Raw genomic sequence first — 288,358 nt, 5'->3', positions numbered from 1 at the left:
TACCATTCCCTAAATGTGCAGCTGGTGTGTGACCACAGGCAGCGCATCCTAGCTGTCAATGCCCGCTTCCCAGGAAGCATCCACGATGCCTTTATCCTGCGACAGACTACTGTGGCTGACATGTTCCAGGCACAGCCTCAACCAAGGGGATGGCTTCTCGGGGACAAGGGCACCCTTTGTGCACATGGCTCATGACCCCGCTCCGCGCGCCCAGGACCCCAGCGGAGCTGGCATACAACGAAAGCCATCAAGCCACAAGGAACCTAATAGAGCAAACGATAGGCGTCCTCAAGCAACGGTTCCGTTGCCTGGATCGTTCGGGCGGGTCTCTTCAGTATTCGCCGGATAGAGTCTCCCAGTTCGTCGTGGTCTGCTGCATGCTCCACAACCTGGCTATCCGCAGGACTCAGGCACTGCCACCTGACATTGGGCCACCACCTCAGGAGGACGAGCAGGAGGACCCTGAGGAGGAGCAGCACCAGGCCAGGAGGGAGCGACAAGGTCCAAGGGCCGTCCGCCGGGGGCTTATTGCTCGACACTTCTAGGCCCCCTGTCAGGGAATGGCCTGGCCCACTGAACGCAGCCGCTTCGCAAACCCTCAGCCGGTTAACCCAACAACCACTTGAAACATGACACCTGCACATGGTGAATAAATAAACATCTTTATTTGAAAACCTCAGGGCCCTTCCCACATGGAAGAGCAAAACAGAGAAGACCCCCAAAAAACAGTAACAAACTTCTGTCACTCCCAAAACCTGGGGAGGACTAACATAACATCAGCATCCAAATGGCCTCGTCACTGGCCTAACAAAAACAAGCCCCCCCAACAACACAAAGACCCCCATAAAACAAAAACACATAATGCCCCCCAGAACAGAAGCCCCCGCATCACCCAAACCCTCGGTGAACACACTCTATTGGGTGTGGCGAGAGGGCGAGTGTGTGGACAGGCGTCTTTTGCCCCGGCCCGTCCTGCTGCTGCGCCTCAAGCTGGGCCGTGAGGCTGTGCCGAGGCTGGGGGAAGGATCCTCAGGGCGACAAGGCGTCTCGCCAGATGCCCTTGGGGGTCGGCCTACACGAGGGCGGGCCCGGGAGGGGCCGGCTGGTGGCTGCTGCAGCTGTGGGTGGCCCTCTTCAGTGGCTGCAGGAGCTCCTTGCACCGTGGCTGGGGGAGTGGCAGGCTCGCCTGCACCAATGGGTACAAGGTGGGTGATGCCAGGCGCGCGCTGCTCGCCAGACACACGTGCACTCGGGCGGCCTGGCCGGGGAGCAAGCGCGCCAAACTGTGGGTGGCCAGACCGGTGTGCGGCAGCAGGGCGGCGCCTGGCCTGGCGACGCCTCCCCGCCAGTGCGAGGGTCGCAGAAGTCAGTGCCCCAACTGCGCCGGCATGTCCCCGCATCTGCAGTCCCATTGTCTGGACAGCACCTCTCAGCTGGCGACTGGCGTGCTGCGCTGCCTCGAGTTGCTCGACCCCCCTCTCATGCGCTGCCACAAGGAGCTCCACCCCCCTGGCGTGCGCTGCAGCGAAAACCTCGAGGCCCCTGGCCTGGGCTTGGCCGAAAGCCACCACACTTTGAGAGAGGCTTTCGATGGCCTGAGGCATCTGTGCCAGCACCTCCATGATTTCCACGTGGCGGCGCTCCGACGCCGCCGACATCTCGTCCAGGAGGCGCACCTCCTGGGCGACGTCCGAGTCCGGACTGGAGGGCGCCTCCACCCTCTGGCCAGAAGGCTGGCGTGCCGCCGGAGCGCTGCCGCGTGCGGCCACGCCACTGACACCAGGTTCTGCCCTCCCCTCCACCGCCTCCCCCCTCTGGGCAGAAGGGTCGCGTGCCGCCGGAGCCTTGCCGCGGGCGTCCATGCCACTGGGACCAGGTTCGGGGCTCCCCTCCCCCGCCTCCCCCTGGCTCTCCGGCACGCCAGACGTATCCCCTTCATTGGCATGTCCTGGAGCGGAGGAGGGTTCCCCCGAGGTGGCGCCTTCCTGCTGCTCCTCCACGTCCTCCTCCTCCGAGGGCCTGGCTGTGTGGGCTTCAGGGAGCACCTCCTCCTCACCAGCTGAAAGCAGGAAGGCACAAGTGTAGCTTTAGAGTGAGGACAGGCCGACAGCGAGGGAGGCCGCACTGGTGCATTATGCGCATTTATCGGCCACTGGGGAAGGATGTAGATCTGATGCGCGAGGGCAAGGATAGAGGTGCAGCCGGTCCTGTCCTTACCACTGGGCTCCAGTATAGGGTCGGCGTCGCCGATCGCCACAGGCCCAATCACCGGGTGCCGCAGCAGTCGGGCCACCCTCTCTTCCAGAGGCGTCAGCTCCTGGAACTCGCGAGGGCCTCCACCAGTGACACGGAGGCTCCTGGCGTTCCTCGCCAGCTTGGCCTGCAAGAGAAAGGAGGGCGTCTAAGTACAGTGTGGTGCCCTGTAGCTGTGTGTGAGGCCTGCCATGGTGGAATAGCTTGCACAGTGTGGTGCCCTGTAGCTCTGTGTGAGGCCTCCCATGGTGGAATAGCTTGCACAGTGTGGTGCCCTGTAGCTCTGTGTGAGGCCTCCCATGGTGGAATAGCTTGCACAGTGTGGTAAGTGCAGAAAGAGCTCTTGATTAACATGCAAGTGCCATTGCAGCGGCAGCAGGGCTGGCCATTAGACCTTGGATGTCCCTTTGGCCCTAATGGGAGGTGCACATGCAAGGATGAGGGGGACATTGGAAAGGGTACTCACCTTGACCAGCCGACATAGGTCGTTGTATTTCTTGCGGCACTGGTCCGCACTCCTGGGAACATCTGAGCTGGAGGAGACCCTCCGGGCAATTTTGGTCCAGGCCTCCCTGAACTGGCTCCTGGGAGCCTTCCTGCCACTAGCCGGGCAAACGACCCGCCTTCTTTTGCGCACCCCATGAAGGAGCACACCCAGCGCATGCTCAGAGAAGCGTTCGGCTCTTTCACGGGCCCTCTCCATGTCCTCCAGGCGTTGATATGCCACACAACCACTCCTGAGGCCTAGTTGCAGGGCTACAGCATGCAGGGCGTGGCTGCAGTCAAAGTTGACCCTTCCCCCTTTAAGAGCTGGCCGGCGTCAGGGTGTCTGCTGACACTCACCACATGATCGCACCTGCGCTGCGCCCGGAATCGGCGTTATTAGGCTGCATCGCCGGATTAGCGCCTGAACACAGGGTTCCAACGCCTTGTGCAGCGCTCGGCCAAAAAGTTGGCCAAATCTACTGAATTTCGGCGAGCTCGCCTGCACTTTCCGGCGGGCGCTAAATTTGACGAGCGCCCGACTTTAGCGCCGCAATAGCGTCAGAACTGAATTTCTAGGCCCTCTCCTATGGTGTCCGAAATCAGTAATCTCTGTGCCTTGCTCTCTGTGCAGAAATCCAAACCAGTCAAGTCATTGCAGCGAAATGGCTAGCTTTTATGGGTGAGTGGATGTGCCCTTTAATTAGCGCTCCCCGAATCCCACAGGGCCTCTGTTGAGTTCCATTTCACAGTTCTTAGTAGCGCCACGCCAACATCGGCCGGGCGCCACTGAATTTCCGGTTTGGGGCGCACAAACGGCGTTGCACGACGGAATGACGTCATAAGATGCGCACGCAGCTGACCGGGCGCTAACACTTTGCGCCGGCGCTAAAGCCCAGCTGAATTTCGGCATAGGCGCAGATCCGGCGGTGCCCGGGCGCTAAGTGGATAGCGCCGGAAATCTGGCGCTAACGTCTGGCGCAAACAGCTGAATTTCTAGGCCTATACATCTGCCCCATATCATCCGGCTACCAATGGGTTGGCCGAGAGATTTGTACAAACGTTCAAAAAGGCGATAAAGGCCATGAGCGAAGACCATATTCCACTACAACACAAGGTGGACAATTTCCTGATGGCATATCGAAACGCCACGCATGCAGTGACAAATCAAAGCCCTGCCATAATGTTCTATAACAGGAGGTTGCGGTCCCAGTTGGATTTGTTAAAACCCAATGTGCGTAGGGAAGTCGAAAACAAACAATTCCAGCACGTAAATAACAAGGCCACTCGGAGTTTCGAAATAGGACAACCAGTGTTGGCCAGGGACTATAGGAATGATAAATGGCAATCCGGAACAATTCGTGCCCGACAAGGACCCTTGATGTACACGGTAGACGTTGGTGAGAACGTAATACGACGTCATGCTGACCAACTTGTGGAATCGAGAACAAGGGTCGACCCCATGTCTACGGCAGAGACACCAGTTGAAGAAGTTATTGAGCCTGTAGCATCTACCTCAGACTCGAACGTACATGATGATGTTCAATCCATAAGAGATCAAATGGATGAGTCACCCCAGCAACGAGAACCGGAGACCCCTGAAAGGCGTTATCCGGCCCGGATCAGGAGGCCTCCTCAGAGACTGAATCTTTGAACAGTTTTGTATAAAAGTTGTATATATGTTATCCATGTTATGTTTAAATTGGGGTGTACACTGTTAAGCTAAAAGGGGAGGAATTGTAGTGTATGTAACCTGTACCACCTTAAGAGACTACCTTAAGGTGATGAACTACTTTCTGATGGCTCCTGTATATTGTAGTACCGGTGGTGACCACACCGGTATATAAACCCTGTGGAGCAAATTGTATTTCAGTTCAGCCCTGACCCTCAGTTACTAAAGACCTGTTTAAGTATTCTGTTGTCTGTGTCCAGTTATTCAGCATAACTACATTTGGGAAACACAGACTCAACACTTGTCTTTTGCACTCACATGCTGGGCTCCACCATCATTGAGGATGGGGATATTCATGGAGCCTCCTCCTCCCGTTAGTTGTTTAATGGTCCACCAGCATTCACGACTGGATGTGGCAGGACTGCAGAGCGTTGATCTGATCCGTTGATTGTGAGATCGTTTAGCCCTGTCTATAGCATGCTGCTTCTGCTTTTTAGCATGCATGTAGTCCTGTGCTGCAGCTTCCCCAGGTTGGCACCTCATTTTTAGGTACACCTGGTGTTGCACCTGGTGTTGCTCCTGGCATGCTCTTCTACACTTGTTGTTGAACCAGGGTTGGTCCCCTGGTTATGGTAGAGTGAGGGATATGCTGGGCCATGAGATTACAGATTGTGGTGGAATACAATTCTGCTGCTGCCCCACAGCGCCTCATGGATGCCCAGTTTTGAGCTGCTTGATCTGTTCTGAATCTATCCCATTTAGCACGGTGGTAGTGCCACACACAACATGATGGAGGGTGTTCTCAGTGTGAAGACGGGACTTTGTCTCCACAATGACTGTGCGGTGGTCACTGCTGCCATGGACAGGTGCATCTGCGGCAGGTAGTTTGGTGACGACGAGGTCAAGTAGGTTTTTCCCTCATGTTGGTTCACTCACCACCTGTCGTAGGCCCAGACTCGCAGTTATGTCCTTCAGGACTCAGCCAGTTGTGGTGCTACTAAGCCACTCTTGGTGATAGACATTGAAGTCCCTCACCCAGAGTACATTGTGTGCCCTTGCTACTCTTGGTGCTTCTTCCAAGTGGTGTTCAACATGGAGGAGTCCTGATTCATCAGCTGAAGGAGGCCAGTAGGTGGTAATCAGCAGGAGGTTTCCTTGCCCATGCTTGGCCTGAAGCCATGAGACTTCATGGGGTCCAGAGTCAATGTTGAGGACTCCCAGGGCCACTCCTTCCAGACTGTACCATTGTGCCACCACCCCTGGTGGGTCTGTCCAGTGGGACAGGACATACCCAGGAATGGTGATGGAGGAGCTCAGGACATTGGCTGAAAGTTATAATTTTGTCGGGCTGTTGCTTGACTAGTCTGTGGGACAATTCTCCCAATTTGGCACAAGTCCCCAGATGTTGGTAAGGAGGACTTTGCAGAGTTGACTGGGCATGCCGTTGCTGTGTCCGTACCGAGGTCAATGCCGGGTGGTCCGTCTTCATTCTTGTTTTGTAGCGGTTAGTTACAACTGAGTGACTTGCTAGGCCATTTCAGAGGGCAGTTAAGAGTCAACCACATTGCTGTGGGTCTGGAGTTACATATAGACCAGACCAGGTAAGGACGGCAGATTTCCTTTCCTGATGGTCATTTGTGAACCAGATAGGTTTTTACAACAATCTGATAGTTTCATGGTCACCATTACTGATACTAGCTTTTTATTCCAGATTTATTTAATTAACTGAATTTAAATTCCCCAGCTGCCATGGTGGGATTATGAACTCGCATCTCCAGATTACTAGCCCAGTGACATTACCACTATGCTACCATCCCCAGAAGGTAGCCCAGTGACATTACCACTATGCTACTGTTCCCGGAAGGTAGCAAATGTAACCCCACTATTTAAGAATGGAGGGAGAGGGAAAACGGGGAACTACAGACCAGTTAGCCTGACATCAGTAGTAGGGAAAATGCTAGAATTTATTATTAAGGACATGGTAATATGAAAGGGAAATCATGTTTGACAAATCTGTTAGAGTTTTTTGAGGTTGTAACAGAGGTTATTAAACAAAATTAGGGCTCATAGGATTGGGGATAATATACTAGCATGGATTGAGGGTTGGTTAACAGACAGAAAACAGAGAGTAGGAATAAACGGATCATTTTTGGGTTGGCAGGCTGTAACTAGTGGGGTACCGCAAGGATCAGTGTTTGGGCCTCAGCTATTCATAATTTACGTCAATGATTTGGATGAGGGGACCAAATGTAATATATCCAAGTTTGCTGATGACACAAAGCTAGGTGGGAATGTAAATTGTGAGGAGGATGCAAAGAGGCTTCAGGGGGCTATAAAGACAGGCTAAGTGTGTGGGCAAGAACATGGCAAATGGAATATAATGTGGAGAAATGTGAAGTTATCCACTTTGGTAGGAAAAATAGAAAAGCAGATTTTTTAAATGGTGAGAGATTGGGAAATGTTGGTGTTCAGAGGGACCTGGGTGTCCTTGTACACAAATCACTGAAAGTTAACATGCAGGTACAGCAAGCAATTAGGAAAGCAAATGGTATGTTGGCATTTATTACAAGAGGATTTGAGTATAAGAGTAAAGACATTGTACTGCAATTATATAGGGCCTTGGTGAGAACATATCTGGAGTATTGTCTCCTTACCTAAGGAAGGATATACTTGCCATAGAGAGAGAGCAATGAAGGTATTATGTCCGTGTATAATTGAGACACGGACTGCAGGAGTTGGTTATAACAGGTCTTTACTGAGTGGAGACAACCTGGAACTACTATGCAAAAGTTACTACACAGGCTTATATACAGGGGTGGTCACTACTGGTACTGCAGTATACAGGGGCTGCAGAATATAGTTCCTTCTGCAAAGTACATACACTACAATTCCTCCCCTTTTAGCTAAACAGTACATAACATTCGATTAATAAGTAAATAACATATTTACAATTACAGTTGCTAGATACATCAGTTGAAGTTAAGCAATTATAAGTTCAGTCTTTGAGGAGGCTTCCTGATTCTGTCTGGATAACACCTCTTTGGGGTATCAGGTTCTTCTGGCAAAATTGATTCGGGATCAACGTCGTTGTAGTGGCGCTTCGTAATTTCCAAACATGCAGCCACTGAGCTTTGAGGCTTTTAACAACGAGTAGACGCGTGTCGAAATAAAACGTTCCAAAACGTAACTTTGTCTTTAAACTGTTTACTGTAACACCTTACAAACAGAATTACAAAGCAAAACACGTTTAAACGAACACGGTCAAAAACTGTATTGCTCCAGCCCTCAAAGCCTTTACCTTCTCTCTAGCCTCGTGGAGCTTGAACTGTAAAATGGCTGGATACCATGTGACAAGCTTAAGGACTGTACCATTGTAGCAAGAATAAAGGGGGTATCTCAGACTATGCTACTGGAACAAGAAAATAGGGGTTTCTCAATACAATAAGTCAGTCAGGTAAATTAACTGTATTATACTATTTAACCAATATTTTAAAGTATTTTCTTTCTTAAACTTTCATGACTCTTGGTTATAACAGGTCTTTACTGAGTGGAGACAACCTGGAACTACTATGCAAAAGTTACTACACAGGCTTATATACAGGGGTGGTCACGACTGGTACTGCAGTATACAGGGGCTGCAGAATATAGTTCCTTCTGCAAAGTACATACACTACAATTCCTCCCCTTTTAGCTAAACAGTACATAACATTTGATTAATAAGTAAATAACATATTTACAATTACAGTTGCTAGATACATTAGTTGAAGTTAAGCAATTATAAGTTCAGTCTTTGAGGAGGCTTCCTGATTCTGTCTGGATAACGCCTCTTTGGGGTATCAGGTTCTTCTGGCAAAATTGATTCAGGATCAATGTCGTTGTTTGGTTCGTCTGCTTCCAATATCACCGATTCTGAGGTAGATGCAATTGGTACTTCGGTTTCATCGCCAGGTGTATCGGATCGTGGTGTGGAATTGACGTTTTCCAGTGACTCTAGAATCTGGTCAGCATGGTGTCTTACAATCCTCTCTCCAACGTCCATGGTATACATTAGAGGGCCTTGCTGTGTACAGATCGTTCCTGGCTGCCATTTCTCTGTGCGGTAGTCCCGGGCCAAAACTGGTTGACCTATCTTAAAACTCCTGGTCGGCCTTTCATTCATATTCTGAAACTGCCTGTTCTCCACATCTCTTCTGATGTTTGGCTTAACCAAATCCAAGCGGCATCGTAGTCTTCGATTGAAGAACATCATGGCTGGAGTTTGGTTGGTAACCGCATGTGTCGCATTCCGGTAGGCAAACAAGAAGTTATCCACCTTGTGTTGTAGGGGTATGTCTTCATTACACATTGCCTTGATAGCCTTCTTGAATGTTTGAACGAACCTCTCGGCCAATCCATTGGAGGCTGGATGATATGGGGCGGATGTGTAATGCTTAACACCATTGTTCTTTAAGAACCTCCGGAACTCTTCAGACGCAAACTGTGGTCCATTGTCGGAGCAAATCTGTTCAGGCAGCCCATTTCTGGCGAATATGGTTCGTAAGACTGTGATAGTTTTTTCTGTGGTGGTTGAGGACATTTTTATTACCTCTGGCCACTTTGAATGTGCATCCACCGCAATTAAAAACATCGAGTCCATAAATGGACCAGCAAAATCAATGTGCACCCTTTGCCATGGAGATGAGGGCCACTCCCATGGATGTAGAGGGGCTTGTGGTGGGGCGTTTTGGACCTTCTGGCATCCTGTACAGCTCTTGGTCATCTCTTCGATTTCTCTATCGATTCCCGGCCACCACACAAACGCTCTGGCTAAGTTCTTCATTTTTACCCCTCCCAGATGGCCCTCATGAAGCTCATTGAGCATTCTATCCTTCAGTTTGGGTGGAATTACTATTCTGGATCCGCACATCAAGGTTCCTCTGCACACTGACAGCTGTTCTCTTCTCGGCGAGAATGCTGGCAGCAGTGGTTCGCCATGTGCTGGCCATCCCTTCACCGTTAAATCATAGACCCAGGAGAGTGTCGGGTCATTTCGTGTTTCCTTTTCTATGTTTGCATTCGTCACAGGGAGACATTCGACTATGGTCGAGTGGAATATCTCCACTGGATCCACTGCAGGTGCTTCTTCCACCGTCAGCAACGGTAGGCGCGACAATCCATCAGCATTCCCATGCTGTTTAGTTCCTTTGTACTCGATGTCGTATTGGTGTGCCCCTAGGAAAAGGGACCACCTCTGTAGCTGTTGTGCTGTCATTATCGGTACACCCTTCTGAGGGTTGAAAATGGAGACAAGGGGTTGATGATCAGTTAGTAGAGTAAATTTCTGACCGTGCAGGTAGTGATTGAACTTCATCACCCCCCACACCAGGCTGAGGGCCTCTCTGTCAATCTGGGCCTAGTTACGCTCGGCTGAAGTTAATGAGCGTGACGCAAAAGCTATCGGCCTCTCTGAACCATCAAGGAATTTATGTGACAGTACCGCTCCAATGCCGTAGGGAGACGCATCACACGCCAGTCTTATCAGTAGTGATGGGTTGTAGTGAGCCAATACTTCTCTTGAAGTGATTAGATCCTTACTCTTCTGAAAGGCCCGCTTACATTCATCGCTCCATTTCGATGCTACTCCCGTTTGTAGTAGGGCGTTCAGTGGGTGCAGAATTGTGGACAAATTCGGCAAAAACTTATGGTAGTAATTCACCAATCTGAGGAATGACCTCAGTTGCGACACATTTTCAGGCACTGGAGCCTTAACTACTGCTTCAATTTTGACAGGGGACTTATGTAACCCCTCTTCATCAATCACGTGGCCACAATAAGATATCTGTTTCTTAAAAAACTCGCACTTGGGGCGATTGGCTCATAGCCCATGTTCTCTTAGTCTAGTGAGCACCTGCTCTAGGTTGGCAAGGTGTTCACTGTCATCTTCACCTGTCACTAGGATGTCGCCCAAGTAACACTGAGTCCCCGGAATCCCTTGCAGGACTTGTTCCATCGCTCTTTGCCATATCGCCGGAGCTGATGCTACTCCGAATACCAGTCGATTATACTGGTAAAGACCTTTGTGAGTGTTTATCGTGAGATACTTCCTAGAGGATTCTTCAACCTCCATCTGCAAATATGCTTGTGCTAGGTCAATTTTTGTAAAACGCTTCCCTCCAGATAGTGAGGCGAAAATATCTTCTATCCTCGGGAGAGGATATTGTACCGTGTGAAGGACTGGGTTCACCGTCACCTTGAAGTCCCCACAGATGCGAACCTTCCTTGGCTCCTCAGATTAATTGTTTAACGTTTTCTTCATGACAGGAACAATGGGTGTCGCCCACTCGCTCCAGTCTACCTTAGATAACACGCCTGCATTCTCCAGATTCCCCAGCTCTGCCTCGACAGCTGGGCGAATTGCATATGGTACCGGTCTTGCTTTGAAAAACTTGGGAATTGCATTCTCTTCTATTTTTATCGAGGCGGTTATGCCTTTAAGAGTTCCCAGTTCTTGTTGAAATACCTCTTTGGCGTTAGCTAAATTGTTGATAATCGTCCAGGAGTGATGTCGTCGTCCTTTTTACCAGCCACCGTCAGTGCATGAATGGAGTGCCAGTCTAAACTTATCTTTCTGATCCATTCACATCCCAATAACGGTGGTCCACCAACTTGCAGTATGTAGAGATACAATTTCTGTATTTCCTTGCCGTTGTATTCGACAGGCACCCTTATTTTTCCTCTGGGGTATACTTTTTGTCCCTTATATGTCTTCAAGACAATGGATGTCTCTTTCAAGGGTATGTGTGAGAATAGCTGCTCATAGTCTCGTCGATTCATGATGGTCAGAGCTGATCCTGTATCCGATTCCATTTTGACTTGGGACCCTGCTATCGTGAGGGTGACCCAAATGGTTCAGTGATCCTCTTTTGCAATTTCGTTGTGAAGTTTGAGACAGCTTAGTCTCTTGTTCTCGGATTCACTATCGCTCATCTGGTCTTCGGAACTACTGTCCGTCATCTTTTGTACTTTCCTGTACTGTTCCTTAGTAGCCTTTTTGTTGTAGTTAGTCTTCTTCCCAGACCTGCAAACTCGTGCAATGTGTCCCATCTTTCCGCATTGCCTGCATATTTTGTCCTTGGACCAGCAGTCCTTCTGGTCATGGGTTGTTCTGCCGCAGCGATAACATTTTTCAAATCCCCGTGTCATTTCGTGGGTGCCGTATTCCTGTGGCTTTTGCTGTATTTCCGCAGCTCCCCTTGCTGCTGCTTCGTACGATACTGCCACGCTGAAAGCCTTGTCTAGCGTCAGCTCTTTCTCTGAGAGTAACCTCTTCTGGGTTCCTTCACTCAGGAGTCCACAGACAAATTTGTCCCGTAGGGTATCTGCCAGTCCTGCTCCGAACTGGCAGTACTTTGATAGCTTGCGTAGTTCCGTAAGGTAATCAGCATTGCTCTCATCTTTATGCTGATTTCTCCTGTGGAATTTAAATCTTTCTGCTATCAGCAGCGGTGTAGGATTTAGGTGTTCCTGTAGGATATCAACAATTTCATTAAAACTCTTCGCCTTCGGTTTGGCTGGAGTATTCAGGTTCCGCAATATGCCGTACGTTCTTGCGCCCATTAAGTTTAGTAGTACCGATGCCTTTTTCTCATCGGCTACTTCGTTTGCCTCGCAATATACCTCGACTCTTTCAACATACGTGGTCCAGCCTTCTATTGCATTATCGAAGGCAGTGATATTGCCAGTCTTCAGCATCTTGGAAATTTAAGATGGCGCCTCCCGCGCTTTGCCTTCTTCCCCGATTTAACAAAATGGCACCTCCCGCGTTTTGCCTTCTTCCCCGCTGGATTAAGATGGCGCCTCCCGCGCTTTCTGTCTTCTCCGCTGCTGCTAGCGCTGTTGCTGGCGTTTTATGCCTTGAAGGCGACGCCCTATGGTCTTCGCGCACTTCCCCCGCGCTGCTGCTAATGCCGCTCTCCGTGGTTCCCGTAGCAAACTGCAGCTCCTCGCGGCTTTCTGCGCTTCTAATTTTTATTATTTCCCCGTCGTCGGAGCAACCCTGCGGGACACTTGCCTCCCTCTTCTCGGGTCTGTACGCTGCCCGGCTTCGTAGCACCAGCCGCGCCCTGTGTGCTCCACCCTCTCTCTCTCTCCTCTTCCTGACAACGCTGCTCGGCCCCGTTGAAAAGCCACCCGATCGAGCTCTAGACCGCCGCAGCCCAGGAAGGATCAGTGTACTACCTGCCACCAGCCCGATTAGCTGAAACACCATCGACAGGAATAACCAAGCTCCGCTCTCGACAGCCTCTCCTGCAAATCTTCAACTCCGATGAATTAGAGGCGGATGCCCACGGCCGACGCCCGTTTCTTCTGTTCGTTTTTTCTGTTTCTTTCTTCCTTCTGGCCTCGACCTCTGATAACTTCGCTTCAGGGATGGATCCCCATGAGGTGGTGCAGACTGTAGGTAAGTTCGGATCTGCTCGTCGCCAGTATTATGTCCGTGTATAATTGAGACACGGACTGCAGGAGTTGGTTATAACAGGTCTTTACTGAGTGGAGACAACCTGGAACTACTATGCAAAAGTTACTACACAGGCTTATATACAGAGGTGGTCACTACTGGTACTGCAGTATACAGGGGCTGCAGAATATACTTCCTTCTGCAAAGTACATACACTACAGAAGGTTCACCAGACTGGTTCCTGGGATGGGGGGATTGTTCAATGAGGAGAGATTGAGTAAACTAGGCCTATATTCTCTGGAGTTTAGAAGAATGAGAGGTGATCTCATTGAAACATACAAAATTCTTACAGGGCTTGACAGGGTAGATGCAGGGAGGATATTTCCCCTGGCTGGGGAGTCTAGAACCAGGAGTCACAGTCTCAGAATAAGGGGTTTCTTCACTCAGAGGGTAGTGAATCTTTGGAATTCTCTACCCCAGAGGGCTGTGGAGGCTCAGTCGTTGAGTATATTCAAGACAGAGATCGATAGAGGTGGCAAAAACAGGAAGGCAGATTATTATTTGAATAGCAATAGATTGGGAGAAGGGGAAGTGCAAAGAGACCTGGGTGTTCTTGTGCACCAGTCGCTGAAGGTAAGCATACAGGTGCAGCAGGCGGTTAAGAAGGCAAATGGTATGTTGGCCTTCGTAGCAAGAGGGTTCGAGTACAAGAACAAGGATGTCTTGCTGCAGTTGTACAGGGCCTTGGTGAGACTGCACCTTGAGTATTGTGTGCAGTTTTGGTCACCTTACCTGAGGAAGGACGTTCTTGCCATGGAGGGAGTGCAGCGAAGATTCACCAGGCTGATACCTGGGATGGCAGGAATGACGTACGAGGAGAGATTGTGTCGATTGGGCTTATACTCACTGGAGTTTAGAAGATTGAGAGGGGATCTCATCGAAACCTATAAAATTCTGTCAGGTCTGGACAGACTAGATGCAGAAAGGATGTTTCTGATGGCCGGGGAGTCCAGAACCAGGGGTCATAGTCTAAGGATAAGGGGTAAGCCATTTAGGACTGAAATGAGGAGGAATTTCTTCACCCAGAGAGTGGTGAACCTGTGGAATTCTCTGCCACAGAGGGCGGTGGAGGCCAGTTCATTAAATATATTCAAGAAAGAGTTGGATATATTTCTTGAGGCTAAAGGGATCAAGGGATATGGGGAGAAGGCAGGGACTGAATTTGAATGATCAGCCATGATCTCATTGAATGGCAGAGCAGGCTCGAAGGGCCGAATGGCCTACTCCTGCTCCTATCTTCTATGTTTCTACGTTTCTATGATAGATTTTTGGATATTAAAGTAATTAAGGGATATGGGGATCATGCAGGAAAGTGGAGATGAGGTAGAAGATCAGCCATGAGCTTATTGAATGGCGGAGCAGGCTCGAGGGGCCAAATGGATGACTCCTGCTCTTATTTCTTATGTTCTTATTGCAGGAAATCTATTTTAATGGGTGGAAAATCCTGTGCGCATGGCCCACGTGTTTTCTATCAGGTGGATAGCAATCAACAGCAGGAGATTGGAATTAATTTTCCTCTCCTTGATGCTGAGTGCTGATTCTAGCTATAACTTGCTGCTGCTGGTGCTGCTGGTGTTACTGCTGGTGCTGCTGCTAGTGCTGGAGCCACTGGTGCTGATGTTGCAGATACTGGTGCCGATGGTGCTAGTGCTGCTACAGTTGCAGGTGCTGCTGGTTTTGGTGGTGCTGGTGTTGCTGGTGGTGCTGTTGCTGGTGCTGCTGTTGCTGGTGTTGGTGGTGCTGGTGTTGATGGTGCTGATCTTGGTGTTGGTGTTGGTGCTGGTGCTGGTGCTACTGGTGTTGGTGGTGCTGGTGTTGGTGCTGGTGTTGGTGCTGGTGCTGGTGCTGGTGTTGGTGGTGCTCGTGCTGCTGGTGTTGGTGGTGCTGGTGTTGGTGCTGGTGGTGCTGGTGTTGGTAGTGCTGGTGTTGGTGCTGGTGGTGCTGGTGCCGGTGTTGGTGGTGCTGGTGCTGGTAGTGCTGGTGCTGGTGTTGGTGCTGGTGCCGGTGTTGGTGGTGCTGGTGGAGCTGGTGCTGGTGGTGCTGGTGCTGGTGTTGGTGCTGGTGCTGGTGTTGGTGTTGGTGGTGCTGGTGTTGTTGGTGCTGGTGTTGGTGGTACTGATGTTGGTGCTGCCAGTGTTGGTGCTGTTGGTGCTTGTGCTGCTGGTGTTGCTGGTTTTGGCTGGTGCTGGTGCTGTTGATACTAGCAGCTGAGATCCGTCAACTTAGGACAGGCCGAGAATCAAACTTAGGACACTCCGCATGGCCCCATACTTCACCACACTATGGATTGATTCAGTGAATCTTCAGCTAGTTAACTGATTTGTGTTCTCAGTAGAAACTAAGCAATAAACCTTTGCAATGCAAAAGCTTCTAATTTTCAAAACTAACGTTGGCTTTGGAGGTGTAACTCTTGGCAGTAGGGAATGTTGGCTGCTGTCAGCGCATAGCGGAAAATCACAGGCTGTGCAACAGGGATTTTCCAACATGTACTACCAATGAGTAAGGTTCCTCTTCACCAGCTTGTAGTCAGGAAGTGAGCACTGCCAAAGAATTTGTGAGCACAACATTTAGCATGTAAACTGCCTGAGAAATATGTATCGATGCTAACCGGAATGCCCCAAAAATAATGATTACCAAAAAATAAAGGCACAGGTCTGTCTCATAGATGGATACTACAACTTAACAGCAAAGTTTCTCATAGGCTCAGTCAATTTATCTCGTGCGTCGCTGAGCCATCCAGACCCCTGGAGTTGGCAGCTTCGCTCACCAGTCTGCTGAACTAGTGGGTCTCAGCCAGGCTAGAAGTGGCATTGCTGCAGCTGGTCTCTGCGCTTGTGAGCATGACCCACCAGCCCCTGCCAGAAGCATGTAGGTTTGGGTCAACTAAGGTCAGGATTAATCTCAGCCTCTTCCCAAAGGTCGAATACTCTGCCAACACTAACTGTCAAGGCTCACATGGAAGGATATGTCAATAGTGTCAGATGAAGTAAATGGATTGGGAGGAGGCTCGTGTGGAGCATAAACACCAGCAATGGGCCGAATGTCCTGTTTCTGTTCTGTAAATTGTATGTAACATGTGAATAGTGGCCACTTGGAGTAAAAGCTGGAAGGAATAAGACCATATAATTAAATGTATTGTATTGTGGCAGAACCATTGAATGACTCTGGCTAACTGTATATAATTCTCTTTAACGATGTTCTAACACCAGCCTAAGCCTGTACCATTGTGTTAGGTATTACTGGGTTTTGCATATAGAGTTTGCATGTACGGGGCGTGGCCCCTTTAAGAGCATGGGAAAACGCAGGCAAACGCGATGACGTCACGTCGCAAAGCACGTGACTGCCCAGGCAGTCCTCGTGGCATCTCCATTGAGTAAAGACCTATTTCATTGTTCTCCTGTGTCGATCTCAGTTATTCGTAGGAATTCGTCAATTCCTACATTGGTGACCCCGTTTTTGTGAACGTTTTCACAGAAGAAGAGCACAGCATGGAGGCAAATGCCGTTTCGCTAAAGCTACCGCAGTTCTGGGAGCAGCAAGCACCCTCGTGATTTATTCAGGTCGAGGCCCAGTTCGCCCTGAGGAACATCGATGCAGATCAGACCAAGTATCTTTACGTGGTCTCCGCACTCGACAGCTCTACCGCCTCTCGGATCGCCAGCCTCCTCGAAAACCCCCCAACGGAGCGCAAGTATGAAACCCTCAAAGCGCGGTTACTGCAAGTTTTCGGGCTCACAAAATCGGAGCGCGCCCGTCGATTACTCGCTATGCCCGGGCTCGGGGACTCCAAGCCTTCAGAGTTGATGAGCCAAATGCTCACACTCCTGGGCTCAGAACGGGAATGTTTCCTATTCCGTGAAATTTTCCTCAGCCAACTGCCTGAACAGGTACAAACTGCCCTAGCCATATCTGAAACTGAAGACTGCGCCGCACTCGCGGCGGAGGCTGACAAAATTTTGGCTGTAACTCGGCAGTACTGCGCCGCCACGAGGCACCCATCCCCCGCAGACGCCGCCCCAGCTCATCAGCCTGCTGGGCTGTGTTTCTACCACGCGCAGTTCGGTGCGAAGGTGAAGCGTTGCCGCCCTCCCTGCAGTTTTCCCCCCCAAAAAAACCAGCATCATCTGACACTGCGGCCACCGAGGAATGGGTCTAACGGGCACCCCGCGGCCGCGATGGCGATCGGCAACGCGGGAAAATTGCTGTTCATCACCGATACCCTCTCCAGTCATCGTTTTCTGTGTGACACCGGAGTGCAGTGCAGCATTTTACCCGCGTCCGCCCTCAATGTGCAGACGGGGAATCACGGCCCCGCCCTTGAAGCAGCCAATGGCGGCACAATTCGGACCTTCGGCAGACGGCGAGTGGAGTTGTACCTCTGGGGGCAACGTTTTCACTGGGAGTTTGTTACGGCCAAAGTTTCCCAGTCCCTCCTCGGCGTGGATTTCCTGTGCGCCAACAGCCTCCTGGTCGACGTTCGGAACTGGCGGCTGATCAATGCAGCCACTTTTCATTCCCTTCCGTGTTATCGCAGTAACACTATGTCACGCACCGTCTCCTGTGTGTTCCCGACTCCTGATGAGTTCGCTCGCCTGCTCAGCGAATTCCCCGACCTGACAAGACCCACGTTCTCCTCCACAGCCACGAAACATGGTGTGGAACACCACATCACCACCAACGGCCCCCCGGTCTACGCGCGGGCCCGGCGCCTGGAACCTGGCAAGCTGGCGGTCGCAAAGGCGGAGTTCGCCACCATGGAACGGTTAGGGATTATTCGCCGGTCGAATAGTCCCTGGTCTTCACCCCTCCATATCGTCCTGAAGCCTGGTGGCGGATGGCGGCCATGCGGCGACTATTGACGACTAAACGACGCCACCACTCCTGATCGGTATCCGATTCCCCAAATCCAGGATTTCTCTGCCCATTTGGCAGAGAACACCGTTTTCTCAAAAGTCGACCTCGTCCGAGGCTACCACCAGGTCCCAGTTCATCCACAGGACGTCCAGAAGACCACAGTCATCACCCCATTCGGCCTCTTCGAGTTTTTACGGATGCCGTTTGGATTAAAGAACGCCGCCCAGGATTTCCAACGCCTGATGGACTCCGTGCTGCGGGACCTCAAGTTCCTCTTCATCTATCTGGACGATATTCTAATTGCCAGTCCTACCAAGGAAGAACATACCTGTCACCTATGCACCCTTTTTCGATGCCTCAGCCAACACGGCCTAATTATCAACCCGGCCAAGTGTCAGTTTGGCCTGCACCAAATTGACTTCCTGGGGCATCGCATCACCTCCGAGGGAGCAGTTCCTTTACCTTTGAAGGTAGAGGCGGTGACATCCTTTCCACGCCCGCAGAACATAAAGGCCCTGCAGGAATTCCAAGGCATGGTAAATTTTTACCACCGTTTCGTGCCTAAGGCGGCACTACTCATGCGGCCCCTGTACGAGGCCCTCAAGGGCAAGACTGGCAAGAACCCGGTAGACTGGACGGATGACATGGTCCGAGCATTCGCCGACACCAAAAGCGCTTTAGCCAACGCGACTATGCTGGCGCACCCGCTGCCAGGAGCCACCATCGCCCTCACCACCGACGCGTCAGACTACGCAGTCGGTGCCGTGCAACAGCAGTGGGTGAATGGTTTGTGGCAGCCGTTGGCATTCTTCAGCCGTCAACTACGGCAGAACGAGGGAGCATACAGCACGTTCGACCGGGAGTTGCTCGCCCTTTTTCTGGTCATCCGCCATTTTCGGTTCCTTCCAGAAGGACGTGCTTTCACCGCCTTTGTGGACCATAAGCCGCTGACCTTTGTGATGTCCAAGACTGCCGAACCGTGGTCAGCCCAACAGCAGCGTCAACTGACCTACATATCCGAATTCACCACGGATATACGGCACGTGGCCGGTAAGGACAACCTGGTGGCAGACTGCCTCTCCCGCGCGGTCGTCAATACGGTTCATTTGGGCATCGACTGCGCCCTCATGGCAGCGGACCAAGCCTCAGACCCGGAAGTCCAAGCTTACAGAACGGCCAACACCGGCCTCCAGTTGGCCGACGTCAAGTTCCATTCGGTAGGTACCACGCTGTTGTGTGACGTCTCCGTACAGGATCCTCGCCCTGTCGTGCCGGTCGTCTGGCGCCGCAAAGTGTTCGATGCCATACATGGGTTGTCACACCCTGGAATGAAGGCCTCTCAGAAGCTGATGTCTGCGAAATTTGTATGGCATGGCATACATAAAGATGTCCGCGACTGGGCCAACACCTGTGTGGTCTGCCAAAAGGCAAAGGTACAGCGCCACATCAAAGCTCCATTGGCCGCCTTCACAGTTCCGGAGCGACATTTTGACCATGTCAACATGGACCTGGTAGGACCACTCCCACCCTCCCATGGTTTTTCACTCGTCCTGACCATGGTTGACCGCACCACCAGATGGCCAGAGGCGGTTCCCCTGTCATCCACTACTTCGGCGGACGTGGCCAGGGCGTTCATTTCCTCCTGGACCGCCCGTTTCGGAGTGCCCGCAGATATTTCGTCGGACAGGGGACCGCAGTTTTCCTCCGAACTCTGGAATGCAGTGGCCCAAGGACTCGGTGTCAAATTACACCGCACCACAGCCTACCACTCACAGGCGAATGGCCTCTGCGAACACTTCCACCGGTCAATGAAAGCCGCCCTGAGGGCCAGCCTCCAGGATGCTGGATGGGCAGACAAGCTACCGTGGGTCCTGTTGGGCCTTCGCACGGCCCCCAAAGAAGACCTTCCCTCTTCATCTGCGGAATTCGTGTATGGTCAGCCGCTGCGAGTCCCAGGGGACTTCCTACCAATATCGACGGAGCCATGGTCCGCGTCTGCCCAGCTTGCTAGTCACCAAGAGGCGGCCAGATGTTTCGCACCGGTGCCCACTTCGCACCACGGGCTGCAGAGGTCACACGTTCCCACGGAGCTTCACAAGGCTGAGTATGTTTTTATTCACCATGATGCACATAGGGATCTGCTCAAGGCCCCATATACCGGTCCCTTCCACGTGTTGGAAGTAGGGGATAAAACCGTCAAGGTAGATGTCAGTGGTAAACCGGACCATATTTCGGTCGATCGCTTGAAGCCAGCACATTTGGACCTCGACCGCCCCGTCGAGACAGCACAACCGCCGAGACGGGGTCGGCCACCCATCGTCGTTACGGCAGACCAAGTGCGACCGCCCGCCAGACCGCCGGCCGCCCTGCAGCCTCCGCCTCGAGAGTACGGGAGTCGTTCTGACAGGCTCGTCAGACCCCCTCACCGTTTGACTTTGTCCGTTAAAGCAAATTCTGGGGGGGCTCATGTGGCAGAACCACTGAATTACTCTGGCTAACTGTACATAATTCTCTTTAACGATGTTCTAACACCAGCCTAAGCCTGTACCATTGTGTTAGGCATTACTGTGTTTTGTATATAGAGTTTGCATGTACGGGGCATGGCCCCTTTAAGAGCGCGGGAAAACACGGGCAAACGCGATGACGTCACGTCGCAAACCACGTGACTCCCCAGGCAGTCCTCGTGGCATCTCTGTTGAGTAAAGACCTGTTTCATTGTTCTCCTGTGTCGATCTCAGTTATTCGTAGGAATTCGTCAATTCCTACAGTATAATATTTAAATGTAATCATTGTCAACCTGGTTATTTCAGTTTTTCCTAGATGGGTGTATTAATTCCATGATTTGGAAAAGGTAATTCTGAAGGATAATCTTTACTTGGACGTGTTCGGCCAAGCTGCTGTTGCACTGTTACTGTTGAAAATAAAAGATTCTTAAGTTGTTTGTGTCATGCCACGGGCTCACCTCTCCCTTACAACCCACTGCTAGAAAGCGGGTTCAAAATGCAGTATGATATGATCAGCTCTGCCTGTGGTCAGCTGGGGTTTATAAATGGTAAATCATTATCCTTAAACAGAGTCTGTGGAAAGCAGTACGTGTGTTTGTCATTCTACTTTCTATGCTACAAATAACACACTGTTTGAGTTTTGGGGCCAGGCTGATCTGTTCTCAGCACTGTCTGGATGTTGCAAATTCACTAGTGAGGTTAACCAACGTCTTGTCCATTCTCCTGTCAGCCATGTCTCGGTGGTAGCACCCTCACCTCTGAGTCAGAAGGTCATGGATTGAAGCCCCACTCTCGTGACTTAAACACAAAATCTAGGCTGACAATCCAGTGCAGTACTGAGGAAGTGCTACACTGTCTGAAGTGCCGTCTTTCAGATGAGACGTTAAACCGAGGTCCCATCTGCCCTCTCAGGTGGACGTCAAAGATCTTATGACAGTATTTCAAAGACCAGCAAGGGAGTTCTCCCCGATTTCCTGCTCAACATTTACCCGTCGACCAACATTACTAAAAACAGATTATCTGGTCATTATTTCATTGCTGTTTCTGGGACCTTGCTGTGCGCAAATTGGCTGCCCCGTTTCCTACATTACAGCAAATTACATTTCTTTGGCTGTAAGGTGCTTTGGGATATTCTGAGGCCGTGAAAGGCGTAAATGCAAGTCTTTCTTTCTTTTCTCCTCTATGTTTCAATAAAAGTAATTAATAATAACATGCACAATTCAGTCAGCATAGTTGTCAGCTCGTGGTCACAAGCCTAGAAGTTTGAAATGCAATTGTCACACAACTGGGAAGCTGTGTTGGATTGAGGCACATTCTTCAAGCAGAGCAAAGCTATATTTGGCATCTGACCTGCAAACTGCCAAAACCCAATGGCGACACTGGTTAACTAAATGAGAAAAGGTCTTCAATTCCCCAATAAGGGCAGGCTCCATTTTTTCTTCCAATGTATTTTTTTCCCAGTGCTCTCCATCCTATTTTAAAGGTGTCTGGTACGATGGGTATCAACCAGCAAGCATCCAATAATGTGAACATCTTCATGTATGAGCCTAGACAGTGAGTGTCAGTAGGTACCACAGCCGAGACTAATTCAGTTCTTACTCTACATCTACATGAGCACTTTCCAGCAGAGGTCACTGGAGTGGAACACTGGCTGCTTTTTCCCCATAACCCAGGGGCGATTAAGTCAATTGGAACACCCCTGTTAAGGTTAGCTAACTCAGCACAGAGCAGGAATAGAAACTAGGGCATTCTGGTCTGTATGACAGAACAATACCAAGAAGTGCCTTTATCCATAAGACCTTTGGCTGGGGAGAGGGAGCATGTGGGGGGGGGGGGGCGGTGGTGGGGGTGCATTGAGTAGATAAACCATCCTACTTTGCAAAATAAATTTGCACAGTCACTTAAAGCATGAAACGTCTAGTGTGTGAAGCAGTATATGAAGCGTGTGTGTATGTGTATGGAGACTTTGCAAAGAACTGAGAATAAATTTTATGCATGTTCCCGATGCGGAACTTCCCAGCCGGGACCACGTATCTGGAAACTGCGGGCGCACACATCACAACTTTCTTGATTAAAAATGATAGGACTACCCCCGCAATGTCCCATTATGGGCTCCTGGTGGGTGAGGCTCCAAGGAGGGAGTGCACACTCACAAGATTTACCCTGTCGTTCCAGTATTTTATTGACATGCACAAGTGAAGTAACTGGGTCGTGGAACCAGGTCACGGTGTAACAGGAACCAATGCAGGGGTCAGGGATGTGCTTTTTATGGTCACAGGAAAACACTTTAGTATTTTGCTGGGATTTCAAGCTTAAACACATGTGGTGCCCAACATTTTTCAAGCAGGCTTTTATCTTATCTCACTCCAGAGGAAACTGCAGGTTGTCAGCTTAACCTAATCCTCCAGCTATGGGCAACGACTCTCGGTTACTTTCTCCTTTTATCATGCTAGTAGCCTTGTAAATTCACAACCACCAATCACCTATCTGAAGCAGTATTCAAAGCATTGGATCAATCAGCATGTCACGCTAATCTCCTGAATAACCTATTAATCCTCAAATGGTTATTATGCCGCAATAAAATTAATCTCTTCTGAAAGTATGGTCTTGGAAATGCTTCCTTTTCTTCTGATGGGACTAGTCGGTTTATCTGATAATCTTTCACAGGTTCCTGTTTAAATTTAATTGATCTTCCTCTTTCAATTTTAGCCTCCAGGTTTAGCTTGTGTTTTAAAGGGGCACTGTCTTCATGAAAATGCATTTGATGACTCTTCATTTGTTTACAAAGAACACAATGCATTGATGTAAATCACAGTAGACCACACGATTGTATTATTAGTGCACGAAGCATAGCAGCAAAGATAATGCACAGCTCTTGAGATTCTTCTCTGTTCTCAAACTAATAAAGAAAGGTTTGGCAAATGCTTTCTCCATGTCTGACTATTGTTTGGAATGGAAGCTGCTTCTACTTTGCCTCTTTGGATCTCGGGGGAATGAGCTAACCGCTCCCCCCTCCTGCATTTAGTTTCTAATGTGCAGTCAGTCTTCCTGTAAACGAGATGCATTGTGGGGGCCCAATTCTCCGAGCATGCATAAGGCTGGTCATGACGCTTTGGCCAGAGCACGAGAGGGGAGTAATGATGTCAAGACAAGACCCAGTAAGATCAATGGTTACCAGCAAGACTCAAATCCCCAAAATTGGGCAGCTTTCTGTTGACTACAAAAGACCTGTGTTAGAGGGGTCGGTGGCCAAAACATAATACAAAAGCAGCTATGCGGTTTCTTTTGGAAATATAGGCGCTTTCTGAGGGAATTTTCTTCAAAACGTTGTTCTTCTTAATTTCTTCTCCATATATAAGCCAGAAAAGAAAGAAACTCAATTGTATTTTACAATATTTATAACATATTAAATTTGTCCCTGTTTTGTGTCCTTGATCTGAGCCAGGTATATTTTGTCATTACTTTTGATAATACATATGTTTACTGCAGTTTAAAGGACAAATATCAAGATGGACAACCTAGAGCAAGAGGGAGGTACTCTTGGTGCACAGGTAGGTGGTGTGTTATTAGAACAAAGGCGTGTTCATCAGTTTGAGATTATTAGTAAACCAGATGACAATAACTTTGATTGAGAAAAATATATCAACTGACTGGTCATGTGACCAACGTGTCAGACAAAGCGGCAAAGGGCACAAGACAATTAACGTGCTGAGAATCTATGTTCACAGGAAGTAAGTGTCCTTGAGTAAAAACGGTTCTGGAATTTCTGACCAATTAAATATGGTGGACTCTTCAATAAAAATGCATAAAATAAACTAATAGAATCAAATTTGGTATCAGTTATAGAATAGAACCATAGAATGTTACAACACAGGTACAAGTCACTTGACCCAGTCTGTGCTGGTGAGCAGAAGGGGTTGAAGTGATGACACCCAGCTGTGTGTCTCCAACAACACACTTAATCTCATGACTGTTGCTGTGTTGTACAACTGTCTGTCCAATATTAATTTGTGGGTGAGCTGGAATTTTCTCCGCTCATCAATGGCAAGACTGAAGCCATTCTTTTCAGCTCCTGTCAGAAACTCTTCTCCTTAGCACCTCCCCAATTCTATCCCCTTTCCCAGCTGTTTCTGAAGCTAAATTTGACAGTGTGCAGACTCAGTATCCTGTTTGACTCTGAACCTAGCTTCAAACCCCACATCCAATCCACTTCTGTAGCCATTGCCTAACTTCATGAACTCAACCCTGCTGAAACCCTTCCCCAGGCTTAGTGGCTTCCAGGATAGACCTTTCCAACAGTCTCTCCTCTGACATCCCTGACTCCACCCTACACAAATTCCCACTCATCCAGAACTCCATTGCCTGCATCTCATCCTGCTAACTAATTAACACCATCCTTCCTAGGATCCTGGTTCCCTGATGTATTGATTTCAAAACTCCTCACCCTTGTTTTCAAATTTCTCCATGGGCTTGCATCAGCCTGACATTGAAAGAATTCAGTAGAAGTTGGCTGGAGGCTATATATTTAACCATAATTTAGGACAGTTTGGTTAGAACATAAGAACATAAGAAATAGGAGCAGGAGTAGGCCAATCGGCCCCTCGAGCCTGCTCCACCATTCAACAAGATCATGGCTGATCTGATCCTAACCTCAAATCTTCTATCACTCTGCATCCACCCAAACCCATGTGATCTCCCGGGAGAGGCGAAAAACCAGATAAAGACCCAATGGCCAATTTGGGAGAAAAAAATCTGGGAAATTCCTCTCCGACCCATCTAGGCGATCGAAATTCTTCCAGGAGATCACTCTGTCCCTATATTTTCTACAGTACTTACCTTCTGTAAAGGCGATCTCCACCCCAGCCAGGAACAGGAATAAAACCATCTCCTGAAATCTAACACAGAATTAGAACACAGTAGGAGCAGAACAAGGCTACACGGCCCCTGGGCCCACTCCACTACCCACAGGGCCATGACCATTCCGAACCTAGACTCATGTCCAATTTCCTGCCCGCTCCCCGTAACCCTTAATTCCCTTTACTTCTAGGAAACTATCTATTTCTGTTTTAAATTTATTTAATGATGTAGCTTCCACAGCTTTCTGGGGCAGCAAATTTCACAAACCTACCACCCTCTGAGTGAAGAAGTTTCTCCTCATCTCAGTTTTGAATTACAGATATTCTCAGGAAGCACATAAATATATAATGGAGTGTCACTTAATTCAGCATTTCAGTGACAATGGATAGTTCTCTGCTAATCTTTTCTTGAACCCTGCAAAGAACAACAAGAAAAACATGGGTGTAGTAAAATAACTTTAAAAAAGCTGCTATCAGCATCAACAATACAGATAGAAGTGGATGTATGGATTGTAGACTGCAGGCTGTAGTCTTATGGTTTTATTCGAATGACTTGTAAAACAGCCATAGACTATCTGAGATCTAGTGGGAACACCTTCTTGCACATTCTGAATTAAAAGGGGTTGAGCAATGTACCCAAGCCCAATTATTTCCACTTGAAAAGGGAACTGGAAAAGTATTTGAAAAGCAAGAATACAAAATGATATGCAGAAAAGGCAAGAAAATGGGATTAGAGTAGAAAGCTCTTGTTAAAGAGTTAGTACTGGAACAGTAGTGATGGGCCGAATGGTGTCCTTCTGTGTTGTCATTTCTATGAATTTCTACCTTTTTATTGCCATATATATAGTAGTACCTGAGTGAACAGTACAACTCTATGAGCACTGTTGTCCTCTAACTTTCAGATCTTATTCTGTGCATAAACATGGTGGAGTAAAATGGTTTCTGTTCAAAAATTGTACAAAATTCCATCATTTGCCTATTACCCTGACATAATTCCCTCCCTAACCAACTCTATGGCTGCCATCTTGAAATGACTCGTGCCTGTCCGTAACAGAACTACCTCGGTCTAACATGAAACTGTCGCACCACAGCTCCAGAGTAAAGTTTCAGCTCTGTGACGCAGTATCAAGATGGAAAAAAAAGGTGCTGCACTTACTTTGGATTTGATATGGAAATAAAGCATGCTGCTGCCAGTTTAATTTCATTCACTTTGATTTTTTTTTTTAATTCACATTCAAATCTTTATATGGAATCACAGGGCTATTTCTTCACTTTAACTGTGCGGTTCACTGCCACAATATGTTCTATTTTGGTCATGACCTCTGTTTAAATGTAACTGTTCACTTCCTGCTGTGGGGATTTTCAAGATGGTAACAATTCGCACAAGGACAGAGATAAGAACCCATTGATCAATATTAAAATACTGTCCATGTTTGAAATAAGTCTTACAGCAAATAGAATGTTGTTTACTATTCACTTGTGATGTAAAAGAAATACTTTGTGGGAAACTTACCATTAAACACTGATTCCATTCTTTTGGTGAGGAAGAGTTCCTAATAGTTTTATCACTCATGATTTGTTAGTCCTCGTGGATTAAATGCTGCTTAGTGAGCATTTCCAAGTAATAATTTTTTATGCAATTTTCGTCCCTTATTTTCCCCTTAAAGGTCAAACGCATGCTAGGGTGTGGTTCCTCTGGCATGGCTAAGTCTGTCATTCTTTTCTCGGTGGCTTTTCTTCACATGTGATCCTAGACAGTAAGCATTGAAAGATCATTCTCCATTTGAGGAATATCACAACCAAGCTTGTCCTTACCTGATAACGACACTTTTCAAGCAGGGATCAGGAGTGGGAACCCTGTCTGATTTTCCCCTCTGGAGCCTGAAGTCACTGAGGTTAAATGTAATACCCTAACCACCAGATGCTTAAGCTCAGAAATTGAATCTCCAAATAATTCAAAAATAAATTTGGGCCTCATGATCTTTCTCTTTCAGAATTATTTTCCTTTAGCAATATTGAGTTGCTCTTACCAGGATTTCTCACAATGATTGGTATGTTTCTAGTCTTATTTGTACCTTCTCAATCAGGCAGTGAACGATGAGTGTGAGGAGGAGGATAATGCAATTCTGAGGACACTAGATGAAAAGAGGCTTCAGTTAATATCTGACATCCAGCAAACAGAACAATTAGACAGTCAACATCATCTGGAAAGGGTACCCAGCATCTTCTAAGTACTGACGTTTGTTAGGAGCCATCTGAACTATTTCAGAATCAAATTAGGTTTTTTTGTATTTCATTCAGATGAAACGGAGGCAACAAAGAGAACAGAAGGAAATGGAGAAACAAAAGGAACTTGAAGAAATGCAAATGGTATTGGAATAACAGTTGGAATAATTTCTCACTGTCTGCAACATGCTCATGTAATGAAGGCATTTCACACTATCAATGTAGTGATACTATCCAGAGCTTTTCACAACAGTGTCTGAAGTTTATTAATACACAATCACCATAAGTGTACTGAGCCTTACAGGAACAACGGCCAAGAGTTTCCACTATGGACGCAATCAATGATCTGGGCGCAAATTGCGCGAGTTTTGCAAAGTGAATTTTTAGCTCAAGTTTTCGCTCAAATTTATTTGCATCTAAGCCCCACGTGAAATCTTCCATGAACTAGAGCAATCTGGCAGCATTCTAGAACATAATCTTTTATGTTAAAAAATGTCTATTACATACATATATTCCTTGATATATTTAAGAGTGGTAACCTGATGCAGTTTTATTAATGCAGCTGAAAATGGGCTTATCACAAAAAGTGAGCATTTTTAATCAGAGTGTCTAGTCCACTACTTGTGAGTAAGCTGATTTTAAATAACTGAAAATAACTTTAAAAACTATACACAATCATTTACTAGATTCATTGGTGTACAGTAGTTAGTTTCTTAGTAAATTTTTAAAAAATTAATAGCTTTTAAAAGTGCCTATTAGTGCCTTTGTGCCTAATAAAAAGCTTAATTTTAAGAGCCTCCTCGAAGGCCTGCAAACGAACGCAATTAGCGGAAACTTGCCATGGTGATTAATTCGATTGGGGGGCTTGGAAAGTGTTGTGGGCGGGGCCCGCTTCCAGTGCGATGTTTTTTAAACCAGCACAAATGATCGCAGAAACTCCATTTGCATTGGACTGAACTTGCGCTTCAAATTCCTCGATCTTTTGTGCTGTTTTGGTCAATTTTGGGCGTATAGCGCAACCGAGCAGAAACTCCAGGCCAATGTGTTCTGGATAGAGCAATTTGATGGTTCCTTTGGCCCATTAAAGAGAGAGCCAAAAGCAATGTGTGGTACACTTACAAACATATGAATAGAATGGTGAAAAGAGTCAGTCAGGTCCGTCAATGCTCAGCCTACCCACCAGACTGTGCAAACTTGTCCACCACTCTCCCCAACTGCAAGTGACTCCTGGGGGAGGTTAAAAAAAAACAATTGCAAGGAAAACTCTGAGAAATTCCTCCCAGCTCACAAAGGCAATTAAGCAAGCTCCAGGAAACCATGGATATCTATGGAAGGTCCCTAGACACACTTAACTTACACTGCTCCGAACAATATTGTCACAATGTCCTTAGGACCTGAAGGATTTCCATCCAGCAGACTGGTCCCAAAGTTCACAATGTTCCTTTACCTCTCATACCCTTCAGGAGCACTAGGTGCTAAAAATGTATCCAACACAATACTGAAATTTATAACAACCTACAATTGGACTGTCTCCCTAGGTAGTTTATTCCACATATTCATCACCCTTTGTGTGAAGAAGTTGCATCTTAATTGTGTCATATTTTAAGTTGAGAGAGTACCTGTACTGGTAAATAGCTATTGCAGTTATCAGATTTGATTTAATGCCTGCAGTTAAATCTTATCTTCTCAGTTAAACTCAATTTGTGGTAAATTAGTTTACATTTTCTTCCTTCTCCTCTTCCAGGCATATTACAAAGGATAAGGGATTTGTTACAAAAGTTCAGGCATATGGTGTATGAGGAAATGTAGCAGCATGGATAGATATTTGGTCCATGGACAGGAAACAATAGATTAGGGTTAATGGCTGTTGCTTGGATTAGAGAAGGGTTGGAAGTGGTGTAGCCCAGGGGTCATTACTGGCTCCATTTTTGGTCTTGATATATAGAATTGATTTGGACTTGGGCATAGGGGGCATGCTATTGCAATTTAATATTGACACAAAAGTAGGAGGTTTGGTAAACAGCAAGGCAGACTTCAAGAAGACGTAGATTAGTGTTATGGGCAAACAAGAGGCAAATGCAATTTATCGTGGAATATAGGATTGTAGGAGCATAGGAACATGAGTAGACCATTCAGCACCTCAAGACGGTTCTGTCATTCAATGAGATCATGGCTGATCTGTACCTCAACTCCATTTACCTGCCTTTGATCCGTGTCCCTTGATACCCTTGCCTAATAAAAATCTGTCACTCTGTCTTGAAAATTTCAATTGACCCAGCACCCACAGCCTTTTGGGGGATGGAGTTCCAGATTTCCGCAATCCTTTGTGTGAAAAAGTACTTCCTGATTTGGCCCCTGAATGGCTCAGCTCTCATTTTAAGATTGTGCTCCCTTGTTCTGGATTCCCATCACTGATGCTCCAACCAGAGGAAATAGTCTTTCCTAATTCACCCTATTCAAACCTTGTATAATTTTAGAACCTCTATTAAAGCACCTTCTAGCCTTCACTGTTCCAGTAGAAATAGTGCGAGTATCTTAAGTGTCTGCTCATAACTATAGTTTCTCAGCCCTGGCATCATCTTGGTTAATCACTGCTCTACACACTTTGGCCTAGAAATTCAGTTAAGGCCCGCCAGCAGGCTAACGCCCAAAAGTTAGCGCTGAGCGCGGAGCCAGGTGCGCCCGTCAGATATTCGGCTTTTGTGCCCCAAGTCGGAACCGGGCGCTATTCCAGGGTGTGCCCGCCCCCGCTTGGGGCGCTGAAACTGAATTTCTGCGCTGTAGGCCCCGCTGCGCGACCCGCTGCGGAGCGGCAGGCTGCGGTACTGCAGGCCTCCTCCTTCTCTTAAGGGGGAGGTGCCTGCAACAGCGAGATCGCCGCTGGATTGTGCTGGCAAATGAGCCCGGCACCACGGAGAAGTGCCGGGCTCGCGGAAAGCAGCGGGCAATGCCGCGGCAGGGGGGTGGAGGAGGCCGGGGAAGGAGGTGCGGGCAGGCGGCCGCCGAAAAAGCGGCCGGCCGCACCTCCACCTTAAAGCGCCCCAGTAGCGCAGCAGTACGGCCCCGTTTTTCAATCGCTGTTTGCGGCCGCTGCAGAAGAGGCGGCCGCAACTAAATATGGGGTTTGGGCCGGAAGCGGGGCGGAACCGGGGCACTGCGCACACCGATGGCGTCATCGGTGTCGGCGCAGCGCTACCGGCTACCGCCGCCATTACCGCAGTGCTGAATATCAGCGCACCCTCTTACACTGGCGCAGAAACCCTATTTGGGCGGTAACTGGGTGCAAAGCCCACTGAATTTCTAGCCCTTGGTGCCTTTAATGTTTTTTCTATAATGGTGCACCCAACACTGCACAGTACCTTACCTGTGGGCCAATGTATTGCCTGGGACAAATTTATCATAATTTTGGACAAGTGTGAGTTATTACATTTTGAGAAGAAAAACAAGGAATGGTATTTATATTCAATGGAAAGATGCTGAAGGGTCTGGAGGAACAGAGAAACATAGGAGTTTCAATACATAATTCCTTGATCGTGCAAGGCAGGCAAATAAACTCATTAAAAAAGGACACTTGGGTTTTATAAAAAGAGGCATAGAGTACAAGGGTAAATAAGTAATGATTTTTGTATTTTGTGGAATCGAAAGGAGCAGGAATGCTCCTCCTGGCTCCAGAAAACTATTGCAAGCCACTGCAGACCTGCTGTCACCCGCTTCCTGATTGGCTCCTCCCCTCCCCGCCCTACCGGACTTATCACTTGGCCTCGATGCAGAGTAAAATTGGCATCCACAGTTTGTCTGACTTATTCTTATGAGGGCCAAGGACTAATGCAGTTTGGTCCTTGGGCCTCTCTGTCCTGGGACAGGTCACTCTTGAGATTGTCTATCCAGTGCTTCCTTGGTCTTCCTCTGCTTCTTGTTCCCTGTATCTCTGTATGCAGGGCCATGAAAGATATTCCAGCTGTTTGCATTGTTCCCAAACCATTGCAATCGTCTTTCTTGGATCTTCTGTACAAGCCTTGTTTCTGGTCCAAGCCATCTTATTATATCATTCTTGATTCCTTGCATCCTGAATACTTCTAGTATTCCTCTCAACCAACTCATCTCTGCTGAGTTGAATCAGGATGAATATTCAGTTTATATCTTAGGTGAACATGATAAAGGTGAAAACCATAGTGCAAGCTTTATTCTGCAGTTCTGCTGATAAAGACCATTTGGCAGAAATAATTGGTTAATTTAAACCACACAGCTCTCAAGCCACCATGCATTAGCAAGTGTGTGCCACCCTCATTATAAGCCTGCCTCTAAGTTGTAGCACATACTTCACAACCTAGCATAATATCTAACATGAAAAAGCTGGGAGCAAAGATCCGCAGTCTGATAGGTCCTAATTATTAGTAGGCACGAAGGAAAACAAGCTGGTGTGTTTGCAGACTATTCTGGGTTTATTTCTAACCACTTTTTCAGTTATCTCCACTGGTACACCAGCATTAGAAGGTACCAAAGCTAGGCAGAAGGGGCTTTCCAGATGACCACATGAATTGGCCTACAAGCCTACTTTTCCCTAAATTTCTAAATGCAATGTTACATATGTTTTATACTAACTGTTTACATGTGGAAAAGATCACTTGAAAGTGAGCTCTCTAAAGATATTGATATATTTTACTTCTTTTACAGACTATATTTACATGGGATTGCTGTAGTCATTGTAAATCACATACCATTGCATTATTATTAGATATAAAGTAAAACTTCATATTGCACCAAAAACTCATTGGTACACTGGGGCTTCCTATTTCTTTATTTTAAAATCTTTAGCAGTTACCGCCTGACAGTGAAAAGCATTCTCAACAGCAAGCTAAACTCCCCCGCTGTCAGCTCCTGCAAATAAAAGCCTGAGCTTTAGCTTCTGACTCAAATAATATTTGATTTGATCCAGAAGAAACAGGAACAATGGAGAACTGAAAGAGCAAAGAAGACAGCAGTGCAAGAACCAGCCCTACGGGAGAGAGCAGAAAGACTGAAACAATTTCGTGTAAGTATCTTTAAAACCGTCCAACTTCAAAAAAAAATTAACCTTACTGATGTTACAGAAAAAGAACTGCAGGTGGATGTGTCTAAGCTACGATTTTTAGCAGAGTGCTAGGTTCAGTCCTACAACTTGTCAGATATTGATTTTTGACTGAAAATTGATTATTCAGTAGAAATCTGTCAGCGTGTTGTGTGGACTAATATCATTTGAAGATGTTTTATGTTCAACTAAAAGGTCAGAATGTTTGGTTGAAGAAAAGCAACAATGATGTAAGGCTGCGAAGGAATTTGGTAGACTTTGTACCTACCGCCAATGCTTAAGTAGAATTATTCAGCTGATGAAAAATACAAATATTTGTGTGATGAGATTTAAAAGGACAGCCTTTTTAGAAAATATCCAAACTGACGGGCCTGCTTTTAGTGAGTGATGCATAATGTGGGATTCGCTTCAGCTTTAAGCAAGCTTGAGTTGTTTGTGAATTCAGATTAGAAGATCGACTATAAAATACACATTACAGCAGGGCAGCAAGCTCCGGCATTTCAAATAATAATAATAATAATAATCAACTTTATTGTCATTGTTAGTGCACAAGTGCAGTACAACGAAATGTAGGCTTGCGGCTCCCGAGAGTGTACATTTAGATTAAGACATTTAAACATTCAACATTCATTTGGCTTGTAATACATTAACATAAACATAACCATAATAAAGTGCATTGGCAGATGTGCAGGCTTTAGAGTTTATTTGTGGAGTTCAGTAGGATGACAGCCCTGGGAAAGAAGCTGTTCCTAAATCTGGTCGTTCGGGTGCGAATGCATCTGTAGCGTCTCCCAGATGGCAGGAGGGCGAACAGACTGTGGCTGGGGTGGGTAGGGTCTTTGATGATGGTCTGTGACCTCCGTAAACAGCGTTTCTGGTATATGTGCTCTATGGTCGGTAGCCGTGTGCCGGTAATGCGTTGGGCAGTTTTGATTACCCGCTGCAGGGCTTTCCGGTCATAGTAGCTACAGCTGCCATACCATACTGTCATTCTGCGAAGTGGATTATTGTTTGGAGCAATCATAGATCTGTTCATTTGCAATACTAATCCCCAATGACCAGAACTCCAGGTAAACCTGTGCCTGGGAACTGCCCAGCATGGCCATGAATTCCAGTGATCCTCGGTGCTTAAAGCCCTCCCACAGAATCATAGAAATTATAGCACAGAAAGAGATTATTAAGCTCATCATACCTGTGGCAGCTCTTCAACTAGACCTGTTTAGTCGAATCCCATTTCCCTTCCCATTCATCAGAACATCTTTTATTTTCTCCTTTTCAAATACCTATCCAATTTCCTTTAAATGATTAACAGTCTCTGCCTCAATTGCCACTTGGATAAAGCATTCCACCTTCTCATTAAACTCTGTGTGAAAAAATGTCTTCTAACTTCCTCTTTCATTCCTCTGGAGATAATTCTGAGTCGATCCCCTGGTTATTGATTCCCCAGCCAGTGGAAGGAATCTTTCACTCTTTACTCCCTCAAAACCTTTCATAATTTTGAAAACGTCGATGAGATCCACTATTGCAGCGAAACAAGCTCCAATCTTTCAAGCTCCAGTTGTGTATCAATGATAGCTTGATACTACCGCTGGCATGAGTATATGGATGGATGTGAATGCTCACATGGAAGGATCGTGTGTACTTATTACACTGGTCAGCATGAGCAGGTGTGTGATTGTGGAAGTGTGTATCAGGTGACCCACTCAAACATGATACATAGACAACATTCATATGCAGTGGTGCTTACTATACATCCTGTGCGGATTGACCTCCCTACCTTGCAGTCATTGCAAGACCTAGATAGAAAAAAACCTGGAGATCACAAGGGATGGAGCTGCCCATTGGTTAGCTCCGCTTCTATTGTTTGAGGAAATTGTCATTAATCCCAACTAGATTGCTCCCATGTAAGAGCATTCACTACACCTAAAAAAGGCAAGTCACTGTAATTTAAACTTCGAAGGGCCCCTGCTTCCTTGCATAAAATATGGAGAAAGTCTGGGCCTCTTTTTAAGTTTGGGCATATATGTATATATGGGTGGGATATTCTTCAGCTTCAGACATGTCTTGGCCTAGGCCGATTCAGAGTTAAAAGAGGTGATTTAGTGATTGTGTGTCCTCAGTGGGGAGATACACTCCATGTGAACATCATTCCCCACAGGGATACTGGATGCTTAGACGGCCGTTTAGCACCTGAAAAATGGGCGCAGTGCCAACTAATTTCTCGGCCTTGATGCTCACCAGAGATCTGCATTCCCAGGCTTTTCACACAAATCTAAAGAAAGGAAAGAGGAAGGCTGGCTACAGTACTGTCCTGATGAACAGATTTCACAACTAATTTACAGTAAAAGGAGTGACATGGTACAAGACTTCATAATATGCTTTGCTGAAATGCAAAGGCAACAACAACAACAACTTGCATTTAAATAAGCGCCTTTAATGTAGAATAAACTTCCCAAGGCGCTTCACAGGAGCGTTATCAAACAAAATTTGACACCAAACCACATAAGGAGATATTAGGAAAGATAACCAAATGCTTGGTCAAAGAGGTAGGTTTTAAGGAGCATCTTAAAGGAGGCGAGCGTTAGAGAGGCGGAGAGGTTTATGGAAGGAATTCCAGAGCTTAGGACCTCGGCAGCTGTAGGCATGGTCGCTAATGGCGGAGCGATGAAAATTGGGGATGCACAACAGAGCAGAATTGGAGGAGCGCAGAGATCCCGGATGGGAATTTTAAAATTGAGGCATTACCAGAGCCGGAGCCATTGTAGGTCATCCCCACAGTCTAGAGGCAACAAAGGCATGGATGAGGGTTTCAGTAGCAGATGAGCTGAGGCAGGGGCGGAGACGGGTAGTATTACGGAGGTGGAAGTAGACAGTCTTGGTGTTGGAGCGGATATGGGGTTGGAAGCTCATCTCAGGGTCAAATAGGTCACCAATGTTGTGAACGATTACATTCAGCCTCAGACATCAGCCAGGGAGGGGGATGGGATCGGTGATTAGGAAACAGAGTTTGTGGTAGGGACCGAAGTCAATGGCTTCGGTCTTCCCAATATTTAGTACATTTAGCTACAGTAGGATAAGATGGAAGACAAGCAGACCCAGAGCTGGCTCTTACCCTATGACTTCCTTAACTCTGACACGCTGTTCCTCCAGTACCAAGCAAACAGCAGCTTTGGTTTAACTGAGTGGCTTGCTAGGGCACTTCGAGGGCAACCACGTTGGTGTGGCACTGTAGTCGCATATAGACCAGACCAGGTAAGGATGACAGCTTTCATTCCCTAAAGGACATTAGTGAACCAGTTGGATTTTTACAACAGAACAACAGCTTCCTGGGCACTTTTTCTTACTCAATTTCTCACATTCTTTGAATTACTAGTCCAGTAACATAACCACTGCACTATTGTACCCTAGTAATGCTGCCATTCCACTGGTCAGTCCAATGTGTAGACATTATAGCACACAATGTATTCCTGGTACAAACACCAGCACTATCAAGGCTAACAAGTAGGCTATAAAGTCCCAAAACATTTTTTAAAATGCTCAGTTACTGCCTGACTAGAACAGTGCCCTCTTGTGTAGAGCGTGAGCATCCATCTGTATTTATTTATGTGCACAATGGCAGGAATAGACAGGGAGTAAGAGTGCAAGGCCTCCGAAGTATCAAGCTTGGTTCAGTGGTAACATTCTTGGCTCTTAGTTAGAACGTCATAGGTTCAAGCCACAAGACTTGAGCACATAATCTAGGCTAATACCTCAGTGTAAGTACTGAGGGAGCACTGCATTGTCAGAGATGCTGCCTTTTGGATGAAATGTTAAACCAAGGCCTTGCTTGCCCTCTCAGGTGCATGTTAAAGATCCCATAACATAATTTGAAGAAGAGCAGGGGAGTTCTGGTGGCCTGACTAATACTTATCCCTCAACCAACATCAGCAAAATGCATTACATGGTCATTCACCTTATTGCTCTTTGTGGGACCTTGTTGTGCACAAATTGCAATGCCTACATAGATAAAGTGACTACATTTCAAAAGTGTTGAATTGGCCGTGAGCCACTTTGGGATGCCCTGAAGACATGAAAGGCATTGTATAAGTACGAGTTCTTTCTATCAGCATGTCAATGTTGTTGCCAGAAGCACAACTGTTACTGCACCAGCTGGATTTATGCATATTAATCACAGGTCAGTTGAGTTTCAGTTAGATTGTGGTGAAACCTGTAATGTGATCACAGCCAAATAGTTGGAGGACATGAGCAAGTATCATCTTGAAGAGGCACAGGATGTTAACTCTTCCATTTCTGGATATCAGGCAATTCCTGGCAGTACAGATTGTAAAACTGTGCACCCTCAGCCTGTGATTTTTCCCCTAAGAAAATATACCTTAATAGATTCTAACAATTTACTATAAAATTCACCCTGGATCCACTGAAAAGGGACTGGCAAAAAATGCCAATCAGGATTTGTAGTGAGGGCAGACAGCAACTAAATCCCTTTGCTTGACAGTTTAGCTGTGTCATAAATAGAACGTCAATGTCTCATGCAAAACTCTGCGCCACACCCTAACTATAGCAGTGAATCAGCCAGAAGCAATACCAGTGACGCCATTCCCTCGGGTCAGCTCACTCAAGACAATCGGATGTCTTTCGAGCAACGGGGTGACTAGAGCAGAAAACTCATTCGTATTGCAGCCCAAATGCAAAGCTTTAATGATCCATAATACCATGGAAGTACCTTTTGCAATAGACAGTTCAAGGAGGAGTTTGAAAGGTTGCTTAAGCTAAAGGTGATAGCTGACACATTGGATATCAAACATGGTAGTCATTAGTAAGCCTGGGAAGATAAGAATCAGGAGAAACTGCTAGACAGTTGAGCATAGCTCTAAAGAGAAGTGCCCCCGCCCCCCACCCTGTGCACAACGGTGAGGAAATACGACCAGATTTAAAGAAAATTACTGTGCAGATCCAAAAATGCCATGCAGTACTGGATGAAAGGAATTTTTATCTTATCACATTCAATGTTCCGTTTGGAAGACACAGTTGGTTGTCCCTTTGGTTTACACTGAAGAATCTTAGTGCGGCAACATCAAGTAACAGTGGAAATGCAGATGTTGTCATGATATTTTGCAAAGATGGCACAGTTGGCAATCTCACCTGTGCCTGTAAGCACAGAACTTCATATGGCGAAACTTAAAATTGAACAAAGAAATGACTAAACCAAGAGTCTGAGAATTTCCCATTTGTAAAAACGAATTGCAGAACTCAAAGTTAAGTCGCAGATTCTAACAGTATATATCGTGGGCTGTGTACAGACGTCAGAGAGGAGGTAGCAGAGGCTCTGACCACTGTTTTTCCAGTCCTCCTTAGATATGTAAACGGGAGCATTACCAATGTAGCACTTCTGTTCAAGAAGGGAGGAAAGGATAAATAGGGTAACTTAGACCAGCTAGTTGTACGCAAAATCCGTAATTTGAGATCAAATTAGTGAGCATTTAGAAATGCATAGAATAATCAAGGACAACCAGCACATATTTATTAAAGACAAGTCTTGTTTGATAAATTTAATCCAGTTTTTTTGAAGAAGTGACTGATTAACTAGATAAAGGAAATGCAGTAGCTGTGATGTATATAGATCTTCAAAAGGCATTCAATAAGATGTTTCACAGGAGGCTTGTTACAAAAATTCAGGTGTATGATGTAAAGAAAGACTTGCATTGATACGGCGCCTTTCATGACCACCGAACGTACCAAAGCGCTTTACAGCCAATGAAGTACTTTTTGAAGTGCAGTCACTGTTGTAATGTAGGAAACGCGGCAGCCAATTTTGCACACAGCAAGCTCCCACAAACAGCCATGTGATAATGTCCACATAACCTGTTTTAGTGATGTTGATTGAGGGATAAATATTGGCCAGGTCACCGGGGATAACTCCCCTGCTCTTCTTCGAAATAGTGCCGTGGGATCTTTTATGTCCACCTGAGAGAGCAGACAGGGCCTCGGTTTAACATCTCATCGGAAAGACGGCACCTCCGACAGTGCTGTGTACAGACATCAGAGAGGAGGTAGCAGAGGCTCTGACCACAGTTTTTCCAATCCTCCTTAGATATGTAAACTCGAGTGTCAGCCTAGATTTTGGCATTCAAGTTCCTGGTATGGGAATTGAACAACCTTCTGACTTAGAGGAAAGGGTGCGACCAACTGAGCCACTGAGCTGACACAAAAAAAAAGCTGTGATGCCGGTGTGAATGAGGGTTTCAGCGTCAATGTGGAAAGAAGGAAACCGTGGTACACTCCATCAAACACTGGGTCTGTCCCAGAGGAAACAAGTAAGGATGTTCTTTGTGATGGCTGAATATTATCATATAGAATCATACAGCACAGAAGGAGGCCATTCGGCCCATCGTGTCTGTGCTGGCTCTTTGAAAGAGCGGTCCAATCCGTCCCACTCCCCTGCTCTCTCCCCATAGTGCTGCAGATTTCCTTTTCAAATATATATCCAATTCCTTTTTGAAAGTTACTATTGAATCTGCTTCCACTACCCTGTCCAGCTGTGCATTCTAGATCATAACAACTCATAAATAAATTCTCATTTCCCCCCTGGATTTTTTGCCAATTATCTTAAATCTGTGTCCTCTGGTTACCGACCCTCCATATTCTTCTTATTATTCTTATTGTTATTATTTTTAGATTCATTCCCTATTATACTAACACAGACACACCATTAACTAACCGAAATCAAATGATTTAGTTTGATGAGGCAGAAAATATTTTTGTAAGTCTGAAAAATCTGCAGACCCCATGTTAGTTTTCCCCAACTATTTTCCAGCCTTCACAGTGCGCACTGTTGCATCAGATGGAGGCATTGTTGCCACGCTGAGACCCACGCACTTATCTAAGTTATAAACTATTCCATGAGAGGTGGCTATTCTACAATTGAAAAAATAACATTTAAGTGTCTGCTGAGCATTACAGAAGCTACAAACTCTTAGACTGTTTACAATCAACTCATGACAATAATGTGCATGTGCTGTGATGGCTCATCACCTTTTAGAGATGCAACATGGACATCCATCATCAATGGAGCTCCCAAAATAGGAACACCAAAACACCATCACGTCAGGAATAAATACAGTTTTGATCTTTACAACAATTGTATTGGCAGAATTCAAAATGAGTTTTAAAAGTATTTTTATCTAGTTTTGACAATGTAGTTGCTTTAAATCACAGTGCATAAGCAATCTACAAAAACAACATCGTTCAGCTTTTTACACTGCCTATCCCTTTACAAAATTGCAAGTGTTGGTCAGTGAAGCACAATTCCTGTGTTACGCATGTGGGCAGAGCAAATGCTCAACATTCATACACCCTTCAGGGAAAGGCATTAAAGAAAGTGGAGAAAGAAAGAGATCTGGGCATTCTAGTGCATGCATCTCTAAAGGTGCACAAACAATGCCGTGAAGTGATAGCTAAAGCAAATAGTGTGTTGGGGCGCACTCATAGGACAATTGAGTATAAGATGAGGCATACGGGGAGAAATTGGGTGAGTAGCGCCACCTGTTAGCGCCTAAAGAGGCAGTCAGTGGCTGTAGCGCCACTGGCTGCGCCTCCCGCGATATTCAGCAGGGGCGCTAATGGTGGTGTTAGCCATCTGCGCTGCGCCGCCACCGATGACATCATCGGTGTGCGCAGCGCCCCATTCGCGCCCCGAACGTGATATTTGGTAGCGAACGCCGCTGTAGCGCCGTTCGCTACCCACGCCCGGTTCACGGGGCCTTGCTGCGCTGGCAGAGGCGCAAGTTAAGGTGGAGGTGCAGGGCGGCCGCTTTTTCGGCGGCCGCCTGCCAGCACCTCCGTCCCCGGCCTCCTGGTCCCCACCCCACAGCATTGCCGCCTGTTTCCCGAGAGCCCGGCACTTCTCCTTGGTGCCGGGCTCTTTTGCCGGCACTCACGATCGGGGTTCACACTGTTGCAGGCCCCTCCCCCTTAATAGTGGGAGGAAGGCCTGCAGTACCGCACCGTGCCGTGCCGCAGCGTGTGGCGCTGCGGCACGTTGCGCTGTGATATTCAGTTTCAGCTCCCTAAGAGGGACGCGGAGCGCCTCGAGCCTCGCCCCGTCTCCCTCTAGGGGCACTTCAACTGAATTTCTGATGATCGCTACAGCTTCGAACGCTGCGCAAAAACCAGCGCCCAGGTGAACTTGGCGCCAGTTTGGCGCCTCAACCCAATTTCTAGGCCTGTTTTGTCCTTGTACAAGACCTTGGTCAGGCCTCACTTGGAATACTGCATCCAATTTTAGTCTCCTCAAATGGTGGGTGATATTGAGGCTTTGGAAAGGGTGCAGAGGAGGGCCACTAGACTAATTCCCAGTATAAAGCACCTTAGTTATCAAGATAGGCTAAAAGAGTTGGGACTCTACACTTTAGGGAAGCGTAGACTTAGGGGTGATCTGATTGAGGTTTATAAGATGATAAAGGGAATAGATTGTGTTCCAGCTGACAGTGTGTTCCAATTAAACATAGAAACATAGAAAATAGGAGCAGGAATAGGCCATTCGGCCCCTCGAGCCTGCTCCGCCATTCAATGCAATCATGGCTGATCATCCAAGTTCAGTACCCGGTACCTGCTTTCTCCCCATACCCCTTGATCCCTTTAGCCTTAAGAAATATATCCAACTCCTTCTTGAATATATTTAATGAATTGGCCTCTACTGCCTTCTGTGGTAGAGAATTCCACAGGTTCACCACTCTCTGGGTGAAGAAATTCCTCCTCATTTCTGTCCTAAAAGGCCTACCCCTTATCCTTAGACTGTTACCCCTGGTTCTGGATTCCCCGACCATCGGGAACATCCTCCCTGCATCTAGTCTGTCCAGTCCTGCCAGAATTTTATAAGTTTCAATGAGATCCCCTCTCATTCTTCTAAACTCCAGCGAGTACAAGCCCAATTGACCCAATCTCTCCTCATACGTCATTCCTGCCATCCCAGGTATCAGCCTGGTGAACCTTCGCTGAACTCCTTCCATTGCAAGAATATCCTTCCTCAGATAAGGCGACCAAAACTGCACACAATACTCAAGATGTGGTCTTACCAAGGCCCTGGACAACTGTAGCAAGACATCCTTGTTCCTGTATGTAGTGTGCACGTATAAGTTACACACGGATTGCAGGAGAATGGTAGTAACAGGTGTTTACTGAACAGAGGGTATGCTGGAACTAACTGTACAAATTACTACACGGTGTTATATACAGGGGTGGTCACTACTGGTACTGCAGTATACAGGGGCTGTAAAAGATAGTTCCTCTCTTAAAGGTACATACATTACAATTCCTCCCCTTTTAGATAAACAGTACATAACATTCATTTAACAATTAAATAATAACTAATTACAATTACAATTTTCTTGTACTATATACATCAGCTGAAAGTAATCATTTATAAATTCAGTCTTTGAGGAGGCTTCCTGATCCTGTCTGGATAGCGCCTTTCTCGAGTATCCTGTTCTTGCAGCGGAGTCGATTCTGGCTCATTGTCATTGGTTGGTTCGTCAGCTTCCAATACCACTGATTCTGAGGTAGACGCAATCTGTACTTCGGGTTCATCACCAGGTGCGTATGATCGTGGCATGGGTTTGACTTGTTCCTGTGACTCTAGAATCTGGTCAGCATGGCGTCTCACGATGCTCTCTCCAACGTCCACTGTGTACATTAGTGGTCCCTGCCATGTGCATATCGTTCCTGGCTGCCATTTTTGTGTTCGGTAGTCGCGGGCCAAGACTGGTTGCCCTATCTTGAAGCTCCTGGTTGGCTTCTCATTGATGTGCTGGAATTGCTTATTCTCAACATCTCGTCTTATGTTTGGTTTGAGCAAATCCAGGCGACATCTTAACCTTCGGTTAAAGAACATCATGGCTGGAGCTTGGTTGGTGACTGCATGTGTCGCATTTGAACAAACCTCTCAGCCAATCCATTTGTGGCTGGATGATATGGGGCGGATGTGTAATGCTTTACCCCATTATTCCTCAAAAACCTCCGGAAATCCTGAGACACAAACTGTGGTCCATTGTCGGAGCAAATCTGTTCTGGCAAGCCATTCCTGGCGAAGATGGTCCGTAGGACTGCAATAGTTTTCTTTGTGGTGGTGGAGGACATTTTGATGACCTCTGGCCATTTCGAATGTGCATCCACGGCGATTAAAAACATTGAGTCCATAAATGGACCAGCAAAATCAATGTGTACCCGTTGCCATGGAGATGAGGGCCACTCCCATGGGTGTAGCGGGGCCTGTGGTGGAGCGTTTTGGACTTTCTGGCATCCTGTGCAGCTCTTGGTCATTTCCTCGATTTCTTTATCGATTCCCGGCCACCACACAAACGCCCTGGCTAGGCTCTTCATTTTTACCCCTCCCAGATGACCTTCATGAAGCTCACTGAGTATTCTATCTCTCAACTTGGGTGGAATTACCACTCGGGATCCACACATCAAGGTCCCCCGGCACACTGACAGCTGTTCTCTCCTTGGTGAGAATTCTGGCAACAGTGAGTCACCATATGCTGGCCATCCCTTCACCGTCAAATCATAGACCCGAGAGAGTGTCGGGTCATTTTGGGTTTCCTTCTCTATACTTGAGTTTGTAACAGGTAGATATTCGACTATGGTCGAATGGAATATCTCAACAGGGTCCACTGCAGGTGCTTCCTCCACCGTAGGCAGCGGCAGGCGCGACAGCCCATCAGCGTTTCCATGCTGTTTCGTACCCTTATACTCTATTTCGTATTGATGTGCCCCTAGAAAAAGGGACCATCGTTGCAGCCGTTGCGCCGTCATCACCGGAACGCCCTTCTTTGGGTTAAAAATGGAGACAAGAGGCTGGTGATCAGTCAGTAAGGTGAATTTCTGCCTGTGCAGATAGTGATTGAACTTCTTCACCCCCCACATCAGGCTGAGGGCCTCCCTGTCAATCTGGGCATAGTTGCGCTTGGCTGAGGTTAACGAGCGTGACGCAAAGGCTATTGGCCTCTCTGAACCGTCAAGGAATTTGTGCGACAGCACCGCTCCAATGCCGTAGGGAGACGCATTACATGCCAACCGAATCGGTAGTGTTGGATTGTAGTGGGACAATACTTCTTTTGAAGTGATTAGGCATTTACATTTCTGAAAGGCACGCTTACACTCATCACTCTATTTCCATGCTACTCCAGTTTGCAGCAGGGCATTCAGTGGGTGCAGAATTGTAGACAAATTTGGCAAGAACTTATGGTAGTAGTTCACCAACCCGAGGAACGACCTCAGTTGCGACACATTTTCTGGTGCTGGAGCCTTGACTACTGCCTCAATCTTGTCTGGGGACTTATGTAACCCGTCTTCATCAATCATGTGGCCACAATACGAGATTTGTTTCCTGAAAAACTCGCATTTGGGGCGGTTGGCTCATAGCCCATATTCTAGTAATCTAGTGAGCACCTGCTCCAGGTTGGCAAGGTTTTCACTGTCATTTTCGCCCGTAACCAGGATGTCGTCCAAATAACAGTGGGTCCCCGGGATCCCTTGCAGGACTTGTTCCATCGCCCTCTGCCAAATAGCCGGAGCTGATGCTACCCCGAATACCAGTCGGTTGTACTGGTAAAGACCTTTGTGAGTGTTTATCGTGAGGTATTTTCTAGATGCTTCTTCTACCTCCATTTGTAGATACGCTTGGGCCAGATCAATCTTCGTAAAGCGTTTCCCTCCAGATAGTGAGGCGAAAATATCTTCTATCCGCGGAAGTAGATATTGTACTGTGTGAAGGACTGGGTTCACAGTTACCTTAAAGTCCCCACAGATGCGAACCTCCTTCGGCTCCCCAGGCGTGCTGCTCAATGATTTTTTCATTACAGGAATGATGGGTGTGGCCCACTCGCTCCAGTCCACCTTGGACAGCACACCCGAATGCTCCAGACTCTCCAGCTCTGCTTCGACGGCTGGGCGGATCGCATACGGTACCGGTCTGGCCTTAAAAATTTTGGGTTTGCGTTATCTACAATTTTTATCATTGCCGTTACGCCTTTTAGAGTCCCAAGTCTTTGCTGGAACACCTCTTTCGCGTCAGTTAGAATCTTTGACAGTCGTCCAGGTGTGACGTCGTCATCCTTTTTGTCAGCCACAGTTAGCGCCTGAATGGAATGCCAATCCAATTGTATTTTTCGGATCCATTCACGTCCCAATAATGGTGGTCCTCCATCTTGTAGTATATATAGATACAGTTTCTGTGTTTCCTTGCCATTGTATTTAACGGGCACCCTTATTTTTCCTCTGGGGTAGACTTTTTGCCCCGTATATGTCTTCAAGACAATGGACGTGCCCTTCAAGGGTATGTGTGAGAATAGCCGCTCGTAGCCTCGTTGATTCATGACTGTTAGGGCTGATCCTGTGTCCAATTCCATCTTTACTTGGGACCCTGCTATCATGAGGGTGACCCAAATGGTTCGGTGATCCTCCTTTGCGATCACGTTGTGTAACTTTAGACAACTTAGCCTCCTGCTCCCGGAGTCGTTATCACTCTTCTGATCTTCTGAACTACTGTCTGTCATCTTTTGTACTTTCTTTTACTTTTCCTTAGTAGTTCTTTTAGTGTTGGTTTTCTTTCCCGACCTGCAGACTCGTGCTATGTGTCCCACTTTTCCACATTGCCTGCATACTTTGTCCTTAAACCAGCAATCCTTCTGGTCATGGGTTGTTCTGCCGCAGCGATAGCACTTTTCTGCCCCATATGCCATTTCATTGGTGCTATATTCTTGCGGTTTCTGTTGTATTTCCGCAGCTCCCCATGCTGCTGCTTCGTAGGATACTGCAACGCTGAAAGCCTTTTCTAGCGTAAGGTCCTTTTCCGAAAGTAGTCGTTTCTGGGTTCCTTCACTCTGGAGCCTGCAGACAAATTTATCCCTTAAGGCATCTGCCAGTCCTGCTCCGAACTGGCAGTGTTTCGATAACTTGCGTAGTTCCGTAAGATAGTCAGCATTACTTTCGTCTTTGTGCTGGTTTCTTTTATGGAACTTGAATCTTTCTGCTATCAGCAGCGGTGTATGGTTTAGATGTTCCTGTAAGATATTGACAATCTCTTCAAAGCTTTTCTCCATTGGTTTAGCTGGGGTAACTAAATTCCGCAATAGGCCGTACGTTCTCACGCCCATCAAATTCAATAATACCGACGCCTTCTTTTCATCGGCCACCTCATTTGCCTTGCAGTACACTTCAATTCTTTCCACATACGTGGTCCAGTCTTCTATTTCGTTGTCGAAAGCAGTGATGCTGCCACTCTTCGGCATCTTGGGTGGTTTAAAATGGCACCTCCTGCGCTTTTCCTCCTTCCCCAATGGATTAAAATGGCACCTCCCGCGCTTTTCCTTCTTCCCCCGCTGCTGCCAACGCTGCTCCTAGCGTTCTAAATAGCAATGGCGGCGCCCCGCGGCTTTCTGCGCGTCTCTCTTTTGTTAATTAATTTTCTTAGTTTTATTCTTCTTCGACGCTGTCCACTGCGCGTCTCTTTTCCTTCCCCCTTTTTTTTTTCTTTAACGCTGCCCGGCTCTTGAGCACCGGCCGCGCCCTGTGCGCTCCACCCTCTCTCTCTCTTTTTCTTCCCGACGACGCTGCTCGGCCCCCTTGCAGAGCCGCTCGATCGAGCTCTAGCCCGCCGCTGTCCGGGAAGGGTCAGCGCACTACCTGCTACCAGCCCGATTTGCTGGAACACCTTCCCTGCGATTCTCTGAACTCCGATGGATCACTGGGTGGCTTCCCGTGGTCGACGCCCGTTGCTCTGGCTTCGACCTCCAAGAAGCTTCTTTTCAGGGATGGATCCCCGTGAGGTGATGCAGTACTGCAGGTGAGTTCGAACCTGCTCGTCGCCACTGTAGTGTCCACGTATAAATAACACACGGACTGCAGGAGAACGGTAATAACAGGTGTTTACTGAACAGAGGGTATGCTGGAACTAACTGTACAAATTACTACACGGTGTTATATACAGGGGTGGTCACTACTGATGCTGCAGTATACAGGGGCTGTAAAAGATAGTTCCTCTCTTAAAGGTACATACATTACACTGTACTCAAACCCTCTCGCTATGAAAGCCAACATACCATTTGCCTTCTTAACCGCCTGCTGCACCATCATGCTTACCTTCAGCGTTTGGTGCACAAGGACACCCAGGTCTCGTTGTACTTCCCCTTCTCCCAATCTATTGCCATTCAGATAATAATCTGCCTTCCTGTTTTTGACACCAAAGTGGATAACCTCACATTTATCCACGTTATATTGCATCTGCCATGCTTCTGCCCAATTACCCAACCTGTTCAAATCATCCTTTAGTTTCCTGGCATCCTCCTCACAGCACACACGTCCACCAAGCTTTGTGTCATCTGCAAATTTGGAGATATTACATCTAGTTCCCTTGTCCAGAACATTAATATATATTGTGAATAGCTGGGGCCCAAGGACCGATCCTTGCGGTACCCCACTAGTCACTGCCTGCCACTCGGAAAAAGACCCGTTTATTCCAACTCTTTGCTTTCTGTCTGCCAACCAGTTCTCTATCCAAGTCAATACCTTACCCCCAATCCCATGTGCCTTAACTTTACACGCTAATCTCTTATGTGGGACCTTATCGAAAGCCTTCTGAAAGTCCAAATACACCACATCCACTGGTTCTCCCTTATCTATTTTAGTAGTTACATTCTCAAAAAATTCTAAGTAGGTTAGGGGGAAGACCAGGTCACAATTTTGAGTTTTGTAAGGCCAGATCTAGGTTATATGTCAGGAAGTGGTTCTTTTCCCAGCGAATAGTGGACCTCTGGAACAGGCTGCCATCTCATGTAGTGGACATCAATTCACTAAATTCCTTCAAGCGAGATCTGGACCTGTTTCTGGTTGGGGCGGATCTCACCTCTTACAAAAGGTAGGTTCTTCAGGGAATTCAGGACCAGAGTGATCTCCTGGACTAGTTCTGATCACCTAGATGGGTCGGAGAGAAATTTCCCAGGTTTTTTCCCCGCAAATTGGCCTGGGTTTTTATCTGTTTTTTTGCCTCTCCCAGGAGATCCCATGGTTTCGGGTGGGGTGGAGAGTATATATTGTGATACACAAGGTATCGCAATAGTGTGGGGCAGGCTGGGTGGACCTGAGGGTCTTTACCTGTCTGTCATTGTTTGTATGATCGTATTTGCAAAGAGTTTTGATCTTTTTATTATGTTTCTACTTGAGGAGTTAGGTGGAAGGATTTCTAATGTAAATATATAATTGTATTATACAGCTGTTAATTATTTGCTTGTTCATCTTCTGTTAAATTAATTTGTTTAATGGTTTTAAACTTAAAATGGGGGCTGACGGTTTGTTGCTGTATTCACTCATCAGAGATGAGAGATCCGAAGAAGGTATAGGATAAATGCAGTGGACCAAAGCGATTAACCAGCAGGGTCTTCTCATTTGTAATCCTGGGCGTGTGAATGAACACTTACCTGGACTCGCCCATGAGAAAGATCTAAGGTACAAGAGCTGAAATAATCTAGATTAAAAAGGTAGTAAAGACCCAAAAATGTAATAATGACAACTGGTGTGAAACAGTTGATCATTAGTCACAGCTAGTACAGGCTGTGGTGGTACTGGGAGTGGTGCTTTATTGAAGATTTCTTTTTAAAGTTCTTCATTCTTGGTGAGTGATCCTTCTTTATTAAAAAAAATATTTTTTCAATGAGCTTTTCCCTCAGAAAAACTTTCACATGGATTGTAACCAGAGAAAACAAATCCCCAAAATGTCTAAAATCACCTTTCACACATATAAGGAAATAGTCGGCGAGGTAGAAAAAAAAGCCACAAAGCACCAGATGCAGCAAAAATGCAAAGAATGAATTTGAATTTGAGACGAAGAGAGAAACACATCAAGGTTACTAACAAGCTGCTGAGCTGGCTTAGTTTTCATCTCCACAAAGCTGTTAAGTAACTTGCCTCAGGCTTGTGCGCAAGTGGAACTTTCCACTCCTGCCTGAGTTGCAAACATTTAATTCTTACATTTCACTGTGAATCATAAGGAGCGATTTTCTGAGTTCATGTTAAAGGTAGGGAGTTTCACATCTGCCAGACAAGCTATCTCTCTGCCTGTGATTTCCCAATATGTGTTACTGCTGGGTAAAGCTGTAGTCCAATCGTTAAAGTAACATTTTGTAAAATTGCAGAAAATATTTTCTTTTCTTTGGCTGCCACTTGGAATACACAATGAATACATAGTAACGCTAATAAATACACTCAATATTATACATACTGGTTCATTATTGGAAAAGCAGATACACCTTAAATAAAGTCAAATCATTCAGTTACATAAAAACATAAGAACTAGGAGCAGGAGTAGTCCATTCAGCCCTTCGAGCCTGCTCCACCATTCAATAAGATCATGGATGATCTTCTACTTCAACTTCACTTTTGCGCCCTATCCCCATATCCCTTGATTCCCTTAGCATCCAAAAATCCATCGGTCTCTGTCTTGAATATACTTGATGATTGAGCATCCACAGCCCTCTGGGGTAGAGAATTCCAAAGATTCACAACCCTTTGAGTGAAGAAATTTCTCCTCATCTCAGCCCTAAATGGCCGACCCCTTATTCTGAGATTCTCAGTTGCTTCCCAGCTGATGCTAAGCTTTCACCTAAGAGGAAATTTTCTGACTTCGTGCTTCCAGCAGGAGACCTTACACACTGACAACACATATCAGAAATGTGGGCGCGCACTATGCATGATTTTCCAACCATGGGTATCACTGCACAGTACACGTCCTCATTTCCATAGGCACTGTTAGCAGGGGAGGTTTCTTGTCGGAAGCTCAAAGTCAAAAGATTGCTCCCTTTAATAATCCTTTGAGTCTGACAGATATGTATTTTTCAGAGGTCACATGCACAGCAAAGGCAAATAAAGACAAATTTGTAAGTCTGCTTTTTTTTACATTTGACATTCTCTCATGCATCATCCTGGGAGGTGTTTGTCTGGGGGCTAAGGAGTAGAGTATCATTAAGCTGCTTCCCCTGAAGCTATCTGTAGCTTCTGAGTCTGAGTCATTATTGGCATCTGTCTCCATTAGATAAGCCTCAGAATCCACAGAAAACCACCACCCACAGTATCCATGTCAGCAGAAAGGCCTGTGGGTCTTTCACCTCAGCCAGCTGTGCTTCCTCCGTCGGGCCATATTGTGCGTAATCATTGGGAGATCCAGATCATTTAATGAAATTAGTTGATTTATACAAGATTGGTGGAGGCAGACAGTAAGGTCCTGTGGGAATCAATGTTTTAATGAGACACCTGTAGCAGTTTGCTATATAATCCTGGAGCACAACATTGGAACGTTTTGTGAAAATCAGAGCGCTGACATTGACTAGTGTGAGTGCTTCCCCAGTGCTGATAATAATACTGAACAGTGTGAATAGTCAGTCAAGAACCAAGTTAACAAATATTAAGGGTGAGCAATCAGATTTGTTCACATTCAAGGTTGAATGCCACAGTATTTATTGCACATATTACAGGGACCTGAAAGCATATTTGTGAGCTGAGGACTACACATAGTGAGTAAATCTAGAGTATTTCCCACTTAACTCATTTGCTATAAATTAGAATAATCAATACACGGTGTAGTTATTTCTCCTTTTGGGTCTTACACCAGAACACAAATTTATATTCTTCTGGTATCTTAAGAGAGTGGCCTGAAGCCTTATTTACTCAGTGATGTGGTAGAGGGATAGTACAGTGTCAAGTTAGAGGTCTGACAGCAGGTGGAACTCTCAGCTTGCTCAGTGCTCATCAAATACCTTATCAAGGCCCCACTAGATCGCTCACCAAGCAATAGAGAAACTCTTTTGGGTTCTGCTGTACAGAGGAAAGCATCTGCTTACGACCTTGAACCAGGTTTGTAAATTCTAACCTCAAAACTAACAAGCGCCCTCTGCGATATGGCCTCAGGCATGGGTGGCAATGGTTGTTGGCAAAACGACAGTTCTTTATACATCATAAATTTATCTTAACAAGCTGTTGCTCTTGATCATCTTGGAGCTTCTGACAATCCTGGAAATATCGTTATCGGAAAATTATTCTTAATACTTGGACTACTGGCAGGTTTAGGGGTACCCTAGCCTTCCTGGAAAACTTTTTCTCAGTTTAGTCTGCTCCACATTGAAATAAACAATGGCCCAGAATTTCCTGGAGGCTTGTGCCATCATAATGGCAGCATCTAACATCATCCAGCCTGTTTTACAACGCAAAAAATCCAGGAAATTATGGCACACATGACTTAGGCCACTTAGGCCACGCCATAATTTCCTGAGTCTTTTTTACTGCTCTGCCGTTTCCCCTCATCGAAACAGTGAACAGTTCATTATAATAAAAGCTAAATATTGTGGATGCTGGAAATATAAACAAAGAATCCTGAAACTAATCAGCAGGTCAGGCAGCATCTGCGGAGAGAGAAACAGAGTTACCGTTTCAGGTCGATGACTGTAATATATGTGGGTAGGACAAAGACACAATGGCCTAGAAATTGGGTTGGGGCGCCAAAGTGGCGCAAAAGTCGCCTGAGCGCAGGATTTAGCGCAGCGTTCAAAGCTTTAGCGATCGTCAGATATTCAGTTCCATTGCCTCTAGAGGGAGACGGGGCGAGGCTCGAGGCGCTCCGCGTCCCTCTTAGGGCGCTGAAACTGAATATCGCTGCGCAACGTGCCGCAGCGCCACACGCTGCGGCACGGCACGCTGCGGTACTGCAGGCCTTCCTCCCACTGTTAAGGGGGAGGGGCCTGCAACAGCGCGATCCCCGCTCGCGAGTGCCAGCAAACGAGCCCGGCACCAAGGAGAAGTGCCGGGCTCTCGGGAAACAGCCGGCAATGCCGCGGGGGGGGGTGGTCAGGAGGCCGGGGGCGGAGGTGCTGGCAGGCGGCCGCCGAAAAAGGCGGCCACCCCACCCCTCCACCTTAACTTGTGCCGCTGCCGGCACAGTAAGGCCCCGTGAACCGGGCGCGGGGCGCTACCAAATATCGCGAACGGGGCGCGAATGGGGCGCTGCACACACCGATGACGTCATCAGTGGCGGCGCAGCACAAATGGCTAACGCCACCATTAGCGCCCCTGCTGAATATCGCGGGAGGCGCAGCCAGTGGCGCTACAGCCACTGACTGCCTCTTTAGGCGCTAACAGGTGGCGCTACTCACCCAATTTTTCCCCCAATGAGTTGCTAGTCAAGGTGCTTGTTTACTAGGCCAGAGCGAACTGAGCATGCTCATACTTAACCATGTGACAAACCATGTGATAATACATTACACTGCTTTCCCCTTTAAAAAAATTTACATATTCCCCTTTCAAATACAACAAAACTCTGGTCTCACCTTTCCCAGCATTACATGTACCACATAACAAAAACTCCTGGCTTTTTTTCTTTTAAATCAACTACAAATGTTACAAATGAACTACAAATCCAGTTTAATAACAGGTTTGCGGAGCCTTCCTGATCTCCTTACAAAAGGTTTTGGTGTTGAACCAATTTTCGGGCTGTTGTGTACTGGTTCCAAACTCAAAGATGAGCCTGTTTCTATCTCATTTGTTTGAACCTGGTACTTCAGTTACTGAAGTCTGAATGGAGTCAAACTCATGTATGTGTTCATGATCAAATGGTTCAAGATCACATCTTGGTTCATCTCTAGCAGAGATCATTTGATCTGCATGAACACTTCGGATGTCATCACCAATTTCAACCAAATACCTCTTCATTCCACCAACCTCTACTATGGTTCCTATATCGCACTAGTGTGAACTCGACTTTCCAGGGGGACTGACAACACAAACACACTCGTTTTGTCTGAAACTGCATTCTTTCTGAATGCTGTCATAATAACATTTCTGACTCATTGGTCGCGAATTTAATTGAGGAGGTGGCTTAGAGTCAGGTTGCCTGGTGGGTGGGGTCCGGACCCGCTGCCGGCTTCATCCGCTCCCCAGTTGAGATTTTTGTTCAATTGGCCCCTTAAGTTGAGTGGTGCGCGCTGGCCGGTCCAATGACTGGGCTCGGGTCTGTTAGTTGCCTTTAATGGCGTCATTGTTGCGGATGTTTTTAAGAGCCTCATGCAGCCTCAGCCTTTCAGCTCTTGATTCTGCTGGTGTCTGGAAGTGGCAAGGCCACAATGAGTGCATCGAAACCTCAGGCTGCACCAGGCTTCACTGAGGACTCCCTCCAAGCTCTTGGGGAGGGAGTAAGAGGGTGCAGGGAGATAGCCGGAGGAAGCCTCCTCAGCAAACCAAGGCAGCCTGGCTGCGCATTGCTGAGGAGGTCAGTGCAAGGTCCGTTTGTTCATGCACCTGGATCCAATGCCGGAAACGCTTTAATGATCTTCTGCGATCAGCAAAAATGAGTGTCACATCACACTTACCTTCAACCTGCTTCTCTTCTCTTCGCACCATCAGCAATCTGCTTTGTCAGCCTGCTCCTCCACATCCCACCCTACCCTTACTTCCCTTGCACCCTTACCTATCCATCTCTCTCTCTCTACTGAATGACCTCACCATCTTGTTATGCACCCCTCACACTCACTCTCACTGTTATGCAATGACAACAACTAACAACGCACAGGGAGCTAGCTTCCTCTTGGCACCTCACTCCATCTTTGTCTCCCTCTAAGCTTCTATTTTATGGATTCTTCAGTCACTCCATCACTCTTGCTGAAACTCCACTTGTGTCTCTCCTTGCAGGAAAAGATAGCCCACAATAAGAGGGAGAGAGCACAGATAGGAGGAGGCACACCATCCCTCACAACATTGACAAGTGCTGAGGAGGCTGCGCACAAAATTGTTGGAGGTGGCAAGGATCTGGAATTGGGGGATGGAGAGACGGGCACACTAGACGAAGCTGGTGGCAAAATGGAATTTCATCCCTCTCATTTAGATTTAATAATTGACTGCAATGGCATATGATGTTCATAGAGATTCGCTTTGTATCATCTGCACAAAAGGATGTGTCTGCTACCTCAAAATCAGATGTCTGACTCATGCCTTTACACTCCCACAGGACCATCGAGCGCCCCCCTCTCTACTGTCCAGGAGGAAGAGCCAGACAACTCCTCAGAGGAACCTGCAGCCTCTGAGGGAGCAGCGTCACCAGGACTCAGCGCACCCTGCAACAGTGCAGAAACGCACACCTCGGCGGGGCCCTCGCAATTTAGAGTAGTGTTGTCACCTGGTGTATCACAGCTCACAAGTGAGCATCAGTAGATGGTGGAGACAGCGACGGCAGTGGAGAGTCCTCATCGGAGGATGCTGGGCGCTCCTAGCTCTGCTCAGTTGCATGCAGACGCTGTGCCTCTGGGGCCATCCAGAAAGAGAGCAGTGCTGGAGCTTCAGGAACAAGTGCAGGAGTCTCTGACAAGGTTTGCATCCAGGGTAACTGCGAGTGTGCAGAGAATGGAGGAGTCCATCTCAAACATGAGCACCGCCTTTGTGGAGGCAATGATGCATGAACCTGCTGCCATGGAGAGGTGGCAACCTCCATGGAGGAGATAAGTCGCTAGGCTAACGAAAACATGGGAGAAATTGGGTTGAGCTGCAAACGGGGTGCCAAGCTTGCCTGGGCGTCAGATTTTGCACTGCAATCGGAGCAGCAGCGATCGCCAGAAATTCAGCTTGAGCGCCCCAAGAGGGACATGGGGCGAGGCTCAAGGCGCTCTGCGTCCCTCTTAGGGCGCTGAAACTGAATATCGCAGCGCAACGTGCCACAGCACCACACGCTGCGGCATGGCGTGCTGCGGTACTGCAGGCCTTCCTCCCATTCTTAAGGGGGAGGGGCCTGCACCAGCGCGATGAGCGATCGCGAGTGCCGGCAAAAGAGCCCGGCACCGAGGAGAAGTGCCGGGCTCTCGGAAAACAGCCGGCAATGCCGCGGGGGGAGATCAGGAGGCCAGGGACGGAGGTGCTGGCAGGCGGCCACCCCACACCTCCACCTTAATTTGCGCCACTGCCGCCACAGGTAGGCCCTGTGAACCGGGCGTGAGTAGCAAGGGGTGCTACAGAGGCAGTCGCTGCCAAATATCGCGATCGGGGCGGTAGGGGGGCGCTGTGCACACCGATGACGTCATCGGTGGCAGCGCAGCGCAACAGGCTAATGCCGCCATTAGCGCCCCAGCTAAATATCGCGGGAGGCGTGGCCAGCGGCGCAAAAGCCACTGAGTGCCCTCTTTAGGCGCTAACTGGTGGCGCAGCCCACCGAATTTCTCCCCCGGTGACTCTTCAAAATAGATTGTCTGTAATGGAGGAGAGATGGGCAAATATTGAGGAGAGACACCAGAGCTTCATGGACATCCTTGCTTTGAGGACTGCCAGTACAGATACGGGTCCTCATGGCCCCCCTGATGTGCAGCAAGGTGCTCTCCAGCCACTTGCTAGCACTGAATTGCGGGTGACCCATGAGAGGGATGTTGGTGGCAGGCAGGCAACAAGGAAGTGTGGGCTCCTCTCCAAGCACTCACACAACCATGCCACTGTGGAGCCCTCGCTCAGAGACCCACATTGCACACCCAACTGTTTCAACCCCTGCACAGCTGCAGGAAGAGCAGACTGTTGCAGAACTCTCCCAGCCTCCCAAGCCCAGAGGATGCCCACCAACGGTATCGAAGCAGGCATAGCATTAAAGTCCGCAAGGTGCCTCTACATCTGCTGAGGCCACAGGGGAAGCACTACGTAGAAGCACGCGTAAGAGGAAGATAAAGCACAAATAGTCACAAGGGGAATCACTTGGGTGTTTTGTTCTGTTGTCTTTGGTTCTGTTTAATATTTTGCATTGTCATGCTTTTGTGAGTGTAGTAAACAAAAGTGATGGCAAACAGTTGAAGGTCTGGCCTATGTGTTCTGGAAAATGAAAGTTACACATTGAGGGCTCAGGGCAACTTGCATTTGTAATGATGATGGTGAAAGTGATAGGAAACAACCAATTATTGGAGAGATGATGTATGGCATTGTAGGAAGGTCGCCTACACATTCATAGCCATATGGTAGCCACCTGTGGTTGAAGAGTAAGCTTACGCGAATCTGGCATGGATGAGTGCAACCCTTGCGTGATGCCCAGCAATGAGCCTGAGGCCTGCTGCATTGGTCACGTCCAGCCCCGTAAGGTGCGCCTCCTCCTCGTCCTCCTCCTCTTCTTCCGAGGAAGCTCTGCGCTGAGCCACTTGTTCCTGAGGGAGCGCTAAGCCACGCTGCTGTGCGATGTTATGCAGGACACAGCAGCTGATGATTCTTGACACCGTTGCTGCTCCATACTGCAGGACTCCAGCAGATCTGTCGAGGCATCAGAATCGTATTTTGAGAAAGCTGATAGTTTGCTCTATGATGCTTCTGGTGGAAATGTGGCTCAGATTGTACCGCTCCTCAGCTTCGTTTGATGGCCTCCTCATCTGTGTCATGAGCCACTTTTTCAGGGGATAGCCCTTGTCGCCAAGTAGCCATCCGGAAAATTGGTTTGGCGGATTGAAAAACTGTGGCACAGTAGACTGCCACAGGATGAAGGAGTCATGGTAACTGCCAGGGTACTTTGCGCAAACATGCATGATGATGTTCCATATGTTCCTGTGGTTACACACCAGCTAGACGTTAAAGGAGTGGAAGCCCTTGCGGTTGACAAATACAGCTGGGTTCTGATGGGGTGCCCTAATGGCCATGAGTGCAGTCCACGATGCCCTGCACCCTTGGGAAGCCTGCCATATTTGCAAAGCCATCCGCACGCATGGTTACACTTGCTTCATCTGTGGAGAAGTGGATGTATTTGTGCGCCTTTGCAAAGAGGGCACCGGAAACCTACGTGATGCAAGCGTGTGTGGCCGACTGGGAGATACTGCTGATGTCTGCAGATGATTCCTGGAAGGAGTCCGAAGCAAAGAAGTTTAGTGCCGTGGTGACTTTGACTGCCACTGGTAAGGAGTGTCCACCCGCTCCCCTGGGCTCTAGGTGTTGGTGCAGTATTGTGCTGATGTCAGCGACTACATCTCGCGGAAGTCTCAGCCTCATTTGGCACTGCTGCTCACTCATGTTGAGGAAGCTCATCCTTTGCCTGTAAAACCGGAGTTGGGGGTATCTCCTGCGATGAGGTGCAGACATGCACTGACACCCTCTGCCCTGTGCATCATCTGGCACAGGAGTAAGGATGTCTTGCTGCATTTGTACAGGGCCTTGTTGAGACCACACCTTGAGTATTGTGTGCAGTGTTGGTCGCCTTATCTGAGGAAGGATGTTCTTGCCATGGAGGGAGTGCAGCGAAGATTCACCAGGCTGACACCTGGGATGGCAGGAATGACGTATGAGGAGAGATTGGGTCGATTGGGCTTATATTCGCTGGAGTTTAGAAGAATGAGAGGGGATCTCATTGAAACTTATAAAATTCTAACAGGACTGGACAGACTAGATGCAGGAAGGATGTTCCCGATGGCCGGGGAGTCCAGAACCAGGGGTCACAGTCTAAAGATAAGGGGTAAGCCATTTAGGACAGAGATGAGGAGGAATTTCTTCACCCAGAGAGTGGTGAACCTGTGGAATTCTCTACCACAAAAGGCAGTTGAGGCCAATTCATTAAACATATTCAAGAAGGATTTGGATATATTTCTTAAGGCTAAAGGGATCAAGGGGTATGGGGAGAAAGCAGGGACAGGGTACTGAATTTGGATGATCAGCCATGATCTCATTAAATGGTGGAGCAGGCTCGAGGGGCCGAATGGCCTACTCCTGCTCCTATCTTCTATGTTTCTATGTTTCTAGGCGGCTGAGGAGAAGGTTGGCCCTCCCGGTGTTGGTGCTGCTGCTGTGCCTGGTTGCGGTGCTGCACAGCTGCTGTTCCTCCGAATCTGATGACCAGGATGAGAGGATATAAATGGTTCCCATACCGCTGGTGTATATCTCAGTCAAGGAATGGAGGTTGTGTGCGCTCAGAGAAAGTGGCCAGAGGGTCTTCCGAGGAGGCCACACAGCAGATGGATTTCAGACTCAACACTCAGAAGATTAGTTGAGCTGCAAAATGTCTCCCAAACCTCAAACCACTAAGTTGTGGCATGTGAAAGTATGAGAGATTGCAGGACCATTTTTAAGCTGCTCGAGCAGCTGTTAACAATTGAGGTCCTAGCTCAACCTGGCTCGATTCACCAGACGTGTTTTTATGAAGGCGGACAGCATGCTTTAAAAACACAAAAATCTGATCAGCTCTTTAAAATAGGATTATCCAGGCAGTTAACGATGTGTTAACTGCCTTAACAACCTGTCCCGCCGTTTGGTGTCGGGTCAGTTTGGGAGTGGCTGACCTGACACTTCTCAAAGTCGCGTGGAGGCGGAATGGAGGCGGGTTCACAGCCCGCCCCAAATCTCTCCGCTTTTCACTACAGACCCGCCTCCAAACCCGCCCCTTCAGTGCAATTAAATTTGCGGCCCAAATTTCTGTTCAACTCTTGAGGTCAAATTTGGTTGAACAAGACTCAATCATGTTCTCAATCTCCTCTTCATCAAGAGTTCTGCTGGGGTATATCCAGTTGTAGTGTGCGGAGTAGTTCTGTACTTCAGCATGAAATTTGCCAAACTTTGCATCATGCTGAGTCCCGAACAACCCTGCAACACTTGCTTTTCGAGAGCTTCTTTTACTATTCTGACTGACCTTTCGGCTGCTCCGTTTGAAGCTGGATGATATGGTGGAACGAGAGTGCGTTTGATACCGTTCCATTTCATGAATTTTTGGAATAGAGCAGAATGGAACTGAGGGCCATTGTCAGAAACAAGCTCTTCAGTTAAGCCATGACATGCGAAGATAGACCTCAACTCATCTATGGTACATTCAGTTGTAGTATTTGAACCCATGTGTTTAACTTCAATCCACTTTGAGTAACTATCTACAAGTACCAGGAAATAATCATTTGCTTTCTCACAGAAGTCTACATGTACTCTCTGAAAAAGCCTACTTGGCCATGAGCAGGGTTATAGTGGAGTTTTGGCTGGTTTGTTTCTGCAATTTTGGCAAAGGCTGTATTTGCTGACAAGTGATTCAAGATCACTGACCAATCCAGGCCAGTAAACAAAGCTTCTTGCAATTGATTTCATGCTGACGATCCCTGGATGTTCAGTGTGAAGTTCGGCCAGAATTCTATCTCTCAAAGAAGTAGGTACCACCACTCAGTTTCCCCACTTGATACAACCTTGCTCAAAAGACAATTCAGTATGATGGTTATGGAATGGTTTCAACTCTGTGTCCAGACATTGATCAGTCCATCCATTCAAAGTGTTTTCATACACTCTTTTCAGTACTGAGTCCTTTTGAGTCTCATCTGCAATCTCAGTTGCATTCACGGGAAAGTCTTTGTCAACTGCACCTAGCGTGAAAATCTCACCTTCACTCCCAACACGTGAGTCTTCATGTGGCAACCTGGACAAGGCAGATGCGATTGCGTTTTGCTTTGAAGTGCGATATTCAATCGTGTAGTCATATTGTGACAACACTACCCAATGTTGCGTTCTCGATGCAGCCATTGCAGGGATGGCAGATTTGGGCCCCAATATTGCTAGGAGCGGTTTGTGATCGGTTATCAGGGTAAACTTTCTGCCGATCAGGAACTGTTGGAATTTCTTGATTCCAAACACTATGGTGAGCACTTCCTTTTCAAGTTACGCGTAGTTTCTTTCGCCCTTTGTGAGGGCTGTCGATGCGAACACGATTGGTTTCTCTTGGCCATCTTCCATTACGGGGCTTATGACAGCTCCCACACCATAGCTAGAAGCATCACATACTAACTTCAGCTCACGCTCTGTGTCGTAGTGCACAAGTAGAGCATCGCTAGAGAGACTTCTCTTACAAGCGTCATAAGCTTCCTGTTACGTTTTTGTCCACTTCCACTGGACATCCATCTTGAGGAGCTTGTGCATTGGAGCTAACATAGTCACTAACTCAGGTAAGAGACATGCTTAGTACTGAACCTTTCCAAGGAAAGATCTTAACTCAGACACGTTCTGTGACTTTGGAGCATTGATGACAGCATCAATCTTTTCATTAACTGGTTGCAAGCCATTTGCATCAACTTTCAGATCAAGGCACACAACCTTGGGCTGCACAAAAGCACATTTGCTCCTTTTCAATTTGATGTTGTGGGAATTCAACCTTTGAAGTACTAAATCTAACACTTCTAGATTTTCTTCCTCGCTGCTTGTTGCGATCAACACATCGTCTTGATTGCATAAGCAATTTGGAGTTCCTTGCAAAATCTTATCCATCATAGCCTGGAAGATATTGGGGGAGGACTTTACACCATACGGCAGCTTGATGTATGAGTACAGTCCCTGGTGTGTGTTGATAGTGAGATACTGTTGACTCTCTTTGTCAACATTCAGCTGAGCGTAAGCGTGTGACAGGTCAAGCTTGGAGAAAACCTTTGACCCAGAGAGTGCTGCATACAAATCTTGGGATGTAGTTAACGGGCATTGTTGATCGTCAACTGCTTGGTTGATAGTAACTTTGTAGTCACCACACAAGCGTACAGTTTTGTCTGCTTTGGGCATGACCACAATCAGGGTAGCCCATTCACTTTTGTCAGTTTTTACTAGCACTCCGTTCTCTTTCAGTTTCTCTAGTTCTTCCTCCACCTAACTTTTCAACGCATATACAATAGACAGGCTTCATGTTGGACTAGATGCGGATATGTGCGTCATACCCAGTGGTGCCCTCATAGCTGTCTGTGAACCTGCTTTTATACTTGTTCAGCATTGTGTCGAGTCGCTTCTCTGAAGTATCTACACTGAAGCTGTTTTTCCAGTCTAGTTTTAACTTTCTCAACCAGTCTTTGCCCATGAGGGTTGACCTGTTGTTGTAGCGAGCTACAATAATAGGCAGCTTTACTAAATGGCCATTATGCTAAACTGTACATTCCAATTGTCCACATGTCTCTAGGGTTTCTCCGGAGTAGGTTTTTAACTCTACGGTACTCTTCGTAAGTGGCATTTGATTAAACTTACTCTCATATGTGTCCTTACTCATGATAGAGCAGTCCGCCACCTTGTTGCTACACATATCAATATATTGCTTGTTGATCAATAGTTTTGTACAGAAGTCTTTCTCATGACTGCTAGTGTTGCCACTAGTGGCATAGATACTGTAGATGCCTAGTTCTTCAACATCAGGTGTGTTCTCTTCAATATTGTGAATTCCTCCCTTTTGTTGTCACTGCTTTGCATTGCCACTAGAATGGTTCTTACTTCCTACTTTCGATCTAGCTCTGCAAGCTGTTGAAATATGGCCTTGCTTCTGGCGGTGAAAACACTTTGGCCTAGAAATTCGGTATAGCCGCGTTTGGGGCGCCAGTCCTGGCGATGCGCAAAGTTTAGCGCCAGGCGCAATTTAGCACCACCTAGCACGATATTGGGTTGCAGCGCACCTAAAGGTGATTGCGGTGCTAAATCAGGCGCTGCACGCTACTCTTAAGGCGCTAACCCGGCGACGCAACCCAATTTCGCGGCAGCGGGGCGCAGCGAGGGTGCTGTCAATAATCACTTTCCCTGAGACACAGTGGCGCCGGCCAGCTCTTAAAGGGGCAGGTCAATTGGCATCGCCAGACACACTCACTGCCTTGTAGGCCTTCAAAGCGGTGGGAGCCTACCTGTGGCGCACCAGCCTAGCAAGACATGGAAAGGGTGAGGCAGAGGGCGGAGCACCTCACTGATGGGGCATTGGATGCTTTGGTTGGCGCAGTGGAATCAAGGCCAAGGAAGATGGTCGGAATGTGATTTATGTTTTGGACAGTCTGCCAGGTGTGAGAGGCAGTTATGTGTCAGTGTAATAGTTTTGCTTTCTGTTGCCATAGCTTTCTCATGTTTGAAGGAACCACATTTTGTGTAATGAAACACTTTCTTCATTTACAAAGGCCATGCCTGCTATTTACATGCATCTTGCCCTTCAAAGGCTTGGGGGTATCAGACCGGTTCCATTCCTGTTCTTGAAATGGCAGCAAGCATTCCGTGAGAGGGGCCTAGAAGCTACTTCTGATCAGCCTCTGACACGCAGCCTGAGAAGAGCCACTCGCGTAGAAGTTCAGGCCAGCAGCCATCTTCTCAGCCGCCGACAAGAGATGTCCTGCACCTTATCTGAGGCTGCAGATCTGGCTGAAGCAGCTGGCACAGCTCAGTCACCACCTCCTTTCTAAATCGCAGCCTTCTGACACACTGCTCCTCCGGCATATTCGTGTAGGAAAACTGCTGTCGGATAAACCTGCCAGCGTAAGGTCTGCTGTGGCGACATCTGTTGGCCCTCCTCCATCTGGCCATGCCCGCCCCCCTCGCCCTGCGTCTCAGTGCCCTTTCCAGATGATTCAGCAGCAGGACGTTCCCCTCCAATGCAGCCCCCATAATAAATGCCCACAGGAAGGTTCCCCGTTGTCAAGGCTCACCAACAGCAAGGTGATGGTCAGAAGGCTGAAGATCGTCTGCCTGCGCTGGCTCAGTGGTCAAATGGCTCTCAGTGTGCAGCTCAGCAACTCTTTGTAGCTCACGAGGAAGTTGTGATCCAAAAATGGCTGCCGCTTTTAAACCACAGCAGTCCCCTTTAAATAACACTCCTCCAGCCCGAGAGCGACTTGGTAAGGCCCAGGTAAGCTGTCACTATTAGCACCAGGCGCTACGGAGGGGGGCGCCACTCAATTTCCGGGGCACCCAAAAGGCGTTGCACACTCAAATGACCTCATAATCAGCCTGCGCCCATGAGCGGGCGCTAGCGCCGGTGCTAAATGCATGCTCAATATGGGGCGAGGTGCTAGGCGCTTTGCGCCCGCCCGGAAATTGGCTAGCGCCCCACTTCTCGGCCTCTTTAGGCGTTAATCGGTGGCACTATCAACCGAATGTCTCCCCCTTTGTATTTCTGTATTGGCAGGACTGTGGTGAGTGTTTTCCATTACAGCGATAACAATTCACTGAACTGCTCCCCCTGACACGTTTTTGACTTGGTCTCACAACTTTAGGTTTGGCGGTGCCTTCGTGACTGTAGACCTCAGCTGCACTAGTCACTTGAGTTGTACAGAGCTCCCTAGCATTCTTAGATGCCATCTCCATAGATAGGGCAATTTTGCATACTATGTCAAACGTTAGGTTCGGAGTGTTCAGTAACTTGGACTGTGTGCGCTCATCCACCAGTCCACACACAAACTTATCTTGCAATGCACGATCCAAAAATTTGCCGCAGTTACAATGCAAAGACAGGTTTTTAAGAGCTACAATGTACTCACTGATGGTTTCACTTTGTTTTTGGTTTCTGGTACCAAACTTATAGCTCTCTGCTATTTCTTATGGTTTGGGTCGAAATGGTCCTCGAGTTTCAAACGACACATCCTTCGCTTTCCCTGGCGTGAGTAGGTTTGTCCACATTCCGTAGACATCTGGCCCGATCTCTGTTAGAAAAATTGCTTTTTTATGTTCCTGAATTACTTTATTTTGAGCTTGAACATTCTCATCTGCACCTTCAGTCTCAATAATGTTATTGGCCTTAGAAAACATCTCCATCCGCTCAATGTAAGAACTGAATGGTTCGTGAACTCGGTCATACATGCCGAGGCTTCCAATGAATCCCGTAGGTGCGGCCATGATTGTCCCGATCCCATTGAACAGTGACTCAGCATGCTACCTGTACCTGTGAAAATCAACGCTGCTGTTGTTGTGTATACAAACACGCGAAGGTGAAACACAGACAATTCTGCATCAGCATTAACAGTAAAACATCGCAAAAAATTCAGTTTAGGTGTCACAAATTCACCTTAAACCCTCCCACTCGAAGGTTGAACACTGTGTTCTTCCATGATCCCTAAAAATGGCTTTGGGATCCCATCCTCATCGCCAAAAATGTAGTATATGTGGGTAGAACAAATGAAGGATAGAGACACCAGTTGCTAGTCAAGGTGATTGTTTACTAGGCCAAAGTGAACTGAGCATGCTCATACTGAACCATGTGACAAAGCATGTGACAAACCATGTAATAATTCATTACAATGACCTTTCCTCAGAACTGTGTGGGACAGGCTAGATGGACCAGTAGGTCAGAATTCATTATAATAGCTCCCCCCACTCCCCCATTACGATCAACAGCGGTCACAAATTTGCTGACTGATCGTTGTTTTGATTGCTGTTGTCACTCAGACCCTTAAAGAATAGTGCTGGTGGGCTCGGTATGTTTGTCAAAGAGGCAATTCGGGGAATTTATACAAACAACGCACAGTTCCACTGATGTCTTTCATCCACCTTGCTGGATGCCCAAGGGCAGATCAGATGAGCCGATTAACCTTTACTCGAAAGGTTTCACTGTAAAGTAGGAGAGATTGCGAGTTATAGGAGCACTGCAACTAAATTTAAATCAGTTTGGACAAGCCTTTTTTTGTCATCTTTCAGTGAGATTTCATTTCCAGCTGATGAAGCCATTTATGGCTCTCCCTGGACTTGCTTCTATGCCGTTAAAAGTTGAACTGCACCGTGCTTCCAAAGTGGACAGGAGCTGACTCCCAGTAATAATTCTGTGGGGTTGCTGATTTACCCCACTGTCCCAGCTGGATTCACTGACCAGCCAAGCAATTTTATTCTGATTAATCTGGACAAGCACTTTTGGGAAAGAGTCAGGTAGAATTCCTTCAATAATAAACCTTGGATTAAAAAAAAAATTCATTTATGGGATCTAGGCGTCGCTGGCAATGCCAGCATTTATTGCTCATCCCTAATTGCCCTTGAGAAGGTGGTGGTGAGCCGCCTTCTTGAACCGCTGCAGTCCATGAGGTGAAGGTACTCCCACAGTGCTGTTAGGGAGGGAGTCCCAGGATTTTGACCCAGCGACGATGAAGGATCAGCGATATACTTCTAGATCAGGATGGTGTGTGACTTGGAGGGGAACTTGGAGGTGGTGGTGTCCCCATGCATCTGCTGCCCTTCTCCTTCTAAGTGGTAGAGGTCGCGGGTTTGGGAGGTGCTCCTGAAGAAGCCTTGGCGAGTTGCTGCAGTGCATCTTGTGGATGGTACACACTGCAGCCACGGTACGCCGGTGGTGGAAGGAGTGAATGTTTAAGATGGTGGATGGGGTGCCAATCAAGCGGGCTGCTTTGTCCTGGATGGTGTCGAGCTTCTTGAGTGTTGTTGCAGCTGCACTCATCCAGGCAAGTGGAGAGTATTCCATCACACTCCTTACTTGTGCCTTCTAGATGGTGGAAAGGCTTTGGGGAGTCAGGAGGTGAGACACTCGCTGCAGCATACCTAACATCTGACTGCTCTTGTTTCCACAGTATTTATGTGGCTGGTCCAGTTAACTTTCTTGTCAATGGTGACCCCGAGGATGTTGATGGTGGGGGATTCGGCGATGGTAATATCGTTGAATGTCAAGGGGAGGTGGTTAGACTCTCACTTGTTGGAGATAGCCATTGCCTGGCACTTGTGTGGCGCAAATGTTACCTGCCACTTATCAGCCCAAGCCTGAATGTCGTCCAGGTCTTGTTGTATGCGGGCATAGACTGCTTCATTATCTGAGGAGTTGTGAATGGTGCTGAACACTGTGCAGTCATCAGCGAACTATCCCCATTTCTGACCGTATGTTGGAGGGAAGGTCATTGATGAAGCAGCTGAAGATGGTTGGGTCTAGGACACTGCCCTGAGGAACTCCTGCAGCGATGTCCTGGGGCTGTGATGATTGACCTTCAACCACCACAACCATCTTCCTTTGTGCTAGGTATGACTCCAGCCAGTGGAAAGTTTTCCCCCAATTCCCATTGACTTCAGTTTTACTAGGGCTCCTTGATGCCACACTCGATCAAATGCTGTCTTGATGTCAAGGGCAGTCACTCTCACCTCACCTCTGGAACTCAGCTCCTTTGTCCATGTTTGGACCAAGGCTGTAATGAGGTCAGGAGCCGAGTGCTCTTGGCGGAAACCAAACTAGGCATCAGTGAGCAGTTTATTGGTGAGTAAGTGTCGCTTGATAGCACTGTCGATGACACCTTCCATCACTTTGCTGATGATTGAGAGTAGACTGATGGGGCGGTAATTGGCTGGGTTGGATTTGTCCTGCTTTTTGTGGACAGGACATACCTGGGCTGTTTTCCACATTGTCGGATAGATGCCAGTGTTGTAGCTGTACTAGAACAGCTTGGCTAGAGTTGCGGCTAGTTCTGGAGCACAAGTCTTCAGCACGATAGCCGAGATGTTGTCGGGGCCCATAGCCTTTGCTGTATCCAGTGCACTCAGCCGTTTCTTGACATCACGTGGAGTAAATTGAATAGGCTAAAGAGTGGCTTCTGTGATGGTGGGGACCTCAGGAGGAGGCCGATATGGATCATCCACTCAGCACTTCTGGCTGAAGATGGTTGAAAATGCTTCAGCCTTGTCTTTTGCACTCACGTGCTGGGCTCCACCATCATTGAGGATGGGGGTATGCATGGAGCCTCCTCCCGTTAGTTGTTTAATGGTCCACCACCATTCACGACTGGATGTGGCAGGACTGCAGAGCTTTGATCTGATCCATTGATTGTGAGATTGCTTAACCCTGTCTATAGCATGCTGCTTCCACTTTTTAGCATGCATGTAGTCCTGTGTTGTAGGTTGGCACCTCATTTTTAGGTACGCCTGGTGCTGCGCCTGGCATGCTCTTCTGCATTCCTTATTGAACCAGGGTTGGTCCCCTGGCTTGATGGTAATGGTAGAGTGAGGGATATGCCAGGCCATGAGGTTACAGACTGTGGTGGAATACAATTCTGCTGCTGATGGCCCACAGCGCCTCATGAATGCCCAGTTTTGAGCTGCTAGATCTGTTCTGAATCTATCCCATTTAGCACGGTGGTAGTGCCATGATACACGATGGAGGGTGTCCTCAGTGTGAAGACAGGACTTCATGGACAGATGCATCTGCGACAGGTAGATTGGTGAGGACGAGGTCAAGTTGGTTTTTCCCTAGCGTTGGTTCTCTCACCACCTGTCGCAGGCCTAGAATGGCAGTTATGTCCTGTAGGACTCGGCCAGCAGTGGTGCTACTACTGCATTAAAGTCCCCCACCCAGAGTGCATTCTGTGCCCTTGCTACTCTCAGTGCTTCTTCCAAGTGGTGTTCAACATGGAGGAGTACTGATTCATCAGCTGAGGGAGGGCGGTAGGTGGTAATCAGCAGGAGGTTTCCTTGCCCATGCTTGACCTGAAGCCATAAGACTTCATGGGTTCTGGAGGCAATGTTGAGGACTCCCAGGGCCACTCCTTCCCGACTGTATACCACTCTGCCACCACCCCTGGTGAGTATGTCCTGCCGGTAGGACAGGACATACTCAGGGATGGTGATGGAGGAGTTTGGGACATTGTCTGAAAGGTATGACTCTGTGAGTATGAATATGTCAGGCTGTTGCTTGTCTAGTCTGTGGGACAGCTCTCCCAATTTTGGCACAAGTCTCCAGATGTTGGTGAGGTGGACTTTACAAGGTCCATTGGGCTGGGTGTGCCTTTGCCGTGTCTGTAGCCGGTGCTGAAGTCGATGCCGGGTGGTCCACCCGATTTTATTCTTATTATTATTGTGTTTCATACTGGTATGTTACAACTGAGTGGTTTGCTAGGCCATTTCAGAGGGCAATTAAGAGTCAACCACATTGCTGTGGGTCTGGAGTCACATATAGGCCAGACGAGGTAAGGACGGCAGATTTCCTTCCCTAAAGAACATTAGTGAACCAGATGGGTTTTTACAACAGTGCAATAGTTTCATGGTTATCATTACTGATACTAGTAATTATTCCAGATTTATTTAATTAACTGCATTTAAATTCCGCAGCTGTAGTGGTGGGATTTGAATTTACGTCTCGGGATCATTAGTTCAGGCTTCTGGATTACTAGCCCAGTGACATTACCACTACGCTACCATTCCCTTATTGCACTATTATTGCCATTTTAACACTTCAAAGCTCATTATTATTCAAAAAACCTAACCATGCATTTTCACAGTACCTGGTAAATAAAAGCCTTCTACATACAGAGCCTTATCCTCACATAATTCTGACACAAACATGCAGTTTCAGTGCAAAAAAATCATTCACATTATATAGCATTCCTGATTTCCTCATAACCGTTGTCCCATTTAGTAGTGTTTCAAGGTTCAATACACTGAAAATTATTGGACACTTATATATCAGCTTGTCATTATATTTCATCATTTATATGTTCAGGAAATCCAAATGCTTAGTGTTTTTCCAATGAAGGGTTTAACTTATTGTAAATGCATTATCAGCATGAAGGGACTAGTGAAAGGTAAGTGTATTATGAATTGAACTGATTGACTTTATGCCAGTGCTAGTGTACAGGTAATCTACAGAAATCCTTATATGAACCTATAAAAAATAACAGACAGGAAAAGACCTACTGGTCAATCCAACCTGTCCCATCCAGTGGTGATGCCTTATGCATCACAATACAGACACTCCCCACCCCACTCAGTCATTTCCTGGGAGAGGTGAAAATCCAGATAAAACCCAGGCCCGTCAGAAGGAATAATTCTGGACAATTTCTCTCTGACTCCCTTAGACGATCGAAACGATCCGGAAGATCACTCTAGCCCTGATTTATGTCAAACAGTACCTATCTTTTGTACAAGGTGATATCCACCCCAGCCAGAAGCAGGTCCTGTTTCCGCTTGAAGGAATTTACTGAATCGTCATTCACCATACGAGTCAATTTTGGGGCGTAAAGTCCTGTGCGCCAAGGTCGGGCCATTTTTCAGGCATCTGCAGCAGGCGCCTAAAAGAGGCGTTAGGCCCCTTGTATATGCTAATGAGTAGCCTAATGCCCGTTTAAACACCTTTACAAGAAATTGGGCTGTCCTGCGTGACCTGCTCCATTCAGGTTTTTGGGACGTGGATGTGGTCTCGCCAGCAGCCACCATCAAAAATATAAGTTTGTGGCAGAGCCACCAAAGGAGTCAGAGCGGTTGTACATAATTCCTTTAACAGCAATGTAGTTACTGTCTGTGCCTGTACCTTTAATTACACTGTTTGACTGTACAATGTCTAGTTACCTTTACAGCGCGGTTTCAACGTGATGATGTCATGCCGTTAATCACGTGATTCCCCAATGGCGAGAAGAACGTGATGACATCATGACGTCAGTCTTCTGACCAGGGGATCAGTCCTCGTGGAGCCTTCAAGGAGAGCAGACCTGTAGTTGATGTATTCCAGCAGTTTCTAGTTAAAACCTGTTTTGTTCCATTAAAGTTCATTGTTTTAATTGCCTGAGTCGAACTCAGTCTTTTCGATAGGAACCTTCGTTCCTACAAGTTAATAATTTTTTTTAACTTTCTGTGGAACCAGGAGGATCAGTTTCTTGTGATTCTTGGACCTCCGTCTTCGGGCGCATTGAGGACCAATTTCTACCCACTGTAATTTGTAGTACGGGCAAATAATTGTGTAAAATTGGCCCTGAGATTTCAGGGTCCCTGCTACACTAGCAGAAGTGTGGTAGAGGAGAACTCCCATTCGCCTTCAAGCAAAGACGTGGACCTGTTCCTAAATCATGGGCCCATGGTTAATTCCTAATTCTGGCCAGGGGACCTGTGCAAGCACAACAGAGGCACCCATCCCGACAGCTGTCCAGAAACCCGCAGAAGCACCCTGCCACCCCGATGGGGGAGGGGAAAGTTCTTATGGGTCCAATGAGGCAAGACAACATTTCTCTTCTTTCTTTACCCTGAATGGATACCAGGGTACCACATTGTACCTATCTTTTGCACCAAATTGTGTCATTTTATTCAGAACCTCTCAAAATACAACCCTGTTTATGAAGTTCTATTCCTGGTTGTGAGAAAAACATAAATAAAAGGAATGCAGTTAGTGTACCCATTTAGAATACATTACACAATACAAAGATCTACTCCAGTTTGTTCCAGTAAAGTCTCTCCCTATTTGTTGGTTCTGTCTTCAACTATATCTGAATTTGCTTGCCTTTCTGTATTCATTGAATACAGTTGTGGGAGATCAGCTAGTTTATGAGAGAAAATTTTCCTATATTACAACAGTGACTACACTTCAAAAAGTACTTAATTGGCTGTAAAACACTTTGGGACATCTGGTGGTCATATAAGGCGCTATATAAATGCAAGTCTTTCTTTCTTTCTTTAAGGGCCAGAATGCCTGTTAGGACCTCGCATACAATCAGTAGACATTTGAAAATGATGGGCGCACTGTCCATGATTATCTGTTCATCAGTTTCAAGGGGTAGAAAGTCGTGGGCAACATGCTGTGGACTGTGTACATGTCCCATTCAGCAATAAGAGGTCTTGCAGAATTTACCCTACAGGATACATGGCTTTTGTTTCCAAAGTTAATCCAGAAAACGCTGAAAGTGTTTGTGCTTCACCTTGTTCCGATGTTTTACACAACCAAACAAATTCTGGTTAAACGAGCTCCTCCTAACAATGTTTATTTCTGGGGGATGGGTGTTTAAGACGCTCCTTAAAACCTACCTCTTTGACCAACTGTCCTAATTGGCCCAGAAATTCGGGTCGGGGGCTTCCTGCGGGTGCAAGCCCCCGATCTGCACTTACCTAGCGCGCCGGCCGTTGAGCTTTGAGCCCCCGTGGAATTCCGATCTGGGGCCTGGTCCAGCTGCCGGCGTGCAGTGCTTGCGTATCCCAGGGGCGCAGTTACTTCGATGCGTCCCCTGGGATCACGTGGGCCATGGGGAGCCAATCGGAGCAGGGTATGCTCCATTCATAAGATTGACAGGAAGAGCTGTCAAGACTTATAAATACTATGGCCCCTAAACAGCACTCAATCTTCAAATAAATTTAAGAAAAATCACATTTTTTTAATAAACTATAAATTACATGAAATAACTATTTTAAACAATAATTTAAATTTTTGAAATTTTTTTTTAATTTTCTAACGGGGCTAAAAATAAACTTACCTTGCTTTAAAGTATTTAAAAATAATAAACCTGTGGAAAAAATGTTTTAATTTTAATTAATTCACCACTTACCTTGTAAAAAGCAGGCCTTACGCCTGCTTTTCACATGTCTAACTTTTGGAGACTTACCCCCCCGGGAAAACCTGTAAAAAAAAAACGAAGTTCGATGCGCACGCGCAGCCTCTCCTGTGCACGAGTTCGACCTCTGAACCCCTGCTTTCAGGGGAACGGAAGTGCCGGTTTCCTGCACATGCGCAGTGCGTGCAGGAAACCGGCACTTCCATTGGGCCTACGGGTGAGTACCCCATGCGTACTCACCCGTGGAGACCCGAATTTCTGGGCCAATATCTCCGTATGTGGCTCGGTTGTCAAATTTTGTTTGATAACACTCCTGTGAAGCACCTTGGAAAGTTTTACTACATTAAAGACACTGGCCTAGAAATTCAGTCTGGACACTTTTGGGGCGCTAAAGTCGGGCGTTCGCTAAAGTTAGCGCCCGCCGGAAAGTGTAGGCCACATCGCCGAAATTCAGTAGAGTTGGCCAAGAGTTTGGCCGAGCGCTGAAACTGGCGTTGCAATGCTCTCTTCAGGCGCTAAGCCGGCGATGCGGCCTGATAACGCCGAGGCCGGGCGCAGCGCAGGTGCGGTCATGTTTTGATTGACAGCAGACACCCTGACGCCGGCCAGCTCTTAAAGGGGGAAGGGTCGACTTTGACTGCTGCCACGCCCTGCATACTGGAGCCCTGCAGCTAGGCCTCAACACTGCTGGTGGGCCAAAATAGCACCTGGAGCCATGGAGAGGGCCCGTGAACGAGCGCAGCGCTTCTCAGAGCATGCTCTGAGGGTGCTGATTAATGGTGTCGAAAACAAAAGAGAGATCTTGTGCCCGGACAGTGGCAAGAAGGCTCCCAGGAGCCAGTACAGGAAAGCCTGGAGGAAAATTGCCCGCAGGGTGTCATCCACCTGCGATGTCCCCAGGAGTGCGGACCAATGCCGCAAGAAGTACAACGACCTCACTCGGATGGTGAAGGTGAGTACCCTTTCCAGTGTCCTCCTCATCCTTGCATGTGCACCTCACATTATGGGCAAAGGGACCTCAAAGGACTAATGGGCAGCCCTCCTCCCGCAGCAATGGCACTGGCATGATCATCAATAGCACTTTCTGCACTTAACACACTGGCCAAGCTATTCGACCATGGGAGGCAGTGCACACAGCAACAGGGCACCACACTGGCCAAGCTATTCGACCATGGGAGGCAGTGCACACAGCAACAGGGCACCACACTGTACTTAGAGGCTGTCCTTTCTCTTGCAGGCCAAGCTGGCGCGGAATTTGAGGAGCCAGTCTGACACCGGTGGAGGCCGTCCCGAGTACCAGGCGCTCAGTGAGCTGGAGGAGAGCGTGGCTCGACTCATGCGTGCCCGGGTGACTGGCCCTGTTGCGATCGGAGATGCGGACCCTGTACTGGGACCCACTGGTAAGGACATGACCAGTTGGACCTCTGTCGTTGCCCTTGCGCTTCAGATCTACATCCTTTCGCACTGACCGTCAAATGCGCATAATGCCACCACTCAGGCCTCCCTCGCTGACGCCCTGTCCTCACTCTAAAGCTACTCTTGTGCCTTCCTGCTTTCAGCTGGTGAGGAGGAGGTGGTCCCTGAAGCTCAGAGTGCCAGGCCCTTGGAGGAGGAGGACGACGAGGACCAGGAGGAAGGCGGCACATCGGGGGAACCCTCATCCGCACCAGGGGATGGCAATGGAGGGGAGACGTCTGGCCTGCAGGAGAGCCAGGGGGAGGTGTTGCAGGGGAGGGCAGATCCTGGGCCCAGTGGGCTCGAGGCACGCGGGAAGGGTCCGGCAGCACGCCGGCCTTCTCCCCAGAGGGGGGAGGTGTTGCAGGGGAGGGCAGATCCTGGGTCCAGTGGGCTCGAGGCACGCGGGAAGGGTCGGCCAGCTCGGCGGCCTTCTCCCCAGAGGGAGAGTCCGCCCTCCAGTCCGGAGACGGTCCTCGCCCAGGAGGTGCGCCTCCTCGATGAGATGTCAGCGGCGTCTGAGCGGCGCCACCAGGAGTTCATGGGGGTTGTGCAACAGATGCCTCAGGCCATTGAGTCCCTGGCTCATAGTGTGGTCACTTTCGGGGAATCACAGGCCAGGGGGGTCGAACAACTCGCGGCAGCGTACGACAGGGGTGTCCAGCAACTCGCGGCAGCCCAGGACGCGACTCGCGAGATGAGTGGTGCTGTCCAGACACTGGCAGAGCTGATGCGGGCACATACCAGGGCAGTTCGGGCACTCACTTCTGCCACACTCGCTGTGGCGCGGAAGCATCGCCAGGGCACCCGCCGCCCTGCTGCAGCACAGCGGTCTGGCCTCCACCAGATTGCTGCGCTTGCTGCACTGCCAGCCCGGCCGAGTGCCAGTGTCTCTGGCGAGCAGCGCGCGCCTGCCATCAGCCAGCTTGGCCCCATTGGCGCAGCCGACACTGCCACTCCCCCAGCCAAGGTGCGACGAGCTGCTGCTGAGACTGATGCTGGCCAGCCACAGCTGCAGCAGTCAGCAGCCGGCCCCTCCCGGGCCGGGCCTCGTCTAGGCCGACCCCCAAGGGCATCTGCCGACACGCATTGTGGCCCGCATGAGCCTTCCCCCAGCCTTGCCACACGCGCAGGGCCCAGGTTGAGGCGGAGCAGCAGGTCGGGCAGGGGCCAGAGAAGCCTGTCTAAGGACTCGCCCTCTCGGCACACCCATTAGAGTGTGGTGATAGCGGTTTTTTTTATATTGGGGGGCTTATGTTCTGTGGGGGCATTATTTTGGTAAGTCCGAGGATCAAGGCATTTTTTGTTTTTATGGGGGTGTTTGTGTTGTGGAGGGGAGGGCTTATTTTTGTAAGGCCGATGATGAAGGCCATTTGGATGGCCAAGTTTTGTTAGTCCTCCCCAGGTTTTGGGAGTGACAGATGTTTTTGACTGTTTTTTGGGGGTCTTGTCTGTTTTTCTGTTTCATGTGGGAAGGGCCCTGAGTTTGTGAAATAAAGCTTTTTATTTATTCAGCATGTCCACGTCTCAGGTTTCAAGTGGTTGTTGCGTTAACCGGCTGAGGGCTTGCGGTGCGGCTGCCTTCAGGTGCGTTCATTGCCACAGCCCATTCCCTGACAGGGGGGCCTAGAAGTGTCGATCAATAAGCTCCCGGCGGACGGCCCTTGGACCTTGTGGCTCCCTCCTGGGCTGGTACTCCTCCTCCTCCTCCTCCTCCTCATGGTCCTCCTGCTCGTCCTCCTGAGGTGGTGGTGCAATGTCAGGTGGCAGTGCCTGAGTCCTGCGGATAGCCAGGTTGTGCAGCATGCAGCACACGACGACGAACTGGGAGACTCTATCTGGCGAATACTGTAGAGATCCGCCGGAACGATCCAGGCAGCGGAACCATTGCTTGAGGACGCCTATTGTTTGCTCTATGATGTTCCTTGTGGCTTGATGGCTTTCGTTGTATGCCTCCTCCGCTGGGGTCCTGGGCGCGCGGAGCGGGGTCATGAGCCATGTACACAAAGGGTAGCCCTTGTCCCCGATAAACCATCCCCTTGGTGGAGGCTGTGCCTCGAACATGTCAGCCACAGTAGTCTGGCGCAGGATAAATGCATCGTGGCTGCTTCCTGGGAAGCGGGCATTGACAGCTAGGATGCGCTGCCTGTGGTCACACACCAGCTGTACATTTAGGGAATGGTAGCCCTTCCGGTTGCGGTAATCCTCGGCATTGTGGATAGGTGCCCGCATAGCCACATGCGTGCAGTCAATGGCGCCCTGCACCATGGGGAAGTGCGCGATCCTGGCAAATCCGACTGCACGCTGCTCCTGCCTCTGTCGGATCATGGGGAAGGAGATGAATTGGTGTCTCCTCGCGAAAAGTGCATCGGTGACCTACCGGATGCAGCGATGCGCGGCGAACTGGGAGATGTTCGCTATGTCCCCAGCAGCGGCTTGGAAGGAGCCGCTTGCATAAAAGTTCAGAGCCACCGTGACCTTCACTTCCACCGAGAGAGACGTCCTGCACATCAGCTGTGGACGCAGATCTCTGTGAAGCAGCTGGCAGATCTCTGCAACCACCTCCCTTCTGAAGCGCAGCCTCTTAACACAATGCGCCGCAGTCATGGTGAGATAGGACACCTGCTGCCGGTATTGCCTGAGTGGGTAGGGCCTACGTTGCCGACGCCTGATGGCCCCTCTGTGTCTAGGCATGGCTGGCCCTCTCTCACAGCGTCTGCGAGCTCTTCGCACATAATGCTGCAACTGAGGGTTGGACCCCCATACAGCCCCCATAATAAAGTTGAAAACAGTGAAATCAAATGAATCAAATGTCAAAGCACTGGCCAGAAGCCCAAAATACCTCTCCTATGTTGTCCCAAATCAGTAAGCTCTGTCCCTTGGTCTCTGTCCAGAAATCCAAAGCAGTAAAGTCATTGCAGCAAAATGGCTGGGCTTTATAGGTCAGTGTAAGTGCCCTTTAATTAGCACTCCCCGAGGCCCACAGGGCCTCTGTTGCGTTCCACTTCACAGTTCTTAGCAGCGCCATGCCCACATTGGGCGGGCGCCACTGAATTTCCGGTTTGGGGCGCACAAACAGCGTTGCACGACGAAATGACGTCATAAGCTGCGCGCGCAGCTGAGCGGGCGCAAACACTTTGCGCCGGCGCTAAATGTCAACTGAATTTGGGCGTTGGCGCAGATCGGTCTGCGCCCGGGCACTAAGTGCCTAGCGCTGGAAATATACCCCTCTTATGGCGTTACCGGCTGGCGCAACCAACTGAATTTCTAGGCCACTATATAAATGCACACTGTTGTTGTTTAGTCACTTCGTTCTCAAGTGTTGTTATTGCGCAGGACGACCGGAACCTACAAACAGCTCGTTTTGGTACACTTAGTGAATATCCAGACTCGCTGTCAATCGTAGAAATTTTATAGAAATTGAGATGGGTGCAGGCTGGGAACTGTAGGCCGGAGTCTTCGGCTGGAGTGTGATAGGTTGGGGAAGCTGCATGAGCGCAAAGCTCAGGTTTGTTACACAGGAACAGACCTCTGACAGAAAACACTGTCCCAGATATTCCCAAGAGATAAATTACTTTTACGTTGCTAAGCTTCATATTTCTTCCCAGATTTTCTCTTTTTATGTTACCAACCTTATTTCCTGTGGTAATTCTTCAACTTAGCAGAGAAAGCAAGATGGCATTAGAAAGGATTTTCAAAAAAATATTTGGAGCTATTTTGTTGGTTCACGTCCTCCCTTGTTTCATTCAGTCTGCTCATTGTTGATTGATTGATTTGTTCATCCTGAATAACTGTTCAGTGAAGGTTATGAAACCCCCTCCCCCATGCCTGCTTCCTTTTGTATGTTCTTATGTGTTCATTTGTGATTTGTTGCTGTTTTTTAAATATGAAATGTGTGCAAAAGAAGTGCAAGTATGACATAAATGTGCATGTAGACAGATGTACTGTGTCCTCTCTCACTACCCAATGCCACACGACACAATGGAGGGTGAAGACGGGACTTTGCCTCCACAAGGACTGTGCAGTGGTCACTCCTACTAATACTCTCATGGACAAATGCATCTGTGACAGGTAGATTGGTGAGGACAAAGTAGGTTTTTCCCTCATTTTTTCTCACCACCTGCCACAAGCCCAGTCTAGCAGCTATGTCCTTCAGGACTCGACCAATAAAGGCGCTACCGAGCCACTCTTGGTGATGGGCATTGAAGTCCCCCTCAGTGATTCTTCTAAGTGGTGTTAAACAGTTGATTCACCAGCTGAGGGAGGTGGTAATCAGCAGGAGTTTTGACCTGAGTTCATGGGGTTCAGAGTCAATGTTGAGGACTCCCAGGTCCACTCCCTCCCAACACCTACTGTTGGGTCTGTCCTGCCAGTGGTGATGGAGGTGGAGGAGTCTGGGTCATTGGCTGATAGGTATGATTCTATGAGTACGACTATGTCAGGCTGTTGCTTGACTATTCTGTGGGACAGCTCTCCCAATTTTGGCACATCCCCAGATGTTAGTGAGGAGGACTTTGCAGGATCGGCTCAGTGTGCTGTTGTTGGGTTCGAATCGAATGCCTAGGTCGATGCCTGGTGGTCCATCCAGTTTTATTCTTATTCTTAGTGGTTTGATACAACAGCTCGGCCATTTCAGAGGGCTGTTAAGAGTCAACCATGTTACCGTGGGGTCTGGATATATAGGCCAGACCGGGTAAGGAAGACAGATTTCCTTCCCTAAAGGAAGGAAGAAAGGACATTAATGAACCCGATGGGTTTTATTCAACACTCCAGTAGTTTCATGGTCACCATTACTGATACTAGCTTTTTATTATTTCAGGTTTGTTTAATTAAGTGAATTTAATTCCCCCAGCTGCCGTGGTGGAATCTGAACTCATGTCTCTGAATCATTAGTCCAGGCCTTTATGTTAGCATACCTCTTGACAGTCAGTGGCAGTGCCAGCCCTATGGTGGAGGCTGGCTGGAGGTCAGATTCTAGGAGACAACACAACTCCCTGACTGCCATCCTAGTGAAGCAAATCCTGTGAGGGTAGCTTTCTTCCTACAATCCAAGGTAGGCATGCCTCTTCTTATAGGTACAGCGGTAAAGTTGTTTAAAAGTAGTACTCGTCCCTTCAGGCAATCTGACCTGGCTTACATCAACACCTTTCATTCTCTTCTTTATCCTCCAAATAGCATAGAAAGAGAGGAATTTCCATTAGTTGCCAATTTTCTAAATTAGAATAGCAGCAGCTAAACTTCTGGCAAATAAAACTCGGGCAAAAACCTCAAAAATTAACTGGGCAATAATTAACACTGAAAATAACTCCGTAGTGCAACACTAAAGAAAAATGCCACTTTATTATCTAACTCTACAAACATAGATGGCCCTTTAAATGCTGACATCCTATTTGCACAGAATGGGTGTATCGGTGAATTCAGTTCATCGTGCATTCCTGGTGAGAATCATCAGAAAAGACGCATGCCCTTAAAATGTATCTAGGTAGCCCAGGAATGCCTCCAAACATGATCCCAGACAACAGCTGGGAGATGGGAAGGGCAGGCAGAAGAAGCACTTTCGCTTCTCCATCATAGTAGTTATATTACTGGACTAGTAATCCAGAGAACCTATGGCACTATGGCAGTTGGAGAATTTGAAAGCAATCTGGATATAGAAGGTGGAATCAGTAAAAGTGACCATGAAGCTGTCGGATTGTCGTAAAAACCCAACTCGTTCACTAATTTCTTTTTAAAGAAGCAAATCTGCCGTCCTTACCTGGTCTGGCTTATATGTAGTATCCAGTTCCATATCAACGTGGTTGACTTTTAACTGCCCTCTCAAGTGGTCTAGCAAGCCACTCAGTTGTATCAGGACAACTAGAGATGGGCAATAAAGGCTGGGCTTACCAGCGATACCCGTACCTGATTTTGCTGTGTCTGAGCTGAAGGGGTGGAAACCTACCGGAGGGACTGGAAGTTTTGCATCAACTTACAATCCCTCTGCCAGAACCTGTGCTTGAATCCATCCCAAGAAAGAACAGAAGAATTTCAAGGCTAATTTTTAAAAATGTATTTGTTTTTGATTTTTAAAACTTTGTGCCTGGAAATTCCAAGGCCTGGGAGGTTAGTGCCGTGATGGATGTTGGGGTGGAGCTCAGGCCAGAATTTGGGACCCCAAGTATTCCAATGGGTGGGGGTGGGAGTTCCAGACACTTCTTGCACTCGCCCCCCTTCTCTCCTGACATTACTGAAAGAGTTGGGACTGTTAGGATGACACAACTCACCAGAAATCCAGCCAGTTCTGTCTTTCTTGCAGCCAATGGAAAGTACGCCCAATGCTGGCTTACTAATGGCTGCGTTTTAAATAAAGTCTAATTTTCGACTGGAACAGCCAGTTCCTCCCCCCAACAGAGGGGTGAAATTCTTGGCTCCCCGCGAGGCGGATGCCGTGGAGTTTATGCGTAGTTTGGCAGAGCGAAGGTTTAAGGAACCCGCAACTCTGAGCAGGGGGCAGGGATACTGCTGGAGCCTGAACATCTTAACAGCTGACTAGAGATCCCATCTACCTACCTCCACCCCCACCCAAAGGGGATAGTTATTATTGGTCATTAGTCCCAGCTTGGAACAGGCTAAAGAAATTCTATGAACTGCAGTTGGTTCCTCACCTCCACCAGACTGGCTCCTTCTCCCATCTGGTGGCACGTGCTTCCTGAAGAGGAAAATGAGAAAAGGTGAATATATTGTAGGACAGTATCTTTAATATCACATGGTCATCAATGCATGATATTATGTCATGGCCTGCAGTTTATTCCCTTAGTATGATTACTTCACTTTGCTTTGAAGAGTCAGCGTTGGTAATGAGCTGAATTGCTTCCTTCTGTGCTATAATGTTTATCATCCTGGGATACTTCAGTTTAATTGTACATTCTCTCCATTTTTATTTTATAGGAATTTCAGAGAAAAGTACTCAAAGAAGAATCAGCTGTCCCTAAGACTGGTTCCAAGTCTTGAAAAATGAAAATCATTTACAAAATATTTTTCACAGGATGCATAACAGTACCTTAATAACCAGCATATTGTTAGTCCACATACCATGATCGTCTTTGTTAAAGTATGCTCTGACTTATTCTGAAGATATGCTTATTGTAAACATTGAAAGATTCTCCAAACTCCAAGATTAAACCGACTCTGCATCATTTCACAATGCTTTAGAGTCTTAACATTTTAAATTAATTGCTTCAAGACTGATCTCTCATACGTTTGCACTTAAAACAGTAAAGATGGTCTTTATTTAATCTTTGCACTGCAGCAATACATTGTATTGGTTTGGTGTATTCAATAAAAAAATAACTTTACAATAAGGTATTAGTGTGAAAGTTTACTTCAAGGTATCTCAATTTAAATATCTGGGCTATTAGGAGAGTTTGAACAGCCTGGGATAGTTTACTCTGGAGAGGAGAAAGCTCAAGTGAGATACACTCAAGAAGGCAGAATTTCTACCGACGTTCTCTGATCTCCCACCGCAACTTTGGGAAGCAATGTAAACAACCATCTGTGCTGTTACCCGGTGTTTCCACCAATCCCCTGCCAAACTTAAGGTGGGAGATCGGGAGAATCCCTGCGAAATTTTTGGTGAAAATCGTTAAAGGAATGCATCAACTGAAAATATGTTGGAGATTGCCAACAACTCAAGAGCCACAGACTCAATCTTAGAAGGAGGAAGGTGCACAACCATTTAGAATACTTTAGGCAGAGGATGGTGAATGTCTGGAACAGACTGAACAAGGAGGCAGATCGTGTGGAAAAATGTAAGGGACAGATATTTGAGAGAGTGGAAGATTGATGCTATTCATTTTTGGACCGAGCTACATGGACTGGTTTTATTTTTGATCCTGTATTTACCTAATATATAAATGGCACCATAAATCCCTGTGTATTAAATATTATTTTGTGGAAAAGCAAATGCTGAAACCCTTTTCATTAAACGTATTTGCTGTCACCTTAAAGTTTACGCTGAGCACTCAGCAGTCGCCTTACCATAGAACTGGATTTCAATTGCTCCAAGCCAATCCTTTTGATGCCAGTACGTGTACAGTACTGCCCACATGATAGTATCCATCCTGCAATGGCATGTTCCTCTGGGAAGATAATCCGCTGTTTTCTGTGAAGAGCACAGGGAATTACCCTGGAAACAGATGTTAGCTACGCTGCAAAAATGTGATCCCGCCTGTGACCTCCGTCACTTGGTTTGTGGGAATTAGAGGAAAGCTGAAAGTTGTTGCTCATAGCCGCTGATATAATTAATTTCAAATGTCCTTTCAGGCTCCTTGTGTTTCCTTTCTGAAGCCTTTTCTGAAGTATCACATTCCATGAGTTCATGCTCAGAGTTTGCTTTTGTTTATTGGCCTTTCCAAATGTCTTAATAGGTAGCGCTGCCCCAAAATGGTTTCCTTTAGAAGTGTATAGACTTTATTTAGTAAGTATCACAGACAAAAATGTCTACACTGGTTTACAGTAAAATGGAAGCACCAATGTATACTTCAGCACAACTTTTAACTAAAAAGGTGAGAGTCCCTGACAAATCTCAGCCATAGATTTGGAACATCTTTTTCTTCTGCCTCATTTCTGTTGGGCCTTGAGTGTGTGCATATACACACACACATACACATATATATAACTAGCTGGGGGTGCCCGGCGTTGCCAGGGCTTTTTTGGGCCGTGCGGTTTACAGCTAGGCGCTGCCACTCCTGCGCTGTGTCACTCTTTCCCTCCCTGACCCTCTCTCTGTCCATCCCCCTCTCTCTCCCTGCCCCTCTCTCTCGCTGCCCCCTCTCTCTCTCCCCCCTCTCTCTCCCTGCCCCCTCTCTCTCTCCCCCCCCTCTCTCTCCCTGCCCATGTATGTCCCCTCTCTCTCTCTCTCCCTCTCTCTACCTCGCCCCCTCTGATCTCCCTCCCTCCCCCTCTTTTGGCACCCGGGGAAGGGCTTTGAAAATTGAGCCAGGCCGCGGTGGCCGTGCGGGGCCTAGCAGTTGAGGCCCGGCCGGGCTCTAGGGCCGAGACGGACTCCAGCTTATTACCCGGTGCGGCCGGCCGCTGCGCCGCGGGTAGCGCGGCTTATGGACGGCCGCTGATGCTCCCCCGCCCGCTCTGTGTCTCGGGGCGAGCGGTTGTGAGGCCCGGCCCGAGTGACTCCAACTCACCTCCCGCTCCCGGAGCCGCAATGTGGGGGTTTGTTTGGCTGGTGCTATCGCTGTGGGGATCAAAAAAATGGCGGCGAAGTTTCAGGAGGCTGCAGCATTAGGGCCGCCCACAGACGGCGGATTGGTCAACCATCAGGTCACTGAACTGTAGGATTGGTGAACCATCACGTCACTCAACGCTAATGAGTGGTAGGATTGGTCAACCGCTAATGAGCGGATTTTTGAGGATTTTTGAATGATTTTTGTACAGTGTCTGAACAATTTTTCTCTGACCAAAAAGTAAATACACCTATTAGACTCCCCTAATGATAAGCTTTCTTTTGATATAACATGCGTGTAGGTACGCTCTATAACTTTTGAGTGTATAGCGGACAGACAGACAAACAGACAGACAGACAATCCAACTCGTTTATATATTATGGCCTAGAAATTCAGTTGTTTGCGCCAGCCGTTAGCTCCAGAAAAGGGTATATTTCCGGCGCTAGCCACTTAGTGCCCGGGCGCTGCCGGATCTGCGCCTACGCCGAAATTCAGTTGGGATTTAGCGCCGGCGCAAAGTGTTAGCGCCCGCTCAGCTGCGCGCGCATCTTATGACGTCATTTGGGTGTGCAACGCCGTTTGTGCGCCCCAAACCGGAAATTCAGTGGCGCCCGCCCAATGTGGGCGTGGCGCTGTTAAGATCTGTGAAGTGGAACTCAACAGAGGCCCTGTGGGATTCGGGGAGCACTAATTAAAGGGCACATCCACTCACCCATAAAGGCCAGCCATTTCGCTGCAATGACTTTACTGCTTTGGATTTCTGGACAGAGAGCAAGGCACAGAGATTTCTGATTTCGGACAACATAGGAGAGGTATTTTTGGCTTCTAGCCAGTGCTTTGACATTTGCATCCTTGTGATTTGGCTGTTTGGAACTTTATAATGGGGGCTGTATGGGGTGCCAACCCTCAGTTGCAGCGTTTTGTGCGAAGGGCTCGCAGACGCTGTGACAGAGGGCCAGCCATGCCTAGACGCAGAGGGGCCATCAGGCGTCGCCAACGTAGGCCTTACCCAGTCAGGCAATACCGGCAGCAGGTGTCCTATCTCACCATGACTGCGGCGCATTGTGTGAAGAGGCTGCGCTTCAGGAGGGAGGTGGTTGCAGAGATCTGCCAGCTGCTTCACGCAGATTTGCGGCCACAGCTCACGTGCAGGACATCTCTCTCGGTGGAAGTGAAGGTCACGGTGGCTCTCAGCTTTTATGCAAGCGGCTCGTTCCAAGCCGCTGCTGCGGACATAGCGACCATCTCCCAGTTCGCCGCGCATCGCTGCATCCGGCAGGTCACCGATGCACTTTACGCGAGGAGACACCAATTCATCTCCTTCCCCATGACCCAACACAAGCAGGAGCAGCGTGCAGTCGGATTTGGCAGGATCGCGGGCTTCCCCATGGTGCAGGGCGCCATTGACTGCACGCATGTGGCTATGCGGGCACCTATCCACAATGCCGAGCATTACCGCAACCGCAAGGGCTACCATTCCCTAAATGTGCAGCTGGTGTGTGACCACAGGCAGCGCATCCTAGCTGTCAATGCCCACTTCCCAGGAAGCAGCCACGATGCATTTATCCTGCGCCAGACTACTGTGGCTGACATGTTCGAGGCACAGCCTCCACCAAGGGGATGGCTTATCGGGGACAAGGGCTACCCTTTGTGTACATGGCTCATGACCCCGCTCCGCGCGCCCACGACCCCAGCGGAGGTGGCATACAACGAAAGCCATCAAGCCACAAGGAACCTAATAGAGCAAACGATAGGCGTCCTCAAGCAACGGTTCCGCTGCCTGGATCGTTCCGGAGGAGCTCTTCAGTATTCGCCGGATAGAGTCTCCCAGTTCGTCGTCGTGTGCTGCATGCTCCACAACCTGGCGATCCGCAGGACTCAGGCACTGCCATCTGACATTGCCCCACCACCTCAAGAGGATGAGCTGGAGGACCATGAGGAGGAGGAGGAGGAGGAGCAGCCTAGGAGGGAGCGACAAGGTCCAAGGGCCGTCCGCCGGTGGCTTATTGTTCGACACTTCTAGGCCCCCTGTCAAGGAATGGCCTGGGCCAATGAACGCAGCTGAAGGCAGCCGCTCCGCAAGCCCTCAGCCGCTTAACCCAACAACCAGTTGAAACATGGCACCTGCACATGGTGAAAAAATAAAAATCTTTATTTCACAAACTCAGGGCCCTTCCCACATGGAACAGCAAAACAGAGAAGACCTCCAAAAAACAGTCGAAAACTTCTGTCACTCCCAAAACCTGGGGAGGACTAACAAAACTTTCACATGCAAATGGGCTTCCTCACCGGCCTTACAAAAAGACGCCCCCCCCACAACACAAACACCCCCATAAAAACAAACAAGATAATGCCCCCCAGAACAGAAGCCCCCGCATGACAAAAACCCGCGCTCGCCACACTCTACTCGGCGTGCCGAGAGGGCGAGTCCTTAGAGAGCGTTCTCTTGCCCCGGCCCGACCTGCAGCTGCGCCTCAAGCTGGGCCCTGAGGCTGGGGCAAGGCTGGGGGAAGGCTCATCAGGGCGACAATGCGTCTCGCCAGATGCCCTTGGGGGTCGCCCTACACGAGGGCCGGCCCGGGAGGGGCCGGCTGGTGGCTGCTGCAGCTGTGGGTGGCCATCTTCAGTTCCTGCAGCAGCTCGTCGCACCCTGGCTGGGGGAGTGGCAGTGTCGCCTGCACCAATGGGGACAAGCTGGCTGATGGCAGGCGCGCGCTGCTCGCCAGAGACACTGGCACTCGGCCGGCCTGGCAGGGGAGCAAGCGCACCAATGTGTTGGCCGCCAGACCGCTGTGCTGCAGCAGGGTGGCGGCTCGCCTGGCGACGCCTCCGCGCCAGTGCGAGGGTGGCAGAAGTTAGTGCCCCAACTGCCCGGGCATGTGCCCGCAGCTGCTGTGCCAGTGTCTGCCCAGCACCTCTCATGTGGCGACTGGCGTGCTGCGCTGCAGCGAGTTGCTGCACCCCCCTGTCGTGCGCTGCCACAAGTAGGTCCACCCCCCTGGCGTGCGCTGCCGCGAATTGTTCCAGGCCCCTGGCCTGTGATTCGGCGAAAGCCACCACACTATGTGCCAGGCTCTCCATGGCGCGAGGCATCTGCTCCACCACCTGCATAAACTCCACATGGCGCCACTCCGACGCCGCCGACATGTTGTGCAGGAGGCGCACCTCCTGGGCGACGTCCGACTCCGGACTGGAGGGCGGACTCGCCCTCTGGGCAGAAGGCTGGCGTGGCGCCGGACCCTTGCCGCGTTCGGCCACCCTACTGGGACCAGGTTCTCCCCTCCCCTCCACCACCTGCCCCCTCTGGGCAGAAGGGCGGCGTGGTGCCGGACCCTTCCCGCGTGCGTCGACGCCACTGGTACCAGGTTCTGGCCTCCCCTCCACCGCCTCCCCCCTCTGGCCAGAAGGCTGCCCTGCTGCCGGGCCCTTGCCGCGTGCGTCCACGCCACTGGTACCAGGTTCTGGCCTCCCCTCCACCGCCTCCCACCGGCTCTCCTGCACGCCAGACGTCTCCCCTCCATTGCCATCTGCTGGCGCGGAGGAGGGTTCCCCGGAGGTGCCGCCTTCCTCCTGGTCCTCCACGTCCTCCTCCTCCGAGGGCCTGGCTCTCTGTGCTTCAGGGAGCACCTCCTCCTCAGCAGCTGAAAGCAGGAAGGCACAAGTGTAGCTTTAGAGTGAGGACAGGCCGACAGCCAGGGAGGCCGCAGTGGTGCATTATGCGCATTTTGCGGTCAGTGGGGAAGGATGTACATCTGATGCGCGAGGGCAAGGAGAGAGGTGCACCCGGTCATGTCCTTACCAGTGGGTTCCAGTACAGGGTCCGCATCGCCGATCGCGACAGGGCCTGTCACCCGGGCACGCAGGAGTCGTGCCACCCTCTCCTCCAGATCAGTCAGCTCCTGGTAGTCGGGACGCCCTCCACCAGTCGCTACCTGGCTCCTGGCGTTCCTCGCCAGCTTGGCCTGCAAGAGAAAGGAGGGCCTCTAAGTACAGTGTGGTGCCCTGCTGCTGTGTGTGAGGCCTCCCATGGTTGAATAGCTTGGACAGTGTGCTGCCCTGTTGCTGTGTGGGAGCCCTCCCATGGCTGAATAGCTTGGACAGTGTGCTGCTCTGTTGCTGTGTGGGAGCCCTCCCATGGCTGAATAGCTTGGACAGTGTGCTGCCCTATTGCTGTGTGGGAGCCCTCCCATGGCTGAATAGCTTGGACAGTGTGATAAGTGCAGAAAGAGCTTTGATTAACATGCAAGTGCCATTGCAGCGGGAGGAGGGCTGGGCATTAGGCCTTTGATGTCCCTTTGGCCCTAATGGGAGGTGCACATGCAAGGATGAGGGGGACAGTGGAAAGGGTACTCACCTTCACCATCCGACTGAGGTCATTGAATTTCTTGCGGCACTGGTCCGCACTCCTGGGAACATCGCAGTTGGATGAGACCCTGCGGGCAATTCTGCTCCAGGCGTTCCTGAACTGGCTCCTGGGAGCCTTCCTGCCACTAGCCGGGCACACAATCCGTCTTTTCTTGTGTACCCCATGGATGAGCACACTCAGCGCATGCTCAGAGAAGCGCTGTGCTCTGTCACGGGCCCTCTCCATTCCTCCAGGCGCTGTTTTGGCACACCACCAGTGCTGAGGCCTAGTTGCAGCGCTACAGCATGCAGGGCGTGGCAGCAGTCAAAGTTGACCCTTCCCCCTTTAAGAGCTGGCCGGCGTCAGGGTGTCTGCTGACACTCAACACATGGCCGCACCTGCGCTGCGCCCGGAATCGGCAATATCAAGCCGCATCGCCGGATTAGCGCCTGAACACAGCATTGCAGCGCCAGTTTCGGCGCTCGGCCAGAATCTGGTCCAACTTCACTGAATTTCGGCGAGTTGGCCTGCAGTTTCCGGCGGGCGCTAAATTTACCGAGCGCCCGACTTTAGCGCCCCAAAACTGTGCAAACTGAATTTCTAGGCCAATATATATAAGATAGATACACACATATATATAATATGCACACACATATACACACATACACATATAGATAATACACACACATATATCTATATATGTAAAGCGGCTCTTCTGTCTGTCCCGATGTCTGTCTGTCCGTTCTCTATACGTTTGAAAGTTACAGAGCGTACCGACGCGCGCGTCGCCTCAAAAGAAAGCTTACGAGTCCGGACCGGTCATAGGTGTATTTACGTTTCGGCCGGACAAAAATCCCGCCCGCAGTATCCCAAAAACGTTCAGCGTTCCGCTCATTAGCATCTCATTAGCGACCGTGTGACGTCGAGGTCCACCAATCGGATGGCGGGTTCCTTCCTACAGTTGAGTGTCGAGTGACTCGACGATTGACCAATCCTACGCTTCGGTGACCTGACCGGTCGACCAATCGGTGCGTGTGTGGGCGGGCCTTATCCTTCTGAACCGAGGTGAGTGGCCGCCATCTTGATTTTTCACAATTTTTTCCCCCACACTTTCTGTGTGTTAGGGAACTAAGGTAAATATTTTAATGATGTGTTAGGGAATTAAATAACAATTTAATAGGGGGGGGAGAGCCTCGGGAAATCGCGGGGGGGGAGAGCCTCAGGAAATCGCGGGGGGGGAGAGCCTCGGGAAATCGCGGGGGGGGAGAGCCTCGGGAAATCGCGGGGGGGAGAGCCTTGGTAAATCGCGGGGGGGGTGGGTGGGGAGAGCCTCGGGAAATCGCGGGGGGGGAGAGCCTCGGTAAATCGCGGGGGTGGCGAGCCTCGGGAAATCGCGGGGGGCTCGCGCTGACCACGCATGCGCCGCCCGCACTGACCGCGCATGCGCCGCCCGCACTGACCGCGCATGCGCCGCCCGCCCGCCCACAGCGGCCGTCCATCAGCCGCGCGATACGCGGGGGACCTCAGCTCCGGACCTCAGGCGCTAGGCAGGTGGAGGGGCCGGAGAGAGGGACAGAGGGGAGTGGGGGAGGGTAGGTGTGGGGGTGGGGGAGGGGAGGGAGGGAGGGAGACAGGGGAGGGGAGGGAAGGAGAGGAGGGGAGGGGAGGGAGAGGAGGGGAGGGAGAGAGGGGAGGGGAGGGAGGGATAGGACAGGGAGAGGACATGACAGGGAGAGGGGGGACACACAGGGGCAGGGAGACCAAGCGCCCCAAAATTGCCCTCGCAACGCGGGGCTCCCCAGCTAGTATAATATATACACATACACACACATATCTATCTATTTATATAAACGGATCGTTCTGTCTGTCTGTCCTTCTGTCTGTCCTCACGTGTGCGTCTGTCCGGCTATGCGCTCGAAAGTTATAGAGCGTACCTACGCGTGCTTTACCTCCGAAGAAAGCTTACGCTTCCGGGACGGTCGTAAGCATATTTACTTTTCGGTCGGACGAAAATTGTTCGCGCCTTATGCAAAAAACCTTCAAAATTAAACTCATTATCTGCTACTTAGCATTGATTGACTGACGTCAAGGTTCGACCAATCCTGTGCCGTCACAATTGAACAATCCTACAGTACAGTCCCCTGATGGTTGGCCAATCGGTGTGTGTGTGTGGGCGGGACTAATCATTTTCATCTCAGGGATGTGGCAGCCATTGTTTCACTGCCATTACTTCAGCTTCCAGCTCAAACTACTTTGATCATCCAGCTTTGAAAAAGTTAGTATCTCTTTTAAAAATAACATAAGATTTACCAAAAACATTTTATAAGTACTTTCACTTTCATCTTTCAAGGTATTAAAAGGTAGAAATGTTGCCCGGCAGCAGATTGAGAGAGGGACACAGACAGGGCCCAAAAGCCTGGGACTCGATTTAAAATGTTGCCCGGCAGCAGATTCACAGAGGGACACAGAGAGGCCCCAAAACCTGGGACTCCATTTAAACCGCCCGGCCCAAAACAGCCCTGGCAACGCCGGGCTCCCCCCAGCTAGTCTTTATATATAAAAGCGGTTGATCTGTCTCGCTGTCCGGCTATACACTCTCAAGTTATAGAGCGTACCTACACGTGCATCACAGCAAAAGAAAGCTTACGATTCCAGAACGGTCATAAGCATATTTACGTTTCGGTCTGACAAAAATTGCGCCCGCGGTATCCAAAAAACGTTCAAAATTCCGCTCATTACCCGCTCATTATTCAAAATTCCGCTCATTATTCGCTCATTAGCATCGAGTGACGTGAAGGTCGACCAATCGTATGGTCGAGCGACCCGACGGTTGACCAATCGCTGCGTCGCGGGGGAGGGTTCGTCGCGCGTGCGGGCGGGCCGTCATAGAGTCGAGTGACAGGACCATTGACCAATCCTACACTTCAGTGACATAGAAACATAGAAGATAGGAGCAGGAGTAGGCCCTTCGAGCCTGCTCCGCCATTCAATGAGATCATGGCTGATCATTCAAATTCAGCACCCTGTCCCTGCCTTCTCACCATACCCCTTGATCCCTTTAGCCTTAAGAAATATATCCAACTCTTTCTTGAATATATTTAATGAACTGGCCTCCAGCGCCCTCTGTGGCAGAGAATTCCACAGGTTCACCACTCTCTGGGTGAAGAAATTCCTCCTCATTTCAGTCCTAAATGGCTTAGCCCTTATCCTTAGACTATGACCCCTGGTTCTGGACTCCCCGGCCATCAGAAACATCCTTCCTGCATCTAGTCTGTCCAGGCCTGACAGAATTTTATAGGTTTCGATGAGATCCCCTCTCAATCTTCTAAATTCCAGTGAGTATAAGCCCAATCGACACAATCTCTCCTCATACGTCATTCCTGCCATCCCAGATATCAGCCTGGTGAATCTTCGCTGCACTCCTTCCATGGGAAGAACGTCCTTCCTCAGGTAAGGTGACCAAAACTGCACACAATACTCAAGGTGCGGTCTCACCAAGGCCCTGTACAACTACGGCAAGACATCCTTGTTCTTGTACTCGAACCCTCTTGCTACGAAGGCCAACATACCATTTGCCTTCTTAACCGCCTGCTGCACCTGCATGCTTACCTTCAGCGACTGGTGCACAAGAACACCCAGGTCTCTTTGCACTTCCCCTTCTCCCAATCTATTGCCATTCAAATAATAATCTGCCTTCCTGTTTTTGCCACCAAAGTGGATAACCTCACATTTATCCACATTATAGTGCATTTGCCATGTTTCTGCCCAATCACCCAACCTGTCCAAATCGTACTGGAGTTTCACGACATCCTCCTCACAGCATACCCTCCCACCCAGCTTTGTGTCGTCTGCAAATTTGGAGATATTACATCCAATTCCCTCATCTAGATCATAAATATATATTGTGAACAGCTGGGGTCCCAGGACCGATCCTTGCGGTACCCCACTAGTCACTGCCTGCCACTCGGAAAACGACCCGTTTATTCCAACTCTTTGCTTTCTGTCCACCAACCAGTTCTCTATCCAAGTCAATACCTTGCCCCCAGTCCCATGTGCCTTAATTTTGCACACTAATCTCTTATGTGGGACCTTATCGAAAGCCTTCTGAAAGTCCAAATACAGCACATCCACTGGTTCTCCCTTATCTATTTTACCTGTTACATCCTCAAAAGATTCCTGTACTGGCCACGCTAGACGTGCTCCTATCTAGTTATCCAGCAAGTTAAACACTTATTCAAAATAATTCTTCGTGAAGCTGTTTGCTGTTTGAAGCCTTTACTTGAACAATTTTGTGAAACTGTAAACATAAGAACATAAGAACATAAGAAATAGGAGCAGGAGTAGGCCAATCGGCCCCTCGAGCCTGCTCCACCATTCAATAAGATCATGGCTGATCTGATCCTAACCTCAAATCTTCTATCACTCTGCATCCACCCGAACCCATGTGATCTCCCGGGAGAGGCGAAAAACCAGATAAAGACCCAATGGCCAATTTGGGAGAAAAAAATCTGGGAAATTCCTCTCCGACCCATCTAGGCGATCGAAATTCTTCCAGGAGATCACTCTGTCCCTATATTTTCTACAGTACTTACCTTCTGTAAAGGCGATCTCCACCCCAGCCAGGAACAGGAATAAAACCATCTCCTGAAATCTAACAGAATTAGAACACAGTAGGAGCAGAACAAGGCTACACGGCCCCTGGGCCCGCTCCACTACCCACAGGGCCATGACCATTCCGAACCCAGACTCATGTCCAATTTCCTGCCCGCTCCCCGTAACCCTTTATTCCCTTTACTTCTAGGAAACTATCTATTTCTGTTTTAAATTTATTTAATGATGTAGCTTCCACAGCTTTCTGGGGCAGCAAATTCCACAAACCTACCACCCTCTGAGTGAAGAAGTTTCTCCTCATCTCAGTTTTGAATGAGCAGCCCCTTATTTTAAGATTATGCCCCCTAGTTCTAGTTTCACCCATCATTGGGAACATCCTCACCGCATCCACCCGATCAAGCCCCTTCACAATCTTATATGTTTCAATAAGATCGCCTCTCATTCTTCTGAACTCCAATGAGTAGAGTCCCAATCTACTCAACCTCTCCTCATATGACCACCCCCTCATCCCCGGGATTAACCGAGTGAACCTTCTTTGTACTGACTCGAGAGCAAGTATGTCTTTTCTTAAGTATGGACACCAAAACTGTATGCAGTATTCCAGGTGCGGCCTCACCAATACCTTGTACAACTGCAGCAATACCTCCCTGTTTTTATATTCCAACCCCCTAGCAATAAAAGCCAACATTCCATTGGCCTTCTTAATCACTTGCTGCACCTGCATACTAACTTTTTGAGTTTCGTGCACCAGGACCCCCAGATCCCTTTGTACTACAGTACTTTCCAGTTTCTTGCCATTAAGATAATAACTTGCTCTATGATTTTTCCTGCCAAAGTGCATAACCTCACACTTTCCAGTATTGTATTCCATCTGCCAAATCTCTGCCCACTTACTTAGCCTGTCTATGTCCCTTTGCAGGTTTTTTATGTCCTCCTCACTCACTACTTTCCCTCCCATCTTTGTATCATCTGCAAACTTTGATATGTTACACTCGGTCCCCTCCTCCAAATCGTTAATATAGATTGTAAAGAGTTGGGGACCCAGCACTGACCCCTGCGGAACACCACTAGTTACTGGTTGCCAATCTGAGAACGAACCATTTATCCCAACTCTCTGCTTTCTGTTAGAGAGCCAATCCTCCACCCACGCCAGAATATTACCCCCAATCCCGTGATTTTTTATCTTGAGCAATAATCTTTTGTGTGGCACCTTGTCAAATGCCTTTTGGAAGTCTAAATACACTACGTCCACTGGTTCCCCTTTATCCACCCTGTATGTTACTTCCTCAAAAAACTCAAGCAAATTTGTTAAACATGACTTCCCCTTCATGAAACCATGCTGAGTTTGCCCTATTAAATTATGTTTATCCAAATGTCCCGTTACTGTCTCCTTAATAATGGACTCTAACATTTTACCAACCACAGATGTTAGGCTAACAGGTCTATAGTTTCCAGCCTTCTGCCTACTACCCTTTTTAAATAAGGGTGTTACATTAGCAGTTTTCCAATCTGCTGGGACCTTTGCTGAGTCCAGTGAGTTTTGGAAAATTATTACCAATGCATCCACAATCCCTACCGCTACTTCCCTCAAGACCCTGGGATGCAAGCCATCAGGTCCAGGGGATTTATCCGCCTTGAGTCCCATTATTTTACCAAGTACCACTTCCTTAGTGATTTTAATCGTATTTAGTTCCTCCCCCCCTAGAGCCCCCTGTTTGTCCAGTGTTGGGATATTCTTAGTGTCCTCTACTGTAAAGACTGATACAAAATAATTGTTCAGTGTTTTTGCCATCTCCATGTTTCCCATCATTAATTTCCCGGTCTCATCCTCTAAGGGACCAACATTTACTTTAGCCACCCTTTTTCTTTTTATATAACTATAGAAACTTTTACTATCTGTTTTTATATTTTTTGCTAATTTACTTTCATAATCTATCTTCCCTTTCTTAATCAATCTTTTTGTTATTTTTTGCTGTCTTTTAAAGACTTCCCAATCTTCCATCCTCCCACTAGATTTGGCTACCTTATATGCCCTTGTTTTTAGTCGGATACTATCCTTAATTACTTTACTTAGCCACGGATGGCTATCTTTTCTTTTACACCCTTTTTTCCTCAGTGGAATATATTTTTTTTGGAAGTTGTAAAATAACTCCTTAAATGTACACCACTGGTCATGTACCGTCTTACCCTTTAATCTATTTTCCCAGTCCACTCTAATTAATTCCGCTCTCATACCTTCATAGTCTCCTTTATTCAAGCTCAGCACGCTTGTTTGAGATCCAACCTTCTCACCCTCTAATTGAATATGGAACTCAACCATGTTATGGTCACTCATTCCAAGGGGATCCTTTACTAGGACATTTTTAATTAATCCTGTCTCATTACACAGGACCAAATCTAAGGTTGCTTGCCCCCTGGTCGGTTCAGTTACATACTGCTCAAGAAACCCATCCCTAATACACTCAATGAACTCTTCCTCAAGGCTGCTCTGCCCAATTTGATTTGTCCAGTTAATATGATAATTAAAATCCCCCATAATTATAGCTGTTCCCTTATTACAAGCCTCAACTATTTCCTGATTAATACTCCGTCCAACAGAGTTGCAACTGTTCGGAGGCCTATAGACTACACCCACTAGTGTTTTTTTCCCCTTATTATTCCTTACCTCCACCCAAACTGTTTCACTATCCTGCTCCTTTGACCCAATATCATTTCTCTGTATTATAGTGATTCCTTCCTTTATTAACATAGCCACCCCACCTCCTCTCCCTTCCTGCCTGTCCTTCCTGATTGTTAAATAACCTGGTATGTTTAATTCCCAGTCATGGTCACCCTGCAGCCATGTTTCTGTAATGGCCACAAGATCATACCCATATGTCGTTATTTGTGCCGTTAACTCATTCATTTTGTTACGAATGCTACGTGCATTCAGATAAAGAACTTTCAAATATGTTTTGTAACACTTAGTTCCTGTTTTTTCCCTTTTTAGTACTTTACTTTTTACTCCATACCTTCTGTCCCTTCCTGACACATTCTGTTTTTTAATTCCCCCACTGCTACCTAAGTCTATGACCTTCTCTGTTGTCATTTCTATTATTTGCTCTCTAGAAACCTCCCCCCCACTAATTAGTTTAAAGCCCTCTCTACAGCCCTAGTTATATGATTCGCCAGGACTCTAGTCCCAGCACTGGCCAAGTGGAGTCCGTCCCAACAGAACAGCTCCCTCCTGTCCCAGTACTGGTGCCAGTGTCCCAAGAAGCAAAACCCATTTCTCCCACACCAGTCTTTGAGCCACGCATTTAACTCTTTAATTTTATTTATCCTAGCCAAATTCGCTCGTGGCTCAGGTAATAACCCAGAGATTATTACCCCTGAGGTTCTGTTTTTTAATTTGACCCCTAGCTGCTCATACTCCTTTAACAGAACCGTCTTCCTTGTCCTATCTACGTCGTTTGTACCAACATGGACCACGACAACTGGATCCTCCCCCTCCCACTGCAAGTTTCTTTCCAGCCCAGAAGAGATGTCCTTAACCCTGGCACCAGGCAGGCAACACAGCCTTCGGGACTCCCGCTCTTGACTGCAGAGAACCCTATCTATCCCCCTAATGATACTATCCCCTACCACTACAACATTTCTTTTTACTCCCTCCACTTGAATGGCCCCCTGTACCACGGTGCTGTGGCCAGGTTGCTCATCCTCCCTGCAGTCCCCGCTCCCGCCCTCACAGGGAGTAAGAACCTCGATCCTGCTGGACAAGAACAAGGGCTGCGTCTCCTTCAACACTACATCCTGGATCCCTGTACCTTCCTCACTCGTAGTCACACCGTCCTGTCCCTGACCACGGACTACATCTGCAGTAATTAACTTCATAGGTGTGACCATCTCCTGAAACATAGAGTCCAGGAACTTCTCCCCCTCCCTGATGTGTCGCAGTGTCTGAAGCTCGGTCTCAAGCTCCATAACATGGAACTTGAGTTCCTCTAGCAGCAAACACTTGTCGCAGATGTAATCACCGTTAGCCTCAATGGGGTTCACCGGCTCCCACATCTCGCAACAGTAACACATCACCTGCTCCATTCTATATAATTAATTAAATTTCTTATTATTAGTTATGAAGACCCTGCCCGGATATATATGATAATATCACACCACTATTCAATAGGACTTACCAACTTAAAGGTATGAAAGAGAAGAGAAGGAAGAAAACCAACCAACCAGCTGATCACCAACCTCCTCCTTGAATACTGTCTGTGGGGCCTGTTTGGTTGACTCGTCTCGCTGCTCCGCCTCCGCAGTGCTGTCTAAGCCTGGGAGTGGGGAACAAAACAGAGCAAAAAACACACCCTCACCTCCCACTTATCCGAACTCATTTTGTACATTCGATATTACATAAGATATAAACATATTTACAACAGTAGAATAGACTAATTGTATAACTAACTAACATTTGGACTCACTTCTGTAACTATCAAATATTAACCTTTTATAAGCATAGTGTTATCAAAATACTACTCTGACAACGTTGCTATTATGCTAAGAAACAAAGATACTCACAGATATTGCACTTGGCCTAACATATGAAATCAGATTACATTGGATTGTGAAACCCTTATGGAATCCTCCATTACTGCCAGGTTCTTCCTGGAATTCTACTTCCTGTTTTACACAGGAAGAAAGGTACGAAGGTCAAATGACCTCTCACAGGAAGAAAGGAACAAAGGTCAAATGACCTCTCACAGGAAGAAAGGAACAAAGGTCAAATGACCTCTCACAGGAAGAAAGGAACAAAGGTCAAATGACCTCACACAGGAAGAAAGGAACAAAGGTCAAATGACCTCTGCTTCATACAAACACACTGCTAACACAATAACCACCACCAGAGGGTGCTATCTGCACACATAAAATAGTCCATCAGTCCAGAACAGTCAAGCATGATTTACCTTTTGTAAATCCATGTTGACTTTGTCCGATCCAGTCACTGCTTTCCAAGTGCTCTGCTATTACATCTTTTATAATGGACTCTAGCATTTTCCCCACTACTGATGTCAAGCTTACCGGTCTATAATTCCCCGCCTTTTCTCTACCACCCTTTTTGAATAGTGGGGTAACATTAGCTACCTGCCAATCCATGGGTACCGTTCCAGAGTCTATCGAGTTCTGGAAGATGACCAGCAATGCATCTACTATTTCTAGGGCCAGTTCCTTAAGTACCCTGGGATGTAGGTTATCAGGCCCTGGGGATTTATCGGCCTTCAGTCCCATCAATTTTCCTAACACCATTTCCCTACAAATACTGATTTCTTTCAGTTCCACCCTTTCATCAGACCCTATGTTCCCCGGCATCTCTGGGAGGTTATTTGTGTCCTCCTTTGTGAAGACAGAACCAAAATATGTATTTAGTTGGTCTGCCATTTCTTTGTTCCCCATTATAAATTCCCCCGATTCTGACTGCAAGGGACCTACGCTTGACTTCACCAATCTTTTTCTCTTCACATATCTATAAAAGCTTTTACAGTCAGTTTTTATGTTCCCTGCAAGCTTACTCTCATATTCTATTTTCCCTTTCTTAATTAATCCCTTTGTCCTCCTTTGTTGAATCCTAAACTGCTCCCAATCCTCAGGATTATTGCTTTTTCTGGACAATTTATATGCCATCTCCTTGGACCTTATGCTATCCCTAATTTCCCTTATTAGCCACGGTTGCGTCACCTTTTTTGTTTTATTTTTATGCCAAACTGGGATGAACAAATTCTGTAGTTCATCCATTCGGTCTTTGAATGTTTGCCATTGCCTATCCACCGTCAACCCTTTGAGTGCAATTCCCCAATCAATCCTACCCAACTCGCTCCTCAGACCATCGTAGTTTCCTTTATTTAAATTGAGGACCCTAGTCTCCGAGTCAACTACTTCATTCTCCATCTTAATGAAGAATTCGATCATATTATGATCGCTCCGACCCAAAGGGCCTCGTACAACAAGATTGATAATTAATCCTTTCTCGTTACATAATACCCAGTCTAAGATGGCCTGATCTCTGGTTGGTTCCTTGACATATTGGTCCAGGAAACCATCCCGTAAACACTCCAGGAATTCCTCCTCCACAGTATTGTTACTAATTTGGTTGGCCCAATCTATATGTAGATTAAAGTCACCCATGATGACTGCTGTGCCCTTATTGCACGCTTCTTTAATTTCCCTTGTAATGCCATCCCCAACCTCTGCCTTACTGTTTGGAGGTCTATAAACCACTCCCACTAATGTTTTTTTCCCCTTAGTATTTCTCAATTCTACCCATACAGATTCCACATCATCAGAGCTAATATCCTTCATTACAATTGTGTTAATCCCTTCTTTAACCAGTAATGCTACTCCACCTCCCTTTCCTTTTTGCCTATCTTTCCTGAATATCGAATACCCCTGGATGTTGAGTTCCCAGTCTTGGCCATCCTTGAGCCACGTTTCCGTAATCCCAACCAAATCGTATTTGTTTACTTCTATTTGCGCAGCCAATTCATCCACCTTATTACAAATGCTCCTCGCATTAAGACACAAAGCTTTCAGGCTTGTTTTTTTAACGTTCTTAGGCCTATTAGAATTATTATTTACTGTGGCCATGTTTGATTTAAACCGTTGATTTCTCTGACTGCCACTCTTGTTTTTCTCCTTCCTATCTTTTGCTTTTATCCTTGTTTCCCTTTCCTCTGTCTCCCTGCTCAGGTTCCCAACCCCCTGCCATTTTAGTATAAACCCTCCCCCACAGCACTAGCAAACACTCCCCCTAGGACATCGGTTTCAGCCCTGCCCAGGTGCAAACCGTCCGGTTTGAACTGGTCCCACCTCCCCCAGAACCGGTTCCAATGTCCCAGGAACTTGAATCCCTCCCCCTGGCACCATTCCTCTCGCCACGTATTCATCTGAAGTATCCTTCTATTTCTACTCTGACTAGCACATGGCACTGGTAGCAATCCTGAGATTACTACCTTTGAGGTCCTGTTTTTTAATTTATCTCCTAACTCCCTATATTCCGCTTTTAGGACCTCATCCCGCTTTTTACCTGTATCATTGGTGCCTATATGCACCACGACAACTGACTGTTCACCCTCCCCTTCCAAGATGTTCTGCAGCCGCTCGGAAACATCCTTGACCCTTGCACCAGGGAGGCAACACACCATCCTGGAGTCTCGTTTGCGGCCGCAGAAACGCCTATCTATTCCCCTTACAATTGAATTCCCTATTACTATAGCTCTACCCCTCTTTTTCCTCCCATTCTGTGCAGCAGAGCCACCCCTGGTGTCAGGAAGTTGGTTGCTGCTGCCTTCCTCTGATAAGCCATCCCCCCCAACAGTACTCAAAGTGCTGTATCTGTTGGAGAGGGGGATGGCCACAGGGGTCCCCTGCACTACCTGCCTGCGCCTAGTACTCTGCCTGTTGGTCACCTGTTCGCTTTCTTCCTGTCCAACCTCTACCTGCGGTGTGTCCAACTCCGTAAATGTGCTATTCATGATGTCCTGAGCACCGTGAACGCTCCAGTATGCATCCAATCGCAGCTCCAGCGCCGCAATGCAGTCTGTCAGTAGCTGCAGCTGGATGCACTTCCTGCACATGTAGTTGTCAGGGACACAGGAATTGTCCCTGAGTTCCCACATATCGCAGGAGGAGCAGATCACGGGGCCCAGCTGTCCTGCCATGACTTACCCTTTAATTAATTGAATTTAAATTAAATCAATCAATCCCACTAATTACACTACAGTTAACTGGTTTACCAACAGTCCCAGCTACACTAGAGAGACCTTAGAAACTATAAAACAGAGTTAAAGTTTAAAAAGAGAGAGAAATACTCACCAACCAATCACTTACCTGCTTCCTGGTGACGTCACACTTTGATTACTTTTTACCTCTCTCCCCTGCTGTTGAATTGGTGTGCCTCGCCTCGCCCCTCCTTTAAAAGTTGCCGCACTGCTTGTACCTCACGCAGGTCCGCTCTGGTCGGGCGTCGCTGCTCACTCCATTCCCAGGTCAGCCGCTGTGGTCGGGCCTCGCCTCGCCCCTCCTTTTAAAGTTGCCGCGCTGCTTGTACCTCACGCAGGTCCGCTCTGGTCGGGCGTCGCTGTTCACTCCACTCCCAGGTCAGCCGCTGTGGTCGGGCCTGATGGTTGACCAATCAGTGCATGTGTGGGCGGGCCTTATCATTCTGAACCGAGGTGAGTGTCAGCCATCTTGATTCGTAAGTTTATTTTTTTTTCCCACTTTCTGTACGTGTGCAGGGGATTTTATCCACCACAAATTTGGTACTTAGGAGCTCAACTAACTCATTATATAATTTGTGTGTAATAAATGAGTCCATTATCTGTTTCATTTCTCCAGGTCTGCTGTCTGCAGGCCTCAGGCCTTCAAGCCTGGGCCTGTCCGTCCCAACCACGCCCGAGCTATGCTCCGGCCATCCCGCTGGGCCCAATTCCGAACAAGCGGCCAGCCATCTTGGTGAAGGCTGGCCACAGGGCCCACAGCGCGCGGGCAGAGGGAAGCGAGCATGTTACCGGGGGGCGGGGCTCGAGGGGGGCGGAGCTCGGGAGGGGAGGGGGAGGGGGTAGCGGGAAGGGGGAGCGGAGAGGGTTAACCCAGCAACCGGTCTCGGCCAGCCGCAATCGGCCGTCTCAACCCGCTCAGGCCCAGGCCCGGTCCGGGCCCGGAGATTGGGAGGGCGGAGAGGGGAGGAGGTTTACCCCGGCAACCGGGCTTGGCCTGCCGCAATCGGCCATCTCAAGACGCCTCAGGCCCGGCCTCGGGAGGGGGGAGGGGCGGGGCTCGGGAGGGGAAGGAGGTTTACCCCGGCAACCCGGCCAGGCCACCCGCAATCGGCCGTCTCAACCCGCTCAGGCCCAGGCCCGGTCCCGGTCCTGGAGATCGGGAGGGCGGAGAGGGGAGGAGGGTAACCCCAGCAACCGGGCCTGGCCAGCCGCAATCGTACGTCTCAAGTCGCCTCAGGCCCGGCCTCGGGAGGGGGGGGTGGGGCTCATGGAGCTGGAGGGGGCGTGGGGCTCGGGGAGCTGCTGGGGGCGGGCCGCGGGAGGAGGGTTACCCCGGCAACCCGGCCTCTCCCCCTCTCTCTCTCCCCCCCCTCCCCCTCTCCCCTCCCTCCCTAGCCCCCTCCCCCCTTCCCTCCCCCTCCCCCTTCCCTCCCCCTCCCCCTCCCTCCCTTCCCTCCCCCTTCCCCCTTCCCTCCCCCTTGCCCCCTCCCTCCCCCCTTCCCCCTCCCTCCCCACCTTTCCCCCTCCCTCCCCCCTCCCCCCCTTCCCCCCTTCCCTCCCCCTCCCCCTCTCCCCTCCCTCCATCCCCCCTCCCCCTTCCCCCTTCCCTCCCCCGTCCCTCCCCCCTCCCCCTTCCCTCCCCCTCCCTCCCTTCCCTCCCCCCTTCCCCCCCCTCCCTCCCCCCCTCCCTCCCCCTCCCCCCCTTTCCACCCCTCCCTCCCCCCCTTCCCCCTTCCCTCCCCCTCCCCCTCCCCCCGCTCCCTCCCCCCCACCCCTTCCCCCTTCTCCCCCTTCCGCCCCCCTTCTCCCCCTTCCGCCCCCCCTTCTCCCCCTTCCTCCCCTCTTCCCCCCTCCTCCCCTCTTCCCCCAGTCGCTCTCTCTCTTCCCCCCAGTCGCTCTCTCTCTACCCCCAGTCGCTTTCTCTCTTTCCCCCAGTCACTCTCTCTCTTCCCCCAGTCGCTCTCTCTCTTCCCCCCAGTCACTCTCTCTCTTCCCCCCAGTTGCTCTCTCTCTTCCCCCAGTCGCTCTCTCTCTTCCCCCCAGTCACTCTCTCTCTTCCCCCCAGTTGCTCTCTCTCTTCCCCCAGTCGCTCTCTCTCTTCCCCCCAGTCGCTCTCTCTCTTCCCCCCAGTCGCTCTCTCTCTTCCCCCCAGTCGCTCTCTCTCTTCTCCCCAGTCGCTCTCTCTCTTCCCCCCAGTCGCTCTCTCTCTCTCTTCCAACAACAACACGCCCTCAAAAATCCCTCGGCACCGCCGGGCACTTCAGCTAGTATATATAAAAGGATATGTCTGTCTGTCTGTCTCTCTGTCTGTCTCTCTGTCCGGCTATACAATCAAAAGTTATAGAGCGTACCTACACATGTGTAATGTCAAAAGAAAGCTCATCATTAGGGGACTCTTGTAAGTGTATTTACTTTTTCGTCGGACAAAAATTGTGCCGACGGTATCCAAAAACCGTTCAAAATTCCGCTCATTATCCGCTCATTAGCATCGAGTGACGTGAAGGTTGACCAATCGTATGGTCGAGCGACCCGACGGTCGACCAATCGCTGCGTCGTGGGGGCGGGTTCATTGCATGTGTGGGCGGGCCATCCTACAGTCGAGTGACAGGACGATTGACCAATCCTACGCTTCAGTGACCTGATGGTTGAACAATCGTTGCATGTGTGGGCGGGCCTTATCATTCTGAACCGAGGTGAGTGTCCACCATCTTGATTCCAAACTCTTCATTTCTTTTTCCCGCTTTCTGCGTGTTTCTTTTCAAATCTACATTTCCAGCAAAAAAAAATTTGCTTTTAAAACACAAATTGTTTTTTAAAAAAGTTAATTCATTTGTAAATCTTTTCTCTAACCTCTATAATTTTCCTACTTTTCACCGTTTTTGCAGGCAGGCCTCGATGCCTGGGCGTCTGTTGCCCAGCCACGCCCGAGCTACGCACCAGCCGTCCCGCTGGGCCCGATTCCGAACCAGCGGCCAGCCATCTTGGTAAAGGCTGGCTGGGCTCACTGCAAGCTGCTCGCGCTTCATTCGCGCTCGTGCTGCACGGCGCACGCGCACCTCAACACAGGGCCCACAGAGCGCAGGCAGAGGGAAGCGAGCAGGTTAGCGGGGGGTGGGGGTGGGGCTCAGGAGCAGAGAGGGTTATCCCGGCAACCAGGCTCGCCAGCCGCAATTGACCGTCTCAAGCTGCTGAGGCCCAGGCCTGGTCCCGGAGATTGGGAGGGCAGAGAGGGGAGGAGGGTTACCACGGCAACCGGAATCGGCCGTCTCAAGCTGCCTCAGGCCCGGCCTCAGGAGGAGGGTGCGGGGCTCGGGCTGACCGGGGCGCTGCGCTCGGCTGGACCATGTCAGTGCGTGGGGCGGCACGGAGCTCAGCGGAGCCATCACCGGCAGAGGGGAGAGGGTCTGCTGGCTCCCCCCCTCCCTTTCTCCCCCCCTCCCTTTCTCCCCCCTCCTTCCCCCACCTTTCCCCCTCCCCCCTCCCCTCCCCTCCCCTCCCCCCTCCCTTCCCCTCCCCTCCTCCCCACCCTTCCCCTCCCCTCCCCCCTCCCTTCGCCTCCCCTCCCCCCTCCCTTCCCCTCCCCTCCCCTCCCCCTCCCACCCCCTCCACTCTCCCCTCCCCCCCTCCCACCCCCTCTCCTCCCCTCCCCCCTCTCCTCCCCTCCCCTCCTCCCCTCCCCTCCTCCCCATCACCCCTCCCCACTCCCCTCCCCCTCCCCTCCCCCTCTCCTCCTCCCCTCCCCCTCTCCTCTCTCCTCCTCCCCCTCCCCTTCCTGCCCCTCCCCTTCCTCCCCCTCCCCTTCCTCCCCCCTCCCCCTCCCCTTCCTCCCCCTCCCCCACTCCCCCTCCCCTTCCCCCCTTCCTCCCCCCTCCCCCTCCCCTCTCCCCCCCTTCCTCCCCCCTCCCCCTCCTCCCCCTCTCCCCTTTCTCCACCCATCCCCCTCCCCTTGCTCCCCCTCCCCCTCCCCTACTCCACCTCCCCCCCTCCCCTTCCTCCCCCTCCTCCCCTTCCTCCCCTCCCCTTCCTCCCCCTCCCCTTCCTCCCCCCTCCCCTTCCCCTTCCTCCCCCCTCCCCCTCCCCTTCCTCCGCCTCCTCCCCTCCCCTTCCTCCCCACTCCCCCTCCCCTTCCTCCCCCCTCCCCCTCCCCTTCCTCCCCCCACTCCCCCTTCCCCCCACCCTTCCCCCCCTTCCCCCCAGTCGCTCTCTCTCTTCCCCCCAGTTGCACTCTCTCTTCCCCCCAGTCGCTCTCTCTCTTCCCCCCAGTCGCTCTCTCTCTTCCCCCCAGTCGCTCTCTCTCCTCCCCCCCAGTCGCTCTCTCTCTTCCCCCCAGTCGCTCCCTCTCTTCCCCCCAGTCGCTCTCTCTCTTCCCCCCAGTCGCTCTCTCTCTTCCCCCCAGTCGCTCTCTCTCTTCCCCCCAGTCGCTCTCTCTCTTCCCCCCAGTCGCTCTCTCTCTTCCCCCCAGTCGCTCTCTCTCTTTCTTCCAACAACAACATGCCCTCAAAAAAGCCTCGGCACCGCCGGGCACTTTAGCTAGTATAATATATATACACAAACACACACATATATATATATACACACACACACATATATATATAAATACACATACACACATATATATATATACACATACACACAAACATATATATAATTTATATACACACACACATACACATACACACACACACACAGATAAAGCCCCAATATTTCTGTAACTGGTCAATGAATATCATCTGTGGTCAGTTACACTTGTTCTTGCCAGTTTAATCTCCATGGTAGTTTGCACTGCAAGTTGCAGGAAGTTTAAGATGCATCAACATTTGTCCTGTCAGCAAGTGGAATTCAATGAGCTATGGGTAAAGGGCCAACTGTATCAGGTGCTGTAATATCAGTTACTATGCTTTTGGAGGAGACGTTAAATAAAGGCTCTGCCTGACTCCCCATCCGGGTAAATGTAAAAGATCCCTTGGCATTTTTTTCAAGAAAGTGCAGGGAGTTGTCCTAGTATCCTGGCCAACATTTTGCCTTCAACCAACACCACCAAAAAAAGATGAACTAGTCATTTTTCTTTTTGCTGATTGTAAGGCCTTGCTGCACGCACACTGACTGTCGCATTTACCTGCAAAACAACAGTGACAATACCTCAAATTCATTGACTGTGAAGTGCATTGGAATGGCCTGAGGGTGTGATTATGGTATTATGTATAAGTTCTTCCTTCCCTCTGTTTCCTCCCCTGTCTGTCTTCAAATCTCTCTGGATGGTTCTTATACATGTCCTTTTACTGGTGTGTTGAGTTTCTTACCTGTGTTAAGGCTCAAGGTACACAACAACGTGACAGTCAACATGTACCAGTTTGGAACTGAGTACCAGAACCAGATAGGGATAGGTTGTGAGAGAACTGGTGCAACAACTGTGGGTGTTACATACAGCACAAGCACAGCTTGGAATGTATTTTACTGGCACACTACAGCTTGGTGCTATGGCCAAGAGGATGTGTGGGGCTGGGAGATGAAGCCTGCTTTTGGTGCATGGATGGAATGGGTAGAGGCAGTGGGGGCTGGAAGATAAAGCCTGTGAATTGGGAGCAGACTATGAATTGGGTAGTCAGGGCCTTGCAGTATGGCAGGAATTCTGGAGCCTGACAGCATTCAAGGGTGGAAGGATGAAGCCAGCCAGGACACTGGGGAGGGAGGTTAAGGTTGGCAACACTTTGAGATTTCACAGCCTTGGAGAGGGAGCTGAGGTATGACAACACTGGGGAAGAGATTGGGGCCTGGCAGCATTAAGAGAATGGCTGAGATATGGCAGCATCCTGTATCCTTAAGCTCAGGAAGGAAACACGCATCAGATCATTTATTGATACCAGATACAGAGAATTGTGACATTTTATCAAGATAGTGAATTGTGAGTTTGGTGATAATACTTGGAATTACATTTATTTGGAGTTGTAAATACCAGCAACGTAGCACATTGAGTCAGCAGAAAGTCCAAGGCAGTGTGTTTCCCCATAACTAAGCTTTTAGAGAAAAGCTTAGGGTCATTTAACTCGTGCAATGCCTGATCCCTCAAAATACTCTCAAAAGCTCATATTCTTACAGCATGCTGGAACACAAATGAACAGAACGCCCAGGAAATTTGGTGTCCAGAATACCTGAGATTGACCTTCCATGAGAAGTAATTTAAAGAGCCCTTAAGTTGTTTTCAGCCATTTCTCAGCCTTTCTTTGAGTTTTTTTTCTTTTTTGTCTTCTGGCCCTTAGGCCTTTGTTTCAGTTGTTATTAAATATTTGTTTTTTGCTCCCCGCTCCCTTTATTGGTACCAATGGGTTTTCCAATGGAAGTTCTCCAGGTTGATATGTTCAGAAGAAGAGGTGGACCTATGGGGCGGAGGCAAAGAAGGTCAGGGTGCTGAAGAGGTGCTCCGATCCCTTCCACCAGTACCTGCCATCCTGCATCTGCAGAGAGAGGTGAAACTATCTCACTTTGGAAGACATTGTACTGGTGAAGGCTCCTCGTCTCAAAAGAAGCTGCACCACCAGACCCTGCATGAATGTCTGAGCAATCATTAAACTGGATGGTACATCAGAACCACCCCAATCACACCAAGTCATGCTCTATATGATACTGCATTGAAGAGAACAGTCAGGGCAAATGACAAGCTTGCATGCTGAAGCCCAGAGAGATTTTAGGTCCTGGGCCTCATTTACAAATGCAAGATCAGACTGCAGCCCAAGCCCAGCAGGAAGTACCGCCTGGCCATGCTCGGGTTGTGGAATTTCCTTAATTCCTCTAATTAGCCCCGCTCCAGTGTGCAACATGTAAGTGTTAAAAAGTGTTTTTTGTTTATTCAGCAATGTTCCACAGAAGACATTCAGCAAATTTCTCCTCCATGTGACCTCTGGGCTATAGGTTTTCTAAATCTTAAGAAAAGTTAAGTGATTTGTAAAACCTTCGGATATATTGCAGTACCTGTACTAATATTTGTCCAACAGTTCGCACAGTGATCCATTAGAAACACCTCTCAGCCTTCCCAATAGCCCTCTATAAGCCAACCTGCATCACACATTAATTTCCCATGAGCCAAGGTAGATCTAGTACATTTTATCAAGTGGCATGTTTTCCCCCACTGACTGCTTTTTAGTCAGTTGCATCTCACACATGTTCACAAGTGTGTTCGTTCTGTATTTGCATGAAGTTTTAATAACATGAATTGTTTCAATCTTTGGTTCATTGTTGTTGTGAAAGCTAGATAAAATGACCGATTATTGGCATTAAAATGTGAAAGGATAGCAGTATAATAAGGTAGGGTGGTCCAAAATTAAGTATTTGCACAGAGCCACATTTAAAGTTTAAACCCACAATCCCATTAATCTGCATATATCTTCAGTTGCTGATCCTAACAGATTTAGGGCATATCCACCAGTGAGGCAACAGGGCTCCAAGCCTACAGGCCTACAAAATTCATACAGGACAAAGCAGAAAATAAGAACTAACTGTAAATAGGAATTTGTTTCGAGGGCCAGCTTGCCAGAGTATTGGGTGGGGTGGGGGGGGGTGGGGTGGGGGGCATGGGGGGGGGGGACGGTGGCACATGGGCCCTATGGATGCAGATTGGACAGCCCTGCAGTACGACATGTACAAATAGGTAGAAGGGCAAAGCTATGTGTGGAGGAAGACAAAGAAGTTAAAAACATAGAACTATTGCTGCAGATGAATATTCAGGTAGGCCTGGCTCTTTAAGTTATGTATCATGCTACTCATTCTGGGCTCGTGAGTAGGGTTGATATATTGGGAGCGCTAATTGCTATAGATAACATTGTGTGGCAGCTTTACAGCTAAACTACAAGAAATGTATTGTAAAGGGAGACCAAGAACAGTCAAATGTAATGTTTATCACAAAGCTCTGTCCCAGGGAAATGGATGTTTAAAAAAAAGCCATTCACTTCTAACTTTGAGACTCTTTATTCACAAACACAGGAGAAGCATGCAGTCCCTATTTAGTGGCCCTCTCCGAATCATTCGTAAGATGTAACAATGTACTGGGACACAGTTAAATCAACCATCCTGATATTTTGCTGTGGAACAGTAATGCACGGACATTTAATGTGTTCATCTGAACTAGCAGGGAAAGGGATTTCAGATGAGCATATTAAGCCCTGCTGCACAATGGTGTAATTTATGGGGTAAGTTTATGAAACTGCATTCCCGCTATGGAGCCTCGCTCGCTGGGATCACATATCGGGAATCCGGGCACGTGCGGTCCACAATTTCTTGTTGCCTTATCTGAGGAAGGATGTTCTTGCCATGGAGGGAGTGCAGCGAAGATTCACCAGACTGATACCTGGGATGGCAGTAATGACGTATGAAGAGAGATTGGGTCGATTGGGCTTCTTTTTGCTAGAGTTTAGAAGAATGAGAGGGGATCTCATTGAAACTTATAAAATTCTAACAGGACTAGACAGACTAGATGCAGGAAGGGTGTTCCCGATGGCGGGGGAGTCCAGAACCAGGGGTCACAGTTTCGGATAAGGGGTAAGCCATTTAGGACTGAGATGAGGAGGAATTTCTTCACCCAGAGAGTGGTGAACCTGTGGAATTCTCTACCACAGAAGGCAGTTGAGGCCAACTTATTAAATATATTCAAGAAGGAGTTAGATATATTTCTTAAGGCTAAATGGATCAAGGGGTATGGGGAGAAAGCAGGGACAGGGTACTGAACTTTAATGATCTCATTAAATGGCGGAACAGGCTCGAGGGGCCGAATGGCCTGCTCCTGCTCCTATCTTCTATGTTTCTATGTAATGGGGAAAATTGGGAGCAGACCTGCCCAGACTCGCTCCCAGTGGGTGAGGCTCCAAGTTGGGAACGCGATTTTGTAACATTACACCTTCCATTGTTGACTGACAAAATAAAGTTTAGAAAAAACAAAATAATCCACGACAGACAGGCACACCACACATATACCCACTTTTATGATTACCATCACTGTATCTAAGCATAAAATACCATAGTAAACTGCATATTCAATATTAAAATTGCTTTAAAAGCACAAACAGCAGTTTTTCTTCTTATTTTAACAATGAACAGTATATTACAGATGTAGCCAACATTTACAAATATCACATGACCGAGCTCAACTAAACCTAATAGTTCTGATCATATCAAGCTTCCATTAGGTCCCTTTCTGATCTCTGTCACATTCAGTGGATGACTCCCTGCTTTCATTGATACCTACACGTTACTTTTCAAGCAGATTTTAACCCAGAAAATCACCCGCTCTTTACATAAAAGTGCAAGTTAATCTGCAGTTGCATTTCAGTGCAATCTTTTTTTTTGTTCTGTGGTTTTTGCAGTCCTGCTTGTACACGTTGTAGCTCATATTTCCTTTATTACCTGGGTAAGAACATTATTAATTGCAGCTTATTTCAAGCAGCGAGCTGTAGTTTTGTTCCTCCTAGTGTCAAGGGCACATGTGGTTAGTCCTCTGGAGCTTCGTGAGCTCAGACATCTGTGAGCTGTGAGCTACACGACGTGAAGCTGCTCCGCTGACTTCTGGTGTTCTGAGAGAAGCTGGCCGCTCGGGCCCTCCGCGCTTTATTCTTGGGCTTTTGCTTCTGCCTGTCCTGCACTAGAAAGCTTTCGATCAGATGAACCTTCTCCTGCTCTTCCTTCAGGAACACATCAACGAGCAGGGTTTTCTCCTTTTTCATTCGCACGCTGACATCCTTGGGAATATCGGGTATCAGCCAATCAAGTACCTCACTTAAGAACATCACCAGATTCTGAAATTCAATGAATAGAACATAGAATGATGACAAGCTTCACTTGTGAGGGGTTCACAGTTCCTCTCTATGCTGACTGTACAGATGCTTCATGTAAAATGACAGGGAAGTAGTAAGAGGATAGTTTTCATTTGCATTTTGCATAGTACAATAAATTACTGAGGGCAGAATACTATCCATTAAAGAACTATAGAAGAGAGTCATACAGCACAGAAGGAGGCCATTCAACCTATCGTTTCAGTGTTGACTCTTTGAAAGCGCTATCCAATTAGTCCCTCTTCCTTGCTCTTTCCTCATAGCCCTGCAAATATTTATTTTCAAGTATATATCCAATTCCTTTTTGAAAGTTACTATTGAATCTGTTCCCACCACCCTTTCAGGCAGTACATTAAAGATCATAATAACTTGCTGTGTAAAAAATATTCTCCTCATCTCCTCTCTGGTTCTTTTGCTAATTATCTTAAATCTGTGTCCTTTGGTTACTGACGTCCTGCCGATGGAAACAGTTTCTCCTTATTTACTTTTGAACACCTCCATTAAATCTCCCCTTAACCATCTCTGCTCTAAGGAGAGCAATCCCAGCTTCTCTAATCTCTCCACATAACTGAAGTCCCTCATTCCTATTAAATTTTCTCTGCACCCTCTCCAAGGCCTTGACATCCTTTCGAAAGTGTGGTGCCCAGAATTGGACACAATAGTACTGTCCTATCTCCTTAAAAAAATAATATATTAACCTTTAGTAACATAGGAGGAAAATGTTATACATGTGCCCATTTCATTATGTGTCTCATGGCTCCAGCTTAATTGTCCATCTTAGCTCAAATTCATAGAGGAATTGCCCTTTGATCCCAGAGACACCACAGTACTATTAGGTAGGACATACTCCTGACACATATTGACTACACTTGGCTTTCATGTTCAAGATGATTTTCATGAGAGGACTGGAAGCCCCTAATTGACTTAACGTTAATCCACGTACTGCCTTTTCACACAGTTTGATTCAACAATACTGAAATTCCTGGCCATACCCTTGATGGGAAGGCAAAGTTCTCATTCACCTGGTAGAAGGTGCACAAGAACTGACCAGGGTGACTCTATACTCAGTTTTCCTCTAAACTTCCATTTCCATTTGCCGTTGACGGTGCTTTTCACAGGGAGATCTTTGGGCCGGAACCTGTGTCCTACCACTTTACACAGCTGCTTACTTGCCTGCAGCATTGTGGGAGCAGCATTGAGGTGCAGTGCTCACCCGCAGCCACACCTACTGCTGATGTTTGATCTCACCCCCACCCTTTAATGTTTTATTCCATTCTTTTTGACAAATCTACTTCAGAGGTGTCCAGATTACGCTCGCGAACCCTTGCTGCCCAGCCCATGAAGGTAGTCATACCTTCTGCAGCACCCCTGTCTGCTGTGGTCATGCTTTTGCAGTAATTCTATTTGCTTATTTTTTATTGAGCACATCTGGAATGGCCTGGTCTTAGAGCTGTGCTTTCACTGGTGGATTTAATAGCTACACATCAATGAGGGAGCGGCTGTGAGTGTACACCTTCCCAAGGTTGAACCCAGTAGCATAAAAATATAGGAATGGAATCAGGGGAAGCTCGCTTCTTAATTCCCAATGACCAATAAGTTTGCTAGTTACCCAGGCATCACAATCAACATCATACGCCCAGGATTCATCCAACAGGACATAATGAAAAACATCCCTTATGGATAGTCTTCACTGGGATAACTTACTCCTCGCCTTACTTTGTTGCCTGGTTTTCCTATTCCCCCTTGGCCCTGGCTCACGCTCCTGATCCTACACCATCTAGCAGCAGCTTAGCCTGTCGCGTGCTGCAAGTGTGCAATAAGCCCATATCAGTAACATGAGCGCATTCGGACACCCTCTCCATCGCTAATCCGCCCACGGAAACATGGAACTCTCCGTTCACAAATAAAGGCAACGTGCGGTTTGAATCAATTGAAATCGGAGCATTCAGTGAAATTAAAGCCAGGTTGTTCATTCTAAATAACAGAATTGTGAACGAACTCCAGATGCTGGTATGAGGATTGCCTGAGCGGTTTTCTCAAAGCATCTGCCTTCCCCGCCCTTTGAGATAAACAGTAGTTAATCAGTAATAACAACAGAAAATGCTGGAAAAACTCAGCAGGCCAGGCAACATCCGTGGAGAGAGAAATAGAGTCAATGTTTCAGGTCGAAACCCTTCGTCAGGACCCAGTTAATCAGTGTTGTGCCTCTAGCTACCTGGGCAGGTGTAAACGAATGGGTGCCGGGTCAAGAGAGCATAAACAGAGCAGATTGTGAGACCATGTGCAAGTCTCTGTGTCCGGCTCGGAAAATGGAAACTTTAGTACGCAGATTGGGGGAACAACAAGGAAGCAGCTTCTCCGACTTTGTATGCTGCACTACCCATGCTCTGTGCCAAAGTGCCACCAACATTCACAGAAGGTTACTGCTTTACAACTGCTTACAGTTATCTGAACCACTGACACAGCACATGCGAGGATATCTTGTGAACCATTAATCACATTTATTCTTCCGGCAACGAATATTCTCCTTCCACAAGTACTGTTTCAACCTTCAAAAGGTATCAGATGGTCGCCTGCATTCTTTATGAAATCAACCGTAGCCCGAAATAACCAGCAGGAATAATCAGCAGTAATGGAAAGACGAAGTAATTGAGGACAGGCAGGCTGACTGAAGGATAAGACTACAGGATTGGTCCTTCGATCAAGTTGTCTGTCCTTAGTTATGATGTCCTGTGCTCCCACTGGCCCAATATTAGTTTCATAAAATCGCAGAATCATTGCAATCTTAGCGCAGAAGGGAGCCACACGGCCCATCATGTCTATGCTATTGTGACTTCTACATCAAAACGCCCTCCTATAATCCCAATTCCCCGTTCTTTCCCCATACCATTTGATATTTTTCCTCTTCACGTCTCTTGCTAAGCACTAATTCCACAGTCTGGTACTCCCACTGGAAAGCTGCACAGACAGGAAGTGTGGGTCAGAGAATCAGGGGTTACAATATTTCAGCCCTTTCTGCGACCTGGGCTCCCCTTGAAGCCAACTTCTTTGCTGGGAGAATGGGATTGCAGAATTAGGCTGGGATTTTGCTCACCTCGGTGGGTCCAGGGCGGGTGATGTCGAAGGCAGGTCACAACACCGCTGCTCGCTCTAACCTGCTGTCTGGCATGAATTTCCATTGATAGGGCTTGTTAAGCCCGTCCAGCGCATTTCCCAGTCCAATTAGAGGAAGCGGGTCTCGTGATGTCATTTCATGACACGACATCAGCAGGTTTCATTAATGGGACCATGGCCAACTTTATTTTGACATTTGTGCTGTCAGTGTTCTAAGGCATTGAAGTGCTGCAAACACTGACAAGCGCTGCACAGAGGTGCAGGGCTGCACCCAGGTTCTCCCATGACTCCCTCCATATGCTAATGGAGGGAGTCACAGCACGCAGGGAGGTCCTCTTCCCTTCCCATGGGCAGAAGGGACCTCCACAGGAGACCAAAACAGCCTGGTTGCACATTGCACAGGAGGACACAAGCAGGGATGTCGACAGGAGGACACAAGCAGGGATTTCGTCAGGAGGACCAGGCTGCAGTGCCGCAAACCTTTCAATGATCTCATTAGATCACGAAACATTAGTAAAAAGCCACACTCACCTTCATCCTGCTGTGCCTCTTATCCCATCCCCATCACTCTTCCTTCCCTACCCTATTCCTGCACATCCTTACTCACACCAACTTATCTTGCACCTCCACCCATCCCTCTCTCTCTATCTACATTATCCCCATCTCACTAGCCACCCCTCACACTCACCCTCATCCTAATGCAATCATAACAACTAACAACACACAAGGGTAGCCACTTGGGTGTTTTATCCAATGTTCATGTAAAATTTCTGTTCATGTGGTGTCAAACATTGAAACCTTTATTTTCAACACTTTCTGTTCTTGGACAGATTTGTGTGCACCTTTGGAAGTGGCTTAGTGAGTTGCAGTGAATGGTGAGACATAATGGTACCCCCTGCAATGGTGGTGAGTGTGAAAGGAATGGTTTGGGGTGCTTTATGGTGTTGATGTGAGGTGGTGCCAACCTCATGTGGCAGCCAGGGTGTACAGCATTAAGTGAAGTAAATCTGGCCATGGTGAGGCCATCCCTGGCATCCTGGGCAGCAATGTGCTCGAGTGCTGATGCCCTCTGTCCTGTGCAGCATCAGTTGATTGTGGAGAAGGTTCATGTTGTTGTTGGTGCTGCTGGTGTGCCTGGTGCTGCTGGTGTTGGGGCTGATTGTGGTCGGATTCTGAGGACCAAGATAGTATAAAGGGCAACCATATTGATGGAATAGATGGCAGGTGAAGTACAGATGACAGAAGCATTCTGTCAATGGTGAGAGAGTTCTTACAATGAGGTGATACTGGATGGAGAGTGGAAACTGGAAAGCCTGCAGAGTCTGTGCTGGAAATGGACTGAGAAACAGCTTGTGGCTGAGGAAAGTGAAGATCTGTCAGGTGGGAGCTTTTACTGTACATTTGAAGTTGTCAAGTAATCAGCTGGAGCAATGGCCGCTGAACTCCCGCCTCAGGTTGACAGTCATGGTCCCCGAACAGCGCGGTTCCCGTGGACATGAAATTAAAGTGAAAAGATAAGTTAATAAAGCCTGTTAATGATCTGTCAACAAAGCAATAATGAGCTTAATTGGGTCGCCTGCCCCATCCTGCTCAGCACTGACAGACCCGATATTGGGGAAGGCGCATAGCGGCTGACCCGCTGTCAAAAAAAAACACTTTCCCACCCGACCCACCACCGATCCTGCCCACTTACCCCCCCGGAAAATTGCCCCCTTAGTAATTGATTGATAGGCACTTGTAGTATTGTATTTCATGCTGCAACAAACCCTTTGCAGTAATATAATCCAACCTCCCTCTTTATGCTTTTTCTACTAATCCTCAGTCTCAGCCCCCTTGTTACTGATTCACTGACCAGTGAAAATAATCTTTCATGATTTTCTCTCTTAAACCCTCTTCTACGTTTGAACACCTCTATTACCCTCTTGACATACTTTGCTCCAGTAACTATAGTCCTAAGGGGTAATTCTAGCCTTCACCATTTGGGTGGTGAACTGTCGGAGCAGATCGGGCAGGTTCTACAAAGGGCAGGTGATCCGCTCTGACAATTTACCGCCCAAACTGTGAAGATGAAAACTACTCCCTACTCTTCAACTCTGTCGTGATAATTATATCCTCTCTGATCCCTCCTCTCAGACTGGTAAACCTATGCTACACCTTTGCTATTGCTCCAATACACTGTACAGATTGATTTGATTCTACCTTTAAAAACGTTTTTCAGTAAATATTTTGTAAGGCATTTGAAGGGAACAAAGTGCTGGCATCTAGGACCCTGTGATGTTTGGGCTAGAACAAGGGCTATATAATTAGAGCAGTTGTCACTCTACAATTAGATCTTTAAAATATAGTGGAAGCCTATTGATTAATGTGCCCTTTAAGCGACTGTCTGCCACACTGCTCCCTAATCAATAGTCACTTGGGTGTGATCGTTCGTCTGCTGAAAATTGACCATGTCTTCATGAGCAACCAGAGGATGGAGCAACACTGAAGTGCAATTGAGTCAAGCCATGCAGGGAAAACTAACTATTGAAACTAGCAGCTAACCACAATCAGTTGATATTGGAGTAACATTTCTTAAAATTCTGTAAATAGAAAGCAAATGGAAAATGGTCAAAAGTTATTTTTCCATCACATCAACTCTCAACCAGATTTCAAACTCTTCTGTTTTTAATTTGACTGTTGTTAACTGGTGCTGCTCCCAAGGGAAGAAAGATGCCTAAGCGAGGGAATATTAACGACTTTAATTCTGAAATAGAAGACTGGGCCACGTACGTGGAACGCATAGAGATCTATTGCGAAGCCAACAAAATAGAGGAAGACGACAAGGCGATAACATTGCTAAACTCGATGGGGGCAAAAACATACGGGCTCTTGAAGCATCTAATAGCACCAAATAAACCAGCGGATCAGACCTTCGAAGAGATTGTGGCTGTGCTGAAGGACCACTTGAACCCCACACCGTTGATGCTGGCTGAACGATTCAAATTCTACGCAAGAACGCAGAAGAAAGACGAAAGCAATGCGGAATACTTGGTCGAACTGCGTAGGCTAGCGAAATACTGCCAGTTCGGAGGGAATCTGACAGAAGCGCTGCGGGACAAGTTCGTATGCGGATTGTCCAAAGAAGGGACGCAGAAGCGACTACTGGAAGAGAACGACCTCACACTGGACAGGGCTGTCCTTATAGCTGCATCGCACGAAGCCGCAGCGAAAGGAACGGCGGAAATGCAACTAAAGGCGGCGGCACTCGGGGTGGACCAAATTACTTCAAGCACAACAAAATGCTACCGTTGTGGGAAGACAACGCATGACCAGACTCAATGCTGGTTTAAGAACCAAGAGTGTAGGAAATGTGGCAAACTGGGTCACATCGCGAAGGTATGCCGGTCCGGGAAAAAGACCAACAATCAAAGGAAGCCACCACAAGAAAAGTACAACAAGGTACACAAGGTGGCTGAGAAGAGTTCAGACGAACAGAATTCAGACTCAGACCCAAACAACCAGGAGCTGGGTAGTCTGAGAATCCACAATGTGGGTAAAGAAACGGATCTACAGACCATCTGGGTCATACTAAAAATAGCGGGAGTCCAAGTAAGAATGGAGCTGGACACTGGATCAGCTCTATCAGTCATCAACCGAAGGGACTACCACCGGCTATTCTCTCACATACCTTTAAGAAATACCAAGTTCGTATTACAGACATACACGGGGCATAACGTATACCCCGTGGGGAAAATAAGAGTCAAGGTGAGAGATAGGGGTAAAGAACACCCAAGAATGAACTTGTACGTATTACCTGAGGGAGGACCACCACTTCTAGGACGGGAGTGGATTAAGAAAATAGACATGGAATGGCATTACCTAAAAGCCATAATGAGGGAGGACTCGGTGCAAGCTATTAGCTCAGATTCTGAAATGGATGATGATAAGACCAAGTCGAATATGGAAGACAAGGCTAAAAGGGACTTGCCGACGATGGGGAAGAAAACGAAGACATGCAGAAGGACTTATGGTACCAAGAAGAATAAAGCTGCAGAGCAGAACTCCAGGTTGACAGAGAATTCTGAGCCTGTTCAAGCAAAGGATTCATCCATGACAGAAGAACACCGAGCTCGGACGCAAACTTATGTCAAAGTACGACAACAATTAGAACAGTTGAGTGACCGTCTCGTACAAGAGATGAAAAATATGGAAAAGTTCTGGGACACCGAATGGGAGAACCTGGAAAGACAACAGAGACAGCTAGCTCAAGCAGAGAGCGACCATAGAGCCATCGTGGTCAAATACCAATCACATTCCCCTGATGCTGTTCAGGAACTAGAATATTTACAGAACGAACCAAAGGAAGAGGAATCTTCAGGGAGCCAGGATTTTATTCCAGTTCTTCTCTACGACTCCTTACAAGCAGAGTGTGAGAAGTTGAAAGAACAGTATGAACAGGCCCAGGCTACAATTCAGAAGGGGGTTAACTCAGCAGCCTCCGAAAAGCTAGTTTCAGTAGAAGCATATGAACAACTAAAGGTTGAACATGAGCAAGAAGTCCAAAGGCTGCAGGAAATTCTTGATGAGCTCAAGGCCAAGACAGACTCATCGGTAGAAGTTCCATCCATAGATGAGAAATTAGAGGTGAAAATCATGGCAGAGCATGAAAGACAGGATGTCCAAGAACTTATAAAAACATTGAAGGACACCCAAGACAAATATGAGGCGGCAATGACCGAGGTTCAACAACTTGAAGAACAGATTCAACTGGGAATCCTTTCAGTGGAAGAAAAGGAAACTGTAAGAATGGTCCCTGAACATGAACTAGAGAGCATCAGGGCACAACTTTTCCGAGCGCTGAAAGCCAAAGTTCAAGAGGAACGTAAGGTGGAAGTATTGGAGAAAGAGGTGGATGAAATGGAGAAGACTCTGATCCACCGTGTTCCCAGGGAAGAGTTAACGGTCAGCCAACTCCTTCATATGCTGAAGGACAAGACTCTGCAAGGGGAACAATCTGAACACAAGCTTCAATCTTCAGGGGGAACAAGTTCGGAGCTCTCAAAAGTCACGGAAATAGCTGAGGTGGCAACACAAATTTTACAAGGATGCCAAAAGTACGTTGAATCACGTCAAGGTGAACAGAAGAATGTGGAAACCGTTACTTCAGTAGAAGGGTTAAATAGCCTGATAACGCAATTACCGATGGAAGGGAAGGTATTGAACTCACAAATGAGGTCCGTCGTGAAGGAATGGCAGATAACCCAGGAAGAGCGGGATGAATATGAATGCATGAAGAAGGTTTTTCAAGAAAGATGTCTAGGGAAGGAACCACCGTCAGCTAACGTCCAGACGGGTGAGGAGGAAGAAGAAGTCTCTCTCGCTGGCCTAACTCAGGACGAACCCGAATATTACCATGACCTGTTGAGTGACACTGAATATTACGAGGATGTGGTCTGCCCAGCTTGTGATGAAAACTCTCAAAGTGCTGAAATCCAGATGAAGCACTTAAGGTCTAAGGAACATAGAGAGTTGGTGGCGCTACAGCTGGCAGCCGAGAAAGGAGCTCCGAGAGTTTCAAAAAGGCAGAAAAGAAAAAGAAGAAGCAGAAGATAATAACTGTCTAAAATATTAGCACTTCTACCATTCCAGGCGGGACATTACGAAAGGAGCTAAATTAGTTGAAAAACTGGAAAATGTCAAGACAGCCAGTTGGTTGTAAAAGTCCGCACTGCTGGTTCAACAGGACGAAAGTTCAAGCTGTTACGTCAAGAAAAAGGCTATGGAGGAGTCACGCTAGCCAGGTGAACCGGCTACACCAAAGAAATGTTGTTCGGACCGAGTCAAGATCAGAGACTGAATCTATGAACTGTTTCCGCAGAGACTGAACCTGTGAACTGTTTCCACCGAGATTATATCTGTAAATTGTTTTATATGACATTGACTCCACCGAGATTATATCTGTAATTTGTTTTATAGGAAGTTGAAGATATGTATGTTTAACGGGGACTCTGTAAGTAATAAGCTAAAAAGGGAGGATTGTAGTGTATGTACCCGTCTATCTTTAAGGGAACTATTGAATGTAACCGTTCACCTTTAAGGGAACTACTTTAGGTGTGGCACTATTTGTTTGGCTTCTGTATACTGTAATACCGATAGTGACCACACCAGTATATAAGTGTTGTAGCAGGATTGCTGGGGCAGATTCGCCCGAACCTTCAAATAGTAAAGACCTGTTTGTTTGTTACTTCTGAAGTCTGTGTATTTATTAACTGCACAACCCACAGACTTGACAGTGATTGGTTACTTTTTCTGTGAAACAACGTTTTTTGAGAGATAATGAAATAAGTGCTGAATGTTTTTTGAGTGATTGTATCATAATGGATGTGAAATTTGTTCTTATATACCTGCCAACTGCCACCAAAAGCCTTCCCCAATGAATTAGAGCTAAAATTAAGAACATAAGAAATAGGAGCAGGAGTAGGCCATTCAGCCCTTCGAGCCTGCTCCGCTATTCAATAAGATCATGGCTGATCATTGACCTCAATTCCACTTTCCCGCACTATCCCAAAATCCCTTGATTCCCCTACTATCCAAAAATCTATCGATCTCTGATCTGAATATACTCAACGACTGAGCCTCCACAGCCCTCTGGGGTAGAGAATTCCAAAGATTCACCACCCTCTGAGTGAAGAAATGTCTCCTCATCTCAATCCTAAATGGCCGACCCCTTATTCTGAGACTGTGACCCTTAGCCAGGGGAAACATCCTCCCTGCATCTACCTTGTCAAGCCCTGTAACAATTTTATATGTTTCAATGAGATCACCTCTCATTCTTCAAAATTCTAGGGAATATAGGCCTAGCCTTCTCAATCTGTCCTCATAGAACAATCCCCCCTTCCCAGGAATCAGTCTGGTGAACATTCGTTGCACTCTCTCGAAGGCAAGTATATCCTTCCTTAGCTAAGTTATGGTCTTATAAGCCACAAAGACCAGAGACCTCCAAGAATCAATCCCTGGTCTGTCTTGATTTACCCCTCTCTCTGCTCTAAATTCTATGGTTTTACCAGGGAAATGACTTTAGCGCCACTAGCTCTGGTTAGAGAGCTGGTAGTGCAGGCCTAATAAGCCAGATGACCTCTTTCTGTGCTATGATTTCTATGACTGAATGCAATTTGGTAAATATAATGTCCTTCCATGTCATTTACTCCACCGTAAACCTCAGTGTCAACCACCCAGCTACATATCAAATTGGCCATTGCTGCATTAATCTATCATTCATAATATTACCATCACCAATGAAATGTCACAGATCAGGGACCACCCATGCAACATGCTGGAACTGGGTGTGTTGACAAACGTGGAGGCAATACATTTGGGTCAGAAGGGAATGAGGGATTGTCTCTTTCTACCATATGGTGTACTGTTGTAATACAGTGGAAGGGTACCTGACAGTATGTAAAGAAGGATCTTTTTACATCCTTTTTAAAAATGTAATATTGTTTATTTACTCAATATTAAACGCACATTTTTGTATCATTCCCATTAAATTCCAATACACTCAAGGAAATCATCAAAAGGCAGCAGTATTGGAGCTATGTGGAGTAGGTGTGACCTGTGTCTGGTAATTCCACAGTGGCAGTCTGTACTTGATGGATCAATTGGATTATCGCTGATGCTCGGATCACATATTGGGGGAGGAGAGTTACCACACAGAAGCTCTTTTGACACAAAGCAAAGCTGAATGCTAACGCAACCCTAGTATGCCATAAAATCCTGACAGACCCAAATCTTCTCATCCATTTTTGCCTGCAATCCTTTATCTTTATCTCATTCATGTTGATTTTTGCTAAAACTGTCTGAATCTTTGAGGACTGATCAATTTGGAATGTAAAATGATGGCAGCAAGTTGCAGCGCCAATGGCAGAGAATAGTAGAACATAAGAAATAGGAGCAGGAGTAGGCCATATGGCCTCTCGAGCCTGCTCCGCTATTCAATAAGATCATGGCTGAACTTCCACATCAACTCTATTTCCCGTCCTACCCCCATATCCCTTGATTCCCTTAGTGCCCAAAAATCTATTATTTCAGTCTTGAATATACTCATCGACTGCACATCCACAGCCATCTGAGGTAGAAAATTCCCAAGATTCACAACCCTATGAGTAAAAAAATTTCTCCTCATCTCAGTCCCAAATGGCCAACCCCTTATTTTGAGACTATGACCCCTAGTTCTAAATTCTCCAGCCAGGGGAAACAACCTCTCAGCATCTACCCTGCCAAGCCCTCTAAGAAATTTATACATTTCAATGAGATCATCTCTCATTCCTCTAAACTGAGGAGAATATAGGCCCATTCTACACAACCTCTCCTCATAGGGCAGTCCTCTCATCCCAGGAATCAATCTAGTAATCCTTCGCTGCATCCACTCTAAGGCAAGGATATCCTTCCTTGAGTAAGGAGACCAAAACTGTACACAGTACTCCAGGTCTGGTCTCACCAAAGCCCTATATAATTGCAGCAAGACTTCCTTACTCTTATACTCCAAGCCCCTTGCAATAAAGGTTAACCTGTGGCAGAGCCACCAAGGGGACTCTGATCTTATGTACATAATTATCTTTAACTAATTGTTAGCTATAGAATGAATCTGTATCTCTGTTCATATTATCGCAGCGTGGTCCCTTTAAGACTGAGACCCAACGCAATGACATCATCACGTTGATCATATGATCCTCCAGCGGCAGGAAAATGTGATGACGTCATGACGTCCGACCAGGGAGGGGCTCTAGCCAGTCCTCGTGGAGCTAGCAACCAGTACAGACCTGTTATCCAGCTTTCCATTGTTTTAGTGTTAAACTCTGTTTATTAGTATTAAACATCGTTTGTTTAATAGACTGACTCGATCTCAGTCCTTTAGTTAGGAATCTAGCCGTTCCTACAGTGGTGACCCCGAATTTTCGTGGACAATTTTCGCGAAAGAAGCGTAACGAAACATGGAAGCACACGCTGTGGCTTTGAAACTCCCACAGTTTTGAGAACAACATGCTGCCTCCTGGTTCGTCCAAGCAGAAGCACAATTTGAACTCCGTAACATCGCCACGGATCAGACCCGCTACCTCCATGTGGTCTCCGCACTCGACAGCTCCACGGCCGCACGGATCATCAGCCTGCTCGAAAACCCCCTAGAGGCCAGCAAATATGATGCTCTTAAAGCGCAGTTAATACAGGTCTTCGGACTCACGAAGGCAGAGCGGGCCCGCCGGCTGCTCGCTATGCCCGGCCTGGGCGATTCCAAGCCATCTGAGTTAATGAGCCAGATGCTCACGCTCCTGGGCTCCGAACCCCAATGTTTCCTTTTTCGGGAGTTATTCCTGAGTCAACTCCCTGAACAGGTTCAAGCCGCTCTCGCTAGATCGGACACCGCGGATTGCGCAGCACTGGCTGCAGAAGCAGACACGGTTTATGCGGTCATGCAGCAATACTGCTCCGCCACGAGACAACCCTCCTCCGCGGATGCCGCCCTGACACCTCCATCCCCCAGCTTGTGTTTTTACCACGCCTGTTTCGGCGCGAAAGGCAGAAGCTGCCGCCCTCCTTGCAGTTTCGCGCCTAAAAAAAAACAGCAACCCCGGCAGCAGCCCCAGAAAAGGAGGATTGAGTTTAAGGTACAGGCCGTGCCCACGATGGCGATTGGGAATTCTGGGAAGCTCCTCTACATTACCGATTCCCTTTCGGGCCGGCGCTTTTTATGCGACACCGGGGCGCAGTGCAGCATCCTTCCCGCCTCAGCACTTGACATCCAGTCTGGGCGGCACGGTCCCACCCTCGAGGCAGCTAATGGCGGGGCCATTCGTACCTTTGGCAAACGGCAGGTCCGGGTGTGCTTCGGCGGACAATGGTTTCAGTGGGAATTTATCACAGCCAAAATTTCACAAGCCATCCTCGGCGCGGATTTCTTATGCGCCAACAGCCTCTTGGTAGATGTCCGAAACCGTCGACTGGTCAACGCGGCTACCTTCCATTCCATTCCGTGCTTCCGCAGTTCCGCACCGGCCCATACTGTTTCCTGCGCGTTACCCTCGCCGGACGAATTCACCCGCCTACTAAGTGAATTCCCGGATCTGACCAAGCCCACTTTCTCCGCCTCGGCAGCTAAGCATGGTGTCCAACACCACATTACTATGACCGGCTCCCCAGTGTACGCACGAGCTCGGCGACTGGAACCCGGTAAGCTCGCGGCAGCAAAGGCCGAGTTTGCCATGATGGAGCGGCTGGGGATTATTCGCCGGTCGAATAGTCCCTGGTCCTCACCCCTACATATCGTTCCAAAGCCCAGCGGCGGATGGCGGCCATGTGGGGACTACCGTCGACTGAATGATGCAATGACGCCCGATCGGTACCTGATCCCGCACATTCAAGACCTTTCCGCCCATTTGGTGGGAAACTCAATCTTCTCCAAGGTCGACCTCGTCCGGGGCTACCATCAGGTCCCCCGTACACCAGCAGGACATCCAAAAAACTGCGGTTATTACCCCCTTTGGACTGTTCAAGTTCCTCAGAATGCCTTTTGGGCTCAAGAACGCCGCGCAGGCCTTTCAACGACTCATGGACTCGGTCCTGCGGGATCTTCAGTTTTTATTTGTCTATCTGGACGATATCCTGACAGCCAGCTCCACCAAAGCGGAGCACGTCGACCATCTCCGTACCCTTTTTCGGCGCCTCAGCCAGCATGGCCTCATAATCAACCCGGCCAAATGCCAGTTCGGCCTACATCAGATTGACTTCTTGGGCCACCGCATTACCCAGGAGGGTGCAATCCCGCTGCAGTCAAAGGTCAAAGCAATTTTGGCATTCCCGAAGCCACAGTCCACCAAAGCCCTCCAAGAATTCCTGGGCATGGTGAACTTCTATCACCGCTTTGTGCCGAAGGCAGCACAACTCATGCAGCCCCTCTATGAGGCCCTCAAAGGCAAGATGGGAAAGGATGCAATAACCTGGATGGCGGCAATGGACGACGCTTTCGACAACACAAAAACCGCTCTAGCCAATGCAACTATGTTGGCGCACCCTCTGCCAGGAGCCACCATCGCCCTCACCACAGACGCTTCCGACTATGCCATAGGCGCCGTGCAAGCACAGTGGGTCAATGGGTCGTGGCAGCCACTGGCATTCTTCAGCCGCCAACTCCGGCGCAACGAACGCAATTATAGTACTTTCGACCATGAGTTGCTGGCACTGTTCCTGGCCATTCGCCATTTTCATTTCCTGTTGGAGGGACGTCCCTTCACCGCGTTTGTAGATCACAAACCACTGACTTTTGCAATGGCCAAGACCGCTGAACCGCGGTCGGCCCGACAGCAGAGACAGCTAACTTACATTTCGGAATTCACGACAGACATCCAGCATGTAGCTGGCAAGGACAATTTGGTAGCCGATTGCCTTTCTCGCGTGCCCGTACGGGCAGTCCAGTTGGGCATCGATTATGCCCTCATGGCCACCGACCAAGCATCCGACCCTGAAACGCAGTCATATCGCGCTTACACCTCTAGCCTCCAACTGGCCGATGTGCAATTCCACGCAGCAGGCACCTCGTTGCTCTGCGATGTCTCCATGGGGGATCCTCGCCCGATCGTTCCAGCTGCCTGGCGCTGCCAAGTCTTCGATGCCATCCATGGGCTTTCGCACCCGGGTGTAAAAGCATCCCAAAAATTACTGTCGGCTAAGTTCGTCTGGAGAGGAATGCTTAAGGATATCCGCAACTGGGTTAACACCTGCGTCGTCTGTCAAAAGTCTAAGGTGCAGCGCCACATCAGGGCCTCATTGGCCACGTTCACTGTGCCAGAACAGCGATTCGACCACGTCAACGTGGATCTCGTCGGACTGTTGCCACCGTCCCAGGGTTACACACACATTCTAACCATGGTCGATTGTACTACCAGATGGCCTGAGGCAGTACCTTTGGTGTCTACTATGTCTGCCGATGTAGCCAGAGCGTTCCTCTCCTCGTGGGTCGCACGTTTCGGCGTTCCGGCGGATATTTCTTCAGACCGCGGTCCACAATTCTCGTCCGAGCTCTGGAACGCTGTGGCCCAGGGTCTCGGCACCAAACTCCACCGCACTACGGCCTATCACCCACAGGCAAACGGTTTGTGCGAACGTTTCCACCGATCGTTAAAGGCATCGCTGAGAGCCAGCCTCCAAGGTGCCGGCTGGGTGGATAAGCTTCCATGGGTCATGTTGGGGCTGCGCATGGCACCCAAAGAGGACCTGCAATCGTCTGCCGCAGAGCTCGTGTATGGTCAGCCGCTCCGCGTTCTGGGAGATTTCCTGCCGCTTCCCACCGCGCCATGGTCTGCGGCCGACCAACTCAGCAACCACCGGGAAATGGCCAAGGCTTTCGCGCCCATTCCGACTTTGCATCATGGCCTGCCATCTTCGCACGTTCCAGCGGAGCTAAAACATGCTGAATTCGTATTCATTCGGCATGATACCCATAGGGATCCGCTCAAGGCTCCCTACACAGGGCCTTTCCACGTAATAGAGCCCGGTGACAAGAGTTTCTCGGTTGACATCGGTGGTAAACCAGACCACATCTCCATTGATCGTCTCAAACCGGCGCATCTGGACATCGACCGGCCAGTAGAGACTGCACAGCCACCACACCGTGGCCGCCCTCCAGCTGCATCTGCACCAGTTCGAAGGCTCCCATCCGCCAGCCCGCCCACTGTTCAACAACGTTCACTCCGAGAATACAGGAGTCGCTCTGACAGGCTTGTCAGACCTCCTAGTCAATTGACTTTTACTGTTAAAGACAATTCTGGGGGGGCGCATGTGGCAGAGCCACCAAGGGGACTCTGATCTTATGTACATAATTATCTTTAACTAATTGTTAGCTACAGAATGAATCTGTATCTCTGTTCATATTATCGCATGTACATAGCGCGGTTCCTTTAAGACTGAGACCCAACGCGATGACTGTGGTGATTATTCTTTATGTTTAGTAAGAAGTATTGTGATTGGTTGTTTGTTTCCTGCCTTGGGATATATGCTGTAATCTCATTGGTAGTTGATGTCATGTGATTTGTGGTGGCCATCTTAAATTCAGTTCTTTCCAGCCTTTAGTTGGGACTGGGTGTTGAAGATGTGCTACAGGATTTTTAAGTTAATAAAGCCTAGATTAGAAAGGCAAATCTATTCTTTATTTCAATTTATTAACTTTATGTCAGAATGGAGCGATATCTTCAACCAGAACGATTCAATGCTGACCCTAATTCTGCAGGAGTGGATGATAAATGGAAACACTGGTATTGTACATTTAAAAACTTTTTGGGCGTGTTGGATCAAGAGTCTCTAAATAAGCTGAATATGCTGATCAACTACATTGCTCCGGATGTGTAAAAGTATATTTTGGACTGTAAAACTTACGAAGTGGCTATTTCTACATTGGAAAAGATTTTTGTTAAACCAAAGAATGAGGTATTTGCACGTCACCTTCTATCTGCCCGTAGGCAGCAGGTGGGAGAATCTTTGGATACTTATTTACAAGCACTTCGGTGCCTTAGTGTTAACTGTAATTATAAGGCCGTGATGGCTGAAGAATATAAGGAAGAATCGGTACGGGGTGCTTTTATTAATGGATTATTGTCTAGATCAATTCGTCAGCGGTTGTTAGAAAATAAGACTTTGGATCTTAAGAGTGCTTTTGAGCAAGCTTCTACATTGGATGTGGCTCAGAGAAGTTCGGATTCTTATGCTCTTTTTAATCGGCCTGTGACTGTGGTTTCGGCAGTTCCGGATGAAAAGGAATTATGTGGACTTAATAGGAGTGGTTTACTAGATTCTGAAACAGTTTCTACTTCAGCGGCCGTTGCCTCTAGGATTCAGAAGTGTTATTTTTGTGGGAACGTCCGGCACCCTCGTCTGAAGTGTCCTGCTCGGGAGGCTGTGTGTAGTAAATGCGGCAAGAGAGGTCATTACGCATGTGTGTGTAAATCATCAGGTTCAATTACCTCCTCTGTGACTATTCAGCCTTTAGATAGGGCGTTTATTGCATCAATTTCTGCTGCATTTGCTCATGGCCTAAACAAAGCTATAGTTACGGCCCAAGTTAATGGGTTGGAAGTGAAGGCCCTTATAGATACGGGCAGTACCGAGAGTTTTATAAGCCTTCAGTTTGCAAAGGAGAAGCATTTGAAAATTTTGCCTGTTTCCTATCAGGTGTGTATGGCTCAGACGACTCTCACTTCACAAGTAGCTGGTTGTTGTCTTGTGAAATTGATTCTTCTAGGTAATACGTATACTGATATATGCCTATCTGTTTTGCCTAATCTCTGTGCGGATATTTTGATTGGTCATGATGTGCTTCAGTTACACGAGTCTCTCAGTCTTTCATTTGGAGGGACTAAACCACCTTTATCTATTTGTGGATTAACCTCTTTATCCATTTCTCCATTATCACTTTCTTCCAATTTGATGCCGGATTGTAAGCCAATTGCTACCAAGTCAAGAAGGTATAGCAGTCAGGATAGAGAATTTATTAATTCTGAAGTTCAACGTCTCTTATTGGAAGGAATCATTGAGCCTAGTTGTTCGCCTTGGCGGGCACAGGTAGTTGTCACGACTAACGAGAGACATAAGAAACGAATGGTGATAGACTATTCCCAAACTATTAATAGGTATACTCAATTAGATGCGTACCCTTTGCCTAAGATTGATGAGCTTATCAATAAAGTATCTCAGTATAAGGTTTTTAGCACTATTGCCCTAAAGAGTGCTTATCATCAGATTCCTATTGCTAAGAAGGATTAACCATATACGGCCTTTGAGGCTGGTGGAAAGCTGTATCAGTTTTGCCAAATACCATTTGGTGTTACTAATGGTGTTGCTTCTTTTCAACGGGCAATGGATGCTTTTATAAGTGATAACTCTCTCTCTGACACCTTTTCATACTTAGATGACATCACGGTGTGTGGCAAATCAAGGGTGGAGCATGATTCTAATTTAGAAAGATTCCTTCAAGCTGCGGAAAAAGTTGGTTTAACTTTCAATAAAGAGAAGTGTACCTTTTCGACCACTGAGGTAAATCTACTGGGGTACATTATCTCGGGAAACAAGATTAAACCAGACCCAGAACGTCTGCGACCATTGATTGATTTACCTTGTCCTACTAATTCTAAGGCTTTGCAACGAGTTGTTGGACTGTTTTCTTACTATTCTAATTGGATTGCAAATTTTTCACAGAAGATCCGGCCTTTTATTCGGGTTACGACATATTCTCTATCATGGGAGGCCAGGACGTGTTTTGATAATTTTAAAAAGGATATCCTTGGAGCAGTTGTGCATTCTATTGATGAGTAGGTTCCTTTTGTGATTGAGACGGACGCTTCTGATTTTGCAATTGGGGCTACTCTGAGCCAAAATGGAAGACCTGTGGCCTTTTTCTCACGTACCTTGAACAATAGCGAAAAAAGGCATTCTTCAATAGAGAAAGAGGCGTATGCAATAGTAGAAGCACTGCGTAAATGGAGACATTATTTATCGGGGCGACATTTTACGTTGGTAACTGATCAAAAGTCTGTGCCCTTTATGTTTGATGTCAAACATTTTGGAAAGATTAAGAATGATAAAATAATGAGGTGGAGGATTGAGTTGGCATGTTACCATTTTGATATAGTTTATCGTCCGGGGAAGGATAATGTTGCTGCTGATGCGCTGTCGAGGGCTTATTGTTCTGTGATTCACGGAGATACGCTTATTAATCTTCACAATGCCTTATGCCATCCTGGGGTTACGAGGATGATACACTTCGTACGCAGTAAGAATTTGCCCTTTTCAGTTGAAGACGTCAAGCGGATGACTTCATCATGTTCTATCTGTGCTCGGTGTAAACCGAATTTCTTTAAGCCTCAACGAGCTCATCTTATAAAGGCTACTTCTCCTTTTGAACGTTTGAGCGTTGATTTTAAGGGGCCTCTTCCTTCAACTACTCAAAACCGATATATATTTACTGTTGTGGATGAGTTTTCAAGGTTCCCTTTTGCTTTTCCTTGCACAGATGTATCAGCTGCTACAGTTATCAAATGTCTGACTCAACTTTTTGTCATCTTTGGGATGCCTGCGTATATCCATTCGGATCAGGGAAGTTCTTTTATGTCTTCCCAGTTGAAGGAATACCTTCAGAGTCGGGGAATTTCTACTAGCAGAACTACCCCGTATAATCCCCAGGGTAATGGACAGTGCGAACGATACAATGGGGTGATCTGGAAGGCAGTTATGTTGGCTTTGACATCCCGGAACCTTAAGAATACACAGTGGGAAATGGTACTGCCTGATGCCCTGCATTCCATTAGATCATTGCTTTCAACGGCTACTAATGTGACCCCCCATGAAAGGCTCTTTAACTATCCACGGAGATCTACTACGGGATATTCGGTACCTTCATGGCTTACTATGCAGGGACCTGTGCTGCTTCGACACCATGTTAGATTGTCAAAATATGATCCTTTAGTGGAGGAGGTGGAGCTGTTGGAAGCAAATTCCCAATATGCTCATATTCGATTCCAAGATGGGAAAGAAAGTACCGTTTCAATTAAAGACTTGGCTCCTTGTGGTGGCCAGCCCTCTTCTGAGGATATTAACAATAGTCATGATTCAGATAATGTGGATGCTGTTACAGATACTACGAATATTTCCAATCCGACTGCAGATAATTATACTTCTATTAGTCAGCCCTCGATGGATGTTCATGACCGTCCCAGTTTACCTCCTGATGGGATTTCTAATCCGGAAACCGTTGAAAATCGGGATATGGATAGCCTTCCTGCAGAAGATACTTCTGTGTCTCCTGGTGTGGGAGGGCAAGGAATTTCACCAAGGTTAAGAAGGTCGACACGAACAAGATATCCGGTCGACCGATTGAAAATGGACTTTTAAATTGATAGTAATGTTTTAAAATTGTTGAAATATTATATTATATTGTTTTAGTTGAGAGATACTTAATACTTATGTGCAATGTTACTATTTGTTGTTGCTCACTTAGTATTGTGTCATGTTGAATAGTTTTATTTGTCTGTGCATAGTTTTAGTTGTAAATAATTAATCATAAATTGTAAAGGTTATTTAGGTTGGAGTATATTTTAAAAGGAGGGGTGAATGTGGTGATTATTCTTTATGTTTAGTAAGAAGTATTGTGATTGGTTGTTTGTTTCCTGCCTTGGGATATATGCTGTAATCTCATTGGTAGTTGATGTCATGTGATTTGTGGTGGCCATCTTAAATTCAGTTCTTTCCAGCCTTTAGTTGGGACTGGGTGTTGAAGATGTGCTACAGGATTTTTAAGTTAATAAAGCCTAGATTAGAAAGGCAAATCTATTCTTTATTTCAATGACGTCATCACGTTGATCACGTGATCCTCCAGCGGCAGGAAAATGTGATGACATCATGACGTCCGACCAGGGAGGGGCTCTAGTCAGTCCTCGTGGAGCTAGCAACCAGTACAGACCTGTTAGCCAGCTTTCCATTGTTTTAGTGTTAAACTCTGTTTATTAGTATTAAACATCGTTTGTTTAATAGACTGACTCGATCTCAGTCCTTTAGTTAGGAATCTGGCCGTTCCTACAAACCTACCATTTGCCTTTCTAATTGCTGTACCTGCATGTTAACTTTCTATGATTCGTGTACACGGACACCCAAGTAACCTGTCCCATTACAACCTCCTCTTGCCTTGAATATCTCTTAATGCCTCTTTCCTTCTCCTGCCTTCCATGCTATCACAGACCTTCCCCTTTTGTTCTTTCATCCCCTCCCCCCTTTCCCAGCCCCTAAACTTGCTTTTAAATCTGCTCCATTTCCTGCTTTTTTCCAGTTCTGACGAAAGGTCTTCGACCTGAAACGTTGACTCTGTTTCTCTCTCCACGGATGCTGCCCTGGTCTGCTGAGTTTTTCCAGCATTTTCTGTTGTTATTTCTGCTTTTCCATCCTTCCTACCAAAATGGATAATTTCACACTTCCCCACATTATACTCAACATTCTTGCCCAACCATTTAACCAGTCTATAGCTCTTTGAAGTCTCTTTGTGTCCTCCTCACAGCTTACTTTCCCCCTAGCTTTGTATCATCAGCAAACTTGGATATATTACACTTGGTCCCCTCATCTAAGTCATTGATATAGATTGTAAAGAGCAGAGACGCAAGCACTGAGCTTTGCGGCACTCTACTATCCCGCCATCCCGAAAATGACCGGTTTATTCTTACTCCCTGTTTTCTGTCCATTAAGAAGAAGTATGATGGACAATGTTTAAAACTCAATGTTCTAAGTGAATATTCCAGAGGTTTTACAACACTGTAATAATGAATTACTCGATACTTTTATACCAATGCTCAGTAGAGACCTAAAACTTCCAAGCAGTGCTTTGGCCCTTTTTAGTGCCCCCCCGCCCCCCATAGCCCTCCAGTTCCTGTTGGAGGCACAATGGAAATTTGGAGCTGTACCTTTAATCTCTGCTCTTCAAACATTGGGTCCTGGACACCATGGAGAGATGCAGAGTTTGTCTCCTTCATGTTATAGCATGCTGTCAGCAGTGGAATAACGTGCTGCTGTTACAATGGCATACTATTGATAAAGTGCTGATGTTGCTGATTAATGTTGCAGTAATCCAATGCATCTCTCTTTTTGTTTTCAAAATAATCTGCCCTACTGTTGTGTTTCAACTTTACAATTTCTGAATCTTCCATCACTCACCAGATTTGTGTTTTAACTTCCAATTAGCCAGTATTTTTGATCTATGCTCTGATATGTCTAAGGACCCTATCCTTTTAAAGTACATTTTAATTTCAGCTCCATGTTATTTAATTCTTTACAGATATTGCTCCTCTTACCAATTTGAACCATTATTTCTCATTGCCCATCACTTACCTGGAAAATGATAACAAATGTCAAGCGTGCAGCCAAAATAGTCCAATATTGCTTGGAGTAGTCATAGGCATGATCAGACCATGGTGGTTCTCTGTAATCCTTGTACCTATGGTGATGTGTCAGGGTGAGGTGGGAGATGTTGGTCGGAGGTAAAGATATTGCCAATTAGCTCAGTTGAGTTTCAATAATATGATATGTAGTGAAAAAGAAAACTTTCCAAATCATACCAGGTTTCAGAAAAATGCTTCTTAAAATAACACCAAACGTGTAGCTGTTTGGTGGAATCGGACTCTGCAGCTGTAAACAATCGAGTCACAGAAAGAAAACCACAAGTGGCGCTCAATAAGATCATATACTTTACCACATGTGGTCTTGTTCCCAGCTGTGCAAGCTGATGTTTCTCTGAGCCCAGCTTGTTTTAAATCTCTGTGTTTTGGTAAGAGAGCTGTCATTAGCAACTTGGATCATGGATTACAACCAGATCATTTGGTCAAAGAAACATGGCTACAGCCCAGTTGCATCTAAACTATTATGCAGAAGCATTTCTTTTGCCAACTAAGTGAGGATCCCATCTTTCTGCACCAATAAAGAAAAACAGGACGATAATTACTGGAATGCCACCGGCTAAACAGCCTTTATTATAGAAAGGTGACAGACAGTAATCAAGCAGCGGCAATATCTGAACATATAATTACCTGCAGACTTTAATGTTGATGAAATGTGATGATTGGGGATGTGTGCCCTGTAGAAATTCACTGATATTGAAGTATGACAAGGTATGATTCATAAACCCATGCATAGTGCCATCATCACTGTACATGTATTGGTAAACAAGGCGTGGGATGAAGTCTGATGTAATGGCGATTACAAATGCCTGGATGACAAATAAAGAAGATGTATTAACACTGGAAATGAACAGATGTGAGGTTAATTCCACTGTTAAAATTAATTGGGTTAATGTCCCCGCTAAATAATGGATAGAGGATTGCCGTGCGAACGTATGAAGCAGGTGTCCATTAATGTCACAATAAATTTCAGCCTGTAATTAGCACCAATACAGTAGCTTCTCAATTATTTCTGGTATCAGCCATAAAAGTCTGCACAGTACAAGAATCATTTTAAATTGAATCTTGGCCATGCAGATACAAGTCACAGCACACAAATGAGTTACAGAATATAGATTTCAATGGCACACATTTAATATTTTACAACTTTTGGAGATTTGTTCTTGTGAAGTACAAACTCTTCCTCTTATTGTTAACAGGGCCTCTGGTTTCCTGTGAAACTGGTTTAATGGTCCTGGATTATGATGTGTGAATGCTATGGGCCTTGAGAAGTCTGATGCAGAGCCTGATTGTCTGAAAAACCTGGGATTTGTGCCATTCTTCTGCTTCAAACAAGGTCCTTCTTCTGCCTTGAAGTATCAGTGTCGGTATCTAATGGGAAAAGGTGCATCCTACAAACTGACTCGCATGCCTAACCTTACTTCAAAGCAAGGCTTCCCAAAGCACAGGCTGCCTTGGGATTTCTCAACCATCTGTGAAATGAATGAAATGTATTTCACTTCTTAACAAGGAAGTTTACAACGAGCTCTGCCAAATTGTTGATGTTACATTCTCAAGTGAAAAACTCCTTGTAGCACGACTTAAATCAACAACACATACAATTGCCTCAGTGCCTCAGGGATACAGACCGTTATTTGTGACTACTGCAGATTGGTAAAGCCCACCCCTCAATTTCAGTGGGTATTTTTTGGTGTTTGACAAAATAATAGAAGAAGTTAATTCAAAAAAACACTAGGAAGTAATACAGATGAACTCTGAGCAGGTGTTAAATTTGATAAAAGTTAAACCAAAAGAAAACTGAAAAAATGTCCCATTTTAATCATTACTGGAATAAAAAGCTGAATTTTCTAAACCTGTAAAGTTAAAACTGCTATGCAAGTGGTTACTAAAAGCAAAACAAAAAATAAGAAATAATTTTCCAGTCACAGAGTAGAAAAACAGTAACTAATCTGATTTTCTATTCCAAATTGTCAAAAACTTAGTTACTTTCGCAGGCTTTCTTTCAGAGGCCAGTGTCGGGAGGAGCAGAGAGCAGTGGTACAGTGAGTACTTAAACTCACTTTCGTGGGCTTTCTTTCAGAGGCTTACCAATCTCACAGACTGGCGGTGGCGTTCCGGAGCCACGTCACGATTCAAAAAGTGATGCGGGCAAGAGGAAGCAGCTGATTGGGTGAGTACGGCCAGGTGAGTATTTATACTACTCTATAGTTTGACAGTTAAGATTAATAGTTTATAAAATTTAGACGGTCTTAATTTTTGTGGTTATACTTTCTAAGGTCTCTGTTGTGTATCGGGGAGTGCTAGTAACCAAGGGCCCTTGAGTATATCATTTAATCATAGTGTAATTAGAGGTATTGATTTGATTTAATTTAATTTAAATTAATTAAAGGATAAGTCATGGCAGGAGAGCTCGGCCCCGTGGCATGCTCCTCCTGCGCTATGTGGGAAACAGGGACACTTCCGGTGTCCCTGACAACCATGTGTGCGGGAAGTGTATCCAGCTGCAGCGACTGACAGACCACATTGTGGCGCTGGAGCTGCGAATGGATACATACTGGAGCATTCACGATGCTGAGGACATCGTGGATAGCACGTTTAGGGAGTTGGTCACACCGCAGGTAAAGGCTGCACAGGCAGGAAGGGAATGGGTGACCACCAGGCAGTGTAGTAGGTGCAGGCTGGTAGTGCAGGGGTCCCCTGTGGCCATCCCCCACTCAAACAGATATACCACTTTTGATATTGTTGAGGGAGATGGCTTATCGGGGGAAGGCAGCAGCAGCCAACTTCCTGGCACCATGGGTGGTTCTGCTGCACAGGATGGAGGAAAAAGAGTGGGAGAGCTACAGTGATAGGGGTTTCTGTTGTAAGGGGAATAGATAGGAGTTTCTGTGGCCGCAAATGAGACTCCAGGATGGTATGTTGCCTCCCTGGTGCAAGGGCCAAGGATGTCTCGGGGCGGCTGCAGGGCAATCTGGAGGGGGAGGGTGAACAACCAATTGTCGTGGTGCATATAAGTACCAATGAGATAGGTAAAAAATGGGAGGAGGTCCCAAAAGCTGAATATAGGGAGTTAGGAGGTAAATTTAAACATAGGACCTCAAAGGTAGTAATCTCAGGATTTCTACCAGTGCCATGTGCTAGTCAGAGTAGAAATAGAAGGATATTTCAGATGAATACATGGCTAGAGGAATGGTGCAAGGGGGAGGGATTCAAAATCCTGGGACATTGGAAACGGTTCTGGGGGAGGTGGGACCAATACAAACTGGACGGTTTGCACCTGGGCGGGACCGGGACCGATGTCCTAGGGGGAGTGTTTGCTAGTGCTGTTGGGGAGGGTTTAAACTAAAATGGCAGGGGGTTGGGAACCTGTGCAGGGAGACAGAGGAAAGGGAAGCAAGGATAGAAACAAAAGACAGGAAGGAGAAAAACAAAAGTGGAAGGCACAGAAATCAAGGGTGTAAATCAAACAGGGCTACAGTAAATAATAATTCTAAAAGGACTAAGAGTGTTAAAAAAACAAGCCTGAAGGCTTTGTGTCTTAATGCAAGGAGCATTCATAATAAAGTGGATGAATTAGCTGTGCAAATAGATGTAAACGGATATGATGTAATTGGAATTACAGAGACATGGCTCCAGGGTGACCAAGGCTGGGAATTCAACATCCAGGGGTATTCAATATTCAGGAAGGACAGGCAAAAAGGAAAAGGAGGTGGGGTAGCATTGCTGGTTAAACAGGAGATTAACACAATAGTAAGGAAGGATATTAACTCTGATGATGTGGAATCTGAATGGGCAAAGCTGAGAAATACCAAGGGGCAGAAAATGTTAGTGGGAGTTGTATACAGACCCCCAAACAGTAATGCTGAGGTTGGGGATGGAATTAAATGGGAAATTAGAGAAGCGTGCAATAAGGGCACAGCAGTCATCATGGGTGACTTTAATCTACATATAGATTGGGCTAACCAAATTAGTAACAATACTGTGGAGAAGGAATTCCTAGAGTGTATACAGGATGGTTTCCTGGACCAATATGTCGAGGAACCAACTAGAGATCAGGCCATCTTAGACTGGGTATTATGTAATGAGAAAGGATAACTTAGCCATCTTGTTGTGCGAGGCCCCTTGGGGAGCAGTGATCATAATATGATAGAATTCTTCATTAAGATGGAGAGTGAAGTAGTTGACTCAGAGACTAGGGTCCTGAATTTAAATAAAGGAAACTATGATGGTATGAGGTGCGAGTTGGCTAGGATGGATTGGGGAATGTTACTTAAAGGGTTGACGGTGGATAGGCAATGGCAAACATTTAAAGATCGCATGGATGAACTACAGAATTTGTTCATCCCTGTTTGGCATAAAAATAAAACAAAAAAGGTGACTCAACCGTGGCTAACAAGGGAAATTAGCGATAGCATAAGATCCAAGGAGAGGACATATAAATTGGCCAGAAAAAGCAGCAAACCTGAGGATTGGGAGCAGTTTAATATTCAACAAAGGAGGACAAAGGGATTAATTAAGAGGGGGAAAATAGAATATGAGAGTAAGCTTGCAGGGAACATAAAAACTGACTGTAAAAGCTTCTATAGATATGTGAAGAGAAAAAGATTGGTGAAGCCATGTGTAGGTCCCTTGCAGTCAGATTCAGGGAAATTTATAATGGGGAACAAAGAAATGGAAGTCCAATTAAATACAAACTTTGGTTCTGTCTTCACAAAGGAGGACACAAATAACATTCCAGAGATGTCGGGGAACATAGGGTCTAATGAGAGGGAGGAATTGAATGAAATCAGTATTTGTAGGGAAATGGTGTTAGGGAAATTGACGAGATTGAAGGCCGATAAATCCCCAGAGCCTGATAATCTACTTCCTAGGGTACTTAAGGAAGCGGCCCTAGAAATAGTAGATGCATTGCTGGTCATCTTCCAAAATTCGATAGACTCTGGAATAGTTCCCATGGATTGGAGGGTAGCTAATGTAACCCTAATGTATTTTTAAAGGTGGTAGAGAGAAAACGAGGAATTATAGACCGGTAAGCCTGACATCGGTAGTGGGGAAAATGCTAGAGTCCATTATAAAAGATGTAATAGCAGAGCACTTGGAAAACAGTGACAGGATCGGACAAAGTCAACATGGATTTATAAAAGGTAAATCGTGCTTGACTAATCTACTGGAATTTTTTGAGGATGTAACTGGTAGAATAGATAAGGGAGAACCAGTGGATGTGATGTAATTGGACTTTCAGAAGGCATTCGATAAGGTCCTGCATAAGAGATTGGCGTGCAAAATTAAAGCACATGGGATTGGGGGTAAGGCACTGACTTAGATAGAGAAAGAGTTGGAATAAACGGGTCTTTTTCCGAGTGGCAGGCAGTGACTAGTGGGGTACTGCAGGGATCAGTACTAGGACCCCAGCTGTTCACAATATATATTAATGATCTAAACGAGAGAACTAGATGTAATATCTCTAAGTTTGCAGACGACACAAAGCTGGGTGGGCGTGTGTGCTGTGAGGAGGATGCAGCGAAATTCCAGTATGATTTGGACAGGTTGGGTGATTGGGCAGATGCATGGCAGATGCAGTATAATGTGGATAAATACGAGGTTATCCACTTTGGTGGCAAAAACAGGAAGACAGATTATTATCTGAACAGCAATAGATTGGGAAAAGTGGAAGTGCAACGAGACCTGGGTGTCCTTGTGCACCAGTCGCTGAAGGTAAGCATGCAGGCGCAGCAGGCGGTTAAGAAGGCAAATGGTATGTTGGCCTTCATAGCGAGAGGATTCGAGTACAGGAGCAAGGATGTCTTGCTGCAGTTGTACAGGGCCTTGGTGAGACCACACCTTGAGTATTGTGTGCAGTTTTGGTCGCCTTATCTGAGGGAGGATGTTCTTGCCATGGAGGGAGTGCAGCAAAGATTCACCAGACTGATACCTGGGATGGCAGGAATGACGTATGAAGAGAGATTGGGTCGATTGGGCTTATATTCACTAGAGTTTAGAAGAATGAGAGGGGATCTCATTGAAACTTATAAAATTCTAACAGGACTAGACAGACTAGATGCAGGAAGGATGTTCCCGATGGCGGGCGAGTCTATAACCAGGGGTCACAGTCTAAGGATAAGGGGTAAGCCATTTAGGACAGAGATGAGGAGGAATTTCTTCACCCAGAGAGTGGTGAACCTATGGAACTCTCTACCACAGAAGGCAGTTGAGGCCAACTTATTAATTTTATATATTCAAGAAGGAGTTAGATATATTTCTTAAGGCTAAAGGGATCAAGGGATATGGGGCGAAAGCAGGGACAGGGTACTGAATTTGGATGATCAGCCATGATCTCATTAAATGGCGGAACAGGCTTGAGGGGCCGAATGGCCTACTCCTGCTCCTATCTTCTATGTTTCTAAATCTTTGTGTCACTTCAATTATGGCTAAATCCTGTACATTATAGATAAAGATCCTGTACATTTAGAAGAGGTAGCAGAAAGCTTATTGACTTACATTGATGATTATTGAGACTTTCCCCATCCCACTGAGAATGTTATACCAAATTCCTATTGGACAAAGAAGGCACACTTAAATAAAGAATCAAAACATTTGATGCAAATCAACTTTAAGTGTGTAATTCCGATGTATATTTTTGGGTTCCTGACGTACCTATGTCTTTTGCACGCACTGCATCTGGTCTTCTGAGTTCAGCAACAAATTTTTTTGCATCCAGCCGTATCTCAATGATATTGTTCAGAAGAGCAAACAAGGGAGCCAATGGAAATGAGGCGACAAAGAGTGTCACAAAGCCAAACTGAACAACTGGGGAAAACAGCATTCATTAAAGCCGGCTGACAGGAGCACAACCACACTTCTCTATGTAATTCATGTACATACATATATAGATAACCTACGAGCAATTACAGAGAATAACGGATACCTAAGATTGATTACAACAATTTCATCAAAGGCATCGGATCACATTACAAACCACAAATCCAAATCTTAAATGGTTTATAACCGTCATCAGACCCTGTGATGGAATTCTAGGGCTAACTTCACAGTCCCACTCTCCCAGTAAGGAGTCGCAGTTGTAAGGAACGCAAGTCAGAGGATTGTAGCTACAATGTTGTAACCTTATCTCCTACCCACGCAAGGAGCCGTCTTTCAGATGAGCCGTTAAACCGAGGCCCCTTCTGCTCTGTCAGGTGGATGTAAAAGATCCCATGGCACTATTTCAAAGAAGAGCAGGGGAGTTATCCCCGGTGTCCTGGCCAATATTTATCCCTCAAACAACATAACAAAAGCAGATTATCTGGTCATTATCACATTGCTGTTTGTGGGAGCTTGCTGTGTGCAAATTGGCTGCCGCGTTTCCCACATTACAACAGTGACTGCACTTCAAAAGTATTTCATTGGCTGTGAAGCGCTTTGAGACGTCCGGCGGTCGTGAAAGGCGCTATATCAATGTAAGTGTTTCTTCTTTCTTTGATAGATCTTAATTCAAGCTATTTAGTTAAAAGTACACAAGATACACATTTAATATTGTATCTACTTACTCATCTCCATGTATTCAGGTGTCAGGCCAATAAAAGGCTCCAAATTATAGTCTAGATCCCATTGTTGAGGTTGTCTAGTAGCACCGTAATTATCTGATTCATTGGGTTCCGCCCTCTCATCTTTCAGTTTCCTGAACAGCTTTTTCATTCTCCTGTAGGAAAAAACTCAAATTAATCATATCATAGCCAAGACATGAAATGGGGACATGCTGATTGAGATCGTGCTTAAAATAAGTAACATCTGGAGTGGCAGAAATGTCAATTCCGATTTGAGACTTTCCATTGATGAGCAAAACAGTTTTAAGTTGAAATGGAATAAGAGAGTACTTTATAATGAAATTCCTTTCAGTCCGGAGCATATAATGCCTTCAGCAGAACGGAGCAAATAATGTCCGCTATTTTGACATTTTAACGATTGCAGCAATTATGCAGACACTCTCCCAATTATTAAGTTAAGGTTGTTGTGAAGGGTCTTTAATCCTCTTGTCACTCTTGATAAAATGGCTTGTTATTATTGGCCCGGATTTTGCTCTTAGCGGCAAAGGAACGGCTTTCGCCATTCACCTTGCGTACAACTGTCCACAGACTATTTGCGGGCTTGTCAGCAGAGATTTGCACTAATCCAGTGTCTGTTTCAGGGAAGCGCCCAATACAGGGGATCTGTGGCATCTGTGACCAGGACTAGCAACTGCGAGGCTCTTCAACCAATCAGATTGAAGTATCCTCAGATCAAACCAGGAAGTAAAAAATTAGAAATATAAATTACATTTACATCATGTACAGGAAGAAAAATAATGATTGGGAAATACAGATGGGATTATGGGAGAGATATAAAAGAATAAACAGAAAAAGTTTTAAACATTTTTTTAATCTGCAACATTAATTTTCTTCTGTGGGAATGAGACTCCACACTTATAAAATTAATTTTTCAGGGCCAGAGAGGTTGTTCAGCAGTATTAATCACTTATTTCACCGTTAAAAACTCACTTACTTCTACATCTTACTTTTTCAGTGGTCTTTAGCGTAGAACTAATGGGCAGGTACCCCAAGCTCATGCCATTACAGTGATTTCAGTGCCGAGTCTATTGGCAAAGACTGCAACAGTGCAACCTGTGGAGGAGCAGAGTATCTCTGACAGCAACTTCTGGATTTCTGTGTTTAACTGTGCATGTGCGGACGCCAGAAGTTGCTATCAGGTTTACCCTGCAATATCGCTGTTATTATTACAGCAAAATCCAGGTTATTATTTTGCTAATATTCCCATTTTCCTTCATAGGTAAGACCCCCAAATGTTTTTCAATGGTCAGACGTTCCATACCTTTTCCTCTTCACCTTCCCCCCTCATGTTTTTACTGTTCCTTGCCACATGAAAGCTGAAAGGGGTCATTTGCAAGGGAAAATTGGGCATGGAGTATAATTGACGTCCAATACAATATCGCCCATTTCATACCCAAAGTTAAAATAACCCCCAAAGACAACTGTGTAAATATGAGCAGGGTTCAAACCCATCCAAAGCATTTCATACAAACCCAGACAGAGAAATGTGTTGGCACTGAGTTAATTACTGGTTACCTGTGTGTATGGTAAATAAATAGTCATCCCAAGGAAGAGTCTTTGTGCCTTTGGGTGGATTATATATAGAATGCAGTAATTTGAACAGTACGTATTTTGCCAAGAGTGAAATGATGTTAGCTTGTGGAGTTAGTTTGAATGTGCAGAGTGTATTGAAACAGTTTGATTCCACGAATGATTTAACACTTGGAATCCTAGGAGGTCATTTTGATTTTGTGCGATTGTGTAAAATGGCCGATAGAAAATCGGCAGCCCGTTTTACATCTCTCCTAATTTTTATTTCAATTGATTTCAATAGAAATGAAAATCAGGAGAGATGTTAAAGGGGCAGCCAATTCGCTACTGCTCGTTTTACACTATTGCACAAAGTCAAAATTACCCTCAAAGTATGCTGTTCATGTAATAAGTGTGAATAAAAATGCAAGAAGTCACACAACACCAGGTTACAGTCCAACAGCTTTATTTGAAATCACAAGCTTTCGGAGCGCTGCTCCTTTGTCAGGTGAAGTGAAGAGTTGCATATAAGCACAGCATATATAGTCAGAGAATATTGCCAGATAATTAGAGGTAATCTTTCTAACTGCCCTTTATCACACCTCGGCAGAGAGATAATCACAGCAATCACAGGTGTGAGTTGTGTCCAAACAGGTCAGTCAGGAAAACATTACATCAAAGAACAATGAGGTGGGGTCACAAGGGGTCAAATGTGACAGATGCTGGGGTCTGTATGAAAAACAAAAAACAAACAAAAAACTATTTTTTTGCTGGAAATCACAGCAGGTCCGGCCGCATCTGTGTAGAGGGAACAAGCCAACGACGACTTGTGTCTGGATGACTCTACGTCAGGTGGGGTTACATGTAGCGTGACATGAACCCAAGATCCCGGTTGAGGCCGTCCTCATGAGTGCGGAACTTGGCTATCAGTTTCTGCTCAACGATTTTGCGTTGTCGTGTGTCTCGAAGGCCGCCTTGGAGAATGCTTACCCGAAGATCAGAGGCTGAATGTCCTTGACTGCTGAAGTGTTCCCCGACTGGGAGGGAACACTCCTGCCTGGTAATTGTTGTGCGGTGTCCGTTCATCCGTTCAACGGACACTGCACAACAATCACCAGGCAGGAGTGTTCCCTCCCAGTCGGGGAACACTTCAGCAGTCAAGGACATTCAGCCTCCGATCTTCAGGTAAACATTCTCCAAGGCGGCCTTCGAGACACACGACAACGCAAAATCGTCGAGCAGAAACTGATAGCCAAGTTCCGCACTCATGAGGACGGCCTCAACCGGGATCTTGGGTTCATGTCACGCTACATGTAACCCCACCTGACATAGAGTCATCCAGACTCGAGTCGTCGTTGGCTTGTTCTCTCTACACAGATGCGGCCGGACCTGCTGTGATTTCCAGCAAAAAAATAGTTTTTTGTTTGTTTTTTGTTTTTCATACAGACCCCAGCATCTGCAACATTTGACCCCTTGTGACCCCACCTCATTGTTCTTTGATGTAATGTTTTCCTGACTGACCTGTTTGGACACCATTCACACCTGTGATTGCTGTGATTATCTCTCTGCGGAGGTGTGATAAAGGGCAGTTAGAAAGATTACCTCTAATCATCTGGCAGTACTCTCTGACTATATATGCTGTGCTTATATGCAACTCTTCACTTCACCTGACGAAGGAGCAGCGCTCCGAAAGCTTGCGATTTCAAATAAAGCTGTTGGACTATAACCTGGTGTTGTGTGACTTCTTACATTTGTCCACCCCAGTCCAACACCGGCATCTTCACATCATGGCTACTATCGACACCACAAACTGCTGGCTCAAAGTGGAGAGGATCTCCAAGAAGATCGCGCATATCGACACAGACATCAAGTTTCTACAGACATGCAAGAAAGCAGACAAGATCCCGAAAGGACTACAGATCATGAACCCACTCAAGTCGACTTACAACACAGACTACGCTGAGAGACTCTGCCGTCGTACCTCTTGCACACTCCTCAACCATCTCGTACACCGGCTCTACAGCAGACGCCGCAACCTTGAAACCAAGATAGAGTCCATGTTTTCAGCCTGTGCTCAGGACACAGCAGACCAGCTATGAGACACCGCCAAACAGACGAGGCAATGGAACTATGCTGCCTTCATACACACCAAGAACAGGAAGCTTGAGAAACTTGGCATCATCACCAGCAGCAACCAAGCCTCCCCCGGTACCACGGTTGAAACCACAGGGAAGTCCATCATCAACTTGTCCGACCGCACCCTTCAACCAGACGAAATTGAAGTTCTCAGCCGAGGGCTCAATTTCTGCCCCACCACCAAAATGGACCCCATCGGTCTCGCGGCAGACACAGAGGAATTCATCAGGAGAATGAGGCTCCGGGAATTCTTCCACAAATCCCAAGATGTCAGCAGCGAACCCAATGAGACAATCAATGATCCAGAACAGCAGACAGAGGGATCCGCAGTGCAGCAACCGAAGAAGAAAGAGTCAAATTGGACCCCTCCGGAGGGTCGCTGCCCTAAGCTTGACATGTAAGCTCAAGCTGTCAGGAGATGCATCAACGCCAGATTCATCAACCGCACTCACAAGACAGCCCAGAATGTCACCCGAGCACAACGCAACGCCATCCACGCTCTCAAGACCAACCGCAACATCGTCATCAAACCAGTAGACAAAGGAGGAGCCATCGTCATACAGAACAGAACGGACTATTGCAAAGAAGCATACCGACAACTGGACAACCAGGAACACTACAGACAGTTACCCGCAGATCCGACCAAAGAACACACCCGCCAACTCAACAGACTGATCAAGACCTTCGATCCAGACCTTCAAAGCATCCTACGCGCTCTCATCCCACGTACTCTCCGCGTGGGAGACTTATACTGCCTCCCAAAGATACACAAAGCCAACACACCCGGACGTCCTATCATATCAGGCAACGGAACACTGTGTGAGAACCTCTCTGGATACGTCGAGGGCATCCTGAAACCCATCGTACAGGGAACCCCCAGCTTCTGTCGCGACACTACAGACTTCTTACAGAAACTCAGCACCCACGGACCAATTGAACCGGGAACACTCCTCGCCACGATCGACGTCTCGGCACTCTACACCAGTATCCCCCACGATGACGGCATCGCTGTGACAGCCTCAGTACTCAACACCAACAACAGCCAATCTCCAGACGCCATCCTACAATTCATCCGCTTCATCCTTGACCACAATGTCTTCACCTTCGACAACCAGTTCTTTACCCAAACACACGGAACAGCCATGGGGACCAAATTTTCACCCCAATACGCCAACATCTTCATGCACAAGTTCGAGCAAGACTTCTTCGCTGCACAGGACCTCCAACCAATGCTATACACCAGATACATCGATGACATTTTCTTCCTATGGACCCATGGCGAAGAATCACTGAAAAGACTACATGATAACATCAACAAGTTCCATCCCACCATCAAACTCACCATGGACTACTCCTCAGAATCGGTTTCATTCTTGGACACACGAATCTCCATCAAAGACGGACACCTCAGCACTTCACTCTACCGCAAGCCCACGGACAAGCTCACGATGCTCCACTTCTCCAGCTTCCACCCTAACCACGTTAAAGAAGCCATCCCCTATGGGCAAGCCCTGCGAATACACAGGATCTGCTCAGACGAGGAGGAACGCGATGGACACCTACAGCCGCTGAAAGACGCCCTCGTAAGAACGGGATATAATGCTCGATTCGTCGATCGACAGTTCCAATGGGCCACAGCGAAAAATCGCATAGACCTCCTCAGAAGACAAACACGGGACACAACCAACAGAGTACCCTTCGTCGTCCAGTACTTCCCCGGAGCGGAGAAACTATGCCATGTTCTTCGCAGCCTTCAACATGTCATCGATGACGATGAACACCTCTCTAAGGCCATCCCCACGCCTCCACTACTCACCTTCAAACAGCCGCCTAACCTCAAACAGACCATCGTTCGCAGCAAATTACCCAGCTTTCAGGAGAACAGCGACCACGACACCACACAACCCTGCCACGGCAACCTCTGCAAGACATGCCAGATCATCAACACAGATACCATCATCACACGTGAGGACACCACCCACCAGGTACATGGTACATACTCATATGACTCGGCCAACATTGTCTGCCTCATACATTGCAGGAAAGGATGCCCCGGAGCATGGTACATTGGCGAAATCGTCGAGCAGAAACTGATAGCCAAGTTCCGCACTCATGAGGACAGCCTCAACCGGGATCTTGGGTTCATGTCACGCTACATGTAACCCCACCTGACGTAGAGTCATCCAGACACAAGTCGTCGTTGGCTTGTTCTCGCTACACAGATGCGGCGGACCTGCTGCGATTTCCAGCAAAAAAATCGTTTTTTGTTTGTTTTTTGTTTTTCATACAGACCCCAGCATCTGCAACATTTGACCCCTTGTGACCCCACCTCATTGTTCTTTGATGTAATGTTTTCCTGACTGACCTGTTTGGACACCATTCACACCTGTGATTGCTGTGATTATCTCTCTGCCGAGGTGTGATAAAGGGCAGTTAGAAAGATTACCTCTAATCATCTGGCAGTGCTCTCTGACTATATATGCTGTGCTTATATGCAACTCTTCACTTCACCTGACGAAGGAGCAGCGCTCCGAAAGCTTGTGATTTCAAATAAAGCTGTTGGACTATAACCTGGTGTTGTGTGACTTCTTACCTTTGTCCACCCCAGTCCAACACCGGCATCTCCACATCAATAAAAATGCAGGAGTTACAAAGAGCATTTGATATTTTTTTTTATTTGTGTGTGAGCTGTTGTTCTTATTACTCTCTATCATCCTTATCCATGCCAAATTTCATTGGTACCCTATTCCCCAAAGCACTGATTATAAATCTTTGTCCTTGTCTACAAGTGGTCTCAGTGCACCTTATTCCGCAGCCTCCTTCAGCCCTATGTTCCTGTACACGCCCTCCTCTCTTTCAATTTTGATCTCCTTTGCATCCTAACTTCCCAATGCTCTACCTTCAGTCAAAGAGCGTTCAGCCATCTGGGCTCTGCACTCTGGAACACCCTACCGAATAGAACACCTTACCTGAACCCCTCACCTTGCCTCCACTTCTCCAATAAACCCCTCAGAATCTCCCTCATTAATCTTGCTTTCAATTTTCACTCCTAACTCTTCACCCTCGCTGCTCAGCATCTGATTGTTTTCACCTCTCTAAAATGCTATGAGATATTTTATTGTCTTAAAGATGCTTTGTAAGTGCAGGCTGTTGGCTTTCTTATTTCTCTGTTGGCAAAAAAGTCTTCTTTTATAGTCTCACTAGTTAGTTTGTCATTTCCTTTCTTGCTAATTTTCTCCCCTGCTCAATGCATTGGGTCCTTGCTAGGATATAATTCCATGAGCTCCTTCCAGTACCTTTCCCAAAGTTGCCAATATTTATGTTTGAGTGTTGATCATGACTATTGGCAGACCATTCAACTGCGTTGTGCATCATTTATGAGTCCAGTCCTATTCTTACCCGACATCCATATACAAGACACTACCAACATGCGTCACGGGGTAGCAATCAGGAGTAGAACTTCGGTCAAATTTCTCCCCCTAACCCAGGGGTTGTTGTTCTTATTCCAACTGTAGCTCCTCTACTGTTGTCCTAGCTGAGTTTAGCTAACACAGCACACATGAAAGATCAAACCAAAGACCTTCCTGGTCTGTATGATTCAGCTAGCCACTGGATAAACTCACTGAGGTATCACCTAAGCTGCTTGGTTGCGGTGTATAAGATGTATGAAGTATCATCTAAGTAGTAAGAACTGTTTACAGGATATCAGGGAAACACATTCTGATAGATCCCTTTAGTCAGAAAGCACTTGAAAGACAAACAGAACCAGTCACGGTACTTACGGAACTCCAATTTCAAAGAGATTGTTTTGAATGAGCTGCTTTCCAAGCATAATAATGCTCAGCTGGATACAGAGCTCCATCAGGCAACCTCCAGGGGCACACTGGTTAGAAATGAAGAGAAAGTGAAAGGGATTTTTTTTTTACAGTCCAGTACAATATTTAAATCATTAAACACATAAGTATGTCAAATTCAACAGAATTACTAAGCACTGCAGTGACATTACACAGCTGGTTCTGATTTTTCTCCCTACCTCTTCCATACGATAGTCCTGAAAGACGTAAACATATCTTCCAGGTCGGCCAACAAACCTGCCAAGAAAACAGCCCATTTATCACATCCTTCAACATAAACCTGGGCCTTGTCACAGAACTAGCAATTTATTTATTTTAATATAATTTAAGGGTTTTGAGAGTGGTAGGTGCATTGAGCAGATCAGTTAGAGGATGGCCAGATGCAAAGGTCCCTCTCCTCGGCCCAATAATGTGCCTCTACTCCAAGCTCAGACCACCTCCAACTGCACCAGCTTGACATTTCCTTTCCCCACACAACCGCTCCTCAGTGAGAATAACAACTTAGAATGAACTACGGGCAGTTTTGTGGTACATAAGAACATAAGAAATAGGAGCAGGAGTAGGCCGTTCGACCCTTCACGCCTGTTCTGACATTTAATAAGATCATGGCTGATCTTTGACCTTGTTCTTGTTGAAAGTGAAAAATATAACCCCGAGGGATAGTTTTACATCTTGGGCTGTATTGCAAAATGGGCAGTTTCATATTGACCACCCGCTATACTCCCAGCCCGATATTCAGTTCCACTGACTTTAATAGGGCTGAATATCAAGTGGGGTGTATAAGAGACGCCCCATGCAATACCGCCCGAGATGAATTTGTGCCCCCCAAATAGTTAAATTATTTGTTTTGTTCTGTTCAAAGCATGTGTAACATTCTTAGTATTTCTGAAACAATCAGAGCAATCAAATCGAAGTAATAGTTGAGTAACACAAAAATGACGGTTCATTGGATTAGAACCAAATGTTCTGTTCCCTTAATGACATCTCACATCATTTAGAACAGGAGATAAACTTTAAACCTCAGCAATCCCAGCAGTCACGGCTGTTACTGCGCTTTACCGGTTTCCCGTTCCTTTTAACATTATCGCTTGGAATGTCCTTGCTGGTTCTCCTGATTGGCTGTAACTTCGCTGGAAGATTGGTGGAAATCCTGGACACACCACATGAAGATTGGTGGAAATCCTGGACACACCACATGAAGATTGGTGGAAATCCTGGACACACTACATGAAGATTGGTGGAAATCCTGGACACACCACGAAGATTGGTGGAAATCCTGGACACACCACATGAAGAGTGGTGGAAATCCTGGACACACTACATGAAGATTGGTGGAAATCCTGGACACACCACATGAATGGAGTTCCACTGATCCCTCGCCAAAGTTACTCCGACCGATCGGGAGAATTCCTGAGGAAACTCCCAGCGTATACTTGTTACATTTAACATCCAGTGGAAGGTATACCCATTAGTTTTTGCCGAAGACATTAACTTGTTGAAACTTACCGTCCTTTAAAAAAGGCCACATAGAAAATAGGGGCATAAGAGTTGACAAATTTTAATAAGAACGATTTCAGAATTAATCTCTCTTCAAAGATCTTTTCTGTTTTGGGGACTTCTGCAAAAAAGAAACAGATAACAAACAATTTTAAGTATATTTAATGATCTTTAAATCAGAAATATTAATATAAAAAAGCATGTGCAAAAACTTATCAAAACACTTTGCTTCCTTTATTAGATTGTCAAGTTTCACAGCATTTCCTTGTTTAGGTGAAAGTTGAGTAATAACAGGCAGAACTTCTTGGAAGTTCTATCAAGTCTGAGCAAATGACCTTACCACTGCTAACTAGAGGTAACTACCATCCCCTGATGCTGCTCAGTAACAAACAAGTCATGCAGCATTTATTATACGTTCCCACCACAAAAATTAGCAACAACACTGTACCCAATGTTTTTTTAGTTTAGTTACCACCATGAACCACACTCTATTAATATAACACAGAAAAGAAAGAAAGCGCCTGCATTTATACAGCACCTCATCATATCCTTAGGACATCCCAAGGTGCTTCACAACCAGTGAATTATTTCTGAAGTGTAGCCTTTGTTGTTACGCAGGCAAAGGCAGCAGCCCAAGATCACACAAACAGCAAATAAGATGAATGACCAGTTAATCTGTTTTTGGTGGTGTGGGTCGAGGGAGAAATGATGACCAGGACACTAAGAAAACCTGATTTTTTTGCTCTGTGTGTGACCATTTTGACTCTGGCAATTTACGTAAGTTTATAATAAATTTGGATATCAACATTTGTTCAGTTTTTCTACCTTCTACTTCAACAAATAAGCAAAGTTGAATTATTGTATCAAGCTGTGCTTAGCATCAATGGTGAGAAGAATGCAACATCACTAATAAAATCTCATCTAAAATTAATTGTAAAAAAAACTTCTAATTCATTGAGCTATATTTGGACCATGCTCAAAACAGGTGATTCAATCCATCTGGTCCACTCTCCGTCATTTAGATCCAAGTACAGAACTTATTCAGGCCATTTTGACTGCTTGGTTCCAAATCTTTAACTTTCTGTTCCCTCCTTAATCAGGAAATGCCAATTTGTATTTTGAATGCTTCCACAGACACATATTATGCTAGATGATAGATGACTCAATAAATTAGCAAAACTCTAAAAGGTGTTTAGTTGCTTCTTCAGCAAATTTTGACTTGAGGATTGCTTAGCTAATAATAAGCAGGTACGATAGTGTAGTGGTTGTGTTGTTGGACTAGTAAATAATCCAGAGGCCTGGACTAATAATCCAGAAAATGTGAGTTCAGACCCCACCATGGCAGTTTGAGAATTTTAATTCATATAAACAAATCTGGAAATAAAGCGCAGGTATCAGTAAAAGTGACGATGAAGCTGTTAGATTGTCATAAAAACCCAACTGGTTCACTGATGTCCTTTAGGGAAGGAAACCTGCCATCCTTACCCAGACTGGCCTATATGTGACTCCAATCCCACACTAAAGTGGTTGGCTCTTAACTGCCCTCTGAAGTGGCCTACACAATCTCACAAGCCACTCAGTTGTATCAATCTGCTACTAGTGGTTCAAGAAGAAGGCACACCACCTTCTTCTCAGGGCAACTTGGGCTGGGCAAATAAATCCTTGGCAATGATGCCTACATCCCAAAAGTAAATTTTAAGAATCATGGCCCCCTTGATCTCTTCTCCCAGCTGAGCACAAAGATCTTCACAAAGGCCTAGACAACAATCTTCTTTATGATTTTAGAAACTATTCTCCATAATACTTTCACCGTGGATTTAAAGGGAAAGTTCACCAGAGCCACTCTCCCACCAGGGAGCTGTGTCCCACTAATGTAGCATCGATTCTTTGGCTCTCCGCTGGAAGGTTACTGCTATCTTGTAACACAGGCTTACCCATTTTAGTCAGCCACTCGGCCACAGCTCCGTAGATCTCATCCAGGATGAGGATCGCCAGAAGGTTAATGATGACGGCTGTTGTGGTTACCGTGACCCGGATGTTTGATTTTGTGCTCTCATTTGTACTCATCGCCATGGCCGCTGCTATGGAGATTCGATATATGATCACTCCAAAGACAGCCGAAAATGTCAGGCCAATCTGCAGAGAGGATTAGGGTTAGCTGAATTCACAAATCTCTCTTCGAGTGATAATGACTCTAACAACCCTTGTTAAGGCTTGAGGTGCTTTTCATTTCTAACATTTTTCAGAAAGCAAAATTCATTTTATAGAAACATAGAAACATAGAAAATTGGAGCAGGAGTAGGCCATTTGGTCCTTCGAGCCTGCTCCTCCGTTCAATATGATCATGGCTGATCCTCTATCTCAATACCATATTCCTGCTCTCTCCCCATACCCCTTGATGCCTTTTGTGTCTAGAAATATATCTATCTCCTTCCTAAATATAGTCAGTGACTTGGCCTCCACAACCTTCTGTAGAGAATTCCACAGGTTCACCACCCTCTGAGTGAAGAAATTTCTCCTCATCTCAGTCCTAAATGTCCTACCCCATATCCTGAGACTGTGACCCCTCGTTCTAAACCCCCCAGCCAGGGAAAACATTCTCCCTGCATCCAGTTTGTCTAGCCTTGTCAGAATTTAATATGTTTCAATGAGATCCCCTCTCATTCTTCTAAACTCTAGTGAATACAGGCCTAGTCGACCCAATCTCTCCTCATACGACAGTCCTGCCATCCCAGGAATCAGTCTGGTGAACCTTTACTGCACTTTATGGCAAGTATATCCTTTCTTATTCACAAATAAAAGTGGTTGTGCTCAATATTTATATTGCAAAATAAAAATGTCTGCCATCAATCCTCCACAGTAAAGCTGATTGGTTTGTGGGAACCATGTGATCTCTAGATCTTTTGCGAGAAAATGTGCCCGACTGTCATCGTCTGTTTTGAATTTTGTGGTTCCCGGGGTATCAGCCTTTTCATGCTCTTCAAAAATCGCAGTCTGTTACATTTCTAAATTTCTGTCCCTTTTATTTATTGTGGGGCCTATTTTAAAAGGAACAGGTTTAGATTTTACAGGTGATATTGAGGTTATATTTACAGACTCCAGGTTACTGCTGCTTGATTAGGCGTGCCATTGAAAACTTGAACTTTGCTGAATCCCAGGTCGCCCTCATTCACAACACCTCCCACCCTTAACTAGAATAAACAAACCTACCATGAACAGAATTGACACAAAATTCCCCAGATAGCCAGGAACTCGATCCTTCCAGGTCAGCTTTTCATTTTCTGCCTGCTCGGTGAGGGGGAGGGGGAGAAATAAAGCAATCATTAGTGATGAACACAGCACAGGGCAGAAAGTGAGAGGCTCTGCTGCTGGCTTGGAGCCGTGTTCGGGATGATTACTGGGGTTACAGCGATGTAACTCCACCTCCAATTCACACTCACATCTGGAGGGACTCCACACTGCCAGCAGAGCTGCACAATTTCAGCCCTCAAGTCAATTAGGCATTTTTCTAACATTTCTATCACTGGCTGTGTCTTTATCACTGATTATCTGTCTGTCTAAAGCTGTCTATCTATGCGTTTATAACTGTCTATCCGTGCTTCTACCATTGTCTGTCTGTGTGTTTATCACTGACCATTTGTGTGTCTATCACTGACTGTAATAAGTGTCAATAACTAGCGTATTAATTACAGGAAATTTCTTTTTATCTGGCACGGACGGGACCGACGTGGTGTCGGTTCATCAAAAATTCCGGATAACCGAACGCTATAGTAAAAGATAGGGAGAGTTGACAGCTCCATATAAAGCAACAAACCCTGTTGCTTAGCAACAAGTGTAGAACAATGGCCACAAGTTCCAAGCGTCTCTGTAGCTTAGCAACAGCTGCAGCCACACCCTTGCACAGCAACAGACGGAGGAAGGCAAATACAATATGAAGTAAAACCTACTCCTGAATTTTGTCGGTTAACCGAGATTTCCAGTTATTTAGGTGCCGGTAAATTGAAAGTTTCCTGTAATTATATTAAATTCGTGCAGACAATCCAAAATAAATGGGGGAAAAAAGTGTCAAGTTTATAATTGCAAGAGTAGCACATTATTAGAGGGAGTGTTGCAACAGCTATTATTTTATCACAGTAGTAGATTTCTCTGTCTCTAAAGTTCCTTCCCTAAACCCCTCTGCCATTTCACTACCCCATTCAAATACCTTCACACAACCTATCTTTTCAATCAAGCTTTCAGATACCTCTCCTAACTCTCACATCACGGTTCATCCTTTATTACTTTGATCTGTGTTCTTATTTGCTCCGTAAAACATCGGGATATTTTAAGAGGTGTAACATAAATGCAAGTAATTGTTGTCATGGCAGTATAGACAAGCGTGGCGACTGTGATAAGAGTCAGAAGATTAGAGCAGAAGGAAGGGGATAACAGAGATGGAGAAACAATGAGAATATGAAAGAACAATAACATTTCTATTTAAGAATCTCATTACAGGGACATGGGCAAGGACAAAACGAGAGTGTCAGGTAGAAAGTGATGTAAAGAGAGACATATGTCGATTGAGGCTGACAGATAGTAGACAACGTTTGGACCAGTACAGATAGGTCTAGCTACAACTTGGCATTAGCGCGTTTGGTCACAGTTTTATTTCTATACAGAAGCTTATGGGTCCACTGAGAGAACATGGCTACTGTAATTCCAGAAGTCTTTAGGAGCCAAATCCCATTAACGTTTAACTTTGATCTGAGAGAACCATTAGTTCAAAGGTTTCCCTTGTTTTTCTTTTCCATTTCAGGGTAACACTAAGAATTACAAGATATTTATAATGTAAAAATATCTGTCTTTTTTTTCCAGATAAAAACAAATCGTGAGTATGCAGCACATGCTTACACAAAGGGAAGCTGCAAGTGCTTTGGTACTTGGTTGAACTCGATTAATGCCTTTGCACAATGCACTCAGCAGAAAATCATAAATAATTCAACGCCAGGCAATAGGCTTTGACTGCCATTCTGCTTAGGTCATTTTACAAGTTACTTGCCTGAAAAGAAGCTGCAAAGTCAGGCAAAATTAATAATCAACTGGAATAATCAACTGAAATAATATCCTGTGGTTAAATAAACAGTGTGATTCACTTTCCCTGCTCTTCACTCGCAAGCACAGCTGTTCCCATACATAGCCACAATCAGGTATTTCAACTGTCTCATTATTCCACTACTGCAGCAAATTATTCGTACTGAGTGAAGCATAGCCACAACAAGGCAATTCCTTAGATCAACTATTAATGAACTCTTGCTGCCTTTGATTAATCAAATAGTTTACAGTACAGGGACATGTAGGCAGAGCTGATTTCATAGAATCATACAGCACAGGAGGCCATTCAGCCCATCATGCCTGTGCCAGCTCTTTGAAAGAGCTATTCATTAGTCCCATTCCCCTGCTCTTTCCCCATAGCCCAGCAAATGTTTCCTTTCAAGTTTTCTATTAAAGGGACAGTCGTAACTTGGGTACGTAATTGTCTATGGGATAGGAAGCAGAGAGTCGTGGTGAGCGGATGTTTTTTCCGACTGGAGAGAAGTATGCAGTGGGGTCTCCCAGGGATCGGTATTAGGACCATTGCTTTTCTTGTTATACTATATGTGAATGACTTGGACTTTGATATAGGGAGAACAATTTTGAAGTTTGCAGATGATTCGGATGTAGTAACTAGTGAGCAGGATAGGAGCAGACTTCAGGAGGACATAGACAGAGTAGTGAAATGGGCAGACACGTGGCAGATGCAATTTAATGTGGATAAGTGTGAAGTGATGCACTTTGGGAAAAACAACATGGAAAGGCAGGATAATCTAGATGAGACTATTTTGAGGGGGTGCAAGAGCAAAAGAATCTGGAGGTGCATATTTGCAAATCCTTGAAGGTGGCAGGGCAAATTGATAAGGAAGTTAAGAAAGCATATGGGACACTTGGCTTTGTAAATAGAGGCATTGAATTGTGTCCAATTCTGGGCACCGCACTTTACGAAGGATGTCAAGGCCTTGGAGAAGGTACGGAGGAGGTTTACAAGGATGATACCAGGGGTGAGGGACTTCAGTTATATGGAGAGACTGGAGAAGCTGGGATTGTTCTCCTTAGAACAGAGAAGGTTAAGGGGAGACCTAATAGAGGTGTTCAAAATTATGAGGGGGTTTTGACAGAGCAAGTAGGGAGAAACTGTTTCCTGTGGTAAATGGGGTGGTAACCAAAGATCATAGATTTAAAATAACTGGCAAAAGAACTAGAGGGGAAATGAGGAGAAATTATTTCACACAGATCTGAAACACACTACTTGAAAGGGTGGTGGAATCAGATTCCATAGGAACTTTCAAATGGCAATTGGACACGTTCTTGAAGAGCACTAATTTGCAGGGTTATGGGGAGAAAACTGGGGAGTGGGACTAATTGGAGAGCTCTTTCAAAGAGCCGGCACAGGCACGGTGGGACGAATGGCCTCCTTCTGTGTTGTAAGATTCGATGATTCTAAGTAAATAACCAATTCCGATTTGTACCTCTCCAAACCTAAACAGGTAAAGATTATATAGCACAGGTGTCGCTTTTAACCTTCTTGTGTGCTTCCTAGTTAATGGGACCCGCAGGCTACTATTTCCCAATGCTCCAAGGCCTCCCCACTGAGTCTGTCAGAAAACAAATGATTAATTTTCTTCCCAGCTTGTTTCTCTCCCGTATATACCTAATTTTTCCTTATGGTCTGCCCTTCTCAGTCTCATAGTATGCTTAATTTTCCTGGTTGCCTATCTTCCTACGGGTGTATTCAATGTGAGGCAGAGGGGACCTTGGTTTAATGTCTCACCTGAAAGACGGCACCTCCAACATTACAGCCCTCCCTCAATACTACTGGAGTGGGGCTTGTAACCACCACCTTCTGATGCTGCACAGAGCTGAACGCCAAATGAATTACCTTTGAAGTGCAGTCAGTGTTGTTATTTGGGTAAATACGGCAGCTAATTTGCACCCAGCAAGATCCTACGAGCAGCAAGTATTTTGCTGGCGGTGCTGTTTGAGGGGTGAATGTTGGCCTGGACCCCCAGAGAATTATTCTTCAAATGGTGCCATGGGGTATTTTTCGTCTAACCAGTCAGGCATAAAGGGACGTTGGCTTAGCCTCTCATCCAAAAGATGGAGCGATCTGGAAGTAGCTGTTTCAAAAACAGCTAAGCTGTGTTTTTTTAAGTTGCCATACAGACAGGAAAGATTTCCTGCACATGCACACCCCCTACTGGCAGGATCCACATAAAATGACGTTATCCCCCTGCACAAAGCAGGCTAAATTACAAACAGATACCGGCTGTGCCACTGTGAAAAACTGAGCCAGCTTGAGTTGTGAAATTGTAATCTAATGCATGGGACTTCATGGATGTGGGGGAATGGGTAGTTGGGTTAACATCTTGAGCTAAGCATTATTCTGTGATTTGTCAAGTAATGCTGAGAAACTTCATGACAGAATAAGCAATAAAATGGTAAATCAATACCTCAGATGTTGGTCACATCAGTAGGTTATTTTATATTATTCATTCCACGTGCATTCAAGTACCGCCTGTGTGGTGTAAACCCAACATTAAGGCTGGATAGACTCTGCAGTAATGTGGAGTGAGAATCAATGTTTCCTCTAAATTGTCTTTGTTGTGCACGGCCTGTTTATTTCAATGCGCAGTCCCTTTAAATTTCTTCACATGCGCGGTATTTCAAATGAAAAAGCTTGTGAGCGGCCTGCGCGGGGCCTGGCAGATTACTGCGCGGTTGGAAGGAACATTGGCAAGAATCCTGTCTCCAGAGAGTCTCACTCTGGGGTTTCTTTCAGGTCCAGCCCTAACTCCAGATTCAATCTCCATTTACTCAAATTTTACAAACCCGTTGGTTTGAAAATCAAGGGCAGCGCACGCCTGAACATCACAATAGACACTCCTGGCGGGTGAGGCTACTGTTGGAAATATGGCCTCATAAAACTTCACTCCTTGATTAAAATGCTGACTGAGGACTTTTCCATTGGTCTTTAAGTTGGAGTTTGGGCACCAGCTCCTGGTGTTTATGGTGTGTCATTCAGTTTCCATGGAACACGGGCAGACTTAACCAGGTCTTCAAGTCAGCTGCTGGCCTACGGAAACTGGATTTAACAGTATAAACGCAATGAGCCATCCCACCGACGCTGGACCTCCCTGAATCTGACTTAACAGACCAATATAAAACCAGTTGCTATGCAACAGAAATGCTCCTCTCCACCTTCTATTCAAACCTGTTGCAGTCTTAGAAATCTGCACGCCAGGTTGACGCTGCTGCTTTATTGATGATTGCTTTGTGCATTGCCATTTCCAACAGACCCTTAAAGCCTAAGCAGCAGACTCACTGCAACATTCTGCTCGAAAACTGGCAATTTGCTGTCTGGCCTTGTAAACACTGACAATCGAGTAATTACGCTCTTTGAAGCTGTCACACATGGCACCAGAGAAGCAGCAGTCTCAGAACTGCACCTGGGGCACCTCAAGGGGATAATCTATTAAGAAGGACATCTACTCAGGCCACTCATCAACCCACAGAGTACAGGACAAATATGGTTCCCTATAACAGACACCAGTAGACACTACCAAGGTGGCTCCTGGGCTGGCAGCTCCTCACTGAGCTCCTCCCCTCTGTAACTCTATCCTTGGCCATTCATTGCCGTCCTTTGCCCTTACTCCCCCAATCTCCTCTCTTCCACTGCTTAATATCCCCCCGGCTTTAATAGTGGGTGGATTTTCACCCAAACTACAAGTTCAAGCTACCAGTTTAAAGTTACCTGTACAGAGCCCACTGCCCATCCCCCGACTCTGCTTGTTCCTTATTTTCAATGAGCTCTTTTCAATGGCTGAAACTCTGCTCAAATTTGACTTCCTGGACACCTGGATTCCTCTGCCTTCAGGGCTATGCTGCTCTACTGGATTACACTATAAGAATTGGCTGCTGTTCTGCTACTACTCACTTCAAGATTCAAGGTAAACTTTTTTAGCCTAAAGCCCACCCCACACCTACTGAGCTTCTGACTACTTCAGTGCACTGCTGGCTTCTAAGGGTCCGACTCCACATTTGCTCCATCACAAAGGCTGTCTACTTCCACCTTCATAACGTCACCCATCTCCGCCCCTGCCTCAGTTTATCTGCTGCTCAAACCCTCATCCATGATTTGGTTGTCTCCAGACTCGACTGTTCCAATGCTCTACATAGAAATATAAAAGATAGGAGCAGGAGTAGGCCATTCGGCCCCTTGAGCCTGCTTCGCTAATTAATGAGATCATGGCTGATCATCCAAATTCAGTACCCTGTCCCTGCTTTCTCCCCATATCCCTTGATCCCTTTAACCTTAAGAAATATATCTAACTCCTTATTGAATATATTTAATGAATTGGCCTCAACTGCCTTCTGTGGTAGAGAATTCCACAGGTTCACCACTCTCTGGGTGAAGAAATTCCTCCTCATCTCTGTCCTAAATTGCTTACCCCTTATCCTTAGACTGTAACCACCGGTTCTGGACTCCCCCGCCATCAGGAACATCCTTCCTGCATCTAGTCTGTCTGGTCCTGTTAGAATTTTATAAGTTTCAATGAGATCCCCTCTCATTCTTCTAAACTCTAGCAAATATAAGCCTAATCGACCCAATCTCTCTTCATACATCATTCCTGCCATCCCAGGTATCAGTCTGGTGAATCTTCGCTGCACTCCCTCCATGGCAAGAACAACCTTCCTCAGATAAGGCGACCAAAACTGCACACAATACTCAGAATGTGGTCTCACCAAGGCCCTCTACAACTGCAGCAAGACATCCTTGCTCCTGTACTCGAATCCTCTCGCTATGAAGGCTATCATACCATTTGCCTTCTTAACCACCTGCTGCACCTGCATGCTTACCTTCAGCGACTGGTGCACAAGAACACCCAGGTCTCGCTGCACTTCCACTTTTCCCAATCTATTGCCATTCAGATAATAATCTGCCTTCCTGTTTTTGCCACCAAAGTGGATAACCTCGCATTAATCCACATTATACTGCATCTGCCATGCATCTGCCCAATCACCCAACCTGTCCAAATCATACTGGAGTTTCTTGGCATCCTCCTCACAGCACACACGCCCACCCAGCTTTGTGTCATCTGCAAACTTGGAAATATTACATCTAGTTCCCTCGTCTAGATCATTAATATATATTGTGAATAGCTGGGGTCCTAGCACCGATCCCTGTGGTACCCCACCAGTCACTGCCTTCCACTCAGAAAAAGACCCGTTTATTCCAACACTTGGCTGGCCTCCTATTGTGTACCCTCCACCAACTTGAGCTTATCCAAAAATATGCTGGCCATATCCTAACCCGCACCAAGTCCCGTTCACTCATCACTCCTGTGCTTGTTAACCTATATTGGCTCGCGATACACCAACAGCTTGATTTTAAGATTCTCATCCTCGTGTTCAAATGTCTCCATGGCCTCACCCCTCCCCAGCTCTGTGACCTCCTGCTGCCCTACAACTCTCCATGAACTCTGCGTTCCTCCAACTCTTCCTCTTATGCATCCCCAACTCCCTTTGTTCCCCCCATTGCTGGCCATGCCTTCAGCCGTATAGGCCCTAAGCTCTGGAATTCACTCCCTAAATCTCTCCTCCTTTAAGATGCTCCTAAAAATTAATTCTTTAACCAAGCTTTTAGTCACCCATCCATGTATCTTCTTTAGCTCGGGGTAAATAATTGTCTGATTACCCTCTGTGAAGTGCCTTGTGATGCTTTTCTATGTTAATGGTGCTAGATAAATGCAAGTTGTTGTTGTTATTTGTTGTAGATCTCACCTACGTCATGATTCCAGCAGTACGGCATGGGAAAAATTCTTAAATCCTCAATAACTATTCATCCTTTATACCCAGGGTAAGTGCACACCCTTTATATCCTGAATTACCACAGATACTTCAAAGAACTGATTCCCTGATCGGGCACTCCAGTAAGGAGTGGCATTCACAGAGAGTATTGGTCAGGAAATCACAGGCCCACAGCCCCGGATTTTCCAGCCATTTAAATGAAGAGATGGAAAATGAGGCCCACAAGTTCCTGACCAGTATTCCTTGCTTGAAATGCTCCTCACCACATTGCCTGATTGGGGAATCAGCCGAAAAATCCCTATTCCCAATAAGCAGCCATCCTTTTATAGAGCAGATTTTCCTTGCTGGCTGTGATCTTTCTGAGAGCACTAGGGTCAACCCTAATTAAGTATTCATATTGAGCTCCTGGTCTAGATCTCCCATGGTGACCTCATTCAATGGGCAAGGGTATGGCGGAGCAGGGGGCTGGGGGAATAATGTGCACAGCAGCCATTTAAAGGGAACTGGGTCTTTTTGTGAAGGAGAAATTTGGTGGTGGAATGATGGAGCAGTAGTAGTCCTCTGGCCACTTCACTGATGCAGCAGTGGAGTTGCTTCTTCAGGCACTAGGCAAAAGGACAGTTGCCCACTTCATCAGCCTCCTTGCTGGACAGTGATGCAGACTGTACATGAGGAAGTGGCAGAAAGGGTCAATGTCATCTCAAAATGTTCAGAGGACCTGGGAGCAGATGTGAAAGAAATTTGCCCACTAGGAAAAATCTGCCAAGGGAAAAGCTTCCCAGCATTTCCTTATACCAAGCAGATGGGCAAAGCATGTATGTCACAAAGTGTTTCCTTCAACCTATTGCATCTTGATTACAGTGGCTTGCAAAACACAGAGACAACCTTACAGCTCTTTCCTAGTATCACATTCATGGTCCATACTACAGTACTGCACAGTTTCCAACAGCAACTTCAAACTAGGATTATTGCCACACTAACATTTATAAAGTTGAGCCCATAAAGTAAACTTCCAACAAAACTTAGTTGAATGATGCATGCCCATTTATTCACACACATGGTGGGATGCATTCTAGGTACTCTGTGCTCTTCAATCTTTCAACATCACAAAAATACTGCTCTGCTTACAGATAACTAGCAGGTACAATCTTGTTCAGGAAGTGAGCTTCCCAATATTAAGCCTTTAAGTGCCTTTGAAGAGGCCCTTTTCAAATTTCTGAGAGCATAGAGGGGGTGCAGGAGGCCTCCCTCAAGCTCCGGACTACTAACACCCTTTTCCTTCTCTTCTTTCTGCCCTACTTATTCACTTCTAACACAGAGTGCATTGTCATGCAAGATCTGTGAGAAGGAGTGTTGCTAGATTCGCATTTTATCAGATATTCCTCTTCAATAGGGGTCTCCCAGAGATCAGCCTGAGCTCCCACTGAAGTGAAAGACGTTACCACCTCACTGTGTCCTGTATCACTCACTCCACCTGTCACAAACACCAGCACAGGGACATCCACCCTGGGGGATTTAGATGGGCAGTTTGAGGAGGAAACACCAGATAAATCACTGAGCCCGAGTGAGGAGGAGAATACGGTGGTGATCATGGAGGAACAGTAACCCACTGTCTTGGGAGCCAGCTTGTGTCTTTCCTCAGATGCAGACCCCTGGTTTGTCAACATCACAGGGATTGCATGCCAAAGAAAGTTGTCAGCTGAGCACAACCATATTCTGCATTCATTTGATATTATCAAAAACACCCGACAAGGTCTGGTGGTGACTGAAAAGATGTTTTTGCTACAGCCACTGGGTCACACGGCAGAGATCCCAGAACATCACTCTTACAGTAACTCAGAATTGTTTTTAAATCGATTTACACCCCAGTTTCAGGTGTGCCAGGCAATTATGTCAAAACTGACTAACAAGTCATTTAACATTCTTGGGTCCAATCCAGTAAACATTCTATTAATTGGAGTGTTACTTATCTTGCTGAACTCCATATGGTCGATTTTTCGAACTTGTGCTCACGGCACAGAACTTTGGGTGACTGGAGCCCATTTTGGAAATTTCGGCGCCATATCCTCATGCTTTTCTGTCCATTGGGGATGGAGAAGCGTGCGGGAAGCACCAACCTCAGCGCTCAAATTTCCAATGTGCGTTCCACACCCTCCCCCACCCCCGTTACTCAAAGCTCTGTGACAGATTTGTAAAATTTATCCTTACGTTTTCTTCAACAGAAAACAACTGGACTGAAAAGCGTGTAGTGTCATCATGAAAAAAAAAGTGTTTTACAAACCTTTTTCTTATAAAGAGACAAAAAATTCATGCAGCATTTTCATCATGATAACATAGGAACCTGTTCCGCCATTCAATCAGATCATGGCTGACCTGTATCCTCATGGCTGATAAGATTGTACACAAATGATGTGATGATGTGCTTTCCCACATTACAACAGTGACTCCACTTCAAAAGTACTTCATTGGCTGTAAAACGCTTTGAAACGTCCGGTGGTCGAGAAAGACGCTATATAAATGCAAGTCTTTCTTTCTTTCTTTATTTCCACCATGATACACTGCATTATACCAAAGGAAAAGAACTCTCAAAGACTTTGTCTATGATGATGGTGTTTTTACTGGGTGGTGGGTGGGGGTATAGGAGGCAAGGTCTGATTTAACTATTATCTCTCATTCTCCTTCCATTAACAACCCTGTTGTTGCAACAGGCCCCATATCCTGAGTGAAAGGAACATTTCTCCCATAAAGAATGAATTCTTGGGTGTTAGGGATACTCAATTCAACAGCAGAATAAAAACACAAAAGAAGGGTTTTAAATAAAAGCCATTACTGATTATATTGTGCTCAGTGCTGTCAACAGCTTCGAAATGTGAGGAGGGAGATTTGTAATCAGAAAGAGTCAGGCTGATTCACGTCCATTTAAGGACCTGGAATTGTGTTTATTTTTATATATACATCAAAATGGATAATATTTATAAACCAGAAAGATTGTGTTTGTCTCAAAGAGTAAAGGCTAATAGATCTGACTGTAATAACATTGACCATTACCAATTCAAAAGGCATTTTTAAAGCACTTTCCTCTTCAAAACCTATTACTCTTGTGAAAGAGAATGAAAGCTTAAAAAGAATTGATTACGCCTTTGGCATGGAAAAGGAGTTTGACAGGGGATAAGGAAAAGCTGAAGTGGGCCACAAAGGATCAGGTGCAGCAAGAATGCAGACATAGGATTGGATGGAGATGGAGGGATAAATACTCTGAGGTTAATTCAAGCTGTTGAGTTGGTTTATTTTTAAGCTTCTTAGGTTCTCACGAAGGCTGGAATGTAACTCACCCCCAGGCTGTTTAGGAATGGAATCTTCCAGCCCTATCTCTGCCCTTGTTTATATTTCATAGAGAAATATTTTGTTCATCCTCCAGATCTACATTTATATAGCGCCTTTCCTGACCTCAGGATGCTTCAAAGCGCTTTACAGCCAATGAAGTGCTTTTTGAAGTGTAGTCACTGTTGTAATGTAGGGAACGTGGCAGCCAATTTGTGCACAGCAAGCTCCCACAAACAGCAATGTAATAATGACCAGATAATCTGTTTTAGTGATGTTGGTTGAGGGATAAATATTGGCCAAGACACCGGGGAGAACTCCCCTGCTCTTCTTCGAAATAGTGCTGTGGGGTCTTTTTTGTTTACCTGAGGGAGTAGATGGGGCCTCGGTGTTAACGTCTCAACGGAAAGACGGAACCTCCGTCCAGACTGCAGAGTGTCAGCCTAGTTTTTGTGCTCAAGTCTCTGGCACGCGACTTGAACCCACATCCACGTGACTCCGAGGCGAGGGTGCTATCAATGAGCTATGGCTGCCACCTTTATGATGGTGCCAGTGGCAAAGGTACTTCTAACATCAAGGAGCTAAAAGTTTAATAATTGCTTTTCCTAACAGGGTTTAAGCTGTTGTCTACCAAGCAGAAACTAATCTGAGAATTTGGATTTCTGGGCGATCTAATATCGCTTACTTTGGTCAGTTCCTGTAGTGTACTCGCTGTCTTTCTCAGAAATTGGGATTCTGGGATAACTCATGTCTGCTTCGGAACTGAGTTTGAAACTGATTGGTCGAAACTATTAAGTAGCAAGTTAATTATCCAGGGATCTCTGTCCTTTTGCTGTATTTACCTAGGAACACACACTCCTGTTCACTCCTCTGAATGGTTCTGGGAAGGTACGCTGGCAGTATTCTATTTTGAAGCAATTTCTTACTGCTGGCACATTGCACTCATACCTCAGAAGTGTAGTACTCAGCATCCACACCTGTTGCAGGCTTATGGTGTATCAATGGGCTCTGTAACAGACCCAAGAATATATTGAGTTTTTGATTGCAATAATCCATATGTTATCTATTTCGATGGAAATGTGTAGCTATGCCAGGATTGTAACAATTTTAACATGGCTTCTGTGACTGTTCTCTGGGAGATATTTATGTTGTCTTTGTAAAGGTGAGATGCACAAACTGTGTTTGACAGGCATGTGTGTTGTGCCAGGGGGGATGCTTGGCAAGTCCTTTGTTTATTTCTATCTGTATAGAGTTGTTCAGTGGGTCTAGATTGGTTGGCCAGGCACCTCTAGATTATGATTTGTTAACACATGTAAGGTTGCCACTGTGAAAGGAAACACTATCATTTTTGCTAATAGCTTATCTGTCAAACCTAAGTTTTGTTTTTCAAAAGCTAGTTGGCTGCGCATTATGTCAGAATTAGCATCTACTGGTTAGAGCAGATGTCAGATTTTGTTGCCTATCAACAGGGTACAGGAGCCTCTTCTGCTATTGTGTCTTTGTTCTGAGTTTGAACAGTTCTGTCTTCAAAGGCAACTCAGGTTGAGAATGAGCCTGATCGTTGCTGCCAATTGCTTCAAATCATATGATTCCACTGTTTAGCTCCACATTGGGATGGATGAGCTGGAATCCCTTGGAGCCTAAAGTGCCAGTAACTATGCATTTCTAGAACACAGTTATAAGAGTTCTGGTAAAAAGACCCTAAAAATATTTAAACATCTCTTTATAGTGGATTCAAAAATCTGATTAAAGTACCACTGAATGTTAAGCAGTGTAATTTACTTATCTATTTTTGCCTCTGTATAAACTTACTTCATTAGTTACCTCGATTGCAGCTTTTAGCCTGAGCGACATGATGTAGTTCTATCAATCAGAGATCTGGAGCACATGGGTAGGCTGCATTATTTCTTGTTAGATACCCCAAAAGTGGAAGAGGTAATTGTTCTCCGTATGGCACCGTGCTATATATTTCATGCATAAGGTCATGTTTTGGTTCCTAGGAAATGTGTGTTTGTCTATGGAAGCTAACTTTTCAATTGAGCTTAAATAGGAAGTATTGGGAAGAAGCCCAAATAGTAACAAGTTTCTCTCTCTATTTGTGGCTTTTGAGAGTACATTGTTTGGGGCACTATTGCAGGCTACTAAAGCTTCTCTTGTGCTTTCAGCTGATCCACATTTATTTTTCCATTTGACTAGTTTGTGGCGTGATAAGTTTCACTGTGTCTTCACCATTATACTATCATCTCAATTGTAAGGTGAAAGATGACTTTCTGACAATCTTTCATCTCATCCAACAATTACAAACCTATTTACAAATGATTTCTTTGAGTAGGGCATCATACTCTCAGTTTTCTACAAAGCAATAGAGGGGTGCTTTCTTCAGTTATATTTACTCTGCTTAAAAGTACATTTCTATGGACTATGCCGAAGTACATTTCTATGGACTTAGCCATGGCTCAATTGGTAGCACTCTTGCCTCTGAGTCAGAAGGTTGTGGGTTCAGAGACTTGAGCACAAAAACCTAGGCTGACACTCCGGTGCAGTACTGAGGGAGTGCTGTACTGTCGGAGGTGCCGTCTTTCAGATGAGATGGTAAACCGAGGCCCCATCTGCTCTCTCCTGATGCTTCCTACATTACAACCATGTCTACACTTCAAAATGACTTAGAAACATAGAAGATAGGAGCAGGAGTAGGCCATTCGGCCCCTCGAGCCTGCTCCGCCATTCAATGCAATCATGGCTGATCATCCCAATTCAGTACCCTGTCCCTGCTTTCTCCCCATATCCCTTGATCCCTTAGCCTTAAGAAATATATCTAACTCCTTCTTGCATATATTTAATGAATTGGCCTCAACTGCCTTTTGTGGTAGAGAATTCCACAGGTTCACCACTCTCTGGGTGAAGAAGTTCCTCCTCATCTCAGTCCTGAATGGCTTACCCCTTATCCTTAGACTGTGACCCCTGGTTCTGGACTCCCCCGCCATCGGGAACAGCCTTCCTGCATCTAGTCTGTCTAGTCCTGTTAGAATTTTATAAGTTTCAATGAGATCCCCTCTCACTCTTCTAAACTCTAGCGAATATAAGCCTAATCGATCCAATCTCTCCTCATACGTCATTCCTGCCATCCCAGGTATCAGTCTGGTGAATCTTCGCTGCACTCCCTCCATGGCAAGAACATCCTTCCTCAGATAACGCAACCAAAACTGCACACAATACTCAAGGTGTGGTCTCACCAAGGCCCTGTACAACTGCAGCAAGACACCCTTCCTCCTGTACTCGAATCCTCTCACTATGAAGGCCAGCATACCATTTGCCTTCTTAACCGCCTGCTGCACCTGCATGCTTACCTTCAGTGACTGGTGCACAAGGGCACCCAGGTCTCGTTGCACTTCCCCTTTACCCAATCTATTGCCATTCAGATAATAATCTGCCTTCCTGTTTTTGCCACCAAAGTGGATAACCTCGCATTTATCCACATTATACTGCATCTGCCATGCATCTGCCCAATCGCCCAACCTGTCCAAATTATACTGGACTTTCTCTGCATCCTCCTCACAGCACACACGCCCACCCAGCTTTGTGTCATCTGCAAACTTGGAGATATTACATCTAGTTCCCTCATCTAGATCATTAATATATATTGTGAATAACTGGGGTCCTAGCACCGATCGCTGCGGTACCCCACTAGTCACTGCCTTCCACTCAGAAAAAGACCCGTTTATTCCAACTCTTTGCTTCCTGTCTGCCAACCAGTTTTCTATCCAAGCCAGTACCTTACCCCCAATCCCATGTGCTTTAACTTTGCATGCTAGTCTCTTATGCGGGACCTTATCGAAAGCCTTCTGAAAGTCCAAATACGCCACATCCACTGGTTCTCCCTTATCTATTCTACCAGTTACATCCTCAAAAAATTCCAATAGATTAGTCAAGCATGATTTACCTTTTGTAAATCCATGTTGACATTGTCCGATCCTGTCACTGTTTTCCAAGTGCTCTGCTATTACATCTTTTATAATGGACTCTAGCATTTTCCCCCTTACCGATGTCAGGCTTACTGGACTATAATTCCCTGTTTTTTCTCTACCACCTTTTTTAAATAGTGGGGTTGCATTAGCTACCATCCAATCCATGGGAACTGCTCCAGAGTCTATAGAATTTTGGAAGATGAACAGCAATGCATCTACTATTTCTAGGGCCACTTCCTTAAGTACCCTAGGATGTAGATTATCAGGCCCTGGGGATTTATTGGCCTTCAATTCCGTCAATTTCCCTAACACCATTTCCCTATAAATACTGATTTCATTCAGTTCCTCCCTCTCATTAGACCCTATATTCCCCGACATCTCTGGGAGTTTATATGTGTCCTCCTTTGTGAAGGCAGAACCAAAGTACGTATTTATTTGGTCAGCCATGTCTTTGTTCCCCATTATAAATCCCCTGATTCTGACTGCAAGGGACCTACACTTGACTTTACCAATCTTTTTCTCTTCACATATCTATAGAAGCTTTTATAGTCAGTTTTTATGTTCCCTGCAAGCTTACTCTCATACAATATTTTGCCCCTCTTAATTAATCCCTTTGTCCTCCTTTGCTGAATCCTAAACTGCTCCCAATCCTCAGGTTTGCTGCTTTTTCTGGCTAATTCATATGTCCTCTCCTTGGATCTTATGCTATCCCTAATTTCCCTTGTTAGCCAATGTTGAATCACCTTTTTTGTTTTATTTTTATGCCAAACAGGGATGAACAAATTCTGTAGTTCAGCCATGCGACCTTTAAATGTTTGCCATTGCCTATTCACCATCAACCCTTTAAGTAACATTCCCCAATCCATCCTAGCCAACTCGCGCCTCATACCATCATAGTTTCCTTTATTTAAATTCAGTACCCAAGTCTCTAAATCAACTACTTCACTCCCCATCTTAATGAGGAATTCTATCATATTATGATCGCTCCGCCCCAAGGGGCCTCGCACAACAACATTGCTATTTAATCCTTTCTCATTAAATAATACCCAATCTAAGATGGCCTGATCTCTAGTTGGTTCCTCGACATATTGGTCCGGGAAACCATCCCGTATACACTCTAGGAATTCCTCTTCCACAGCATTGTTACTATTTTGGTTAGACCAGTCTATATGTAGATTAAAGTCACCCATGATAACTGCTGTGCCCTTATTGCACGCATCTCTAATTTCCCATTTAATGCCATCCCCACCCTCAGCATTACTGTTTGGGGGTCTGTATACAACTCCCACTAACATTTTCTGCCCCTTGGTATTTCTCAGCTCTACCCATACAGATTCCACATCATCAGAGCTAATATCCTTCCTTACTATTGTGTTAATCTCCTCTTTAACCAGCAATGCTACCCCACCGCCTTTTCCTTTTTGCCTGTCCTTCCTGAATATTGAATACCCCTGGATGTTGAATTCCCAGCCTTGGTCAGCCTGGAGCCATGTCTCCGTAATCCCAATTATATCATATCCGTTTACATCTATTTGCGCAGCTAATTCATCCACCTTAATTGGCTGTAAAGCGCTTTGGGGTGTTCTAAGGTTGTAAAAGGCACTATATAAATGCAAGTGTTCCTTTCTTTTAATATCCATTCTGTTCCTCGGCCATTGCTTCAAATCTGTAATCTCGTCTTCTAATCTAATACAGTGGCGTGAAAGATGATTGTGACATCTGTTTTGATGCTGCACCACTCAAATGTCTTGCATTTGATGGAGGTAAATCTAAAACTGCATAACAATAGATTGAGGCCTTACAATATGGAGGCAGTGAATTCAGTAACTCTACAAGGGAGTTTGGGTCTGTTTTTTCACACTTACTAGAAGGAACAAAGGAGCCAGCATATATTACAGTTTGTCCATATATTTTACATAGGCACAAAAAAAAGAAGTTAAATGGCTTTGCTATATAGCAGGAAGCATACAACTACCTATGACACGATGCAGCAAGCCCTCACATTCCCGAGGGTCCAGGCAAATTGATTTGGTAATTCACCCAGCTATATTCTACACAGCACAGTAACAAAGCCAATTTGTATTTGTCAATAGGTAGCTACATTCTAAATCTTGGTATTCAAAAACACGTACCACAGCTAACACATTTTCCATAAAAGAACTTTAAGCATTATTTCACCATGAATTTGGCAAATTATCCGGCAAATATGACATGAAAAGAATAAAAATATGTAAATTACACTTTCCTAACAGCAATCCTGTAAATTTCATTCTGCCATCCTTTGTCTAATGTCTATCATTTATCATAGAAGTTACATTACTGAAAGTTTTAAAAGTCAGGAATGTTTGCATCTCACTACATATCATAGATCCAAAGATAAAAAGCAGACCAAACTGTGGTGTCAAAAGACTACTGTCACCAAGTTAGAGAGTTTCTGTGCAGGTTCATTCCCTGAGACAGACATGAACAGTCTGCTATGAGATTTGCTCTGAATATTTAGCTGTAACAAAATCATAAAGATGAGGATTTTGATTTAATTACACATACAGCACAGAGGAATCCTTCCCCTTCCATGCTTGCTCAGGGAAAAGTCAATTGAGAAGGCAAATTGAGTGCAGCTGCACTCCTGGAGCTGGGCCTGGCTGGATGAGTGCACAGATCCAAGTATCAAGGGCAATGGTGTTATAGCCCTTTCTGTGAATCCTGCTCCCACACAGCGAGGCATTGCTCTAGGAGCTCAGCCTCACTGAATTTGCTCTTCTAGCTCCTACGACATCATTTTTTTTTAAATCTTGTATATTTGATTAATATTAAGACAAAAAATGAATTTGTCATGACAGCGCCAAACATTAATGCAATGATGTCATTACATTGCTGTTCATCTCAATGTAGCTGGATGTTAAACATGTGAAACACTTTAGCAAACCGAATCTGCTCCTTTCAGGATTTTAATGTAAAAATCCCTAAGACATAGGACCCTAAGTATGACTCCATAAATGCTGTAATAAATTAAGTTTATCCTAGACATTCTTGGCTTAGGACAGAGTATGGACATTATAAAGGATTATAGTTACCAGGTTTATCCCTCCCATGGCTGACAGGACCTTGTCTTTCCATTTGATTTTGCCTTTTGCAAGGTCGTCCTGCTCCTTCTTTTGTTGCTGCAAATTAATGCTGTTTACTATTATAATAGGACAAACTGTGATCATTATAAGACAAGTATTGATCGCAATAAGACAAACACTGATCACAATAAGACAAACACTGATCGCAATAAGACAAGCATTGAACAAAAGGACAAGCATTGACCACAATAAGACAAACATTGATCTCAATAAGACAAGCATTGATCACAATAAGACAAACACTGATCTCAATAAGACAAACACTGATCTCAGTAAGACAAGCATTGATCACAGTAAGTCAAGCATTGATCTCAATAAGACAAACACTGATCTCAATGTGACAAACGCTGATCTCAGTAAGACAAGCTTTGATCACAATAAGACAAGCATTGAACAAAAAGACAAGCATTGACCACAATAAGACAAACATTGACCACAATAAGACAAACACTGATCTCAATAAGACAAACACTGATCTCAATAAGACAAGCATTGATCACAGTAGGTCAAGCATTGATCTCAATAAGACAAACATTGATCACAATAAGACAAACATTGATCACAATAAGACAAGCATTGATCACAATAAGACAAGCATTGATCACAATAAGACAAACACTGATCACAATAAGACAAACATTGATCACAATAAGACAAACACTGATCACAATAAGACAAACATCGATCTTAATAAGACAAGCATTGATCACAATAAGACAAACACTGATCACAATAAGACAAACATTGATCACAATAAGACAAACATCGATCACAATAAGACAAACATTGAACAAAAAGACAAACATTGATCACAATAAGACAAGCTTTGATCACAATAAGACAAGCATTGAACAAAAAGTCAAACATTAATCACAATAAGACAAGCATTGATCACAATAAGACAAGCATTGATCACAATAAGATAAACACTGATCACAATAAGACAAACACTGATCACAATAAGACAAGCATTGATCACAATAAGATAAACACTGATCACAATAAGACAAGCATTGATCACAATAAGATAAACACTGATCACAATAAGACAAACACTGATCACAATAAGACAAGCATTGATCACAATAAGATAAACACTGATCACAATAAGACAAGCATTGATCACAATAAGATAAACACTGATCACAATAAGACAAGCATTGATCGTAATAAGACAAACACTGATCACAATAAGACAAGCATTGATCACAATAAGATAAACACTGATCACAATAAGACAAACACTGATCACAATAAGACAAACATCGATCGTAATAAGACTAACATTGATCACAATAAGACAAGCATTGATCACCAATAAGACAAACATTGATCACAATAAGACAAACATTGATCACAATAAGACAAGCATTGATCACAATAAGACAAGCATTGATCACAATAAGACAAACACTGATCACAATAAGACAAACATTGATCACAATAAGACAAACACTGATCACAATAAGACAAACATCGATCTTAATAAGACAAGCATTGATCACAATAAGACAAACATTGATCACAATAAGACAAACATCGATCACAATAAGACAAACATTGATCACAATAAGACAAACACTGATCACAATAAGACAAACATCGATCTTAATAAGACAAGCATTGATCACAATAAGGCAAACATTGATCACAATAAGACAAACATCGATCACAATAAGACAAACATTGATCACAATAAGACAAACACTGATCACAATAAGACAAACACTGATCACAATAAGACAAACATCAATCGTAATAAGACAAGCGTTGATCACAATAAGACAAACACTGATCACAATAAGACAAACGTTGAACACAATAAGACAAACATTGATCACAATAAGACAAACATTGAACACAATAAGACAAACATTGATCATAATAAGACAAACATTAATCACAATAAGACAAACATCGATCGTAATAAGACAAGCGTTGATCTCAATAAGTCAAACACTGACCACAATAAGACAAACATTGATCACAATAAGACAAACATTGATCGTAATAAGACAAGCGTTGATCACAATAAGACAAACATCGATCGTAATAAGACAAACACTGATCACAATAAGACAAGCATCGATCACAATAAGACAAACACTGATCACAATAAGACAAGCACTGATCACAATAACACAAGCGTTGATAGCAATAATACAAGCATTGATGTTAATTTTCATGCCATATCTACAACAGCTATAATAGTGAAAACATAATCAAATAACTTACATTTAGTTCCTTTTTTTCTTGTAGAAGCTTCTTCTGTAAAAGTCTGCTTTCATAATCTGGTGTTGGATACTCCTACAAATACACAAAACTGGTAAGGACAATACAAGAAGACTGAACTGATGAAATATTATTCCTCTTCTGGTATAAGGACTTAAAATGCTGCAAAACTAAATTGAACGTAAGCAAGAATAAAGTATGAGGAAAATAATGGCACTAAAGACTGACAAATCCCCAGGACCTGATAGTTTCCAACCCAGGATTTTAAGGGAAGTAGGTGAGGAAATTGCAGATGCTTTAGCCATAATCTTCCAAACTCTTTCAATTCAGGAATTGTCCCTTTAGATTGGAAAATTGCAAATGTAACTCCATTATTTCAGAAAGGTGAGAGAGAGAAACCAGGACATTAGAGACCTGTTAGTCTAACACCTGTTGTGAGAAAGTTATTGAAATCTATAATTAAGGACAAAGTGACTGCACACTTAAAGAAATTTGTGCTGCTTAGAGAGAGCCAACATGGATTTGTAAAAGGTGGGTCATGTCTGCCAAACCTAATTACATTTTTGAGGAAGTAACTAAAGTAGTAGACAGGGGAATGTCTATGGATGCAGTTTATATGGACTTCCAGAAGGCATTCGATAAGGTTTCACGTAAGAGCTAAAATTAAATCTCATGGAATTGAGGCAAATTATTAAGTTGGTTAGGAGATTGGTTAGGCGGTAGAAGACAGAGTTTAGGGATAATGGGTATGTACTCGAATTGGAAGGAGTTGACTAGGATCTGTGCTGGGGCCTCAACTATTCACTATACTTATTAATTACTTAGACAACACAACAGAGAGCCACATATCCAAGTTTGCCAATGACACAAAGATAAGTGGCATAGTAATTACTGTAGACAGGAGCATAAAATTACAGAGACATTGATAGATTAAGTGAGTGGGCCAAACTGTGGTTGATGGATTTCAATGCAGGTTAAGTGTGAGGTCTTCCAGTTTGGACCATAAAAGGATAGAATTTTTGTTAATAGTATTTTTTAAATGGTGAAAAGCTAGGACCAGTTGAGGTTCAAAGAGATTTAGGGGTCAATATACACAGATCACTAAAATGTAGTGGTCAGGTACAAAAAATAATCAAAAAGGCTAATGGAAAATTAGCCTTTATATCTAGAGGGCTAGAATAGAAAGGGGAGGAAGTTTTGCTACAGCTATGCAAAGCCCTGGTTAGACCACATTTGGAGCACTGTGTGCAGTCTGGGCATTGCTCCGTCGAAAGCATCTATTGGAAGGATTGCAACACAGATTCTCCAGCATGTTAGAAGCACTAAAATGCTGCAAAACACTATCCGTCTTCTGGTATAAGCACTAAAATGCTAAAAAAAGGCAATCTTGATGTCTGCATTCATAAGATGTCAAACCTTTATACGTTCCTTGATGCATAATTGGCAACAAAAGAAGGAAGGGAAACATGTTAAAACAAACTTTCAGAAATTCAAAAACCATTCCGAGCACTGGAGATTAGTCTAGTTGCAGCAGCTTCAATAATACTGTTGGCTACAACACTGACTGAGGTTGCATGAATAAACCACAAAGAGTAGAAATTCAGTTTGGTGAAGTTCATGCTCTCATACTACAGTCCCATACGTGTTATTTGTACTCAACTCTTAGCCTGTTTGGGTCAATGCTTGTTTAAATCCAGTGCACACAGAAATGTAATACAAACATGTGGAGCTTCACTGATCAAAATTCCTACTTTTATGCCTTTTGGCTGCACTTTAATTTCTCTTATAATCAGCTTTTAAACTCCCTGCAACATTTAATTGCTTTTGCTACTATAAGGTATACTCCAGCTGCAATAACTTAGGACTAATCACAGCATAGCCGCTTATGTATGTCTTGAGATCAGGATCCAGATTTGCAAACCAAAATAAAAGAGAATTGCAAAAGTTCTTTTAGTTTCTCAAAGACTTTTGCGTGTTGATTTGTTGATGGATTTCTGTCTTCTTTGAAGTGAATGTCAGTGCTGAAGGGAAGAAATCTTTTACTTCGACCAGCAACTGCTTGAGGCCGATGCTGCGTCTTCAGATTAAGGAGAGCCAGACACATTGTAAAGCTGCCCCTATTCTATTACAGCAAATATCCTAACCCTAATCATTGGAACAGCTCACCCTGATTAACCTGTGTTTTTGTTTTCATATTTCCAATACCATCATTCTTGTAGCTTAAGTGACAATGTCGATTTAGTGTCCCTTGGTGCTGAACTGTGAGTAGCTGTCTGGTGGGGATCCACATCCATTAGGAACTGGATTAAGATTCATTTTACATAGGAAGTCTTTTATCTGATTGAGGCAGAATACTTTCATTCCATTAGTCTGGATTGAAGCTCAGAGGTGAAAGGATAATGTTCTACTCAGTCATTCAGATTTCTCAAATATTTTTAAATATCTAGGGCTTGAATTTTTAACTGGTTTATACCTGCTTCAACCACATATGCAGGATAGCTTTGCACTCCGCCGACAAGTGCCTGTGGGAAATCGGCCCGATTGTGTCACAAAGTCAACGGAGGCCGTGCATTGTCAGAGGGTTCCGTTTCGTTACTTCTTTCAAAAGTGCACTAATTTGTCTTCAGTCTATTTTCGGGGTTTTCAATCACAACCTTTGATTATCTTTGATTTTGTGTCAGCCTCGGCTCAGGATTAGCACTCTTACCTATGAGTCAGAAGGCCAGGGGTTCAAGACCCACCCTAAGTGAGCACATGATCTATGCTGACAGTTCAGTGTTGTGACGTGCCTTGGAATGTCCTGAGGTTGTGGAATGTGCTATAAAAATGCAAGTTCATTCTTTCTTCTTATACTGATTTGTTTATTATATGACAGAATACCTAAAAATTCAATTGTGTTTAATGTCATTGTGAAGATCTTGTTCACTTCCTCTTTCACATCCTTGTGCATTACATGATGCTTCCTGCCTGATAGGGGTGCAGAAAACCTGCTCCTGGTCTCTCCCAATGTTGCTTTGTAAAAAATAGCCCAGCAGAAAGCAAAATGGCAACAGCTTCCTTTCTGATTTACCCTTTGTTTTTAAGCAACTTCCTCATCTTCACTTGGAACTCTCTATAAGAACACCGTGAAGATCATGTAACTTCCATGAGATATCAGAATGCACATTATCTTGCTATACCACCTCTTTGGAAGGTTTGTCTTTATTCATTTTAACTCAAAGAGAGATTTATCTAGATGAGTCATCCTTCTTACTCCAGTATGAATGAGATATAACCCCTTTTCTAAAACCTTTTTGACTTTTTGCTATAATCTCTGTAAAAGGCTGATTCACTAAGCTGAAAACCGGCATTTCCTCTCCTCTCACCCAAGAGTTGAAGAGGCTAGCGCGTGCGCTGTAGGGGGCAGTGCGTGCATCTTGGATTTCCTCTGTTTTGGGGGATTTGCGCATGTGTAAAGGCCTCCGGTCTTTACGCTTGTAAAAAGCACACGTAAGTATTTATTTTTACAGGTAAGTGGTGTTTTAGTGTAATTTAGAATTTTTTTTCCACAGGTTTATTATTTTAAAGAATCTACAATAAGGTAAGTTTAGTTTTAGACCCTTTTTATTAAAAATTTATTTTTTTCAAAAAAAAATTATTGTTTAAATTATTTTTTTTAACTTATTTATATTTAATTTAATGATTGGGATGTTTTTTAAATTTTTATTTAAAGTTTAAATAGTGTTTGGGGCCCCCGTAGTTTTCATGAGTTTGACAGTTCTTACTCTCAAACTCATGAATGAACCTTCCCCTCCCCTGATTGGTTGTACAGTGCTCACCTGATCCCAGCCAGCACATCGCACTAACTACGCCGCTGGATCAGGTAAGCACTGCGCGCTGACATCTGAACCGGGCCTGTGACAGGAAATGCAAGCAGGCCCGGGCTTCAGATGTCAGCGCGCAGGGTGAGTGCAGATCGGGGGCTTGCACGTGCAGCAAGCCCCCGACACCAAGTTCTGGGCCAATACTACCAGTGCAAACTACTTCAGGTGATTGCACTAAAGTCAACGTTAGTCAGTTTGCTGTGTGCATGATCATCTGGCAGGTCACTGATGCACTGTTTTTGAGGTGACAACAGTTCATTATCTTCCCCATGGAAGCCGAAAAGCAGGAAGAAAGAGCACTGGGATTTGCCTGCATTGCTAGATTCCCGCAGGTGCAGGGCACCATAGACTGCATGCCCTGTGTGCTCTCCATCAGGAATCAGCTCTGTTTCTCAACAGGGAGGGCTTCCATTCGCTCAATATTCAACTTGTTTGTGGCCACAGCCGGTGACTCATGCAGGTCTGTGCCTGGTTTCCTGGCCGTAGTCATGACACTTTCATACTGCACCAGTCCTCAAGAGGGCTTCAGTACGAGTCTCAAGATTCGTTATCATTTGTTGCATGCTCCACAATCTTGCTATCCAAAGGGGAATTGCCTTGTAGCTGCCTCAGGAGGAAGAGGTGGAGCAGGAGGATAAAAAAGGGATGAGGAGCCGGACAATGCAGAAAAAGAGCATGGCACAGCTGTACATTGAGATCCCAGAGCTATAAGGCAGCAAATTATTGAGGAGAGATTCACCTGAACAATCCCTCCCGTGCCCAGTGCACCAATACTGCATGCGAGAGTGGTCATTCTTATATTATATGGTTTAATCATTGATCCTGCACTCCCAGTGGGAAGTCTTGCTCAAGGGGGGCAGACAATCAGTGCTACAGTGTTGTAGCGATATTTCCGGCCACATTCCTGTCAAGCAAGGTTTCCTGCTGTGAATGAGGAAGCATTTAATTTGTTCTTATGTGTCTTAAGTTAAATTACATCCAGTGAGAGAAAAATATGCTAATGTTTGCTCACTTCTTCCTCTTCCAGACCAGTTAAATCCCATTGGTAGCATAATCTCATCTGCCGACGCTTCCATAATTCAAGGAATAAGGTTGCTGTGAAGAAAACGTTTTTAATGAGAGATATTAATAGTAAGCAGTCAAAATTAAAATATATTCAATACATCAGTTTCAAAAGTGGTGCCATTAACAGTATATGATGCGTTGTAAGCCCTTTAGTTTGTCTATGTGTTTAAAGTGCCTAATCGAAAGATGAGGTGCTATTCCTTGAGCTTACCCATGGATTGGAGGGTAGCGAATGTTACCCCACTATTCAAAAAGGGTGGTAGAGAAAAAGCGGGGAATTATAGACTGGTAAGCCTGACATCGGTAGTGGGGAAAATGCTAGAGTCCATTATAAAAGATGTAATAGCAGAGCACTTGGAAAGCAATGACAGGATCGGACAAAGTCAACATGGATTTACAAAAGGTAAATCATGCTTGACTAATCTACTGGAATTTTTTGAGGATGTAACTGGTAAAATAGATAAGGGAGAACCAGTGGATGTGGTGTATTTGGACTTTCAGAAGGCTTTTGATAAGGTCCCGCATAAGAGATTAGCGTGCAAAATTAAGGCACATGGGATTGGGGGCAAGGTATTGACTTGGATAGAGAACTGGTTGGCGGACAGAAAGCAAAGAGTTGGAATAAACGGGTCATTTTCCGAGTGGCAGGCAGTGACTAGTGGGGTACTGCAAGGATCGGTCCTAGGACCCCAGCTGTTCACAATATATATTAATGATCTGGACGAGGGAATTGGATGTAATATCTCCAAATTTGCAGACGACACAAAGCTGGGTGGAAGGGTATGCTGTGAAGAGGATGTCATGAAACTCCAGTACGATTTGGACAGGTTGGGTGATTGGGCAGAAACATGGCAAATGCACTATAATGTGGATAAATGTGAGGTTATCCACTTTGGTGGCAAAAACAGGAAGGCAGATTATTATTTGAATGGCAATAGATTGGGAGAAGGGGAAGTGCAAAGAGACCTGGGTGTTCTTGTGCACCAGTCGCTGAAGGTAAGCATGCAGGTGCAGCAGGTGGTTAAGAAGGCAAATGGTATGTTGGCCTTCGTAGCAAGAGGGTTCGAGTACAGGAACAAGGATGTCTTGCTACAGTTGTACAGGGCCTTGGTGAGACCGCACCTTGAGTATCGTGTGCAGTTTTGGTCGCCTTACCTGAGGAAGGACGTTCTTGCCATGGAAGAAGTGCAGCGAAGATTCACCAGGCTGATACCTGGGATGGCAGGAATGACGTATGAGGAGAGATTGTGTCGAATGGGCTTATACTCACTGGAGTTTAGAAGATTGAGAGGGGATTTCATCGAAACCTATAAAATTCTGTCAGGCCTGGACAGACTAGATGTAGGAAGGATGTTTCTGATGGCCGGGGAGTCCAGAACCAGGGGTCATAGTCTAAGGATAAGGGGTAAGCCATTTAGGACTGAAATGAGGAGGAATTTCTTCACCCAGAGAGTGGTGAACCTGTGGAATTCTCTGCCACAGAGGGCGGTGGAGGCCAGTTCATTAAATATATTCAAGAAAGAGTTGGATATATTTCTTAAGGCTGAAGGGATCAAGGGATATGGGGAGAAGGCAGGGACAGGGTACTGAATTTGGATGATCAGCCATGATCTCATTGAATGGCGGAGCAGGCTCGAAGGGCCGAATGGCCTACTCCTGCTCCTATCTTCTATGTTTCTATGTTTCATTGAAACAGTGTAAGAGGCCGAAGACGGAGAGGTCAGAGTGGGAGTGGAGCAGAGAATTAAAGTGACAGGCGACCGGAAGATAAAAATGGACACAGAGCCAAGGAAAGCAATATTAAGAGGGGTGACTGAATGCTTGATGAAACAGGTGGGTTTCAAGGAGGATCTTAAAGGAGGAGAGGCAGCTGGAGAGCCAGAGAGGTTGTGGGAGGGAGTTTCAGAGCGTTGGGCCTTGATGACTGGAGACACGGCTGACAATGGTGGGGTGAAAGGTGTGGGGGTTTCACAAGAGGTCAGTATCAGAGTAACGCAGTTATTGGATGGTTATAGGGCAGGAGGAGGTTACAGAGATAGAAACAGGTGAGGCCATCAAAGTGATCTAAACACGAGGATGAGAATTTTAAATTGGAGGTGTTGGAGGACCGGGAACCAATGTTCAGGACGGATAAGTGAATAGGACCTGGTGTGGGTTAGGAGATGGGTAGCGGAGTTTTGGATGAGCTAAAGTTTACAGCGGGTGGAGCATGGACGGTTAGCCAGACGAGCATTAGAATAGTTGAGTCTGGAGATGATCAAGGAATGGAGGAGGGTGTTGGCAGCAGATAGATAGGTGGAGGCGGGCGATGTTACGGAGGTGGAAGTAGGTGGTCTTTGTGATGGAGAAGGTATGGGGTTGGAAGCTCAGCTTGGGATCCAATAGAATGGCAAGTTTGCAAGCAGTCTAGTTCAACCTGAGACAGAGGCCAGGGAGTGGAATGGAAAGGGTACGGAGTTTCTGGTGGGAACCAAAGACAGTGGCTTAGGTCTTCTCAGTATTGAACTAAAAGAAATTGGGGCTCATTCAGGACTTGGTGCTGAACAAGCAATTTGACAACACAGAGGCAGCGGAAGGCTCGAGAGAGAGAGAGGTGATCAAGGTGTAGGTCTAGATGTTGCCAGCAGGGGCAGAAACAGAAATCATTGGTGGAGATGCTCTGGCTACTATTGGATAGGTAAGAGTGAAATTAAGTGACAGCAGTTTCACTGAACAGGACAATGGAGGAGAGATGTTGAATGTCGACCATGTCAAAGGCTGCAGAAGGGTTGAGAAAAACAAGGAGGGAAAACGCACCATGGTCACAGTCACAGAGGATGTAATTTGTAACTTTGATTAAGAACATTTCAGTGCTGTGTCAGGGGTGGGAAATTGATTGGAAAGATTCAGACATGGAGCTGCGAGAAAGATGGTAAAGGATTTGGGAGGCGACAACACGTTCAAGGACTTGGAGAGGCAAGGGAGTTTGGAGATGGGGCAGCAGTTTGCAAGGACCGAGGGGTTGAGGTTTTTGAGGAGGGCTGTGATAATCGAAGCTTAAAGTAAAGGGAGTTTGAGAGATGAGTGCTCGTAAAATGTAGCTTGGGACTTCCAAAACCAGATAGTTATTGTTGTGATATTGTAATATGTCAACGTCCAAAATCATGTGTATTAACCATACTCTTTGAATTTATGGCAAATTAATCCTTATGAAGATATGATGCTATAGAATAGTTCTTTCCTAATGTTTCAATATTAAAGCAATAACATTACTTATGGGAGATGATTTAAATGTGTCATAAGCAGATGTGTGTTCAATTGCTAACCACTAACCTACATCCTCGGGCTTCCAAAACTCCATTAACCAACTGCAGTTTTTTTTTAACCAGGACTGGTTATAGTAATTACAACATAAAATAAAAAAGTACTTTGTAAGGGAATGATATTTATACAAAAAAAATAGGTTATTTAGCCATGAAACCATGAATCTCCCTCACCAGGAGAATTGGACATGGAGGTCAGCAAACCCGATTTACCGTACCCCAAATTTTCCAGACCTTAACATCAACATCTGGAAAATCAGGAATGCCATGAATCAAGCTTGATGATCTCCATGCCTTATTCTCCGATCGGCACTCCTAACTGGTAAAGCTACATAAAAACAGCATCTGTGGAGAGAGAAACAGAGTTAACGTTTCAGGTCGATGACCCTTCATCAGAACTCGCTTTCAAAGCAGTTAACTCTGTTCCTTTCTCCGCAGATGCTGCCTGACCTGCTGAGTATTTCCAGCATTTTCTGTTTATGTTTCAGATTTCCAGCATCCGCAGTATTTTGCTTTTGTACTGGTATAGCTACATGTCTGGCAATGAGCCCATCACTTGGCTAATTGAATCTTAAATGTAAAGCAGAACACTGTTCCCAGCAGTACAACAAAAATACCTGAGGGAGAATGTAAATTACTTGATTTCAAACAAAAGTATGATGAACACAATAGAATATTTGCCCTGACCAAACCCTCCTGAAACTTTTCTTACATAAATTGGAACTGAGTTGCTCCTCAAGTATAAAAATAACTAACATATATTTTTAAATGTTTACTTTTCCTCTGTCTCTTTGTTCTCTCTCTCTTAATCCAATCTTTCTTTATTTCTCTTTCTGTACCTGATTAATATTGCCATTGAGTTCACCCACTCTAATTTATACTTGTGCTGGTTAGTTCACAATCCTTCAATCTGATTGGTTAAGGAGGTACACAGTTGCTTGCCCTGTTCACTCAGGTCCCAGATGCCCTGTTTCCCTCGCTCCGGCGTTATCAGCTCGCACTTTCAGCAACTTGCCACGCAAAAAATGTAAAAACCTAAACATGCAAGGTCAAGTCTAACTAACGGCAGACACTGTTAGATGCCCTGCTGCGGCAAAATTTGGCTCAATTCGTCAACTGCCAAAATCTTGTAAAATGTCACCAGTGAGTTTATAATTTCCAAACTTTATCGGAAGTTCTGTGCATCATTGCAAAGAACATTTCTTTTGTATTAACCATGTTCTCTGAATTCATGGCAAATTAATACTTAAGAAGATATTATGCTATAGCATAGTGGTCCCCAAGGTTTCAATAGTTAAGCAACAAAATTACTTCAGGGAGATTATTAGGATTTAAATATCTGTCATAAGCAGATGTGTGTTCAATTGACAACCACTGGGTTTCCAAAACTCCATTAACCAACAGCAGTTTTTTTAATTACAATACTAATTAGTAGTAATTACAATATGAAATTAGAAAGTACTTTGTAAGGGAAGGATCTTTATACAAAAAAAACCGAGAGTCTCCCTCACCAGGAGAATTGGACACCGAGGTTAGCAAACCCGATTTGCTGTACCCCAAATTTTCCAGACATTAAAATCAACATCTGGAAAATCAGGAATGCCATGAATCAAGCCTGATGACCTCCGTGCCTGATTCTCCAATCGGCACTCCTAGCGAGCGGGACACCAATCCAGGAGCAGCATCTCGCAGTTTCAGGGCTAATGCGTTCTTTGGTTTAAGGGTGAAACGTCACATCCTCCAAGTTAGCAGATGCACAACCACCTGCAATGAAGGAGGTCTCCATGTGCAATGAACCCTCCTGAAGCAGTGTTCCCTTCTCAGAATGTATTGGTAGATAATAGTAATATAAGCCAAGTTTACCTGTCAGTAAACTTTGCAAAAAATGATCCTTTCAGAAGACAAACTGGTAAAGCTACATGTCTGGCAATGAGCCCATCACTTGGCTAACTGAATGCTAAATGTAAAGCAGAACACTTTGTTCCCAGCAGTAGAACAATGCCTGAGGGAGAATGTAAATTACTTGACTTCAAACAAAAGTATGACTGACACAATAGAATATTTGCCCTGACCAAACCCTCCTGAAACTTTTCCTACATTTATTGGCACTGAGTTGCTTTTCAAGTATAAAAATAACTAACGTTGAACGCTTGTCCCTCTAAGAAGCCTGAAACTTCAGTTCACGAGGCTTCTCAGGGCCATCACTCTATCAGCTGAGCTAATAGGCTCAACCAAGCAGCAGATGCCATTTCAAAGAATGAGCAAGTGGTCACTTTGTACAAGCATTCTGTGCACCACCAGGGGATAAGTTTCAACTTCACCGCCTGGGCAATAATTTGATGGAGTGGATTGCCCCCTCATTGTAAAACCCACCTGATCTTCTCATTCAAGTCAATAGGATGAAAATCGTGTGGGTTCCACAATGGGCAGGTGATCCATTCCACCAGCTTACTGGCCAGGCGGTGACATTGAACATTAATCCCCAAGGCTGCCTCCCTCCTGAGTCTAATTTAGAGTAGGGGGCACATAATTCGCCAGGGCTGATGCCAATGACCAACAAATCCAATGTTCCCAAACTGAACTATGAGGACATCCCCAATATCTGGAAAGAGCACTACACCGAGCTGGCATATAACCCACCAGAATGTGAGGAGGACTTATGCTGAAAAGGGGAACCGTTTGCAGGGAGAGAGGGTGCAGACAATACCAACTTGTCACTGAGTGTTCTGAAAAAGAATCAATCTCACAGTGGACTCATCGCTTTGTCAAAGCCCCTCGTATGATGCCCTGGATTAAGATTTGGGTGACTAGTAAGCCTGGTATATGGCATTTCACTTGGAGACCTAGAACATCAAGGTGGCTAGCATGTGGGTCCTTCCACCATGCTGAAGGCAAACATCCCATAGCCGACGAGGAAACTTTAAGACTTGGGATGAAAGCTACTGGCGAGGGCGACTTGGCGTTGGGTATGAGAGCATGCATTCATACCGCCATGAATAAGTGCCTATCATGATTGGGTTGCAGAAAGGTAAGCAGTCACTACTGAAGCAATGAACCTCCAACTGATGAGGTATGGTGTGTCCATACCATGCCCAGGAGGGTGATGGCAATGGCCTCACACACTTTATGATGAGTTATGTTGTTGAGAATTGATATTCACAGAAAAGAAAAGAAAACAAAGCATGGGTGTGTGTTCAAAACTGTAATAGTCTCTCTTAAGGCTTTTTATCAATAACTCTCAAACAGAAAGGGCTGGTTTTCTAAGTAAATGATCCAGGCATGCAGCCTCACCCACTGGGAGAACATATTAGGAAATCGCAGGCACGTTGCCCATAATTTTCCAATAGACACCCAATATGCAGCAACCGAGCTCAATGACGGAAAAGAGCATTCCAAAAATCGGCCCTCTCGTGCTACAGAGTCATTGTTTAAGCAGATGTTGAACAGGAACAAACATTTTTCTTACCCCAGAGTGCCATAAAGATGGAGAAAAAGACAGTAGCGGGATTGTCAAACAAATGGCTGGCACGTGCTGTGGCACAAGCAGTACTGAGGTACCAGTAGTCACAGGACTTGTCACAGAGCGGGCACATGGTGAAGTTATTCTGCTCATCACACATCTCTATACTGAAGCAATACAAACAAAACAGATAGAATATTGAGAATCTGTGCTTAATCAATACAATATTATTTTAATTTAAATAAGCAGTCTCTGGTACAAGTTATAAAGGTGTAAAAGGAAACTTCTTTTGAATCACCCTCCATTTTTAAAGGTAACTGGTTTTTGTTCCCATGATGCTTCTCTTTTGCTACCCACTATTCCTTGACTGAGAGGAAGGGTAGACAACAGCCCAGGTTGGCTCTCAATGTGATTACTGCAATAGTGAAAGGACAATCGGGGAAGAGAAGAGAAACCCAAAAGATTTAAACAGGGATGAAACGATGGACTGCGCAAAAACTATGAACTCAAAGCCCAGGCTTTTGAGAGAGGCTGAGGCCTTCAAATAAAAACTTTAATGAAGGCATTAGAATATACAAAAGAATTCAATGGATAAATGTAATCATGTTATTGTGAATTGTGTAATTTAAATATATATCTATATATATATAAAGCGGCTCTTCTGTCTGTCCCGATGTCTGTCCCGATGTCTGTCCCGATGTCTGTCTGTCCGTTCTCTATACGTTTGAAGGTTACAGAGCGTACCGACGCGCGCGTCGCCTCAAAAGAAAGCTTGCGATTCCGGACCGGTCATAGGTGTATTTACGTTTCGGCCGGACAAAAATCCCGCCCGCGGTATCCCAAAAACGTTCAGCGTTCTGCTCATTAGCATCTCATTAGCGACCGTGTGACGTCGAGGTCCACCAATTGGACGGCGGGTTCCTTCCTACAGTTGAGTGTCGAGTGACTCGACGATTGACCAATCCTACACTTCGGTGACCTGACCGGTCGACCAATCGGTGCGTGTGTGGACGGGCCTTATCCTTCTGAACCGAGGTGAGTGGCCGCCATCTTGATTTTTCACAATTTTTTCCCCCACACTTTCTGTGTGTTAGGGAACTAAGGTAAATATTTTAATGATGTGTCAGGGAATTAAATAACAATTTAATAGGGGGGGGAGAGCCTCGGGAAATCGCGGGGGGGGGAGAGCCTCGGGAAATCGCGGGGGGGGTGGGGGGGGAGAGCCTCGGGAAATTGCGGCGGGGGGCGAGCCTCGGGAAATCGCGGGGGGCTCGCGCCGCCTGCACTGACCGCGCATGCGCCGCCCGCACTGACCGCGCATGCGCCGCCTGCGAGAGCCCGCTCCTGGCGCCGGCCGCCGCTCAGCATTCCCGCTATCGCAATGGCACCGGACCTCAGGCGCTAGGCAGGGGGAGGGGCCGGAGAGAGGGACAGAGGGGAGCGGGGGAGTAGGGGAGGGGTGGGGGTGGGCGAGGGAGGGAGGGAGACAGGGGAGGGGAGGGAGGGAGAGGAGGGGAGGGGAGGGAGAGGAGGGGAGGGGAGGGAGGGATAGGACAGGGAGAGGACATGACAGGGAGAGGGGGGACACACAGGGGCAGGGAGACCAAGCGCCCCAAAATTGCCCTCGCAACGCGGGGCTCCCCAGCTAGTATATATATATTTTAGATAAACTCTTATTTTTGACTTTAGAAATTTGAGTTACTGGGGAAAACATTGGATGACAGAAAAATCAGTAAGCATTTTGAGAAATTTGTGGGAACCTGGTGGCCAGATTACACAATGTTAGGGTGTAGACTCTGTAAAATAGCAGCTTTTGTGTGAATTGTAAGGTTTTGTAGACAGGCCGTCTATGCAGACATAACATTTTTTATATATTATAGATAGATTACATAGTACAGAAGATTAGAGGGATATACCTCCTACAAAACCTTACTTCTTACTACTATCACCTTTGCTGTTATAAATGTGTGTGTCCACATCTATACGAAAAGCTGCCTCTGTAAACTGCTCATGCTGTAATTACACCCTCCTGCCAGTGGTGACACTGTAGTGCCTCAATGACACATCTTACAGCTGCCGAGTCTGCACAGCCTGGAGTGCAGAGAAACTCCAATGCTCTACCCAGCTCTGCTTCTTTGTATCCTTGACTAACTTATCTTTAATTTGTTGTATCTTTGTTCTGGTATACTGCCTCTGTACTTAAAGCTGCGATTTCCTAATTCATTGTTTCCTTTAAATAGTAACAAAGATGCTCTGAGCAATTGGTATCAGTACTTTGCACAGATATTAATGGAGGCCAGCGCACTTCCGGCTGGAAATGAGCGTGTGCTTACTGCCTGTCATATTAGTCTGAGTAACACCCATTTTGCAGACCAATTTCTAGGCCATTAAGTACAACCAGTATAAACTGCTAATTGTATTTGATGATCATAAGGAATTCAGGGCTGGCCTCTTTACCAGAGAGTGGCGACAGTGTAGAACTTGCTACCACATGGAGTTGTTGAAGCGAATAGCATAGATGCATTTAAGGAGAAGCTAGATAAGTAGATGAGTGAGAAAGGAATAGAAGCATATGCTAATAGGGTGAGATGAAGTAGGGTGGGAGGAGGCTCGTGTGGAGCATGAACACTGGCACAGACATGTTGGGCCGGATGGCCTGTTTCTGTGCTGTAAATTCTATGTAATTCAATGTAATAATAGTTGTTGGTGGCTACCATAAATCAGTGTCCTCAACTTAGGGAACTACAGGACTCTAAATCCACACAATAGATTGTGATTGCATTACATTAGTAGAATTAGCATTTCTTATTTTCAGTCACTAAAAGATTAGATTGAAAGGAGTGTCTCTATTTTTTGATTATAATGAAACCTTACCTGGGTATATCATTGTCTATTGTAGCACAACCATAAAAAAACACTATGATCCCAACCAGTGACGCTGGCATCAGCAGTTGTGTGTATAGTCCCAGCCATGCAAAGTACAGTCCAATCTTCTCTCCAAAATACTTCCTATGAAAGATGGGTATGTTAACAAATTATTGAAAAATGTAGTCTAATTGAAATATCATTAAACCAGTAGGAGGGAGGACAAAACTGTCTGGATTAAATTCACTGATCACACATTCCCAGTAAGGAACCGTGCTCAAAGGGAGCACAGATTGGAGAATCAGTTCTACAGTGTAGTCCGATCTCCAACTCACCCTCCCTTCGAGAGTGATCCCGCAATGGGAGCATGAATCGGAGAATTTACCCACCAAAATTTAACACAAACATTATCTGATTTTAATTGGCGAACTTGAGCACATGTAGTAACAGACATCAATCAAACAATGTGACTTATCAGCTAAGACACTGAACTCTGTACTTCACAAAACATAATTCTATTTATTACATAACTTAAACGTTTAATAATTATAATACCAAGTGCTCCAGAGAACAGCACAATTCTAAACAGAATGCCTTATAATTGAGTGCTCCTAGTGTAGATCTTCATGAGATGGGAGTGCATATCGGGAATTCAAGTGCAGAAGTCAGCACGTCTGATCCACTGGCCACACCATTTTCTGGTTATTAATTTTAATGGACAGAAAGTTATGCAGGCCAGGAATCAGGCACTCCAACCTTCGTGACTGAGTTCCAGATATCCACTCCCACCACATGAGCTCTGCGCTGGGTGCGCCTAATTATAACATTTACATCAATGCTCCTGCAGTAAACTGGTTCTCTCCCAACCTCAATAACTGTACCACTGTGTGATGCTTTAACACAATATGATCATTACAATTAAGAAAAGTTTTTCAGGAATCTGAAAAGAAAGAACATTTCGGAAACTACCTTATCAGGTCAATCGGCTGGTATTTATAAAACACTCCATATCGTGCCCATTCTTGATACAGCAGCTGTAAGGTCAATAGAGGACACCAATATTTACAAAAGTAGTATTCGGGTATCGTCACAAATAGAAGGTTATGATAGAAAACACAATGGCTCAATTTGCATGAAGTCAAGTTTTGGGTTGTTGACTAGTTTGAATCTAGTTGCCAAAATGGGAGAATGCATTCTTCGGTCTCATTTAGAAGCTGATGATGTTTTGTCAGCTCAGCACCTTTGGTACCCAATGTCAAAATACTAGGGGTAAATTGTGAGCGGTTAGACGGGAGTGCGTGTCGGAGAGTGGATTATTACCCTAGAGGGTGGCTTCTGCAACCAATGGTCTCATCTGCTGCAAAAGCAATATACTGTGGAAACTGGAAATCAGAAATAAAAACAGAACCTTTTCTGTTTTGATCCCATCTACTGAGTACCCACACATTGCAACAGTTACTCTAATGTCTAGTTCTGCAGGCTTTTGATAAATGGATGCCGAACAATGTGGTGAGCTGAGTGCTTGCCCACTAATGGACCAGCTGTTGTAGTAACCAGCTGGAAACCTACTTCAATATTAGCCAAGCTGAGAGAGGCTGAGTATGCACATTTTAAGACATGCTGCTGATTAAAGTTAGGTCGATCTTCTGACTCTCTTGCTATTTCTCTCCCTCTGTATGTTTAATCTTGATTCTCTTTCCCCTCTTCTACATGCCCCTCACATGGTTTTGATCTCTCCTTTTCTCTCTGTATGTTTGTCTCTCTCTTCTGTCGTACACACTCTTAAGACTAATTTTCCTCAATCTAGTCACCTGTTTCTGGGGCGTTAGACAGTGGAAAATGTGGCAAAGATCCATAACATTGGCTGTGCTTGACGCGCATTCTTTGGGGCACCTCTGACATGAGCAGGAAGCTCCCACATGAAACAAGGGAAAACATTCAAATCATAAGTAAATGATATGGGATTTATATTCTTAAAAGCTGGTGGATACCCAGCATTCAGGGAAGAAAATGATGATGAAAGGGTTGTGATTTACATGCAATTTAAATACCTCCACCAGCTTTAGATAGAATCCTTCTGCACCTTTCTGTTTTGGCCCAGGAAATGTGTGTCATGCACAAACCTTTTCCTGTCATTAACATCCAAGAACTGGCATTTAGGGACAAGAAAATCTTTCCCACCAATTTTTTAAAATTATAGATGGATAAAAGCAAACAGATAGTTAGAGGTAACAACCCACTTAAACCAATGCGTACGCTTCTATGGCCCTGGACATTGTTATGCACTTATCATCCACCATTACAACAAGAGAATTTTGTGGTTTTCTACACGTGCAATAGAATGCTTTTAAAAAAAATATTCTTTAGAGAGGCAAATCAGAAATGACCAAAATTAGGCGAAAATGAGTACATCAAGGAAACCAAAAATTAGTCCAATTCAGATCATTTTAACTTCCCCTTTCAGATCGTGCCTTTCTCCCAATGGTCAACACAGTTGGACAGAGCTGTAATGGGAAGTGTTGCTCAAAGTCATTAAAATATTGTCAATACATTGGCACCTGTACCTTTCAAAACTCTAAATACAGGAAACTTTTTTTTATCCGGCACGGACGGGACCGACGTGGTGCCGGTTCATCAAAAATTCCGGATAACCGAAAGCTATAGTAAAAGATACGGAGCTAAAGCAACAAACCCTGTTGCTAGGTTCAAAACAATGGCCACAAGTTGCAAGCATGTCTTTAGCTTAGCAATAGCTGCAGCCACACCCTTGCACAGCAACACATGGAGGAAGGCAAGTAATAAAAGTTACCTGAACCTACTCCTGAATTTTGCCGGTTAACCGAGATTTCCGGTTATTTAGGTGCCGGTAAATCGAAAGTTTCCTGTAGATTTAGATAGATTTGATGATTACTCTACCTTGCGTTCATTCTCTTCTGGATCAGTGTCTTCATAATCACCCTTTAAAAAAACAAATATTACACAGAATTACATAGAATATATAGCACAGAAACTGGCCATTCGGCCCAACTGGTTCATGCTGGTCTTCATGTTTCACACAGGCCTCCTTCCCACCCCTCTTCACCTCACCCTATCAGCATATCCTTCTACTCCTTTCTCCCTCATGTGTTTATCTAGCTTCCTTTAAATGCATCTATGCTATTCGCCTCAACGACTCCATGTGGTAGCAAGTGCCACATTCGGTAGTGAGTTCCACATCCAAATAGATATCACTTAATGTGAACTAATATAACTAATGACTGTAATGACCCTGGTAAACATTATTTATTACCACTGGGTGCAGTTTGTTGCTTGCTGTATATTTTTCTTTCCCTTATCTAAACAATTTTATTTTCTTAGCTTTTCAGGTCTGCGAGCATCATTCACCATTTCATTACTACAAGGCTGTGCGGAGAATTTGTCCCCAGGTTTCTCTGCCAAGGTATAGTACTTAAGTCAGACACAAATTTGAACTCTCTGAGGGTAATTCTGCCTTTGGCCAATAGTGTAAAACAGACGATATCAGATCGGCTGCCCATTCAAATCTTTGCCTTCAAAATATTGACCTCAGTGGAAATGAAAATCGGGATAGATGTATAAAGGGCGGCTGCTCCGTTATCACACATTTTACACTATCATCCAAAGTCAGAATTATCCCTCTCCATCTATGTATCTCTCCTTAATTAATGTCCCTCTCTTACTTTCATTTAACAATTGCCCATGATGGCGTGGTTGAGATAAGTAACTCACCCTGTTGATAGCCACAGCATCAATTCACTTGGTACCACTCTGTTGTACAGCAGCATTTGACCGAGTGTGGCATGAAGGAGCCCTAGTAAAGCTGAAGTCAATAGGAATCGGGGGGAAAACTCTCCACTGGCTGGAGTAATACCTAACACAAAGGAAGATGGTTGTGGTGATTGAAGGTCAATCATCACAGCCCCAGGACATCGCTGCAGGAGTTCCTCAGGGCAGTGTCCCAGGCCCAACTATCTTCAGCTGCTTCATCAATGACCTTCCCTCCAATATAAGGTCAGAAATGGGGATGTTCACTGATGACTGCACAGTGTTCAGTGCCATTCACAACTCCTCAGATAATGAAGCAGTCCATGCCCGCATGCAACAAGACCTGAACAACGTTTAGGCTTGGGCTGATAAGTGGCAGGTAACCTTCACGCCACAGAAGTGCCAGGCAATGACTATCTCCAACAAGCGAGAGTCTAACCACCGCCCCTTGACATTCAATGTCATTACCATCGCTGAATCCCCCACCATCAACATCCTGGGAGTCACCATTGACCAGAAACTTAACTGGACCAGCCACATAAATACTATGGCAACAAGAGCAGGTCAGAGGCTAGGTATTCTGTGGCAAGTGTCTCACCTCCTGACTCCCCAAAGCCTTTCTACCATCTACAAGGCACATGTAAGGAGTGTGATGGAATACTCTCCACTTGCCTGGATGAGTGCAGCTCCAACAACACTCAAGGAGCTCGACACTATCCAGGACAAAGCAGCCCGCTTGATTGGCACCCCATCCACCACCTTAAACAGTCACTCCCTCCACCACCGGCGTACCGTGGCTGCAGTGTGTACCATCTACAAGATGCACTGCAGCAACTCGCCAAGGCATCTTCGGCAGCACCTCCTAAACCTGCGACCTCTTCCACCTAGAAGGACAAGGACAGCAGGCGCATGTGAACACCACCACCTCCAAGTTCCCCTTCAAGTCACACACCATCCTGACTTGGAAGTATATCGCCGATCCTTCATCGTTGCTGGGTCAAAATCCTGGAAATCCCTCCCTAACAGTACTGTGGGAGTACCTTCACCACATGGACTGCAGCAGTTTAAGAAAACGGCTCACCACCACCTTCTCAAGGGCAATTAGGGATGGGCAATAAATGCTGGCCTTGCCAGCGATGCCCACATCCCATAAACGAATAATAAAAATAAAGCTCACTGGAGCAATTCCATGCTCTGGCACCAAGCCACACATTTTGTGTACTTCTAAGTTATCCTCTTTAGAAAACGATGTACCACAGTAAATATCTACTTACATCATGAAGTGGGTAAGCCGAATCATAAATTCCATTTGCTAGTAAAGTGGTTATACCTGAAAAACAAATTTACAGTTAGAACCAAGAAAATTGCCATTACATTCCAGCCTATAATGGAGTCAAAAACACAGCAGTATCTCATCTTATAACCATAGCTTTCAGTCAAAGATTTACCAGTGTCCCAACCTACAACAGTAGCCTTGAGTCAAGGTTTCACTAGTATCGCAGCTTATAGTCATAAGTGAGTCAGGACTCACCAGTATCTCAGGCCTAGAACTATAGGCTGGAATCAAAGACTGCACTGCTTGCAGTAGAACGCCAACATGATGTGAAGCCACTTTCAAAAAGTGCCTAATACAGGAAAAGTTCTAATATCCGGCACCGACGGGACCGAGCTGCTGCCGATCTATCAAAACTTCCGGATAGACCAGCGCTAATGTTGAAGGATACGGAGGTTTAAATCTCCGTATCTGACAACAAACACTGTTGCTTAGCAACAGCTTGTAAACACTTGTAAACACTCGGCCCGTACCTTGGAAGCGTCTCTGAAGCTGTTGCTAAGCTACAGAGACGCTTTCCAGAGCCTGACTGTTAAAAAAATGCTAGGAGAAGAAAAAAAACCTAACCAAAACGGCTGCTGATTTCTGCCGTTAGATCGAGGTTTCCGGGCATACAACCTCCGGATAAACCAAAGTTTCCTGTAAGTCCACAGGACCTCCTACGAACATTAAAACGTTATTTATAATTTTTTCAATGTTAGAAGGAAGCACACACGAGTACCCTACCCGCCTGACATTGACAATTAGCGACCTGGAGGCAGAACTTCATGCCTGCATATATTCAGGCCCAAAAGACATCATTTGTGGCTGACCTCAGTGCAACCTCCAACGAGGCACAGTCAGTTGTATATCTCCAGTCTGCTAGCTGCACCCACAATCCACAGATACAGTATTGGCTTGTGACTGACAGCTGCAGTATAACTGCAGCCTAAGACACAGGGGATTTGACATTACATTCTGCAAAAATTGATGTGTGGAATTCCATTGTGAATGACTACTGTCTCCATTAAAATGGCAGACAAAGTCATGTCATGTGAGTGTATTAAATATTCATACACTAATATTCACACATCGTCATTTCAAGGGCAGACATTTTCTTTTACAAGTAGAAAAATTAGAGGTAGTTTATAATACCCATGAACACTCCAAATAGCTTGCAGATTTTGTTGGACAATATGTGCTGTTTTTAACTGACATCAGTGACAATGGTGACAATACATTGACCTCTACAAAACAGAACAGTTTCCATTGTAAGAAATGGGCAAGCAAATCAAGCGTTAAACAGCAGGTGCATTCCAATAAATTGTCACATTAGGTTAGTCCAATAGGCTAGTGTAGTTTCACTCAGCTAACCCTTCTTTCTCTGTTTTACAGCTTGTGGTGACAGGCAGCCTGGGGAAACAGATCTTTTGGTTGGAACTTCTGTTGACGTGAGATTGGAAGGTATCACGTTGTGTCATGAGCGCCAAGAACCAGTGTTCCCATTTATCATGGAGCATTCCTAATGTGGCCCACAGAGGGAATTTCAGATCATGCTGTGGAAGGCAATCATAAGAAAATCCCTTTTGTCCACTGCACCACCCAACACTTAGGAAGATAGGAACGGGAGTAGGCCATTCAGGCCCTCGAGCTTGTTCCGCCATTCAATTAGATCATGACTGATCTATATCTTAACTCCATCTACCCTCCTTGGTTCCGTAACCTTGAATACCCTTGCCGAACAAAAATGTATCAATCTCAGTTTTGAAATTTTCAACTGACCCCCCAGCCTCAACAGCTTTTTGGGGGAGAGAGTTCCAGATTTCCACGACCATTTGTGTGACGAGGGGTTTTCTGACATCACCCCTGAACAGCCGCGCTCTAATTGTAAGATCATGCCCCCTTTTCCTAGACTCCTCCAACAGAGGGAACAGTTTCTCTCTCTCTACCCAATCAACACCTTTGATCATCTTAAACACCTCAATTAGATCACCCCTTTATCTTCTATAAATGTAAGAAGTCACACAACACCAGGTTATAGTCCAACAGCTTTATTTGAAATCACAAGCTTTCGGAGCGCTGCTCCTTCTTCAGGTAAAGTGGAGAAATGCATAAAGACACAGCTTATATAGTCAGAGAATCATGTCAGATGTTTACAGGTAACCTTTCCAACTGCCATTTATCACATCTCGGCAGAGAGATAATCACAGCAGTCAAAGGTGTGAATGGTGTCCAAACAGGTCAGTCAGGGAAACATTACATCAAAGAACAATGAGGTGGGGTCACAAGGGGTCAAATATTGCAGATGCTGGGGTCTGTATGCACGATAACATCAACAAGTTCCATCCCACCATCAAACTCACCATGGACTACTCCTCAGAATCAGTCTCATTCCTGGACACACGAATCTCCATCAAAGACGGACACCTCAGCACTTCACTCTACCGCAAGCCCACGGACAACCTCACGATGCTTCACTTCTCCAGCTTCCACCCTAACCACGTTAAAGAAGCCATCCCCTATGGACAAGCCCTGCGAATACACAGGATCTGCTCAGACGAGGAGGAACGCGATGGACACCTACAGACACTGAAAGACGCCCTTGTAAGAACGGGATATGACGCTCGACTCGTCGATCGACAGTTCCGACGGGCCACAGCGAAAAATCGCATAGACCTCCTCAGAAGACAAACACGGGACACAACCAACAGAGTACCCTTCGTCGTCCAGTACTTCCCCGGAGCGGAGAAACTACGCCATGTTCTTCGCAGCCTTCAACATGTCATCGATGACGACGAACACCTCGCTAAGGCCATCCCCACGCCTCCACTACTCGCTTTCAAACAGCCGCCTAACCTCAAACAGACCATCGTTCGCAGCAAATTACCCAGCTTTCAGGAGAACAGCGACCACGACACCACACAACCCTGCCACAGCAACCTCTGCAAGACATGCCAGATCATCAACACAGATACCATCATCACACGTGAGGACACCACCCACCAGGTACATGGTACATACTCATGTGACTCGGCCAACGTTGTCTACCTCATACGTTGCAGGAAAGGATGCCCCGGAGCATGGTACATCGGCGAGACCATGCAGACACTGCGACAACGGATGAACGGACACCGCGCAACAATCATCAGGCAGGATTGTTCCCTCCCAGTCGGGGAACACTTCAGCAGTCAAGGACATTCAGCCTCCGATCTTCGGGTAAGCATTCTCCAAGGTGGCCTTCGAGACACACGACAATGCAAAATCGTCGAGCAGAAACTGATAGCCAAGTTCCGCACCCATGAGGACGGCCTCAACCGAGATCTTGGGTTCATGTCACGCTACATGTAACCCCACCTGATGCAGGGTCATCCAGACTCGAGTCGACATTGGCTTGTTCTCTCTACACAGATGCGGCCGGACCTGCTGTGATTTCCAGCCAAAAAAAATGTTTTTTGTCTGTTTTTTTGTTTTTCATACAGACCCCAGCATCTGCAATATTTGACCCCTTGTGACCCCACCTCATTGTTCTTTGATGTAATGTTTCCCTGACTGACCTGTTTGGACACCATTCACACCTTTGACTGCTGTGATTATCTCTCTGCCGAGATGTGATAAATGGCAGTTGGAAACATTACTTGTAAACATCTGACATGATTCTCTGACTATATAAGCTGTGTCTTTATGCATTTCTCCACTTCACCTGAAGAAGGAGCAGCGCTCCGAAAGCTTGTGATTTCAAATAAAGCTGTTGGACTATAACCTGGTGCTGTGTGACTTCTTACATTTGTCCACCCCAGTCCAACACTGGCATCTCCACACCTTATCTTCTAATAGTCAAGGGAGTACAGGCCTATGCGAGTTGGACTACTGTTGTTGCCAAGGCTAGCTTTAAAACCAGCTACTATCTATGCTGCAGGGAACACATAAGTGGGACTGGTTTTTAATTGCATTGGGTTTTAATGTGTGCATCGTAAACAAGTGCTAATACAAAACGTGCAAAAAGTGGATGGTACAGAAAAATACCTAGGAGAATTGGAGTAGACTGGAGAATATAGGGAGAGTTCTGGATAACCATAGGACATTTAAGAGTTTTAGACAGACTAAAGAAGTACAAACAGCAGGGCTTTGTTTTATTTTGTTGTAAATGAAGGCTCTCTCATCCCTCTGGGAAGCTCAGATGTGAATGAATCAGCATGGAGGGTTCTGGTAAACAGGTTGCTGGGAGTTTTAAAATACTGAGTCCATACCATTCCCAATTAATGAAATCCAAGGGACTGATCATTGTGCTACCTACGCACAGGAAACTTTTTTTTATCCGGCATGGGCGGGACCGACGTGGTGCCGGTTCATCAAAAATTCCAGATAACCGAACGCTATAGTAAAAGATACGGAGCTGAGAGCTCTGTATAAAGCAACAAACCCTATTGCTTAGCAACAGGTTCAAAACAATGGCCACAAGTTGCAAGCGTCTCTGTAGCTTAGCAACAGCTGCAGCCACACCCTTGCACAGCAACACATGGAGGAAGGCAAGTAATAAAAGTTACCTGAACCTACTCCTGAATTTTGCCGGTTAACCGAGATTTCTGGTTATTTAGGTGCCGGTTAATCTAAAGTTTCCTTTACAAACAATGTAGGCCTTGGGTCTATAATAGGAGGGTTGTATTTGAACTCTGGAGTTCATTCATTGGTAAATTGTTATCCAGTCATTATTAATTTCAGCAGGAAAAACAAGCATTTAGGCATAAATTTTATTCCTATGATTGGGTAATATAACAATAATTGAACCTGTTTAACCTGATACTTATTTTATTTACTGGGTTAGGACTTCCATGAGAGTGCCCCAATCTCCCACTATAATTTTCATGGAAACATTAGGGAATGATCCTGGAATCTCTAACATGAAGCCCCGATTTTAACTCAGGGTGGGAATCAGGCAGATGAGCACCGAGACGGGCGGCAAACCCTCCTGACCTCGGCAGCTTGATCCCGGGGCGATTGTAACTCCTGGACCTCAGCTGCATGTCTGCTGCCCGCCCAAAACTGGCGGGAAGTAACATTTGGCCAGAGGATGGGAGCAGATTGATGGGCAGCAGCTGGTTGGTGGCTGGACCAAAGGAATGACCCCCAGCATCCAGGTAAGCTGTGAGGAGTACACAAAGAGCCTGCAAAGGGATATAGGCAGGTTAAGTGAGTGGGCAGTAAGGTGGCAGATGGAGTATAGTGTGGGGAAATGTGAGGTTATTCACTTTGGTAGGAAGAATAGAAAAAGCGAATATTTTTTAAGTGATGAGAAACTATTAAATGCTGGTAAAAACAGAAAATGCTGAAGATACTCAGCAGGTCAGGCAGCATCTGTGGAGAGAGAAACAGATTTCCAGCAACCGCAGTATTTTGCTTTTGTGTTAAATGTTGGTGTTCAGCGAGATTTAGGTGTCCTCGTATAGGAAACACAGAAAGCTAGCATGCAGGCACAGCAAGCAATTAGGAAGGCAAATGGCATGTTGGCCTTTAATTGCAAGGGGTTGGAGTATAAGAGTAAGGAAGTCTTTCTACAATTGTACAGGGCTTTGGTGAGGCCACACATGGAGTACAGAGCACAGTTTTGGTCTCCTTATCTGAGAAAGGACAGACATGCCTTAGAGACGGTGCAACGAGGTTCACTAGATTGATCCTTGGGATGAGAGGGTTGTCCTATGAGGAGAAATTGAGTAGATTGGGCCTATACTCTCTGGAGTTTAGAAGAATGAGAGGTGATCTCTTTAAGATTCTGAGGGGGATTGACTGGATAGATGCTGAGAGGTTGTTTCCCCGGCTGGAGAGTCTAGAACTAGAGGGCATCGTCTCAGGATAAGGGGTCAGCCATTTAAGACAGAGATGAGGAGGAATTTCTTTACTCAGAGGGCTGTGAATCTTTGGAATTCTCGATCCCAAAGGGCTGTGGATGCTGAGTCATTGAGTATATTCAAGGCTGAGATAGATAGATTTTTGGACTGTTGGTGAATCAAGGGATATGGGGATCGGGTGGGAAAGTGGAGTCGAGGTTGAAGATCAGCCATGATCTTATTGAATGGCAGAGCAGGCTCGAAGGGCCATATAGCCTACTCCTGCTCTTAATTCTTATGTTCTTATGTTCTTATATTCTAAGTCGCCGAGAGGAGGTTTCAGGAGGGTCTTACGATCCGAAAAGGGTGGGCGCCCATGGCAGGGAAGGTCTAAAGGTTCCTTGTGGGGCTGGATGAGCGCTCCTGCTCATCCTGGCCCCACATGGAAAGTGGAACAAAATCATACCTCTTTGGGCCTCTTTCCCACTCAGGCCACTCATTAAAATCGCAGTGGGGTCCCAATGATGTAATCGGAGCCGATCTGCATGTTTAAAGAAGAATCCCGCCGGTCTCAGGCGGGTCTTGTTACCGCCCACTCACAAGGGCAGGTAAGAATTGAAGACTGCGGCAAGGGAGTGAGACGTTGACAGTAAGTCTCCCAGCCGATTTTAACCGCCCATATGTCCAGTTTCAGCCGGGAAAGCAGGGTTAAAATCGCCCCTTAAGTTTCATTGTCTAAAGCACCCTGGTTCAGACTCTTCATCAGAATCCTAATCTACATTTCCCAGCTCCGCTGTTCTATGAATTTAACCCCTTTGAGAGCTACATTTAAATGAACAGAAGCATTTTTAACATAATAGTTCCCCAAGACCCTCCTGCAGCAGTAGAGCCAGAGAAAGTTTTAACATAAATGATCAATATTTGACTAAAGCAAACAACACTCCAAAAGGTGCCTATAGGGATTTGTTTAAAACCACCTTGAATGATGCTGAAATGGATTGTGAAAGGATCTTACCCATATTATATCTGGCTCTTGTACAGGATGTTCGTTTTAAAATTTCATAAACCTGTAAAGAATAAAATAATAGTCAAAGATCACAACTAGGGCTGGATCTACATCTACTTGAGAGGGAAGGGGTGTCCCAAACTGCTACCCTTGGACCACAAGCTGTCTTTGGACCCTTGGCAACTGAGTCCTAAATAAGCTTATGTGTTTTATAACCTCATTAAGGTTGCAGAATGCATAGAAGGATATGTAAATGAATAGCTGGTGCAAGTTCCAGTGTTTGCGTTACATTGCACTTTTTGCCTTCAAAGTCCATTTAGCATGGACACAAGGTAAGCGCCATGTGCAATGAAACTCTGAAAGGGGAACAGACTTTGTGCAGCTTTTTTGTTGAGATGTTTACAGTACAGTGGGTTAGATTTGTTTAAATAATTTTGAATTAATATGTATTTGTGGAACAATTTTTATCTACCCATTACAGTAAATTTGGTCTTAAACATCCCCCCAAAAAATCCATTATTGCTCGCTAAGTCACCAGAAGCATTCATAAAATTTCAACAGAATAGGAGCAGATGAGAAAGGAATTCTTCCAATACTAACTTTCACAGGAGCTCAGGAAACCACGAGGAGATTCAAACTCAATTTACATGGCGAGCCTAATCTATCATTCTGGCATTTGGCAATGGGCCACATTCAGCAAAGGTTATTGGACACACTGGGGTAGAAATTGGCATGCGTCCTGCTTGTTTTAAGGGCATAAAACAGGTGTAATGTATACTAATTTCTGGGTGTGAGGTCCTGTACCGCCATTTTGGTCCTCACTGGCGTACCAGGCAGCTACCTCAAATCAAGCAACAAAATATAGTGATGGGACGCCAATAGGTGCTTTCATGGTCAAAGTAGTTATAAATGGCTTTACTCCGTACAGTTTGATAATCTGACTTACTATTCGACTCCGGGTTGCATTGTCGAAAAAGGTTTCCTTATTTGTTATGTTGTACCTATAAAAAAATAGAGATATAACTTATTGTTTGTGCATCCGCTTCCCCCCTTCACTTCATTGCCCCCATTGGCAGCAGAATCTTCAGGCATACTCTCTGAGAACCCCCAGCTTAAACCCCGACATCACTCCCAACAAAAACCTTTGTAACCAAGCTTTAACTCCAGCCCTCACACCAGGCTTCACTGTCCACTCCTTTATTTCTTCATCTCACCCATATAAAGTGCCTTGGAATGTTTTCTGCATTATCGTTACAACAATAGTTGCACATTAAAGATACGGGGGGATCGAGCGGGGTGGGGGGGGGTGAATTTCGCCCAGTGTAACTTGGGCAGAAGAGCCGTGAAAACCCTGGAAAAATGGGCTAAACGGCGCTGAGTGGTAGAATTTCCACGGACATTGATTCCCACGATATAATGCAAGCTCCTGTTATTATCATCATGGGGAATCCCCAGGGAACATCACAAATGAAGCAGACACACTTCTTTTATTCTAATGACCCGTCCCATCTCACTGCACTTCAGGCAGTACATGAGCCCCGGTGGAATTTTCAGTCCTTTGTCTTTCAAACATTTGTCACCCTTCTTCCCAATATCTTTTGAAAGAGATAGAATCATAGAATTCCATCTCTTTCAAAACATGAATATAATATATCCAATGAGTTGTAGTATGTGTGCTCTTGGATAGTTCGATGAGAAGAATCATCTACACACTCACCTATTGCTGCATCTCATTCGTTATAAAGTTCTCTTCAATACTGAACGTAAATTTGTGTTTCACACTCATCCCCATAATTATCCTTATTTTTTTATTGAATAAATATTTGAAAAAGAAAAATATTAAAAGGGTATGTGGACAGGGAATGGGACAAAGAGGAGAGCCCTTTCAAGAGGCATCACAGGCATAGTGGGCCGAATGGCCTCCTTCTGTGCTATAGCATTTTATGATGGTGTGATTCTATTCTATCCTGTACATATTAAATTAACCCCATTTTGCCTTTGATTAAATGAAACATAAAAACATAGAAACATAGAAGATAGGAGCAGGAGTAGGCCATTCGGCCCCTCGAGCCTGCTCCGCCATTCGATGAGATCATGGCTGATCATCCAAACTCAGTACCCCGCACCTGCCTTCTCCCCATATCCCTTGATACCTTTAGCTCTAAGAAATATATCTAACTCCTTCTTGAATATATTTAAAGACTTGGCCTCAATCGCCTTCTGTGGTAGAGAATTCCACAGGTTCACCACTCTCTGGGTGAAGAAGTTCTTCCTCACCTCTGTCCTAAATGGCTTACCCCTTATCCTTAGACTATGACCCCTGGTTCTGGACTCTCCGACCATCGGGAACATTCTACCTGCATCTAGTTTGTCCAGACCTGTCAGAATTTTATAAGTTTCGATTAGATCCCCTCTCATTCTTCTAAACTCCAGCGAGTATAAGCCCAATCGACCCAATCTCTCCTCATACATCATTCCTGCCATCCCAGGGATCAGCCTTGTGAATCTTCGCTGAACTCCTTCCATGGCAAGAACATCCTTCCTCAGATAAGGCGACCAAAACTGCACACAGTACTCAAGGTGTGGTCTCACCAAGGCCCTGTACAACTGCAGCAGGACATCCTTGCTCCTGTACTCAAACCCTTTCGCTATGAAGGCCAACATACCATTTGCCTGCTGCACCTGCATGCTTACCTTCAGCGACTGGTGCACAAGGACACCCAGGTCTCATTGCACTTCCCCTTCTCCCAATCTATTGCCATTCAGATAATAGTCTGCCTTTCTGTTTTTGACACCAAAGTGGATAACCTCGCATTTATCCACGTTATATTGCATCTGCCACGCTTCTGCCCAATCACCCAACCTGTCCAAATCATCCTGGAGTTTCTCGGTATCCTCCTCGCAGCACACACGCCCACCCAGCTTTGTGTCATCTGCAAACTTGGAGATATTACATCTAGTTCCCTTATCTAGATCATTAATGTATATTGTGAATAGCTGGGGTCCAAGGACCGATCCCTGCGGTACCCCACTAGTCACTGCCTGCCACTCGGAAAAAGACCCGTTAATTCCTACTCTCTGCTTTCTGTCCGCCAACCAGTTCTCTATCCAAGTCAATACCTTGCCCCTAATCCCATGTGCCTTAACTTTAGACGCTAATCTCTTATGCGGGACCATATCGAAAGCCTTTTGAAAGTCCAAATACACCACATCCACTGGTTCTCCCTTATCTATTTTCCCAGTTACATCCTCAAAAAATTCCAGTAGATTAGTCAAGCACGATTTTTACCTTTTGTAAATCCATGTTGACTTTGTCCGATCCTGTCACTGTTTTCCAAGTGCTCAGCTATTACATCGTTTATAATGGACTCTAGCATTTTCCCCACTACTGATGTTAGGCTTACCGGTCTGTAATTCCCCGCTTTCTCTCTACCACCCTTTTTGAATAGTGGGGTAACATTAGCTACCCTCCAATCCATGGGTACAGTTCTAGATTCCAGCAAATTTTGGAAGATGATCAGCAATGCATCTACTATTTCTAGGGCCACCTCCTTAAGTACCCTAGGATGTAGATTATCAGGCCCTGGGGATTTATCGGCCTTCAATCCCATCAATTTCCCTAACACCATTTCCCTACAAATACTGATTTCTTTCAGTTCCTCCTTCTCATCAGACCCTATGTTCTCCAACATCTCTGGGAGGTTATTTGTGTCCTCCTTTGCGAAGACAGAACCAAAATATGCATTTAATTGGTCTGCCATTTCTTTGTTCCCCATTATAACTTCCCCTGCTTCTGACTGCAAGGGACCTACACTTGATTTCACTAATCTTTTTCTCTTCACATATCTATAAAAGCTCTTACAGTCAGTTTTTATGTTCCCTGCAAGCTTACTTTCATATTCTATTTTCCCCTTCTTAATTAATCCCTTTGTCCTCCTTTGTTGAATCCTAAACTGCTCCCAATCCTCAGGTTTACCGCTTTTTCTGGCCAATTTATATGCCCTCTCCTTGGATCTTATGCTATCCCTAATTTCCCTTGTTAGCCGAATTGTTTCACACAAATCCATTTTGTAATAGCCAGAGGCAATTAATAACCCACCAAGTCCAGAGTACGCTGAGAATTATTTTCTTGTGGCAGCTGATATTTAAAACAAATTACGAACTATAGATTTTGATGATAAATTCCAGGATCGTTTGGCCACTGCAACGGTCATTCTCTTGCATTCCTCTAACCTTTGATGTATGCATCAGAACGTCTAAAAGTTAGTAATAACAAACCTTATTAAAAATTATGTGCATTCCAAAATGATGCATTTTTGTGTGAACGACTTACAAATGGATCTTGTCTCTGGCGAAGGGGTGCGACAGGTGCTTGCTTGTCTGGTTCAACTGTCCAACTTTGGGCTGTAAAGGCTTTGTGAACCTTTTCCAGATTGAGTTCATTTTTGCTGTGATTCCACCCTCCTGTTTTATTTCCAAAGCCTGAAAAAGAATGAAAGCAGTTCAGCACGAATGTTCAAATAAATTACAGCTGAATAGGACCATCCAGAATCGTTGTCATTTTCCCCAGGGCATGAGGAGTATTTCTTTACCTACCACTTTCCAATAGTCTATTATAAAAGCAGGACTTCATTTAGAATTTAAATTTTAATTAGTCTCCCTGCTCCCTCCAAATACCTTTAAGAGCATGATTACAATTATGGATAGCCATTTCCCAACCTGGAAATTTCATTTTGTAAAATATATATCTAGTGAAATAAAGCATCAACATTCACATTTCAACTGAATTGCATATTTCACCAATGAGAATGCCAGCTAGGAAACATTAATTAAAGCAGACCAGAAACCAGCTTTGCTAATGATAGATTGCAGCATTTAACACGAAGCAGATTCCATCAAGTGACCAAGATCGTTGTATATGTTTAGGGAGTCAGTTTTGTCACTAACACAGGAAAAATATAAGGAGCGTATTACGTTATTTCAATTAAGGCTATATCTTGCTGTGAATATAAAGTTGGGAAGCACGACTTCTTTGGCTGTAGTTAACATTTCATGTTCTGAGATTTGAAACAGGACGTCTCATCATCCTTGCAGTTCAGCAAAGTGAATGCCTTCAACTTGTGACTAGAGCACATATTTGGAATTAAGGTGCAGAATCAGAGTCTCATGCAGAGATCGGCGCCTCACAAAATCACCCCATAAATCTTCATTTTCATTACCTGATAGATTTAATCCAATTATCACCGATGTGTAAATAATTCCATATTGCTACTAAATTACTGACAGTGTTACTGTCTACATTCAGCCCTCAATGATTCCACTGGGCAGGCTGCCATCTATTTAGAGACCGGCTCTTACATGAAAATAATAAACATTACTCAAAAGCTTGATCTCAAAAGCTGTTAGTGTAATTTTAGTCTGTTCAAGTTAGTTGTCTTGACTCTGCTTATATAATTATACAGTAGATTAGATATATAACAGGCAAATCTAACAGCACAACCAAGCAGAATTAGGGAGGAACATAAGAAAGTATGGAAGCAGGAAAAGCCACTTAGCCCATTAGTCCAAGATAAAGATCTGTAACATTTCTCCCTGACCTCAAAGGGTCATCGGGTTAAACTTAAGAATGTTAATCCAACCTTTCAACCCTCGCTTCCAAAAGATTGATTGGAGCTCAACCCTGACCTCAGCTTCAACCCCCACACCCAAACTCTCACCAAGATAGCCTATTGCCACTTCTGCAATATCACCCATCTGTAACCCTGTACAAGACCACTGGTGAGTTCGTCAACTCCAGGGGGTCAATTTGAACTGTTTCCCCACCTGCCGAGAAACGGGCAGCAGCAGGTCAGAGCTGATCCGATTTTCTTTAAGGAGACTCGAGGGTGGTGTAAAACAGGTGTCTGATCCGCCCATACCCATCTCCTGCCCGCTGAGAAACAATTAAAATCAACCCCCAACTTTGAATTCTCTAGCCCGCCCTCTCCTCAGCTCTAGCCTGCACAAACTCCAATTCATGCAGAGCACTTGCTGTCCATATCCTATTCCTACACTTAGTTGAGTGTGTTAAAGAAATTATCTGACAAAGGGTCATCGACCTGAAACATTGGCCCAGAAATTCGGGTCTCCACGGGTGAGTACGCACGGGGTACTCATGCGTGGGCCCGATGGAAGTGCCGGTTTCCTGCATGCACTGCGCATGCGCGGGAAACCAGCACTTCCGTTCCTCTGAACGAAGGGGTTCAGAGGTCGAACACGTGCGCGGGGGAGTCTGCGCGTGCGCTTTGAACTTCCTTTTTTTTTTACAGGTTTTTCCGTGAGGGTAAGTCTTTAGAATTTAGAAATTTAAAAATCAGGCGTAAGGCCTGCTTTTTACAAGGTAAGTGGTCAATTAATTAAAATTAAAACATTTTTTCCAAAGGTTTTTTATTTTTAAATACTTTAAAGCAAGGTAAGTTTATTTTTAGCCCCATTAGAATATAAAATTATTTTTTTCAAAAATTTAAATTATTGTTTAAAATAGTTATTTAATGTAATTGATAGTTTATTTAAAAAGTGTGATTTAAAAAAAATGTATTTGAAGGTTTACTGCTATTTTGGGGCCGTAGTATTTATAACTCTCCTGTCAAGACTTATGAATGGGCTTTTCCCTCCTCCGATTGGCTGCCCATGGCCCACGTGATCCCAGGGGACGCATCGAACTAACTGCGCCGCTGGGATACGCAAGCACTGCGCGCCGGCAGCTGGGCCAGGCCCCAGATCGGAATTCCACGGGGCCCTACAGCTCAACTGCCGGCGCGCAAGGTAAGTGCAGGTCGGGGGCTTGCACCCGCGGGAAGCCCCCGACCCAAATTTCTGGGCCACTAACTCTGTATCTCTCTCTACAGATGCTGCCTGACCTGCTGAGTATTTCCAGCATTTTCAGATTTCCAGCAACCGCAGTATTTGCTTTTGTATCTAGATATAAGTTGTTATTGGGAAAAAAAAGTTCTGCCAACTGCTTTAGAGCTGATGCCAATTAGTCTTATAAACCTGCCTGACAGTCTTCAGCTACACAGTAGCAGTAACTGCATTTATAGTCAAAAACCCATGGGGGGATTTTTAGGGGGGTCAGCGGGTGGGATCAGTGGTGGGTCGGGTGGGAAAGTTTTTTTTGACAGCGGGTGGGGACCCTGCTGTCACCCCGCTGCCACACGCCTTTACCAAATTTCAGGTCTGTCAGCGCTGAGCAGACACGACATGCAGTGGCAGGGGAGGCAATTCAGGTCATTATGACCTTGTTAACAGAGGATTAACAACAATTTTGAGCTCACCTTTAGAATTTACCAGTTTGCCAACAGGGGATCATGTCTGTTAAGCTGGGCAGGAGTTGAATGGCCATGGAATCATCTCATTACTTGACAGTTTGAAATGCGCTATAAAAGCTCCCATCTCACCGCTGTTCACTTTCCAAGCACAGAAGCTGTTGCTTACTGCATTTGAAAGGCAGATTGAGCTTTATGCAGGTTGCAAGTGTTTGGAGCAAACACTGTATCTAGCGTAACCTCATTGGAACAACCTCTCTCACCATTGACAGATCGCTTCTGTCATCTCAAGTTCACCTGCCATCTATTACATCAGCATGAGTATGGTTTATACTCTCTCACCTTGGTCCTCAGAATCTGACCACAATCAGCTGCAACACCAGCATCACCAGGCACACCAGCAGAACCAACAACAACACCAACCTTCTCCGCAATCACCTGATGCTGCACAGGACAGAGGGCATCAGCACCCAAGCACATTGCTGCCCGGAAGGCTAGGGATGGCCACACCACAGTCAGATTAACATCACTTGATGCTGTACACCCTGGCTGCCACATGATGCGCCGGTTTGGCACCACCCCACACCAGCACCATAAAGCATCCCTACAATGCCCAAGTGATTCCTTTCACACTCACCACCATTGCGGGGGGTACCATTATGTCTCACCATTCACTGCAACTCACTAAGCCACTTCCAGAGATGCACACAAGTTCTGTCCAAGAACAGAAAGTGTTGAAAATAAAGATTTCAATGTTTGACAGCACATAAACAGAAAGTGCTTACCCTTGTTTGTTGTTAGTTGGTATGATTGGACTAGGATGCGGGTGAGTGTGAGGGGTGGCTAGTAAGATGGGGAAGTGATAATGTAGAAAGAGAGGGATGAGTGGAGGTGCAAGGTAAGTTGGTGTGAGTAAGGATGTGCAGGAGTAGGGTAGGGAAGGCAGAGTGATGGGGATGTGATGAGTGGCACAGCAGGATGAGGTTGAGTGTGGCTTTGCAGTAACTTTTCGTGATCTACTGAGATCATTGAAAGGTTTGCACCGCTGCAGCCTGATCCTCCTGACGACATCCCTGCTTGTGCCCTCCTGTGCAATGTGTAACCAGGCTGTGTTAATCTCCTGGGGAGGTCTCTTCCGACCATTGGAAGGGAAGAGAACCTTCCTGCGTGCTGTCACTCCCTCCATAAGCATATGGAGGGAGTCATGGGAGAACCTGGGTGCAGCCGTGCACCTCTGTGCAGTGCTTGTCAGTGTTTGCAGCACCTCAATGCTGTAGAACACTGACAGCACAACTGTCAAAATAAATTTGTGCATGGTTCCTTTAAGGAAACCGGCTGATGACGCGTCATCAAATGACGTCATCAGACCCGCTTCCTTCAATTGGCTGGGAAACTCACTGGGCGGGTTTAACAAGCCCAATCGGGGAAAGTCATATCGGAGGCTGGGATCGAGCCAGCAGCGGGGCCGAGATCCGCCACTGACGTCGCCCGCCACGGACCCGCCGAGGTATGCAAAATCACGGCCCATGTTTCTCACCCCATCAATTGACAATTATCTAAAATTGTGGTCTCAGAAGGAACATTTTTTTAAAGATGTGATAGATGAATAAGTATGTAATAATCCCCAAAGGTGACTTCTTCTACAAAAATAAACCACGCTGAATTTTATCACTTCTAAGTCTTTTCATATAATCACAAATAAAATCAAACATTTGTCTGCTTTGAGATTTAAGTCCCTTTTTGTTGCTGACAAATGTATTTTTATGCCATTCCGCCTGGGCAGTGTTATCTTTCTGTCATCGTGTGGGTAGGGACACATACAAGCAGACTCGGAGGCTGGATCTGAATCAGCAATGTTTTCCCTTCTGCACTCTTTAAGCAGCAACTTGTTCAAATATTAAATGGATTCCACTTTTGTGAGGTTCCTGACACTGTCAGAAGTCCTCGTAATGTTGTTTTAAGACACTATGTGAAAATTCAGGTTTAAAACCTGCAACATCTGGTACTATCATCATTCACCGAGGTGCTGCGATTCATCCTCACAGAAGTCTCTGTAACATGTATTTGGATGTTTAACTGTCCCCAAAGCGGCTTATTTAAAGAGTGATTGACATGAGCTGGCCCTGAACCAAGAAGAGGTTGAGAAAGTAATAATTGTATACAGGGCATGGCAAAACTGTGAAATTTAAGCTACAGCCACATAACATAGTTTGCATATGGTGGAAAATATATTTTGTTTAAATACTTAATGATATATACTGATTATAGCTACAGTAATACCCAGCATAGGCCAGAGGGGTTTTAATAAAGTAAATAAGGAGAAACTGTTTCCACTGGCAGGAGGGTCGGTAACCAGAGGACACAGATTTAAGATAATTAGCAAAAGAACCAGAGGGGAGATGAGGAAAAAAAATTTACATAGCAAGTTATGATCTGGAATGCATTGCCTGAAAGGGTGGTGAAAGCAGATTCAATAGTAACTTTGAAAAGGGAATTGGAGATATACTTGAAAAGGAACATTTTGTAGGGCTATGGGGAGAAAGCAGGGCAGTGGGACTAATTGGATAGCTCTTTCAAAGGACCAGCACAGGCACGATGGGCCGAATGGCCCCTGTTCCGTAAGATTCGATCTAACCCTTAGGTTCTCCACTGAGTAGGAAAACTTCCTGGCACCTTAGGTACAATATAAATCTATTGTTACATGCTTATTTTCTTAAATACTTTGGTACCGTATAATCCTGTAAGTAAACATAAGATTTAAGTAATAGCAGAATAAAAAGCCCTAAACATTGAATTCAGTCACATGTGAAAGATAAAGGGGCAAAATTCCCCTCGTTTGCGCCTCCGGTGTGAGGCGCTAACGGGGCGCGAATGGTTTTGCGCCCCCCGAGGCGATAACCGCACCTCCCGTGAAATTTGGCGGGAGGTTAGCGGCGGCGCTACCGATTTTCACCCCAATCTTTTGTGCCCGGAGATCATGGCGTCACCTCGCGGCACATTGCCCCGTCAGTGCTTCCGATTCCTCTTTTTCACCTGCCTGTGCGCCTCTTTTTTAGCGACAGGTTCGGCAGGCGTTTTGCAGTCGGGAGGCCTATGGAGGAGCGCTGTTTAAAGGCGCCCACTTCCGGCTGTTGTTTGTGTCAGCCAGGACGTCAAACTTTTGGCTGCTGAGAAGCAAAGGGCCCGTTTGATTATTGGAAGCGTTTTTGAGATTGCAGAGTTTGCTGCTGAATAAGGAGCCTTCCTTTGCATTAGGGTGTGATTTGTTGGTTATTAGCCAGTTCTGCTCAGAGCAATGACAAGGGTCTGCAGTCTGTGTCTGTTCTCCTCGAAGCAAGCAAAGCTGCAAATGATCGGACCATCCGTCCCTTTAAGAGCTGGAAAGAAGCAGCGCGAGCGATCAAATCTGTTTGGAACTCACCTGGAATTCGGCAGCTCTCTGGTGTTAGCGCCCTATAACACCCCACTAAGGACATTAGTGCTTGATTTAGCGCCCCTCTCCCTTCCTGGGGCGATGTCAGGGAGTTTAGGTGCGGCTCAGAATCATTAGCGCCAGGCGCTAACTTTTCAAACTTTTTGCAGTCAGCGCTCCAAATGGCCCTCTCGGGGAATTTCGCCGCTAAAGTTCATTGCCCTTTTACCTCTGGCACCTTAATTTGAATGTAGGCTGGACGAAGTGGATGAAACTCGTCTCTCTCTGCTGTCAGTAAAGTTCTATGTGAAATGTGTGCGAGTAATCTCAAACTGGTCCCTATTGGGCGTAAATCTACACTTCAAAACTACCTATAATTCTGCAGAGCTTGGCAGCCTCACACCAAAAAGAGCAGTTGGGAGATTTTTAATGGGGATACTATTTTCAGTTTCACTTAAAGCATCCCGTTGGCACAATTAGAGGGAACTTCACATTACAGCTAGCCAATTCTACACCTAATCTGGGATATTAGCACTGGGTGCAAACATTCCATTAACGAGTGCTTCTATCCCTCATACTGCGAAGGCTAAATGATTAACAAAATACAGGTTTAAGCTTAAGGATTTTGTTGAACTGAGTTCTACAATCTTTAACTCCTTGTTGAAGTTGAGTTATTGATATAACGTTTTAGTATTAAGTGGAGCCTCATATGTTGTCATTAACATTCCAACGGTTAAACAAAATCCATGGTTGTTCCGGTGGACACATGGGGGGAAAAATTCAGTTGTTTGCACCTCCTGTTAGCGCCTTAAGAGGGCGCTAATGGGGCGCAAAGCAACTGGCACCCGGGCGCTGCGATGTTTGCGCCGCTTGTGAAATTAACTAGACATTTTGCGGCGGCGCTAAACATTACCGCCGCGATCTCCAGCACCAGCAGATCGGGACGCCCCGGTAGCGTCCCGGACCGGATATTGAGTGGTTCCCCCTGCCTTACCGCCTGCCGCTAGCAACGACAGGTTGAGGGGAGTGTTTTGCAGTCAGAAAGGGACTGGGGGAAGCGCTATTTAAAAGCGACCACTTCCTGCCTTTTTTTGTTGGTGACATTTTTGCACCACGCATTCTGAGAGAGAGAGAGACTTTTGGAGAAATTCAATGCTGTGTGAAGAAGTTTGGGTACTGAGCAGCACTTTGCAGGTTCATTTTGATTTGCCCTTCCTTACTTCGCCAGCGCTGAGGTAGCACCTCGCTCCTCGGCCTTTGTGCCTTAAGACAGGTGTGAAGTGCCTGATTTAGCACTCCAATCACCTCCAGGGGTGATAAAAGCCAAGTTTGCCATTGGAGGCGATAATTAGCACCAGGCGCTAAACTTTGCGCACGGCCGATAATGGCGCCCCAAACGGGGCGATACTGAATTTTTCCCCCATGGTAACTTAGGCAGGAGTCTGCCAGACGACTGGAAACTAGGCCGGGACCTGGATATGCCAAGAACCAGCCTTGCGTCGAAGTTATCAGGATGGCCTTTTGGAGCTTGAGCCTTCGGTCACCTCTTACAAGACCATTGTTGTAGGTAGGCGCAAAAAACTCCAAACATCAGAATTCCCATGCCCCAGTCGTTTTTTTGGGGAACCAGCGCTGATACACCTTGCTCAGTGGACTGGCAGACCCAGCGGGCGATGTGGAGACCACCTGGAGGTCCAGACAGGAATTGTGACCTGAAGCCCTGAAAAATGGGCAAGAAATACATTTTTCTTCATTTTTAAAGGGCCCCAGCTGGGGGCAACTAAACCTTGTCGCAGAGGGCGGGGTGGGGGGGGGGGGGGTTGGTGGAGAGCGAAGAGGTCCCAGCCTTATGCTGAACTTTCCAATCCTGCTGCAATGGTGGTTAATCCAGAGTGGTGCAGGCATCTGCCAATGGTAAGAAAATTAAGAGACTTTGGCAGGCTCAGCTGCAGAGTCTGGACTCATGTTGTGATGTACCACCCTGTGGATTTTTGGGACTTTCATTTAAGAACTAGAAACTAATAGGCCTTAACTTAGTAATCCAAGAAATACCTCAGGCTTCGTGTAAAATCATGAAACAATTGCTCCAGTGGAATTAATTAAGCTAAGGCTTCGCTCCAAATATTTCTATATTCAACACTACATTGGCCATCATTATTACTGATAAATCCTACAATAACTATCGCTGTTAGTTTAAAACCTTACAATGGCTGTCATTTGTAAAGGTCTACTCTACAATGGCTATCACTCTCAGTTGAACCATCACATTCAAACATAGCAATTCCTTTATGTGGCAAATATTTTAGAAAATATTTTGAGAGTTTGAAATATTTAGGGGCAACTTAGTTTTAATCCTTTAACAACGTGCCGTGCTGCAGCTTGCCATTGCTGCATAACTCAGAAGGTAATTTCTCAATGGATTCTGGGAACAGATTTCTGGTTCAGTCCGGAGATAATCACCCATGAGATATGACCGACATCTTTATTACACAAATTGCCTCAAGCTGCTTAAAGGTCTACCTTCTTGATCCAATAACAAATAAATTGCTTAGCTGAGGACTCGAACAGCAAGGCCAGTGACAGGACTATAGAACAATTCTAAGCAAAGCACTTGAACCGAGAAGCACTTGTTTAATGCTATTTCGGCTTCTTTGCACATTAGCTCCTTTTCAAAGTTCATGTTGAATCACTGGAATCAGATGCAAGTTATTCTCATTCACGCCAACCTAGAACATTAGCAGCAGCTGACCAACTGCTTGGAAAAAAGCATGGCAGCCCCCCCTCCCACCCCCCCCCCGCCGCCCCCAAAGGCTGGCAAGTCTAATACAGCTCGGAATTTAAGCCTGGTGCAGAGGTAACTACACAAGGTAGAATAGAGCACAGGGTTGTAACCTGAGCTGTAGGTATCTCCAGCATTCCATCACTGGTACTGGAGGGAAATGCACCATAAATGATAATTACTGTATATATGAAAGACTGAGGAGGACACAAGTGTTGAAGAGACCAGATTTATTTTCTGGAGAGGGGGTGGCCTGGGAGATGCCATTTTCTTTCAAACATGTTCCTCCCAGTAGCAGATAATCAATGACTGGGACAATTTTATTTAATTAATCTTCTTTTATTTTGTCAAAAACAACTGCTGAATCGAAAATAGGGGATTCAAACCATTTTTTTTTATTCGTTTATGGGATCAGGGCATCGCTGGCAATGCCAGCTATTATTGCCCATCCCTACTTGCCTTTGAGAAGGTGGTGGTGAGCCACCTCATTGAACCGGTGCAGTCCGTGCGGTGAAGGTACTCCCACAGTGCTGTTAGGCAGGGAGTTCCAGGATTTTGACCCAGCGACGATGAAGGATCGGCGATATATTTCTAAGTGTGTGACTTGGAGGGGAACTTGGAGGTGGTGGTGTTCCCATGCGTCTGCTGCCCTTGTCCTTCTAGGTGGAAGAGGTCGCGGGTTTGGGAGGTGCTACCGAAGAAGCCTTGGTGAGTTGCTGCAGTGCATCTTGTAGATGGTGCACACTGTAGCCACGGTACGCCGGTGGTGGAAGGAGTGAATGTTTAAGGAGGTGGATGGGGTGCCAATCAAGCAGGCTGCTTTGTCCTGGATGGTGTCAAGCTTCTTGAGTATTGTTGGCGCTGCATTCATCCAGGTAAGTGGAAAGTATTCCATCACACTCCTTACTTGTGCCTTGTAGATGGTGGAAAGGCTTTGGAGAGTCAGGAGGTGAGACACTCGCCGCAGAATACCTAGCCTCTGACCTGCTCTTGTTGCCACGGCATTTATGTGGCTGGTCCAGTTAAGTTTAGTCCAAACATAGACAAAGGAGCTGAATTCCAGAGGTGAGGTGAGAGTGACTGCCCTTGACACCAAGGCAGCATTTGACCGAGTGTGGCATCAAGGAGCCCTAGTAAAACTGAAGTCAATGGGAATCAGGGGGAAAACGCTCCACTGGCTGGTGTCATACCTAGCACAAAGGAAGATGGTTGTGGTGGTTGAAGGTCAATCATCATCGCTGCAGGAGTTCCGCAGGGCAGTGTCCTAGGCCCAACCATCTTCGAGGTTGGGAGCCAAGTGGTCTTGGCGGAACCCAAACTGGACATCAGTGAGCAGGTTATTGGTGAGTAAGTGCCGCTTGATAGCACTGTCGATGACAACTTCCATCACTTTGGTGATGATTGAGAGTAGACTGATGGGGCGGTAATTGGCCGGGCTGGATCTGTCCTGCTTTTTTTTGTGGACAGGACATACCTGGGCAGTTTTCCACATTGTCGGATAGATGCCAGTGTTGTAGCTGTACTGGAACAGCTTGGCTAGAGGCGCGGCTAGTTCTGGAGCACAAGTCTTCAGCATGATAGCTGGGATGTTGCTGGGATGTTGCTGTATCCAGTGCGCTCAGCCGTTTCTTGATATCACGTGGAGTGAATCAAATTGGCTGAAGAATGGCTTCTGTGATGGTGGGGACCTCGGGAGTAGGCCAATATGGATCACCACTTGGTACTTCTGGCTGCAAATGCTTCAGCCTTGTCTTTTGCACTCACGTGCTGGGCTCCACCATCATTGAGGATGGGAATATTCTTGGAGCCTCCTCCTCCCATTAGTTGTTTAATGGTCCACCACCATTCACTACTGGATGTGGCAGGACTGCAGAGCTTTGATCTGATCCATTGATTGTGGGATCGCTTAGCCCTGTCTATAGCATGCTACTTCCGCTTTTTAGCATGCATGTAGTCCTGTGATGCAGCTTCCCCAGGTTGGCACCTCATTTTTAGGTATGCCTGGTGCTGCTCCTGGCATGCTCTTCTACACTCGTTGTTGAACTAGGGTTCGTCCCCTGGTAATGGTAGAGTGAGGGATATGCCGGGCCATGAGGCTACAGATTGTGGTGGAATATAATTTTGCTGCTGCTGATGGCCCACAGCGCCTCATGGATGCCCAGTTTTGAGCTGCTAGATCTGTTCTGAATCTATCCCATTTAGCACGGTGGTAGTGCCACACAACACGATGGAGGGTGTTCTCAGTGTGAAGACAGGACTTCGTCTCCACAATGACTGTGCGGTGGTCACTGCTGCCAATGCTGTCATGGACAGATGCATCTGCAACAGGTAGTTTGTTGAGGACGAGGTCAAGTAGGTTTTTCCCTCTTGTTGGTTCATTCACCACCTGTCGCAGGCCCAGACTGGCAGTTATGTCCTTCAGGACTCGGCTAGTAGTGGTGCTACTGAGCCCTTCTTGGTGATGGACATTGAAGTCCCCCACTCAGAGTACATTTTGTGCCCTTGCTACTCTCAGTGCTTCTTCCAAGTGGTGTTAAACATGGAGGAGTACGGATTCATCAGCTGAGGGAGGGCGGTAGGTGGTAATCAGCAGGAGGTTTCCTTGCCCATGCTTGACCTGAAGCCATGACACTTCATGGGGTCCAGAGTCAATGTTGAGGACTCCCAGGGCCACTCCTTCCCGACTGTATACCACTGTGCCACCACCCCTGGTGGATCTGTCCTGCCGGTGGGACAGGACATACCCAGGGGTGGTGATGGAAGAGTTTGGGACATTAGCTGAAAGGTATGATTCTGTGAGTATGACTATGTCAGGCTGTTGCTTGACTAGTCTGTGGGACAGCTCTCCTAATTTTGGCACAAGTCCCCAGATGTTGGTGAGGCGGACTTTGCAGGGTGGACTGGGCTGGGTGTGCCGTTGCCATGTCCGTAGCCGGTGCCGAGGTCGATGCCGGGTGGTCCGTCCGGTTTCATTCTTCTTATTTTGTTTCGTAGCAATTAGTTACAACTGAGTGACTTGTCAAGAGTCAACCACATGCTGTGGGTCTGGAGTCACATATAGGCCAGGTAAGGATGGCAGATTTCCTTCCCTAAAGGACATTAGTGAGTCAGACGGGTTTTTACGACAATCCGATAGTTTCATGGTTATCATTACTGATAGTAGTAATTATTCCAGATTTATTTAATTAACTGAATTTAAATTCCCCAGCTGCCGTGGTGGGATTTGAGCTCATCTCTCTGGATCATTAGTCCAGGCCTCTGGATTACTAGCCCAGTGACATTACCGTAGTGGTAATTGTACCTGCCATCGAGATCAATCCAATCAGGGGTGTAGACAGCCAATTTAGAACTGTGCACATTCCTTCCAAATGCTATTCCCATAACTGCAAGCACCTTTAGTCCAGCAACACGCTACTCCAGCAAGCTTTACATTAAAACCGGGCATTCTGTTTATTTTTAAGCATTTTTATCATAATTGATAGACTTTTAATCCAAAACAAGTGACATTTGGCTTCATGACAGACCAACCAGATCTACCTTCCCCAATCACTACCACCCCTCCATCCCCTACTTCTGCCATCTCTCCTCAATTCAACCTATCACTTCTCCTTCTTTCTCCAATTCATTGTGACACTCCGCCCTCCCCGCACCGCACGCCCCCACCGCCCCACCGCTCTTCTGGGGCTCCAGCCTCCTGTTGCTGCTGTTTATTGTGAATGGCTCTTACAGGAATTCCAAGCCACAATACGCAGTGGTGTTTGATTTCATACAAGAGCAATATAGGGATTAGGAGCTTGGAATCGCACTGAGGGGAAGGAGCTGTTCTGCATTGATTTTCACCTATGAATGCAGACACAGAGACAGGCCCCCCCAAAACACTGATGTCCATGTCACTCATGGACAGCCGCCCTGTAAGCATTTTCAACTTTGAAGCATAATATTTGTGACAAGTTTTAAGAACCACCAGTGGATCTCCTGTGACATTGCTCACCTTGAGTCAGAGGTTACTCTGGTTTATGCCATGTAATGCACAATGTTTTATAGGAGCCACTGACTTATGGGTAGTGAATATGTCAAGTTGTGTTTTCATTAAGTGATATCCTGTAAAAACTAAATCATTGGCTTCGATTATTTTATGTTCGTTTACCTATTTACTCAAATTGATCTCACTGTTTTTAAAGCCCAGGATACATAGCAAGTTTGAAGACAACATGTGGGCAGGCTGGAGGTAGGTAAGTCGCATTGAGCAGCACTGTGGAGGATGAGGAGGAGGTGTGAGGTTTAGTAATACTGGAGGGGGGCCTGGACCTTGAGAGCACTTGTGGGGGGAAAAAGAGTTTGACACTTTGCAGAGTTGTGGTTGGGGTTCTGGGGATCAGCTGCACTGAGAGGCTGATTCTGAAGCTTTACAGCACTGGGGAGGGGGAAGCTGGCGTTTAGCAGGACTGGGAGGGGCAGGGTTTGGGGTCTGGCAGCATTGGTAGGGAGCAGGTCCTAAAATCGATGGAGAGGACCATGGAGTTTGGTGGCACTGAGGGTAGTCTAGTATCTGACAGGACTGTGCAGGGGCAGCTCCCAGGGTCACTCATCACTGGGAGTGGCGTCCTGGGCTGTGACAATGCAAGGGAGGATTCTGTATTATGGCAGCATTTGAGTGGCTGGCATTCAGAATGCGGCAGCATTTGAAGGAGTGTAAAGCAGCATTGGGGGAGGCCTCTGAGTCTACCAGCACCGGGAGGCAGTGGATCCTAGGACCTGCCAACACTGGTGAGGTTCTACTTTGCTTTATTTGTACATTTGGTTGTATTCCTCAGCCACTTGGTTGAATATGATATTTGAGTGAATCAAAAAATATGACACTAAAGTATGACACAGGAACTGTGATAGATAGAAAGTGAGTACCATCTCACACCATTGTTTATATAATATGATAGATAAATAATTGTAATGTACCTTTAAAAGGGGAGCAATTTTAAGCATAAAACCATCAAATTAAACTCTTTAAAAACACTAAGGAGTATAGTTTAAGGAGGCTCTCTAAGAATCGGCTCCAAGAACAACTGCTAAACCAGCATGCACATCCCATAGATTGAGATCATCTTGTACACTGACACTTTAGCAAAACTGGAAAACTATTTCCATAATGCTTTTTTTGGTCAAAAAATAAAATGACCACATGGTTTCATTGAGCGTAGATGTATGAGGCCAGCTGTTATTGCCAGGCAAGCTTACTTTCTAATTAAAGTCATTTTAGTTTCAGAGTTGATGAAAGAGACAGCTAACTCCCAATTACAACAAGAAACTACATTGCATCACTTAATGACTGACCGCATTAATAATACACTGAAGGAGATCTCTAATTACATGAAATTCAATTTCCACTCATTATTTTTGATGTCAGAAAAAAAGAGAAGCATTGTAAAAAGACCAACATCACAAAACCCCAACATCACAAAACCCCAACATCACAAAACCCCAACATCACAAAACCCCAACATCACAAAACCCCAACATCACAAAACCCCAACATCACAAACCCCAACATCACAAACCCAAATATCACAAACCCCAACATCACAAAACCTCAAACATCACAAAACCCCATCACAAAACCCAACATCACAAAACCCAACATCACAAACCCCAACATCACAAAACTTCAACATCACAAACCTCAACATCACAAACCCCAACATCACAAAACCCCAACATCACAAACCCCAACATCACAAAACCCCAACATCACAAAACCTCAACATCACAAACCCCAACATCACAAAACCCCAACATCACAAACCCAACATCACAAAACCTCCAACATCACAAACCCGAACATCACAAAACCTCAAACATCACAAACCACAACATCGCAAAACCCCAACATCACAAACCCCAACATCACAAAACCTCAACATCACAAACCCCAACATCACAAAACCACAAACCCAAGATCACAAACCCCAACATCACAAAACCTCAACATCACAAAACCTCAAAATCACAAAACCTCAACATCACAAACCCCAACATCACAAACCCCAACATCACAAAACCCCAACATCACAAACCACAACATCACAAAACCCCAACATCACAAACCCCAACATCACAAAACCTCAACATCACAAACCCCAACATCACAAAACCCCAACATCACAAACCCAACATCACAAACCCCAACATCACAAAACCTCAACATCACAAACCCCAACATCACAAACCCCAACATCACAAAACCTCCAACATCACAAACCCCAACATCACAAAACCTCCAACATCACAAACCCCAACATCACAAAACCTCGAACATCACAAACCACAACATCGCAAAACTCCAACATCACAAAACCCCAACGTCACAAAACCCCAACATCACAAATCCCAACATCACAAACCCCAACATCACAAAACGTGGCAAGAGGATTGGTGCAAGGGGGAGGGATTCAAATTCCTGGGATATTGGAACCGGTTCTGGGGGTGGTGGGACCAGTTCAAACCGGATGGTTTGCACCAGGGCAGGGCCGGGACCGATGTCCTAGGGGGAGTGTTTGCTCGTGCTCTGGGGGAGGGTTTAAACTAAAATGGCAGGGGGTTGGGAACCTGAGCAAGGGGACAGATGACAGGGAAGCAAGGATAAAAGCAAAAGATAGGAAGGAGAAAAACAAAAGTGGCAGTCAGAGAAATCAACGGTTTAAATCAAACATGGCCACAGTAAATAATAATTCTAATAGGTGTAAAAGCGTTAAAAAAACAAGCCTGAAGGCTTTGTGTCTTAATGCGAGGAGCATTCGTAATAAGGTGGATGAATTAGCTGCGCAAATAGAGGTAAACGAATATGATTTGATTGGGATTACAGAAACATGGCTCCAGGGTGGCCAAGGCTGGGAACTCAACATCCAGGGGTATTCAATATTCAGGAAAGATAGGCAAAAAGGAAAGGGAGGTGGGGTAGATTTGCTGGTTAAAGAAGGGATTAACACAATTGTAAGCAAGGATATTCGCTCTGATGATGTGGAATCTGTATGGGTAGAACTGAGAAATACCAAGGGGCAGAAAATGTTAGTGGGAGTGGTATATAGACCTCCCAACAGTAATGCAGAGGTTGGGGACGGCATTAAAAGGGAAATTAGAGAAGCGTGCAATAAGGGCACAGCAGTCATCATGGGTGACTTTAATCTACATATAGATTGGGCTAACCAAATTAGTAACAATATTGTGGAGGAGGAATTCCTGGAGTGTTTAAGGGTGGTTTCCTGGACCAATATTTTGAGGAACCAACCAGAGATCAGGCCATCTTAGACTGGGTATTATGTAACGAGCAAGGATTAATTCGCAACCTTGTTGTACGAGGCCCCTTGGGTCGGAGCGATCATAATATGATCGAATTCTTCATTAAGATGGAGAATGAAGTAGTCGACTCAGAGACTAGGGTCGTAAATTTAAATAAAGGAAACTATGATGGTCTGAGGCACGAGTTGGGTAGGATTGATTGGGGAATGTCACTCAAAGGGTTGACAGTGGATAGGCAATGGCAAACATTCAAAGACCGCATGGATGAACTACAGAATTTGTTCATCCCAGTTTGGCATAAAAATAAAACAAAAAAGGTGACTCAACTGTGGCTAACGAGGGAAATTAGGGATAGCATAAAATCCAAGGAGAGGACATATAAATTGGCCAGAAAAAGCAGTAAACCTGAGGATTGGGAGCAGTTTAGGATTCAACAAAGGAGGACAAAGGGGTTAATTAAGAAAGGGAAAATAGAATATGAGGGTAAGCTTGCAGGGAACATAAAAACTGAGTGTAAAAGCTTTTATAGATATGTGAAGAGAAAAAGATTGGTGAAGTCAAGCGTAGGTCCCTTGCAGTCAGAATCAGGGGAATTTATAATGGGGAACAAAGAAATGGCAAACCAATTAAATACATATTTTGGTTCTGTCTTCACAAAGGAGGACACAAATAACCTCCCACAGATGTCGGGGAACATAGGGTCTGATGAAAGGGAGGAACTGAAAGAAATCAGTATTTGTAGGGAAATGGTGTTAGGGAAATTGATGGGAATGAAGGCCAATAAATCCCCAGGGCCTGATAATCTACATCCTAGGGTACTTAAGGAAGTGGCCCTAGAAATAGTTGATGCTTTGCTGATCATCTTCCAGCATTCGATAGAATCTGGAACAGTACCCATGGATTGGAGGGTAGCTAATTTTAACCCACTATTCAAAAAAGGTGGTAGAGAGAAAACGGGGAATTAAGCCTGACACCGGTAGTGGGAAAAATGCTAGAGTCCATTATAAAAGGTGTAACAGCAGAGCACTTGGAAAACAGTGACAGGATCGGACAAAGTCAACATGGATATACAAAAGGTAAATCGTGCTTGACTAATCTACTGGAATTTTTTGAGGATGTAACTGGTAAAATAGATAAGGGAGAACCAGTGGATGTGGTGTATTTGGACTTTCAGAAGGCTTTTGATAAGGTCCCGCATAAGAGATTAGCGTGTAAAGTTAAGGCACATGGGATTGGGGTCAAGGTATTGACTTGGATAGAGAGCTGGTTGGCAGACAGAAAGCAAAGAGTTGGAATAAACGCGTCTTTTTCCGAGTGGCAAGCAGTGACTAGTGGGGTACCGCAGGGATCGGTCCTTGGGCACCAGCTATTCACAATATATATTAATGATCTAGACAAGGGAACTAGATGTAATATCTCCAAATTTGCAGACGACACAAAGCTGGGTGGGTGTGTGTACTATGAGGAGGATGCCGAGAAACTCCAGGATGATTTGGACAGGTTGAGTGATTGGGCAAAAGCATGGCAGATGCAATATAATGTGGATAAATGCGAGGTTATCCTCTTTGGTGGCAAAAACAGGAAGGCAGATTATTATCTGAATGGCAATAGATTGGGAGAAGGGTAAGTGCAACGAGACCTGGGTGTTCTTGTGCACCAGTCGCTGAAGGTAAGCATGCAGGTGCAGCAGGCGGTTAAGAAGGCAAATGGTATGTTGGCCTTCGTAGCAAGAGGGTTTGAGTACAGGAACAAGGATGTCTTGCTGCAGTTGTACAGGGCCTTGGTGAGACCACATCTTGAGTATTGTGTGCAGTTTTGGTCGCCTTATCTGAGGAAGGATGTACTTGCCATGGAAGGAGTTCAGCGAAGATTCACCAGGCTGATACCTGGGATGGCAGGAATGACGTATGAGGAGAGATTGGGTCGATTGGGCTTATGCTCGCTGGAGTTTAGAAGAATGAGACGAGATCGCATTGAAACTTATAAAATTCTGACAGGACTGGACAGACTAGATGCAGGAAGGATATTCCTGATGGTCGGGGAGTCCAGAACCAGGGGTCACAGTCTAAGGATAAGGGGTAGGCCAATTAGGACAGAAATGAGGAGGAATTTCTTCACCCAGAGAGTGGTGAACCTGTGGAATTCTCTACCACAGAAGGCAGTAGAGGCCAATACATTAAATATATTCAAGAAGGAGTTGGATATATTTCATAAGGTTAAAGGGATGAAGGGGTATGGGGAGAAAGCAGGGACCGGGTACTGAATTTGGATGATCAGCCATGATCGCATTAAATGGCGGAGCAGGCTCGAGAGGCTGAATGGCCTACTCCTGTTCCTAACCTCTATGTTTCTAAAACCCCAACATCACAAAACCACAACATCACAAAACCCCAAAATCACAAACCCCAACATCACAAAACCTCAACATCACAAAACCCCAACATCACAAAACCCCAACATCACAAACCTCAACATCACAAACCTCAACATCACAAACCCCAACATCACAAATCCCAACATCACAAACCTCAACACCACAAACCCCAACATCACAAAACCCCAACATCAAAAACCCCAACATCACAAACCCCAACATCACAAAACCCCAACATCACAAAACTCCAACCTCACAAACCCCAACATCACAAAACTCCAACATCACAAAACCCCAACATCACAAACACCAACATCACAAACCTAAACATCACAAAACACCAACATCACAAACCTCAACATCACAAACCTCAACAGGTCACAGCCTAAGGATGAGGGTCACAGTCTAAGGATAAGGGGTAGGCCTTTTAGGACAGAAATGAGGAGGAATTTCTGCACCCAGAGAGTGGTGAACCTGTGGAATTCTCTACCACAGAAGGCAGTAGAGCCCAATTCATTAAATATATTCAAGAAGGAGTTCGGTATATTTCTTAAGGCTAAAGGGATCAAGGGGTATGGGGAGAAGGCAGGGACCGGGTACTGAACTTGGATGATCAGCCATGATCGCATTGAATGGCGGAGCACGCTATAGGGGCCGAATGGCCTACCCCTGCTCCAATCTTCTATGTTTCTTGTGTTTCTAACATCACAAACCCCAACCTCACAAAACCACAACATGACAAAACCTCAACATCACAAAACCTCAACATCACAAACCCCACCCTCACAAACCACAACATCACAAAACCCCAACATCACAAAGCCCAACATCACAAAAGCCCAACATCACGAACCCCAACATCACAAAACCCCAACATCACAAACCCCAGCATCACAAACCCCAACATCAGAAAACCCCAAAATCACAAAACCCAAACATCACAAAGCCCAAAATCACAAAACCCCAACCTCACAAACCCCCAACATCACAAAACACCAACATCACAAAAGCCCAACATCACAAACCCCAACATCACCAAGCACAAAATCACAAAACCCCAACATCACAAACCCCAACATCATGAACCTCAACGTCACAAACCCCAACATCACAAAACAACAAAATCACAAAAACCAACATCACAAACCTCAACATCACAAACCCCAACATCACAAACCCCAACATCACAAAGCCCAACATCACAAAACTACAACATCACAAACCTCAACAGGTCACAGCCTAAGTATAAGGGTCACAGTCTAAGGATAAGGGGTAGGCCTTTTAGGACAGAAATGAGGAGGAATTTCTGCACCCAGATAGTGGTGAACCTGTGGAATTCTCTACCACAGAAGGCATTGGAGGCCAATTCATTAAATATATTCAAGAAGGAGTTGGATATATTTCTTAAGGCTAAAGGGATCAAGGGGTAGGGGAGAAAGCAGGGACCGGGTACTGAACTTGGATGATCAGCCATGATCGCATTGAATGGCGGAGCAGGCTAGAGGGGCCGAATGGCCTACCCCTGCTCCAATCTTCTATGTTTCTTGTGTTTGTAACATCACAAACCCCAACCTAACAAAACCCAAACATGACAAAACACCAACATCACAAACCTCAACCTCACAAACCCCAACCTCACAAGACCCCAACATCACAAAACCACAACATCACAAAGCCCAAAATCACAAAACCACATCAGAAAACCCAACATCACAAACCCCAACATCACAAACCCCAACATCACAAAACCCAACATCACAAACCCGAACATCACAAACCCCAACATCACAAACCCCAACATCACAAACCCCAACATCACAAACCCCAACATCACAAAGCCCAAAATCACAAAACCACATCAGAAAACCCAACATCACAAACCCCAACATAACAAACCCCAACATCACAAAACCCAACATCACAAACCCCAACATCACAAACCCCAACATCACAAACCCCAACATCACAAAGCCCAAAACCACAAAACCCCAACATCACGAACCTCAACATCACAAACCCCAACATCACAAAACCCCAACATCACAAAACCCCAACATCACAAAACCCAACATCACAAAACCCCAACATCACAAAACCCCAACATCACAAAACACCAACATCACAAACCTCAGCATCACAAATCCCAACATCACAAGCCCCAACATCACAAACCCCAACATCACAAACCTCAACATCACAAAACCCCAACATCACAAAACCCCAACATCACAAACCTCAACATCACAAACCCCAACATCACAAACTCCAACATCACAAACCCCTACATCACAAAGCCCAACATCACAAAACACCAACGTCACAAACCTCAACATCACAAACCTCAGCAGGTCACAGCCTAAGGATAAGGGTCACAGTCTAAGGATAAGGGGTAGGCCTTTTAGGACAGAAATTGTTGAAACGGATTCTTTTGGTCCTCAATCTGGTTCAATACAAACACTGAGTCGAATACTGGTTGAGTTCAACAGTTTTTATTCCGTCCTCCCGGGAGACTTACTCTGATACAGCACAGTCCTGACTCCTTAAGAGTCCGACAGGTTAAACCAGAGCAAGCAATCTTTCATACAGTGTGCCACATTATTATACTTGCATTTGAGAAGACATTAACACATCGTACAGTCTGCACCAATCCCGAGCTGTACACGCATACATTTAATTTGATTTCCTGGCCTGGCAGTATGAAACAAAGAAGTCACATTTCACTGAATGGTTTATAGTTAAGTAAGTATCCTGGTAATGGTTTCATGATCACCTAATCATTATGGTAATGCGTTTGCAATCATGGTAATGTGTTTTCTGATCGCCTATTGTCTGTATAACCTCTGCACTCCGCCCTACACTGTTTCCACCAGCAAGGCGTGACATCGTGGGTGCCAGCCATATTAGCAGCCACAGATCAGTTTAGCTTCTTTTATTTTACTTCCTGCTGCCTTCACAGTTTCTTGAGTTAACATGATCATTTCTTACAATATGCAAGTGACTCAGCGATGTCGACATTTCACCACCATTTTATGCTGACAGGATCCTCCATTTTAGATTGACAGGGTCCTTGGCTATGCGAAGCGAGTTGTTACCATGTTTTGCATTCTATATCCTCAAAATGAGGAGGAATTTCTGCACCCAGAGATTGGTGAACCTGTGGAATTCTCTACCACAGAAGGCAGTAGAGGCCAATTCATTAAATATATTCAAGAAGGAGTTGGATATATTTCTTAAGGCTAAAGGGATCAAGGGGTAGGGGAGAAAGCAGGGACCGGGTAATGAACTTGGATGATCAGCCATGATCGCATTGAATGGCGGAGCAGGCTAGAGGGGCCGAATGGCCTACCCCTGCTCCAATCTTCTATGTTTCTTGTGTTTGTAACATCACAAACCCCAACCTAACAAAACCCAAACATGACAAAACACCAACATCACAAACCTCAACCTCACAAACCCCAACCTCACAAGACCCCAACATCACAAAACCCAACATCACAAACCCCAACATCACAAAACCCCAACATCACAAAGCCCAAAATCACAAAACCACAACATCAGAAAACCCAACATCACAAACCCCAACATAACAAACCCCAACATCACAAAACCCAACATCACAAACCCCAACATCACAAACCCCAACATCACAAAACCCAACATCACAAACCCCAACATCACAAAACTCCAACATCACAAAACCCCAACATCACAAACCTCAACATCACAAACCCCAACATCACAAACTCCAACATCACAAACCCCTACATCACAAAGCCCAACATCACAAAACACCAACGTCACAAACCTCAACATCACAAACCTCAGCAGGTCACAGCCTAAGGATAAGGGTCACAGTCTAAGGATAAGGGGTAGGCCTTTTAGGACAGAAATTGTTGAAACGGATTCTTTTGGTCCTCAATCTGGTTCAATACAAACACTGAGTCGAATACTGGTTGAGTTCAACAGTTTTTATTCCGTCCTCCCGGGAGACTTACTCTGATACAGCACAGTCCTGACTCCAGAAGAGTCCGACAGGTTAAACCAGAGCAAGCAATCTTTCATACAGTGTGCCACATTATTATACTTGCATTTGAGAAGACATTAACACATCGTACAGTCTGCACCAATCCCGAGCTGTACACGTATACATTTAATTTGATTTCCTGGCCTGGCAGTATGAAACAAAGAAGTCACATTTCACTGAATGGTTTATAGTTAAGTAAGTATCCTGGTAATGGTTTCATGATCACCTAATCATTATGGTAATGCGTTTGCAATCATGGTAATGTGTTTTCTGATCGCCTATTGTCTGTATAACCTCTGCACTCCGCCCTACACTGTTTCCACCAGCAAGGCGTGACATCGTGGGTGCCAGCCATATTAGCAGCCACAGATCAGTTTAGCTTCTTTTATTTTACTTCCTGCTGCCTTCACAGTTTCTTGAGTTAACATGATCATTTCTTACAATATGCAAGTGACTCAGCGATGTCGACATTTCACCACCATTTTATGCTGACAGGATCCTCCATTTTAGATTGACAGGGTCCTTGGCTATGCGAAGCGAGTTGTTACCATATTTTGCATTCTATATCCTCAAAATGAGGAGGAATTTCTGCACCCAGAGAGTGGTGAACCTGTGGAATTCTCTACCACAGAAGGCAGTAGAGGCCAATTCATTAAATATATTCAAGAAGGAGTTGGATATATTTCTTAAGGCTAAAGGGATCAAGGGGTATGGGGAGAAAGCAGGGACCGGGTACTGAACTTTGATGATCAGCCATGATCGCATTGAATGGTGGAGCACGCTAGAGGGGCCGAATGGCCTATCCCTGCTCCAATCTTCTATGTTTCTTGTGTTTCTAACATCACAAATCCCAACCTCACAAACCCCCAACATCACAAAACACCAACATCACAAAACACCAACATCACAAAACCCCAACATCACAAACCCCAACATCACCAAGCCCAAAATCACAAAACCACAACATCACAAACCCCAACATCATGAACTTCAACGTCAGAAACCCCAACATCACAAACCCCAACAGCACAAACCCCAACATCACAAACCTCAATATCACAAAACTCCAACATCACAAAACCCCAACATCACAAAACACCAACATCACAAACACCAACATCACAAACCTCAACATCACAAACCCCAACATCACAAACCCCAACATCACAAAACTACAACATCACAAACCTCAACAGGTCACAGCCTAAGGATAAGGGTCACAGTCTAAGGATAAGGGGTAGGCCTTTTAGGACAGAAATGAGGAGGAATTTATGCACCCAGAGCGTGGTGAACCTGTGGAATTCTCTACCACAGAAGGCATTGGAGGCCAATTCATTAAATATATTCAAGAAGGAGTTGGATATATTTCTTAAGGCTAAAGGGATCAAGGGGTAGGGGAGAAAGCAGGGACCGGGTACTGTACTTGGATGATCAGCCATGATCGCACTGAATGGCGGAGCAGGCTAGAGGGGCCGAATGGCCTGCCCCTGCTCCAATCTTCTATGTTTATTGTGTTTCTAACATCACAAACTCCAACCTAACAAAACCCAAACATGACAAAACACCAACATCACAAACCTCAACATCACAAACCCCAACCTCACAAGACCCCAACATCACAAAACCACAACATCACAAAACCCCAACATCACAAACACCAACATCACAAAACCCAACATCACAAACCCCAACATTACAAACCCCAACATCACAAAACCCAACATCACAAAACCCAACATCACAAAACCCAACAGCAAAAACCCCAACATCACAAACCCCAACATTACAAAGCCCAAAACCCCAAAACGCCAACATCACAAAGCCCAACATCACAAAACACCAACGTCACAAACCTCAACATCACAAACCTCAACAGGTCACAGCCTAACGATAAGGGTCACAGTCTAAGGATAAGGGGTAGGCCTTTTAGGACAGAAATGAGGAGGAATTTCTGCACCCAGAGAGTGGTGAACCTGTGGAATTCTCTGCAACAGAAGGCAGTAGAGGCCAATGCATTAAATATATTCAAGAAGGAGTTGGATATATTTCTTAAGGCTAAAGGGATCAAGGGGTATGGGGAGAAAGCAGGGTCCGGGTACTGAACTTGGATGATCAGCCATGATCACATTGAATGGCACAGCACGCTAGAGGGGCCGAATGGCCTACCCCTGCTCCAATCTTCTATGTTTCTTGTGTTTCTAACATCACAAACCCCAACCTCACAAAACCCCAACATGACAAAACACCAACATCACAAACCTCAACATCACAAACCCCAACCTCACAAACTGCCCACATCACAAAACACCAACATCACAAAACCGCAACATCACAAAACACCAACATCACAAAACTCCAACATCACAAACCCCAACCTCACAAACACCCAACATCACAAAACACCAACATCACAAAACACCAACATCACAAAACCTCAACATCACAAACCCCACCCTCACAAACCCCAACATCACAAAACCCCAACATCACAAAGCCCAACATCACAAAAGCCCAACATCACGAACCCCAACATCACAAAACCCCAACATCACAAACCCCAAAATCACAAAACCCCAACATCACAAAGCCTAAAATCACAAAACCCCAACCTCACAAACCCCCAACATCACAAAACACCAACATCACAAAACCCCAACATCATTAACCTCAACGTCACAAACGCCAACATCACAAACCCCAACATCACAAACCCCAACATCACAAACCTCAACATCACAAAGCCCAACATCACAAAACTACATAATCACAAACCTCAACAGGTCACAGCCTAAGGATAAGGGTCACAGTCTAAGGATAAGGGGTAGGCCTTTTAGGACAGAAATGAGGAGGAATTTCTTCACCGAGAGAGTGGTGAACCTGTGGAATTCTCTACCACAGAAGGCATTGGAGGCCAATTCATTAAATATATTCAAGAACGAGTTGGATATATTTCTTAAGGCTAAAGGGATCAAGGGGTATGGGGAGAAAGCAGGGACCGGGTACTGAACTTGGATGCTCAGCCATGATTGCATTGAATGGCTGAGCAGGCTAGAGGGGCCGAATGGCCTACCCCTGCTCCAATCTTCAATGTTTCTTGTGTTTGTAACATCACAAACCCCAACCTAACAAAACCCAAACATGAAAAAACACCAACATCACAAACCTCAACATCACAAACCCCAACCTCACAAGACCCCAACATCACAAAAACACAACATCACAACACCACAACATCACAAAGCCCCAAATCACAAAACCACATCAGAAAACCCAACATCACAAAGCCCAAAATCACAAAACCACAACATCAGAAAACCCAACATCACAAACCCCAACATCACAAACCCCAACATCACAAAACCCAACATCAGAAAACCCAACATCACAAACCCCAACATCACAAAGCCCAAAATCACAAAACCACAACATCAGAAAACCCAACATCACAAAACCCCAACATCACAAACCCCAACATCACAAACCCCAACATCACAAAACACCAACATCACAAAACACCAACATGACAAACCCTCAACATCACAAACCCCACCCTCACAAACCCCATCACAAAACCCCAACATCACAAAGCCCAACATCACAAAATCCCAACATCACGAACCCCAACATCACAAAACCCCAACATCAAAAACCCCAACATCACAAACCCCAACATCACAAACCCCAACATCACAAACCCCAACATCACAAACCCCAACATCACAAACCCCAACATCACAAAACCCCAACATCACGAACCTCAACATCACAAACCCCAACATCACAAAACCCCAACATCACAAAACCCCAACATCACAAAACCCCAACATCACAAAAGCCCAACATCACAAAACCCAACATCACAAAACCCCAACATCACAAAACCCCAACATCACAAAACACCAACATCACAAACCTCAGCATCACAAACGCCAACATCACAAACCCCAACATCACAAACCCCAACATCACAAACCTCAACATCACAAAGCCCGAACATCACAAAACCCCAACATCACAAAACCCCAACATCACAAACCTCAACATCACAAACCCCAACATCACAAACTCCAACATCACAAACCCCTACATCACAAACCCCAACATCACAAACCTCAACATCACAAAACCCCAACATCACAAACCTCAACATCACAAAACCCCAAAATCACAAAACCCCAACATCACAAAACCCCAACATCACAAACCTCAACATCACAAACCCCAACATCACAAACACCAACATCACAAACCCCAACATCACAAAGCCCAACACCACAAAACTTCAACCTCACAAACCCCAACATCACAAACCTCAACAGGTCACAGCCTAAGGATAAGGGTCACAGTCTAAGGATAAGGGGTAGGCCTCTTAGGACAGAAATGAGGAGGAATTTCTGCACCCAGTGAGTGGTGAACCTGTGGAATTTTCTACCACAGAAGACAGTAGAGGACAATTCATTAAATATATTCAAGAAGGAGTTGGATATATTTCTTAAGGGTAAAGGGATCAAGGGGTATGGGGAGAAAGCAGGGACTGGGTACTGAACTTGGATGATCAGCCATGATCGCATTGAATGGCGCAGCAGGCTAGAGGGGCCGAATGGCCTACCCCTGCTCCAATCTTCTATGTTTCTTGTGTTTGAAACATCACAAACCCCAACCTAACAAAACCCCAACATGACAAAACACCAACATCACAAACCTCAACATAACAAACCCCAACCTCACAAACCCCAACATCACAAAACCCCAACATCACAAACCCCAAACTCACAAACCCCAACATCACAAAACGCCAACATCACAAAACCCCAACATCAAAAAAAAAAACAACATCACAAAACCCAACATCACAAAACCCCAACATCACAAAACCCCAACATCACAAAACCCCAACATCACATACCCCAACATCACAAACCACAACATCACAAAGCCCAAAATCACAAAACCACAACATCAGAAAACCCAACATCACAAACCCCAACATCACAAACCCCAACATCACAAAACCCAACATCACAAACCCCAACATCAAAAAACCCAACATCACAAAACCCAACATCACAAACTCCAACATCACAAACCCCAACATCACAAACCCCAACATCACAAAGCCCAAAACCACAAAACTCCAACATCACAAACCTCAACATCACAAAACCCCAACATCACAGAACCCAACATCACAAATCCCCAACATCACAATACCCCAACATCACAAAACACCAACATCACAAGCCTCAACATCACAAAAGCACAACATCACAAAACCACAACATCACAAAACCCCAACATCACAAACCCCAACATTACAAACACCAACATCACAAACCCCAACATCACAAAGCCCAACATCACAAAACTCCAACCTCACAAACCCCAACATCACAAACCTCAACAGGTCACAGCCTAAGGATAAGGGTCACAGTCTAAGGATAAGGGGTAGGCCTCTTAGGACAGAAATGAGGAGGAATTTCTGCACCCCAGTGAGTGGTGAACCTGTGGAATTCTCTACCACAGAAAGCAGTAGAGGACAATTCATTAAATATATCCAAGAAGGAGTTGGATATATTTCTTAAGGCTAAAGGGATCAAGGGGTATGGGGAGAAAGCAGGGACCGGGTACTGAACTTGGATGATCAGCCATGATCGCATTGAATGGTGCAGCAGGCTAGAGGGGCCGAATGGCCTACCCCTGCTCCAATCTTCTATGTTTCTTGTGTTTGAAACATCACAAACCCCAACCTAACAAAACCCCAACATCACAAAACCCAACATCACAAAACCCCAACATCACAAAACCCCAACATCACAAAACACCAACATCACAAACCTCAGCATCACAAACGCCAACATCACAAACCCCAACATCACAAACCCCAACATCACAAACCTCAACATCACAAAGCCCGAACATCACAAAACCCCAACATCACAAAACCCCAACATCACAAACCTCAACATCACAAACCGCAACATCACAAACTCCAACATCACAAACCCCTACATCACAAACCCCTACATCACAAACCTCAACATCACAAAACCCCAACATCACAAAACCCCAACATCAACAAACCCCAACATCACAAACCTCAACATCACAAACCCCAACATCACAAACTCCAACATCACAAAACACCAACATCATGAAACTCAACATCACAAACCTCAACAGGTCACAGCCTAAGGATAAGGATCGCAGTCTAAGGATAAGGGGTAGGCCTCTTCGGACAGAAATGAGGAGGAATTTCTGCACCCAGAGAGTGGTGAACCTGTGGAATTTTCTACCACAGAAGACAGTAGAGGACAATTCATTAAATATATTCAAGAAGGAGTTGGATATATTTCTTAAGGGTAAAGGGATCAAGGGGTATGGGGAGAAAGCAGGGACTGGGTACTGAACTTGGATGATCGCATTGAATGGCGCAGCAGGCTAGAGGGGCCGAATGGCCTACCCCTGCTCCAATCTTCTATGTTTCTTGTGTTTGAAACATAACAAACCCTAACCTAACAAAACCCCAACATGACAAAACACCAACATCACAAACCTCAACATAACAAACCCCAACCTCACAAACCCCAACATCACAAAACCCCAACATCACAAACCCCAAACTCACAAACCCCAACATCACAAAACGCCAACATCACAAAACCCCAACATCAAAAAAAAAACCAACATCACAAAACCCCAACATCACAAAACCCCAACATCACAAAACCCCAACATCACAAAACCCCAACATCACAAACCCCAACATCACAAACCACAACATCACAAAGCCCAAAATCACAAAACCACAACATCAGAAAACCCAACATCACAAACCCCAACATCACAAACCCCAACATCACAAAACCCAACATCACAAACCCCAACATCAAAAAACCCAACATCACAAAACCCAACATCACAAACTCCAACATCACAAAACCCCAACATCACAAAACCCCAACATCACAGAACCCAACATCACAAAACCCCAACATCACAAAACCCCAACATCACAAAACACCAACATCACAAACCTCAACATCACAAACACCAACATCACAAACCCCAACATCACAAAGCCCAACATCACAAAACTCCAACCTCACAAACCCCAACATCACAAACCTCAACAGGTCACAGCCTAAGGATAAGGGTCACAGTCTAAGGATAAGGGGTAGGCCTCTTAGGACAGAAATGAGGAGGAATTTCTGCACCCAGTGAGTGGTGAACCTGTGGAATTCTCTACCACAGAAAGCAGTAGAGGACAATTCATTAAATATATCCAAGAAGGAGTTGGATATATTTCTTAAGGCTAAAGGGATCAAGGGGTATGGGGAGAAAGCAGGGACCGGGTACTGAACTAGGATGATCAGCCATGATCGCATTGAATGGCGGAGCAGGCTAGAGGAGCCGAATGGCCTACCCCTGCTCCAATCTTCTATGTTTCTTGTGTTTGAAACATCACAAACCCCAACCTAACAAAACGGCAACATGACAAGACACCAACATCACAAACCTCAACATCACAAACCCCAACCTCACAAACCCCAACATCACAAATCCACAACATCACAAACCCCAACATCAAAAAAAAACCAACATCACAAAACATAAACACCACAAAACCCCAACATCACAAAACCCCAACATCACAAAACACCAACATCACAAACCCCAACATCACAAAATCCCAACATCACAAACCCCAACATTACAAAACGTCAACATCACAAAACACCAACATCACAAAACCCAACATCACAAAACACCAACATCACGAAACCCCAACATCACAAAACCCCAACATCACAAAACCCCAACATCACAAACCCCAACATCACAAACCCCAACATAATAAAACCCCAACATCACAAACCCCAACATCACAAACCCCAACATCACAAAAACCAACATCACCAAACCCTAACCTCACAAAACCTCAACATCACAAACCTCAACATCACAAACCCCAACATCACAAAACATCAACATCACAAACCTCAACATCACAAACCCCAACATCACAAAACCTCAACATCACAAAACTCAACATCACAAACCCCAACATCACAAACCTCAACATCACAAACCCCAACATCACAAAACCTCAACATCACAAACCTCAACATCACAAACCCCAACATCACAAAATCTCCACATCACAAACCTCAACATCACAAGTCCCAACATCACAAACCCCAACATCACAAACCTCAACATCACAAAACCCAAAATCACAAAACCCTAACATCACAAAACCTCAACATCACAAACCTCAAAATCACAAACCCCAACATCACAAAACCCCAACATCACAAACCCCAACATCACAAAACCCCAACATCACAAACCCCAAACTCACAAACCCCAACATCACAAAACCCCAACATCACAAACCCCAAACTCACAAACCCCAACATCACAAAACGCCAACATCACAAAACCCCAACATCAAAAAAAAACCAACATCACAAAACACCAACATCACAAAACCCCTACATCACAAAACTCCAACATCACAAAACCCCAACATCACAAACCCCAACATCAAAAAACCCCAACATCACAAACCCCAACATTACAAAACGTCAACATCACAAAACCCCAACATCACAAAACACATCACAAAACACCAACATCACAAAACCCCAACATCACAAAACCCCAACATCACAAACCCCAACATCACAAACCACAACATCACAAAGCCCAAAATCACAAAACCACAACATCAGAAAACCCAACATCACAAACCCCAACATCACAAAACCCAACATCACAAACCCCAACATCAAAAAACCCAACATCACAAAACCCAACATCACAAACTCCAACATCACAAACCCCAACATCACAAACCCCAACATCACAAAACCCCATCATCACAAACCGCAACATCACAAAACCCCAGCATCACAAACCCCAACATCACAGACCCCGTCACAAACCCCAACGTCACAAACCCCAACATCACAAAACCACAACATCACAAAACCCCAACATCACAAAACCTCAACATCACAAAACCCCAACATCACAAACCCGAACATCACAAAACCCCAACATCACAAAACCCCAACATCACAAAACCCCAACATCACAAAACCCCAACATCACAAAATCTCAACATCACAAAAACCCCAACATCAAAAAAAACCAACATCACAAACCCCAACATCATAAAACCCCAACATCACAAAAGCCCAACATCACAAACCCCAACATCACAAAACACCAACATCAAAAAAAAACATCACAAACCCCCAACATCACAAACCCCAACATCACAAACCCCAACATCACAAACTCCAACATCACAAACCCCAACATCACAAAACACAAACATCACAAACCCCAACAACATAAACCCCAACATCACAAAACCCCAACATCACAAAACGCCAACATGACAAAACATCAACATCACAAAGCCCAACATCACAAACCCCAACATCACACATCACAAACCCCAACATCACAAACCCCAACATCACAAAACCCCAGCATCACAAAGCCCAACATCACAAAATCCCAACATCACGAACCCCAACATCACAAAAGCCCAACATCACAAACCCCAACATCACAAAACCCAACATCACAAACCCCAACATCACAAACCCCAACATTACAAACCCCAACATCACAAAGCCCAAAACCACAAAACCCCAACATCACGAACCTCAACATCACAAACCCCAACATCACAAAACCCCAACATCACAAAACCCCAACATCACAAAACCCCAACATCACAAAACCCAACATCACAAAACCCCAACATCACAAAACCCCAACATCACAAAACACCAACATCACAAACCTCAGCATCACAAACGCCAACATCACAAACCCCAACATCACAAACCCCAACATCACAAACCTCAACATCACAAAGCCCGAACATCACAAAACCCCAACATCACAAAACCCCAACATCACAAACCTCAACATCACAAACCCCAACATTACAAACTCCAACATCACAAACCCCTACATCACAAACCCCAACATCACAAATCTCAACATCACAAAACCCCAACATCACAAAACCCCAACAGCACAAAACCCCAACATCACAAACCTCAACATCACAAACCCCAACATCACAAACTCCAACATCACAAACCCCTACATCACAAAGCCCAACATCACAAAACACCAACATCACGAAACTCAACATCACAAACCTCAACAGGTCATAGCCTAAGGATAAGGATCACAGTCTAAGGATAAGGGGTAGGCCTCTTCGGACAGAAATGAGGAGGAATTTCTGCACCCAGAGAGTGGTGAACCTGTGGAATTTTCTACAACAGAAGACAGTAGAGGACAATTCATTAAATATATTCAAGAAGGAGTTGGATATATTTCTTAAGGGTAAAGGGATCAAGGGGTATGGGGAGAAAGCAGGGACTGGGTACTGAACTTGGATGATCAGCCATGATCGCATTGAATGGCGCAGCAGGCTAGAGGGGCTGAATGGCCTACCCCTCCTCCAATCTTCTATGTTTCTTGTGTATGAAACATCACAAACCCCAACCTAACAAAACCCCAACATGACAAAACACCAACATCACAAACCTCAACATAACAAACCCCAACCTCACAAACCCCAACATCACAAAACCCCAACATCACAAACCCCAAACTCACAAACCCCAACATCACAAAACGCCAACATCACAAAACCCCAACATCAAAAAAAAACCAACATCACAAAACACCAACATCACAAAACCCCAACATCACAAAACCCCAACATCACAAAACCCCAACATCACAAACCCCAACATCAAAAAACCCCAACATTACAAAACGTCAACATCACAAAACCCCAACATCACAAAACACATCACAAAACACCAACATCACAAAACCCCAACATCACAAAACCCCAACATCACAAACCCCAACATCACAAACCACAACATCACAAAGCCCAAAATCACAAAACCACAACATCAGAAAACCCAACATCACAAACGTCAACATCACAAACCCCAACATCACAAAACCCAACATCACAAACCCCAACATCAAAAAACCCAACATCACAAAACCCCAACATCACAAACCTCAACATCACAAAACCCAACATCACCAAACCCCAACATCACAAAACCCCAACATCACAGAACCCAACATCACAAAACCTCAACATCACAAAACCCCAACATCACAAAACACCAACATCACAAACCTCAACATCACAAAAGCACAACATCACAAAACCCCAACATCACAAACCTCAACATCACAAACCCCAACATCACAAACACAAACATCACAAACCACAACATCACAAAGCCCAACATCACAAAACTCCAACCTCACAAACCCCAACATCACAAACCTCAACAGGTCACAGCCTAAGGATAAGGGTCACAGTCTAAGGATAAGGGGTAGGCCTCTTAGGACAGAAATGAGGAGGAATTTCTGCACCCAGTGAGTGGTGAAGATGTGGAATTCTCTACCACAGAAAGCAGTCGAGGACAATTCATTAAATATATCCAAGAAGGAGTTGGATATATTTCTTAAGGCTAAAGGGATCAAGGGGTATGGGGAGAAAGCAGGGACCGGGTACTGAACTTGGATGATCAGCCATGATCGCATTGAATGGCGGAGCAGGCTAGAGGGGCCGAATGGCCTACCCCTGCTCCAATCTTCTATGTTTCTTGTGTTTGAAACATTACAAACCCCAACCTAACAAAACGGCAACATGACAAAACACCAACATCACAAACCTCAACATCACAAACCCCAACATCACAAACCCCAACATCACAAAACCACAACATCACAAACCCCAACCTCACAAAACCCTACAACACAAAGCCCCAACATCACTAAACCCAACATCACAAAAACCCAACATCAAAAAAAAAACATCACAAAACATAAACATCACAAAACCCCAACATCACAAAACCCCAACATCTCAAAACCCCAACATCAGAAACCCCAACATCACAAAACCCAACATCACAAACCCCAACATTACAAAACGTCAACATCACAAAACACCAACATCACAAAACCCAACATCACAAAACACCAACATCACGAAACCCCAACATCACAAAACCCGAACATCACAAAACCCCAACATCACAAACCCCAACATCACAAACCCCAACATCATAAAACCCCAACATCACAAACCCCAACATCACAAAAACCAACATCACAAAACCTCAACATCACAAACCTCAACATCACAAACCCCAACATCACAAAACCTCAACATCACAAACCTCAACATCACAAACCCCAACATCACAAAACACCAACATCACAAACCCCAACATTACAAAACGTCAACATCACAAAACCCCAACATCACAAAACACCAACATCACAAACCCCAACATCACAAAACCCCATCACAAAACCCCAACATCACAAACCCCAACATCACAAACCCCAAAATCACAAAACCTCAACATCACAAACCTCAACATCACAACACCTCAACATCACAAACCTCAACATCACAAACCCCTACATCACAAAACCTCAACATCACAAACCTCAACATCACAAACCCCAACATCACAAACCCCAACATCACAAACCCTAACATCACAAACCCCAACATCAAAAACTCCAACATCACAAACCCCAACATCACAAAGCCCCAACATCACAAAACGCCAACATGACAAAACATCAACATCACAAACCCCAACATCACAAAACACCAACATCAGAAACCCCAACATCAGAAACCCCAACATCACAAAACTCCAACCTCACAAACCCGAACATCACAAAACGCCAACATCACAAACCCCAAACTCACAAACCTCAACATCACAAAACGCCAACATCACAAAACGCCAACATCAAAAAAAAACCAACATCACAAAACACCAACATCACAAAACCCCAACATCACAAAACCCCAACATCACAAAACCCCAACATCACAAACCCCAACATCAAAAAACCTCAACATCACAAACCCCAACATTACAAAACGTCAACATCACAAAACCCCAACATCACAAAACACATCACAAAACACCAACATCACAAAACCCCAACATCACAAACCCCAACATCACAAACCACAACATCACAAAGCCCAAAATCACAAAACCCCAACATCAAAAAACCCAACATTACAAAACCCAACATCACAAACCCCAACATCATAAAACCCCAACATCACAAACCCCAACATCACAAACCCCAACATCACAAAAACCAACATCACAAAAGCCGAACATCACAAAACCTCAACATCACAAACCTCAACATCACAAACCCCAACATCACAAAACCTCAACATCACAAACCTCAACATCACAAACCCCAGCATCACAAAACACCAACATCACAAAACCCCAACATCACAAAACTCCATCACAAAACCCCAACATCACAAACCCCAACATCACAAACCCCAACATCATAAAACCCCAACATCACAAACCCTAACATCACAAACCCCAACATCACAAAACCCTAACATCACAAAACCTCAACATCACAAACCTCAACATCACAAAACCTCAACATCACAAACCTCAACATCACAAACCCCAACATCACAAAACCCAACATCACAAAACACCAACATCACAAAACCCCAACATCACAAAACCCCATCACAAAACCCCAACATCACAAACCCCAACATAACAAACCCCAACATCATAAAACCCCAACATCACAAACCCCAACATCACAAACCCGAACATCACAAAAACCAACATCACAAAACCCTAACATCACAAAACCTCAACATCACAAACCTCAACATCACAAACCCCAACATCACAAAACCTCAACATCACAAAACTCAACATCACAAACCCCAACATCACAAAACCTCAACATCACAAACCTCAACATCACAAACCCCAACATCACAAACCCCAACATCACAAACCCTAACATCACAAACCCCAACATCACAAACCCCAACATCACAAACCCCAACATCACAAACCCTAACATCACAAACCCCAACATCACAAACTCCAACATCACAAACCCCAACATCACAAAACCTCAACATCACAAACCTCAACATCACAAACCCCAACATCACAAAACCCAACATCACAAACCCCAACATCAAACCCCAACATCACAAAACCCCAACATCACAAACCCCAACATCACAAACCTCAACATCACAAACCCCAACATCACAAACCCCAACATCACAAACCTCAACATCACAAACCCCAACATCACAAACTCCAACATCACAAACCCCAACATCACAAAACCTCAACATCACAAACCTCAACATCACAAACCCCAACATCACAAAACCCAACATCACAAACCCCAACATCAAACCCCAACATCACAAAACCCCAACATCACAAAACCCCAACATCACAAAACCCCAACATCACAAACCCCAACATCACAGACCCCAACATCACAGACCCCAACATCACAGACCCCAACGTCACAAACCCAACGTCACAAACCCCAACATCACAAAACCCCAACATCACAAAACCCCAACATCACAAACCCGAACATCACAAAATCCCAACATCACAAAACCCCAACATCACAAAACCCCAACATCACAAAACCCCAACATCAAAAAAACCCAACATCACAAAACCCCAACATCACAAAACCCCAACATCACAAAACCCCAACATCACAAAATCTCAACATCACAAAAACCCCAACATCAAAAAAACCCAACATCACCAAACCCAACATCACAAAACCCCAACATCACAAACCCCAACATCATAAAACCCCAACATCACAAAACACCAACATCAAAAAAAAACATCACAAACCCCCAACATCACAAACCCCAACATCACAAACCCCAACATCACAAGCCCCAACAACACAAACCCCAACATCACAAAACCCCAACATTACAAAATGCCAACATGACAAAACATCAACATCACAAACCCCAACATCGCAAACCCCAACATCACAAAGCCCAACATCACAAAACTCCAACCTCACGAACCCCAACATCACAAAGCCCAAAATCACAAAACCCCAACATCACAAACCTCAACATCACAAACCCCAACATCACAAAACCCCAACATCACAAAACCCCAACATCACAAAACCCTAGCATCACAAACCCCATCACAAAATCTCAACATCACAAAAACCCCAACATCAAAAAAACCAACATCACAAACCCCAACATCACAAACCCCAACATCACAAAACCCAACCATCACAAACCCCAACATCACAAAACCCCAACATCACAAAGCCCCAACATCACAAACCCCAACATCACAAAACACCAACATCAAAAAAAACAAACGTCACAAACCCCCAACATCACAAACCCCAACATCACAAAACCCAACATCACAAACCCCAACATCACAAACCCCAACATCACAAAACCCCAACATCACAAACCCCAACACCACAAACCCCAACATCACAAAACCCCAACATCACAAAACCCCAACATCACAAACCCCAACATCACAAATCACCAACATCAAAAAACAAAATCACAAAACCCCAACATCACAAACCCCAACATCACAAACCCCAGCATCACAAAACCCCAACATCACAAACCCCAACATCACAAAACGTTAACATCACAAAACCCCAACATCACAAACCCCAACATCACAAAACCCAACATCACAAAACCCCAAAATCACAAACTCCAACATTACAAAACCTCAACATCACAAAACCCCAACAATACAAAACCCCAGCATCACAAAACCCAACATCACAAAACACCAACATCAAAAAAAAACATCACAAAAGCCCAACATCACAATCCCCAACATCACAAAACCCAACATCACAAAACCCCAACATCACAAACTCCAACATCACAAAACCTCAACATCACAAAACCCCAACATCACAAACCCCATCACAAACCCCAACATCACAAACCCCAACATCACAAAACACCAACATCACAAAACCCCAACATCACAAAACTCCATCACAAAACCCCAACATCACAAACCCCAACATCATAAAACCCCAACATCACAAACCCCATCACAAACCCCAACATCACAAACCCCAACATCACAAAACACCAACATCACAAAACCCCAACATCACAAAACTCCATCACAAAACCCCAACATCACAAACCCCAACATCATAAAACCCCAACATCACAAAACCTCAACATCACAAACCTCAACATCACAAACCCCAACATCACAAACCCCAACATCACAAACCCTAACATCACAAACCCCAACATCACAAACTCCAACATCACAAACCCCAACATCACAAAACCCCAACATCACAAACCCCAACAACACAAACCCCAACATCACAAAAAACGCCAACATGACAAAACATCAACATCACAAACCCCAACATCACAAAACACCAACATCACAAACCCCAACATCACAAACCCCAACATCACAAAGCCCATCATCACAAAACTCCAACCTCACAAACCCGAACATCACAAAACTCAACATCACAAACCCCAACATCACAAACCCCAACATCACGAACCCCAACATCACAAAAACCAACATCACAAAACCCTAACATCACAAAACCTCAACATCACAAACCTCAACATCACAAACCCCAACATCACAAAACCTCAACATCACAAACCTCAACATCACAAACCCCAACATCACAAACTCCAACATCACAAACCCTAACATCACAAACCCCAACATCACAAACTCCAACATCACAAACCCCAACATCACAAAACCCCAACATCACAAAACCCCAACATCACAAAACCCCAGCATCACAAACCGCAACATCACAAAATCTCAACATCACAAAAAACCCAACATCAAAAAAAACCAACATCACAAACCCCAACATCACAAACCCCATCATCACAAAACCCCACCATCACAAACCCCCACCATCACAAACCCCAACATCACAAAACACCAACATCACAAAACCCCAACATCACAAAGCCCCAACATCACAAACCCCAACATCACAAAACACCAACATCAAAAAAACCAAACGTCACAAACCCCCAACATCCCAAACCCCAACATCACAAAACCCAACATCACAAACCCCAACATCACAAAACCCCAACATCACAAACCCCAACAACACAAACCCCAACATCACAAAACCCCAACATCACAAAACCCCAACATCACAAAACCCCAACATCACAAACCCCAACATCACAAACCCCAACATCACAGACCCCAACATCACAGACCCCAATGTCACAAACCCAACGTCACAAACCCCAACATCACAAAACCCCAACATCACAAAACCCCAACATCACAAAACCTCAACATCACAAAACCCCAACATCACAAACCCGAACATCACAAAATCCCAACATCACAAAACCCCAACATCACAAAACCCCAACATCACAAAACCCCAACATCAAAAAAACCCAACATCACAAAACCCCAACATCACAAAACCCCAACATCACAAAACCCCAACATCACAAAATCTCAACATCACAAAAACCCCAACATCAAAAAAACCCAACATCACCAAACCCAACATCACAAAACCCCAACATCACAAACCCCAACATCATAAAACCCCAACATCACAAAACACCAACATCAAAAAAAAACATCACAAACCCCCAACATCACAAACCCCAACATCACAAACCCCAACATCACAAACTCCAACATCACAAACCCCAACATCACAAAACCCCAACATCGCAAGCACCAACAACACAAACCCCAACATCATAAAACCCCAACATTACAAAATGCCAACATGACAAAACATCAACATCACAAACCCCAACATCGCAAACCCCAACATCACAAAGCCCAACATCACAAAACTCCAACCTCACGAACCCCAACATCACAAAGCCCAAAATCACAAAACCCCAACATCACAAACCTCAACATCACAAACCCCAACATCACAAAACCCCAACATCACAAAACCCCAACATCACAAAACCCTAGCATCACAAACCCCAACATCACAAAATCTCAACATCACAAACCCCAACATCACAAACCCCAACATCACAAAACCCAACATCACAAACCCCAACATCACAAAACCCCAACATCACAAACCCCAACAACACAAACCCCAACATCACAAAACCCCAACATCACAAAACCCCAACATCACAAACCCCAACATCACAAATCACCAACATCAAAAAACAAAATCACAAAACCCCAACATCACAAACCCCAACATCACAAACCCCAGCATCACAAAACCCCAACATCACAAACCCCAACATCACAAAACGTTAACATCACAAAACCCCAACATCACAAACCCCAACATCACAAAACCCAACATCACAAAACCCAACATCACAAAGCCCCAAAATCACAAACTCCAACATTACAAAACCTCAACATCACAAAACCCCAACAATACAAAACCCCAACATCACAAAACCCAACATCACAAAACACCAACATCAAAAAAAAACAACATCACAAAAGCCCAACATCACAATCCCCAACATCACAAAACGTTAACATCACAAAACCCCAACATCACAAACCCCAACATCACAAAACCCAACATCACAAAACCCCAACATCACAAAACCTCAACATCACAAAACCCCAACATCACAAACCCCATCACAAACCCCAACATCACAAACCCCAACATCACAAAACCTCAACATCACAAAACACCAACTTCACAAAATCCCAACATCACAAAACCTTAACATCACAAAACACCAACATCACAAAACTTCAACATCACAAAACACCAACATCACAAAATCCCAACATCACAAAACACCAACATCACAAAATCCCAACATCACAAAACCTTAACATCACAAACCCCAACATCACAAAACCTCAACATCAGAAACCACAACATCACAAAACCTCAACATCACAAAACCTCAACATCACAAACCCCAATATCACAAAACCTCAACATCACAAACCCCAACATCACAAACCCCAACATCACAAAACACCAACCTCACAAAACCCCAACATAACAAAACCCAACATCACAGAACTCCACATCACAAACCCCAACATCACAAAACCCAACTTCACAAACCCCAACATCACAAAACCTCAACATCACGAACCCCAACACCACGAACCCCAACATCACAAACCCCAACATCACAAAACTACAACATCACAAAACCTCATCATCACAAAACGTGGTTAGAGGAATGGTGCAAGGGGGAGGGATTCAAATTCCTGGGACATTGGAACCGGTTCTGGGGGAGGTGGGACCAATTCAAACCGGACGGTTTGCACCTGGGCAGGGCTGGGACCGATGTCCTAGGGGGAGTGTTTGCTTGTGCTCTGGGGGAGGCTTTAAACTAAAATGGCAGGGGGTTGGGAACCTGAGCAAGGGGACAGATGACAGGGAAAGAAGGATAAAAGCAAAAGATAGGAAGGAGAAAAACAAAAGTGGCAGTCAGAGAAATCAACAGTTTAAATCAAACATGGCCACAGTAAATAATAATTCTAATAGGTGTAAGAGCGTTAAAAAAAAAAGCCTGAAGGCTTTATGTCTTAATGCGAGGAGCATTCGTAATAAGGTGGATGAATTAGCTGCGCAAATAGAGGTAAAGGAATATGGTTTGATTGGGATAACAGAAACATGGCTCCAGGGTGGCCAAGGCTGGGAACTCAACATCCAGGGGTATTCAATATTCAGGAAAGATAGGCAAAAAGGAAAGGGAGGTGGTGTAGCATTGCTGGTTAAAGAAGGGATTAACACAATTGTAAGCAAGGATATTCGCTCTGATGATGTAGAATCTGTATGGGTAGAACTGAGAAATACCAAGGGGCAGAAAACGTTAGTGGGTGTGGTATACAGACCTCCAAACAGTAATGCGGAGGTTGGAGACGGCATTAAAAGGGAAATTAGAGAAGCTTCCAATAAGGGCACAGCAGTCATCATGGGTGACTTTAATCTACATATAGATTGGGCTAACCAAATTAGTAACAATACTGTGGAGGAGGAATTCCTGGAGTGTTTAAGCGATGGTTTCCTGGACCAATATGTTGAGGAACCATCCAGAGATCAGGCCATCTTAGACTGGGTATTATGTAACGAGCAAGGATTAATTCGCAACCTTGTTGTACGAGGCCCCTTGGGTCGGAGTGATCATAATATGATCGAATTCTTCATTAAGATGGAGAATGAAGTAGTCGACTCAGAGACTAGGGTCCTAAATTTAAATAAATGAAACTACGATGGTCTGAGGCGCGAGTTGGGTAGGATTGATTGGGGAATGTCACTCAAAGGGCAAACATTCAAAGACCGCATGGATGAACTACAGAATTTGTTCATCCCAGTTTGGCATAAAAATAAAACAAAAAAGGTGACTCAACTGTGGCTAACGAGGGAAATTAAGGATAGCATAAAATCCAAGGAGAGGACATATAAATTGGCCAGAAAAAGCAGTAAACCTGAGGATTGGGAGCAGTTTAGGATTCAACAAAGGAGGACAAAGGGGTTAATTAAGAAAGGGAAAATAGAATATGAGGGTAAGCTTGCAGGGAACATAAAATCTGACTGTAAAAGCTTTTATAGATATGTGAAGAGAAAAAGATTGGTGAAGTCAAGCGTAGGTCCCTTGCAGTCAGAATCAGGGGAATTTATAATGGGGAACAAAGAAATGGCACACCAATTAAATACATATTTTGGTTCTGTCTTCACAAAGGAGGACACAAATAACCTCCCACAGATGTCGGGGAACATAGGGTCTGATGAAAGGGAGGAACTGAAAGAAATCAGGATTTGTAGGGAAATGGTGTTAGGGAAATTGATGGGAATGAAGGCCGATAAATCCCCAGGGCCTGATAATCTACATCCTAGGGTACTTAAGGAAGTGGCCCTAGAAATAGTTGATGCTTTGCTGATCATCTTCCAGCATTCGATGGAAGCTGCAACAGTACCCATGGATTGGAGGGTAGCTAATGTTACCCCACTATTCAAAAAGGGTGGTAGAGAGAAAACGGGGAATTACAGACCGGTAAGCCTGACATCGGTAGTGGGGAAAATGCTAGAGTCCATTATAAAAGATGTAATAGCAGAGCACTTGGAAAACAGTGACAGGATCGGACAAAGTCAACATGGATTTACAAAAGGGAAATCGTGCTTGACTAATCTAATGGAATTTTTTGAGGATGTAACTGGTAAAATAGATAAGGGAGAACCAGTGGATGTGGTGTATTTGGACTTTCAGAAGGCCCTTGATAAGGTCCCGCATAAGAGATTAGCGTGTAAAGTTAAGGCACATGGGATTGGGGGCAAGGTATTGACTTGGATAGAGAACTGGTTGGCAGACAGAAAGCAAAGAGTTGGAATAAACGGGTTTTTTTCCGAGTGGCAAGCAGTGACTAGTGGGGTACCGCAGGGATTGGTCCTTGGGCCCCAGCAATTCACAATATATATTAATTATCTAGACAAGGGAACTAGATGTAATATCTCCAAATTTGCAGACGACACAAAGCTGGGTGGGTGTGTGTGCTGTGAGGAGGATGCCGAGAAACTCCAGGATGATTTGGACAGGTTGAGTGATTGGGCAAAAGCATGGCAGATGCAATATAATGTGCATAAATGCGAGGTTATCCTCTTTGGTGGCAAAAACAGGAAGGCAGATTATTATCTGAATGGCAATAGATTGGGAGAAGGGTAAGTGCAACGAGACCTGGGTGTCCTTGTGCACCAGTCGCTGAAGGTAAGCATGCAGGTGCAGCAGGCAGCTAAGAAAGCAAATGGTATGTTGGCCTTCGTAGCGAGAGGGTTTGAGTACAGGAACAAGGATGTCTTGCTGCAGTTGTACAGGGCCTTAGTGAGACCACATCTTGAGTATAGTGTGCAGTTTTGGTCGCCTTATCTGAGGAAGGATGTTCTTGCCATGCAAGGAGTTCAGCGAAGATTCACCAGGCTGATACCTGGGATGGCAGGAATGACGTATGAGGAGGGATTGGGTCGATGGGGCTTGTACTCACTGGAGTCTAGAAGAATGAGAGGGGATCTCATTGAAACTTATAAAATTCTGACAGGACTGGACAGACTAGATGCAGGAAGGATATTCCCGATGGTCGGGGAGTCCAGAACCAGGGGTCACAGTCTAAGGACAAGGGGTAGGCCAATTAGGACAGAAATGAGGAGGAATTTCTTCACCCAGAGAGTGGGGAATCTGTGGAATTCTCAACCACAGAAGGCAGTAGAGGCCAATATATTAAATATACTCAAGAAGGAGTTGGATATATTTCATAAGGCTAAAGGGATCAAGGGGTATGGGGAGAAAGCAGGGACCGGGTACTGAAATTGGATGATCAGCCATGATTGCATTAAATGGCAGAGCAGGCTCGAGAGGCCGAATGGCCAATTCCTGCTCCTATCTTCTATGTTTCTAAAACCCCAACATCACAAAACACCAACATCACAAAACCTCAAAATCACAAACCCCAACCTCACAAACCCCAACATCACGAAACCCCAACGTCACAAAGCCCAAAGTCACAAACCCCAAATTCACAAAACCCCAACATCACAAACCCCAACATCACAAACCCCAACATCACAAAACCCCAACATCACAAAGCCCAACATCACAAAAGCCCAACCTCACAAACGCCCAACATCACAAAACCCCAACATCACAAAACCTCAACATCACAAACCCCAACCTCACAAACCCCAACATCACAAAACCCCAACATCACAAATCCCAAAATCACAAAACCCCAACATCACAAACCCCAAAGTCACAGAAGCTCAACATCACAAACCCCAACCTCACAAACCCCAACATCACAAAACCTCAACATCACAAACCCCCAACATAACAAACCCCAACATCACAAAACCCCAACATCACAAAGCCCAAAATCACAAAACCCCAACATCACAAAACCCCAACATCACAAACCCCAACATCACAAACCCCAACATCACAAAACTCCAACATCACATACCCCAACATCACAAACTCCAACATCACAAAACCCCAACATCACAAACCCCAACATCACAAACTCCAACATCACAAACCCCAACATCACAAACTCCAACATCACAAACCCCAACATCACAAACTCCAACATCACAAACCCCAACATCACAAACCCCAACATCACAAACCCCAACATCACAAAGCCTCATTGTTATGAATCTTATGATCCATGAAGAAAGACTCATGAAATAACACTGGACGGCCAGCTGGTGGCACCGTCCAAGGAGTATAAATACTCGGGCGTGGGCCCAGCTTGCCCAGGACATTTTGTAAACAGGAACTAATGACAGATAACTAGACCTCCATGTTTTGAAACAATTTGATTAAAGCCTTGCTTTATACTCAAACCAAGTGCGTAATGAGTTTTATTACATCACCCATCATCACAAAACCCAACATCACAAAACCCCAACATCACAAACCCCAAAATCACAAAACTCCAACTTCACAAACCCCAACATCACAAAACTCCAACATCACCAAACCCAGCATCACAAACCTAAACATCACAAATCACCAACATCACAAACCTCAACATCACAAACCCCAACCTCACAAACCCCAACATCATAAAACCCCAACATCACAAATCCCAAAATCACAAAACCCCAACATCACAAACCCCAAAATCACAGAAGCTCAACATCACAAACCCCAACCTCACAAACCCCAACATCACAAAACCTCAACATCACAAACCCCCAACATAACAAACCCCAACATCACAAAACCCCAACATCACAAAGCCCAAAATCACAAAACCCCAACATCACAAAACCCCAACATCACAAACCCCAACATCACAAATCCCAACATCACAAACCCCAACATCACAAAACTTCAACATCACATACCCCAACATCACAAGCCCCAACATCACAAAACCCCAACATCACGAACTCCAACATCACAAACTCCAACATCACAAACCCCAACATCACAAACCCCAACATCACAAAACCCCAACATCACAAAACCCCAACATCACAAAACCCCAACATCACAAACCTCAACAGGTCACAGCCTAAGGATAAGGGTCACAGTCTAAGGATAAGGGGTAGGCCTTTTAGGACAGAAATTAGGAGGAATTTCTTCTCCCAGAGAGTGGTGAACCTGTGGAATTCTCTACCACAGAAGGCAGTAGAGGCCAATTCATTAAATATATTCAAGAAGGAGTTGGATATATTTCTTAAGGCTAAAGGGATCAAGGGGTATGGGGAGAAAGCAGGGACCAGGTACTGAACTTGGATGATCAGCCATGATCGCATTGAATGGCGGAGCAGGCTAGAGGGGCCGAATGGCCTACCCCTGCTCCAATCTTCTATGTTTCTTGTGTTTCTAACATCACAAACCCCAACCTCACAAAACCACAACAGACAAAACACCAACATCACAAACCTCAACATCACAAACCCCAACCTCACAAAACCCCAACATCACAAAACACCAACATTACAAAACCTCAACATCACAAAACCCCAACATCACAAACTTCAACAACACAAACCCCAACATCACAGAACCCCAACATCACAAAACCTCAACATCACAAAACCCAACATCACAAACCCCAACTTCACAAAACCTCATTGTTATGAATCTTATGATCCATGAAGAAAGACTCATGAAATAACACAGGACGGCCAGCTGGTGGCGCCGTCCAAGGAGTATAAATACTCGGGCGTGGGCCCAGTTTGCCAAGGACATTTTGCAAACAGGAACTAGTGAAAGAGAACTACAACTCCATGTTTTGAAACAAGTTGATTAAAGCCTTAATAACAACAGAAAATGCTGGAAAAACTCAGCAGGCCAGGCAACATCCATGGAGAGAGATTAGAGCTGACGTTTCGGGTCGAAACCCTTTTTCAAAACTGAAAAGGAAATAAAATAGCCTTGCTTTATACTCGAACCAAGTGCGTAGTGAGTTTTATTACGTCACTCATCATCACAAAAACCAACGTCAAAAAACCCCAACATCACAAACACCATCACAAAACCTCAACATCACAAAAACCCCAACATCAAAAAACCCCAACATCACAAACCCCAACATCACAAAAACCCCAACATCACAAAACCCCAACATCACAAACCCCAACATCACAAAACCTCAACATCACAAAAACCCCAACATCAAAAAACCCCAACATTACAAAACCTCAACATCACAAACCCCAACAGCACAAACCCCAACATCACAAAACTCCATAATCACAAACCCCCAACATCACAAAACTTCAACAACACAAAAGCCAACATCACAAAACCCCAACATCACAAAACCTCAACATCACAAAGCCCCAAAATCACAAACCCCAACATCACAAAACCTCAACATCACAAAGCCCCAACATCACAAAACCCAACATCACAAAACCCCAACATCACAAACCCCCAACATCACAAACCCCAACATCACAAAACACCAACATCAAAAAAAAACATCACAAACCCCCAACATCACAAACTCCCAACATCACAAACCCCAACATCACAAAACCCAACATCACAAACCCCAACATCACAAACACCAACATCACAAAACATCAACATCACAAACCCCAACATCACAAACCACAACATCACAAACCACAACATCACAAAACCCCAACATCACAAAACCTCAACATCACAAACCTCAACATCACAAAACCCCAACATCACAAAACCCCATCACAAAACCCCAAAATCACAAACCCCAACATCACAAACCCCAACATCACAAACCCCAACATCACAAAACCCCAACATCACAAAACCCAACATCACAAAACTCCAACATCACAAACCCCAACATCACAAAATCCCAACATCACAAACCCCAACATCACAAACTCCAAAATCACAAACCCCAACATCACAAAACCTCAACATCACAAAACCTCATTGTTATGAATCTTATGGTCCACGAAGAAAGACTCATGAAATAACACTGGACGGCCAGCTGGTGGCGCCATCCAAGGAGTATAAATACTCGGGCGTGGGCCCAGCTTGCCCACGACATTTTGTAAACAGGAACGAGTGAAAGATAACTAGACCTCCATGTGTGGAGCAACGCTGGAACCTGAAGAATCGCTCATGAGGCGTGACATTGGTGGACTTCCAAATCTTTAGGGAGGAAGAATGTTATGAATCTTATGATCCATGAAGAAAGACTCATGAAATAACACTGGATGGCAAGCTGGTGGCGCCGTCCAAGGCGTATAAATACTCGGGCGTGGGCCCAGCTTGTCAAGGAAATTTTGTAAACAGGAACTAGTGAAAGATAACTACAACTCCATGTTTTGAAACAAGTTGATTAAAGCCTTGCTTTATACTCGAACCAAGTGAGTAGTGACTTTTATTACATCACTCGTCATCACAAAACCCAACATCACAAAACCCAACATCACAAACCCCAACATCACAAAACCTCAACATCACAAACCACAACATCACAAACCCCAACATCACAAAACCTCAACATCACAAAACCCAACATCACAAAACCCCAACATCACAAACCCCAACATCACAAAACCCCAACATCACAAAACCCCAACATCACAAAACCTCAACATCACAAAACCCCAACATCACAAAACCCAACATCACAAAACCCCAAAACCCCAACATCACAAACCCCAACATCACTAAACCTCAACATCACAAACCCCAACATCACAAAACCTCATTGTTATGAATCTTATGATCCACGAAGAAAGACTCATGAAATAACACTGGACGGCCAGCTGGTGGCACCGTCCAAGGAGTATAAATACTCGGGCGTGGGCCCAGCTTGCCCAGGACATTTTGTAAACAGGAACTAATGAAAGATAACTAGACCTCCATGTTTTGAAACAATTTGATTAAAGCCTTGCTTTATACTCAAACCAAGTGCGTAATGAGTTTTATTACATCGCTCATCATCACAAAACCCAACATCACAAAACCCCAACATCACAAAACTCCAACCTCACAAACCCCAACATCACAAAACCCCAACATCACAAAACTCCAACCTCACAAACCCCAATATCACAAAACCCCAACATCACAAAACTCCAACCTCACAAACCCCAACATCACAAAACCCCAACATCACAAAACTTCATCAGAAAACCCCAACATCACAAAACCCTAACATCGCGAAACCCCTATGTTACAATACCCCAATATTACAATACTCCAACATTATAATACTGAAATATTGCAATATACTCCAATATTACAATATCCCATATTACAATATTCAAATATTACAATACCCCAACATTACAATATTATAATATCCCAACATCACAACATCCTAACATTGCACCAGTACCCCAAAATAATACACCAGTATCATAATATTTTATGTTAATTATATTAATACTTTATCCCCTTGTAGTAAGTTTGTGTGTAATTCAGCTCCTCACACGACTGGGGTCAGTAGCTGTTCCAGTACAGAAAAAAGCAGACGTCACTAATTAGAATTGTTTTTAACAGGGGGCCTGACAGTAAGACCCTTCATCAGACTGAAACCTACCTTTTTGGTCTGAACCTTTATTTTTAGAAATTCAGCCTCTCGACTGAGGACATTCCAAGGAGCGTGTATCCTGACATAACCAGTGCCTTGGGCTTTAGTCTGTAAAGGAAAAGAAAAATTGTAAGAATTAAATTAAGAAAATATAATTGTTTTACCAAGTTGCAGCTTTTTTTTAATGTTAAGAACATAAGAGAAGTGAAAGCTGTGAAAAGGTCACTCAGGTCATCATCACCCTAACTCTCACAAACCTCACCTTTCAGGTCATCATCACCCCAACTCTCACAAACCCCACCTTTCAGGTCATCATCACCCTAACTCTCACAAACCCCACCTTTCAGATCATCATTGCCCTAACTCTCACAAACCCCACCTTTCAGATTATCATTGCCCTAACTCTCACAAACCCCACCTTTCAGATCATCATTGCCCTAACTCTCACAAACCCCACCTTTCAGGTCATCATTACCCTAACTCTCACAAACCCCACCTTTCTAGTTCATAAAGTCACCCATCGAAACCCATCCTTCTAGTACCCTAACTTTCCCATCACAGCTCAAAACCTCTAGTACACTAACCCACCCAGCCCTCTAGTACCATAACTCACCCAGAACTGAAATCTCCGGTACTCTAACTTACCCATCAAGCGTAAACTTCTACCTCAACTCTTCCATCACAACACAAACTTCTAGTACCTCAATGGGATGAAAATTGGACGGGTTCTTTAAGGACTGGGCTATCCACTTCACTAGATTACCACCCGTGCGGTGAGGAGGAAAATTTACCCCATAACGTTGCTTTTGGAACAAATATGAAGGAACCAGGAGGGAGCAATGCAGTAAAGGTGAGCTGCTGAAGAGAGATGTTGGGGGAGGATAGAATGATTCATATTTTCAAAAGCAACAGAGAGACCAAGAAGGATAAGGAGGAACAAAGAGCTGCAGTCAGTCACAGAGGATGGCATGAGTAATTTTGGCCAGTGCAGAGTCTTTGCAATAAACAGAGCAGAAACCAGATTGCAGGGTCACAGAGGTAGTATGAGAAGTGACAGGCCACAGTGGAGGTTGGGGTTAGCATCAGGTGAGAAATAAGATAGTCATCTGAGAGAGTTGCTTCCAAGATGGTACTTTAAGAAGTCTGGAAGACTTCAAGACTTTGTGACTGCGTAATCTTGAGGTGGCGGGGTTGCTCACACATGAAGAACAATAATTTACAATGAGGGCTATGACGTACAAGGAGAGGGGTGCAGAGTTCAAGGGTGGCTAAAATGTCTAGGTAAAAATTTTCTATAAAGTCGGAGAAGAGCCTATTTGGAAAGGCACAGGGTTGGACCTCAGAGGATTAGAGTCTGGAGAGTATCCAGCCAGACGATAGTTGAGAAGATGGCAAGAGAAGCTGAAAATCAGAAATGCCAGAGAATCTTAGGCTGGTAAGGGAATCCAGGGCTGACATGCAGACATGGGTCCAGTCTGATTATGAGGTCAGTGATCTGAATTAAGTAGACTGAAGGTCAGAGCCTGTCTGATGGTTGGAGGACATTAAAGTTACTTTGTGCTGGGAAGAGAAGACTGACAAACAAAAGGAAAACCCAACAGTTGTTTATAGGAGAGATAGTCTATCAATCCTTTTGTTAATCAGACTAATGGGAACAAAATGCTGATAGCAAGTGTCTGCTGAATTAGAACAAACAAAGGCTGTAAAGTGAAAGCTACAGAGAAAGCATGAATCATTTAATATTGATGGGATGTCAATGCCACAGCTCACGATGCCAAGCGCTTCAAATAGTGGCCATTGTGTATTATGGGCCCTCTTGATGTCACTTTCTTTGGCCATTCTGAGTTAGAAAGGAACATAGAGACACATGCAAACCAGACAGAGTTGATGTCAGCTGGGGTAATTGGTAACAGGTTTTTCTGTGGTTCTTTGGCATGACAAAATTATATCTGGAGTTTAGAATAATCCGTCCCAAATATGAAGATCTCCTACCGCCTACGTAGTCTGTATAATGTATTTTCCCAGTTATTGACTCCAAACAGAATTCATTACCCCAAACAGAATGGCCCAGAAATTCGGGTCGGAGGCTTCCCACGGGTGCAAGCCTCCGACCTGCACTTACCTAGCGCGCCGGCTGTTGAGCTGTGGGCCCGCGTGCGATTCCGATCCTGGGCCTACTCCAACTGCCGGCGCGCAGTGCTTGCGTATCCCAGGGGCGCAGTTAGTTCAAAGCGTCCCCTGGGATCACGTGGGCCATGGAGAGCCAATGGTAGCAGGGAATCTGTATTCATAGATTTGACAGGAAGAGCTGTCAAATCTATGAATACAATTCAGCCCCAAAACTTAACTAAAACTTCAAATATTTTTTTTTTTTAAATCACATTTTTAAAATAACTATAAATTACATAAAATAACTATTTTAAACAATAATTTAAATTTTTGAAAAAATTAATTACAGTTTCTAACGGGGCTAAAAAATAAACATACCTTTCTTTAAAGTATTTTAAAATAATAAACCTGTGGAAAAAATGTTTTAATTTTACTTAATTCACCACTTACCTTGTTAAAAGCAGTCCTTGTGACTGCTTTTTAAAAGCGTAGCTCCTGGAGACTTACCCTCCCGGAGAAACCTGCAAAAAAAACGGAAGTTCCAGGCGTACGCGTTCGACCTGTGAACCCCTTCCTTTAAGGGAACGGAAGTTCTGGTTTCCCGCGCATGCGCAGTGCATGCACGAAACCGGCACTTTCGTTGGGCCTACGCGTGAGTACCCAGCGCGTACTCACCCATGGGGACCTGAATTTCTGGCCCAATATAATACATGTTAATGTTCTGACGAAGGGCCATCAACCTGAAACGTTAACTCTGTTTCTCTCTCCACAGATGTTGCCTGACCTGCTGAGTATTTCCAGCATTTTCTGTTTTTATTTAATGTACACATGATGCTTTCATTCTGAGGCACCCAAACATGCCACGGCTCTTTAAAAGAGAAGAAAGGATGGGTAGCTGGTTCCTCAGAGATATGCGCTATGTAGTACAACCATTGTCAGTGATACCTCTGCACAACCCCCATGTCCCAACAGAGAACAGATACAACAACGCACACGTGCAAACCAGTTGCCTCGTTAAAGCAGACATTGGGGTCTCTCTCAGAAGTTTGTCTCCCAGCATCTGGCTGTGACCTTGCTGTGTCCTCTTCGTGTCCAAGTGTCTCAGGGAGGTTCAGCTTCTGACTCACTTTCCTCCTCAACTCCCAGGCCTTTCTGAAGAGTAAAATTGTGAATGACAGAGCAGGCTGCCACAAGATTGGGAGCATACTGGTGGGATGCCCTGGATCTATCTCGGCACCTGAAAGCTCCCTTCAGCGTACCAATAGCTTGTTCAATTTTAATTCGAGCGCTGACGTGAGGCTTGTTGTATCGTTCCTCTGCCTCACTGATGGTCTTTCTCAATGATGTTAGAAGCCACAGTAGGATTGGATACCGCTTGTCTCCAAAAAGTCAGTCAGCCATGCTCTTGATTCTGAAAGAGTATGGGGACACTGGACTGTCAAAGGATGAATGAATCGTGGCAGCTTCCTACACACTGAGCATTGACGTGGATAAACCTGTGCACACTAATTGGACATTAATAGAGTGAAATCCCCTTTGGTTGACATAATGATGTGGGTCGACAGTTGTAGGGGTTCCTATGGCCATATGAGTGCAATCTGTAGCTCCAAGCTTTCATGGAAACCCAGCGATCTGATGAAAATTAATGGTCTGCTCATTCAAAGGTGTCAAAGGTGATGAACTGGGCTGCTTGGTGAACAAGACGTTAATTACTTCCTTTATACAAGAATGCACAGCAAGCTGACTGAACTGGCTGGCTCTCCTTGGAATGAGCCAGTGGCCTGGAAATTAAGTGCAGCAGTGACTCTCTCAACCACACTAAGTGCTGTCCTGTTCCTTCAGGAAGTTTGCAGATCTCCGTGTAGAACAGTGCAAAGTATTCCCATGGCTTCTGGGGTGAACCATAGCCTAGTAACACACAAGTTCAGGGAGATAGTCAAATAAGATCTTCTGGGTCTACACACTGGTGGCTGGGAGGGTCTGGATCCACTACAGTACTGCTTTCTAAACCTGGCCTCCCAGCTTCTCTGCTGTTCCTCCTCGTCTTCCTAATAAGAGGGGAAGCCCCATTGGGAAATCCATACTGCAGATTAACTGTATATTCCCAAACAAAAATTATCTCGATGGTGCCTTCAAAATAAAGCAAGAGCCTCCAAAATAAAGAGCAAAAAAAATTGACGAAACACCAATCCAAAATGACGTTATTAATCTCTGTCTAGCAGTATAATGTAACAAAGCAATTCAACTACTGGTCTAGATTGCCCTAGGTTTATAGTAGCATAAGTTAGACAGGTAGATCCTAGGGTGGAAATTATGTCATTTAGGACTAATGATTTCATCCTGGCCTACACCCATCAGACCCATGCTCCAGAATTAGCTGTGCCCCTAGCTAAGCTGTTCCAATACAGCTACAACACTGGCATCTACCAGACAATGTGAAAAATTGCCCAGGTATATCCTGTCCACTAAAAGCTGAACAATTCCAACCCGGACAATTACCGTCCCATCAGCCCATTCTCAATCATCAGCAAAGTGATGGAAGGTGTCATCGACAGTGCTATCAAGCGGCACTTACTCATCAATAACCTGCTCACTGATGCTCAGTTTGGATTCTGCCAGGATCATTCGGCTCCAAACCACTAGGTCCAACTATTTTCAACTGCATCGTCACTGACTTTCACACCATTATAGAATCAGAAGTGGACTGTTCGCTGATAATTGAACAATATTCAGCTCCATTCGCAATTCCTCAGATAATGAAGCAATCCTTGCCCACATGAAGCAGCAAGACCTGGACAGCATCCAGGTTTGGGCTGATAAGTGGCAAGTAACATTCGCACCAAACAAGTCCCAGGTAATTACCATCTCCAACAAGAGAGTACCTAACCACACCCTCATTACATTCAATGTCATTACCATGGCTGATTCCCTACCATCAACATCCTGAGGGGGTCACCATTAACCAAGAACTCAACTGGAATAGCCACATAAATGCTGTGGCTGCTAGAACAGGTCAGATGCTGGGTATTCTGCAATGAGTGGCTCATCTCCTGACACCCTAAAGCCTCTCCACCACCTACAATGCACAAATCAGGGCTGCAATGAAATACTCTCCACTTGCCTAGATAGGTGCAGCTGCAACAACACTCAAGAAGCTCGACACCATCCAGGACAAAGCAGTCTAATTTGATCAGCACCCCATCCATGAGCTGAAATGTCCACCTCCTCCACCACCGGCCCAGCGTGACTGCAGTGTGTAGGACAAAGCAGTCTATTTGATCAGCACCCCATCCATGAGCTGAAATGTCCACCTCCTCCACCACCGGCCCAGCGTGACTGCAGTGTGTACTGTCTACAAAGTGCACTGCAGCAAGTCACCAAGGCTTCTTTGGCAGCTCCTCCCAAACCCGTGACCTGCACCACCTAGAATAAAAAGGGAAGCAGGTGCATGGGAACACCATCATCTCCAAGTTCCCCTCCAATTCACCTACTATCCTGACTTGGATATATTCTGGAACTCCCTACCTAACAGCACTGTGGGAGCACCTTCACCACATGGACTGCAACGATTCAAGAAAAAGGCTGCTCACCGTCACCTTCTCAAGACTAACTAGGTAGGTGCAATAAATGTCGGCCTTGCCAGTGGAGCCCACATCCCGAAGAATGAGGTTTTTTTTGCATGGCTGCACCTTAGCTAGGGTGCGCACATCATATACCATCGCTAATTACTGGTGGAATATAAGGCAGAACTTAAATGGGACATAAAACTGGCACATCTTATCTCCTCCACGAATTCTAATCCCCCTCCATCAGATAGATCCACTGGGTTTACAAGGGTCAATATGTGTATTACAATAGGAGGAAGCAGAGGATACAACTTCAGGATGACTATGTGGGTGTGAAAGGAGAAGTCATTGCAGGAGATTCCCCTTAGAACTCCTTTGAGCTCCTTATGTCTGTCCACACACTAAACAAAACATGCACGTTAATTATGAGCTGTTTGTTTTTTTAACATCATCGTTGTTGAGCAAGCTGGGCTTTAACTATTTGTCAGAAAAATGAGTTTATATACATTAAAGTAGCTTCTTTATGAAACGCAACAAAGTCTATAAATAAGAGGACATATGGATCCATCTGGAATTTGTATTTTGAACTGCTAACGATATGAACCCAAGTATAAAATTCAGTAATGTATTGTATGAAAATGTTGCTTGTTATTTGTTGACATGGAGCTAATAAATATCTCTAGCTGCTGTCAGGGATGAGACAGAAAAGAGTGTCCTCATGGAATCTAATCATTAACCCAGAGTATATATTAATGACATGTAACAGCTGGTGGTTAGTTAGTGGCAGATAAAGCTAACTGAAAACAACCGCATTACACAATCCAGTTTCAGCAGGGTTTATTCTTTGTGAAATTGATAATAACAGCCTAAAAAATGATGTGCAACATTCAACCAGACCAGCTGGGAATGCAGCAAGTGGAGGTAAAACAGTTCCCCAAGGCTAAATGGAAATTTTGGAATGTGTGCCAATCTGTATTGTCCTCACATGCTTCCTAGTAACAGGTTATGTAGTAACCTTAGCCAGAGCAGGGGCCATTTCACAGTGTAAGTGATGGCATGTGCCCACCTACAACCATTGCCATTGACCCTGCTAAAGTTCACACGGTCGGGGGGTAGGAGAAGCGGTCCTTTTGTGCTTGGGGATGGGAGGTATTCTGGGACACACCGTATTAGAGGGTGCAGCACACAGTGATGTGATTTCCTAGCCACTAAGTCCAGCAAGCACCCATACAGCATCATAATAATAGGATTGAGCTGTGAAGGGGGTGGGGGGGGAGTCGGAGCCCGGCAATTGGAAGGGAAAGATTGGGGCTTGGTTGGTTGGGGTGGGGGTGGGGGCAGTGGTCGGCCGATCGCGAGGGTAGGCAACTAGACTACCTAATGCCCATTGCACAGCCAGCCCATTGGAAAATCAGATGCAGTTTCAATGGATGTGCCATCCTCTGTACCCAGTATTCCTATACGCCCTCCCAGCTTGTGTTTCTCTGCTTTGGGAGCACAACTTACCGCTTATATACTAAAGCTTGATTTTCTGCTCAATAACTTCAAATCGAGGCACTTGGAATTGAACTTTTCATTAACAAATACTATTTGAAGGAGGTTCCTGTTCATTATTTGGGAAATTATTAATGATTTTGTTGTTCGTAAAATGGAATGTGTCTGAACATAAGAACATAAGAACATAAGAAGTAGGAGCAGGAGTAGGCCATACGGCCTCTCAGGCCTGCTCCGCCATTCAATAGGATCATGGCTGATCTGAATCTAGACTCACGTACACTTCCCTGCCCTCTCCCCGTAACCCCTAATTCCCTTATCTGCTAGGAAACTGTCTATCTCCGTTTTAAATTTATTTAATGTTGCAGCTTCCACAGCTTTCTGGGGTAGCAAATTCCATAGATTTACTACCCTCTGAGTGAAGAAGTTTCTCCTCATCTCAGTTTTGAAAGGGCAGCCCCTTATTCTAAGATTATGCCCCCTAGTTCTAGTCTCACCCATCAGTGGAAACATCCTCACCGCATCCACCTGATCAAGCCCCCTCACAATCTTATATGTTTTGATAAGATCGCCTCTCATTCTTCTGAACTCCAATGAGTAGAGGCCCAACCTACTCAACCTTTCCTCATACGTCAACCCCCTCATCTCCGGAATCAACCGAGTGAACCTTCTCTGAACCGCCTCGAGAGCAAGCATATCTTTTCTTAAATATGGAAACCAAAACTGCACGCAGCATTCCAGGTGTGGCCTCACCAATACCCTGTATAACTGCAGCAAGACTTCCCTGTTTTTATACTCCATCTCCCTTGCAATAAAAGCCAAGATTCCATTGGCCTTCCTGATCACCTGCTGCACCTGCATACTAACTTTTTGTGTTTCATGCACCAGGACCCCCAGATCCCTTTGTACTGTAGCACTTTGCAGTTTCTCTCCATTTAGATAATAACTTGCTCTTTGATTTTTTCTGCCAAAGTGCATAACCTCACACTTTCCAATATTATATTCCATCTGCCAAATCTCTGCCCACTCCCTTAGCCTGTCTACGTCCTTTTGCAGGTTTTTTATGTCCTCCTCACTCACTGCTTTCCCTCCCATCTTTGTATCATCGGCAAACTTGGATACGTTGCACTCAGTCCCTTCCTCCAAATCGTTAATATAGATTGTAAAGAGTTGGGGTCCCAGCACTGACCCCTGCAGAACACCACTAGTTACTGATTGCCAGCCCGAGAACGAACCATTTATCCCAACTCTTTGTTTTCTGTTAGATAGCCAATCTTCCACCCATGCCACTATATTACCCCCAATCCCATGATTTTTTATCTTGATCAGTAATCTTTTGTGTGGAACCTTGTCAAATGCCTTTTGGAAGTCCAAATACACTACATCCACTGGTTCCCCTTTATCCACCCTGTATGTTACGTCCTCAAAGAATTCGAGCAAATTTGTCAAACATGACTTCCCCTTCATAAAACCATGCTGACTCTGTCCTATTAAATTATGTTTATCCAAATGCTCTGTTACTGTTTCCTTAATAATGGACTCCAACATTTTGCCAACCACAGATGTTAGGCTAACTGGTCTATAGTTTCCAGCTTTTTGTCTACTTCCCTTCTTAAATAAGGGTGTTACATTAGCAGTTTTCCAATCTGCCGGGACCTTTCCTGAGTCCAGGGAGCTTTGGTAAATAATCACCAATGCACCCACAATCCCTACCGCCACTTCTCTCAAGACCCTAGGATGTAGGCCATCAGGTCCGGGGGATTTATCCACCTTAAGTCCCATTATTTTACCAAGTACCATCTCCTTAGTGATTTTAATCGTGTTTAGCTCCTCCCCCCCCCCCCATTGCCCCCTGTTTGTCCAGTGTTGGGATATTTTTGGTGTCTCTACTGTAAAGACTGATACAAAATATTTGTTCAGCGTCTTTGCCATCTCCATGTTCCCCACCACTTGTTTCCTGGTCTCATCCTCTAAGGGACCAACGTTCACTTTGGCCACCCTTTTTCTTTTTATATAGCTGTAGAAACTCTTGCTATCTGTTTTTATATTTTTTGCAAGTTTACTTTCATAATCTATCTTCCCTTTCTTAATTAATCTTTTAGTTATTGTTTGCTGGCTTTTAAATGCTTCCCAATCTTCTATCCTCCCACTAGATTTGGCTACTTTATATGCCCTTGTTTTCAGTCGGATACTATCCTTTATTACTTTACTAAGCCACGGATGGCTGTCTTTTCTTTTACTCCCCTTTTTCCTCAGTGGAATATATTTATCTTGAAAGATGTGAAATATCTCCTTGAATGTAGACCACTGCTCTTGTACCGTCTTACACTTTAATCTGTTTTCCCAGTCCACTTTAGTCAATTCTACTCTCATACCTTCATAGCATGGTGGCATAGTGGTTAGCACTGTTGCCTCACAGCGCCAGGGACCTGGGTTCAAATCTGGCCTCGGGTGACTGTCTGTGTGGAGTTTGCACATTCTCCCCGTGTTTGCGTGGGTTTCCTCCGGGTGCTCCGGTTTCCTCCCACAGTCCAAAGATGTGCGGGTTAGGTTGATTGGCCATGATAAAAATTGACCCTTAGTGTTAGGGGGGATTAAATACGTGGGGTTACGGGGATAGGGCTTGGGTGGGATGGCTGTCGGTGTAGGGACCGGGTGCTAGGGTTTGGATGATCAGCCATGATCTCGTTGAATGGCGGAGCAGGCTCGAAGGGCCGAATGGCCTACTCCTGCTCCTATCTTCTATGTTTCTATGTCTCCTTTATTTAAGCTCAGTACGCTGGTTTGAGATCCAACTCTCTCACCCTCAAACTGAATTTGGAATTCAACCATATTATGGTCACTCATTCCAAGGGGATCCTTTACTAGGATATTTTTTTATTAATCCTGTCTCATTACACAGGACCAGATCTAAGACTGTCAACCTTCTTAGAAGTAGTTTTAAAATTAATGAATGTAAACAAATGCAAACTACATAACATCAGATGGGCAAAGGAGATCTAAATTACTTGTTGCAAAATTGTTTTCTGATATTTTGAAAACTTTTGTACATGGATATTAATTTACTTCTGAAGGTTTTTTCTTAATTTATTCAAAAATATTCACCAATCAAATGGGAAACAGCAATTACCAAGTTCTCACAATTACTGTTCTAAATAAGTGTTTTATCTTTCACTTCATGTTACAGATGTTTCAAACAACCCTTCTCGTACAAGGAACTAAATGTCAACAATTACAGTGGGGCAGGAAGCTGGGATTGTTCACATTAGAACCGAGAAGGTTAAGGGGATTTGTTCAAAATTTTGAGCGGTATTAATAGAGTAAATAAGGAGAAACTGTTTCCACTGGCAGGAGGGTCAGTAACTATAGGACACAGATTTAAGATAATTGGCAAAAGAACCAGAGGGAAACTGAGGAGAATTTGTCTTACACAATGAGTTGTTATGATTTGGACTGCACTGCCTGAAAGGGAGGTGGAAGCAAATTCAATCATAACTTTCATAAGAGAACTGGATATATAACTGAAAAGAAAAATTTACAGGGCTAAGGGGAAAGAGCACGGGAGTGGGACTAATTGGGTAATTTATTCCATTTACTATAAAAGCTGATGGATTGGTTGAATCTTCCTGTGTCTTTTTATCCCTTCTAAATACAAGGGTGCACCTTATAAACTAGTGTCTCAGGTGGTTGTTACTGTATAGAAGGAGACTGCGCTCGATTTTACTGTTAATGAATGGAAACCTGAAATCAGCTGTGGAAAATAACATTTGACTAAACTCAAATGGGTCACTAAAGTAGAATAGTGAGGAATTTTAGAAAGATGTGTTAAGCATTCCTTCCTATTATCCTGCAGTGTAATTTGAAGGCATTTCTGATTAAAGTTTCACATTTATTTTATAAGTGTTTTTTGACTGCATGTGTTTGATTTGGCCTTTCATAACGTTTTCTTGTACTAAAATTCTGGGAAATTATACAATCAGAAGTTTTTAAACAATTAAGCTGAATTGGCCAAGGGCTATTGCACACCCAATGCCACATTATATAATACAATAGCAAAATACTGCGGATGCTGGAAATCTGAAATAACTGAAATATCTGCTGAGTATTTCCAGCATTTTCTGTTACCTTCCCGTGCAAGCACAGGAGATGCAACACATGCCCTCTTACCTCCTCCCTTCCCACTGTCCAGAGCCCCAAACACCCCTTCCAGGTGAAACAGCGATTTACTTGTACTTCTTGCAATTTAATATACTGTATTCGCTGCTCAAGATGCGGTCTCCTCTACATTGGGGAGACCAAACGCAGATTGGGCGACCGTTTTGCGGAACACCTCCGTTCAGTCCGTAAGGGTGACCCTGAGCTTCCAGTTGCCTGTCACTTTAATTCTCCGCTTCACTCCCACTCTGATCACTCTGTCCTTGGCCTATTACATTGTTCCAATGAAGCTCAATGTAAGCTCGAGGAACAGCACCTCATCTTTTGATTAGGCACTTTACAGCCTTCCGGACTCAATATCGAGTTAAACAATTTCAGATAATAATCCCTGCCCCCATTTTTCATGCTGTTTAATTTTGCCATTCCCATTTGCAACATTTTCACAGTATGTTCTTTCAATTCCTTCCTTCCCTCCTAACCCCACCCCCCCCCCCCCCCACCGTCTCTGCACTTGCTTAATATCTGTTACATTTCCAGCTTTTTCCAGTTCTGATGAAGGGTCCCAGACCTGAAACGTTAACTCTGTTTCTCTCTCCACGGATGCTGCCTGGCCTGCTGAGTATTTCCAGCATTTTCTGTTGTTATTCCACATTATATAATATTCAATTCACTTATACACAGGTTCACTGCAACACAAATAAAATGGTGCTGACTCCAATATAGTCACATAAACTTAAACCAAATCAAAAGAAGAAATCCTACTATGTGTTACTGAAGCTCAGCTGTAGGAAAAATTGCATGACATAATTTGGCAGACTTCATTTGAATGTTTAGTTGTTCGGTGAGTTCGAGATTACACTGTTTTATCAAAAAAGTGTAGGATGGAGAAAGTGTGACAGGGAAAGAATTAGGAGAAAGTAAGTGTGGCACTTACAGGAAGTGTGTGCTACATGCAAGACTTTCAATATATTATAGATAGATTTAATGTCACATGATGATGGCAACTGCTAAATAATGTCACGTGTACAGAGGATGGGTATGAAAGACCCATAACTCACAAATGTCACTCATGACTGTCTCAACCAAGTGAAAGAATGTCTACTGTTCCAGACATTTTGTTTATTTTTCAGATGTGAGATGCCTTAACTGTATTTAAATTTACTGTGCTGCAATCACAAACACTGCTGCTCAATGTTACTTCATGCTCAAATTATCATTTTTAATTTTCACAAGGATTGAAGTATCATTCCTGTAGGCAGTGGAATTACTAACTGCACTCACAGAATAACTATGAACTTCAAATAGTCTCTCTAAGACACATTCAAATGCATCTGTGCCCACAGAGAGTCCTATAGGCTCAAGATATAAGAAGGGTGTAGAATTGGGTTTTTATTTAGGAATCATGAAGTGACATCTGAAGCTTTCTCTTCTCTCGGGCACCTTTGTGCCTTAATCAGTTCCCTTCACGATACTTTTCACAAAGCTGGCATGTTGATGCCATTCTTTGGAGCAGCAAGTCACTCAACCGTGAATGGTATGATATGTGTGCTTGCCTGCGAATCCGCACATGGCTAAATTGTCTTATCACAAGGAGGTATTGAGTGGACCTAAAAGCTTCCTCTTGGGAAAAGAAAAAAAAATGAAGAATGAGCTACCCAGGCTGCTATCTTCTTTTGGCTGTCCCAATGGCCATTTAGTGGCAATGGTAGAGGCCAAGGATTCAGTTGCTTGCATTCTCAGCCAGCCATGGTGCATGGTGAGGGAAAATCAAAGAGAGGGAAAGGGAAGTAAACATAAATACATTTTAAAAGGAAGCACTCACCAAGACCTCATGAGATGAATTAGAGGCAGGCAGATCTTTTTTTAATAATATTATTTATCTTAATTAATGTTATGATGTAAGATAAGATAGGTCTTAACAACAATAAAAATTTGCATTTATATAGCCCCTTTAACATAGTCAAACGTCCCAAGGTGCTTTACAGGAGCATAATCAGACAACAACTAACACCAAGCCAAAGAAGTCGTCTTTAGGACAGATGACCAAAAGCTTGCTCAAAGAAGCCTTTATTTACTTAACTATTTGCATGTCTTTCAAATTTACTCCAATTTATCTTTGCAAAATCACCACAAAACAATGGGCACTATCTTGTCACAAACTCCCAAAGTTAAGATTTAATAAATTGCAGATTTTAAGACAATGTAATTTCTCACCTCTTTGTCTTTCTCTATCTCCAGTCCGTTCTCCATGAGGTTCTTCTCGAACTCCTCTCTCCGAGCTCTCCTTTCTTCCTCCACAGATTCCTGAGGGCTGTCAACATCCAGCACAACTTCTTGCTGACACCCTGGTAGCTGTTTGTGGCCTTCACTCCTGTGGAGAATTGTCGCTGTGCCATTTGGGACAGAAGCTCCAGAACACTGAGAGGTGGACAGAGAAGTGAGCTTTCTGTATTGATAAACCAAAACATAATCTACCTTTCTCTTCCCTTCACTGAAATACAAGCCTTTTTTAGTGTCTCCCTCTTCATTACCTTCAAAGTAGTTGTTAATAACCTATGGAAAGACAAAAGGAAAAAGGTAAATCAAGCACAACTCGTAAAGTTTTCTAAACTGGTATTTCCCAGTTTTTATAACGGTGTTACAATGTTATATATTACAAGAATCTGAACAAACCAAAAACACGACAGAATATGGTCATGTTTATGTTGCTATTTATTTTACATATTTGTATAATTTTACCTGCACTGTATTTTAGTAGCTGTGATATCTGTTATACAGTTAGGTGAAACTTTAGATTAGAAACTTAAAATGACAGTTTGACAATCTATAAACAGTTTTCCTTCAAGATGAGGAGGGTGAAATTGGACATTGGCAGGAACGCAATACGGACAGTATCGCGTCAGTTGCCTGTTATATGCTCCCTACCCCCGATATTCAATTCCATTAATTTCAGTAGAACTGAATACAGAGCGTGCGATATAACGGGTGGCAACAGCGATTGGCCCGGTTTCGTGTCCCCGCCCAAATCCCCTGGGGTGCTCTCAAAACTGACTATAGGTGTGGCCCAAATATTATTATTGATAAACATGTTCACAAAGAAAAGCTAAAGACAGAAATTAACTGGCTGATTGAGTACTAACTTATTTCATTTAAATCAATAACGAGTGAATATCAAATACATTCCACAAGAACTGAAAGAACTGCAGGTAAAGGTCCAAATAAGGATGTGACTAGTTCATCTGAAATAAACTACTTGTTATAATTAAAGCAGGTATTTTACTGAGATACTCACTGGATGACCAAGAGGAATTGCAAGATCCATGAAGCGAGTTCAAAATGTTGGTTGAAAAAAACAACTTGCAGGCTCCTGGCACAATAAGATTTAACATCTCTTCTTTGGCAAAGAAAACACTCTCAGCTTATTTCCACCAACCTTCAAATGAACACAAGTGCCTTTCTTGTCTTTAATTATTGTTTGAGGTACAGAAAATAAACTGAAGAGCAGGCACCTAAAGCTACGAGGAGCCAACCGTTAAAGATTGTTTTGTTCTGGCTTACGAGCTCAGTGTGGTGCTCAGCCTCATTTACTGATGAGCCCAGGGAGATGCAATCTTCCAGTCAGGGTCGCCATGACAACCCTGGTAACAAGCCACTGTTTTAGTCAGATTCACACACACACACAAACACACACTTACCGGTGGGCTTTCTGACTCCTCCTCACTGAGTGAGGCTGAGGCTGCATTGTCCAAAACTCCACTAGCCAAGCTGAAATGCACCCGTGGTAAATATTGTGGAACTGTAAGATATTTTTCAAACTCTTTTGGTCCAGCACTTGTTGCTTCTCTGGGCTTTTGATATGGGCGATGTGAAAGGATTATAGGGTTACCTGCTGGTGAGAGATTAAAAATATCTCTTTTTATAACCATTGCATTCACAACATGCTTTTAAAAAATAACATATTAGAGCATAGTCTTTCACATTTTAAGGGGGCGAAATTTGCCTCCTTTGCGCCTGCCGTTAGTGCCTCCGGGGGGGTGCTAACAGGGCGCAAAGGGCGATAATAGCGCCTCCCGAGAAATTCGGCGGGGCACTGCCAGTAGCGCCCCAGGCCACTGCGCTGCCGTTGATGACATCATCAACGAGTGACGCGACCTCTTAGCACCCTGCGGCAGAAATTGGGCTGTGCCTGCGAGGCTTCCACGGGTGATGTCAGCGACAGCCTCGCGGGTCACGAACCGGGCTGCACACCGCTGGTGTGGCAGTAATTAAAGGGGCGCTCCGGCTATGCCCCGTGCCGACATTTTTTTCATTTGGCCGACCTCTTGTGGGCTAGTGGAGGCTATCAAATGGGTTGCAGAGCTTGCAGCGGCCGTCTCCTTTAACGTGGTGCTACCACGCTTTGCACCCCATGCACCACCCCAAGAGGAAGTGGAGCACCTGAGATAGCGCTCCACTTCCTTGCCAGGGTGGTAAGCCCAATTTAGCAGCCAGGGCGGTACTCCCGTGCTGGGCGTTAATGTCTGGCGCTAATTCGGTTACCACCCCCAAACGGCCCCCTAAGTCTATACATCTCACAAAAATTACATCTCACGTATATTGAATGATCAAGAATTTTGTATAGACTGGAATATTCAAATGTGTGCATGTAAAGGTTGGCAAGTTAAAAACGAATTTTAAATGCAGGTCATCTCTACAAGGAAAATACCACAACATGTTACATAGAAACTGAGAATGTTCTAGAACAAAAACAGGCCGTCGAGTCTGTGCCAGAGTTTTCTCCACATGATCTAGCTAGTCTAATCCCACTCTCCTGATCACTTCCATGCCCTTTAATAGTTCTCTTTTTCAAACAACTAACACCCTTTGTAAAGAACTTTTGCTTCTACACTGGCTCATGCCAGAGAATCCCATTTATAACTGTGCCCTGCATAAAGCCACTTCTTGCCTCAGTGCTAGCACTCTTGCCTCGGAGTCAGAATTTTGCGGGTTCAAGCCCCACTCCAGTGCAGTTCTGAGGGAAGTCTCCAATGTTGGAGGTACCATCTGTCAGATAAGATGTTAAACAAAGGCCCTGTCTACCATCTCAGATGGATATCAAAGATCCCATAGCACTATTTGAACTAGAGCAGACGAGTGCTCCTGGTGTCCTAGCCAACATTTATTCTTCAGCACCCCAACAAAAAAAAGATTATTGTGTCATTACGGTCCCATAAATTTCCTGGCCAGGCTCCTTCAACACCCTATGAGATAACAGGCTCTTCAGCCAGATGTAAGTATCCCAGATGAAAATCCATCTGGTCGTATCAACCAGCTCAACACAGCACTGGTTTCCCAACTTTTTTAATTGAAGTATTTTCCAAATGAAGTTCAATTTATTCTTCAGAAAAGGGCAAAATCAACCAAGACAGCTTTTTCTCATAACTCTCTTTTTTATATATTCTCTTCTCATTGCCCTTTTCCACTACTTTCCTCCCTTCCCCTACGAGGCTGTTAACTTCTTGCTGGGGTATGGGTCCACCCTTGGTGGGCTCCCTCCTGTACCTCACTAAATGCCCACCATTCATAGATGGGCACTGATTGTAATTCTTAGGCTTCTCAGCTGCAGGGGGCAACAAAGCTGAACCTGGTCCTGTCTTCACCTAACATTCTTACACCCACGTGCACACGCACATATACCAAGGACTCAGGAGAGAGAACCCCGCTCAATATTCTCCTCCCTAATCCAGGGTGGTGAGTGGCCCTACAGGCACCCCTGCTGAAATCCGCTAACTCAGTGTAGATTGGGGATCAATAGCCGGGGTCTTTCCTGCTCCATGTGACTCAGTAATATGCTGCCTTGGCAAACTGGGGCACTAGGGAAGAAACGCTAGGATTTTTAGCCTCCTGCTGTGGTGCATCACCTGTTGTTTCTGCAGAGTCTTGGTACAGACAATGTAAAAGGATTACGAGGTTATCTGCTTGCTAAGGGATTACAAAGATCTTTTTATAGCCACCTCATTTGCTACATGCATTTAACAAGAGCATATTAGTGCACAATCTTCCTCATTATTAAATCATCTAAGTTTCACATGAATTAAGCATAATAGATTAAAACAGTAAAGAAAATTCACTCCAAATAAGAAATCTAAATGTTGTCAGAATATAAGTTCCTTATAAATGGAGGTCACCTTATGGAGGATGACGTTACACTATGTTCTAATGGGCAAGGTAACTAAAAGAACGACAACATAATCACCCCCAACGTTCAATCGAAACCAGCTGAACCTCAAACACAGTGAAATGTAGAAACAAGGATTCTAAATGGAGGTGTAATGGGTGGCACATGTTTGTGTTTGCTTCACCTCTCTGCTCCGGGTCAGAGTCCAGACCAGATTGAAGAGATGAAAGTCTCGTTATGCCCACTGTAAAAGGGGGTTGAGGAGTTTCACTCAGTTTGGCAAAATATCAGGGATTTAAAAAAAAACAAATGCTTAATGCTGATCTATTTGTGTCAGAGGCTAACTTTACAAATCAATGTTTTCAAGTTTATTCAAAGTCCCCAAAAAGTTTATTGTTTATACTACAGGTAGTACCAACACTAAACCCAGGACTCCAGTTTTCACCCCTGATGTCTGAGAACTGTCCCAGAGGTGTGTCTCCAAAAGTTATGCTACACCTATACCTTAGGAACGGCACCAAAGATGGCCCTGTGATGCCACTAAGGTGCCAAGAGTGCCCGCAGTGCCAAGGGATACCAACCGAAGCCATTACAGTGCAGCACTGCTGATAGCAAAATTGAATGGCTGCCCCTTGGTAATACTAGATGCCACATGAAGTGTAGTCACTGCGGTAATGTAGGAAACGAAGCAGGCAATTTGCACATAGCAACCTCCCACAGATAGTGATGAGGTAATGACCAGATAATCTGTTTTAGGTGTTGGTTGAGGGATAAGTACTGGCCAGGATACCAGTGAACTCCCCTGCTCATCTTCGAATAGTGCCATGGGATCTTTTATGTCCACCTGAGAGAGCAGTCGGAGACTTAGTTTAATATTTCAGCTTAATGGCGGTACCTCCGACAGTGCAGCACTCCCTCAGCACTGCATTGGAGTGTCAGCCTGGATTATGTGCTCAAGTCTCTGGAGTGGGACTTCAGCCCTCAACCTTTTGACTCAGAGGTGAGAGTGCTACCCACTGAGCCACGGCTGAAAGGCAACTTGTATCAAGCCAGCCATTAAAGCCTCAACGTTTCCCTATCTGGACACATGTCAAAATGATGAACAAATTCAAATTCGTTGCCTTCGCTTTTAAGATCTTTAATTACTTCATGTTTTCTGTAGCTTACATTAGAATATATGAATTTTCAATCCGAATGGTTAGAAAGCACACACTGCCTATTTAAAAATACGCGTGTACATAGATTGCCTGCCTCTATCACTGTCCCACAATCTGAAATCAACCAAACAGCTCATTTACTGAGCAGCCGCTGATAAAACAACGCAAGTGCTCAGTGTGAAGTTTGCGAATTTAACACGAACGCGTTATTAAAAAGTGGGACAGTTCAGCTGTAACCTGAGCATGTTGTTCTCCTGCAGTAATCCCTGGGAGACTACAGATTTATTGCACGTACTTTACTACAGTCAGTATATGTTTGGAGTTGTAAGAAATAAAATAAACACTCTGAACGCATTATTGCCATTTTGCAGACGGTCAGAAGCCATTCAATGCAGATAACCACCAGTTGTATTTATAGATCTGTCCATTCATTTCACAAGTCTCATCTGTATTACAGGCGCAGAACCTCACTGAGATATTTAAAAGTCCCCTTTATTGACTCTATGGGGCTCAATATGTTTGGAGATGGATCCAGAATTAATTTTGGCTCAGAGTTTGTAAACCCACTCACAATAAATATTCACCTTGACCGTTATTCCGAACTGGTAAAACACGTCTCGGCAGATTGCCCGACCACACAAGCTCAATAGAACTTCTTCCACACATTAACCCGAATAACCCAACCACCTCTTGCTGATTCTACCCTCGACAATAAATATAACGGGGACACTTACCGGGTGCTGGCCGGCCGTGATGTGCCATGTTGGGACAGGGACAGGGTCAGAGGTGTGTGCAGTAGATCTGAGAGAGGATTAATCTGTCTCGGTGGGGCTGTCACTCTGTGTACTGACTGTGTACTCGGTTCATGTGTGAGCGGCTCTTGCAGCTAATTCCTTGTCTCGTTGAACTGTGTTAGACGAGCCAGAAAGACACAATTCGGCAAACCTTCCCTTTCATTCATCACCAAAAACGAAGGCCGCTCCAAGAGGCCTATTAATCACCCTTTCTAAAGCATCTTTCACTTTACGTAGGAACAGGAGTAATTTCCAAATTAGAGCCAGGCCACGCAGGAGTGAAACCGGGAAAGACGGTGGAAATCTGGAATTCTCTCCAAAGGCTGTGAATGCTGGGACAATTAAAGCCTTCAAAACATAGATTGGTACATTTATGTTGGGTAAGGGTATCAAGGGATATGGAGCAAAGGTGGGTAAATAGGGTTGAGGTACAGATCAGCCATGATCAAATTGAATGGCAGAACAGGCTCAAGGGGCTGAATGGCTAGACCATGACTGATCTGTACTTCAACTCCATTTACCAGGCTCTGCTCCATAATCCCTTGATACCCCTACTTAACAAAACTCTACCAATCTCAGTCCTGAACATTTTGGCCTAAACATTCAGTTGCTTTGCGCCTCCCGTTAGCACCCTAAGAGGCCTGGGCGCGGCGCGCCAACACCTCCCGCGAAATTCAGCTGGAGGAGAGAGGCGGCGGTAACCGTTAGCGCCCCGTGGCCGCCGTGCGCAGTGCCCCACTCGCGCCCCGGCCGCGATCATTGGTAGCACCCCCAGACTTACCGCCGGACGTTATGTCCAATGGGGTCAAGGGGGTCTACCTGCGGCTGGGGCGGCGCAAATTAAAGGGGAGGTGTCGGGCAGCCATTTTTGTTGCTGGCCGCCTGCCAGCACCTGCCCCCTCTGCCGTCCCTGGCCTCCTCCGCAGCCCCCCCGCGGAGTGCCGGCTGCACTCCGTGAGCCCGGCATTTCTCTTGCGTGCCGGGCTCTTTTGCCGGCACTCCGATCCCTGGTGGCTCAGCTGGGCCCCGGGCCGTGCTGCGCTAGGCCCCTTCTCTTTAAGAAGGGGAGAAAGGCCCGCAATACCGCGGCGCGCCGCAGAGCGTGGTGCTGCAGTACGTAATGCTGCAATATTCACTCGCAGCGCCCCAAGAGGGAGGCAGGGCGCTTCCAGTAGCACCCCGCTTCCCTCTTAGGGTGCTACCGGTGAATTTCGGCCGTGGGACGCTAATTTTTTTGGGGCACTAAAAGTAGCACCCCGGCTCAATTTTTCCCCCGAACAACTTTACTCTCTGCCCCAAAAAATATTTGAGCTGGTTTACTGTTCTGATTATGCTTTAAATAAAGAAGGAAAATATTTAAATTCCGCATCCTGTTCTAACCATACCCTTCTCTAGTACGACATATTAACTTGTATTGGTAAAACCCCTTAACTTATGGCTCAGAAATCTCCAAGGCACTTCACCTACAATGAATTATGAATACATTATGAGGGTGAATGAAGGCATTCATTTGTAAAAGTGCCTGGTCCGGTGGGGAGGAGGCTTAATAACATTGTAAATTTGCAAGAGAAAGATTCAAAAATAATTCTTGTTGTAAATCTCAAATGAATCACATTCACTTGACTGCTTCAGACTGTTTCCTGTGACCGTGCTATAATTAAAATAAGAAAAATAAATCTAGATAAGAAATATTCTCCACCCTACCTTTTAATCATTTGTACCATTATAATTTGGTAGGATTTTAACTCACCAAAGATCTCTCCTCATGTAAAGAGCTGTGGGTTATAAGAACATAAGAACATAAGAAATTGGAGCAGGAGTAGACCATTTGGCCCCTTGAGACTACTCCGCCATTCAATAAGATCATGGCTGATCTGGTTTCCACTTTCCTGCCCGCTCCCCATAACCCTTGACACCCTTATCGTTCAAAAATCTGTCTATCTCCACCTTAAATATATTCAATGACTCCGCCTCCACAGCTCTCTGGGGTAGAGAATTCCAAAAATTCACGACCCTCTGAGAGAAGAAATTCCTCCTCATCTCCATTTTAAATGGGTGACCCCTTATTCTGAAACTATACCCCCTAGTTCTAGATTCCCCCACGAGGGGAAACATCCTCTCAGCATCTACCCTGTCAAGTCCCCTCAGAATCTTATACATTTCAATAAGATCATCTCTCATTCTTCTAAACTCCAATGAGTATAGGCCCAACCTGCTCAACCTTTCTTCATAAGACAACCCCTTCATCTCAGGAATCAACCTAGTGAACCTTCTCTGAACTGCCTCCAATGCAAGTATATCCCTCCTTAAATAAGGAGACCAAAACTGCATGCAGTACTCCAGGTGTGGTCTCACCAACACCCTGTACAGTTGTAGCAAGGCTTCCCTACTTTTATACTCCATCCCCTTTGCAATAAAGGCCAACATTCTATATGCCTTCCTAATTACTTGCTGTACCTGCATGCTAACTTTTTGTGTTTCATGTACATGGACACCCAGATTCCTCTGTCTGCAGCATTTTGTAATCTCTCTCCATCTAAATAATAATTTGCATTTTTATTTTTCCTACCAAAGTGGATAACCTCGCATTTTCCCACATTATACTCCATCTGCCAAATTTTTGCCCACTCACTTAACCTCTCTATATCCCTTTGCAGATTCTTTGTGTCCTCTTCACAACTTGCTTTCTTACCTATCTTTGTATCATCAGCAAATTTAGTTACATTACACTCGGTCCCTTCATCCAAGTCATTAATATAGATTGTAAACAGCTGAGGCCCCAGCACTGATCCCTGTGGCACCCCACTAGTTACAGTTTGCCAACCTGAAAATGACCCATTTATCCCGACTCTCTGTTTTCTGTTAGTTAGCCAATCCTCTATCCATGCTAATATATTACCCCCAACCCCGTGAGCTCTTATCTTGTGCAGTAACCTTTTATGTGGCACCTTATCGAATGCCTTCTGGAAATCCAAATACACTACACCTACTGGTTCCCCTTTATCCACCTGGCTCGTTACATCCTCAAAGAACTCTAGCAAATTTGTCAAATATGATTTCCCTTTCAGAAAACCATGCTGACTCTGCTTGATTGTATTACGATTTTCTAAATGTCCTGCTATTACTTCCTTAATAATGGGCCCCAGCATTTTCCCAATGACAGAAACATAGAAACATAGAAACATAGAAGATAGGAGCAGGAGTAGGCCATTCGGCCCTTCGAGCCTGCTCCGCCATTCAACGAGATCATGGCTGACCATCCAAACCCTAGCACCCGGTCCCTACACCGACAGCCATCCCACCCAAGCCCTATCCCCGTAACCCCGTAACCCCACGTATTTAATCCCCCCTAACACTAAGGGTCAATTTTTTATCATGGCCAATCAACCTAACCCGCACATCTTTGGACAGACATTAGGCTAACTGGTCTATAGTTTCCTGCTTTCTGTCTCGCTCCTTTCTTGAATAGGGGTGTTACATTTGTGGTTTTCCAATCCACTGGGACTTCTCCAGAATTCAGGGAATTTTGGTAGATTACAACCAATGCATCAACTATAAAGGTTATCCACTTTGGTGGCAAAAACAGGAAGGCAGATTATTATCTGAATGGCAATAGATTGGGAGAAGGGGGAGTGCAATGAGGTCTGGGTGTCCTTGTGCGCCAGTCGCTGAAGGTAAGCATGCAGGTGCCGCAGGAGGTTAAGAAGACAAATGGTATGTTGGCCGAAGCGAGAGGATTTGAGTACAGGAGCAAGGATGCCTTGCTGCAGTTGTACAGGGCCTCGGTGAGACCACACCTTGAGTATTGTGTGTAGTTTTGGTCGCCTTATCTGAGGAAGGATGTTCTTGCCATGGAGGGAGTGCAGCGAAGATTCACCAGACTGATACCTGGGATGGCAGGAATGACGTATGAGGAGAGATTGGGTCGATTGGGCTTATATTCGCTGGAGTTTAGAAGAATGAGAGGGGATCTCATTGAAACTTATAAAATTCTAACAGGACTAGACAGACTAGATGCAGGAAGGATGTTCCCGATTGCAGGGGAGTCCAGAACCAGGGGTCACAGTCTAAGGATAAGGGGTAAGCCATTTAGGACAGAGATGAGGAGGAATTTCTTCACCCAGTGAGTGGTGAATCTATGGAATTCTCTACCACAAAAGGCAGTTGAGGCCAATTCATTAAATATATTCAAGAAGGAGTTAGATATATTTCTTAAGGCTAAAGGGATCAAGGGATATGGGGAGAAAGCAGGGACAGGGTACTGAATTTGGATGATCAGCCATGATCTCATTAAATGGCGGAGCAGGCTCGAGGGGCCAAGTGGCCTACGCCTGCTCCTATCTTCTATGTTTCTATCTCTGCAGCCACTTCTTTTAAGACCCTAGGATTCAGGCCATCAGGTCCAGGGGACTTGTCCACCTTTAGTCCCATAAGTTTGCCTAGTACTTTTTCTCTAGTGGTAGTGATTGTTTTAAGATCCCCCCTCCCTATAGCCCCTTGATTATCGATTATTATTGGGATGCTTTTAGTGTCTTCTACCGTGAAGACCGATACAAAATATTTGTTCAAAGTTTCTGCCATTTCCCTGTTTTCCATTATTAGTTCCCCAGTCTCATCCTCTAAGGGACCAACGTTTACTTTAGTTACTCTCTTCCTTACTGTCTGTTTTTTATATTTCTTGCTAGTTTATTCTCATAATCTATCTTCTCTCTCTTTATTATTTTTTTAGTCGCCCTTTGCTGGTTTCTAAAAATTTCGCAATCCTCTGGCCTACCACTAATCTTCACATCATTGTATGCCTTTGTTTTCAATTTGATACCATCCTTAACTTCCTTCGTTAGCCATGGATGGTTCATTCTTCTCTTAGAGTCTTTCTCACTGGAATATTTCTTTGCTGAGAGTTATGAAATATCTCCTCAAATGTCTGCCACTGCTTATCTACCATCTTACCCTTTAATCTATTTTCCCAGTCCACTTTAGCCAATCCTGTCTTCATACCTTTGTAATTGCCTTTATTTTTGTTCAGGAAGTAGTTTGAGACCCAAGTTTCTTACCCTCAAACTGAATTTGAAATTCTAACATGCTATGATCACTCTTCCCTAGAGGATCCTTTACTATGAGATCATTAATTAATCCTATCTCATTACACATTACCAGATCTAAAATAACCTGCTTCCTGGTTGGTTCCACAATGTATTGTTCTGAAAAAAAATCCCAAATACACTCTATGAACTCTTCATCAAGGCTACCTTTGCCAATTTGATTTGTCCAATCTATATGAAGATTAAAATTGTTATATTTAAGGCTTGTTTTCATTTCGCACAACCGACCCTAGCCACCAAACTTAGGGCCAGTTGGAAACTGGTCCTGGCTCTGAGTCCTGACCTTATTTGAGATTATCTGGATTTTGTTTTTGTCAGAATGTGACAGGTCTATTTTCTGGGATAATTTTGTGTCTTGGGAGTCCAGTTATTTCACATCAAAAAAGTTATTTGTGTGTCAACTATATGTATGCACTTGACTTACAACACACAAAAACACTGTGATTCTAATTCCATCTTAAGCTTATTTTGCATTATATAAATACTGTCAAGATTATTTAGAATATAACAACAACAACTTGCATTTATGTAGTAAAACATCCCAAGGCACTTCACAGGAGTGATATCAAACAAAATTTGGCATTGAGCCACACAAGGAGATATTAGGAGAGGTGACCAAAAGTCTGGTCAAAGATGTAGGTTTTAATGAGCATCTTAAAGGAGGCGGTAGAGAGGTCGAGAGGTTTAGGGAGGGAATGCCAGAGCTTAGGGCCTAGGCAGCTGAAGGCATGGCCGCCAATGGTGGAGGGATGAAAATCATGGATGTGCAAGAGGCCAGAATTGGAGGAGTGCAGATATCTTGGAGGGCTATAAAATGTTACAGAGATGGGGGTGGGTGAGGCCATGGAGGGATTTGAAAACAAGAAGGAGAATTTTAAAATCAAGGCGTTGCTGGACTGGGAGCCAATGTAGGTCAGTGAGCACAGGGGTGATGAGTGAACGGGCTTTCTATATACAACTATGCATAAAATATACAACATTTTCTTATAGAGGGCAAAGATTATAATCCCCTGGCATACTTAGCAAATGGTGATCATTTTACTTGAAGTCTCAGCTGTATGCCAAGGCCGGAATAAACTATAGCTTCATGATTCTCCAGGCATGTGGTGTTATGCCCAATCATCCTCCATCATACACACTGATGTGCCTCAATAATTCCGAGACTCGAAGTTAGCAGAACAAAAACAAGGCTTTTATTAACTTAGAAAGTAACACGTAAGAGAGAGAGATGTCTTCCTTCTGGAGACTGAGGCCAGACTGAAGCTAGCTTACAAACGGGGCCAGGTATGGGCGGAGCCCTACACACAGCACATTCCAGCACATTCCAGTATACAATACAGCACATTCCAGTACACAATACAATGAGGTCTGGGGGAAGGGAAATGACACTGAAACCGATCTCAGTCACAGGCAGTGGTGAATGGAATATTTCATCACATTCACCCCTTCTATAGATTTAGTCTGTTCGGGGGTTTGGTAGTCCTCTGCGACCGACGTGGCTGCTGCGGTGCCGCGGGTGTCGGCTGGGTGTCCCCGGTAGCCTCCTGGGTCTCTGCCGGGGGTGCCGCCAGGGTTGTTGGAGGGGTAGTTGGTGGGGGTGCCGTTGGTCGGTGTTCTTCCGGGGGTGATGAAAGAGTAGTGGGTGGGTAAGAGTTGCTGTGATCGTCGTTGCCGCTATTGCCGTGGTTGTTGTCGATGCCAGCTGGGGCGACGTCTTTTATGGACATGGTGTCCTCCCTTCCGTCGGCGTGCCGGACATATGCGTATTGGGGGTTGGCGTGGAGTAGGTGTACTGGCTCCACGAGAGGGTCCGTCTTGTGGCCCCTCACATGCCTTCGCACGAGTACCGGACCTGGGGTGGAGAGCCATGACGGCATGGATACGCCTGAGGTGGATTTCCGGGGAAAGACAAACATTCGTTCATGAGGCGTGGTATTAGTGGCCGTACACAATAGCGACCGTATCGAATGGAGCACATCCGAGAGGACTTCCTGCCAGCGGGAGATAGGGAGGCCCTTGGTCCTTAGAGCTAGAGTGACTGCTTTCCATACTGTCCCGTTCTCTCGCTCCACTTGGCCGTTACCCCGGGGGTTGTAGCTGGTGGTACGGCTTGTGGCGATCCCCTTGGACAGCATGTACTGGCGTAGCTCTTCACTCATGAAGGACGCCCCCCTATCCGTATGGATGTAGCTCGGCATACCAAACAGGCAGAACAGGCTGTTGAGGCATTTAATGACCGTGGCGCTGGTCATGTCTGGGCAGGGGAAGGCGAATGGGAACCGGGAGTATTCGTCCACAATGTTCAGGAAGTAAACATTGCGGTCGACGGACGGGAGGGGGCCCTTGAAATCTAAGCTGAGCCGCTCAAAGGGCCGTGTAGCTTTGATTAAGTGGGCTCTATCTGGGCGGTAGAACCGAGGCTTGCACTCAGCGCAAGTGCGGCAGTTCCTGGTCAGGGACCGAACTTCCTCAATCGAGTAGGGTAAGTTACGGGACTTTATGAAGTGGAACAGCCGCGTGACCCCTGGGTGGCAGAGGTCGTTGTGGAGGGTCTGTAGCCGATCCTCGGTGGCGCTGGCACACATCCCTCGTGAGAGGGCGTCAGGGGATTCGTTAAGGGCCCCTGGCCGGTAAATGATGTCGTACTCGAATGTGGAGAGCTCGATCCGCCACCTAAGAATCTTATCATTTTTAATTTTCCCCCTCTGTTTATTATTGAACATAAACGCTACCGACCGCTGGTCGGTAAGTAGGGTGAAGCGTTTGCTGGCTAGGTAGTGGCGCCAGTGGCGCACTGCCTCCACGATGGCTTGGGCCTCCTTTTCCATGGAGGAGTGTCTGATCTCGGGCCCTTGGAGGGTCCTCGAGAAGAAAGCTACGGGCCGCCCCGCCTGGTTGAGGGTGGCCGCCAAGGCGAAGTCAGACGCATCACTTTCCACTTGAAATGGAGTGTTCTCGTCCACTGCCTGTAGCGTGGCCCGCTCAATATCCTGCTTAATGCTTTTGAAGGCGGCGTGGGCCTCAGCAGAGAGCGGGAAAGAGGATGCTTTCAAGAGGGGGCGAGCTTTGTCGGAGTAGTTGGGGACCCATTGGGAATAATAAGAAAATAACCCCAGGCACCTTTTCAGGGCTTTGGGAGTGTTGGGCAGGGGCAGCTCCCGTAGGGGGCGCAATCGGTCGGGGTCTGGCCCGATTTCCCCATTCTCCACCATGCTGCCTAGTATGCAGAGGCGCGTGGTGTTGTAAACGCACTTGTCCTCGTTGTAGGTGAGGTTGAGTTTTTGTGCGGTTTTCAGGAACCTCTCGAGGTTCGAGTCGTGATCCTGCTGGTTGTGACCGCAGATGGTGACGTTGTTGAGGTAGGGGAAGGTTGCCTGCAAGTGGTGGTCATCGACCATGCGGTCCATCTCCCTCTGGAAGACCGAGACCCCATTCATCACCCCAAAGGGGACTCTGAGGAATTGGTAGAGGCGTCCGTTCGCCTCGAAGGCGGTGTACGGGCGGTCCTCTGGTCTGATAGGGAGCTGGTGGTACGCTGACTTGAGGTCGATGGTGGAGAACACCCGGTATTGGGCGATTTGGTTCACCATTTCTGATATGCGGGGTAGCGGGTAGGCGTCTAGTAGGGTGTACCTGTTGATCGTTTGACTATAGTCGATCACCATCCGTTTCTTCTCGCTACCCCTTACCACTACCACTTGGGCGTGCCACGGGCTGTTGCTGCGTTCAATAATGCGCTCTTTCAGGAGCCTGTCTACCTCGGTCGCGATAAACCGCCTGTCCTCCCAACTGTACCTCCTGCTTTTGGTCACTATTGGCCGGCAGTTAGGGGTAAGGTTCGCGAATAGCGAAGGCGGCTTTACCTTCAGGGTAGCCAGACCGCACACTGTGAGGGGCGGCTGGGACCCACCGTACTTGAGCGTGATGCTTTGGTGGTTGCACTGGAAATCCAGGCCCAAGATCACGCTCGCACATAGGTTCTTCATGATTAATACTTTAAAATTATCATATACAGTTCCGTTAACGCACAATTGTACCGTGCAGTAACCCAGAATGGTCGATGTCTGGGTTTTATCAGCCATAGAGATGGTACCCTGAGTAGGGACCACCTTTAGGGAGAGTTGTTGTGCCAGTTCTGGGTGGATAAAGCTCTCCGTGCTTCCACTGTCAATTAAGCATTTAACCTGGCACCCGTTTACCTCGATGTCCACCATTGATCTGGATAGCGGGTGCGGCCTGGTCTGGTCCACTGTGGCCGATGCCACTGTAGGGCCCTGATCGATACAAGATGGCGTCCACGCTGTCTGCTCACAAGATGGCAGACCCCACGAGGTCGGGCAAGATGGCGTCCAAGATGGCCGCTCCCACGGCGCACACGCGGCGGTGGCGGGTTTTCCGGCGGTTGGTTTTCCGGCGGGGTTCCCTCTGCACACCTTCCCGAAGTGCCCCTTCTTACCGCACTTAAAGCAGGTGGTGCCTTTCGCCGGGCACAGGTTTCTGGTGTGCTTTGGCTGCCCGCAGAAGTAGCAGTTGGGTCCCTGATGCGTCGCGGCTGTCGTAGGGCTTCTGGGGGGAGAGCGGGACCCAGCCGGTGTCGGGCTGTCGGGCGGGGAAGATGCCTTCCAAGATGGCGGCGCCCTCGGTGCACACGTGGCGGCGTGGACGGCGCGGGCTGAAGAGTAGGCGTCCGAGTTTCTCTGGGCCACATCCAGGGATCGTGCGGTGTCCGCAGCCTGTTTCAGGTCCAACCCCGTTTTTTCCAGCAGTCTTTGCCGGATGTAAGTGGAGCTGAGGCCTGTGATGAAGGCATCGCGAACAAGCTTGTCAGTGTACACTGCGGCTTTTACATCTCGGCACTTGCAGTCTTTGCCAAGCATTTTCAGGGTGCTTAGGAACTCCTCCACCGATTCCCCAGGTCGCTGTGCGCGGGTAGCGAGCAGGTGCCTAGCATACACCTCATTCGTAGGCTGCTGGTAATGCGCCTTTAAGATGTCGCAGGTGGCCAGGTACGTCTCGGCATCTTGGATGAGGGGGTAAACCCGGTGGCTTACCCAATTCCGCAGAATTCCAAGTCTCATCCTCGCAGCGTCCGTAGCGTCTTTGACGGCTGCGGAATTGTCCAGGAAGAATTCCATACACTCAAACCAGTGTCCGAAGCGTGCTGATGCGTCCGGAGCATGTTGATCCAAATCCAAACGTTCGGGTTTCAGGAGTTGATCCATAGTGTTGAAAAATAAGTTAATAAAATTGATGTGCCTCAATAATTCCGAGACTCGAAGTTAGCAGAACAAAAACAAGGCTTTTATTAACTTAGAAAGTAACACGTAAGAGAGAGAGATGTCTTCCTTCTGGAGACTGAGGCCAGACTGAAGCTAGCTTACAAACGGGGCCAGGTATGGGCGGAGCCCTACACACAGCACATTCCAGCACATTCCAGTATACAATACAGCACGTTCCAGTACACAATACAATGAAGTCTGGGGGAAGGGAAATGACACTGAAACCGATCTCAGTCACAGGCAGTGGTGAATGGAATATTTCATCACACACACCATGCTACAAAGGTTCTATGGATTGCCAGTTATAATTTTAAAAGGACACTAGTATGTCACAAATACACTTGCAGATAAAATAAACTGGTGACCAAAAGGCCCTGGCATGGTAACTTTACCCAGGGAGCCAGCTGTTGGAGCTTCTTCCTTACACTACTGCAACATTTGTTTCATCTGTTGCTGTTTAATTGTGCAGTCAACCTGCAGAGCAAGGGCAATAATATTTGGCTGGCTTACGTGTATATCAAACAAGCACACAGTGCAGCCAGCTGAGCCAACTTAAACGGGGTGTGGTCTAATGCACCTATGGGCAGAATTATCTTTGCCACCGCAAGGTGCGTTTTCCCTGAGCAGCAAGCCCTCGGAGTGAGTGGCAGAGGGCAGAGAAACAATGATGTTGACAGTTGTCATCCTACTTAAAGGGGCATGCCATTTTGCTGGGTATTCGCACCATGTTTGAAAACAGGTTTGCAATGCTATCAGCACAACCCCACTGTTTGCCAATTTGTAAACTTGTATTAAATGTATTAACAAGACCGGGCAGACAAAAAGAGAACTGGTTCTTGAAGTTTCACCGCAGCAGGTCCTGGTACAATGCCCACAATATCTTGGCGGCCAACATGAAACATTTGAGAAGACTATTTGGAGCGGGCTATGCTAAGAATGAGCCTGCCCAAAAATAGCCAATACGGTAACAATGCCCCAAGCAACATGAGACAGAGTCCCTGGCTGCTAAACTACTGAATCTGCAAATATGGAAAAAAGAAAGAACTTGCTGTGCTTTACAGCCAATTAAGTACTTTTTCAGTGCAGTCACTGTTGTAATGCAGGAAAAATGGGCACTTTATATACCGTAAAGAATGACATAATATTGGAATACTGATGCCTGCTTGAAATGGATGAATAAGATACAGCAGCTATGCAAAATCCTGGATCTTACGCATACCCTAAGTGGTAATAAGTTTAAGAAATTTGATAAAATAAGAAATGCTAATTCAGCCCATCTGCCTTGCCCCATCCTTTAAGTCAAACACAGAAACCCCTGAAACTGATTTGTTGCTGTATTTATACCTACTGATCCCAGTCAGTGCCTGGCTGGATCTCAAATTGTCCCAGGAAGGAGAGAGCTCTGTGTCTGTGTGGCTACACCAGGTAAAGAGCGTCCCTCCTCACAGATTTACATATTTAAAGAGCATTGGCAGCAGCGTCCACACTGGCTAAATGGCAATTTAACTGTGGACAGGTTTAAACAGCATCCAGGAGATCCAAGGGACCCCAAGAACACATTTTAAACCTGGTTTGATACACCGTTACACGCCGAATTGTGTCAAACCCAATCTATGAGCTAGCACTTTAACCCCATATTTATACTGCAGGTTAATCAGTGGTACAAAGTGGAAACGTGCTGTGCAGCAATTCTAAAGTTGGAGTATATAAATGCACTTTAAATCTCCCTCCAGCCTTTGAACCAAACACATATCCATTTACTCCCGACTGAAGCGTGAATGCATTCATTGTTATATTTGAATGCATTCACTTAACCTGCATTTTATTTTGCATTAGATGGAACCTTGTGCAAGAAATGAACAACTCTATCTAGGGATTTATGTTTACAAATATACTTAGCAAGTCCCCATTTGGATGCAAGTTATACTTTGCAATGTTATTATATATTTATATTATTTTATATTATAGCTTATAGTTTTAGTTAAAGCATTTCTAAAACAGAAAGAGGGAATTATGGCCACAAAAAGCTGTGTTGCCTATTCATCTGGTTATGAATGTAGCTAGTGACTGGCATTGTGCCACGCAATTCCTCGAGCAGGTTGGGTGGACTGCAGTTCCGATCTACATAATGGCCTGGATTTTACAGTAAAAATAACAGTGATGCTATCAGCACTCACCATTATTAAAGAGTAAATCAGTCATCAACCTCCAGCAACCGCACAGTTAAACGCGGAAATCAGGAAATGGCTGCCTGAGTTGCCCTGCTCCTCCAGAAGCTGCGCTATAAAAGTATCGCGCCGCGAGACTCGGCATTCAAACACATGGAAGGCATAAAGTTGCTGTACTTATCCACTAGATACCCACTAAACCCACCAGAAAATGTTACGGTTTGTCCATTCCAGTGTAAGTGAATTTTTAATGGCATGATTACTTATTGCCAAACAATCTCTCTGGCACTGAAAATTAACTTTAACAAGTGTGGACTCTCATTCCTTCAGATTTTAATTATTGTTGGAGATTTTTAACAAATTTAATAATTTTTTAAACTCCATCTCTCTTAATCTCATCTTTCCCTCTATTTCGCTTTCTGTACGTGATTTGGCATTGAATTTAAATATTCTAACTGACAACTTTCTGGTTCAGATTCTGCGGCTCCAATCTCGACAGGAGCAGGTTTTTCCAAGCTGGGGGAGGAGGTACGGTAGGGAAGCCGGGAAGTTTGTGTTTAACTCCACAGCACGCGTCTTTTTTTTCCGGCAGGTCCCCCACTGGAAGCCAGTCTGATTGACAGGCTTGGCTACCTATTGGACGGGGAAGGCTCCAGAGGAGGCCGCAGGCCAGGAGCAGCTGGAGTAGTGGTAGCATGGGGGAGGTCCCTCATCTTGGGGAGGGGGTCCAATTCAGTGGGGGATGAGCGGGGCTCCAATTCTGGAGGGGTTCTGATCTGGGCATGTCTGATCCGATAGGGTGCCGGCGACCCTAGGGGGGAGAAACAGGTAAACTTGGGGGGCTGGGGGGAAGCACTCCTGCTTCTCCTGGCCCACAAGCAGTGCTGGAAAAGCACTTACCCTCTTCCACACTGCATCCTCGCCCCCCTTCAGCTGCTAGGCTTCCCGAAGCCCGGGAAACCCGGCCAGCCACAGTTAAAGCTGGCAGACAGATAAAATATGAGGCAAGCAGCCTCATTATAATATTTAAATGAGCAACCCACCTCCTGAGAGTGGGTTGGTTGCCCGTCCCCATCTTGCCGCAGTCAAATCCGGAAGTGGATGGGTTGGAGGTGGGTTGGGGTCGAGTTTGAGATTTTGTAAATTTTTACATCCCACCTGACCCAAACCCACCCATTTTTGCAGGTTAAAATTACCCCCCGCCCCCACCCCACATGTCTCAGTAAGGAGTCTTCAATCTGATTGGTTAAGGAAATATTGCTTTCCCTGTTCACACAGGTCCCAGATCCCCTGCAGAGGGCGTTGTGCCGAAATGACTTTCCAATCACAGCAAATTCCAGTGTAAAAACCCATAGAAAGCCTGTGGGCAAGTGTAAGTGTAATAAACGGCTTGTCTAATGTTCGATCGCTGCTGAGCAAAATCCAGGCCAAAATTTATTACATTCCCTTTAAGCTAACTGATGCGAAGGTGTAAATTGTGTTGATCTTTCCTTTCCTCAGCTGTATAAAACAGTACTGTCCCAAACTCATTCCCTAGCGAGGAAAGAAAAAACTACAACTGCTGGAAACCTGAAGTTTAAATATTTTTTTCCATAAGCCCATGCTAACCTGATCCAACAAGAATTCTTCAGGATAGGTTGTCAAACAGAGAGTTAGATTCCTAAAATACAGAACAAATGAAACAAACATTAAATGAGAGCATTTCTACCACTAATAGAACAACACAATGGTAATAGTCACATTCATCAAGCTGATTAGAATTGGCTTTGCTTGGTGTTAAGACTACACTGTTGCTCGCCCATTGTTAAACTATATATCATTTGGAGGAACATTTGGTTTGGGTAAAGACAAAAGCCTAATAGGCTTTGCCATCTCAAGATTCCTACCTGCGTACTGTCATTACTGATTAACATGAGCTTTACATGCCTGTCAGCCAATCATATTGCAGGCCTGGAGGACGACATAATACCTTATCTGTACGGAGTGACATTCCAAGCAGCTGATTCTTCAGAGCTGCTTGTGGTTTTAAGTTTTATATCATTTTGCAGTCTCTAAATGAAACTGCCTTTTATTTGAATGGTTGCTACTTTGTACACCACAGTGCAGTAGCAGTCAATGTGCAAAATCTGTACTTTACATTGGTGGAAATGTTAAGGATGATTTAGCTTCCGGTGCAGCAGTGCAGTGCCCTGTGCTGTGGAGTAGAATGTTTACGCATTCGGCTAGTTTCCTTTCTCATCTTTGTCATTAGGCGGAGGTTTTGAGCAGAGCCAAGAATTTTCCTGCATGGAAGAGGGAGGGTGGGGGAGATTGAATGGTGAGTCACTGAGCTCTGGGCCACCTCTAAGCAACGGGCTTAACAACAACAACAACAACTTGTATTTATATAGCGCCTTTAACGAAGTAAAACGTCCCAAGGCGCTGCACAAGAGTTTTTTTTTTTTAATTTGACACCGATCCACATAAGGATAAATTAGGGCAGGTGACCAAAAGCTTGGTCAAAGAGGTAGGTTTTACAGGAGGAAAGAGAGGTAGAGAGGCGGAGAGGTTTAGGCAGGGAATTCCAGAGCTTAGGGCCTAGTCAACAGAAAGCACGGCCACCAAAGGTTGAGCGATTATTATCAGGGATGCTCAAGAGGCCAGAATTAGAGGAGCGCAGATATCTCGGGGGATTGTGAGGCTGAAGGAGATTACAGAGATAAAGAGGGGCGAGGCCATGGAGGGTATTGAAAACAAGAAAGAAAGAAAGAAAGGAAGAACTTGCATTTATATAGCACCTTTCACGACCTCAGGACATCCCAAAGCGCCTTACAACCAATTAAGTACTTTTGAAGGTTGTGGGGAGAGATCATGTGGGGGAGTGATCGTGGAGAGGGAGGGGTTGCGGGAGAGAGATCACATGGGGGAATGATCGTGGAGCGGGGGAGAGATCGCAGGGTCAGAGGTAACGGGGAGAGATCGCGGGGTCAGAGATCGTGGGAGGATAGAATGCTGGCGAGTGATCGTGCAGAGGAGAGTGCGCAGAGGAGAGATCGCGGGGAGGGAGAGATCATATGGGGGAGTGGTCACGCAGAGGAGGGATCGTGGGGAGAGATCGCAGGGAGAAAGAGATCATGGGGCGAGATCGCAGTGGAGAAATCATGGGGGAGAGATCGCAGGGGAGAGATCACATGGGGCGAGATCGCGGGGGAGATATCACATGGGGGAGTGGTCGCAGGGGAGAGATCACATGGGGGAGTGATCGCGGGGAGGAGAGATCGTATTGTTTTAGGGGCCAGTGTGAAGTACTCCTGATCTTCCTGGCCCACAAACAGTGCTATAAAAAGCACTGACCTGCTGGGTCTGGCTGCTCCTGTTTTCCTTTGCCTGCTCGGTTTCCCGAGCCCTGGGAAATCCAACCCACAGCCGTTAAATTCAAATGCCAAAATCTGAGGAATGGAACCTCATTTACTTATTATAATTAAGGACTGGTCTCTCCAGAGCGGGTTACTTGGCTACCCGCTGTGGTTAAACCGGAAGTAGATCCGTTCACGACGGGTTGGGGTTGGGTTCCACATTTTCACTGATTTAACCGCCCTCCCCACCCCCCGTCGACACTCTTACACCCATCATGAGGGGTGGGGGGTGGGGCTAAAATACCACCCTATAAGTCCATGGCCAGTGATATATATGTGTGTTATGTATAATAAATGAAACTAACCTAAAGATGAAAAAGAAGATTATAATTCTGAATCCAAGTTAATGCTGCAATATTTGCCTATATATTGCAAAATACAATACATCACAGTAGATTTGGAGCTATTATTCACATTATTATTTTCCAAATCCTATTTAGAAATGAACTATTTAGTGGTTCAGCAATATTTTGGATAATGAAGTCTCTGCTACACATAAAAGACTTGGGCCCAGTTTGTACAACTGAAGTCACTAACCATATGTCACTAAAGTGAAGACAGCACAAATCATCTATGTTCATTTAAGCTACCTCAGCAATTCAGTTTCCTCCCGTTCCAATGACTATTGTTACATGAAATAATTTGCGCTTTGTGGAGACACATTGGCACGATTCTGCACCATGATTTCACTCCTAGTTTGCAAAAAATATTAAAGTAAGCCAGGCTGGCACTAGAAAGTTTCAGTCTCTTTTCAAAGATTTTTATGGACAAATTTATTTGTGGGATAACGTAAGTAGTCAGTGCTTTTAATAACTTTTCAATGATCAAACTCTGCAATTTTTGATTCATTCAACCCAGATCTGCTCGATTTCCAGCTTGTTCAGCGACAGATCGAACTCTGTAATTCAATAATAACACGTAAAGTTCAAGTTGCAATGGGATAAGTTATCCAGTATCCTTTCACCTCTTTTGTATCCAGCCCTGACTGTTGGGATGAAGAGCTCTTTGTTCGGATAGCAGTAAGGCTCTGATGTTTGGCCTGGGAGGCATAACTGACAGTAGCTTTATAGTAATAGGCACTAAAAATTAGTAGTCTCACTCAAACAGGACAGGGGGATGGGTGGAGTGGAAATGGAAATCCCACCCTGCTATGAGACAGGGTGCTCTTTACCTCTCAACAATTTTCTCTACTGACTTTCCTCCTCTTGTGGGCACCTGACGTGTTTAGGAGATAATGTTATGATTCCATTATCTGTGATTTATGTGAACATGTGTATTATTAAGAGGATAAACAAATCCCGAGTAAAAAGTAATAAAATAACCCTAAAAGAATGTTAAAAATTGATGTTACTGTTGTGCCTCAGAACATCACAAAGCGCTTCACAGCCAATGAATTACAGTCAGTGTTGTGAGGTCACACAACCAGCAATGTGATTAATGAGCAGATAATCAATTTTAGTGAGGTTGGTTCAGAGATAAATGTTGGTTACGACACCAGGGAGAACTTCCCTACTCTTCTTCGGAAAGCAAGATGCGATCATTGGCATCCAGCCAACAGGGCAGGCTTGGTTTAACACCTCATCTGAAAGACAGCACCTCTGACAGTGCAATATTCCCTCAGTGCTGCACTGGAGTATCAGCAGAGTCCATTTCATCTGAACCCAGGGCTAAGATTTTGAGTCACGGCTGCCAGCAAGGCAAGTGGGGTGTTGCAGTCACAAAAGGTGGGGGATCTCGGGGCGGCAGCGGTCCAGATTATTATTACCCTGCTGCCCTGGGCCCCACAAAAAACATAATTCCAAACTGAACTTAGCTCCATCACACATGGAACTGGTTGGATAGTGCATGATGCACACACTGGCAATTCCGACATCAACTGGGTCCTAGGACCTGGACCTGAATATTAAAAGGGGTCTACTGCCTGAGACAGGCATGTGCTTTGGACGCCCAGTGCTAGGCCCCTTTCAAAATGTCACTACTGTTATGTTCATTAATAACTAGACATTTTCATTATGAACAGCTAGCTTGAGTGCTCTCTTCATCCAGTTTTAGTTGCCAAAATCCTTGTGAGGCATCGAGCTTTGTGAA

The 288,358-nt window shown here is 45.5% G+C and overlaps 2 protein-coding genes across 3 annotated transcripts; one reads left to right on the top strand and one right to left on the bottom strand.

Moving 5' to 3' along the window:
• Positions 1-23,772: 23,772 nt before the first annotated feature.
• Positions 23,773-32,642, top strand: LOC147105608 (uncharacterized). Its single transcript, XM_086010926.1, has 5 exons — positions 23,773-23,814; positions 27,207-27,332; positions 27,421-27,489; positions 32,282-32,377; positions 32,547-32,642. Exons 1-5 carry the CDS (start codon positions 23,773-23,775, stop codon positions 32,640-32,642), a joined length of 429 nt encoding a protein of 142 aa, XP_085867052.1.
• Positions 32,643-105,730: 73,088 nt separating this feature from the next.
• Positions 105,731-270,542, bottom strand: LOC147105607 (anoctamin-2-like). Of its 2 annotated transcripts, none has more exons than XM_086010149.1 (26): positions 270,267-270,542; positions 265,914-266,107; positions 264,433-264,771; positions 250,904-251,002; positions 200,605-200,753; positions 197,218-197,272; positions 196,281-196,332; positions 189,406-189,461; positions 187,265-187,306; positions 185,318-185,382; positions 184,358-184,492; positions 181,490-181,650; positions 174,669-174,751; positions 169,797-169,868; positions 167,511-167,597; positions 149,480-149,554; positions 148,204-148,405; positions 146,279-146,390; positions 144,952-145,009; positions 144,701-144,801; positions 137,217-137,368; positions 136,327-136,479; positions 136,171-136,223; positions 130,303-130,481; positions 129,608-129,713; positions 105,731-107,569 (listed from the first exon to the last, which is right to left on the bottom strand). In XM_086010149.1, exons 1-26 carry the CDS (start codon positions 270,292-270,294, stop codon positions 107,288-107,290), a joined length of 3,090 nt encoding a protein of 1,029 aa, XP_085866275.1. In that variant the 5' UTR covers positions 270,295-270,542; the 3' UTR covers positions 105,731-107,287. The 2 variants fall into 2 exon arrangements, with proteins under 2 accessions (XP_085866275.1, XP_085866276.1); XM_086010150.1 differs by having other exon boundaries at positions 265,914-266,104.
• Between the last annotated feature and the right edge of the window lie 17,816 nt (positions 270,543-288,358).

This window comes from Somniosus microcephalus, chromosome 17 (genome assembly GCF_052327205.1).
Source record: "Somniosus microcephalus isolate GS21.2 chromosome 17, FLI_Smic_1.0, whole genome shotgun sequence".
NCBI classification, from domain to species: Eukaryota; Metazoa; Chordata; class Chondrichthyes; order Squaliformes; family Somniosidae; genus Somniosus; species Somniosus microcephalus.
Note: the sequence above shows the minus strand (reverse complement) of the source record. Positions and strands in the feature narration are given on the sequence as shown.

Bases quoted from the DNA above. Each gene is read 5' to 3' on its own strand.
- LOC147105607 (XM_086010149.1), bottom strand. From the start codon at position 270,294: ATGGCACATCACGGCCGGCCAGCACCCG. The intron at 181,651-184,357 runs GTAAGGTTTCAT...GTATTGCTTCAG, and splicing joins ATAGACAATGATATACCCAG to TATAGAGATGTGTGATGAGC. The intron at 107,570-129,607 runs GTAAGTGATGGG...ATTGAATTTCAG, and splicing joins CATTTGTTATCATTTTCCAG to AATCTGGTGATGTTCTTAAG.
- LOC147105608 (XM_086010926.1), top strand. From the start codon at position 23,773: ATGGACAACCTAGAGCAAGAGGGAGGTACTCTTGGTGCACAG. The intron at 23,815-27,206 runs GTAGGTGGTGTG...CTTCTCAATCAG, and splicing joins GAGGTACTCTTGGTGCACAG to GCAGTGAACGATGAGTGTGA. The intron at 27,333-27,420 runs GTACCCAGCATC...TATTTCATTCAG, and splicing joins GTCAACATCATCTGGAAAGG to ATGAAACGGAGGCAACAAAG.